Source organism: Nerophis lumbriciformis, linkage group LG22 (genome assembly GCF_033978685.3).
Source record: "Nerophis lumbriciformis linkage group LG22, RoL_Nlum_v2.1, whole genome shotgun sequence".
Classification (NCBI taxonomy): Eukaryota; Metazoa; Chordata; class Actinopteri; order Syngnathiformes; family Syngnathidae; genus Nerophis; species Nerophis lumbriciformis.
Genome location: NC_084569.2, coordinates 17671903 through 17920629, shown reverse-complemented (window position 1 = coordinate 17920629; position 248727 = coordinate 17671903). Strand labels below are relative to the sequence as shown.

Here is a 248727-nt window from a genome sequence, read left to right as displayed (position 1 = left end):
GGTGTGGAAATCTTTGTCTAATGTTAACTTATTGTTTTTTGTTACCGGGTAGAATACCGTCTGTTTATAGAAATGTGGGAAAACTGTGTAGAGGAGAAAAAATCTGTGACTTGTTTTTATTTTTACTTTGCAATTGTACCGAAAGTGGCTTACTATTGAAGTCTGATAGCTTTTTTCTAGTGACTATAGGCGCGTACTGTGAGGTAGCGCGTGACGTGACGTGTTAAGTGACAAGTTGGCAGTGTCGTTCACTGTATAGATGTCAATGCTGTGCTATTTTAAAACAAGTCTGTAGAAGCTAAACTTAGGTGGTGTAAACAAGGTCAACTGTCGTCGTGGCATCTGTGATATCCTCCTCTTGCTTCTTCCGTGGTGTTAGTTTACAAAGCGACGTTGTCATTCGGATGGAAGAAATGCTGCATTTTAGTAATAATAGGAATTTTTTTCCCCCCTTTCTGAAATTTAAAGTGATGCCGCCGTTCATTGCTGCTGAATCAAAAAGCATGTAACTCCATTTTTTTTTCGTTTTTTGTCTGGAAACAGGAGTTCAGCACATTCAGTCAGAGGTTCTCCCAACCTGTTAATGATTTTTTTTTTTTTTAAACAATTGAATTAATATGACGTTTCAACAAAGAGATGTAATCAAATGTCCAATCCGTATTGGAGATACATGCTTTTTAATGGACAGCAATGTGTCCATTTTACAATAAATCAAATATTTAAGACAAGGGTTGTAATAGGAAAAAAATGTAGAACATTTGTTTAATTTATTGGAAATTTTCTGGATTTATTTCATGGGAAATTTAGCTGAGGATTTTTTTTTTCTTCTGCTAAATAAGAGTTTGATGGGAATTAACCAAGTTAACAGTAAATGTCTAAAAATAATCTCTATAATCTATCAATGATTCTTTCACAGAATAAGTAAGATAATGCATTGAATAATAATATGATACTGCAGAGTAGAAATTGTACCAAGTTTTTATCTTACATTATTTTAAACTGATTATTCTGAAAAAAATTAAGTCCCCTCTTGTACTTTAGATTTACCTGTCAATTTGTATTTTAAATATTTTAAATTTATGAATGGGTCTTTCATAGAACAAATAAAATAGAACATGGAATATTAAAATATGAAATGATAATGTGACACTTTTTATTTAAAATGATTTGATATTATTGTAAATTCATTGAAGTCCCCTGTCTTTCAGCGCCACATCGCACTTCAATTATTGCTGTTTAACCACATTGTGGTTATTTTGGGGGTATTTATTTATTTTTTGAAAACATATTCTATAATTTTTTGGTCCTTGATAAAGCATTTTCAAGCATAAAAATGACCAAATAAGCTAAAGATATCAATACTTACAGTAGTATAAATTGCCAAGTGGGCTCTCATAATGTTGAAATCCATATTTAGAAAATGGTAAATAGGTTGTTTTTTAATTATAAAACCATATGATTTATATTTGATTCCTATTTCGAGGTCATGTCCGGAACAAATTAACAGCGATAAACGATAGACTGTAATTTCCATTCGGTGATGTAAACATATAGGCACACACAGAATTCACCATGGCGCCACTATACAGTTGTGCTCATAAGTTTACATACCCTGGGAGAATTTATGATTTCTTGGCCATTCTTCAGAGAATATGAATGATAACACAAAAACCTTTCTTCCACTCATGCTTAATGGTTGTGTGAAGCTATTTATTGGCAAACAACTGTGTTTATTCTTTTTAAATCAAAATGACAAAAGGAAGTACCCAAATGACCCTGATCAAAAGTTTACATACCCCAGTGACTTTGATCTGATAACATGCACAAAAGTTGACACAAACAGGTTTGAATGGCTAATCAAGGTTCCAATCCTCACCTGTGACCTGTTTGTTTGTAATTAATGTGTGTGTATAAAAGGTCAGTGAGTTTCTGGGCTTCTGACAGACCATTGCATCTTTCATCCAGTGCTGCACAGATGTTTCTGGATTCTGAGTCATGGGGAAGGCAAAAGAATTGTCAAAGGATCTGTGATAAAAGTTAATTGAACTGCAATAAACAGGAAAGGGGTATAAAAAGATATCCAAGGAATTGAGAATGCCAATCAGCAGTGTTCAAACGCTGTTTAAGAAGTAGAAAATGAGGGATTCAGGTAGACCAGCAAAGATTTCAGCCATAACTGCCAGGAAAATTGTTCGAGATGCAAAGAAAAATCCACAAATAACTTCAGCTGAAATACAGGACTCTCTGAAAAATTGTTGTGTGGCTGTTTCAAGATGCACAATAAGGAGGCCCTTGAAGGAAAATGGGCTCCATGGTCGAGTGGCCAAAAAGTTCAATTTTGGTCTCATCATTCCAAATTACTTTGTTCCAGAAGTTTTGAGGCTTGTCTCTGTGCTGTTTGGCGTAATGTAAGCGGGATACTTTGTGACATTTGCGCAGAAATGGCTTTCTTCTGGCGACTCGACCATGCAGCCCATTTTTCTTCAAGTGCCTCCTTATTGTGCATCTTGAAACAGCCACACCACAATTTTTCAGAGAGTCCTGTATTTCAGCTGCAGTTATTTGGAGCTCTGCTGTAAGTGGACTTGTATCCATCCGTCGTCATGTCTTTCATAATGATTGTGAACAATAGGCAAAATTCCAAAAAAGTGCAGTTCTCCTTTCGTGTTTATGCCCCGTGAGTAGAGCTAAAGAATGAGCCGTTAATTCCCATCAAGCTCAATTGTGCATTATTCCAGAAATTGTTTTCGATGTTTCTTTCAATGACACGATCCAACATTCAGACTGCACGGACTTAAACGGCGCAGCATCACTTGTGTGCTCTTCAGGGCGTGGCAGGGCAAAGGGTTTGTGTGCACTACGCTTGTTTTGCTCAGGACAAAACAGGTCACGATAAAAAAAAAAAAAAAAAAAAAAAAAATTGAGAAGAGGGCAGCTTTTGTCGTTTGTTTCTTTTTGTCCTCTTTTCTTTCTTAACAAGCTTGTCATAAAAGGGCTCCAATCCACAGTGAAAGACACGGCGTGACCACGTAGTTACAATCACTTCTGTGCCAAGTTTCGCGTTGCATCGCATCGATTTCTACACCTCGTCTCCTGCTGGTCAGAGCGTTTCAAAGAGCGGTTTTTAACTGCTAATCTGCTAAGAGTGGATAAGAGAAGGGAAAAAAGATGTATAGTGGACATAGCCCAGTGTTAATGTTGGTATTGCTGTGGCAGTGTTGTGGAGTTAATCTTTTTCTGTGTGTGTCAAGTGTCTTTAAACGGTGTTCACAGTAGCACCCCAATCTTCTTCTATACAGCCTCTCTTTATCTCTCCAACACACACGTGTATTTATATAAATATATATATTTAAAGTATATATACACACACTCGCAGGCCAAATCATTAGGTACACATGCACAATCCAATGAACTGTGCAAAGATGCAAGTCTACGGATACCTGTAGTTAACTGCCTGGTGGGAAGTTTTGCTACACGGCCACAAGAGGGCAGCAGAGTAAGTTGATGGTCGCAGGGATTTGCTGGCTTCTAAAGTGCTGAGTTGAGGGCTTTCTCTTCGCAACACCGGAACGTACCATTTTAATAAGAAACTTAATTACTCTAAAAAAAATTAAAAAAAAATGCCGAAAGCTGTATTCATTTTTTTTATGTATGTCACAGAAGTAAAAACTGTATGCAAATTATTTTTACAAATGTTTTTTTATATATTTATTTATTTATTTATTTATTTATTTGCGTAATCCTACTGACGACAATATTTCTTGGGAGTTTTTGCAAATCGCGCGCTTGTCCGAGGTCCGGAAACTTGTGGCGCCCCCTATGAGTTTGGAAGACCTGCCAGCATGCATGTAATACAGACATTCCTATCAGTTCATCATCTTCTGATAAATGAGCATCATATGGGCAATTAATTGCTCGGTGTCAGGTTCAAACACTGATGACATCTATTAAAACAGACGAGAAGCAAGGAATCATGCAGAGACCGAGTTAAATCTTGCTCAGTTGAGGAAAGACGTTATTTGGGCTGTACTCTAGTTACAGATCCAAACTTTGCTCTAAAGTCTAGCCCACGTGCTTCCTCTATTTATTTGGGAGGTCCCTGGTTACATCACTGAAGCTGTCGCTGAGGGAAGGGGGGTAATCTCGACAGCTCCAGTTAGACACAATATATGATTATACAAGAAATGCAAATGTGTTGACGCTGGTGATATCGCCTTGTCTCTGCTCTGTCTGCGTCACGGCGGTGTTCGGCTTTGGCAGTCAGCAGGCCGTTCACTTCAGCACAATTAATAACTATAGCAACGGCCCTTAAGCATAAGAGTTGTGTGATAATATACCGTATTTTTCGGACTATAAGTCGCAGTTTTTTTCATAGTTTGGCCGGGCTCCAGTATGACTTATACAGGTAAAAGCCAGTAAATTAGAATATTTTGAAAAACTTGATTTATTTCAGTAATTGCATTCAAAATGTGTAACTTGTACATTATATTTATTCATTGCACACAGACTGATGCATTCAAATGTTTATTTCATTTAATTTTGATGATTTGAAGTGGCAACAAATGAAAATCCAAAATTCCGTGTGTCACAAAATTAGAATATTGTGTAAGGGTTCAATTTTGAAGACACCTGGTGCCACAAACTAATCAGCTGATTAACTCAAAACACCTGCAAAGGGCTTTAAATGGTCTCTCAGTCCAGTTCTGAAGCCTACTCAAACATGGGGAAGACTTCAGATTTGACAGCTGTCCAAAAGGCAACCATCGACACATTGCACAAGGAGGGAAAGACACAAAAGGTTATTGCTGAAGATGCTGGCTGTTCTCAGAGCTCTGTGTCCAAACACATTAATGGAGAGGCAAAGGGAAGGAAAAACTGTGGTCAGAAAAAGTGTACAAGCGATAGGGATCACCGCGCCCTGGTCAAGATTGTGAAAAAAAAAACCATTCAAAAATGTGGGGGAGATTCAGAAGGAGTGGACAGCTGCTGGAGTCAGTGCTTCAAGATCCACCACCAAGAGACGCTTGAAAGACATGGGTTTCAACTGCCGCATACCTCGTGTCAAGCCACTGTTGACCAAGAAACAGCGCGAAAAGCGTCTCACCTGGGCTAAGGAAAAAAAGAGCTGGACTGCTGCTGAGTGGTCCAAAGTCATGTTTTCTGACGAAAGCAAATTTTGCATTTCCTTTGGAAATCGAGGTCCCAGAGTCTGGAGGAAGACAGGAGAGGCACAGGATCCACGTTGCCTGAAGTCTAGTGTAAAGTTTCCACAATCAGTGATGGTTTGGGGTGCCATGTCATCTGCTGGTGTCGGTCCACTCTGTTTCCTGAGATCCAGGGTCAACGCAGCCGTCTACCAACAAGTTTTAGAGCACTTCATGCTTCCTGCTGCTGACCTGCTCTATGGAGATGGAGATTTCAAGTTCCAACAGGACTTGGCGCCTGCACACAGCGCAAAATCTACCCGTGCCTGGTTTACGGACTATGGTATTTCTGTTCTAAATTGGCCCGCCAACTCCCCTGACCTTAGCCCCATAGAAAATCTGTGGGGTATTGTGAAAAGGAAGATGCAGAATGCCAGACCCAAAAACGCAGAAGAGTTGAAGGCCACTATCAGAGCAACCTGGGCTCTCATAACACCTGAGCAGTGCCAGAAACTCATCGACTCCATGCCACGCCGCATTAACGCAGTAATTGAGGCAAAAGGAGCTCCAACCAAGCATTGAGTATTGTACATGCTCATATTTTTCATTTTCATACTTTTCAGTTGGCCAACATTTCTAAAAATCCCTTTTTTGTATTAGCCTTAAGTAATATTCTAATTTTGTGACACACGGAATTTTGGATTTTTATTTGTTGCCACTTCAAATCATCAAAATTAAATGAAATAAACATTTGAATGCATCAGTCTGTGTTCAATGAATAAATATAATGTACAAGTTTACAAGTTACACCTTTTGAATGCAATTACTGAAATAAATCAAGTTTTTCAAAATATTCTAATTTACTGGCTTTTACCTGTATATGTTTTTTTCCTTCTTTATTATGCATTTTCGGCAGGTGCGACTTATACTCCGGTGCGATTTATACTCCGAAAAATACAGTATACGTAATTATTCTAACACTCGGTCCCACTGTGCCCCTGCAAAGACATTTTTGCTTGATGTTTTTTAACTTTATTCCAACACCACGGGTGTCCAAAGTGCAGCCCGGAGGCCATTTGCGGCCCATAGCTAATGTTTTTAAGAGCCCTTCGCACAATCGTAGGCATTCTAATATTAGTATTCTGGCTCATTTTTGCTAATTTTGCAGGTATACACCTCAGCGTCATATATTGTGTTACATGACAAACGATACCTGTTAGCATGCTCGCCTTTTTTTTTTAAAGCTTATTTTGTAGGTGTACACCTCAGTCATATTTTGGTACTTGATGCATGCAAATGTCAGTATGCCAGCATTTGAAAAAACAAATTCGGGTACACACCTGGGTAATATACACTATATTGCCAAAAGTATTTGGCCACCTGCCTTGACTCACATATGAACTTGAAGTGCCATCCCATTCCTAACCCATAGGGTTCAATTTGATGTCGGTCCACCTTGAGCGTGGAATTGTCCAAAATGTTTTGGTATCCTGGAGCATTCAAGGTTCCTTTCACTGGAACTAAGGGGCCAAGCCCAACTCCTGAAAAACAACCCCACACCATAATTCCTCCTCCACCAAATTTCCCACTCGGCACAATGCAGTCCTGGCAACCTCCATACCCAGACTGATCCATCAGATTGCCAGATGGAAAAGCGTGATTCATCACTCCAGAGAAGGCGTCTCCACTGCTCTACAGTCCAGTGGCGATGTGCTTTACACCACCGCATCCCACGCTTTGCATTGGACTTGGTGATGTATGGCTTAGATGCAGCTGTTCGGCCATGGAAACCCATTCCATGAAGCTCTCTGCGTACTGTACGTGGGCTAATTGGAAAGTCACATGAAGTTTGGAGCTCTTTAGCAACTGACTGTGCAAAAAGTCAGTTTACGTGGTCTACCCCTTCGTGGCCGAGTTCCTGTTGTTCCCAAACAGTTGACTTTGGAATATTTCAGAGCGAGGACATTTCACGACTTGATATGTTGCACAAGTGGCATCTTATGACAGTTCCGCGCTGGAAATCTTTCATTCTTTCACAAATGTTTCATTTTTTCACAAATGTTTGTAGAAACAGTCTCCATGCCTAAGTGCTTGATTTTATACACCTGTGGCCGGGCCAAGTGATTAGGACACCTGTTTTTCATAATTTGGATGGGTGGCAAATATTTTTGGCAATATAGTGTATTTTGGTACCTGACGCATGTTACAATTAGCATTTTAACGTGCTGACATTAGCATGAAGCTTTTATAACTAATTTAACAGGTTTTATATATTTTGATATTTCGCCAATGCTAACTGTAAGTATGCTTTTGTTAGCATGCTATCCTAGCTCATTTTACTCATATTTTTTCTTACTTGACACTATCTGGCTAGTGTCCTAACCCTTAGCATTTCAGTTCCGCTTTGGCTCTTTAGCATCCACACGAAATTTCTACGGAAATTTCATTTTCTAGTTTTAAAAAAAAAAATCTCTATACTGTCCTGGTTTTCAAAGCGAAAACTACCAAATTTTGATAGTCAGTGGCCCTCACACACATGCGCTCGTCAGGTCTCACAAAGTATGGCGGCGATTTGGCTAAATTCCTCAAACTTACAGTTTGCGTCTGTTAATTCGACTTAGGAAGGTTAAACTTCGGGGTTTACCGTATTTTTCGGAGTATAAGTCGCTCCGGAGTATAAGTCGCACCAGCCGAAAATGCATAATAAATAAAATAAATAAACTTATACATATATAAGTCGCACTGGAGTATAAGTCACATTTTTGGGGGAAATGTATTTGATAAAACCCAACACCAAGAATAGACATTTGAAAGGCAATTTAAAATAAATAAAGAATAGTGAACAACAGGCTGAATAAGTGTACATTATATGAGGCATAAATAACCAACTGAGAACGTGCCTGGTATGTTAACGTAACATATTATGGTAAGAGTCATTCAAATAACTATAACATATAGAACATGCTATACGTTTACTAAACAATCTGTCACTCCTAATCGCTAAATCCAATGAAATCTTATACGTCTTGTCTCTTACGTGAATGAGCTAAATAATATTATTTGATATTTTACGGTAATGTGTTCATAATTTCACACATAAGTCGCTCCTGAGTATAAGTCGCACCCCCGGCCAAACTATGAAAAAACCTGCGACTTATAGTCCGAAAAATACGGTAATATCCATGCCAGCACCTGGTTTGTATTTCGTAAAAAATGATAGCACAGAGGTAATAGCTGGGGTGCACATTTAAGAAAAACTCTCTCCCTTTTGTGTTGGCAAGCAAAGACATGACATCATGTTTTTCCGCTGTCTTTAGATCGTGCATGTGTACCTAATAATATGGGCGGCGAGTGTACGCAGGTAAACAGTATGTAGCTACATCGGTGTTGGTGACCATTGTAGAGGGGAAGAAAAGTGACCCTTAATATGCAACTCAGTGGAAAAGTGTGAAAGACGTAATCAATATTGTTGGAGTGACCACAGTGTGTTCTAATAATTGATGTTTTATCTGCTTTGTTTGTTTGTACATTTTTTGTATGTTCAGAGTTAGCACCCTTGAGATGAATTAATGTGAAAAGACACTTATAAGACACAAACTTGTCTGACGCCAAAGTCCTCGAGCTAAAGAAGAAATGGCGTCGGCAAATTGTGAGATGGTTAAAAGTCGATCAGTTAATTCATTATTAATTTTTTATGTGTACTGATGCCTTGTTTTTGATAGTCCTCAGCAGGGGTTTTTTAGCTCAGGGACTTTGGCATGTAGATTTAGAGGAGTATTAGGACCAGTTGGGGGAGGAAAAAAACATATATAAATGAGTACAAAAATAGTTTCCCAAAGTCCTACTATAGTAGAAAATATGTGTGAATTTATGAAAAAATATTATTTTAGGACAAAACAAATGTCAACATTACATCCCAAAAAAATACAGCTAAGTTTAAAGCTATAATGCAGGGGTCCCCAAACTACGGCCCGCCAGCGTACAAAATCTGGCCCACGGGAAGTCCCAAGTTAAAAAAAAAAAAATATATATATATATATATATATATATATATATATATATATATATATATATATATATATATATATATATATATTATTATTATTTTTATTTTTTTTTAATTGTTACTTTTTTTAAGAATTTTTTTTTTTTTTTAATCTGTCCTTTGTAATCAATTTTCTACCGCTTGTTACCCTCGGTGTCTCCGAGCTGCTCAGGCAAAGCATATTCTCTAAAAATGCATTTCCCCATCGATAACGTGACATCATTGCGCTCGGAAGGTTTCCCTGCTCTTCAGGGGATCCTGACGTTACGTGTGTGTATATATACGTTACGTCACTAAAAAACACAGAGGCTATTTCATCCCTACAAGCCTGTTACGCAGGTTTCCCTGCTCGTCAGGGGATTTTATATATTTTATATATATAAAATATATATAATATATATTTTATATATATAAAATATAAAATCCTCTGACGAGCAGGGAAACCTGTGAAACAGGCTTGTAGGGATGAAATAGCCTCTGTGTTTTTTCCTGACCTAACGTATATCAATCCAATCCAATCCACTTTATTCATATAGCACATTTAAACAACAAAAATGTTTCCAAAGTGCTGCACATCAATATTAAAAACAATATTAAAAACAGTATTAAAATACTATCCTTAGCTCCACCAATGACTGAATAAAAACAAAAAATAAATAAATATAAAACCAATATAAAAACAATATAAAAACAAATATGATTAAAAAAACGGTTTTATTGAGCACTGTATAACGAATAAACCACAGAAACCTCGACTATATATATATATATATATATATATATATATATATATATATATGTGTATATATATATATATATATATATATATATATATATATATGTATATATATATGTATATATATATATATATATATATATATATGTATGTATATATATATATATGTGTATGTATATATATATATATATATATATATATATATATGTGTATGTATATATATATATATATATATATATATATATATATATATATGTATATATATATATATATATGTGTATATATATATATATATATATATATATATATATATATATATATATATATATATATATATATATATATATATATATATATATGTATATATATATATGTGTGTGTGTATGTGTATATATATATATATATATATATATATATATATATATATATTACAGCCCGGCCCAAATTTGTTTAACCCAATGCGGCCCGCAAGTCAAAAAGTTTGGGGACCCCTGCTATAATGTTACAAAAAAACTTTGTAAAAGGAATTATTGGACTAATAAACTCATAATTTTGTGTAGAAACTTGCATTACAATGAAGGAAAATTGTTATGAAAGAAAAGTATTATTTTATGAGAAATACATTTGAATTTACTATCATAAACTTTTTACAGGAAGGAATATACTATACTGTTCCAAAAAAGGTGTATAGTGGTGTTGTGAAAAATTATTTTATGAGAAAAGGTCAATTTATGAGAAGAAATATTACTAGAATCTTAATTGACGATAATAAACTTACATTTCGAATTTCATGTAAAAAATTAAAAAAAAAGTACTTATAAGAATTGAAGTCATAATAACGTACGATATTCTTACAATCAAAAGGTCTTAATTCATGACTAAAATAAATTGCAAAAGAACAAACTTGTGATTGTACAAGAAAGAAATCGCAAAATTTTCAATTGTAAATTAAACATTTTATAAGAATGAAGATAATTTATTTTTTTGTATTTTATTATGATAAAGTCATATGGAAAAAGCACTCTTTTATTGTAAAAAAAATAAAAATAAAATAATTAATTTACCATCATAAACTTGATATTTTACAGGTAGGAATAAATTGATTCAAGTAACGAAAAGTTGAATTAAAACAATTATGAGAAAGACAAGGAAAAAGTCTTAATTACAAAAATCAACTCAATGTTTTACATGTGTGCATCGTGGGAATAAAGTCATAGAACAGTATTATGAAAGCAAACCTTCGTACTTTTTCAAAAAAGTAATCATTTATGAGGAAAATATGACTTTGAAGTTGTGATTTTACAAGGACAAAAATGTGTAATTTACAGTTATGAACTCAAAATGTTACCAGAAGGAATAAAATTATATTTTTTTGTACTGTATTACGGCAATAAAAGTCATCATATGATAACAAAAGAAAAGCACTCCTTTTTTTGTAAATTTATGAAAAAAGACATTTTACATGAGTAAAGTTGTCATTTAAAATAACAAACTTGAAGAGTTACAGGAAGGAATACAAGTGCAACTTTTAAAAAAAGAGAAGAAATTCTAACTACAAAAAAAAGGAAAAAAGTGGTGATTTAATAAAGAAAAACAACTTCTCGTAAAATCAGACTAATGGTGTAACTTTACAACTTTTGTCTCATTATTTTATCATTTTTTCCGAGCTCTCCAAGTGGCCCTAACACTCCTACAAACTTAATAAAATCATTTGAGGGATTTATTGCAATTTCCTTTTCATGCGAATGAGTGAGGTTCATCCGCTGCTACATTTTATTTTTCCTCCTGTATAATCCCTTCTTTTTTTTTATGAACTTTTTTTTTTTTTTTTTCGGCAATAATTCCAAACTTTCTGGATGGATGGCAGCACTTGTTAGCTTTTTTTTTTTTATTTTATTTTTTTTTTTAACCCCTTAAATTTGTAAGCCGTAAATGAGCAGGTGTGTGTTTCAAAGGTATCAAAAGCGAGTCATACAAAAGGTAATAATAATGTTTTTGTTTTTTTCTGTATGGTTTGTACTTTGTGTGAGAAGGGACAATAGTTCATTGTATTTATAAATTAAATTATTGTACTTTTTTGCAATCTGTAGATAAGTCCTATGTATTGCATTCATATACATACATGTGTATATAGAATATATATATGTATGTATATACAGTATATACACATACATGTATATATGTATGTGTATATATATATGTACAAGTGTGGATTTAAACGTGAGGTGTCTAAGTTATTGATGTATATATTGTATGTTTGTTGATACAGCTTACTTTATTTTCTATAAGATCAATAAAATGTTTTAAAAAAAGTGGTTGAATTTATTTCATGACCATGTTTGATTCTGGTAAAAATAAACTTCATTCTTTATTATTTTTTATTTTTTTTTGATACAGCCATGATTAAGCTGGCATCGATTCTTTTTCTGGGATCCAAAAAAAGCCGACCCACTTGGGCGAACCCCCGCGGACGTATTTCTGGCGACTAAAACATGAGAGTCATGACGGATGTTTAGGTGTGCTCGTCCTAGATTAGCTGCCCTGGCGAGTTAGTCATCTCGCCGAAATTAGATAGGCCAGAACCGCCATCTTGCAGGTCTTGTCGTGACATCCTGCTACCGTTCCTCCGAGCCAGATGGCCTCTGAGGAGTTGATTGATTTGGCAGATTGGGTTAAGGTGAGCGCCGTGGGCAAAATCTAGGACGGCATCCTTCATCTTCACCCACTTCCTGCAAGCGCCCGCCTGCCTGCCCCACTTCTCTGAGGCCGGCCTGGTCTGTCGCCGCACAATTAATGTCACCATCCTGTTCATTTAACACATCGGTCCTGCCTGGCAATGGAAGGAATGTCACACATTCACCACCACCACTACTACTACTACAAAAACCAAAACCAGTGAAGTTAGCACATTGTGTAAATGGTAAATAAAAACAGAATACAATGATTTGCAAATCCTTTCCAACTTATATTCAATTGAATAGACTGCAAAGACAAGATATTTAATGTTCGAACTGAGAAAGGTATTTTTTTTGTGCAAATAATCATTAACTTAAAATTTAATGGCAGCAACACATTGCAAAAAAGTCGTCACAGGGGCATTTTTACCACTGTGTTACATGGCCTTTTAACAACACTCAATTTTTCAAGCTTTTCAGGTGGAATTCTTTCCCATTCTTGCTTGATGTACAGCTTAAGTTGTTCAACAGTCCGGGGGTCTCCATTGTGGTATTTTACGCTTCATAATGCGCCACACATTTCCAATGGGAGACAGATCTGGACTACAGGCAGGCCAGTCTAGTACCCGTACTCTTTTACTACGAAGCCACACTGTTGTAACACTGAAATAAGCAGGGGCGTCCATGATAACGTTGCTTGGATGGCAACATATGTTGCTCCAAAACCTGTATGTACCTTTCAGCATTAATGGTGCCTTCACAAATGTGTAAGTTACCCATGCCTTGGGCACTAATACACCCCCATACCATCACAGATGCTGGCTTTTCAACTTTGCGCCCATAACAATCCGGATGGTTCTTTTCCTCTTTGGTCCGGAGGACATGACGTCCACAGTTTCCAAAAACAATTTGAAATGTGGACTCGTCAGACCACAGAACACTTTTCCACTTTGCATCAGTCCATCTTAGATGAGCTCGGGCCCAGTGAAGCAGGCGGCGTTTCTGGGTGTTGTTGATAAATGGCTTTCGCTTTGCATAGTAGAGTTTTAACTTGCACCTACGGATGTAGCGACCAACTGTAGTTACTGACAGTGGTTTTCTGAAGTGTTCCTGAGCCCATGCGGTGATATCCTTTACGAGATTTTTGATGCAGTACCGCCTGAGGGATCGAAAGTCACGGGCACTCAATGTTGGCTTTTGGCCTTGGAGCTTACGTGCAGTGATTTCTCCAGATTCTCTGAACCTTTTGATGATATTACGGACTGTAGATGGTAGTGATGGGTCTGGCAACTCGTCGAGCTCATAGAGCAAAACCCTGTGTCGGTGCGCGTACCGCTTTTAGAAAGTCACGTGACCGATACGCGAACTGTGTCGCACTGACGCCTCCTCTGTGCCCTGTGAGCGGGTCTTTTCTATAGCCGGAGAAATAATAACGAAGAAGAGAAATTGTCTAAAATGTAATACGTTGGAAAAACGTTTTTTTTTTTAAATAAAAATGTGTAAAAAAAAATAAAAAATAAAAAAATCCCAGTCCACAAGCATCCTCATTCACAACACAATCTCTTAGATTTCCATGTTATGATACATGTTCACATTATTTATTGACTGTATCTAAAAAAGATACAAATATATTTTTATTTAAATGAAGTTATGAAATAATCCTAAATGAAATACAATGACTTGGTTTATATTATTGTATATACTAGGTCATAAAATCAGTGTCAGTTGAGTCGGTCCATAGGTTGCCTGTAGGGATTTTTAATGTCCAGCAGATGTCAGTATTTAGTGACACAGTATCAATGCAGTTTTGCAATGTATCGAAACGCTTCATGACGCCTCATCAACCCATCACTAGTAGATGGTGAAATCCCTAAATTCCTTGCAATAGCTCGTTGAGAAATGTTGTTCTTAAACTGTTCGACAATTTGCTCATGCATTTGTTCACAAAGTGTTCACAAAATCCTTGTTTGTGAATGACTGAGCATTTCATGGAAGCTGCTTTTATACCCAATCATGGCACCCACCTGTTCCCAATTAGCCTGTTCACCTGTGGGATGTTCCAAATAAGTGTTTGATGAGCATTCCTCTACTTTCTCAGTCTTTTTTGCCACTTGTGCCAGCTTTTTTGAAACATGTTGCAGGCATCAAATTCCAAATATATTTGCAAAAAATAACAACGTTTACCAGTTTGAACGTTAAATATCTTGTCTTTGCAGTCTATTCAATTGAATATAGGTTGAAAATGATTTGCAAATCATTGTATTCTGTTTTTATTTACCATTTACACAACGTGCCAACTTCACTAGTTTTGGGGTTTGTACTACTACTACTACTACAATTTGAATGGGGCTCAGCTTTAATCACTGGATGATATTCACTGAATTAAAGAAAGAAATCATCAATAACATGACCTAGCGCAGGGGTCGGCAACTCGCGGCTCTAGAGCCGCATGCTCTTTAGCGCCGCCCTAGTGACTCTCTGGAGCTTTTTCAGAAATGTATGAAAAATGAAAAAAGATGAGGGGAAAAAAATCTATTTTTTGTTTTAATATGGTTTCTGTAGGAGGACAAACATGACACAAACCTCCCTAATTGTTATAAAGCACACTGTTTATATTAAACATGCTTCACTGATTCGAGTCTTTGGCGATCGCCGTTTTGTCCCACTAATTTTGTCGGTCCTTGAACTCACCGTAGTTTGTTTACATGTATAACTTTCTCCGACTTTCGAGGACGTGTTTTATGCCACATTTTTTTCTGTCTCATTTTGTCCACCAAACTTTTAAGGTTGTGCATGAAAGGTGAGTTTTGTTGATGTTATTGACTTGTTGGAGTGCTAATCAGACATATTTGGTCACTGCATGACTGCAAGCTAATTGATGCTAACATGCTATTTAGGCTAGCTATATGTACATATTGCATCATAATGCCTCATTTGTAGGTATATTTGAGGTCATTTAGTTTCATTTAAGTCCTCTTAATTCAATCTATATCTCATGACACACTATCTGTATGTAATATGGCTTTTAATTTTTTGCGGCTCCAGACAGATTTTTTTTTTTGTATTTTTGGTCCAATATGGCTCTTTCAACATTTTGGTTTGCCGACCCCTGACCTAGCGTGTCGCCAACTTTGAGCGTATCGCTGCTAGTCCGCACCATGATGACCCAGAATGAGTCTAAAGCCAGCCATGTTGTTTATCCATGAAAATATGGAGAAGCTGCTGATGGCATATTGCACAGAAGCAGTTCGAAGTCCACTCTCCAAGGGACATTATTATTACATTATTTCATAAAACCACTGTAGTTTGTAATCGTACATTCTATTTCTCTACAATATATTTTATTTTGAAGTTTGATTTTCTTTTTAAAAGGCACGTTACGTGTTAAAGTGTTTGGAGTTAAGAGCTCTTTCACAGAACCAATTAGGCTTGTAAGTTGAGGTACGACTTGTGTATGCACTTGTGGGTATGATAATCAGATTTTTCATCAACAGTACAAAACATAATCAGCTGATATTTAACAACACTATATCGACACCCTGTTGAAATAATCGCCAAACTCATTATTTCAAGTTTTTCCGGAAACTTAAAAAAGTTCACCAAAAAGTGTTACATAGGACATCTATTGATCATTTCACTCAAAAAGGTCATAGTAATAACACTATGTGTAATATGTAACTTTAGAGAAATAAATGACTAAGGCAATTTTTTTGAACATACCTTTGTGACCTAAGCAAGATATGGTATAGTGTTGTCCTGATACCAATATTTTAGTACCTGTACCGGTACCAAAATGTATTTCGACACTTTCCGATACTTTTCGGTACTTTTCTAAATAATGGGGCCCACAAAAAAATGTCATTATTGGCTTTATTTTAACAAAAAATCTTACAGTACATGAAACATGTTTCTTATTGCATTCGAAGAACAATTTTGTCCTTAAATAAAATAGTAAACATACAAGTGTCAGGTTTAAACACCGATGACATCTATTAAAACAGACAAGAAGCAAGGACATAAACAGAGACAGAATTCAATTTGGCTCAATTGAGGAGAAACGTGTCGACCTGTAACCTCTCACAGTGTCGCCCACGCTCTCACGAAAATAGGTTCACGTCTCCTCTTTTATTTGGATATTCCCTGTTTACATAACAACAGCTGTTTCTAAAGGAATGGGGGGTACGTAAACAGCAATTGTTTTCGGTCACATTAACACAAAAGAAAAAGATGCCTCGGGCTTGGACTGGTCCTGGATCGAGCTTGGGCAAGTCTTGGATCACAATAGATAACCCCTCCCGTCTCCTCCCATCGTACACAATGGAATTTTACAAGCCTTTGGCTTGGTTCAACAAAGACAGCTTTCGTCTGTTCACTGGGAACTCAGAGAACGGAAAGTTTTTTGATAATTTACATACAATTTTTCTGACAACAAGACAACTTGTCTTTTAGTAGTAAGTAAGCAAACAAAAGCTCCTAATTTAGTCTGCTGACATATGCAGTAACATATTGTATCATTTATCATTCTATTATTTTGTCAAAATTATGAGGGACAAGTTGTAAAAATTAATTATTAATCTACTTGTTCATTTATTGTTAATATCTGCTTACTTTCTCTTTTAACATGTTCTATCTATTTGTAATAATCACTTATTCTTCTGTTGTTTGATACTTTACACTAGTTTTGGATGATACCACAAATTTGGGTATAAATCCGATACCAAGTCGTTACAGGATCAAACATTAGTCATATTCAAAGTGTCCAGGAACATATTTCTTGAGTTTTTAAACATAATATAACATAAAGATTTTGTGACGATAAAAAATATTGATATAATCATAGTAGTATCGACTAGATAGGCTCCTTTACTTGGTATCATTACAGTGAATGTCAGGTGTAGATCCACCCACGGCATTTGTTTATTCATTTTTTATTCATTAGTACCCCGATACTATACCAGTACGGTATACTGTACAACAGTGGTTCTCAAATGGGGGTACGCGTACCCCTGGGGGTACTTGAATGTATACCAAGGGGTACGTGAGATTTTTTTTAAATATTCTAAAAATAGCAATAATTCAAAAATCCTTTATAAATATAAATAAAAAACTATCTTTTTTTCCAAATAGTTCAAGAAAGACCACTACAAATGAGCAATATTTTGCACTGTTATACTATTTAATAAATCAGAAACTGATGGCATAGTGCTGTATTTTACTTATTTATCTTTTTTTTTCAACCAAAAATGCTTTGCTCTGATTAGGGGGTACTTGAATTAAAAACAATTTCACAGGGGGTACATCACTGAAAAAAGGTTGAGAACCACTGCCGTACAACCCTAATATGGTAACACTTTTATTTTGAAGGTGCCTACATAAGAGTCTGTCATAAACCTGATCACGTGACTTCAAAGTGTCATAAAAATGTTCATGACACATCCCATGTCATGTTTATGACTCGCTCATGTCACTCTTATGTCGTCGTTTTCAAAATAAAGTGTCACCATATCTTGCTTAAAGTCACAAAGGCATGTTCCAAAGTCTTTTATTTCTCATTGGCCATTATCTTAAAAAAAATAAAATAAAATAAAAAATAAAAAATAAAAAATAAAAAAATCACATGATTCAATACTCTGAGGTTGTGGGTGATTTTACCTAAATCACAAAGAGTTGATTTGGGTAAAAAAACAAAACACATTTTGACAAAAATAAAGATTTTAGCAGTGTGATGGCAAATGATGGACTGGTACAACAAAGTAAAAAAACAAGCGTACATAGCTTAGGAAGTATATTTTATTACTTTATTTAACCTTATCTGTTTATTTTGCTATCTTACTGACGTTAAAAACATTACTCTTGCTTGCAAAATAATCGGTTAATGCTAGATTTTACACACAAATCCGTTTGTCGGTCCCCATAAAGCGTGTATTGTACTCGTTGCACTACGCATTTTGTAATTCGACTTACTGGGGTTTAATAACAGCTCTACCCTTATTATTCCGAACAATAACAATGCTGGCATTAGCTGTTTGTTTTGCTATTAAGATATTGTTTTAGCATCAGCAAGGTACCAAACCAAACGGATTGTCAGGAAGTGTTGGTGACGAACCCCAAGATGCAGAGATGGCAGGCTTGATGCAGGAAAATGTGATTTTAATGTCCAAAGGAAATGCAGGAAAACAGGAACCAGGTATCAGGAACCAGGAACCAGGAACCAGGCAACAGAATACAGAATACAGGAATCAAGGAGAACTGGACACAGCAAACAGGAAACAGGATACAGGATACAAGGAACCAGGAGACAGCAAACCACAAACAATCCTCAAGCCCTGACTGGAGGGTGAGGCAGGCATAAATAGTAACCTGATTGGCAATTGCCACCAGGTGTGTGCAGGAAATGGAACCAAAATAAGAGCGCTGACAGGAAATTGAATTGAATTTATATAGCGCTTTTCTCTAGTGACTCAAAGCACTTTACATAGTGAAACCCAATATCTAAATTACATTTAAACCAGTGTGGGTGGCACTGGGAGAAGGTGGGTAAAGTGTCTTGCCCAAGGACACAACGGCAGTGACTAGGTTGGAGATCGAACCCGGAACCCTCAAGTTGCTGGCACGGCCACTTTACCAACCGAGCTGTACCGCTCCAAAATAAAAATGAATAAAACACAAACACAGAGAAAAACCCGAACATAACCAAACTGACAGTGACGAGCCTGATACAAATATGTTTACATAAATGTGATAAAAATAATAAAAGTTTGTCCTCACAATTCTACTACAGACAATTCTCTATAATGACAATGTGAAAATATTTTTTTATTTGGAATTTTTTGCAAATATATCAAAAATAAACAACTAAGAAATCACATGTACATAAGTATTCACAGCCTTGGCCATGAAGCTCAAAAATGAGAAGAGGTGCATCCATTTTCAACTGATCCTCCTTGAGATTGTCCCTGCAGCCTAATTGGAGCCCACCTGTGTTAAATTCATTTGGTGGGACATGATTTTTTTTTAAAAACACACCTGTGTATATATAGGATCCTACACTTGACAGTACATGATAGAGTTAACCAATAATATAGTCAAAGGAGGTGTCTGTAAATCTCCGAGACAGGATTGCCTCGAGGCACACATCTGGGGAAGGGTATAGAAAAATATCTGCTGCCTTTAGGTGCCCAAAGAGCGCTGTGGCCTCCATCACCCGTAAATGGGGGACGTTTGGAACCACCAGGATTCTTCCGAGAGCTGGTCCGCCGTCAAAACTGAGCGATCGAGGTAGAAGGGCCCTAGTCAGGGAGGGGACCAAGAACCCGATGGTCACTCTGTCAGAGCTACAGCATTCCTTTGTGGAGAGAAGAGAACCTTCCAGAGGGACAACCTTTCTGCAGCAATCCACCAATCAGGCCTGTATGGTAGAGTGACCAGACGGAAGCCGTTCCTTTGTAAAAGTTTGCCAAAAATGCACCTGGGGGAGTCTCAGACCATGAAAACAAAATGATCTGGTCTGATGAGACAAAGATTGAACTCTTTGGCGTGAATGCCAGGCATGTTTAGAGGAAACCAGGCACTGCTCATCACCAGGCCAATACCATCCCTACAGTGGTAGCATCATGCTGTGGGGTTGTTTTCAGCGACAGGCACCGGGAGACTAGTCAGGATAGAGGGAAAGATGACATCCTGGATCAAAATCTGCTCCAGAGCGCTCCTCTTGAACACAGACTGTGGTGACGGTTCATCTTTTTTAGCAGGACAACGACCCTAAGCACACAGCCAAGATATCAAAGGGATGGCTTCAGGACAACTCTGTAAATGTCCTTGAGTGGCCCAGCCAGAGCCCAGACCTGAATCCCATTGAACATCTCTGGAGAGATCTGAAAATGGCTGTGCACCAACGCTTCCCATCCAACCTGATGGATCTTGGGAGGTGCTGCAAAGAAGAATGGGCGAAACTGCCCAAAAATAGGTGTGCCAAGCTTGTGGCATCGTGTTCAAAAAGACTTGAAATTGCTGCCAAAGATGCATCAACAAAGTATTGAGCAAAGGCTTTGAATACTTATGTTTTCTTAGTTTTTCATTTTTAATGTGTTTTCAAAAATATGTAATAAAAACTTGTTCACATTGTCAATTCGGAGTATTGTGTGTTTCCAGATGCACTCAATCTATATCTGTATATTTTTTCTCAACCAAAATAATAGTGGCATACAGTTGTGTTAATGCGTAAGTTTATTATTGTGAGTATATGTGAATGCTATGATATTTGATATGTATCTTGTAATAATATATATGAACATTGTTATATATCAGGTCAAAAAAAGATATTAAATAAATAATCATACATTTGTAATATTTGATGGACTGATAGATGCAAATATTTTGTTGACTTGATGGGTAGATAGATAGATAGATAGATAGATATATATATAGATAGATAGATAGATAGATAGATAGATAGATAGATAGATAGATAGATAGATCAAGTATCTATCGACATGTATAAAGAATGGAGCAAGACGCAAATTGAATGGCTGCTGTGTGATATATAACTCTGTTGCGCTCTCTGCTGGCAATAAAATGTAATTACTAGTTTAGCAGATTCAATGGGATGCCCTTTATATGTTCTTCATTCATACGGTATATTCATATTTAACTTTTCTTAGACATTTTTGTCATAAAGCATCTTCAGATTTGTATGCATTGCTATTATTTTTGTTGTTACTATAATCATTATTATTATTGTTAAATAACAATTATTATCATCCATCATCCTATTATTATGTTTATTACGTCATATGTTATTTGTATATTCCATTTCAGATATATTTTTAATCAAACTTTTTTATCAAATTAGAATTATTTCAAATTATTTGTTTGAGCTGCACGTCAAATTATGTGAAAATGCATTAATTTCTGTATCATCTTTATGATCAATTATTATTAAATGATAATACACATTCATCATCCTATTATTATTATTATACTAACATACTAACATCTATATTATTTATTTGAACTGTATGTCAAACTACACTAAATGCATTATTTCATGCATTTTTTTAAACAATTACTATCAATAAAAGGGACAAGTGGTATAAAATGGATAAAACTAGCCATCATCCTATTATTATAACGTTTTATTAAATCGCATTTTATTTGTATTTTTTTATTACATTTGTATTGAATTATGCCAGATTATGTGAAAAATGCATTATTTTGTATAGTATTAATATTATTAATAATCATTAAATAGAAATGAGTAATTATTGTAAATAATAATAATCATAATCCATCATTCTATTATCATTATTATTATCATCAATATTTTTTATTACTTCATATTTTTTTGCAATTTCCATTTCATATATATTTTTATTTAAACTGTACATAAAATCGGGCCAAATAATGTGGAAAAATGCATGATTTTATGAATTATTAATAAAAATAATAATAAATATTATTAAGTATTAAAAGAATAACCATGAACCTATTATTAACCTATTATTATTTTGTACAGTATTAATATGATTAATCATTAAATAGTAAAGAGTAACTATTGTAAAAAATAATTATTATTATCCATCATTCTATTATTATTGTTATTGTTATCATCAATATTTGTTATTACTTCATATTTTTTTGCAATTTCCATTTTATATATATTTTTATTTAAACTGTACATCATATCAGGCCAAATTATGTGGGAGAATGCATGATTTTATGAATTATTAATAAAAATAATAATAAATATTATTAAGTATTAAAAGAATAACCATGAACCTATTATTAACCTATTATTATTTTGTACAGTATTAATATGATTAATAATCATGAAATAGTAATGAGTAACTATTGTAAAAAATAATAATTATTATCCATCATTCTATTATTATTATTATTGTTATCATCAATATTTGTTATTACTTCATATTTTTTTGCAATTTCCATTTTATATATATTTTTATTTAAACTGTACATCATATCAGGCCAAATTATGTGAGAGAATGCATGATTTTATGAATTATTAATAAAAATAATAATAAATATTATTAAGTATTAAAAGAATAACCATGAACCTATTATTATCCTATTATTATTTTGTACAGTATTAATATGATTAATAATCATGAAATAGTAATGAGTAACTATTGTAAAAAATAATTATTATTATCCATCATTCTATTATTATTATTATTGTTATCATCAATATTTGTTATTACTTCATATTTTTTTGCAATTTCCATTTTATATATATTTTTATTTAAACTGTACATCATATCAGGCCAAATTATGTGAGAGAATGCATTATTTTATGAATTATTATTAATAATTATTATTATTATGATTAAGTATTAATGAATAACCATCAACCTATTATTATTATGGTATTATGTTTTCATTGCATCATATTTTATTTGTGTTTTCCATTTCCTATACATTAGTTTTTGAACTGTACGTCAAATGACACCAACTTATGTGAAACATTCATTATTTTATGCCTTTTTATTAATAATAATAATTATTATTAGATATTAATAACATCTATGCATCTTTTCTTTTCATTTTGCATTTCCTATATTGTTTATTCGAAGTGTACATTAAACTAGGCCAAATGATGTGAAATAAAGGTAATATAGGAAAAAAACAAAAACGTTTTTTTAATTGGCAGTTCGTGTTTCCGCTACTATGGTAATTCAGCATGGAGCAGCGTAATTATGTAACAACATGGCAGCTCATCGCGTGATTTGACCGGTGTAAAGCTACCTTTGGGACACAGTGTTTCCTATTAACACCCTTTCAAAATAAAAGCAGCACAGACGAGACATAACCCCGGTGCTTCTCCTTTTCCGAGCACTTATCTTGCTTCTTCCGGGCGACTTGACACATCAGGCGTTCGGTGTGTTGCCCGGTGAAAGGAGGGCGGGCGGGAGGCGTTGACGCAGCGTACGGTTGCCGCTGTAACACAACCTGCCTCCGGATACTCCGCCTCACACGAGGCTGTCACGACCCCACGAAAGTGGGGCGAAGGGGCTTTTAAGGTGGAGCATTTGAAACATGATCAAAAACGGACACCACAACCACCACAGGCACCCCCACCAGGTTAGCACACTGGCCGGGAAGGACGCGGGCTCGACACCCGTAGCTACATCGTGTAGTCCGGAAAAGAGGAGGCGAAGGGTCCTGGTGTGGTGCGATGGTTGGTGAGTATCTTACGGGGCACTTGACTTATTTTAATCATTTTTTACGTTGACATGTCGTTACATGAAAGACTGAAAGGGGGACCAAAAAAAAGGCCTGCTGCAGTCTTTAACTGTACCTCACTGGCCACTTCATTAGGTACACCTGCACAACCCATTGCCACATCTGGATCGCTACAAATGCAGTCTTGTTTACTGTACCTCTCTGGCCACTTCATTAGGCACACCTGCACAACACATTCCAACATCTGTGCTTCATTGGCATTCTGTGTGTTGCGCAACGGCACCGCATCATGCCTTTCAGCTGTTCCTAATCATTTGTCCCGCCCCCTTGTCGGTGGACACAATATTAGGAACCCCTCCAACCCCCTACAGTGCTCTGCCACAGCAGAGTCACAATAGTAAACTAGTGCCAGCAAGTATAAGTCGTTATTATAAACATATTATAAACATTCTGCAGGTTTAACTGACCATCACTCACATTATGCATAATAAAGTTAAAGTTAAAGTACCAATGATTGTCACACACGCACTAGGTGTGGTGAGATTATCCTCTGCAATTGACGCAGTGAGCAGTGAGCAGCAGCGGTGGCTGCGCCCGGGAATCATTTTTGTTGATTTAATAACCCCCAATTCCAAACCCTTGATGCTGAGTGTCAAGCAGGGACGTAATGGGTCCCATTTTTATAGTCTTTGATATGACTCTAGCCCAGGGGTGTTAGGACCTGATCAAGGTGATCCCAGGATGCAGAGACTAGAGGCAAGGTTGAATTATAAAAAGGGGAATATTTAATAAATCCAACAAGTGTAACAAAAGGCGATGGGGCAAAAAGTGAATAAACAAACAAAAACAGGTTCCACAGTGGTCGGCAGGGAAAAAGGCCAGGGCGCACTGAACACAGCAAAAAGTCCAACACCAAATCCTCTTTACCTCAGGGGGGGGCTAGGAAGCAAACACAAAGAGGTGAGGGATTACAGGAATAAGGAGAGGCAACATACCGGGACTGATGAAGTGAAGCAGGCACATGCACGTGGGAGGTGCAGGAGACAACAACCGGCGAGGCCAAGCTGACCGTGACGTGCCTAAATACCGGAGTGCTAATTGCGAGCAGGTGTGCATCAAGGTCCGCCCCCCGCCGAGGAGAAATCACTAAAAGCACAGGTGTAGACAAGAGGAGAAAGCATGAAAACACTAAAAACACAACAAGGGGTCCCCAAACTTTTTGACTCGGGGGCCGCATTGGGTTAAAACAATTTGGCCGGGGGCCGGGCTGTATATATATATATATATATATATATATATATATATATATATATATATATATAATTTATATAAACTTGCTGGCACTAGTTTACTATTGTGACTCTGCTGTGGCAGAGCACTGTAGGGGGTTGGAGGGGTTCCTAACATTGTGTCCACCGACAAGGGGGCGGGACAAATGATTAGGAACAGCTGAAAGGCATGATGCGGTGCCGTTGCGCAACACACAGAATGCCAATGAAGCACAGATGTTGGAATGTGTTGTGCAGGTGTGCCTAATGAAGTGGCCAGAGAGGTACAGTAAACAAGACTGCATTTGTAGCGATCCAGATGTAGCAATGGGTTGTGCAGGTGTACCTAATGAAGTACATAGATTGAACTATGTTACAACAGAAGTAACCAAATATTAAAAGTAAATTAGAAAATGGATTAATAACAGTTTTTAGAAAATAATACAACTGGAAATGACTCAATATATTACCACATACGTCAGCAGCTAAAATAGCATACCTGTTTTAAAATGGTTCTAATATTATAATATATCGTTATATATCGTCATCGCAAGAAGCTGCAATATATATCGTAACGTAGTTGCGAATGCAACTGGGATAGGCTTTAGTCACCCCGAGAGGGACAAGAGGTAGAAAATAAATGGAAATGGACAAATTGAGTTACAGTTAACTGTCCAATGAAAAATTAAACGACTGTTTATCATCGTAGATGTTATTCTTTTTTCTCTCATAAATTTACATTTTTATAATAACTTTTATTTTCCCACAACAAAACAACTTTGTCCTCATAATATACAACTTTTTTTTCTTGAAACAGTTTATTCCTTTCTGTAAATTGTCAAGTACAATAGTAAATTCCAATGTTTTTGTATAAAATGTATAAATTATGGCCTCTTTTATAAGGTTACAGAGGTTTCCTTTCATAATACTGCACTATTACTTCATTCTCGTAATACACAGATTTCTTTAAAAAAAGTATTCTTAGTTGTAAAACGCAAAGTTTATCATTAATAAAAATTCGGAATGTATTCTTGTCAAATGTCTTTTTTCCCCTCATTAAACAATGTAACAAAAAAAAGTACTGTGATAGTTTTTGTCTTATATAATATATTTTGCCTTATACAAACCCCGTTTCCGTATGAGTTGGGAAATTGTGTTAGATGCAAATATAAACGAAATACAATGATTTGCAAATTCTTTTCAAACCATAATCAGTTGAATATGCTACAAAGACAACATATTTGATGTTCAAAGTGATAAACTTTTTTTTTTTTTGCAAATAATCATTAACTTTAGAATTTGATGCCAGCAACACGTGACAAAGAAGTTGGCAATGGTGGCAATAAATACTGATAAAGTTGAGGAATGCTCATCAAACACTTATTTGGAACATCCCACAGGTGAACAGGCAAATTGGGAACAGGTGGGTGCCATGATTGGGTATAAAAGTAGATTCCATGAAATGCTCAGTCATTCACAAACAAGGATGGGGCAAGGGTCACCACTTTGTCAACAAATGCGTGAGCAAATTGTTGAACAGTTTAAGAAAAACCTTTCTCAACCAGCTATTGCAAGGAATTTAGGGATTTCACCATCTACGGTCCGTAATTTCATCAAAGGGTTCAGAGAATCTGGAGAAATCACTGCACGTAAGCAGCTAAGCCCGTGACCTTCGATCCCTCAGGCTGTACTGCATCAACAAGCGACATCAGTGTGTAAAGGATATCACCACATGGGCTCAGGAACACTTCAGAAACCCACTGTCAGTAACTACAGTTGGTAGCTACATCTGTAAGTGCAAGTTAAAACTCTCCTATGCAAGGCAAAAACCGTTTAGCAACAACACCCAGAAACACCGTTGGCTTCGCTGGGCCTGAGCTCATCTAAGATGGACTGATGCAAAGTGGTAAAGTGCTCTGTGGTCTGACGAGTCCACATTTCAAATTGTTTTTGGAAACTGTGGACGTCGTGTCCTCCGGACCAAAGAGGAAATGAACCATCCGGATAGTTATAGGCGCAAAGTTGAAAAGCCAGCATCTGTGATGGTATGGGGGTGTATTAGTGCCCAAGACATGGGTAACTTACACATCTGTGAAGGCGCCATTAATGCTGAAAGGTACATACAGGTTTTGGAGCAACATATGTTGCCATCCAAGCAACGTTACCATGGACGCCCCTGCTTATTTCAGCAAGACAATGCCAAGCCACGTGTTACATCAACGTGGCTTCATAGTAAAAGTGTGCGGGTACTAGACTGGCCTGCCTGTAGTCCAGACCTGTCTCCCATTGAAAATGTGTGGCGCATTATGAAGCCTAAAATACCACAACGGAGACCCCAGGACTGTTGAACAACTTAAACTGTACGTCAAGCAAGAATGGGAAAGAATTCCACCTGAGAAGCTTCAAAAATGTGTCTCCTCAGTTCCCAAACGTTTACTGAGTGTTGTTAAAAGGAAAGGCCATGTAACACAGTGGTGAACATGCCCTTTCCCAACTACTTAGGCACGTGTTGCAGCCATGAAATTCTAAGTTAATGATTATTTGCAAAAAAAAAAAAAAAGTTTATGAGTTTGAACATCAAATATGTTGTCTTTGTAGTGCATTCAATTGAATATGGGTTGAAAAGGATTTGCAAATCATAGCATTCCGTTTATATTTACAGCTAACACAATTTCCCAACTCATATGGAAACGGGGTTTGTAGAATAGAATAGAATAGAATAGAAAGTACTTTATTGATCCCTGGGGGAAATTCAATAACAGGATTGTGGGGTCAAATTAGGTAAGAAAAGTAGCAGTAATGAAATATTATTGCATAAGTCGGTATTTTTCATTGGACAGCTAACTGTAACTCAATTTGTCCATTTCCATTTATTTTCTACCTCTTGTCCCTCTCGGGGTGACTAAAGCCTATCCCAGTTGCATTCGCAACTACGTTACGATATATATTGCAGCCTCTTGCGATAACGATATATAACGATATATTATAATATTAGAACCATTTTAAAACAGGTATGCTATTTTAGCTGCTGACGTATGTGGTAATATATTGAGCCATTTCCAGTTGTATTATTTTCTAAAAACTATTATTAATCCATTTGCTAATTTACTTTTAATATTTGGTTACTTCTGTTGTAACATAGTTCAATCTACACTTCTGTTAAAATAGACTCAGCACTTATTCTTCTGTTGTTTTGATTCTTCAAATTTGGGTACCAATCTAATATCACCAAGTACTGTAGTATAAGGGGCAGTATTGTTGGTACCAGTGTTGGTACTAATTTCTTTCAAGATCAATAAACGATTACATTTTTGTTCACAACTGTAATCCGACAAAACACAGGATGGTGGTGTTTTTATTTCATACACAATTCATAATAAAGTAATGCAAAATAAATAAACTAAAGTGAAAACTACTATTGGCTCGTATTTCCTTTGTTTGTTAACAATAATGAAAATAAATTGTTATGATAAAAAGTTTTGATCTAAACTTTTCAGACTTTTTGACTCAGGGGCCGCATTGGGATAGAAAAAATTGGCCGGGGGCTGAAAGCTGACTGCATGTAAAGTAACAATATACATATACATATATATAGCCTATACATATATATATTTGTGTACATAATATATACATGTTGTATTAATATACTATATACATATATTATACTGTACGTGTATATATTTATTTATATACAGTATATATTTATGCTATACAGTACTGAAGTACGTGTACTTATATAGATATTAAATATAAGTGTAATGTAATGAAATAAACATATAAATACATTTGATATCGAAATCACTACACTAACTTCAGTTGTTTTTTTAATTATTATTTATTACAACTATGTGTGCCGTTCTAAGTTGTAAGCTGACTTTTAATCACATTTATTTACTATATAAAATGCATTAAAAAAAATAAAAAAATGTTTTCTTGTCTTACATAAGGATTATAAAAAATAGGCAAAATACCAAAAATAATGCAGTTCCCCTTCAAAGCAAGCTATAACAGATTGAACAACAAGACATACCTTCAACTACTTCAACTTTAACAACCCCCCCACCACATCAGACCCTGACGACAATGGGACCTTTTCCACCGCAGGAACTTTTTCAGGAACTTTCCCACTAAATAAAGTCCCCCCCCGTGTTTCCACCAAAAACTACCCGGGTAGATTTAGTTCTTCAGGAACCTTTCGGACTTCCTCCTAGCTAGTTGGGACTTGTCCAAGGTTGAACACAGTTAGGAGCGTTCCTAAAACATGTTTTTCAAACACACGACCACCATTTAAATATATGCGCCGCCTTGTTTATTTCTTATTTCTTGTGTATTTTTATCATAACAAACTTGACAACAGTGAGAAAGAAGAACGGAAGGAGCTTTCAAAATGCAGGAACTTTTGTGGGGCATCTTTGTGCTGAAAAACGCTGATCCGTGGAACTATTTTGGAGTGTTTTTACTCAGCCGTAGTTTTTAAACTACATGCAGTTTATTGTTGTTTATTAGTTTTTACAAACTTAATTTTGTCAGGGAAAGCTATAAGAAGTGGACAGACTCTTTTAAACGTATTTACGGAGTAGTGCGAACCTGGACTCGAAGCAGCGACCTCAGCTGCTTACTACTCGGACTTTGTTAGATAAATGTGGAAAAAAAGGAGGCAGCACACGAGTGGAACAAGGGTAAATAACATCAAATATTAACTATTTACTTTATTACATTACGGGCAGCACTTTGAAACAGGGGTTAGTGCGTGTGCCTCACAATACTAAGGTGCTGGGTTCGATCCCCGGGCTCAGGGTCTTTCTGTGTGGAGTTTGCATGTTCTCCCCATGGCTCTGGGTACTCCAGCTTCCACCTTCAAAGACCTGCAACTGCGGATAGGTTGATCGGCAACACTAATTTGGCCCTAGTGTGTGAATGTTGTCTGTCTGTCTGTGTTGGCCCTGCGATGAAGTGGCGACTTGTCCAGGGTGTACCCCGCCTTTCGTCCGAGTGCAGCTGGGATAGGCTCTGGCAACTCCCGCGACCCCGAGCAAGACAAGCGGTAGAGAATGGATGGATGGACTTTAATACATGTCCTAAGAGTAGTCAGTCACACTTAGGGATGATGTTTGATAAGAAATTATCGAGTTCGAGCCTATTCGAACCGATTCCTTATCGATTCTCTTATCGAGTCCAGATAGGTTGTTGTATATGGAAAAAAACACACAATATTTGGTTTAACAAAAGCTCACTTTTATTATATAAGAAAAAAATAAAATCTAATAAATAAATAAATATTGACTGTTACCCCCCTAAAAAAATAAAATAAAATAAATAAATATTGACTGTTGTTACCCAAAGTATATTAAGTGGGATTTTTCCAGAAAAACAAATATATACAGTAACACAAAAACAACCTGTCTCTGTGATCACTATAGGTGTATAAATAATAATATAGTGTTAAATAAAATCAGTCCCTTGGACACAAAACTGAAAATAATACAGCTGTCCAAAAAGTGCACTTCTGCTGCTATTTGACATAACTGTTTGTTATGATGCTTTGACATTTTTGCACTTTATTTCTTTATTGAAAGAAAATTCTATGAAGAGAAAAGTTGTTTGCAAATGTGGTTACAATGCTAAAAAATGAAAAGTTAAAGCTAAAAAAAGAAATACACTTTATTGAGTTAACATTATTTCTTTATAGGCGGAAAGATGTGATGTTATGAGCTAGGGAATATAACAACTACACTACCCAGCATGCAACGGGAGTGACGAGTATGCGCGGTAGCCCCCGAAAAGTGTTGTTGCATGTCACCACCCGGCAGCTAAGAATGAGGTTATGAGCACGCTGTGAAAGTAAACGTCAAGAACTCAGCCAACACGCCTCGTCTGCATTGTTTATAATTAGACAGACAACACATATACAGTGTGATTTTGTTTTGTTTACAAGGAAAGAAAAACAAAAGTTAAAAAAGGGAGATATGTTGTATATATATGTATGTGCTGCGGTTGCTTTAAGAACGTTGCGACAGCTGCCGTAAAGGAGGTGCGTTGCTAGCCTGGTTGCTATGTTTCCGGTTGGTCGTAAAAGTGTTCGTCATGTGTTTGTACCCTGCTCAAATCTCTCAGTAAAGTTATTCATTGGATTATACCTTTTGTTTTGAACTTTATTACACCTTGGAGCGCTTTTTCCGGTCCATTGTTTTTCCTGCTTTCCCTATCTGCGCCTAATGACTGAGCTATGTGACGTAATTTCTTGTTATGTCCCACGGGGCATTTCCGGTCAGGACGAGATTTGTTCCCAGGGATTCGAATAAAGAACCAACTCTTTTTCTTTACTATAGTGGTCTCGATAACGGGTACCGGTTCTCAAAAAGGGATTTGAGTCCCAGGACTCGGTTCTTTTTTTATCGAACAACCGGGAAAATCGGTTTCGAGTATCATCCCTAGTCACACTCCATTTGTGTGGTTCTTAGCCTCAACCCAAGTGAACAGAATGATAACGCTCTGTTTTCACTGCTGGTCTCTAGAAAGAGGTTCCGCAGCCTCCATAGCAGAACCTCCAGCTTCTTCCCTCAGGCCGTAAGACTCTTGAACTCATTGAAATAATCCCCTCAATTCTCCCCAAAAATGGATTCACTCGCTGGAAAGGTAAAGACAATACAACATACATCCATAAACGTGGATGCATATGCAAAAGTGCAATTTATTTATCTGTACAGTAATCTATTTATTTATATCTGCACCTTATTGCTTTTTTATCCTGCACTACCATGAGCTAATGCAACAAAATTTCGTTCTTATCTGTACTGTAAAGTTCAAATTTCAATGACAATAAAAAGGAAGTCTAGTCTAGTCTAGTTTAGTCTAACAAGCTAACGCTGAAGCCGACGTGTCGACGTAAGATAAACCTTAACATTTATTATTTATATATTGTTATTTACAGCTGAAATGGACCAAAAAGAATCACCTGACCCTCATAAATTCATCATTTATCGGGAGGACAACTTTCTGACTGTTGGACATTGCGGGCAAAAGCCTGACTTTTTATGAACAATTCGGTACACTTTATTTTTAGGTTATCCATCCATCCATTCTCATATCGTTTTGCATATGATTGCTTTGTATTTAAATTACTTACTTTTTAGTAAAATAACTGTGACCTAATATTGTCTGTTTATTTACATGGTATTAGATTGTCCCTCGTGTGTGAATGTTGTCTATCTATCCGTGTTGGCCCTGTGATGAGGTGGCGACTTGTCCAGGGTGTACAGCGCCTTCTGCCCAAGTGCAGCTGGGATAGGCTCCAGCGCCCACTGCGACCTCGAGAGGGAGAAACGGTAGAGAACGGACGGATAGATGGATGGATAGCATAGAAATATACTAAACCACTCCTCCAAATGTAGAATATATCTATAATATATTTATATTATTCATATATTGTATATTATATATAATATATATTATATATATTTTATTATTTATTATTATTATTGTCTATTGTGAGCGAACTGTGGTGCTGAATTTCCCCCAGGGATCAATAAAGTACTTTCTATTCTATTCTATTCTATTCTATTCTATTCAAACGTCATCAGCCTGAGTTGTAAAATACGCTGAACTATCAAATAACTATGAAATTCGGTGAAAACACAAACCACACACTTTTACAGGAACCTATAGATCCAGGAACCAAAGGTTCCAGGAAACAAAAAATTCTGAAGTTTTGGTGGAAAAGGGCCTAATGCAATATAAAGTATAAACGATAAAACATTGAATATTTGGAGTATGTGAAAGTTCTACTCCTACCTACCTGTCTCTTTCCCTGACGATCTTAAAGTTTTGGAATCGTTTGCACAACACCCGTCATGCACTGGAATTGATTTGTATATGTGTAATTTAAAATTATACATCCATCTAGGGCTGGGCGATATGGCCTTTATTAAATATATCGATATTTTTAGGCCATGTCACGATACACGATATATATCTCGATATTTTGCCTTAGCCTTGAATGAACACTTGATGCATATAATCACAGCAGTATGATGATTCTATGTGTCTACATTAAACATTCTTGTTCATACTGCATTAATATATGCTCCTTTTAAACTTTCATGCAGAGAGGGAAATCACAACTAAGTCAATTGACCAAAAGTGTATTTATTAAACAGTTATTAAGCAGTGGCACAACATTCATTTCATTTCAAAACAGAAAGTGCAGGATTGTCTGAGACATTTTAAAACAAGCTATTAGTGCACTTTTTGTGCATGATGTCACTAAGATGACATATCAAAACAACACTACACTACAGTGCACTTTTTGTTCAGAACGCCACTACAATATTTTAAAACAAATAAAGTGCACTTTTGTGCATGATGTCACACAAGATATTCCAATAACTGTCAAATAAAAATGAGCTGCATAATAGGAAATCAAATAGTGTATGTCCTTTGCTATGTGGTAGGTTACTGCGGACGTTATCTCCTTCTGTTGTTGACTATTTTTTTCATACGAAATTGATGTGGAAATGGAAGACGCCAGGATCAATTGGGTCAGGGCATTTTGTTGGAGATGTTGACATGCGGAGTAAGCACTCTTCATTCTCTAGCGGGTGACTGTTCAAATGATGCTACAAATTAGCAGTAATGCTACTTTTTGTCGCAACGCTTTTGCCCCATACTTGACATATTACTGTTGTCTGTTCAACATATTCCCGCTTGAAGCCAAACCACCGCCAGACAATGGACCCTCTGCTGTTTTTCTTGGGAATTAATTCTTCCTTCATTTGTTACCAGATTCGCACCTTCTTTCTCTCGTATTACCACCCGCACCACAGCTAACGTTACCAATGCTGCTACCTCTCTGTTCCGCGAGGGCGTATACGTATGTGACGTATGTAAGAAGGTGCGCTTGTTTTAATGTCTCTGTGAGAAGGAGAGACAGCAAAGAGTGAGAAACGCCTGTAGTGTAATGCCCACAGCTAAAAGCAACTGCGTGAGAACGTATACTCGAATATCACGATATAGTCATTTTCTATATCGCACAGAGACAAACCCGCGATATATCAAGTATGTCGATATATCGCCCAGCCCTACATCCATTATTTATAATGTCCACAAAGTTCAATGAGCTGCAGGTGTGTTATGTGCGACCGTATGTTGACTTTATTTGTTGGTTATAGTTAATTTACACCATTAGTGGGAAAAGTTGTTTGGATTCGGTCATTTATATTGATGCTGTGCTCAACTCTCTTTCAAATGAAATGTGTGGTCATTGGCCATCGATTCTATCTTCGCCCTCAAGAGGGTGGTAATATCGCTCCAATTCAATTCACAGAGGACTAAATTTAGGCCAAAACACACCGCCTGCCAGGCTTCTTGTTAAACTTGTGACGTCTCGCACCGAGGACTCTGGCGGGCTGCATTTGGCCGTAGTTTGGACAACCCTGATCTAATCTGTGTCGTACCAACCATATACAGATACTACACTTGTTATCATTAGGTCAATATTTGCACCAAGCCGCCCACCCTTGTTTACGTTCACTGGCTTAGCAGTTAGCTATGCTTTTTTTGTATCCTGCGTTGTCTAAGTGAAGCATGTTTAGCTATTCTTCGTCCTCTAGTCCTCCAGTGATAATAATACTTGTAATAAACACAATTTATTTGCTGCCATGGAGGCGAGGATTGGTGATTTAGAAGCTGCACCTTGGAGGCTCGATTACAATGACGCTACTCTGTGTTGAAGACGTTGTTCGCTTTTTGCTGTCAAATCTGCGGCACGCAGCTAAAATGTGTCATCAACATGCGTTATTACGATATAACAATAGCATTAAAAGCTCTATCTTCGGCCAAAGTTATTTTATTCATATTGACTCTCACATTATTAACCGTATCCACTCGACATTCATTGCACCGGTCTCCCTTGCAAGGTTTCTCGTTGTTTTTTCTTGCCCTGATGTGGGATCATGTTGTTGTGGCTTGTGCAGCCCTTTGAGACATTTGTGATAAAAGCCTATATAAGTAAACTTTGATTGATTGATTGATTGGTTGATTGACAGAGTTACATGTTGTTGTGGCTTGTGCAGCCCTTTGAGACATTTGTGATTAAAGCCTATATAAGTAAACTTTGATTGATTGACAAAGTTACATGTTGTTGTGGCTTGTGCAGCCCTTTGAGACATTTGTGATTAAAGCCTATATAAGTAAACTTTGATTGATTGATTGATTGATTGATTGATTGATTGACAGAGTTACATGTTGTTGTGGCTTGTGCAGCCCTTTCAGACATTTGTGATTAAAGCCTATATACCGGTAAGTAAACTTTGATTGATTGACAAAGTTACATGTTGTTGTGGCTTGTGCAGCCCTTTGAGACATTTGTGATTAAAGCCTATATAAGTAAACTTTGATTGATTGATTGATTGATTGATTGATTGACAGAGTTACATGTTGTTGTGGCTTGTGCAGCCCTTTGAGACATTTGTTATTAAGGGCTATATAAGTCAACTTTGATTGATTGACAAAGTTACTTTGAATTTGAAGTACATCACTTTTACACGGTCACTATTCAACAGGTCCATGTCTCATAATAGTAATAGGGAAGTAATAACTTTGGTTGTTTAAACTGTTGGGACATTGTTTTGATTTTGCGCAAGTTATGCCCCGGATTACGGCGCCTTTCACTCGTAGAATTCCGGTTATGCGTGCACGGCTTTGGATCTGTTCTTTGGCGGAATGTTTCAGAATGTTTGGGATGCCAGAATATTACCCGCTGGGGTGAGCATGCAAAGAGAGCCAATGTCAACACAGCGCATGCTATTAACCCCGCTCTCCCTCCGACCACCACCGGCCCACACCTGCCTCGCCCCGTGCGAATTGTCACCGAGCATATTGTTAGGACATGGTTCTCTGCCTTTTCCAAGGAGAGAGCGCAATCTTAATACCTGTTGAAGATGCTGCCCTCTCTGCTCTCATTGGTCATGTAAGATATTGGGAAGGGGGTCAAAGGTCACTTGTCAGAGAAGTATCAGCAAGGAGGGGTAAAGTTCTCCTCCACGTTGACCTTCGCTGATGTGGCATATACTGGACAAAAAGTCACTCCAAACATATCAGCTGACGTTTAGCTGTGACACTTATACTAATCTCTGATCATTATCTCCACCAAGGAAATTTTTTTCTTCCTGCCTGCAGTTCTTATCATTTCATATAAAACTGGACTGTACCAAGATTATCATTACATTTTAATGAGAATCTACACATCGGTTTTAAATCTTTTCACGCTTCAAATATTGCCGTTTCAGCACATTGCGGATTTACATGTTTTTAAAGCATATTCTGCAACATATTTGCTCTAAATTAAGCATTTTCAAGCATAAACATGGCTAAATGAACTAAAAATATGAATACTACAGTATTATTGGCCACTAGATGAGAGCAAACCAATCAGAGAGCGCTGTTTATTATCGTGGCCACTGATTGGCTCAGTCTCAGGATTAAAAGAGTGTAAAGATGATTTAAGGGTGTTACTTCATGTCTAGAGGACTCTCATAAAGTTAGTAAATAAGTTGTTTATGTTCTGGTTTTGAAAATATTAGATTTATAATTAATGATTCCTAATATACATATATATATATCTATATATATATATATATTTACAGCTAAGTATATATACTTAGCTGTAAATATATATATATATATATATATATATATATATATATGTGTGTATATATATGTATATATATATGTATATATATATATATATATATATATATATATATATATATATATAGACAAGCGGTAGAAAACAGAGTGGACCGACACCAGCTGGACTGCTGCTGAGTGGTCCAAAGTCATGTTTTCTGACGAAAGCAAATTTTGCATTTCCTTTGGAAATCGGTTCTGGTTTTGAAAATATTAGATTTATAATTAATGATTCCTAATATACATATATATATATCTATATATATATATATATTTACAGCTAAGTATATATACTTAGCTGTAAATATATATATATATATATATATATATATATATGTGTGTATATATATGTATATATATATATATATATATATATATATATATATATATATATATATATATATATATATATATATATATATATATAGACAAGCGGTAGAAAACAGAGTGGACCGACACCAGCTGGACTGCTGCTGAGTGGTCCAAAGTCATGTTTTCTGACGAAAGCAAATTTTGCATTTCCTTTGGAAATCGAGGTCCCAGAGTCTGGAGGAAGACAGGAGAGGCACAGGATCCATGTTGCCTGAAGTCTAGTGTAAAGTTTCCACCATCAGTGATGGTTTGGGGTGCCATGTCATCTGCTGGTGTCGGTCCACTCTGTTTCCTGAGATCCAGGGTCAACGCAGCCGTCTACCAGCAAGTTTTAGAGCACTTCATGCTTCCTGCTGCTGACCTGCTCTATGGAGATGGAGATTTCAAGTTCCAACAGGACTTGGCGCCTGCACACAGCGCAAAATCTACCCGTGCCTGGTTTACGGACCATGGTATTTCTGTTCTAAATTGGCCCGCCAACTCCCCTGACCTTAGCCCCATAGAAAATCTGTGGGGTATTGTGAAAAGGAAGATGCAGAATGCCAGACCCAAAAACGCAGAAGAGTTGAAGGCCACTATCAGAGCAACCTGGGCTCTCATAACACCTGAGCAGTGCCAGAAACTCATCGACTCCATGCCACGCCGCATTAACGCAGTAATTGAGGCAAAAGGAGCTCCAACCAAGTATTGAGTATTGTACATGCTCATATTTTTCATTTTCATACTTTTCAGTTGGCCAACATTTCTAAAAATCCCTTTTTTGTATTAGCCTTAAGTAATATTCTAATTTTGTGACACACGGAATTTTGGATTTTCATTTGTTGCCACTTCAAATCATCAAAATTAAATGAAATAAACATTTGAATGCATCAGTCTGTGTGCAATGAATAAATATAATGTACAAGTTACACCTTTTGAATGCAATTACTGAAATAAATCAAGTTTTTCAAAATATTCTAATTTACTGGCTTTTACCTGTATATGTCCCCGCGACCCCGAAGGGAATAAGCGGTAGAAAATGGATGGATATATATATATGTATATATATACACATTTAGCTGTACATTATGTGTGCCTGTGTCCCTTTTTTTCAGAAACACTAATACAAAAACTCACAATAATGTCTTGATTAAGTGCTAAAAACGTTATGGCAGACCACCCAAGAAAGCAGACTGAAATTTCCAGATTTTACTGAATAAGACACCCAGATTGTACATAAAAATAAAGAATGTGGGATTAACAATGTTAACTATAAACAATAAATCACTGAATATTTACAACATATGAACGCCGCTCCTCTACTCAAACCACCTCCTCGATCGACATCTTTTACAATCAAGCAAAATACAACACAAATGCAACAAACACAGCGAAATTTGAACGCAAAGGATAAGAAACATCCACTGATATAAAGTTCTGCAGAACTTTGTTGTAAAAAATCTGCTTCCTCGTCTGTCCCTGACACCCTGTGTTTCAGGCTGGCTGCTCTATAAACAAATGTAGATTTCCGTGATAACCCGTAAATTACTCAAATGCGCAGATTCCAAACATTTAAATACTTTCTAGAGTTCATTTGAAAATAGCACTGCACATCATAATTGGGGCTACAGTTTCGATGTTGAAGGTCTAAAAAAATCATAAGGAAACATCCGGCGGGCCGGATTGAAAATCTTAATGGGTTGTATTAATATTATTTTTTTTCATAGAGGACCTAATCATTCTGAAAAAAAAAAAACTGTTTTACTGACGTATAAATATATGACTAGATAACAGAATTTGTGTTAGCAGTAATATATATTTTTTGAATGAAGTAACTCCTGCTTGTAACTCCTTCAGGCACACTGTTTGGTTTTGTTATCTGGAGAAACTGAAGTGCCGTCTGACTGGGTGTCCATTGAAAGGCGCCATTAATGAATCATTTATCATCTCACAGTGAACCGGTCATGATGTGTTTGCTGCTAAACGGATATTACAGTGCAGGAGTACTTTTTGTGGTTTGTGTTTTGCATCCAAATAGCTTTCTCGTGACCTCTCTAAAATGCTTGTATAGCCCAGCATGATCGCTTTAGAAGCAATGTATAAAACATATATTGGAACCAAGTTCAGAGTCAGTTGAACTTTTAGTAATAACAGCAAGTGAATGCTTTTCGGTTATGCATTGCTAACCTTCCATTTCAAATTTCTAATCTCACAAGTTTCACATTTTTGTTGCTCATCTAATTATTGTCATACTTTTTTTTTTCGGGAAACAGAGAGGTTAACTATAACAATCAATTATTTTGTAAACAACCTACATGGCTGAATAATTGTATTAAATTCATTAAAAATATATAAAGTTGGTCATTTTCTGCAAAACTCCCCGTCTTTTATTCAATAACTCGTGTCACTATGTTAATATGGCCTGAGGGATGTGTTCAGAATTTTAAGGCCACATGAGCACATTAATAAGTTACAGTATGTAATAATAGCCATGGTTTTCAGTCCTTCTAGGAATTTGCAACATCACGATAAATTCATGCAAATTTAACCAATCAAACCAAAAAAAACGAACCAAAGGAAATGGGATCACCGTATTTTACGGACAATAGAGCGCACCGGTATATAAGCCGCACCCACTAAGTGATAGAAGAAAGAATATTCTACATGTATTAGCAGCACCAGACTATAAGCCGCAGATATATATGATGTGAAATAAGCCAATTATACAGAAAGATTTTGTAAATGTTTATGTGCAATTGTTTCCAAACGGGGCCTGTAACGTGGCAGTAAAAGGGCTGAGCAAACAAAACAGAAGTCATGGTCATGGACCCACTTGCTGTGGAAGCTAGCTTTCCAATCAGCTAAACAGACTCAATAACTCCATGGTGACGTTTTGGTGAGTTTACTAAGGAATTTGTGAAACTGAAACAATTAAAAAATAATGCCATTGTAAGGTCATAATACTAACACAGACACTCGTAAACATGTTAGCATAAGAGCTAATGCTTACGACGCTCGCTTGATTACATTACGATAGCACATACAAATATGCATTAAAACACTCCTACAGACATCACAAATGGGACGGTTTAGTAAGTAAGTATTGCTTTCGATAAATTGTAAAACTTACAAACGTTGCTTGGAGTGATAAATTAAGAATCCATACCAGTAGGAATGCTATGGATGGTTTTACTTCTGCTTCAAGGCATCAAATGGGAACTGCACTTTTTTTGGAACTTTGTTCACAGTCCTTATGAGAGGCAAGAACACACGTCTTTTTTTAAGGATTCTAAAGATGATAAAAATGCTTGCAGAAAAAACAGGAAGTACATTTTCAACCTGCAACACCGGAAGTGAGTGAACTCATCCAAAAGATGGCCCCATAACACAAACAATAACACACCATTTCAGTGTATTTGCTTGGGTTTAGTGAAAGCTATTGAACACAAAACATTATGGCCGTTAGCGAAGAATAATCCATAAATTAGCCGCACCGTTTTATAAACCTATGAGTTCAAAATATAGGAAGAGTTGTGGCTTATAGACCACAATTTAAAGTATAATGATGGTTAATGTTGTTAAATTTACAGTGCATGTATTTTTTATTTACACATTTTATTAGACTTCCCTCCACCGCTTGCAACTGAATAATATTTGAATAAAGTTGTCTCATTAAAAATGTTCATAATCGCCTACGCATTTTATTATTATATATATATTTTTTACATACACTGTAAAAAAAAATCTGTAGCATTTGCAGTAAAAAACTGGTGCATTCGTTGCCAGAATTTTACCGTAAAATGTACGGTGTGTTTTTTACTGTAGAATCTATTGTCATTGTTATAGTGTACAATTTAATGGATAATATAGGTCAAGTAGATATTTAAGTATTTATTTAAATTTTATTTCATTTTCTGTAATGTATTCTAACATATTTGTTATTATTAGATACTATTAAAGTTAAAAAGATATGCAACTGCATGCAGCACAATTATACATTTGTAAATAAAGATAAAGTACTTTATTGACGCATATTATTTCCAGGTTTTTCACATAAAATGATGTGGTTTAGTCAGTAAGTCAGTATACGTTCTGCTCTGCTAATGACTAAAAGGTACAATACAGTTTCAAAAAGTACTGGAGTTTCTTCAAGATGCAACATAACGCTGCACAAGCGCATCGAATTCCAACCATATTTAAAGAGTTTTGACATGTTAAATGGGATTGTACACTGTTGTGTAACTGTACACAAACACATACACCTTGGAGCAGGCATGCCAATAGCTTTTGTTGATGTTTCCCGACAGTCAAGTGACTTTGTGTGTTGTCTCCCAGCTACGACATGGTCCACTACGGTCATTCCAACCAGCTGCGCCAGGCCAAGGCCATGGGTGATTACCTCATTGTGGGCGTGCACACTGACAGTAAGGCTCAGTCAACACCATCCATGTGAATGTTTCTTTGTCTATATCGTGGCTTCACAACATTGTTAGATTTTATTGGTTACAGTCGTCCCTGTATACACCTCGTTGTGGATTTTTTTAGGATAATATTTTTTAGCATATTTTTTGCTCTAAATTAGGCATTTTCAAGCATAGACATCACTAAATGAACTAAACATATCAATACTACAGTAGTATTGGCCACTAAATGATACCAAACAAATAAGTGCATGCTATTCAGGATCGTGGCCACTGATTGGCTCAGCCTCAGCCAGCATTACTATATTGGATTAGGAGTGTATAGGTGATTAAAGTGTGTTATTTCATGTCATGTATTTAGCTGTGGCTATGAAAATGGTCATGTCCGGAACCAATTAACAGCAATCAACAAGTGATTACTGTATATATTTTTAATGATACTAAATGTAAAGGCCCTTGGTCTCGGGTAACACAGACGAGTTTCACACCACAACCTAACGTTGCTGGATAATGACCGTTTGTGAGACATTTATTTCAGCTACTCCCAGATAGCAAAAGGTCATTGAATCAACATTGAGATTTGGTCAGGCATCAATGTTGAGATAAATACTGATGTCTGACATTAAAAAGAACATTGACGGTGCTCGCTATGATCAACATTGAAGTAACGTTAAATTCCCAAAAGTTTTACGATTAACTACATCCCTCCATAAAATAGATAAACAGCTCTGATCAATTTCTATATTACTTGAGGTTTTGTTTAATAAAATGCTTCCCAAACATTTAATAAAGTCAAATACAAATAAGTAGGGCTGCAACAACTAATCGATTAAATCGTTTAAAATCAATTATAAAAATAGTTGGCGATTAATTTAGTCATTGATTCGTTGGATCTATGCTATGCGCATGCACAGAGGCAATTTAAAAAAAAATTTATTTATAATTTTAATTTAAATTTTTTATTTTTTTAATAAACCTTTATTTATAAACTGCAACATGTACAAACAGCTGAGAAACAATAATCAAAATAAGTATGGTGCCAGTATGCTGTTTTTTCCAATAAAATATTGGAAAGGATAGAAATGTAGTTTGTCTCTTTTATCCGATTATTAATTGATTAATCGAAGTAATAATCGACAGATTAATCGATTATCAAATTAATCGTTAGTTGCAGCCCAACAAATAAGGCAACAAGAGTTGCCTTATTTATACACTTCTCTTTTCTAAAGTAAATCTGTACAGCAGATATGGGCATCTACATCAACAATATGATTTGCCTGAGTGGCTGGAAAAAACAAAACAAAACAAAAAAAAAGAATTTTTATATTTTTAAAATCGACGTTACAAATAAGAATCACAATGAATCGGAAAATCTATTTTTCTTGACACTCCTGCTATTTATTGTATCGTTCAACAAGGAGCATGCCAAAGTAGTCTACTTGTCAGTGTCTGTAACGATCGGGAAGCGTATCTTGCAGCGTGACTCCAAGGATGCAGAGAACGGCAGACGGAATGCAAGTATATGATATTTAATATCAACCTAGGTCAGTGCAGCTCGAAAGTGCATAGGGGCAAGTATAGTGCAGCTAGAAAGTGCACAATTAACAAAGCTAACATAACTGAGAACAGCGAACAACCTTGGACAAGGTACAATGATATATCGGAGCCTGATTGGCAACCAGGAACAGGTGTGTCCCGGTTGCCAATCGGGGACAGGTGTGGGAGCCAGCGTTCAGTGACAGTGACATCACAGTCACTATTACTAACAGCCTATGTGATGGTATCTAAATTTCAAACAAAATACCTCTTTTTTTTTCACTTGAGTGAAGTCAATCCTTCTTCTTTTTAGTCAAGCCTAATATCGGATTTAAAACTCAAGTCCCATGTAGGGTATTTCAACATTGAAAATTAATTGATTCAACAACAGTATTTCAAAAATTGAAATGGTACTTGTAATTAAGCATTAAATCAACATAGATTTTTTAACCTCAACCAAAAGTAACAATCTGACCAAAATTCAACATTGAATCAAATTTTTTGTGCTATCTGGGCTGCCGTTTTGAGGAGTTAAAAGTACACCAGGAGGTCGCTTACAGCCACAGCTGAAAACACCAATGCTGTTATTTGGTTTTGTAGACCACATACCTGGCAACGATGTAACCGTGGCAGTTTTTTAAATTTTTTTATTTAACGTTTATTTAATCAGGAAAAAAATCCCATTGAGATTAAAAAACTATTTTTCAAGGGAGTCCTGACCAAGAGGCAGCAAAGTTACACTCCGCCGAACCCCTGAGCCCGACTCACCGAACCCCTAGGGTTCGATCGAACCCAGGTTAAGAACCACTGATTTAAGGATAAAATGTCACTCAGCTTCCAGTCTCTTTGTAACATGTTCCAAGCACAAGGAGCTGCATAGACAAAAGCTTAATTCCTCAGCTCAGTGCTAGAAAAAAGGACAGAGAGCAACAGCCGATTGTTGGATCTCAGAGCATAAGAGTCCGTATATCTGTGTGTAATCAATGTACAGGGTAATAGTTCATTCACATTACACATTAAAATGACAGGATGGACTTTACGTAAAACCGTTACAGTTACTGAGGCTGCTTCAAATGCTCTAAGTTTAGATTTGAAAGTATTTAAAGGCAGTGGTTCTTAACCTTGTTGGAGGTACCGAACCCCACCAGTTTCATATGCGCATTCACCGAACCCTTCTTTAGTGAAAAATAAAATGTTGGTTTTTTTCAAATTCAAGACAAAGTTATATATTTTTGGTAACACTTTAGTATGGGGAACATATTCTAAGTAACAAATACTTAATTTAGATTTATTTAGTTAGGGTTAGGGTTATAATAAGGTCATGCTGAATAAAGCATTAATATGTACTTAATAATGACTAGTTAAGAGCCAATATGTTACTAATTTGCATGTTAATAAGCAACTAATTAATGGTGAATATGTTCCCCATACTAAAGTGTTACCATGTTTTTTTACTGGTGCACAAAATGAACCGTGCATGAACATCACCTTGTTCAAAGAACAAAACCAACACAGTGCATAAACTCACAACAAATTACACACCTGCAAATCAGTGTGACTTCTGCTGTAGCCGTATCCGTAATACGTCGATAGGGAGAAGTTTTTATTTACACGATGAGTCGGGTGTGTTTTGACCTCCGCCGAAACCCTGAGCCCGACTCACCGAACCCCTAGGGTTCGATCGAACCCAGGTTAAGAACCACTGATTTAAGGATAAAATGTCACTCAGATTCCAGTCTCTTTGTAACATGTTCCAAGCACAAGGAGCTGCATAGACAAAAGCTTTATTCCTCAGCTCAGTGCTAGAAAAAGGGACAGAGAGCAACAGCCGATTGTTGGATCTCAGAGCATAAGAGTCCGTATATCTGTGTGTAATCAATGTACAGATTTAAGAGGGTAATAGTACCACAAGAGCTTTGTAAATAAAAGTGTACCAATGACACTGTCTTCTAGTGGACAGAGAAGGCCATCCCAGTCGAGAGTACAAGTCACAGTGGTGTGTCATGGCTCTACAGTTTGTGATGAACCTCAAAGAAGCATGGTAAACAGAGTCAACCATCTGGAGACAGGAACGAGTAGCATTCATATAAAAAAAGATCACCATAATCTAGCACAGATAAAAATGTGGCAGAAACAAGGCGCTTTTGCAACAAAAGAAAAACATCTCTGATTCTGGAAGAAAAACTTCAATTTAAGTTTTAGTGTCTTCACCAGTGTTTCTATAATAGGTTTAAAAATGAGGGCGTCATCAATTAAAATACCAAGGTATTTTTATTCATGCACCACTTCCATGATATTTCCTTCAAAAGTGGACTCTACCTGGGGAGTTTGAGGCACCGTCCCACAATTGGAAAACAGCAAAAGTTTTGTCTTGTCAGCATTGAGAACCAGTTTGAAGTAAATGACAGAATTCTTCACTGCAAAAAGGCTTTCTGCAGGTAATTCACAGCCTCTTCAAGAGATGATCCGAAGCAATAAATAATTGTACCGTCAGCATAAAAATGCATATTAGCATCAGAGAAATGTTGTTTGAGATCATTGATGTACAAGATAAATAAGAGGGGCCCCAAACATATCCCTGAGGCACTCCCTTATGAACAGTGACAAATTCTGAACAAACGCCCTAGTATTTAATACACTGGGTCCTGTTTTCTAATTAATTTTTTTTTTAAAGCGACCGTATGTTCTGACAGTCCAATGAGAAACAACCTGTTTTAAAATAGCATTGTCTACGGTTTCTAAAGCTTCAGAGAGATCAATAAAAAATCGGGAACCGCTGCTGCTCACTGCTCCCCTCACCTCCCAGGGGGTGAACAAGAGGATGGGTCAAATGCAGAGGACACATTTCACCACACCTAGTGTGTGTGTGACAATCATTGGTACTTTAACTTTAACTGTTAGGCAAAACCTTTTTTACCTATTGGTACCAGCTTTTGTGTATTTGGGATCTGCATAAGTCCCAAAAAGATAAAACCATGGAGGCATTGCAAAGATATCTATAAAACAATCTTGCCGTCATACTTTTGGAAAACGAAACAATTTAGCCCATTGTTGACGTTTTTGCCATTTGTGACGGCAACGGATTATCCATATATGGTAGAGATATACCCAAAGCGCTTTGCGTACGTCCGCCATTGTAGTCCGATATTGTAGTCAATAAGCTCCTTCTTTTTCTCTATCCTCTTGTTGTGGGGCAGACTGGCTCATACAAACCCCGTTTCCATATGAGTTGGGAAATTGTGTTAGATGTAAATATAAACGGAATACAATGATTTGCAAATCATTTTCAACCCATATTCAGTTGAATATGCTACAAAGACAACATATTTGATGTTCAAACTGATAAACATTTTTTTTTTTTTTGCAAATAATCATTAACTTTAGAATTTGATGCCAGCAACACGTGACAAAGAAGTTGGGAAATGTGGCAATAAATACTGATAAAGTTGAGGAATGCTATTCAAACACTTATTTGGAACATCCCACAGGTGAACAGGCAAATTGGGAACAGGTGGGTGCCATGATTGGGTATAAAAGTAGATTCCATGACATGCTCAGTCATTCACAAACAAGGATGGGGCGAGGGTCACCACTTTGTCAACAAATGCGTGAGCAAATTGTTGAACAGTTTAAGAAAAACCTTTCTCAACCTGCAAGGAATTTAGGGATTTCACCATCTACGGTCCGTAATATCATCAAATGGTTCAGAGAATCTGGAGAAATCACTGCACGTAAGCAGCTAAGCCTGTGACTTTCGATCCCTCAGACTGTACTGCATCAACAAGCGACATCAGTGTGTAAAGGATATCACCACATGGGCTCAGGAACACTTCAGAAACCCACTGTCAGTAACTACAGTTGGTCGCTACATCTGTAAGTGCAAGTTAAAACTCTCCTATGCAAGGCGAAAACCGTTTATCAACAACACCCAGAAACGCCGTCAGCTTCGCTGGGCCTGAGCTCGTCTAAGATGGACTAATACAAAGTGGAAAAGTGTTCTGTGGTCTGACGAGTCCACATTTTAAATTGTTTTTGGAAACTGGACGTCGTGTCCTCCGGACCAAAGAGGAAAAGAACCATCCGGATTGTTATAGGCGCAAAGTTGAAAAGCCAGCATCTGTGATGGTATGGGGGTGTATTAGTGCCCAAGACATGGGTAACTTACACATCTGTGAAGGCACCATTAATGCTGAAAGGTACATACAGGTTTTGGAGCAACATATGTTGCCATCCAAGCAACGTTACCATGGACGCCCCTGCTTATTTCAGCAAGACAATGCCAAGCCACGTGTTACATCAACGTGGCTTCATAGTAAAAGAGTGCGGGTACTAGACTGGCCTGCCTGTAGTCCAGACCTGTCTCCCATTGAAAATGTGTGGCACATTATGAAGCCTAAAATACCACAACGGAGACCCCCGGACTGTTGAACAACTTAAGCTGTACATCAAGCAAGAATGGGAAATAATTCCACCTGAGAAGCTTAAAAAATGTGTCTCCTCAGTTCCCAAACGTTTACTGAGTGTTGTTAAAAGGAAAGGCCATGTAACACAGTGGTGAACATGCCCTTTCCCAACTACTTTGGCACGTGTTGCAGCCATTAAATTCTAAGTTAATTATTATTTGCAAAAAAAAAAAAAAGTTTATGAGTTTGAACATCAAATATCTTGTCTTTGTAGCATATTCAATTGAATATGGGTTGAAAAGGATTTGAAAATCATTGTATTCCGTTTATATTTACAGCTAACAATTTCTCAACTCATATGGAAACGGGGTTTGTACATGCACATGCATCCTCCGCCGTTGCTATTTGTATCACAAAGCAATGTATAGTAAACTTTTTCTGTAAGTAGACTCGCTATGGAAGAACTAAAAACTAGAAGACGCTGTTGAAGTGGAGCCATGCAAATAAGACCGCCTCCAAAACGGCGCATCCAGAAGAGACGGTCTGAAAGCAGCTTGAAGATGGCCCGTAAAACATTATCTATACACAATCTAACATTTTGGCAAGTAACCACATGTTATGCATGTTATGTAGACTACAAGGAAGTGTTTTAAATGTAGAAAACAAATCACATTATGACCCATTTAACTAAATGAAGGCATTAATTGGAGCATTTATGGTATACATTTGTTTTTTGATTAAGTTATTTAGTTACTTTGATCAATTTGCACAAGGCAGCAAAGACTGAAGAAGGAGCATTTTGGGACCAGATAATTCTGTAAGCATTACAAAATAGGATGTTTGTTGGTCAGCAAACTTTCACTTGTGTGCAAAAAAATTCCACCCAGTTTCCATAACATTTTGTAACAGGTTAGGGCATGGACCAAGGAAGGCAGGACATATTTTGCAAGTTTGAAATTGACTAAAGATGCACGCTGAAAAATGTTACCGTACAACTTCTCAGAAATAGAAAGAAATCTTCATCACAAAAAGTCAAATTTCTTAGTTAGCGAGCGAGTTTTACGCAAAAAGTAAATTTCCACTAACGTAGATTGGCCGGTGGAAGAAGGTTTTGATAAAATTGTTAATTATTATTATTATTTGCTGTCATAGTCATTGGGGCCATCCCACACAGGGCAGTGACTCAATGTAGGCACATTGATGAGTACAGATGGTGTATTTAGGATTGTTATATTTTCTGTGTTTGATTCATCCAGGTGAGATCACAAAGCACAAGGGCGCCCCTGTTTTCACTCAGGAAGAGCGCTACAAGATGGTGAGGTCCATCAAATGGGTGGACGAGGTGGTGGAGGAAGCGCCGTACGTCACCACCCTGGAGACGATGGACAAGTACAACTGCGACTTCTGTGTGCACGGAGGTACGCGTCCGCCGTGGCCTTGTCTCTTTCCGCGTCTAAAAGGCAAACGTTCTTATTTCTGCTAATGTTTTGTTTTCAGACGACTTAACACTGACAGTCGACGGCAGGGACACGTACGAGGAAGTTAAAAAGTCAGGACGCTACAGGTCAGGCCCCTTTTTCGATTATGTTTATTCACTGGAACATCTAAATTGGAAAATGCCAGGGAGATGTCGGTTTTTGACAGTGGTTAACCTCTTTTTACATTTGTATAACAGTAAAAAATTTAAAATATTTAAGTGGGAGGAGAGAGTAAAATTTAAGCAAACATTGGTCATAAAATGTGGTCTGATCTTCATAATACAGTGGAACCTCGATTTACAAACGCCTCTACTTGCGACCTTATCGGTTTACAAACCTTTACATCACGCCAAATGTGCGTCTGTGGGCGAACTATGTCTCGGCGTGCAAACGCTTCATTCATTCATTAATTTCGCATGTCACTTGAAGCTTTCGGGGGCTGCCATTTTGATGACATCACTTCCTGTACACAGCGCTTCTGACGTGTGTATTTCCACAATTGTCATACCTTGAGCTGTATCAGCCTGTTTTAGAGATCACTTTATGTGATCAGAAACGTTTAAAAGTGTCCAAACTCTCACAGTCTCACTGTAAACCATTTGTGAGACAACTGCTAGGATTTTTTTTTCACAACAAGTAGGCCTTTTATTAATATCTCGATATTTTTGGGCCATGTCACGATACACGGTATGTATCTCAATATTTTGCCTTAGCCTTGAATGAACACTTGATGCATATAATCACACCAGTATGATGATTTTATGTGTCTACATTAAAACATTCTTGTTCATACTGCATTAATATATGCTCCTTTTAAACTTTCATGCAGAGAGGGAAATCACAACTAAGTCAATTGACCAAAAGTGTATTTATTAAACAGTTATTAAGCAGTGGCACAAAGATTCATGTCATTTCAAAACAGAACGTGCAAGATTGTCAGAGACATTTTTAAACAAGCTATTAGTGCATTTTTGTGCATGATGTCACTATCCACTTCAATCCAATCCACTTTATTTATATAGCACATTTAAACAACAAAAATGTTTCCAAAGTGCTGCACAACAATATTAAAAACAATATCAAAAATAATATTAAAAACAATATTAAAAACAATATTTAAAAAAATAAATCAAATATTATCCTTAGCTCCACCAATGACTGAATAAAAACAAAAAATAAATAAATCTAGAACCAATATAAAAATACATTTGATTAAAAACGATTTTAAAGGGAAAAAACAATTAAAACAGTAAATAGAAATCAACATTTATAAAAAAACAAAACAAAAAAAACACTAAGATGACATATCAAAACAACACTAAATTAAAGTGCACTTTTTATTTTTATACAGAACGCCACTACAATAGTTAAAAACAAATAAAGTGCATGATGTCACACAAGATATTTCAATAACTGTCAAATAAAAATGAGCTGCATAATAGGAAATCCAACAGTGTATGTCCTTCGTTCTGTGGTAGGTTCCTGCGGACATTATCTCCTTCTGTTGTTGATTTTTTTTTCAGACGGTGTTAATCTGGAAATTGTTGCTTCGGCATTTTGTTGCCGTTGCACCAAACGGAGATGTTAACATGCAGTTTCAAGCACTCTTCATTCTCTAGCGGGTTACTTTTCAAATGATGCTACAAATTAGCAGTGCTGCTACTTTTGTAGCAACGCTTTTGCCGCATAATTGTTCAACATATTCCCGCTTGAAGCTAAACCACCGCCAGACGATGGACCCCAAGCTGTTTTTCTTGGGAATTAATTCTTCCTCCATTTGTTAACAGATTCGCACCGTCTCTCTCTCTCGTATTACCACTTGCAACGCACCGTTAGCATCACAGCTAATGTTACCCGTATAGCTACCTCTGTGCTCGGAGAGGGTGTGTGACGTTGCACGCGTGACGTATGTAAGAAGGTGCGCTTGTTTATGTCTCTGTGAGAAGAAGAGACAAGAAAGAGTGGGAAACGCATGCAGTGTAATGCCCGCAGCTAAAAGCAACTGCGTGAGAACGTATACTCGAATACTCACGATATAGTCATTTTCTATATCGCACAGAGACAAACCCGCGATATATCGAGTACGTATATTCGATTTATCGCCCAGCCCTAACAGCAAGTCTTTAATTGGTACAAGACCGAAAAAATATGCCACAGCGGACTTTTGTTACAGCAAAAGAGAAGGCACTACTCGGACACAAATCAATGAAGGATCGCCTCAGACTGCTAGATTGTGCTAATACTAACGGTGACTACGTGAAGCCACTGCGTGTTTGTCACTCCCAGAGTGTTCAACAAGGTTGTTAACGTTTTGGAGCGCACCAACGAGACTTTTGTGTGTGTGCGTGTTGACATTTAAGCTTGCTGTAATGTTGTTGTGTTTTTTGGATCAAATGTAGATTGCTGAGATAGGCTCCAGCACCCCCCGCGACTCCGAAAGGGACAAGCGGTAGAAAATGGATGGATGGATGTTGAGCCATTACCACCTTGTTTTGTTGGTATGCAACATGCTGTATATATATATGTATACATATACAGTACAGGCCAAAAGTTTGGACACACTTTCTTATTTCAATGTGTTTTCTTTATTTTCATGACTATTTGCATTGTAGATTGTCACTGAAGGCATCAAACTATGACACCTGTGAAGTGAAAACCATTTCAGGTGACTACCTTTTGAAGCTCATCGAGAGAATGCCAAGAGTGTGCAAAGCAGTAATCAGAGCAAAGGGTGGCTATTTTGAAGAAACTAGAATATAAAACATGTTTTCAGTTATTTCACCTGTTTTTGTTAAGTACATAACTCCACATGTGTTCATTCATAGTTTTGATGCCTTCAGGGACAATTTACAATGTCAATAGTCATGAAAATATAGAAAACGCATTGAAGGAGAAGGTGTGTCCAAACATTTGGCCTGTACTGTATATATAGAGAGAGCTATAGTTATACTGTAGATATAGATATAGATATATACCGTACAGTAGTATGTATACATTATAGTGTCTTCAAAGTGTGCAGTTTTTAATGAAATAGGGACTTTTGTTGAGGCTAGAACCAAGTTTTCATGTTTCATTGATTCTTACGGGGATCTCTGCCTCACTTTATGAACTTATCGGTTTACGAACCATTTTCAAGAAACCATTAAGTTTGTAAATCGAGGATGCACTGTAACTACCGACCTATATCCAACTTAACTGTACAGTTTTTAGGTAAGATTTTAGAACAGTTTTTTAACCAAGTCAATTACTTTTTAAATATTAATAACATTTTAGAGAATCAAAGATTTTAAGGTTACAGATGGAAATGAAAACTCACAGTGTTGGTTCTGCTGGATCTAAGTGCTGCTTTTTATTCAGCAGACCAGCACATTTTATTGAATAAACTTAGACAAGTCGGCCTCTCTGGTACTGTTTTTAACAGGTTTCACTCTTATCTCAGAGGCTGATGTTTTTATTTAAGTATGACTACATGTTCCTCAGGAACCCATAGAAGTAGGTGTATGGTTCCCCAAGGCTCAATTTTACATTAATTATTTTCACTCTTTACATGCTGCCTCTTAGGGGTGTCATTAGGTGTCTCCTGATGACACGGGACCAATAGATACCCTTTTTAATTGCATTTTGGACATCAAGTCATGGATGGCAGTGACTTTCCTACAGCTCAACCGGGACAAAACAGAGGTTTTAGTTACAGGTCCTGAAAGCCACTGAGAGCCAAAGTTACAGGTATTAAAACCGACACAATCCATAAAAAAATCTGGCCTTTAATTTTGACTGAGCTGACTTTTATTCCACCCACATATCAAAACTTTTACAGAAATCTTTTTTTAATCATCTTAAGACTGAAAGGGACAATCGGTAGGAAATGGATGGATGGATGGAAGAGCATACAGTAACTAGAATCAGCCTGTTTCGCTCTCAGCAAGCTTTATTTCCTGTTGCTTAAACTATTGTAATGCTCTCTGGTCTTCCCAATATTGTAAATCTACAATTATTACAAAACTTAGCTGCACCCACCCTGACGAGGACCAGAGGGCGGGACCACATTACACCAGTTTTAAAGTTGCTGCATTGGCTCCCTGTCCGCTTCAGAGTAAATCTTAAAGTTCTATTAGACGTTTTTAAATCTCTTATCTGTTTGACCTGCTTTTACCACATCAACCCTGGTGGATCCTAAGGTCCTCTAGCACCAAACTTTTAGCTTTACCAAATACCAAAACAAAGACCCATGCACTGTAAAAATTACGACAAGCAATCATTAGCAACAGTAAAATACCGTAAAATCAAAAATAGTTTATCGCAGTAGTAAATGCAGTGGATTCCTGCAAAGCAAGAAACAGTAGATAACCTAAATTACTATGGTTATATTACGTAGACAACACATGACTTTACTGTGAAAATAATGACAAATTGTACAATGCATTTACACACCTTAACAAATACTTGTATTTATGGTATTATTATTTTGTCTTCATTTTTCAGGTTATACATTGACATTTACAGCATACCCTAACTGTTTTAGGGGTTTGTGTTAAAGCATTGGCCCAGTTAACTTTTGGCTAACATGTTTTCTTGTATTTTTGTGCCTCTTTGCACACAGAATCGAAATTAACCACAATGTGTGTTTAAGTCTGTTGGAACTTGTTACAAGTAGCTATTTAACAGAAACGTAGCATTTAAGGCTAACTTTTAACAGCTCACTTGAAGGAACATGTTGGGCCATGTTGTGAGTTGTCCAGTGAAAGGTTGTCCAAATACTTTCAAGTTAAAATCCTTATGTACCGCTCACATGTCTCGGAAACACAGGGATTTTGCAGATACTAGTATTGGTGAAAGCGCAGCACGGTTAAGCAGTGGTTAACGCTCATCCCTCACAGTGAGAAGGTCCTGAGTTCGGTTCTCGGCCTAGGGATCTTTCTGTGTGGAGTTTGCATGTTCTCCTCGTGACTGCATGGGTTCCCTCCGGGTACTTTGGCTTCTTCTCACCTCCAAAGACATGGACCTGGGGATGAGCTGATTGGCAACACTAAAATTGGCCCTAATTGGTATTAAGGTGAATTCCTGGCCACCACAGCTGCCAGTATTTTACCATAAATTCTATAGGTTTTTAAGTAAACAGATTAACAATATATCAGTTTTGTCATAGTAATTTACCATAAGCAAAAAAAGTTATCAACTGTAAAATTTATGAATTCATCATCAACATACCGTAATGGGAACGGCGTGACGCAGTTGGGAGAGTGGCCGTGCGGGCAACCTGAGGGTTCCTGGTTCAATCCCCAGCTTCTACCATCCTAGTCACGTCCGTTGTGTCCTTGAGCAAGACACTTCACCCTTGTTCCTGATGGGTTGTGGTTAGGGCCTTCCATGGCAGCTCCTGCCATCAGTGTGTGAATGTGTGTGTGAATGGGTGAATGTGGAAATAGTGTCAAAGCGCTTTGTGAGTACCTTAAAGGTAGAGAAGTGCTATACAAGTATAACCCCATCATGTCCTATACATCCTGACCATATTTTTTACAGTGAATTCCTTGCAACCACAGATGCCGGTATTTTATCGTAAATTGTGAAGAGTTTTTTATACAGTGCACGGTGCATTTAGCCACTATAACTCCCACCTGTGCAACAGCTTGCCGAAGACCCCCAAGACTGCAGAGACTGTTGATAATTTTTAAAAAAGCTTAAAGGCACTCTTTTTTAAATCAGGCTTTTTAACTGATCATCATTTCCTATTTTATATATTGTTATTTTCACTTCTAATATTCCCACTATTTTATTGTTTCATTCATTTAATAATTTATCATTTATATTTTATTTTTACATATATTTTAAAATATGTTTTTTAGATTTTGTTCATTTTTATTTATTTTCCAGTATGGACGCCACAAAGGTGGTGTTTTTCCTCAATCTTCATGTGCTGTGTGTGTGTACGTGAGTGTACGTGTTTTGTGCCTGTGCACGAAAAGTGCTATATAATAACCTTTGTTTGATTAATTGATCTAAATCACAAGAATAAACTAACCGAGTCGACATACAATTATATGTTTTCATATTTTTATCAGCATAACATGTAAACGTTCACAAGATGGGGAGGAATTAGCAAGTGAACCGTTGGTTATGATAACTTTTTGACCCTTTTTTGGCGGCAATAACTTTCAAACAAACGTTTCCTGTAGTTGCAGATCAGACGTGCACAGCAATCGGTACATTTTGGACCAAAACTAATGCGGTTCAACAAGATACATGGAACGTCTGTTGCTCCCTCCACCATGCTCCACATTTGGGATAAGGTTTTTTTAATGGTGGTGTGCTGTGTTGTGAGATAATAAAGAACCCAAAAGCCTCATCTAAAGTCTTACAGAAATGACACATCTTTGTTGACAACTCTATAATATGTGTTTATTGTTACATTTAATTAGAATGGGGTTAATGGGAGGACACCACCCATTGCTGTACGTTTGAAGTTTGTTAAAGAGCACTTGGATGTTACACATCCCTAATAGCAAAATATTCTGTGGACAGCTGAAACCAAAGTTTAATTCTTTGGAAGGAAAATGTCACAGCACACCAACATCAAAACCTTATCCCAAATATGAAGTATGGTGGATGCAGCATCATAGTGTGGGGATGCTTTGCTGCCGCAGGGCCTCGACAACTTGCTATCATCAATGAAAAAATTAGCTCACAATTTTAGCGAAATATTTGGCTGAAGAACCTACAGTTACAACTAGAGATGTGTTGATTGATCGGCCACCGATCGGTATCGTGAAAAAGTATGTGGTCCCCATTGTCGGTCATAAACGCAGATTCCCTCTGGCGGACACTGTCTTTATTTTTAGTACCCCGGCTGACAAGTGGCTAGTAGCTAATTATTTATCTCCATACTCAGTGTGGCAGGCCCCCTCCAAGTAAATAATAATTACCTCCATTTCAACAAATTAACTACATTTCTTAGTATCTTAAGTATCACTTTAAATAGCACCAAGAAATAAGTGCTTAGTAAAGCTTAAGAAGTGCAAATGTGCAGTGTTGCTGCAGAAAGTAAGCAGTTGTTACCAGGAAATTAACAAGTATATTAATAAGAGTTAGAGAGAAGATAATATAACAGTTGGTGTGTCAGCATTGTTGCAGTCAGTACACAACATTTTAAGAGGGCGGATCAATCCTTAAATACAGTAGGTGGTAGCGATACCAAGGGTAATATCAATATATGATTGATATTAGAGGGATTCTGAATTAATTTTATTTATACAGCACTTTTTCATACAATTGTCTCAAAACGCTTTACATTGAGAAACCCATACATTGCAGCATGCTGCATCTACAGTATACCAGTGTGGGTGGCACTAGGACCAAGGTGGGTCTTGCCCAAGGACACAATAGCAGTGAGTAAGACTGCGAAAGCTGGAATCAAACCAGGAACCCTCTGGAAGGCCGCTTTACCAGTTGAGCCACTCCACCCCTATAGTGACCCTACTGTATATACTACAGGATGATATTTTAATTTTAATTCCTCAAAATCTTTTTAGGGTTCATTTTGGTAATGTTGACAAACTCAGGGAATAATTTCCTTAACACTGAAGGACTTTGAGGGCAAAAACCAAAGGATTTAAATTAATAGTTTTTGCTTTTGTTTAGTTATTGTGTAGTGTTGACTTTGTTTTGCTCAATCAGTTGTATGTAATAAAAGAGAATAAGGAACTAGTAGTGTTGATATTGATAAACTGTCAATAGCACTCACCGTAAATAACTTAAAAAATGTATAGTGTGAATGTGAGTGTGAATGTTGTCTGTCTATCTTTGTTGGCCCTGCGATGAGGCGTCGACTTCTCCAGGGTGTACACCACCTTCCGCCCGAGTGCAGCTGGGGTAGGCCCCAGCACCCACCGCAACCCTGAGAGGGACAAGCGGTAGAAAATGGATGGGTGGATAGTTAATACTGTACATGTGATGGGTATTGGTATCAGCCAATCTCACTAATGGATGATCGCTATCGCAATCGGTAGCATAAAACCCTGATTGTAACATCCCCAGTTAAAACTGAAAAGAGGACGAGTGTTGCAACAGGACAATGATCCAAAACACAGAAGAAAATCACAGACACTGAATGGTTGTAGAAGAAGAAAATATGTGCTCTGTATTGGCCTGAAGTCTGGACCTATGCCCGTTTGACCTCGCAGGAATTTTGCTGAATGCAACAGTTTTATAAAGAAAATTCATCCTGACCGTTGTGCAGGTCTAATCGTTTGGTTGAGGTTATTGTTGCCAAAAAAAGGGTCAACAAGTTAATAAATCCAAGGGTTCATTTACTTTTGGTCACAAGTTTACATATTGTAATAATGAAAAGCTTAGGCAGACACATTATTTGTGTGATTCAGATGATCAGACCACATTTTATGACCAATGTATTATTATTGCCACTATTCCTAAAGTGTTACCTGCAATAAAGATTTTATGATGGCAACAATTTGACTCAGGAATTGATTATTTCTATTTCCATTCTTTCCAATTGGACAAATAGTTTGAAACTGATGTTTTAGACATTAGAATTTCTACTGTACAGATTGAGCGGTTGTTTTTTGGCTCAACATTTGAACATGTCATGTTGTTGTTACAGAGAATGTAAAAGAACACAGGGAGTTTCAACCACCGACCTGGTTGGCAGGATGCTCCTCATGACAAAAGCACATTACAGCAACATTGTGAGTACATTTACTCTTGTGTGCATTCAGGTTAAAAGTATGAACCTCAATGTCTCCTTTTAAACTCTCAAAGGATGATTCAGACTACCAGCAGCACACAGACAACTTTGGAAAGGTCGGTATCAAATCCTGTCTGGAACATGTTTGATCATAGTAAGCAGATTTGTCAAAGACCATGTTTTTTTTCCTTGGAAATCTCCCAAGGATGCGCATGAAGATCAATTAACTGCTCCATTGAATGTAGTATAATTGAAAATGTCACTTCCTCACACCACTTGGTGGTGCCATTTTGCTGATGTTGTCAAAGTAGCTTACAGTGTTTGTGCTCTGGTGTGTCTGTTTTGGATTACAGGACTCCAATGGCCACAAGAACCACAGTCCCTGGACGGGGGTATCTCAGTTCCTGCAGACCTCCCAAAAGATCATCCAGTTCGCTTCAGGCCAGGAGCCACAGCCTGGCGACACTATCATCTACGTGGCCGGGTCCTTTGACCTCTTCCGTATCTTTTACTGCAGAAACATCATCAGTGGTAAACCTCCTAAAAGCCCACACAACCCTAATTTAAATCCGATCTAGTTTTCCTTTTTGCATTATTATTTTGGTTCATGAATCAATAGTAGTAACTCATAGCAGTGTTTCCCCCAGAAAATGTGTTAGTGGTTAGTTGGTGGTGACTCTCCAGAGGGGAGAGGACCGGGGAAGGGGGTAGGTGGGTGGGTGTAAGGATCGGTGTAACTCGGCCTGTCACCATCATGTCTCCACCTCGTCGCTGCCACCACAGCTGGGGGGCAATAGACTACAGACTGCAGTGAAGTAGGCCGGCTTTGTCGCGTGAAGAAGCCTACAACTTTGGTTGTGTATTCCGCTCCATTTGCTGAATGGTGATATACGATATATATTTCGTTGTTTTTTTTTCCGTAAAGTAAAAACAAAACAATGCTAGTTACCTGAGATACTAAGTACGTAATTATTATGACTTAGTAATTTACTAAGTCAAAATAATGACAAAATAATTACTTAATAAGTCAAAATAATGACTTGCAAAGTCAAATTAATGACTTACTGTAAGTAAGCGTTTGCAATAAGCATTTGAAAAAAAGAGTTATATGTGGGGCCACATGCTGTCATATGCTCAACTCATCATGCTTAATTTATTACAGCATTTGGGAAGCCTGTAGTTGATTTTTATTATGTAAATGTTATATTTGTAACAACATGTGACAGCAGGGACCCTGCCATTCCAAACTAGACTGCTACATTACCAATGAATAATGTAACTATAGCTGAAAAAATAGTACAATTTTAATAGGAGAGACTATTCATCCCTGAACACCATGGAGTTCATGTAGGCTTTATGATGCAGTTACGTTATTATATCAACTATCAGAGACAGTTTCAGGAAACATAATGTCCTTTTTTGCTGCTTCAACACAGCTCAATCAACACAGAAAAAGGTAAAGTGAAATAACTTAGTTGTCGGTCAATAAGGCTCGTCTTTCTCTCAGACAGACAGGGCTTTGCTGTCCGTAACACACACACCGCACAGTGAGCTAACATTACGCTAAAAGTTAATTAACCTTCCCCTCAAGGACTGCGAGCGAGCTGAGCTGCCGCTTATGTTTCTAGAACGTCAACGGGCTCATAGTGATGTTTCTAGTAGTTGACTTGGAAGTGTTTATTATAATTTGGGGAGAGTCCGCTGCATTATGCTTACCTGCTAAACACCTTTCTGCTCACTCCACCATCTCTCCTCTCTGCCTGTGCCATGAGCACTGACTGCATGTGCTCTGAATACACACTGCTGATTGGCTGTTACATGCGCCCTGAATACGCACTGCTGATTGGCTGTTACCGCTCTGCAAGTAACCAATCAGATGATTCTGTGGGTGGGACAATGCTTGGTGCTGCAGAGACCTACTGACAGAGGCAGAACTAAGCAGAGCAGCTTGTTAAGACTTTAGTTTAGGCGGTGGCTCTTTGTTGTTAAGGCGGCCGCCTTAACAACAAAGCACTGCGGGAAACCATGCATAGTGAAGTTATGTTTTGTAAGATACATGACAAAATAATGTCAAATCTTTATTAAAGTGTATTGTAAATATTATCAAACATAGTCAAAAATGCAAAATAAAATAGTAAACTGTTTGCAACTTACTCAAAGTTAAATTTTTTAAACCAAAAAGTAGAACAAGAACACCAACGGCTAGCTTATGTTTACATTAGTGGTTTACAGCGCCGACAGGCCCAGGATAAATTGAGGTCCGAAGCAAATTTTATTTGGAGTGCAGCCACCAATGTAAAAGTATCGTTTAAAAATCTAATAAAACGTAATAGAAAAATATTAATCGTAAAGTGTTGGATAAAACAAATGCGGCGGTCATTAGTACGTCTGTGCTCTAAGATCACCCTCGAAGTGACCCTTGACCCCTGTCAGACATTGGCCACGTGGACTTCCTGCGGGCGGCGCACAAGCAGTCAGAGAAGCCGTACGTCGTGGTTGGGCTGCACTTCGACCAAGTGAGTGTTTATTCTTCTGACAGACGCTTACACTGCAAAAACTGAAATCCAAGTAAGACTAAATATCTCAAATAAGGGTAATATTTGCTTATTTTCTGTCTGATAAGATCATTCTTCTCACTAAGCAGATTTTATGTTAGAGTGTTTTACTTGTTTTAAGGGTTTTGGTCCTAATTGATCTCAGTAAGATATTACAGCTTGTTGCTGAGATGTTATGACCTATATTGAGTAAAACATGCTTGAAACTAGAATATCAACTGATGCAAAGATGTGTCATCAAGTATAAAACTACCTTTTTTAAAGTAATAATTTCTTATTTCAAGCATGAAAAAATAAATCATGATACCGAGCGCATATCATTATGTCAAGATAATGGCACTAGCATTTACTTAATTTAAGAATAGTTTTCAACATATTGAGCAAAAAGGTCTCTTTTATTTCTACCAAGAAAAGTGCAGTTGTTATTAGTGAGAATATACTTATTTTAAGATATTTTTGGGTTCATTGAGGTGAGCTAATTTGACTTGTTTTGGAAAGTCTTGACAAGCCAAATGTTCTTGTTCTATTGGCAGATAATTTTGCTTAGTTCAAATAAAATGCCCCTCATTTTTGTATTTTTTTTTGTTTGTTTTTGAACACTGACTTTTTGCAGTGTACAGAGTGTAGCACCTGTTTGCTTTTCTTTGGCAGGAAGTGAATCGCTACAAAGGGAAGAACTACCCCATCATGAATGTCCACGAGCGAACTCTCAGCGTCCTGGCTTGCCGAGTGCGTTCCCACACAAGTGCATGACTACAATTGACTTGCATATCAGGCCTCCTTCAAATCCTTTTTTTTTTCTTTAGTATGTCTCCGAGGTGGTGATTGGTGCTCCGTTTGCCGTCACGAAAGACCTGCTGGATCATTTGAAGGTACGCGTGGATCAGAGTCCACACTGTGAAGGTCTGCCTGAAACTAAATCAAGTGACTGTGGCTTGTTCCACAGGTGGACCTCGTATGCCACGGAAAGATGCAAATATACCCGAACAAGGACGGATCTGACCCGTACGCTGTAAGAAATCCAAAGAGGAGCGATGTTATTAGGCTAAATGTGTTTTAGCCACGATTATGTGCCATGTGACGCAAAATTAAGCACAGCCCTCAAATTTCAGCAGACATTACCTCGAGGAACAAGACATTGAACAAGATATTAAACTTGCCAATAGGTTGTATTCACCTGAGGCAAAACCTACGCGAGGCTTCAAGTGGTGGGCCATCGAACGACCGTTGTCTTAACATTCTGGGCAGCATTTTGCCTTTCAGCATTTTGCTAGGCTGTTGGAACTGTTCAATTCGGGAAAAGGATAAAAAAAAATTTAAGAGTTCCTCGAGAGGTAAAAAACAATGCGAGCAAAAACGATGCATGATTTATACGGGAGAGTCTTGATATCGAAATCCTTGACCCAGCCACACACGGAGAAGTTGTAGACCTCCATGCTTTTCAAAGTTTTCATCTGTTTTGTCGTGTAGAATGATGTCTGGAGCACCAGATAGTTTGATATGTCTGGGAACCCGACCAACGGATAATCCTTGATATCACTCAACAAATATCAATCAATCAATCAATGTTTATTTATATAGCCCTAAATCACAAGTGTCTCAAAGGGCTGTACAAGCCACAACGACATCCTCGGTTCAGATCCCACATAAGGGCAAGGAAAAACACACAACCCAGTGGGATGTCAATGTGTGAATGACTATGAGAAACCTTGGAGAGGACCGCAGATGTGGGTGACCCCCCCTCTAGGGGAGACCAGATGCAATGGACGTCGAGTGGGTCTAGCATATTTTTGTGAAAGTCCAGTCCATAGTGGATCCAACATAATAGTGAGAGTCCAGTCCATAGTGGGGCCAGCAGGAGACCATCCCGAGCGGAGATGTTCCCAACCGATGCACAGACTAGCGGTCCACCCCGGGTCCCGACTCTGGACAGCCAGCACTTCATCCATGGCCACCGGACCTGTGTCCCCCTTTCCATAAGGGAGAGGGGGGCAGAGCGGAAAATAAAAGAAACGGCAGATCAACTGGTCGAAAAAGGGGGTCTATTTAAAGGCTAGAGTATACAAATTAGTTTTAAGAGGGGACTTAAATGCTTCGACTGAGGTAGCATCTCTAACTGTTACCGGGAGGGCATTCCAGAGTACTGGAGCCCGAATAGAAAATGCTCTATAGCCCGCAGACTTTTTTTGGGCTCTGGGAATCACTAATAAGCCGGAGTTCTTTGAACGCAGATTTCTTGCCGGGACATATGGTACAATACAATCGGCAAGATAGGATGGAGCTAGACCGTGTAGTATTTTATACGTACGTAGTAAAACCTTTAAGTCACATCTTAAGTGCACAGGAAGCCAGTGCAGGTGAGCCAGTATAGGCCTAATATGATCAAACGTTCTTGTTCTTGTCAAAAGTCTAGCAGCCGCATTTTGTACCAACTGTAATCTTTTAATGCTAGACATAGGGATGGATTCCATTGCATAGTTTGATTTTTTTTGCACTTATCTTCGTTTAGCAGTAATTTCTAAACCTTCTGCGTACTCAGATAGTTCACACTATGTTTGGTGGACTACCACTTTGTTTACTTCTGTTCAAAAGTCTTGTGAGTGAATACAACCTATTGCTGGGTTGCATATGACGTCAGGTCCGTTTTTCTTCTTCGCGGCTTAATTCACACGATGGTCAAGCAGCTTGAGCGCAGCATTAAAACAAGTGAGAGTGAGTGTAGAGTTTGAGCAGAAAATGCCGTATTGCTGTTTTGTTCTTGGGTGTTCCAATAAAAGTTAAAGTTAAAGTACCAATGATTGTCACACACACACTAGGTGTGGCGAAATTACTCTCTGCATTTGACCCATCACCCTTGATCACCCCCTGGGAGGTGAGGGGAGCAGTGGGCTGCAGCGGTGGCCGCGCCCGGGAATAATTTTTGGTGATTTAACCCCCAATTCCAACCCTTGATGCTGAGTGCCAAGCAGGGAGGTAATGGGTCCCATTTTTATAGTCTTTGGTTTGACTCGGCCGGGGTTTGAACTCACGACCTACCGATCTCAGGGTGGACACTCTAACCACTAGGCCACTGAGCAGGTGTAGTTCAATAGTTCAAATCGAGAGATAGGAAAGAGCTTTCATGGAGTCCCGAAAGAAGTGGCTCAAAAAGGTAATAAAGTCAGGGTAAAACGGAAGTGTGTCGAAGGAAATGGCTCTTAAAAATATCACTTTCATTATTTTGTGTAATACAATCGAATTATGCTCGTGTCTGCAGCCATCACTTTGTAAAATGTGTGTTGGAACATTTGATTTGTTTGAGAAACTTTCTGTGTTTCTCTACTAAATTATTAGTGTTTGGGAGCAGAACTAAACATAAAGAAAGGATAAGAAATCACATTATTTGTGTTCTTTTGTGGTTGCCATGCCTAAATGTAACTACGAAGACCTGGTTGTGCAATTAAACCAACTCCATGTTACGTCTTAGTAGTAAATATTGTGATTGTTGGTCCAATCCACAGTATTTTTGTTGTTGATTTTTAAACAGAAACTAAACGCTTGGTTGTTGTGCAGGAAAGCCAAGTGCTTTATTCAACATGGGTGACAACATCATCACGTCTTTAGTGATATTTGTTAGCATTAAGTTAAAGTTAAAGTACCAATGATTGTCACACACACACTAGGTGTGGTGAAATTTGTCCTCTGCATTTGACCCATCCCCTTGTTCACCCCCTGGGAGGTGAGGGGAGCAGTGGGCAGCAGCGATGGCCGCGCCCGGGAATCATTTTTGGTGATTTAACCCCCAATTCCAACCCTTGATGCTGAGTGCCAAGCATGGAGGTAATGGGTCCCATTTTTATAGTCTTAGGTATGACTCGGCCAGGGTTTGAACTCACAACCTACCGATCTCAGGGCGGAAACTCTAACCACTAGGCCACTGAGTAGGTAAGAAAATAAGAAAATACCCTTAATAGTATTAAGGGTCAACAGCATATACTGAATCTTGGTATCACTAGCAAACATTGCTGAACAACAGGGACATATACTGTAAATAATGACACAAGATATGAACTTCACAGCATAAAAACAACTGCAGCCATGAATTGTAGATGAGACTAATATTTGTAGCAAAAATCCACTGCAAACAAACTTATAACAGCAGTGTGACACTCGTTATGTCAATCAAATATGGTACTTAGCGATGCGCGAGTAAGTCCAACATTGTCTTTCACGGATAAATGCTTAGATTGTGGACCCGTCAGATGTAAAGACATGATGTGCTTTCAATCTTTTCTTTTTAAAAAAAACATGTTTATTGGATTTTTAAAATATACAGTCCAGAAATACAATGAAACACATAGCATATGTTCTTTCTCCCCCAAAAAATATATATAAAATAATGAACTAGGAAAAAAACAAAAACATGCCTCTGTCAAATAAGTACAGGCAAATATTGACATGAAGGCACAGACAACTGCACTTCTGAATGTCCCCAACACGGTGCAGCAATACACAAAATCAATCAAAAAGCTAATCAATTATCTACCTTTCAATTACTTTTACTTTTCAATCGGGGTCAAATTTTACATCAGTCTCTTTTACATATTTTATCAAACCACCCCATACTTCCTGAAACATGACAGAGCCACCGTTCAATGTCAGCCTAATTTTCTCCAATTTAAGGAATCAAAGAATATCTCTAATCCAGTGAGTGGGGCAAGGAGGTGCTGCAGCCTTCCAAAATAGCACAATGATTCTTCTAGCCAATAAAGTAGTAAATGCTACCAAGTTCTTTTTAGATTTGCCAAGAGAAGATGACAGAGGGTCTAAATAGTCCGCTTAGAGGATTTGGTTTGACCTTTTCGCCAATTACCAAAGTATTAAAAATGTTAGTCCAATAACTGCACAGGGATAGGCAGAGCCAAAACATACAGTATGTAATAAGTTAGCTGGAGACTGTTGATACCAATATTCCGTCATACATCTTAGCCAGCCGGACCTTGATGTAATAAGTATGATGTATTAGCTTGCATTGAATAAGGCTATGTCTAGCACAAATATAGGACTTATGAACTCTACTCCTAAGAGACTCAGTGCGTAAATGAAAAATGTGATTGTAAATATGTGTAATTGATCCTTTAAAAGTCGAAAGTGGTCCATTTTTTCTTCTTTAAATCCTTGTACGTGTCAAAGGAAGTGCGGTCGAGGCGGGCAGTAACATCTTGGGGATGATGAATGGTTTAAATTAGAGATGTCCGATAATGGCTTTTTGCCGATATCCGATATTCCGATATTGTCCAACTCTTAATTACCGATTCCGATATCAACCCATACCGATATATACAGTCGTGGAATTAACACATTATTATGCCTAATTTTGTTGTGATACCCCGCTGGATGCATCAAACAATGTAACAAGGTTTTCCAAAATAAATCAACTCAAGTTATGGAAAAAAATGCCAACATGGCACTGCCATATTTATTATTGAAGTCACAAAGTGCATTATTTATTTTAACATGCCTCAAAACAGCAGCTTGGAAATTGGGACATGCTCTCACCTGAGAGAGCAAGAGGAGGTTGAGGTGGGGGGGGGGGGGGGGGGGTATATTGTAGCGTCCCGGAAGAGTTAGTGCCGCAAGGGGTTCTGGGTATTTGTTCTGTTGTGTTTATGTTGGGTTACGCACGGATGTTCTCCCGAAATGTGTTTGTCATTCTTGTTCGGTGTGGGTTCACAGTGTGGACCAAATATGAATTGCATTCACTTGTGTGTGTGAAAAGCTGTGTCACCACCTCCAAAAGTTATGGTACTCCCGTATACTAAAGTAATGTCCGATCATTACCTTATAAAATTCGAAGTTCTGACTCATTGTCAACAAACTAATAATAATAATAACTGCTATAGCAGCCGCAACATTAATGCTGCCACAACGATGACTCTTGCTGACCTACTGCCTTCGGTAATGGCACCATTCCCAAATTATGTCGGCTCTATTGATAACCTAACTAACAACTTTGACAATGCCCTGCGCAAAACCATTGATAGTATAGCACCGCTAAAACAAAAAAGGGCCCCTAAAAGGCGCACCCCATGGTTTACAGAAGAAACCAGAGCTCATAAATTATCATGTAGAAAGTTGGAACGCAAATGGCGCGCGACCAAGCTTGAGGTTTTCCATCAAGCATGGAGTGATAGTTTAATATCGTATAAACGCATGCTTACCTTAGCTAAAGCTAAATATTACTCAAATCTCATCCGCCTCAACAAAAACGACCCTAAATTTTTGTTTAGTACAGTAGCATCGCTAACCCAACAAGGGACTCCTCCCAATAGCTCCACCCACTCGGCAGATGACTTTATGAATTTCTTTAATAAGAAAATTGAACTCATTAGAAAGGAGATTAAAGACAACGCATCCCAGCTACAACTGGGTTCTATGAACACAGATACAACTGTATCTACGACGGATACTGCAATACAAAATAGTCTCTCTCTTTCTGATGAAATAACATTAGAGGAACTATTACGGCGTGTAAGTGGGATAAAACAAACAACATGTTTACTTGACCCACTTCCTGGGAAACTTATCAAGGAGCTTTTTGTATTATTAGGTCCATCAGTGCTAAATATTATAAACGTATCACTTTCCTCTGGCACTGTTCCCCTAGCATTCAAGAAAGCGGTTATTCATCCTCTGCTCAAAAGACCTAACCTTGATCCTGACCTCATGGTAAACTACCACCTTCCCTTTATTTCGAAAATCCTCGAAAAAATTGTCGCACAGCAGCTAAATGAACACTTAGTATCTAACAATCTCTGTGAACCTTTTCAATCTGGTTTCAGGGCAAATCACTCTACGGAGACAGCCCACGCAAAAATGACTAATGATCTACTGCTAACGATGGATTCTGATGCGTCATCTATGTTGCTGCTTCTTGATCTTAGCGCTGCTTTCGATACCGTCGATCATAATATTTTATTAGAGCGTATCAAAACACGTATTGGTATGTCAGACTTAGCTTTGTCGTGGTTTAACTCTTATCTTACTGACAGGATGCAGTGCGTCTCCCATAATAATGTGACCTCGGACTATGTTAAGGTAATGTGCGGAGTTCCTCAGGGTTCGGTTCTTGGCCCTGCACTCTTTAGTATTTACATGCTGCCGCTAGGCGACATCATACGCAAATATGGTGTTAGCTTTCATTGTTATGCTGATGACACCCAACTCTACATGCCCCTAAAGCTGACCAACACGCCGGATTGTAGTCAGCTGGAGGCGTGTCTTAATGAAATTAAACAATGGATGTCCGCTAACTTCTTGCAACTCAACGCCAAGAAAACGGAAATGCTGATTATCGGTCCTGCTAAACACCGACATTTATTTAAAAATACCACCTTAACATTTGACAACCAAATAATTACACAAGGCGAATCAGTAAAGAATCTGGGTATTATTTTCGACCCAACTCTCTCCTTTGAGTCACACATTAAGAGTGTTACTAAAACGGCCTTCTTTCATCTCCGTAATATCGCTAAAATTCGTTCTATTTTATCCACTAGCGACGCTGAGATCATTATTCATGCGTTTGTTACGTCTCGTCTCGATTACTGTAACGTATTATTTTCGGGTCTCCCTATGTCTAGCATTAAAAGATTACAGTTGGTACAAAATGCGGCTGCTAGACTTTTGACAAGAACAAGAAAGTTTGATCATATTACGCCTATACTGGCTCACCTGCACTGGCTTCCTGTGCACTTAAGATGTGACTTTAAGGTTTTACTACTTACGTATAAAATACTACACGGTCTAGCTCCGTCCTATCTTGTCGATTGCATTGTACCATATGTCCCGGCAAGAAATTTGCGTTCAAAGAACTCCGGCTTATTAGTGATTCCCAGAGCCCAAAAAAAGTCTGCGGGCTATAGAGCGTTTTCTATTCGGGCTCCAGTACTATGGAATGCCCTCCCGGTAACAATTAGAGATGCTACCTCAGTAGAAGCATTTAAGTCCCATCTTAAAACTCATTTGTATACTCTAGCCTTTAAATAGCCCCCCTGTTAGACCAGTTGATCTGCCGTTTATTTTCTTTTCTCCTCTGCTCCCCTTTTCCTTGAGGGGGGGGGGGGCATGGATGAAGTGCTGGCTGTCCAGAGTCGGGACCCGGGGTGGACCGCTCGCCTGTGCGTTGGCTGGGAACATCTCTGCACTGCTGACCCGTCTCCGTTCGGGATGGTGTCCTGCTGGCCCCACTATGGACTGGACTCTTACTATTATGTTGGATCCACTATGGACTGGACTCTCACAATATTATGTCAGACCCACTCGACATCCATTGCTTTCGGTCTCCCCTAGAGGGGGGGGGGGTTACCCACATATGCGGTCCTCTCCAAGGTTTCTCATAGTCATTCACATCGACGTCCCACTGGGGTGAGTTTTTCCTTGCCCTTATGTGGGCTCTGTACCGAGGATGTCGTTGTGGCTTGTGCAGCCCTTTGAGACACTTGTGATTTAGGGCTATATAAATAAACATTGATTGATATTATGTGACTGGGCCGGCACGCAAAGCAAGTGCCTTTAGGGTTTATTGGCGCTCCGTACTTCTCCCTACGTCCGTGTACCACTTCGTACAGCGGCGTTTTAAAAAGTCATACATTTTATTGATTGGCAACACTAAATTGGCCCTAGTGTGTGAATGTGAGTGTGAATGTTGTCTGTCTATCTGTGTTGGCCCTGCGATGAGGTGGCGACTTGTCCAGGGTGTACCCCGCCTTCCTCCCGATTGTAGCTGAGATAGGCTCCAGCGCCCCCCGCGACTCCAAAAGGGATAAGCGGTAGAAAATGGATGGATGAAACTGATACCGATAATTTCCGATATTAACATTTTAAAGCATTTATCGGCCGATAATATCGGCAGTCCGATATTATCGGACATCCCTAGTTTAAATCTTTCAAAAAATACTTTTTTTAAGAGTGTAGACTGTAAATCCACTCCATCCATACATATTATTATAATAATATTTTTTTCATGATCCCTTATATATTTGCCTCTAAACCTTTCAAAATCGACCAAATTTGCACGGATGAAGGTAAATAAACGGTAGCCTGATGGGACTCTAGACCATCACCTGAAACCCGGAAGTGCCTCTAGTTCACGTGATTGCAACCCAGTAATTGATTGTACTTTGATATAGACATTTAATGATTTCACTGTACTTATCTTTAATTGGACAGTGACAAAGATCAAATAATAAAATGTTTGTTCAGAATGATAAAATGTGTGTTCAGAATGAAGAAAGCCATGTATTGCTTTTGAAATTCTATTCATCCATCCATTTTCTACCGCTTGTCCCTTTCGGAGTCGCGGGGGGTGCTGGAGCCTATTGCTTTTGAAATTAAGTTCTAAAAAAACAAAACAAAAAAAAATCAATATCATAGAATTACTGGAATCTCAGAAGGCTCCAATCTTTTCGCTGTTTCCGACATCTACAAAGCAATTAGCTACCGGCTGCCACCTACTGATATGGAAAGAGTATTACACGGTTACACTGCCGAGCTCTACACAGCACCGACACTCAACAACAACACATAATTTGCAGACTATAATTACTGGTTTGCAAAAAATATTTTTAACCCAAATAGGTGAAATTAGATAATCTCCCACGGCACACCAGACTATCTCACGGTACATTAGTGTGCCCCGGCACAGTGGTTGAAAAATACTGCCATAGATTACATTGCACACTCTTGTACACTAGATGGCGTATGCTTTTAAACCAACAGCATAATTAACTATATAAATATATTTGTGAAGTTACAGCTTGTAGTTATAGCATATACAGCAGTACAGTAAATTAATGTAGTATGTTACTGTAAAAGTAATGCAATTATTAGTCATTTGCCGAGAATTTACAATAAACATTTTTACAATGGGCTCGCTTATTTGCAGTACTTATGGTTTGTTATGACAAGCTGTGATGTAAGGCTTCTTTTTAATAATTACGGTTACGGGTGTAAAAAATAGATTTTTGAATGAGTCGCGATTCTTATTTGCAACGATTCTTAATTGATTAAAACAAATCAAAAATATTTTTTTCGTTTGTTTGTTTTTTAATTTGTTATTATAATCAATTCTGTCCTGTCCAGCCACTCCGGAAAATCATATTGTTGATGAAGATACCCATATCTGCTGTACAGATTTACTTTAGAAAAGTGAAGTGTTGGATACTTCTCTTATCGCCTTATTTGTATTTGACTTTATTAAATGTTTGGGTAGAAAAAAATCTGTTTTCTTTTAAAGGGGAACATTATCACAATTTCAGAATGGTTTAAACCATTAAAAATCAGTTCCCAGTGGCTTATTTTATTTTTCAAAGTTTTTTTCAAAATCTTACCCATCACGCAATATCCCTAAAAAAAGCTTCAAAGTGCCTGATTTTAACCATCGTTATATACACCCGTCCATTTTCCTGTGACGTCACACAGTGATGCCAATACAAACAAACATGGCGCATAGAACAGCAAGGTATAGCGACATTAACTCGGATTCAGACTCGGATTTCAGCGGCTTAAGCGATTCAACAGATTACGCATGTATTGAAACGGATGGTTGTAGTGTGGAGGCAGGTAGCGAAAACGAAATTGAAGAAGAAACTGAAGCTATTGAGCCATATCGGTTTGAACCGTATGCAAGCGAAACAGACGAAAACGACACGACAGCCAGCGACACTGGAGAAAGTGAGGACGAATTCAGCGATCGCCTTCTAACCAACGATTGGTATGTGTTTGTTTGGCATTAAAGGAAACTAACAACTATGAACTAGGTTTACAGCATATGAAATACATTTGGCAACAACATCCACTTTGAGAGTGCAGACAGCCCAGTTTGCATCAATTAATATATTCTGTAGACATACCCTCATCCGCTCTCTTTTCCTGAAAGCTGATCTGTCCAGTCCAGTTGGAAATGCATCTGCTTTGAGTGTCGCAGGATATCCACACATTCTTGCCATCTCTGTCGTAGCATAGCTTTCGTCGGTAAAGTGTGCGGAACAAACGTCCAATTTCTTGCCACTTTCGCATCTTTGGGCCACTGGTGCAACTTGAATCCGTCCCTGTTCGTGTTGTTACACCCTCCGACAACACACCGACGAGGCATGATGTCTCCAAGGTACGGAAAACAGTCGAAAAAATGGAAAATAACAGAGCTGATTTGACTCGGTGTTTGTACTGTGTTTGAGAAAATGGCGGATTGCTTCCCGATGTGACGTCACGTTGTGACGTCATCGCTCCGAGAGCGAATAATAGAAAGGCGTTTAATTCGCCAAAATTCACCCATTTAGAGTTTGGAAATCGGTTAAAAAAATATATGGTCTTTTTTCTGCAACATCAAGGTATATATTGACGCTTACATACGTCTGGTGATAATGTTCCCCTTTAAGTAATATAGAAGTTTATCAAAGCGTTTGATCTATTTTACGGAGGAATGTAGTTAATCATAGAACTGGCACACAATGTTATTAAAAAAGTATTCATTTTGAATCGAGAATCGTTTTGAATTGAGAATGGATTCTGAATCGAATCGTTGTCCCTAAGAATCGAATTGAATCGTGTGGTGCCCAAAGATTCACAGCCCTATTAATAAAAATACTTTGTTTCTTTACATCCAGGTGCCCAGAAAGCAAGGAATATTGCGCATTGTTGACAGTGAGAACACCCTCACGACAGATGCTATTGTGCAGAGGATAACAAAAAACAGGTAATCTGCTGGCTGGCCTTACCAGTATTATTTTATTATTTTGAAAAATGGAATTCACACTTCTTTTTTTTTGCATTGAGGCTCCTTTTTCAAGCAAGGAACCAGAAGAAGGAGGCCAATGAGATTGCCGTGATCGAGGCCATGCAGCGACACCAAGTAGCAGACCAGTAATGGAGGCCAGGCAGTGTCGTGGACTCTGAAAGGCCCCTCAAGTCCTGCACACTGAAAGAAACCGAGAACACAATCGGCATGTTTTTATCCGGGATGGATCCATGCGCAGTATTTACCTATTTGCTTTGTCTTGTCCAAAGGTCAAGTATAGACAAGAAAAATTCAAATTTTTTCTAAAAACGTATATTTTTCTTGCCTGCAAAATATGACATTGTTTTTTTAAAAACAAAAAAAGTGTTGTGTTGCAAGGGCAAGAGTTAGGACTTGGACCGCATGTGATCCTCCGTATCGGACTGCACTGACATTTCACTCACATGTTGTGTTTTACCTGTCGGGGTTTATTTCTCTGAAACTTAAACTAACCACAGCACCTCTGTGGAGTGGACACTTTACACACGACTGCTGTTAATGTTGCACTTTCATAACTCACAACAGGGGTGGGTACACTATTTCCTATGGGGGTGGGGGAACATTATGGTGTTTATAATGTTCTCCGAGGGTCCTATACTAAACAGTTTAACCTCAGTATGAAATGGGACTGAATATTATATTTTTGGTAGTATAATAGACTCTCTCTCTCTGACTTAATGTATATACTGTATGAGCACATGACAAACCCCTGCCTGTACACCTATTTGGGATGTAAAGGCAAACTGGACTGCAGTATTTATTTTCTGTTAACAATAACATGGTTTCATCAACTATCACTTGTCTGAACTTTTTTTTATTTGGTGTATATATTGAATGCATATCACTATTATGATGGTAGAAGTCCTATTTTTTTGGCAAATAATCCCAAAAGTCGCTTTTTGAAATGAATTAACTATTGTAGTACTTTTAGTTACAGGTGGATATCTAAAATATTGCACTCCGGTAAGTTCAAATGCATACAGCAAAAAAAAAGAAAATGGGTTATAAAGGCTCTTTAAATAAATATAGTAAATATATACATCAAAAAAATTACTCATTAACTTACACATAGACATTAGACTTAGACAAACTTTAATGATCCACAAGGGAAATTGTTCCACACAGTAGCTCAGTTACAAAGGATGGAAAGGATAATGCAGGTATAAAGTAGACTAAAAATGTATCGTAGTAGCAATATAAAATGTAACATGTATGTAATATTTACACATTATATACACAGTATATGATATATACTGATATATATTATATATAAATACATATATAATATAATTTAAAATATATATAATTAATATAATTTGTTTCTTTTAACCACTGCTTTTAGTAGGTTTCAACACGGGAAAATACAACGTTTTTTTTTTTTCAGTTTGACAGCATATTAATATTTTGTGGTGTTTTTTTACAACACACTAATCAGCTTTACGGCAACCGAGTGGCACCAGGTGGCACCATTTAACCAAAATTAGCTCTCGTGTGCGGTTTGGATCAAAAATTAAAGGAAACCTCGGCGCTTCGGAACAGAATTAAAGCTATGCTTTGTTGCGTGAACATATTGCCAGTCCCGCTACAGGTAGTAAACTATTACATTAACCTAATACCGTTATTTTAAATTACGAATTAAAAGGCTAAAACACGATTGCATAATTTCCGGTTACACAAACCGAAGTATGTTCTTGGTTTGGTGTAACCGGAAGTGTTATCGTTTGATTGTTTTTTTTAATGAAAAAATAGTAAAATAGTTACTATGCAATTAAATAGCTACTTCCGCGTACACCAAAAGTATCGCCACGAATTATTTGTTTAAATTGATATTAATGAATATAGAGTAATGCAATCAATCCATCCATTTCCTACCGCTTGTCCCTTTCGGGGTCGCGGGGGTTGCTGGAGTCTACCGCAGCTGCAATTGGGCGTCGCTATCTCATCGCAGGGCCAATACAGATAGACAGACAACATTCACCCACTAGGGCCAATTTAGTGTTGCAATCCATTAGTTCAAAATGGACAACATTCTCACTGTAACCAATTCTGCATATTATCTGGAGCCAATAGTATTCCCGCAGCTATGGTAACCTAAACATACTTCCTCAGATGTGCATGGGAATGTGCGTCCACCAAGACATTAGGGAGGAGGCCAAGAAGGCCAAACTGCAGAGCTCCAAAATCGAGCAGGACCTTTTTGAACAGGCCAGGAGTGAGATAAATGTGTTCAAAATCCTCATACTCGGTAAGATTGAGGCATGTTGTGTATGCAGGTATGACAATATTAAAAAACAAATGTTTATTGTTTTAGGAGCTGCAGAGAGTGGAAAGAGCACTCTGATCAAGCAGATCAAGATCATCCACAGTCATGGCTTCTCCAAACAAGAGCTCATCAGCTTCAAGGTGCATGTAAATGTTGCTCTTATTTTTTTATGTAATTTAGAGTGTCACGTTTGTTTTGGTTAATAAGAACTCTCTAACACTTGGTCAAATGTGAATGCTGTGATTTGAAGACTCCTGGTGTGCACCAAACAAGCAAAACCAAGAACATTTGCTGTTGGGTTTTGCAAGTGAACTCTGGTGTGGTTTATTTCATTTGAGCTCATGGAGCGGTGTTAAAACTACACCAATTACAAATGTTATTTCTTCCTGTATGCGTGTGACATCAGTGCTATTTAAAGGGGTCATATTATGTTTTTTCTACATTTAAAACACTTCCTTGTGGTTTACATAATACCTAAAAGTGGTTGTTTGGATTGTTTTACAGACCGTTTTAAGCCGCCTGCTGACCGTCCCTTCAGGATGCGCTGTTTAGTGGGCGGTCTTAAGTGCCTCCACTTTGACTGCGTCTTCTCCCCGCCAGCCATGTTGTAGTTTTTTGCACTTTCATATGGAGTCTGCTGACAGATATAAGTTTGAACTATATGCTACTTTGTGTTAGAAATGGCAAAGGCAGAGGTGGCATGTGCATGTACGAACCAGTCTTCCCCACAACAAGAGAATCGATAGAAAGAAGGGACTATTCACTACAACATTGGACTACAATGGCGTAGTTGCGCAATACTTTTTCGGGTAAATCGCTACCATAAATGGGATATCCGCTGATGTCACAACTGGGAAAAACGTCACAAATTAAGCAAATTCCAAACAGCTCGTTTAGAAGAAGTATGGAAGAAGGTAATCTGGTTTTATAAATATCTTTTGCTATACCTACATGGTTTGATTTCAAATCTCTGAGATGTATGCAGGTCCTAAATACACAAAAACAGCTAGCAATAGGTAGGAAATGAAAATAACCTTCACAAAGTCCATACTTCTTGTAATGATTATTTTCAGTGCAGCTTTTGGTCCCATGACAACACCAGACTAAACACTAAAACATTGTGCACTGAATTATATGTAAAACAGCCTTAAAGGGTATGTTTGTGTTATACCAGGGGTCCCCAAATTTTTTGATTCGGAGGCCGCATCGGGTTAAAAAAATGTGGATATATATATTCCAAGTACGATCATGTCACGTTATTGATGGGAAAATGCATTTTTTGACATGATTTGCCTGAGCGTCTAGGAGACATCAAGAGTAACAAGTGGTACAAAACGGATTAGAAAGGACAGATTTAAAAAAATAAAAAGTAAAAAAATAGATATATTTTTTTAAACTTTAGACTTCCCGCGTGCCGGATTTTGGACGCTGGTGGGCCAGATCCGGCCTGCGGGCCGTAGTTTGGGGATCCCTGTGTTATACTGTAGCCCACTATTTTTCAGTTCCAACCATGTAAACTCTGCTCCAAGTAATGCATGGTGCACAGGAAAAGAATAATGTTACCGGTATGCTACAAAATCGGTTCATTAGTTCAACAATAATATAGCAACTACAGCATTTAAAGAATATATATTTTAGTTCTGAAAGATATATTTGCGCGACAGCACTGAGTGACAACCATGATTGCTAGTCACCTTATTCCACTCTAACGACAAATTTTGTTCAGTTGAATTTCCATCCATCCATCTATTTTTCACCGCTTGTCTGTCTCGAGGTTGCGGGGAGTTGGAGCCTGACCCAGCTGCACAATTTTGAGAAAAAAACTTAATTGCAAATTTTCTCTCAAATTGCGATTGCAATTTCATCCTTCCGTTCATTTTATTTATATCTTTTTTTACATATGAATGCATAAAACTGTGAAAATAACAAATGAAGGAAAACATGTTACTTTTAGATTGTCAATCAACATTCTTGTCTCAAGGTGCAACACAGAACAATATTCAATAATTTACTTAAAAAAACATTTGGCTTTATGCAGACAGACTCAGAACTCTTGCCTACATCATGCTCTTAAACTGAAGAAATAATCGATAACAATACAGTGTTTGTAATGTAATCATAATATATGCAGGTAATCATTTAAAATAATGTAAACTGGGGCTCAAGTTGTCGACCTCCTTGTGGTGAGCCCTCGTAACTGTTTTGTCAGGTGAACGACAACAACTGGAGACAGCAGCAGAAGCAGCAGCAAACTTTAACATCGTTGACGACATATAACTGGAGAATGCAGAATGCATCTATTACAGACTCATCGCAATCCTCCAAGAGATCCATGTAACTGACAGTTCTCGCCTAAAGATCTCTGAGTGCACCTTGGCTTCACAAATCGAGAGTGACAATCATGTTGTTGCCATAATCATAAAAAAAACACAGCTAAAAGGAAAGCAATTGCAACGTCCCCGCCAGCCTCCAGCCTGGAATGGGCAGCCACACAAGTTGAAGGTGTAACTGACATTACCATCTACATGCCCCACATCTTGGCTTCAGGCAAATTCTATCCCTGCTTTGACCCACCCTGCATTTATGCCGGTGACTTTAACTGCCGCAGCACTACTTGGTGGTATAATGAATCCAATCCAGATGGTGTCACTCTCAAGGAATGGGCAACAGCAACTGGTGTGCAACTCCTCTATGATCGAAAACGACCACACAGCTTCTACTCTGGCAGGTTGAACACGACCTCAAACCCAGACCTCGCTTTCTCAAACCTGAATGGCCCATCACCCCACCCTGGACCTCCCCCCAGATCACAACAACACACGCCGTCATTGATAACCTCAGACAACCCTATCAAACCAGTGAAGATGTGGAATTTCTGCAAGGTTAACTGGGAACAGTTCACCAATTAGGTGGACTCGGGCACCGAAAGTCTACCCGCACCAACGACTCACAACCTGGATCGTGACTACTCAGCCCTCTGCAAACTCCTCATTAGGGCAGCCATGAGTGCCATCCCACGTGGTTTTTGTCAACATTACATTCCCACATGGGACAACAATTTCCTGCAAGCTGAACCTGGTGAAGAGGCAGCCACCAAAGCAACACATGTGACAGACTACCTAGTCAATAAACGGAGAGAAAGATGGGAGGAGACGGTGTAAGGAATAGACTTCACTCCCTCCAGCAACAATGCTTGGAAGACCTTAAACTGCCTTACAGGTAGAAGCCCCAGACATTCTCAATGCCCAGTGACAGCCAAGTCGATAGCTGCATACCTCCTTGCAAATGGCTGCTTCAAGGATGCCAACAAGGATCACACCTGATATGTCAAGCAAGAAATAACCAGCCTATGGCAAGCACCAGGAGTCGATTGCCATATTGTATATCAGTACCATTCTCAGCTGAATCTCACTAACGCCATCACCCAACTAAAGAGTGGAAAGGCCCAAGGTCCTGACAACATCCCACCTGAGTTTCTTATACACTGCGGCCAGAAATGTCTGGACTGGCTCCAGGTGTTCTACTCCTGCCGTCTCTTTCGTCAGTCGATACCCAAGATCTGGCGGAAAGCTACCATCATTGCTCTGCCAAAATCAAACAAACCTCCAGCCAACCCAAATAACTACCACCAACGTTCCCTCTAAGGTGCGTGCCTGCGCAATTGCGCACTGCTCAAGCGTCCTCTGCGTACAGCAAATATATGCCGCGCACCAAATCAAATCCCATCTGAATTCTAAACAAAATAAACACATAATTTATTCTGTGTAATTTTGCAATACAACTCTGAGTGACAGTGACAACAAACCGCCCTAACTGTGTTCGTCAACACCGTTCAATTGAACACCGTTCAATTATTGTAACGTCTATCGAGATGCTTCGAGGACAGGAATTATATCAATCACTTTATTGAGCAAAACTGTTTATATTCAGCCATAACCACACCAAAAACATGAGTAAAAAACTTCTCTCTCGAAAAACTAGTCATTTTCTGCCGTACAAACCACGCCAAAACCAACTTGTCATCTGTCACCAACACGCATACCACTAAGCCACTGGTGCATTTATGGCCACACAAAAAGTCGGACAACTCAAACACCACACAAAGTTACACTATGACTCCTCAGTCATGTGTGCTTATTCTACTGTCATTTATTATTAGGGACGGCGTGGCGCAGTGGAAGAGTGGCCGTGCGCGACCCGAGGGTCCCTGGTTCAATCCCCACCTAGTACCAACCTCGTCATGTCCGTTGTGTCCTGAGCAAGACACTTCACCCTTGCTCCTGATGGGTGCTGGTTAGCGCCTTGCATGGCAGCTCCCTCCATCAGTGTGTGAATGTGTGTGTGAATGGGTAAATGTGGAAGTAGTGTCAAAGCGCTTTGAGTACCTTGAAGGTAGAAAAGCGCTATACAAGTACAACCCATTTATCATTTATTTAATTATAATTTATTTATATTAATCATGGAATGCTGTTACTAGAGAAAGTTACAGGAATGCACACTTCATCCTCTGCTTACATTTCATTGTGCAACATGAGGATGTTTAAGGGGAACTAAATGTGATCTCTGAAAGGGGTACAAATGATTTCCAAAGCAAGACCCCCACCCAGACATATTGTACAATACTAATCCATAGCTTATGAAAAACAAGATTTATTTTATTTCATTACAAGTGGGCCAAATCACTAATATTAGAAAATAATCTCATGAAAATGACTCCTGTCATTTGAGTGTAAAATAAAAGTTTTGTTTGAGACAGGTGTGCTGCTGGTATTGTCACGTGTGATGTTGCTCACATGTGCTCCACTGAATGCTCAGGGAGTTTTTGTGTTTGCTCACACACATGAACAATTAGAAGGAACATTGACTACCACCCTATTTCACTCCTCTGCGTCCCCTTCAAATTCCTCAAACAACTCCTCCTTGTTCCTTTGGAACCAGTCAAGGACCCCAATTTCCTGTCACCCAAGCAGGCTTTTGTCACGAACGCAGCACTGTACAACAAATTGTGAAGTTTTCAAATGACTTTGAAGTCTATTTTGAAAAAGGATGTATGGCGGGCATCATCTTAGTGGACCTGACTGCAGCCTACGACACAGTGTGGCACCAGTGCCTAATTTTGAAATTCCTCCGGATCATCCCTGATCGCAACCTAGTGCGATTCATCACCAACATTCTCTCAAATCGCAGTTTCATACTGAAGACAGGCGATGGACAGTCCAGCCGTCCAAGACGCCTAAGAAACTGAGTTCCCTAAGGATCAGTACTGGCCCTGCTTATTAGTGTCTTGCCATGCACAACATCTCTGCAGTATGGATATGCCGACAACCTCGCTCTTCTTCACTCTGACAGATGCTGGTCGAAAGTAGAAGACGTGCTTTCGGCAGACATGGCACTTGTAGCAGCTTATCATAAGACCTGGAGACTGAAGCTAAACATGCCAAAAGCCACTACTACAGCTTGCCACGTCAACAAGGAAGCTCAGCGCCAGCCTACAATCAACCTTAACGGGACACCTCTGCACTATAACCCTACTCCAACATACCTTTGGTAAAACTAGATAGGCAACTAACCTTCAGACCCCATGACCCACTCAATTTACAGTATGACCTGGCACATCGTTGCCACCAGGTGCAAACCTGCCTCGCAGAGAATGGTTAACTCTAAATCGGCTACAAACTGGAGTCGGCAGTTTCAACGCTGACATGTACTGCTGGGGGCTGCGCTAATCAGCAGCCTGCATATGTGGCCGCTCTGCCCACCAAGACAAAGATTGTGAATGACTGAGAAGAAGGCTCACTCTGTTTAGTTAATTCTCTTGTTAAAAGCAATCCGGTGCTGAGAGTGATACAGAGAGTGAGACCTTTTTCTCCTTGTTAAAAAAAGAAAGAAAACAAAACCCCGGACATAGCTGTTTATCGATGCAATTGATTGACTCATTGACTATTGAACCAGGCCTAGTGACCATTAAAACTTTTTGAAGGAGCAAGTGATGTTTATCATCCTGGACAAGTCACCACCTCATTGCAGGGCCAACACAGACAACTTTAATTGTGAAAAATATAGACATTGACTTTTTGTAATAAATGCTAGCCGGTGTTGGATGTTTTGTATTTTTTTTTTGTACAAAAAAATTATTTTGAGCTGGTTACATACAAGAGCTTTAATGTTTACAACTTTTCTTGCCAGCCGGCAGTCCTCGACAACCTCCTCACATCAATGAAGTTTGTCCTACGAGGAATGGGGATGCTGAGGATAAACCTGGCTAACAAAAAGAATAAGGTGTGTTGATTTCACCTCATACTACAGCAGTACCTCTACTTATAAGCTTAATTGGTTCTGTGACTCTTTACTCAAAACACTTGTCTCAAATCAACATCACCCACAGAAATGAATTAAAATCAATTGAATTGGTGCCCGGCCCTCAAGAACTGCACGTTACATGTTTAAAAAAAAAAAATATATATATATATATATATATATATAATAATAATACTTTTAGATGACAAATATTGTATGAAAAATAATTAAATAAAATGTAGCATTAAGAACTCCTGTAGTTTTGTGAAGTAATGTAATAGCAGAGGTGTGGACTCGAGTCACATGACTTGGACTCGAGTCATGAATTTGATGACTTTAGACTCGACTTGACAAAATGTAAAGAGACTTGCAACTCGACTTAGACTTTAACATCAATGACTTGTGACTTCACTTGGACTTGAGCCTTTTGACTTGACATGACTTGACATGACTTGCCACTTTCCCCAAAATCCAAAGCTCAAAAAGTTATTTGGGAGCGCTCCGTATTTTTCATTTTCTTCGTCTGTCTATCAGCGTGTTATTCCTGTCAGCTGGTGTGCTGTCAGTACAACAGCCAATCAAATTAGATTTACGTTGTTTTCATCACACAGCATTTATCCAATCAAATTGCAGGACAACAAATGAACAAGAGTTGTCCAACAACGTGCCAGTGATAAACAATTATGTTAAAGTTGGTTTCGTTCGGGTATAAAAACTACGACTTGGTCAACAAAAAACGAATTGCTGTATGCAAATCACGCAGTTCGAATATTACAGACGGAGACGCAACAACTTCCAACTTCGTTCGACATTTGAAGTTGCAATAAGAAGGGTAAGATGTAAGATAACGTTTATTGGCTAAGTAACGTGACTTTTATTTGCTGTGTAGTTAAATCAGTGAGGCTGCAAACTCACTGCTAACGTTATAACCATAGACATCTTATAAGTAGACGCAGCATAGAGCGCTACTGCCTACTGGCGCAGACGAGGCGCGTGGCCGCCATCTTGGAGTGGTGATCCGCTCCACTCAGTGCAATTAATTTGGCAGGAGCAATGAACTGTCAGCGCATTTAATTCATTTTACCTCACTGAATACCACTGATTTTCACCCCCTTTTTTGTCATACGTGTAGCTATGATAACAGACACATGTTTTGGCGTGTTTTATTATTCATAGTTTGCTTAACAGTAATATAATATTCTTATACGCTTAAGTGACCAGACGTCCGAGATCAAAACTGGGAATATAATCCCAGAGAAGGGGGAAAAAAACGGTAAACTATTTTTAAGTTGAAGAAACAATATGATTAGGTTATATATACATATGTGTGTATCCTACATAAACAATGTATGAATACATTAGATATCTATATATCTTAGGGACCTATAGACTGTATCTCTGTTGCTGCAGCAGCAGAGAGTTTATTCTGTCTTGACACTTTGTATTTATATTTTCTATTACATTCTTCCCTTAAATGATAATGTTTGCAGTGATTGTTTTATATGTATTATTTTATGTAAGTCGCTTTGGATAAAAGCGTCTGCCAAATACTTAAACATATATAAACACCTGAAAGTCTTCATATCAGCTAAAACCACCAATCTGTTTCACTGGATTCAGAATAAAACCACATTCTGTTTAACCCAACAATGTTAGTATTTGAATATTGTTACTTGAAGACTGATTCCTGGTTACAATTATACTGTTAAGAAAGTATTGTCTTATACTTTGCCTAAAATGAGAATGCATCATAATCAGTAGTGGCTGGTGAATTTTGTTTTAGGTGGGGCTGAAAGTTTGTAAACCAAACCCCTGTAGGGGGGTCATCCTCCCCCAGAATATTTCTTTGTGATTTTCACATACAAATATTGAAGATCTTTGATCCTTCTCAACTCTGTGGTAATATTATTTTCATAAAATACAACCAATAGTACGTTAATGTTAAATCTCACTTGTGAAAAGTAATCCCCCGATTCCTATTTTCAACAGTCCGCTCATTTGAGCAGGAAAACGCTGAACACCAGCCCGGCATCTTTGTTTTCTACCTTTCAACTGTCAGTTTAGGCTGCTCGCCGGCTCCTCATCAGCACTTCAAGATGGCGGCCAAATTGCTCACGTCACAGCAACCAATGCTGCGTCTACTTATAAGATGTCTATGGTTATAACGTCATTGCAAACACGGCAATCTGTTGCGTCCACTGCAGTTTGCTACCTTATTCATACTTTTTGTCAAGTGATTTTTTTTTAAGCAGGGTTTCATGAGGTACCTATACATAACGTTACGTTAGTCAATGTATCACACACAGTAACATTACGTTAGTCAATGTATCACACACAGTAACATTACGTTAGTCAATGTATCACACACAGTAACGTAACGTTAGTCAATGTATCACACACAGTAACGTAACGTTAGACGGCAGTCAGCAGCACCGCGTATTTTAGCCACCTACAAAAAGACAAACATAGTCAAATAAAGGTCAGTTAAAATGTATACTATATTAAGAATATGTGTACATATTGCATAGGGTCCTGACATCTAAAAAGTACAACTCTGTTCATTGTTATGTTCATATATTTGTTATGTTTTTCATGTGTACGCACACATAAACACACATACAGTATGAGATGAGATCAATGAGATAAGGTAAGAACAGGATAGAAACTGCTGTGGAACTAGTTACAATGCAATATGCCATGGAAATACAATGTTAACACTTTTGTGCAAATAAGTACAGTTGCACTTGTTTTTTTCAAATGTGTTTATTCTGTAAAGGAATGAGTTACATGTTTAAAATGACTGGTTAATAGTGCTATTTTGAAGTGCAATGTCAGCACTATCTTTTTCCCTGCAATTTCAAATGCACTTGTTTTAATAAATAAATACAGCGTTTTAAAAGCATACACAATCTGTGTAAATATATTAGTCTGTGGTTAAATGACTTGAAAGGACTCGAAACTCAAAATGCAGGACTTGGGACTTAACTTAAGACTTTCCAGTGTTGACTTTGGACTTGACTCGGACTTGCCCTGTCTTGACTCGGGACTTGACTCGAGACTTGAGGGTAAAGACTTGAGACTTACTTGTGACTTGCAAAGCAATGACTTGGTCCCACCTCTGTGTAATAGTGTACAGCATTTACCATTGAGTCAACTGCTTCTCTGTCAAACACACTATCAGCAGCTTTTCCATATGTTCATGTATAAATATCATCCATTTGCATATTATTTTAACATCCTTCTGCTTCAGTATGGTGCTGACTAGCAGGGATAGACTTTAATTTTGCCAAGTTGTTGACATGTCCAATCATGTTTTTGAGCATTTCTTTCTTTAATTCAATGAACATCATTCTCTTCTTCTCAGCACTGTCCTTTATACATACTTAATTTCTTCCTACAGTTGGAAATACAGAGTTATCTCCATCTCAAGCTACAAGCTAATGCTAGCGAGTAAGACCAGATGTTTTGGGCGGATCTTACGTGGTGTATTGTCACATTTGCGACCTAAAGCATAACAATTAGCCAAGATACAGCTTTTATCCCAAAACACTTAAGTTAAAGCACTCTTAAATTGAGGTACCGTTGTATAAACTTCTGCCTTTCGGTTTGCTTGCAATTCTTGTTTTGTAACACTAGGTGTCAATCTTGAGCCAAGGGATTCCTACCCACTGGGCGGTTGGCTGATATTGCTCTGTGGGCAAGGCCTAACTGGACTTGAAAATGTTTTTTTGTTGTCGTAAATAACTATCTCAAATGTATATAAAATGTGTATCAATTTGGGAAATTTACTTTTATTTTGTTTATTGACCATATCAAATCAATTGATTTGTATTCTGACTTCACTTTAGGGTCAAAACAATCACTACATGAAGAGTGCATACATGAAGAGGCAAACTATGTTAATAAGTTTCTCTGCTTGGATTGCTGAGAACAGTTCCCAAGCCAATGAAGAGACAAAAAAAACAACACACATTATGACATGAGCTACTTTAAAATATAATCGCTTTGGTAAAATATTTTCACTTATTTCACTTAATTTCATAAATGGGATACGAATACATCATACAATGACCTTTAACATCGTTACCCTATCATCTGATAAAAAAACAAAGTCAGAGCAATAACAATAGTGAGAATGTATCTCTTATTTGGTGACACTTTTTAGACACATCCTATTCCAACACTTGCTCTTCAGCTACTCAGTACCACCATAAGGACTAACATTAAAATACAATACCATAGAAGGCCTACATTTTCATCAAAAACAAAGCAGAGGTTTTACCTTACAAGTGTATTTCATAATTTTGACTACTGCAGTCTTTCTCAAACAGTGGGGTGGCACGGTGCTATGTCAGGGAGGTCGCGTAACCTCGAGGAACATGCTTTTTTTGCTGTACCAGAATATGATGCGCGTATGTCGCACTTGGCTTCACTATAACCACGGTGGGGGACAAGGAAAGACTGGTGTGTTGTTTCCTTTATTGTTGATAAGCTTACAATGTTATGCAAAGGCATTGTCGTAACAAATTTATCGACAAAATATACTATTTTTAGTCATGGTGGGGAGTGGGGGGAGCAGGGGGGGCGCAAAATATTTTCTTTTTCCTGGGGGGGGCGTAACAGAAAATATTTGAGAAGCACTGGACTACTGTAACATTACACAGTTTGAACATTAACACTGTGTTTGAATACTTCAGTGATTTTTTTTTGGAGCACCATTAGATGGAACCTGCGTAATCATTGTTATAAGGGGATTAATCACACCGTTAAAAGAGACCGTCACTTAATTTTTGGGAATTTTGCCTATCGTTCACAATCACTAAAAAAAACATGGCGACAAATGGATTTTTTTTTTTTTTTGCATTCTAAATATTAAACGTATCGGTAAAAGTCTGCTTACAGCGAAGCAAATGGTAGGTCCTCTATTCCGTCCATAAAATCCAATAACCATTCAAAAACCGCCAACAAACTCCATTTACATTTCGTGACTTGAATATTAACCAAGTATTAGTGATATTGTTATAAGCGCGAATGCAGACAAACTATTTATAGCGGCGACGTGATCACTACCATGTCTGCCTATGTTAACATCGAGTGGTCTGCGGTTTCCTCGCTTTCTTGCCCCGTGTTGGTTGATTGTAGATCATAAATCATGCATCTCACTTTGAAAGTAGATGGCTGAAAATATAATCCAACAAGTTGGCACACTTTGACAGCCAATTAGAACTTGGAACTGGCGAGAAAGACACGGAAAGAGCTTGGTCCCACCCCGTTTCTTCGCGAGGATTATGAGACATAAATGGGAATATATGAAAGGGAATATATGAACATCCTAGCAGTCTGCATCCAAATGACCGCAAACCTTGTACGGTAAGTGGTATTTTATTATGTTTGTTGGCTCTTATAAAGTCCGCATTATTAATGTGCCTGTTACTACATTACATATATACTTGTATCATGTACATAAAACCCTAATAGAGGGGTTTGGATGTGTTTTTAGGGGCTTTATCGGCAGAATTTAATGACTCCCATAGGTGCCATTGTAAGTGGACTCATGATCACATTTAATATTTAGAATGCATTATGATTGTGAACGATAAGCAAAATTCCAAAAAAATGCAGTTCCCCTTTAAGATCATTTTAATTATTCAGTGTACCGGTACTCAGACATGTGTAGCGTGCTGGCAAAGTATTTCATTCATATTTCATAAACTTCATTTACATTTATTGTACTATTGATTGACTTACTATCGGCACAGGCCGAGTCACCATAAAACTTTTTCAAGTGGTATTTGTTATTAGCGTACTGGCTGCCTCACTATAGCGCACACAAACGTGCTGTTTCCTTAAATACTATTGATTTGCCAGTAGGCAAAGGACGCGAGGCTCAACAATTCTGATTGGCGAACATACACTATATTGCCAAAAGATTTGACCACCTGCCTTTACTCACATATGAACTTGAAGTGTCATCCCATGGAATTGTCCAAAATGTTTTGGTATCCTGGAGCATTCAAAGTTCCTTTCACTGGAACTAAGGGGCCAAGCCCAACTCCTGAAAAACAACCCCACACCATAATTCCTCCACCACCAAATGTCACACTCTGCACAGTGCAGTCCGAAATTTACTGTTCTCCTGGCAACCTCCAAACCCAGACTTGTCCATCAGATTGCCAGATGGAAAAGCGTGATTCATCAGTCCAGAGAAGGCGTCTCAACTGCTCTAGAGTCCAGTGGTCCCCAACCACCGGGCCGCGGACTGGTAGATTGGTACCGGGCCGGGCAAGAAAAAAAATATATATATGTATATATTTTTTTATTTTAAATTTTTTTTTTTATTAAATCAACATCGATCCATCCATCCATCCATTTTGTACCGCTTATTCCCTTCGGGGTCGCGGGGGGCGCTGGAGCCTATCTCAGCTACAATCGGGCGGAAGGCGGGGTACACCCTGGACAAGTCGCCACCTCATCGCAGGGCCAACACAGATAGACAGACAACATTCACACTCAACATAAAAAACACAATATGTACATTATATATAAATATAGATCAATACACTCTGCAGGGATACAGTCCGTAAGCACACATGATTGTATTTCTTTATGAAAAAAAAAAAAAAAAATCCCCCGGTCCGTGGGACAAATTTTCAAGCGTTGAACGGTCCCCAGGTACAAAAAGGTTGGGGACCACTGCTTTACACCACTGCATACCACGCTTCGCATTGGACTTGGTGATGTATGGCTGAGATGCAGCTGCTCGGCCATGGAAACCCATTCCATGAAGATCTCTGCGTACTGTACGTGGGCTAATTGGAAGGTCACATGAAGCAACTGACAGTGCAAAGACTTTCTGCACAATGCGCTTCAGCATCCACTGACCCCTCAGTTTACGTGGCCTACCACTTGGTGGCTGACTTGCTGTTGTTCCTAAACTCTTCACTTTTCCTGTTTTTCCAAGTTCCATCCATCCATTTTCTACCGCTTATTCCCTTTTGGGGTCGCGGGGGGCGCTGGAGCCTATCTCAGCTACAATCGGGCGGAAGGCGGGGTACACCCTGGACAAGTTGCCACCTCATCGCAGGGCCAACACAGACAGACAGACAGACAGACAACATTCACACTCACATTCACACACTAGGGCCGATTTAGTGTTGCCAATCAACCTATCCCCAGGTGCATGTCTTTGGAGGTGGGAGGAAGCCGGAGTACCCGGAGGGAACCCACGCAGTCACGGGGAGAACATGCAAACTCCACACAGAAAGATCCCGAGCCCGGGATTGAACCCAAGACTACTCAGGACCTTCGTATTGTGAGGCAGACGCACTAACCCCTCTTCCACCGTGCTGCGTTTTTCCAAGTTGACTTTGGAATATTTAGGAGCGAGGAAATTTCACGACTAGATTTGTTGCACAGGTGGCATCCTATTACAGTTCCACGCTGGAACTGGAAATCACTTAGAGCGGCCCATTCTTTCACACATGTTTGTAGAAACAGTCTCCATGCCTAAGTGCTTGATTTTATACACCGGACCTAGTGATTAGGACACCTGATTCTGATCATTTGGATGGGTGGCCAAATACTTTTGGCAATATAGTGTATCTGTCACTTAAATGCCAGTGATGGCGGAGAAAAAACCCCATCCGCCTCTTGTAGTTATTTATCGCACTAATTAAAATCTCAATGTTGAATCGATATCGATTAATTGTGCAGCGCTAATGTAAAGCGTCCAACAGAAGAAGTGCTTATTACATTTTAACAAAAGTATAGACCTAAACATGTTACAGCAGAAAGTAACCAGATATTTATAGTAAATTAGCAAGTAGATTAATAATAGATTTGACAAAATAATACAATCTGATTTAACGCAGTATGTTACTGCATACGTCAGCAGCAAAATTAGGAGCCTTTTTCAATCCGTTTTTGAAATGATTATATTATCATTTATCTGTCAAAAAATATATAGGAATATATTATTGCAAGAGGCAGCTATATGTGTGTGTATATGTTTGTATATGTATATATTGTGAGGCGAAGTTAGTGATTCTGCCTTTTTTAAGTTGGAACTTTCCACAGTAGCTTTGAAGACGTTGCCATTCCCATCCAATAACTCTTGTAAGACTGAACTTTTGGTGCTGACCACTACCATGACGCTAAAGCAAAACATAATTCTGTGCTTTTTATTCACACGTACACACCAAACCACACTATCATCTATACGTGAAAATAAAATGATTGTGACGTCTGGAGTGGACCTCCTAATTTTTATTTATTTTTACCAGCATTCCATCAGATGTCAACAGTTCTTGCTTTTTTTGTTTTAGATTCACGCCCGCTCCATCTTGTCCTCTAGTCAGTGTATGGGAGACGACCAGGAGCTGCTTCCTTTTGTGGCTCATGCTTTCTGTGCGCTTTGGGCAGACTTGGGTGTGCGAGCGGCTGCATCCAGAGGTTACGAGTTTGAGCTAAACGACTCTGCACTCTAGTGAGTATAATAGTGAAGTTAATACGGCGTGGCACAGTTGGGTGAGTGGGAAGTGCCTACAACCTGAGGGTTCCTGGTTCAATCCCCACCTTCTACCAACCTCGTCATGTCCGTTGTGTACTTGAGCAAGACACTTCACCCTTGCTCCTGATGGGTCGTGGTTAGGGCCTTGAATGGCAGCTCCCACCATCAGTGTGTGAATGGGTGAATGTGGAAATAGTGTCAAAGCGCTTTGAGTACCTTGAAGGTCAAAAAACGCTATACAAGTATAACCCATTTAATACTGTGCTCTCTCATAGCTGTTGCGTTTTCTATATTGGCCAATAATTCTGATTCTGAACCATAGCATCATTCCCAAATACATCCTTTCAATTTGCTCTACCAGAGCTGTACAAGAAACTGTAATCAAAGCATGAGATGTGTGATGACGAGTGTGCTGTATAAAATACTTGTCAGTCAGCGACAATTGCTTTCAACATCACTGGTCATGGTGACAGGTGTAAAATTCCACTCCCCTGTATAAGAGCAAGTCCTTATTCAGTTGGTGAGATGACACTTGTATGACACAGTGCATCCGGAAAGTATTCACAGTGCTTCACTTTTTCCACATTTTGTTATTTTACAACCTTATTCCAAAATAGTGGGGGCCCTTAGGGAGATTTTAGGGTGTGTTCGTTCACTTTTGTCTAAAAGCGCCAAATTTGGCACAGGTGCAGCTCAGGGCATACTTAAATGATTTGGCTAGAGCGCCCGTGACCTTTGGGGTCGCCACAGCGGCTGATCCAATATGGCCACCACCTGAACACACTTTTGCCTCTACATTTGAACCAGATGGGCTACAAACCCAAACTTGATGTCTATTTAATGTTTTTTGACAATTAGAAATATGATGAAAAAATCATCTTTATGATTGGGTGTGTCTGGACACCTAATTAGCATATTTTCAAGATGGTGGCTATGTAAAAATTAGGTGTACCTTAACTTTTGATACTTTTGGCAAACTATTTTAGTTTTTTTGAGCATCACAAACATAGCACTTTAATTTCCATATTAACAACATAGTCGTTATCTACCAAAATGTATTGCACATATATTTCAACACAGAATGTAAAGCTACAGATATATTTTATTGTAACATTAGTAAAAGTAGAGAAAGTCAGTGTTACCCCCCCTCCCCCCTGTAATATAGGTTTCTGTTTCAACAGAAACAGGAACCTAAAAGTAGAGAAAATCAGTGTTCCCCCCCCACCCCCCTGTAGTATAGGTTTCTGTTTCAACAGAAACAGAAAGGTATCTTACAGAGAAGGCTCCGATACTGTTATCCACACAGTGTGATAATAGTTTGGTCCCTCGACAGGCTACTGTTGTCTCCTGACTTCTCCTGATGTGAAAATCATACAGAAGAGCTTATCTATGTACAGTCATTCTACTGCCTAATCTAACACTGTGAAAATCATCAACTTTATTTTCACGTAATGCATTTTTCAGTGTAGCTATTATCTAACAATATGGCCTCCACATCATCTGATAGTAATAGTAGCAGCAGCAGCATACATTGGGACTTATGTTGTCTGCCAATTACAGTCTGATGACACCTTACAAACACCCAAAAGTGAAGGACTTTTGTCGCTAGAAAAGGATCTCAAAGATTTCATTGAAATTGCGAATGCTAGACCTTCATGTATAAATGTCACAATTGATCAATTGAATGATGGTACAGGTATCGCATCAACACTTGTATTAAATAAGGCCAAATACCACAAACGCTGCAGAAGCTACTATAGTGGTTCTCGTGTTAAAAGGGCTCGAAAGCATGAGGATCATGCTGTCCCCTCCTTATTAAGTCCTAAAAAGCTTGGATCAAGTCATCCCCAAACCAGTGGTATTCATTGTGTGATATGTGAATAAATCAAATCAACTTTATTTAAGGGGAGGATAGAAAGATCTGCACAAGGCATTAACAAATAATGTTGATTCCAAAATGAAAAGCTGGGCAGAATCTAGTAAAGATTTTAAACTTCTTGGGAGATTAGTTACTCAAGCATCTGATGTGCACGCAGCAGATGTGTACTATCATACCAAATGTTATCTGAACTTGAGATATGCAGCACAAGTTGCACAACATAAAACATCTTCCAGCATATCAGAAGAAGAAGCGTCTACCAGTGAATCCAGGGAAACCCTTGACCCTCTGACTATAGCGTAGATTGTTGCCCTAGTTGAGGATTCAGATTGCTCCTTCACAATTTCAAATTCAAGGCAACTCTATAGAACCCTTATGAATGAACGTGGGCATGTCTGTTATAATGAACCTCACACAAGATTCAAGACACATCTCCTCTCTTTTCTGTCTGACTGGAGTGAACACCAGAAAGGGAGGGAGACGTACATTGCAAGCAAGCAAAAAGTGGCAGACAGTGTAGCCAGAGGCCATGATTCCAACCAGATTGATCAAGATGAAGCACTTTTGTTGACAAGGGCTGCCTTGGTTTTACACAAGTATTGTTTACAACCAGGACACAAATTTGATGGCACCTTACCTTCCAACTGTCTTACGGTATCAGTTCCTGAACCTTTAAGAGTATTCAATGACATTGTCCTTCAAGGACCAGGACTCCTCAAAGCCATTCACCAACAATGAGGGTACAGAACACTAACCTGGATGCGCACACTTGGTGCAGCTTTTGTCAAGTAATTGGGGAACAAAAACAACAAGAACCCCACCCCCCCAAAAAAAAAATTTTTTAATTTAAAAAAGGAGCCAAAGAGTAGTTGCCCTTTAAGCGAAACCAATGTCTTCAAAATGTCACAACCACAGCCGACATTTCATATAAACATTAGAAAGGAATCATGCATGTTGCACCAGGTTTTACTCATAACAATGCCCAAGTTATGTCCAATGTCTTCAGAATAGCAAAACGCCACTTGGAAATATGCAAATTAGGGGTCTAGACACAATCAAAAATAAAAATGAGCATTCCAACACATTTCTAATTGTCAAAACACATGAAATAGACACCAAGTTTACATTTGTAGCTCATCTGTTTGAAATGTTAGAGACAAAAGCTTGATTGGTCGCTGTGGCGACCTCAAACGTCACCGGCGCGGGCGCCCTAGCTAAATTATTTAAGTATGCCCTGAGCTACACCTGTGCCAAATTTGGTGCTTTTAGACAAAAGTGAACGAAAATATCCCTAAGGGTCTCCACTAAAATGGAATAAATTCATTTTTGCCCGCAAAATTCTACACAATACCTCATAATGACAAGGTAAACACTTTTTCTTAGAAATGTATGCAAATGTATTAAAAATAAAAAACTAAGAAATCACATGTACATAAGTATTGAAAGTGTATGCCATGAAGCTCAAAAGTTAGCTCAGGGGCATCCTTATTTAACTGATCATCCTCAAAGTGTTCCTACAGCTTAACCCAGTCTTTCTCAAACAGTGGGGCGGGCCCCCCTGGGAGGGCACGGTGCAATGTCAGGGGGGGTGCGTAACCTCGGGGAACATGCTTTTTTTGCTGTACCAGAATATGATGAGCGTATGTCGCACTTGGCTTCACTGTAACCACGGTTGGGGACGAGGAAAGACTGGTGTGTTGTTTCCTTTATTTTTAATAAGCTTACAATGTAATGCAGAGGTATTGTCATCACAAATTTATCGACAAAATATACTATTTTTAGTCATGATGATGGAGAGTGGTGGGGGGTGGGGGGCTCGAAATATTTTCTTCTTCCTAGGGAGGACGTAACAGAAAATATTTGAGAAGCACTGGCTTAACCTGGGATAAATTATGTTGGTTGGACATAATTTGGAAAGGCAGTCTATATACAAGGTCCCACCTCGGGCCGGTTTTTGCTATTGGCAAAGTGAACCCAGGGCACAATCTGTGTGAGTTTTCTAGACTACCGCCACTCATTTCCAATAGTGGCCCTTTTTTTAATAGAGAAGGTGGCACTTTTGCTCCAAGGTAAAAAAAAAAAGTGCCAGCTTTGCGCATTTCATTTGCAGTCTGGACGCGTGTGGGTCTCCTCGTTAGTGGCCTCCATCATCTGTAAACGAAAGAAGTTTGAAACCACCAGGATTCTTCCGAGAGTTGGCCGGCCGTCTAAACTGAGCAATGGGGGTGGAAGGCCTTACACAGAGAAGTGACCAAGAACCCGATGGTCACTCTGTCTTCTGGCATCGTATTGAAAAATAATTGAGGCTGTAATTGCTCTCTAAGGTGCATCAACAAAATATTGAGCAAAGCCTGTGAATATTTATGTATGATTTCTTAGTTGTTTTATTTTTAATACATTTGCAAAAAATTCTAAAAAAACCCCAATCTTTTGACATTGTCGTCATAGGGTAGTGTGTAGAATTTTGAGGACAGAAAATTATTTATTACATTTTGGAATAAGGCTTTAACATAACGCAATGTGGAAAGTGATGTGCTGTGAATACTTTCCGGATGCACTGTTTGGTAGAAGTGGCTATTATTACTTATTCTTTCTGCGAGTCAGCTTTGGCATCAGTAAAGCTGATGTTCATGGGGTAATTTTAAAGAGAGGTTTTTTTTTTCCATTATATATTTATTTATCATAATACATTGTGTAAAGTATTATGGTACTGTAGGTATCACTAAAATGAAAAAAGCTAAAGTTTAATCAAATATATTCACTTGAATATATATATGTATGAGAACATTTGAAAGATGTCCAGTGAGATAGTTTGTCATCTACATCTACAACAATCATGCGTTATCTTTATAAAGCTCGGATCTGATTTTTTTGGGGCCCCTTTAGTTTGTGTACCTAAAGAATTGATCTGTTGATGCAGTTTGTACTAAAATAATGTATATCTTACTTGCATCATATAATATTAATAGTAATAATAATACAAATAAATATAATAATGAGCATTATAATAATGAAAATATATATTTGAAGGATAATGAGGAATTGATTTTACGTGACTAGAGGTCCATATCCAGTCCACATAAAGTAGCCAGACTTTGATTTTGATAATGTGTCAGTTTCATTTCAACGGAACTCAACAAGCTCACAACTGGAAGGATGATACGAAGCCTAACTAGCCCTTTTTGCAGTCTGCAGGGCTCCACACCAATTTATCCCACGAGAATTTTTGGATCCGACTGTGTCGTGATACCCTTGACTTCCCAAGGAACTGAGCGTGTACCTCCTCTGTGTAAGATTAAATTTGGGACATTAGCTTTGCCATGGATTGCCTTCTGTACAAGGGAAAGGCGCTGCCTGGACAAAAAAGGTCACACACACACACACACCAATATTGCACCGGCTTGCCTTTAGCTTTGATTTCCACAATCTTCTGCACATTAATTCTGTCTGATTTTGTATTGATTATGAGAGAATAAAGGTAAAGGTACTACTATATACGGTTTTCTTAAAAGTGCTGTTTGCAATTTGCTTTGTTAAATTGTTCAAACCAAAATGTATAACAGTAACACTACTAGCTAGCACATGTTACTAATAGTGGTAAAGGAGAATGTATATATTTTTAAATGTCTGTATTTTTCACAATTACTAATCAAACTGAATGAAAAAAACACAGGTCCCGACAAATTTGTTTGGCATTCAGGCTTTTCACTCACCCTGCATCGTTAACAGGGGGTGCACACATACACATACACACAAAAGCAGTCCAAGAGAAGCAACACACAATTTGGTGTCATGTTGTTATATAGAATATACACACAATGATAACTAACATTAGCTATCCAAATCACTTACCTACAAACAAGCAAAGCCAATGCGTGTGCACGTGTTTCGTACGTAGTGTACGTCATTACGTCCTAAAAGCCGTTAGTGGCCGGGATAAACAGTAATGCTTAAAACAAATACCTTGGGAAGTTGGCGCCCTGCAGACATCTGCATATAGGTAGCAAACAGCTCTTTAAGTACCCAATGCGCCTCTGTATAAATGAGTTTTATGTTTTGTCCTAAACAAATGTAAGTCTGTGATGGTTCAGCATTTCCAAAGCCTGGACCAGCTACAGAGAAACTTAATTGGACCCAACAACTTCCAGCAGCTGTTGGTTGGTAAACCACAGAGCTCTACTGGGGCGATGATGATTAAAGCGCTCAAATAAAACAAAGCCGTACCATGTACTCCCTTTTAGAAACAAACAAAAGTGTCAAATCATCTGAGACTGACTGGAAGTCAATGAACCAGAGTGAAGTAACTCTGTCGTCTAGTGTTTAAGATTCGTGCTGCAGCGTTTTGTGCCAGTTGTAGACTATAGATAAACTGGTTGACACCAACATACAGGAATCAATGCAAGCACTAATAAAAGCATGAATGGCCATTTTAATAATAATAATAATAATAATAACTGGGATTTATATAGCGCTTTTCTAAGTACCCAAAGTCGCTTTACATGTAGAACCCATCAATCATTCACACCTGGTGGTGGTAAGCTACTTTCATAGCCACAGCTGCCCTAGGGTAGACTGACGAAAGCGTGGCTGCAATTTGCGCCAACGGCCCCTCCGACCACCACCTATCATTCAATTCACCGGTGTGAGCGGCACCGGGGGCAAAGGGTGAAGTGTCCCGCCCAAGGACACAACGGCAGCGATTTTTGGATGGTAAGAGGCGGGGAGCGAACCTGCAACCCTCAGGTTTCTGGCACGGTTGCTCTACCCACTACGCCATGCCGCCCCCATTTTAAGATCATTAAGGGCATTACTTTTGCGACACGGTAGAACTGAAAAAAATCAGTTGGCAACATTTTGATTATTGACAAATTAAACACCCAAATTATTTACCACTTGTTTATGGTCAGGAACAAGAGAAACAACGCCAGGGACAGTGCTAGTGGACACACTGTTAAGACCCTATAACATTAAGTTTTGGACACATTTTGAAGTAAGAAATTCTGTTTGGTAAAAAAAACTCAGTTGTACAGCGCAAATAGATTCACTATGTCTTCTTATTTGATATACTTTCAGTTTCTTCTATCCGGACATGTATGCGAGGCCAGCTCTATGTAGGAGCAAGGTGGGGGAAGATCCCCCTCAAATATGTCTTGCTCCCACCCCCAAAATGTTTCAAGTTGAGAAAGTACATTTTAATGTACTCACAAAATTAATATATAACAGTAGCGGAGATATTTGCTGAAAAAGACACGAAACACATCTTCCCTCATCTGTCGTTCCATCCAATGTGTCAGGCTCTTCGAGTCTGCGCACACAAAGACAAACACACCCCTCCCCTCAGCCCTCAGTAAACAAGTGTCGACAAATAAAACAATCCAAAAATGTTGCCAGAAACAAAATCCAATCATATTCAATTTTGTTTTGAAGATGGGTGGGGCAGGTTTTGCACGTATCCAATCAGTTCTTTAACGTATATACAAGAGAGGGTGGGGCTTAATTACGAAGGAAAGCCAATCCGACATTTTCCGTGTAAAATAAGGAAGTTGAATTTCTCACCAGCGGCGCCAAATCAAAAGATATCTGGATTTTACGTGTTTTACATTGTGATATGTGAACACCTGGAAGAAAGTGTAGTGGACACATATTTTTGACGCTATATGATTCTATCAGCAGGCGAGCCATCCATCGAGACATCTACACAACTGTAAGTTAAAGCTATGTGTATTTTCTGCTTCTCCCGCACTCATAAACAAATGATGAGAGCATGCATCATAACTCGATTTCACAACACACGTAGATTCATGTACTTGCTTTGCCAGAGGCATAGCATTAAATATACGTTTCTCTTTGTAAATGAGTGAAGAATACAGAAACTTTGAGACATGATGCCGCTGACCTGATGAGAGTCTAGTTTGAGAAGAATGTTTTTGTATTATTCATAAGACTACTGTACCTTTTCAGTTTTGTAAATATTGATTACATTAAAATTAATTAAGAATTAGGCCATCAAATTAAGATAAATGTTGTAATGGTTGATCAAATGTGGATGAAGGATACTTTATTTTATTTGTTTTTACTTGAATTTTTTAACCCCTCCCCCACTCAACCCCTTAGGGATTGCCACTTTTTGTGGTGAGGGGCTTGCATACCCCAGTGAGGTTAAGAGTTGTACCAGCAGGAACATAGTCTTCAGGTGAGAAACTTTGTTGTACAGGTCTGAAGGTAGAGGCCTGACAAAATGCAATCCACTTCTTCAGGCTGGAGTTGGACACATTGCTTACTTCATTGAATTTGGTTGTTAGCTATGTTAACACTACTAGCACAGCAAAAAAGTGCTGGAGCATGATGGAACAGTGTGTACACATGATGCCCTCCTCACATTTCTGACTGCCCCCTCATATATGCCTGCCTAGAACCGGTCCTGAATGTAGTTATAGTAAAAGTTGTTTACTTGACATGTTTAACTGTCATTTGCCGTCTTTAGCAGGGTCACCTGACCACCAGGTAAAAAATAAGGGACAATAACCGCCAACACCTTTTTAGATAAGAATAACTGTGTGTTGAGTCATTTCAGTGAATAGTAAAATGTATGCTGCTATACTCAATACTTACTACTTTAAAGTATTTCAATGTTTTGTCTACTACTGTCTCTAAAATGTGTAATGATTGATGATAAAATGAACTGGAAATCCTATATAAAAATATACAACATAAGGTGGCAAGAATACATCAATACTGACTAAAGCTAAATATTTATTGGTCCAAAAATCACTTCATATTCTTTACTGCTCACTAGTGTTACCACATCTGACTTATTGTGCAGAAATGTGGGGAAATAACTACAAAAGTACACTTCAGTCACTAGCCGTGTTGTAAAAAACATCAGTTAGAATAATACATAATGTTGGATATAGAGAACATTCAAACCCTTTATTTATTGAATCAAACATATCAAAATTCCACGATATGGTGAATTTGCAAACTGCTAAAATTATGCACAAAGCAAACCATAACCTGCTACTCAAGAACTTACAACATCTCTTCTCAACAAAGGAAGAGAAATATAACCTCAGAGAAAAATCTAACTTAAAGCATTTGTATGCACATACAGCACTTAAAACCTTTCGTATATCAGTATGTGAAATTAAATCATGGAATGGATTAAGTAAAGAAATCAGTGTACTGATATGATCCAATTTTAAGAAACTGTTCATACTCCATCCATCTTCTTCCGCTTATCCGAGGTCGGGTCGCGGAAGAAGATGTTCAAACTCAGTGTTTACAAAGTACAAAGAACCATTATATCACACTATATGAAATACTACTTACTTCACTATTTATTTATTTATTAATTTTGTTATACCGGTAATTTATGGAGTATATTGTGAATACATTGAAAACAGGAAGAGAACAAGAGTGTTAGCAATTGCTATGTAATGGAAAAGGGGTAGGATAAAATAAGCTGCTTCTTCCTACTCCTTTTCGAACATGTGAAGAGAAACTGGAAATTGTGATGTATCATGTTGAAATTGCATGCATGTTTGAAATAAATTTTAACCATAAAAGGATAAACTACAGTAAAGCATGATTGTTGAAAAGTGAGGGTTGTAGTTTGGTGAAATATTGATATAGGCGAATGCATATTCAAGCCAGATGTGTTTTTGTGGCTCATGTTTGAGATTGTGAGATTTTTTCTGTTCAGTTTCTTCGAGAACATGAGTCGAATCATCGCTCCCAACTATGTCCCCACTGAGAGAGATGTTCTCCGAGTGAGAGTAAGGACCTGTGGAATCATTGAGACGCAGTTCCAAGTGAATGATGTTATATTCCGGTAAGACTCAGATAATGTATTTCAATTCACATGAAGCTTGCATGTGATGTGGCGCCCATTCATACATTTAAGCATTCACACACAGCACCAGCATTTTGGAACAAGGATTAGGTGCTAATGATCTAAATGTATGTGTCCGCAAAGGAGAAAGTTAAGTAAACGTTTCACTTTTGCATCTCATAGCCCCCCAGGTGCATTCAAAGAGCCTCAATTAAACTTAGAAACAGTGCACCACTATAGGTTTTAAAAAGAGGGTGAGAGTTACCTCCCAGAAAATGCTCTAATAATATAATAATAACAATATGTTATTATGATGATAGTATCCACTGATGATAATCCTATCTAAATCAGTAACTCTACACTCTGAAAAATATGTTAATGTTAAAACATGACATATTTATAAATAAGTGAATAATGACAGGTTATGTGATGATCTAAATTCATATTCTGGCCACTTTTACATTGAATTTGTTCGCCCTTTTAACAGAAACAAATGATTTTAGTTTTGGATTTTTTTCTTTAGATATCTTAGTCTCATTTTTAAAAAGTTAAAGATCTAATTAGGGTTTTTTTCATGTGTTTTAAAAAGCTGGTTTCAATCAAGGCCATGCAATAATGTGTTTTTAGTGCATGTAAACACATAAAGTGTGTGTATATGGGGCAGCAACGTTGGGTTAAGGGTCGGGTGGGTGCCCTTTTAGAAGTATTTCCTGTGGGGACCCATAATTTGGTACTATGCCTCTGTTATTGTTGTGTAATCTATTTTACCAATTATTTTCAAGTCCAAATGTTGATAGTTATTGCATTAACGATCCAAACCAACTAAAACATTTGACATTGTTCAGATAGCCCATGCTAAAGGAGACATATTTTAGGACTGATGCTCTACATGTGTTCTCTATGACAAACTGCTGATGTCACATGTCAGTTCTAAGACACGTTCTGATGCTCGATCTGGTGGATAAACGGCCTGATGTAATCACACACACCTGGAGATGGTTTGACCCAAATGGAAACGCATTATCAGTGTCACCAAGGCCTTTGGCTTTGCTAAGTGCTACATCCTATTTTTTTAAATGAGTTTGGTGGGGGGTTTTTTTTTTCCCGCCAACTACATTGTTACAAAGCTGCATTGCCAGAGGGTGTTAGTTTTGTGACATTAACACTACTAGTAGGCGTCTTGAGTTGTGGTTTTATTGTTGATGACAAAAAATTTGATGGATCTCTCATTCAGATTAAGGTACAGCATATCATTGGGCAGTATAATTTTTAGGTGGTAGTGGCTAAGAGCAAGTGCAGATCATACCACTAACTGGGTTCTGACTGTATACTTTTTGATTACACAATTGGCTTTTTTTCATTTAATAAAAATCAATGTATCACTGATTTGTTCAGGATCTTTTAAATTGAGCATTGCTCCCTTTATATTTATGTGCTAGTAACCTTTAAAAGTCACTGTGCATGAGCTAATTTGTGTGCTAACAGGTTGTACGATGTTGGTGGACAGCGGAGCGAGAGGAGGAAATGGCTGCGCTGTTTTGACTGTATCCAAGCAGTGTTGTTCGTTGTGGCCCTGAGCAGTTATGACATGTCCCTCCCTCAAGAGCCAACTGTGGTATGTTGTGAAAACACATTCTATGAGTCAACTTGGGATGCAGCAATTATACATTTTGACTGAATGATTGGTTGTCTATCTGTGTTGGCCCTGCGATGAGGTAGCGACTTGTCCAGGGTGTGCACCGCCTTCCGCCCTAATGCAGCTGGAATATGCTCTAGCCACCCGTGACCCAGAGAGAGACAAGTGGTAGGAAATGGATAGATTGTAGTCTGAGTAATAATTACGGTTTCACAATTATTATGCGTTAATTTAACAACAAACATTTGATAAAATCACACATTACTTGAAGATTTTGAAGTGTTATTTATTACTGTACAGTAATCTAATATCATAATAACAGTACAAATAAATATAAACACAAATATTTATATAAAATAAAGTAGTAATTGTATTATTTATATAAGACTAAGATTAACTTTATTGATCTCCCAGAGTAAAATGTTATTTATCTGGGTATAAACAAGTGTTGTCATCCATGCCTATTTTGTTTTTAATGTGTTTTATACAGTGTTAATAATAGCTTGAATGCACATAATTAGATCCAAGGGTACGTATATTGATTTTATTCTATAAACTCCTGGTTTTGTTACTGTTTTACACTTGTTATATTAACTTGCGTATGTAGTATATTCAACACAGACAGGAAGGAAGCAAAAACGGTAAAATTGTCACTGAATGACGTGCTTACACTGAACTGAGTCAATGCTAAACTACAGACTGATTGTGTGACACGTGTATATCTAATGCTTTGCCAATTAAATAATTCATTAAGTAACTTGCCATTAACATGATTTAACTATGTCTTACCCTTACTTTGGCATTTTTGATCCAGCAAATGCTGCGCTATATTGTCGTATTAGACCCTTGTTTTGCAAAAGCTTGAACAATCGTCTTCAATGACTACGTGGTAATTTAAGAACCGGTACCCCAGTTGCCATTTATAAGCTTATGTAGCATACTAGCATGTCTCTCGATATGTACCTGCAGTATAAGCGCTGCTTTGTCCTGCTAACATTTTTAAGCTAATGTAGCCTTCTAGCATGTCTCTCGATATGTGGGTATAAGCAAATGCACCGCTGATCTAACTTTTCGTTCTGTGCAGGTTGTGCTGAAATAACTTACAGGCATAAATAACTTACAGGCATAATGTCTCTGAGGAGGACTGAAACACACCTTTGCTATTGTATAACCGTGATGTTTTTTTTTACTGTTGATAGTAAAACAGGTCAATTGTTGCATCCCTAGAGTTGACAGTTAAGCAGTATTACCTTAACAAACTTGGCGCTAACATTTTTTTTTTTCCCCGATTGTGGAAAATTCCAAGAACCGGCTGCAGGAAAGCCTTGAGCTTTTTACATCACTCTGTTCCAACGCTCTCTTCAATTCCACCTCAGTGGTAGGTTGGATTTTAACCAAACCGTTCTCACTGCAAAGTCACTTTTCAGACAAAGTTAATGAGACTCAATTGTATATTAGTCACGCCCACTAAGCTGTTTGAAAAAACAAGTTTGCTAGAACATTAAGAGTGACACAAATGAAAGTATTATTAAAATATTATTATAGTATTATTGCAATAAAGTGTGAACATAGTTATGAGCTTGCGACATGTCCAGGGTGTACTCTGCCTTCCGCCCGAATGCAGCTGCGATACGCTCCAGCATCCCCCGCAGCCCTGAGAGGGACCAGCGGTAGAAAATGGATGGATAGTTATTCATGCTGTCTGAGAAGGCGTGTGTAAACATTTTACAGATTCTGTATATTGAAGAAAGAAAATCCAAGTAATGGAAAGAAATACAGGATACCTTGTAGGATACATTATGGTTTGTTTACAGCCTTGCATTTGTATATTCCCACATTTTTAACGCTCTGTAGTAAATATAGACTACATATTTGAAAGAGGAAAATGGCACCAACTGGCCATAATTCCATTGTTTAAAGTGTGCAAAAAATTGCACATTTGAGCATCCCTAGTGTAGATTTGTTTGTTCATAACTATCCAAATAATTTTAACGCTTGTTTGTTTTTGATTGGGAATCATGATTGCATTTGACATGCCTAATTTGCAGCTTTGAGCAGGTGATTTGCGTTAAGTGTCCTGGCTGGCAGCGCTTCCTGCACTCCGTGATGAGTTTTTTGACAATTAACATTTGTCGAACAATTTATGCAAGCGTGTGTGACTTTCTCCCGGTTTCAGTCCTGCTGTTGTCATACAGCTTTTTTATCTAAGTCATTTTGTGGATGTATTTTGTTATGTAACTATGATATTAACCAAGGTTTATTCAAATATAGCTTCAGGTAATGTGCAAATGGTTTGTTTGTCGTCCTAATGTTTGCTAGTCATGTTTACTTCGTAGCTGTTGTAGAGATTAAAAAAAAGAAACAAGGGAGCAGGGGAATCATATTTAAATTATTGCATGTATTCTAATAGTATGGACAGTGAATGAAGTGGCTTTTTCAAGGCTGAGAAAGTTAGCTTTTTGGATTTACATGAGGTTGTCTACAAATGCTGACATATTTCTCAAGGCTTATTTTGCTAAGCCTGACATTTGAAGGTGATAAGGAACAGCTGTGAGCCTCAGTCGCCACCTTCCTTAACTCCCCTCAGAATCAATCAATCAATCAATCAATTCCTTTGTCATTGTCATAATAACACTTAAGTCATACATGAACAACGAGATTTTGTTCAGTCAATGCCGTGTTGGTTAAATACCTTCCATCTTGCAGATTCTGTTCTTGAACAAAACAGACCTTTTCCAGAAGAAGATCCTACATTCTGGAAGACACCTGAGATTATACATTTCCAGTTTTAAAGGTATGCTTTGAAAAGGCCTGCTGACTGTAAATTAAACCATTAGGAAATTCAACAAAAATGTTTCCTGTTTGACTTTGCAGCTACACTTTAAATATCAACAGTTTATTTTTCAAATCATTGCTATTTAGAAGTAGCTGCAACAAAATGAGAAATCATTTCCCTAGGTATTGAAGAGGCACCTTCCAAAAGAGCATAGTATAAAGTATTTGAAATGTAACACCACACGTACAAATACTCTTGGACTTCTAGACTTAGACTTCCTTTTTATTGTCATTCAAATTTGAACTTTACAGTACAGATAAGAACGAAATTTCGTTGCATTAGCTCATGGTAGTGCAGGATAAAAAAGCAATAAGGTGCAGATATAAATAAATAGATTACTGCACCGATACATATATTGCACTTTTGCATATTCATCCAGGTTTATGGATGTATGTTATATTGTCTTTATATTCCAGCGAGTTAATCCATTTTTGGGGGGAATTGAGGGCATTATTATGATGCGTTCAAGAGTCTTACGGCCTGAAGGAAGAAGCTATTACAGAACCCGGAGGTTCTGCTTCGGAGGCTGCGGAACCTCGTCCTAGAGTCCAGCAGTGAAAACAGTCCTTGGTGGGGGTGGGAGGAGTCTCTGCAGATTTTTTGAGCCCTGGTCAGGCAGCGGCTTTTTGCGATCTCCTGGATAGGAGGAAGAAGAGTCCTGATGATCTTTTCCGCCATCCTCACCACTCTCTGGAGAGACTTCCAGTCTGAGGCACTGCAGGCTCCAGTCCAGACAGAGATGCAGTTGGTCAGCGGGCTCTCTATGGTGCCTCTGTAGAATGTGGTGAGAATGGGGGGAGGGAGCTGTGCTCTTTTCATCCGACGCTAAAAGTGCATGCGCTGCTGAGCTCTTTTTACAAGTGTGTAGGGACCAGGTCATATTGTCAGTTATCTGCACCCCCAGGAACTTGGTGCTGCTTACTATCTTCACCGCTGTGCCGTTGATGAAGAGTGGAGCGTGGCTGGACTGGTGCTTCCTGAAGTCAACGATGATCTCCTTGGTCTTGTCGACGTTCAGGACCAGGTTGTTGGTTCTGCACCAGTCTTCCAGATGTTTAACCTCCTCCCTGTAGTCCATGTCGTCGTCACGGATGAGGCCCACTACTGTTGTGTCGTCCGCATACTTCACAATGTGGTTGGTAGTAGACTTGGCGCAGCAGTCGTGAGTCATCAATGTGAACAGCAGCGGACTCAGGACGCAGCCCTGGGGGGAGCCGGTGCTCAGGGACATGGCACTGGAGGTGTTGTCGCCCACTCTCATAGATTGGGGTCTGTCTGTGAGGAAGTCAAGCAGCCAGTTGCATAGGGGGGTACTGAATCCAAGGGGGGCCAGTTTGCTCACCAAGTGCTGCGGGATGATGGTGTTGAATGCCGAGCTGAAGTCCAGAAACAACATCCGTACGTGTGTCTTTTCCTTCCAGATGTTCTAAGCTCAGGTGGAGTGCAGAGGAGATGGCGTCCTCTGTGGAGCGGTTAGGGCGATAAGCAAACTGGTATGGGTCGAATGTGGGGGGAAGTCTGGAGACAATGTATTCCTTTACCAGCCTCTCGAAGCACTTCATTATGATGGGGGTGACTTCAGAAACAACATCTGCACGTGTGTGTCTTTTCCTTCCAGATGTTCTAATCTCAGGTGGAGTGCAGAGGAGATGGCGTCCTCTGTGGAGCGGTTAGGGCGATAAGCAAACTGATATGGGTTGAATGGGGGGGGGAAGTCTGGAGACAATGTATTCCTTTTACCAGCCTCTCGAAGCACTTCATTATGATGGGGGTTAGTGCCACGGACATCCGCTGTGTCCAGGTTGAGCGGCTGCTCATCAGGGCGAGGGATGGATTTCCTCGCCGGAGTGGTGTTAAGTGCCTCAAATCTCGCAAAGTAGTTGTTTAGGTCATTTAGGTCCCTGGTCGAGAATTCCTATAAACACACTCCGCAACCTTGTGGACAGCCTTCCCAAAAGAGTTGAAGCTACAATAGCTGCAAAAGGGGGACCGACATCATATTGAACCCTATGGGTTAGGAATGGGATGGCACTTCAAGTTCATATGTGAGTCAAGGCAGGTGGACAAATACTTTTGGCAATATAGTGTGTTTTACCTCTGTTTTAAAATATGTTTTAGTCTATCATTTGCTTGTAGTTTTCTGTTTTTCTTTGTGGTGTAGAGCCCTTTGTTTTTCAGCTGTGGTTGTTTTAAAGGGCTTTATAAATACATATGGTATGGTGTGATATCATCCATTTCCCCCCCCTTTTTTTTTTTTTAACTTGGGTTAATATAAAGTGCATCACCCTAGAGCCATTTGACTTACGTTTACATATTAAAATTATATAATGAAGAGTTGTAGATCTTGTAGCTTGTATTGTCTGTTAATATTCTTTGTGTGTGTCACTGTAATTGTAGTAGTTCATGTGGAGGTGTGTGTGAGAATCCATTTTCATTTACCCCCGTCTTGTGTATCCTTGCCTCCATCCAGGAGCTGATGCAGACGTGGACTCCGCAGCTCACCACATCACTGCCATGTTCTCCGCTTGCAACAGCAGAGCCGATCAGCCAGTGTTCCACCACTACACCACGGCCACAGACACCGCCAACGTCCGGGTGGTTTTTCAGATGATCATAGACCAGATTTTTAGGCAGAACCTCGCAGCTGCTCAGCTACTTTAGCGGGTTTCTCTATACAGTATATGTATTTTTAATATAAGTTTCACTGCTGTTTTAAATAAAATATTTATTTAGTTAAGAGTTGCCCATTAGTTGGACCATTTCACGTGTATTAAGAAATGGAATAGCAAGCAATAACGCAGGTAGGTTATTTCCCCATACGATTTATTGACGAAAACCAGTAATATGTGGCACAAAATTGAGACATAAAATACAAGACATAAGACAGACGAAAACCGTTGGTTGGCATCTGCCGCTCAGTACGCTGCACAGTCTGACAAGTCCAGAGACAGGAAGATTTCTGCTTTGCACTTCAGCGTTGTTTTGCCCCCAAGGAAGAGTTCACAACTCGGCAGGTTTGGCGTGATGGCTCTGATACAGATGGGCTGTCGCATGGGTGAGATACAATAAAGGGAATTTTATTCATGAACACCCTTTGCTAAAATGCACTTCAACAAAAATATTTTCACTGTTCATATTTAAACAAGATTAACATTTAAAAACGGGTCACAAGTTCACTTCAAAACTCAGGAGTGACTAACATTTTTGCAGCAACTTCCTAAAAAATGGTGCGCTATTCTCGTTTCTTATTTGACAAGTGTCAGTTCTACTCTATTTGCGCCCGGGGGCCCAAATCTGGCCTGGGAATGACTACCGCCTGCCGAGTTTAGATTAAAACTTAGAAAATCTTTGCAGCAAATTCTAAAAAAACAATACATCACTACTCTGCTCCTGTTGTATAGAAGAACCTGAACCAACCTGAACCACTATAAACACACTGGCAGATCCTGGCATTGACATTTTAACCTTGCTAGCAAAAAGAAGACTCTGGTCCAAACTTGTGATTTTCACTGAGGTGTTCCTCAAAGCATCCCTTTAACATCCTCTCCCTTTTGGCAGTTAGAATTTTTTAAATCTAATGTCAATTTTGAGTTTCCAAGGATTGTTAAACTTTGCACAAATGGCATCATTTCAGTGCAATCAGAACTAATCACAAATCAGCAATAAAAGGCAGGCAGCAGTTAACTGTCCCAAACTTCTTTGGTGTGGCCAACAAACTTCTGTGGCGCCACAACTATATGTATGTGTAGATATATATATATATATATATATATATATACATACACACGTGTGTGTAAATGTATATACTGTATAAACATATATACTGTATATATGTTTAACTATATATATATATATATATATATACACACATATATATATATATATATATTTTTTTTGTCTTGTCCTCACAATTTCCCCCCGTTTTATTTTTTCTTCTATCCCCTCCTGCTCCTATCCGGCTGCGCTAAACACTAAATATATCCAAACATTTAATAAGTCAAATACAAATAAGTTAATAAAAGAAGTATCCCACACTTCTTTTGTAAAGTACCTCTGTACTGCAGATATGGGCGTCTACATAAATAATATGATTTGCTCGAGTGGCTGAATAGGACAGATTAAAAAATGTGGGACTATTACTGTAAATGCAAAAACTATTATTTTTTATTTTATTTTTTCCAGTAAAATTCTGGCAACTAAACTGACGTTTTTTTCCACGATAAAATCTAAAGTTTTTATGGTCTATTCCTGTAAATGGAACAACAGACTTTGTTTTTTTATGGTAAAATATTAGCCATTAAACTTTTTTTTTACTGTAAAATCTACAGTTTTTACAGTGTATTACCGTAAATGCAAAAACGGTCCCACTTTTTTACAGTCAAATTCTGGCAACTAAACTGCCAGTTTTTTAACTAAAATATTTACAGTTTTTACGGTATATTACTGTAAATGCAAAAGTGGTCTCACAGGTTTTTTTTACGGTAAAGTACTGGCAACTGAGCTGCCAGGTTTTTGCCATAAAATTATTTATACATTAAGTAATTACAAAAACTTATTTGGAATGTATTATATAATTCAGGGGTGTCAAACGTACGGCCCGAGGGCCGAATAAGGCCCACGAACAAATTTTATCCGGCCTGCGGAATGAGTTTGCTAAGTATAAAAATGTACCTGAAATTTTTGAATGAAAGAAACAGCTGTTCTAAATGTGTCCACTGGATGTCACAATAGCAATTCTTTGTAGATGATGCTACATATGTACAAAATAAACCACATGATGTTAGTACATCAGTTGAGGAAAATGAGCAAACTACATGACTAACATCCTGTAATTTGATTTTGATATAATTTGTTTTATCTTGATAGACACCAATGAGTTGACTGATGAACATTATCACATAATGTATTCAGAAAATATAAATAACGACAAATGATTAACCACAGCATCTAAGTGTAAAAAAACTAATATTATGATTTGTACATTTGTGCTTGTTCTATTTTTAAACAATGAAAAACAATCTGAAGTTGTCTTTATTTTTAAGTCATCGTGCTGTGATTTTACCAGTCCGGCCCACTTGGGAGTAGATATTTCTCCATGTGGCCCCCGATCTAAAATGAGTTTGACACCCCTGATATACAGTCGTGGTCAAAGTTTACATAAACTGGTAAAGAACATAATGTCATGGCTGTCTTGAGTTTTCAATAATTTCTACAACTTTAATTTTTTTGTGATAGAGTGATTGGAGCACATACTTGTTGGTCACAAAAAAACATTCATGAAGTTTGGTTCTTTTATGAATTTCTTATGAGTCTACTGAAAATGTGACCAAATCTGCTGGGTCAAAAGTATACATACAGCAATGTTAATATTTGGTTACATGTCCCTTGGCAAGTTTCACTGCAATAGGGCGATTTGGTAGCCATCCACAAGCTTCTGACAAGCTTCTGGTTGAATTGTTGACCACTCTTGACAAAATTGATGCAGTTCAGTTGGTTTTCTGACATGGACTTGTTTCTTCAGCATTGGCCACACGTTTAAGTCAGGACTTTGGGAAGGCCATTCTAAAAGCTTAATTCTAACCTGATTTAGCCATTCCTTTACCACTTTTGACATATGTTTGGGGTCATTGTCCTGTTGGAACACCCAACTGCGCCCAATACCCAACCTCTGGGCTGATGATTTTAGGTTGTTCTGAAGAATTTGGAGGTAATCCTCCTTTTTCATTGTCCCATTTACTCTCTGTAAAGCACCAGTTCCATTGGCAGCGAAACAGGCCCCGATCATAATACTAGCACCACCACCATGCTTGACAGTAGGAATGGTGTTCCTGGGATTAAAGGCCAATGGAACTGGTGCTGTATGTATGTAACCAAATATTAACATTGCTGTATGTATAGTTTTGACCCAGCAGATTTGGTCACATTTTCAGTCGACCCATAATAAATTCATAAAAGAACCAAACTTCATGAATGTTTTTTGTGACCAACAGTATGTGCTCCAATCACTGTATCACAAAAAAATAAGAGTTGTAGAAACTATTGGAAACTCAAGACAGCCATGACGTTATGTTCTTTACAAGTGTATATAAACTTTTGACCAAGACTGCAATTATTAGATAATATTAAAGTTTCAAAGGTGTGCAATTTCATACAGCACATTAATTTTTTCTGTCAAAATGGAAAGAACAAATACATTTAGTGATTGAATATAAAGTACTTTATTGACACATTATTTCCAGGCTTTCGTGTGCCATATAAAATGTGGCGGGCCAGATATGGCCCCCGGGCCTTGAGTTTGACACCTGTGTACTCCTGTGCTGTCAACATATTTTTTGCAGTAGGTCCATAAAAACAGCAGAGTGCTCCTTTAACTGACAACTTAAATAGAACTCCAGAACAGTTTAAGTAAAAGTCTTCAAATAACAGAGACATTTTATTATATTTTTATGTCACAGTAAGAATTGATTGTTTTTCCTGTGTAAAAATAGAATGCGGTGTTTCGAATTTTTTTTTACAAATTAACATCATAAAATGCAATTATACACAATACCGTTGTTTCCAGGTTGAAACGCGGTGGCCGCGGTTCGAGCGTCTCCGTGTCGGCTCTTGTGACGTGTGGTGACCTGCGGATGCCGGACAGCAAGCCGGATGCTCTGCCCACGGAGTAGTAGCTTGGAGCGGCCACCTGCTTGTACCACGCCTCCGTGGGGCTGCAGACCACTAAGGCGGAGAGCACTGCCACGGGAAACAGAAGGTGAGCCGGCATGGCGGCGTCGTCGTCGTCACTGCTCGGGAATTCGCGGACTTTCTTTCCGTGCGCCTTCTTATAAAACACCACGTGACCGTGTCTCGTCAACACACGCCGTACCACACACCAATTTACACACGTCTCTGGAAAATAATGACACCATTTATATATAGACCCTCTTTCGGGGGGTTACGGGCAGCCATTTTCCCCCCTCGCAGCCCCCAAATAGAAAAAAAAAATATATTTTTAAAATATATTTTTACTATCTAAAAATGTTACACTAGTGTATATATAATACGACAAGCACCATTCCAGTTAGCGCGTTAATGTTAGCATGCTAACATTAAAGTGCTAACTATTTAAGCTAACTTTACACTTTTTACTCTACTTCCCCAGCCATACACTTTAGAACAGGCCTGGGCAATTGTTTTGACTCGGGGGGGCCAAATTTAGAGAAAAAATGTGTCTGGGGGCCACACTAATACTAATACTAGGCTGACCATACGTCATCTTTTCCCCGGACATGACCTCTTTTGCGGGGCTGTCCGGGGCGGGGTTTCTTAAATGCCTCAAATGTCCGGTATTTTGAGTTAGGGTTGCGTGTATTTTCAATGTACGTCCAGGGTTAAGAAGGGGTTAAACAAAACAAACTGTGGAGGCATGCGCACGCAGGAACATTCGTGAGGGAGGGGCAGAGACAGAGAGCGAGAGAGCTAGTGAGTGGAGAGACGGACATAAGAAGAAGAAATGCCGAAACGTAAATGCAACTTCACGGATGATTTGCGGAAAAAGTATTCATGTTTTCGACATGGCCGGTACACATGGAAAGCAGAATGCACTGTTTGCCAAGCAGGAAGGTATGTATCTGTGGCAAATAAAGGGGCTTAAAGATCTACAAGCCCATATCGACACTACAAAGCACAAAACAGCTGTGCTGTTTTTTGTTTAAATTTAATTAACTTGTTTTGAGGCATTATTTATGTTTAGATTATATACAAGAGGTTATTTTGAATATTTCTACCTCTGCACTTTTTTCCAAAACTGTGAATGTTACAGAATATAAGTGTGACTTACCGTATTTTGTTATACTGTGAACCAGTGTTGGCGTTAACGCACTTTTTGTGTCTTTTTAACGCATTGAAATCAGAAAGGAGGCGGATTTCTTGGGGGGATTTTTTTTACCATTTGTTTTAAAGGCCCACGGCACATTCTAAAAATACCATTAAAATAAACAAAAACATAACAAATGTGAAATAAAAAAGCTTACAGGTGAAATGTAATTTAGAAACAGTTGCAATGTTAAATAATAAAACAAAGCTGTTTTTTTTCTCTTTCATTGCTCTATCAACCTATCAAACCTATCAAAGATTCCGATTACTTCAAACATCAAATATTACACTTTGAAAACTATTTTTGGTGGAAGATTTTGTGTGTTTGCCATAAAAAACATAGTTTTGTTTGACAAAAAAGGGCGGAAAACAAACAAACAAAACAAAAACAAAAAACATAAAAAAACTAAAACATTTTGAAATGAGGGATAGATCTGAAGTTGATGTAGACTCCAGGGATTCAAGCGTTAATTATAAAATGTATGTATGCTCTGGCACACCATTATCATCATTTCATGACTGAAGCAAAACACTTTTTACACTTTTATACTGAAATAAATACACCTACAACTTATTAAATAAAAACATAGAAAAAACTACCAGTATTTTTTTTAAATGAATTAAGTAACGTTTATGACAACCTTTTTCCAAAACACAATATAGAATGTGAGATATAACAGGATAATGCATACATTTATCATGTGTTTTCAAAACGCTTACAAAAAAGTGGCACCCCAAAAAATTACTGTAGACCCCATATTTATGACCCTGGGACCCCATTTTAAAAATTCCTAGCGCCAACGCTGCTGTCAACAAAGGAGAAAAAATGCTTTATTTAAATAAATATATTATTTATAAAGCAAGTTCGAGTATCATTGGCAAATTTTCACCTAGTCCCGGCCGTGGCGTGCTGCCCACCTTGGCACGCATATATGTGTCCTCTTTTTGGGATTTTAGAATATGGCCAGCCTAGTTAAATAAAACCTCTGCTTTGTTTTTAATGATTACGTAGGCCTACTACGCTACTGTATTTTAAAGTTGGTCATTATCGTGGTATTTGGAGAGCCAAGTGTTTTCTGTAGTGGCACGTGGTGAAAAATAGTTTGAGAACTGCTGCTCTATTTATTTTTAAACATATTTAATGGTCCATATATTTAAAACTTTTCCAAAACTTTTTTTTTTAACACAATTTACTTTTATTTTCCGTTATCACTGCATAAACCCTCGTCAATGTTTTTTACTTGCATTTAATGATTTTATATTTTAAGTTGTTTCAACATAATTTTCTTTACTTCAGCTATATGTCTCTATTCTATATTCTTTTTTGTATTCATTAAAAAAAATGGGCATGTTGATTATTTTATATTATTATTAATGCAACTTAAGCATAGCCCGAAAGTTATAAACCACGCCAGTGGGAACTAACTAACGTCCTTGGTTGAGGAACGTTTCCTACCAAACGCCCATTTCTTGAGAAAACAAAGTGAAAGTGAAACTTCACATACAGTATTCCAGGTCCACGCTTATCTGCGCCATAAACCGTTACCGCTGACCGAATGACGGACGTGTCTTTCGCGGTGCAGGTAAGACGAAGCTCTCAAAAATCTCAACGATAACGTTAATTATGATCTTCATCTTGGGTGTCTATTTTGTGGTTGAAACCCGACTATATTTTTGCTGCGCAGTTTTGAGTACAGTGCTTCTAATAGGGAACATTTTGTTAAAATGTTCCAACGACGCTCTTATATAAGAAGGCTGACAAAGTTCGAACGTATACTGACATGTTTGGTGATATGTTTTCTATTATATAAACTACATATATATATTCCCGTTGATGTTTGCTATTGCTAGCAGATGAGCTCTTCTAAACCGGAAGTGATCCTTGAGTCCAAATATGATGATACAACCAAAGATCCTTTCGCATTGAGAGGGATCACTGTGTCTTTCAAAATGTATCCTAATTTGTAGGCGACAGAAAGCTGTGTTATGACTAGTTTTGTCACGAGTGTACAATATTCAGCCACCCCTGTCAGTGCTGTTCATTATATATTGTGAATGCATCTTCTTGTGTGTGGACCTGCTTTCTAAAGCTAGTGTTTTATTGGTCCTAAAAACATTTTATTATTTTATTCCCAGTATATTAAATCACTTTTCCTGAGGCTACAAGTATCAATAAGCTTTATTATTCTCATGACTATTTCTTTGAGTATTATTTTACATTTTAATTCAATTAAAGATATGCACCTGGGCATAGGCGGCAATCTACATTTCGATGTTGAAGAGGTTTATTTAGCCTACTAATGTGTATTTATAAATGGTTGATTTTTATAGGCTGGTACGGTAAAGTTTTGTACCTGACAAGTTTCGGCTATCTTGCTTCTGCAGCCTTCATCAGAGGTTATATCATCACGTGATGATATAACCTCTGATGAAGGCTGCAGAAGCAAGATAGCCGAAACTTGTCAGGTACAAAACTTTACCTTACTAGCCTATATAAATCAACCATTTATAAATAAAGATCTACATTTCTGCCAGTGGGTGCTCAGTGTGTGTGTATTAAAAACAAAAAGTAGTCCATATATAACCCATGTGATTTGTGGCTTTGTTATTTTGTAAAACGGACCAAACTCGACACAAAATTAACTACAACAAGATACTCCGGCTTCCCCCCACTTCCAAAAACATGCACCTGGGGATAGGTTGATTGGCAACACTAAATGGTCCCTAGTGTGTTAATGTGAGTGTGAATGTTGTCTGTCTATCTGTGTTGGCCCTGTGATGAGGTGGCGACTTATCCAGGGTGCACCCTGCCTTCAGCTCGAGTGCAGCTGGGATAAGCTCCAGCACCCCCTGCCACCCCGAAAGGGATACGCGGTAGAAAATGGATGGATGGATGGATATCTTAGTTGATAAACTTGAAAGTGAAATACAAACCCCGTTTCCATATGAGTTGGGAAATTGTGTTAGATGTAAAAATAAACGGAATACAATGATTTGCAAATCACTTTCAACCCATATTCAGTTGAATATGCTACAGAGACAACATATTTGATGTTCAAACCGATAAACTTTTTTTTTTTTTTGCAAATAATCATTAACTTTAGAATTTGATGCCAGCAACACATGACAAAGAAGTTGGGAAAGGTGGCAATAAATACTGATAAAGTTGAGGAATGCTCATCAAACACTTATTTGGAAGATCCCACAGGTGTGCAGGCTAATTGGAAACAGGTGGGTGCCATGATTGGGTATAAAAACAGCTTCCCAAAAAAAGCTCAGTCTTTCACAAGAAAGGATGGGGCGAGGTACACCCCTTTGTCCACAACTGCGTGAGCAAATATTAAAAACAGTTTAAGAACAACGTTTCTCAAAGTGCAATTGCAAGAAATGTAGGGATTTCAACATCTACGGTCCATAATATCATCAAAAGGTTCAGATAATCTGGAGAAATCACTCCACGTAAGCGGCATGGCCGGAAACCAACATTGAATGGCCGTGACCTTTCAAAAACCAACATCAATCTCTAAAGGATATCACCACATGGGCTCAGGAACACTTCAGAAAACCACTGTCACTAAATACAGTTCGTCGCTACATCTGTAAGTGCAAGTTAAAGCTCTACTATGCAAAGCGAAAGCCATTTATCAACAACATCTAGAAACGCCGCCGGCTTCTCTGGGCCCGAGATCATCAAAGATGGACTCATGCAAAGTGGAAAAGTGTTCTGTCGTCTGACGAGTCCACATTTCAAATTGTTTTTGGAAATATTCGACATCGTGTCATCCGGACCAAAGGGAAAGCGAACCATCCAGACTGTTATCGACGCAAAGTTCAAAAGCCAGCATCTGTGATGGTATGGGGGTGCATTAGTGCCCAAGACATGGGTAACTTACACATCTGTGAAGGCGCATTAACACATCTGTGAAGGCGCCATTAATGCTGAAAGGTACATACAGGTTTTGGAACAACATACGGTATGCTGCCATCTAAGCACCGTCTTTTTCATGGACGCCCCTGCTTATTTCCACAAGACAATGCCAAGCCACATTCAGCACGTGTTACAACAGCGTGGCTTCGTAAAAAAAGGTGCGGGTACTTTCCTGGTCCGCCTGCAGTCCACACCTGTCTCCCATCGAAAATGTGTGGCGCATTATGAAGCGTAAAATACGACAACGGAGACCCCGGACTGTTGAACTACTGAAGCTCTACATAAAACAAGAATGGGAAAGAAATCCACTTTCAAAGCTTCAATAATTAGTTACCTCAGTTCCCAATCGTTTATTGAGTGTTGTTAAAAGAAAAGGTGATGTAACACAGTGGTGAACATGCCCTTTCCCAACTACTTTGGCACGTGTTGCAGCCATGAAATTCTAAGTTAATTATTATTTGCAAAAAAAAAATAAAGTTCATGAGTTTGAACATCAAATATCTTGTCTTTGTAGTGCATTCAATTGAATATGGGTTGAAAAGGATTTGCAAATAATTGTATTCCGTTTATATTTACATCTAACACAATTTCCCGACTCATATGGAAACGGGGTTTGTACATCTCTTCTTGTTGGGACCAGGGTGAGTTATTCAAATTGATATTTTTGTGTGTGTTTTATAGCTCTGAAGTCTTAAAAATGAAGTGTTCAAAGTGTGGTCGCGATTGTAAGAAGAAAGCGAAGTTCTGCAGCAACTGTGGCGAAAACTTGTCTCTCCAGCCTCTCAACAGCCTTGGTAAGAAGCATTTTGCATATCATATGATCCCGATATACACAATTTGATGATTATGAGCTGCATATGTATAAGAAATGCACTTCGGCTAATTATATGTAACCCTTGAAAAATACTATACATGTATTAAGAGCTACACTAAAATAAAGCCACATATGCAATGCATTGTTCAGCCACAAGGAACAGAGGCCAGTCCTCTATTTTGATGCATTGGACAATTACCTTGATCCTTAACAGCATTTTGATCCGTTTGAACTCTTTAACTCACGTCAAGGGAATGAACCAATGTCCTTGGGGGCAGATTTGGAAGAAGACACATCACAGAAACCCACCAAAGATACCTCCAGTGGGCCAGATGACAAGAGCATTATCAACTCAAAGAAAAAGGTAAAACACTCTTAGCCTTTTTTTAACAGTGTTAAAAAATGTTTCCACTCATCTCAGCCCTGTCTAATGCACATGTGTCAAACTCAATCTGTTCCGCCACATCCAATGTTGGCGTTAGCGCACTTTTTGTGTCTTTTTACGCACTGAAATCAGAAAGGAGGCGCAATTCCGGAAGACCGCGCGCCCGGGACGCAGATTTAGTTTTTTTTTTAACCGACGCTGCCGTCTCCGGGTAAAAATTCGGGTTTGCTTGTTTTTTTTAATCAATTATCACTTTCCGCCGGTGTTTTGTTTTGTTTGTATTTGGCGGTGTTGTACCAAAATGTGATTGCCTGCCAAAAATGTATTTCCTTCGCGGGAGCGCGCACCGCTCGCTAAACCTGCATTTCTTGCTTTCGTCTGTCCACAGCGGATTACTACGTGTGAAACAAACACTTTATCTTCGTGGTTATTGTAACGCTACGTGTTTGACATTATTTAAGCCATTATCGTGTCCGGAAAATTACAGTTTGCCTTTTTTGTGGTATTAATGAGATTTAAAGGACTGTTGTTAGTCCGATGTTGATGTGATAAAACCTCTTTCTTGTTTGGAAGATACATACAATTGTAACTGTTATTTCTAAGTGCACATAATACATATTTATGAAGTGTTTGGATGTATTAATTGATGTAAAATGTTCATTAAATGTAACAAAAAGTGATTCAACATAATATTTTGATATTTACGCATCGCATATTTACACACGCATATTTGACTAGAATACCCTTATGTGAATTACATATATCAAAATCAAGTACCTACTGTACTGTTTACATGTTGAAATACCCTTTACAAAGCTAAAATATACCCATACGACAACGTGGCTGCTGCCAAAAATTGATTTCAAGTAATATTTTGATACTGACACATCTTATCTCTGCATATTTTACTAGAATACCCTCATGGGCATTACAAACGGTTTTGGTAGTAGCTGGGGGTGTATGTTGTAGCCCGGAAGAGTTAGGGCTGCAAGGGGTTCTGGGTATTTGTTCTGTTGTGTTTATGTTGTGTTACGGTGCGGATGTTCTCCCGAAATGTGTTTGTCATTCTTGTTTGGTGTGGGTTCACAGTGTGGCGCATATTTGTAACAGTGTTAAAGTTGTTTATACGGCCACCCTCAGTGTGACCTGTATGGCTGTGGATAAAGTATGTCTTGCAGTCACTCACGTGTGTCTGTAAATGCCGCAGACAACATGTGACTGGGCCGGCACGCTGTTTGTATGGAGAAAAAGCGGACGTGATGACAGGTTGTAGAGGACGCTAAAGGCAGTGCCATCACGGCACGCCCTCAATATTGTTGTCCAAGTGTAAATCGGGAGAATGGTTGTCCCGGGAGATTTTCGGGAGGGGCACTGAAATTCGGGAGTCTCCCGGAAAAATCGGGAGGGTTGGCAAGTATGGGGTACACCCTGGACAAGTCGCCAGCTCATCGCAAACTGATTCTTGCAAAGTATTATTTGGTATATTAATTATGATAAAACTTTACAAAACAGGTTACAGGTTACAAAACCTCATTTTGGTTGGTGACGTTTGCCATATAGGCGCAGCGGGTAAGTATGAAGATGGCCTAAAAAGGTCTTTTTAAAAAGTGATTCTTCTTTTTTTTTTGTAAATCAATTATTCACCAACCTAGAATCGAAATAAATAAGAATCGCGATTCGGATGTAAATCAATTTTTATCAGCGCCCCTAATTATTATATACGGTATTACAACTTGTTAGTCAAAATAATAATACATACCTAAATATCTGCTTGTCACCTTGACTTGTGATATCAATGCAAGTTATGTATCAATTTGTATGTATACGTAGGCAATTGTGTAATAATATAATGAGGCGATTATTTGTTTATGTTCATACATTCACTGTTACAAGCGGCCCTTTGAAGGCAGCCATAACTGCGATGTGGCCCTCTATGAAAACGCGTTTGACAACCCTGGTCTAATGAGATCCACTGTGTCAAAACAATCCCGCCAGTGAGTGCGTCGCTAAGAAGTTAGTGCATGCGTACTGCGAAACCCGGTCACGGAAAGCAAGATTTAAAGGCTCCAATATGCTACATTACATTATGCTTTCATGGATTTCAAAAACATTCACAAGTGTTAGTAAAGGTCTGTGTTACATGCTTTTCACACAGACAAAAAAAAAGGATGTCATGCCAAAGTAATGAGCAGTAAATGAGTAATGAGTAGGGATGATGTTTGATAAGAAATTATCGAGTTCGAGCCTATTATCAAATCCTCTTATCGAACCGATTCCTTATCGATTCTCTTATCGAGTCCAGATAGGTTGTTGTATATGGAAAAAACACACAATATTTGGTTTAAAAAAAGCTCACTTTTATTATATAAGAAAAAAATTAAATCTAATAAATAAATAAATATTGACTATTACCCCCCTAAAAAATAAAATAAAATACATAAATATTGACTGTTGTTACCCAAAGTATATTAAGTGGGATTTTTCAGAAAAACAAATATATACAGTAACACAAAAACAACCTGTCTCTGTGATCACTATAGGTGTATAAATAATAATATAGTGTTGAATAAAATCAGTCCCTTGGGCACAAAACTGAAAATAATACAGCTCTCCAAAAAGTGCACTTCTGCTGCTATTTGACATAACTGTTTGTTATGATGCTTTGACATTTTTGCACTTTATTTCTTTATTGAAAGAAAATTCTATGAAGAGAAAAGTTGTTTGCAAATGTGGTTACAATGCTAGAAAATGAAAAGTTAAAGCTAAAAAAAGAAATACACTTTATTGAGGTAACATTATTTCTTTATAGGGGGAAAGATGTGATGTTATGAAAATAACAACTACACTACCCAGCATGCAACGGGAGTGACAAGCATGCGCGGTAGCCCCGAAAAGTGTTGCATGTCGCCACCCGGCAGCTAAGAATGAGGTTATGAGCACGCTGTGAAAGTAAACGTCAAGAACTCAGCCAACACGCCTCGTCTGCATTATTTATAATTAGACAGACAACACATATACAGTGTGATTTTGTTTTGTTTACAAGGAAAGAAAAACAAAAGTTAAAAAAGGGAGATGTCATATATGTTGTATATATATGTATGTGCTGCGGTTGCTTTCAGAACGTTGCGCCAGCTGCCGTAAAGGAGGTGCGTTGCTAGCCTTGTTGCTATGTTTCCGGTTGGTCGTAAAAGTGTTCGTCATGTGTTTGTACCCTGCTCAAATCTCTCAGTAAAGTTATTCATTGGATTATACCTTTTGTTTTGAACTTTATTACACCTTGGAGCGCTTTTTCCGGTCCATTGTTTTTCCTGCTTTCCCTATCTGCGCCTAATGACTGAGCTACGTGACATTTCTTGTGATGTCCCTTGGGGCATTTCTGGTCGGAACGGGATTCGTTCCGAGGGATTCGAATAAAGAACCAACTCTTTTTCTTTACTATAGTGGTCTCGAAAACGGGTACCGGTTCTCAAAAAGGGATTCGAGTCCGAGGACTCGGTTCTTTTCTTATCGAACAACCGGGAAAACCGGTTTCGAGTATCATCCCTAGTAATGAGTCTTCCGTCACGACATTAGCACTTTTGCCTAACTTATGTAAAGTGGGCGTGTCCTTCATCCAAGATGAGCACTATGTGGGCATTCCTCGTCAAATCTGGCCTTTTGCGTATTCTCCCATTGACTTAGTTACGTTTGTTCTTCTGCGCACCTGAGGCTGGAATAAGCCCAGCGAAAGTGAACTATTTTATTGCACTTGAAGTTTGGATGCAGTGTACATCACACATAATAAAGTAATAAAATACTCTTATTTTAACTAGATCAGCAACTACATCATGACACTGTCAGAAGGCTGTGCGTAGAGCAGACACTGTAGCATAACGGATCCTAAACGCTGTGGCACCCAGTTGCTAAGATAAACATAGCAGATAGGATTAAAATAATTATGCTTGATTCAAAACAAACACTGTGATTAATATTAATCCATTTATGATACCGCAATAAAACATTTGTATTAATCACATGCATTAGCGCGTTAACGTTGACAGCCCTAATAATATTATAGTATTTGTTGCATGATCAGATATTAACATTTCAAACATGCGCAATTCCATGCAATACATACATTTTTTTCTGTCAAAATGGAAAGAACAAATACATTTGGTAAGAAAGATCAATCAATCAATCAATGTTTTTTATATATAGCCCTAAATCACAAGTGTCTCAAAGGGCTGCACAAGCCACAACGACATCCTCGGTACAGAGCCCACATAAGGGCAAGGAAAAACTCATCCCGGTGGGACGTCGATGTGAATGACTATGAGAAAACTTGGAGAGGACCGCATATGTGGGTAACCCCCCCCTCTAGGGGAGACCGAATGCAATGGACGTCGAGTGGGTCTGACATAATATTGTGAGAGTCCAGTCCATAGTGGATCCAAAATAATAGTAAGAGTCCAGTCCATAGTGGGGTCAGCAGGAAACCATCCCGAGCGGAGACGGGTCAGCAGCGCAGAGATGTTCCCAACCGATGCACAGGCGAGCGGTCCACCCCGGGTCCCGACTCTGGACAGCCAGCACTTCATCCATGGCCACCGGACCTGTGTGTCTCCCCCTCCACGAGGGAGAGGGGGGAGCAGAGGAGAAAGTAAATGAAACGGCAGATCAACTGGTCTAAAAAAGGGGGGCTATTTAAAGGCTGGAGTATACAAATGAGTTTTAAGATGAAGCACTTTATTGATGCACTTTATTACCAGGTTTTTGCGGGCCCCATAAAATGATGCGGCAGGCAATCTCAAGGGACCCCTTTCTGTCTATATTCAGCAATATATATAAATCTGCCAAGAAAAATAACAATGCCCGGTTTTGATTGACAGGTATTCATTTGGTATTGTGGTTTGGTAAAAAGCAGTCTTTGGTACAGATTATGTATTGTATCTTAATAACTCATACGTGTGTATATCCAATGTAGTGGTTGGTGAATTTCATTGTTCAAACTGTGGTTTTGTTTTAGTAGAACACTGACCTGATTCTTTTTTTTAATGTTTTTTAGAAAAAAAAGAGAAAGAAGGACAGAAAGAGTAAAGATGGTGTCTTACCAACATCAAACAAAGACACACCCTCTTCATTGAAATGTCAAACATCGGAAAATGTCATGGATTCCCTTCAACAAGAGTTCTCATCACTAGAAAGCTTGTCTAGCAACAACAATAATGCACAGGCTGGTGGCAGTGATAGTGAAACGACTGAAACAAGTACAACAGGGAGCGATGCACAAACATCTGGTCAAGCTTCAGCAGCTCTGACACGGGACTCTACCTCTAAGGACCGCACCAGTTTAGAGGCCAGCTCAGGTTTTGGCAAAGGCAAGAAAGCTAACAACAAAAAGTCTCAAAGACCTAGAAGCGATAACTCCAACGCCAAAAATCAACAAGTCACCTCTGAGGAACCTTCACTTGACCGTAACGCCAACTTGATTCCAGAAATGACAAAACTGACCGAAAATGTAAAGGAGCAAAACCAGAAGCAACCTAGTACTGCACAACAAAGAATGGTTTTTGGCCCTCAGACACCATCTAAGGTAACACTAAATGCAAAGTAAATACGAATAGTTAAGATCATTTATCCTGCTCTATTTTAAGAGGTCTATTCTTTTAAGGAACATGCTGCAGACATCGGCTCCAGCGTCGACATGCCGCTTGCAGTGCAGCACATGGCAGATGATGCAGTATCCAATCCGTTGCCACTTGAACTGAAAAAGTGAGTTTTTTCTTTAGTTGGCCACACTTTTCTGATCACATATAATCAGTGTTGGGACTAACGCGTTACTTTGTAACGCGTTATTGTAACGCCGTTAGTTTGGGCGGTAATCTAACGCGTTATTTTTTATATTCAGTAACTCAGTTACCGTTACTACATGATGCGTTACTGCGTTATTTTACGTTATTTTTTTATGTAGTATCGGCTAGAAACTGAGGATCTGAGTGTGTTTTATTGCAGCGAAGCAGAGACGTGCTTCTGATTCTTCCTCTGCGCTCTCTGTGTGTGTGTGCGTGTCTGGGTGTGGGAAGGGGAGGGGAGGGGGGTGCGCAATACAACGTAAACCGTTGGCCAACCAAAAAGTAACCACAGAACACTATACGACTATACGGTATAGTGTTCTGTGGTTACTTTTTGGTTGGCCAAGCGGACGTGAGGACAGGCTGTCCCCACCCATATCCGCACGGACCGGGAGGGGGCGTGCCTTAAGTCCGGCTGGAAATGGGAGAAATTTGGAGAATGGTTCTCCCAGGGAGAGGCACTGAAATTCGGGAGGGTTGGCAAGTATGAGATATTCTCACTTCTTTTCTTTTGTCGAGCACAAAGAAAAGAACATTTTAGTTAAAGTAAGTTGTGTCTTGGATCAAAGATCCCGTCTCCTGCCCAAAACAACAATTCAAATCTGCCTGGTTAGGCTCTGTGTATGTCACGTGTGCCTTCCTTAGGTGAAGCCAGGTTTACAGCTATGTTGTTGATTGATTGATTGATTGAAACTTTTATTAGTAGATTCCGTACAATTGACCACTAAATGGTAACACCCAAATAAGTTTTTTAACTTGTTTAAGTCGGGGTCCACTTAAATTGATTCATGATACAGATATATACTAACATCATAATACAGTCATCACACAAGATAATCATCAGGGTATATACATTGAATTATTTACATTATTTACAATCCGGGGTGTGGGATATGGAGGGGGGTGGGAGGGGGTTAGGTTTGGTTGGTATCAGCACTTCAGTCATCAACAATTGCATCATCAGAGAAATGGATATTGAAACAGTGTAGGTCTGACTTGGTAGGATATGTATAGCAAGTAGTGGACACAGAGAGAGAGATCAGAAAGTATAAGAAAAAGTGTCTACATTTGATTATTTACAATCCGAAGAGGTATTATGTGGAAGGGAGGGTGTTAGTTTAGGGTTGTAGTTGCCTGGAGGTGTTCTTTTAGTGCGGTTTTGAAGGAGGATAGAGATGCCCTTTCTTTTACACCTATTGGGAGTGCATTCCATATTGAAGTGGCATAGAAAGAGAATGAGTTAAGACCTTTGTTAGTTCGGAATCTGGGTTTAACGTGGTTAGTGTTAGTGTTATTATGCTGTTTGTTACTTATGTATGTTATGTTGCAGCTATTTAAAATAGTTTTGTCAATTTGTTCTGGCCTGAAATAAATTGGCCCTTTGAAACATATCTTTGTCTTTGTGTGTTGTATGTAGAGCACATTGCTTAGCAGAGTTCAGTGATGCAAGTGTATGTCAAGTTGATCAACAGATTGTATTATTCTCCACTACAGTAATAGTACTGAAATGAAGGCTAAAAGGGCATTAATGGGAGCTTTAAAAAAAAAAAGTAGAAGTAACTAAATAGTTACTTTTCACAGTAACGCATTACTTTTTGGTGTTAGTAACTGAGTTACTTTTGAAATAAAGTAACTAGTAACTGTAACTAGTTACTGATTTTCAGTAACTAACCCAACACTGCATATAATACAAATTAAAACATCATTGTAGCAATAACGCTATGTTTTCCCTTTTGGTTGTCTGAATCAGGAAGACGAACATGACTTCTTGCAACAACAGAATGACAATTTACTTCCACGCCGTCCTCTCAAAAGACTTCCATTTTGACCCGAGTATAGATCTCGTCTACATCAGGGCTGGATCTACTATTGGAACATGGGATCAAAATGCAGTTCAGCTAAGTGTGACCAGGTACTAAAATGTGGATATGGTGTATTGACACTTTTGTTTATTGGGTTGTGAAGCATTTATAAGATGATATGATGACATTGCCACTGGTTGCTCACACTGACTGATTTATTTAAGAGATTTCATGTGTCGTTATCCTCTCTTTTGTCTGTCTGCTTTTTTGCAGAGATTATGGGGAACATGGGTATTTGGTCGAAGGCAGTATGGAGACAACAAAAGATAAGGTGTCTGTGTCGATACCATACAAATATGCTGTCTACAAGACACAACAGCAAAAATTTGCGTATGAGTACATCTACAAATCGGATTCTGGCCAGATTACTAACAGATGCTTGTTTGTGAAAGACCAGCTCCTTAACAAAGACGGTATGGAAAACTTGAACTCGTGCCAAATAGACCTCTGGCTCGTTAAGTCCTAATACATTTCTGTTGTATCTTTTTGATAAAGGGGACTGGCATCAATATGATGACATTGTCTGTGTTGAGCCATCAAAAAGCATTTTAGAAAAAATGAAAGGATTCGTCTCTTGGCCCAACCAGAAGAAACCACTTGTTGAAGGCAGAGAGATCGCTGGGAGAATAATGCTGGGCAGGATATTTGAGCTTCTCAGCGACTGGACTGACATCAATTTGTCAAGTTTTTTAGTCCAGCTGAATCAGTTCTTTGAGGTCTATGCAAACCCATATGTTTATGAGGACAAAGCGCGAAAATGGAATTCCTTAAACTTCGGAGTGGATGAAGTAAGTTCAGTCATTGTGTAGAAACTTCCATTTAGATGTTGCCAAGTTCTTTTTCACCCGTTTTGCATTTATGATTTGATTTCCTAGGTGAAGATGATGATGAACGAATTCATGCTGACAAGTGTGACTCCTCAGTTACGGAAGGATGAAAATGCCGAGAGTGTGTACATTAAAGATCCCCTGCGAGCAGCTGTGATCGTGCTCTACGTGTGTAGCACATACACCATCAAACTGGACTCGAACGTGCTCCTCCGCCTATGCATTGCACTGTGTTTACCCAAACTAAACAGAGACGACTTCCTCCAGTACTGGGAAAAGTTTTCACAGGATATTGCTGTTCTTAAAGGGTAAAGATGAATTACTGCAACTTACAGCAGAGAAGTGTTTTGTAATCTTATGGCACATTCTTGTCTATCTTTTAGGCTGCCAAGCAGGTTGTTGTTCCTCATAAACACTGTGAAGCATAATGGAAAGCCCCACTGGATTTTGGTATTACCGCTCTTTCACCTCATCGAAGGCTCCACAAAACCCTTTGAGACACTGACTTCCGGCAGCTTTGAGTTTGACTTGTCGTGGGCAGGTCTGCAAGGAGTCTGCGACCAGGGATATAAAATGAACAGTCATGACAAGAAGTAAGAACACCCCCAACATTACATTCATATCTCATTGATTTTCAAAAAAATTTGTACAACCTCAAACGTTACCGGTATTATAGAGATAATTTTGAATAGTTGATGTACAGTAAGTGCGGCTTATCCAAAGACACCAGTGGTTGACCAGAGGGATGAGTGATATGGCCAAAAATCTATATTGCAGCCTCATGCGATAACAATATATATGATCATATTTTGTTGGCATATAAATGATAATAGAACCATTTCAAAACAGGTAATATGGCTAATTTTGCTGCTGCTGAAGTATGCATTCACAAATTTCAGCAGTTCCAGTTGTATTATTTTTTCAAAACTATTAATTATCTAATTGCTAATTTAATGTTAATATCTTATTACTTTCTGCTGTAACATGGTTCTATCTCCACTTTTGTTAAAGTGTAATAAACACTTATTTTTCTGGTTACTTAACAATAATTTCAGGCGATAACAGAAATTGTGGTATCGATCCAATACCAAGTAGTTACAGGGGCAGTATGGTTCATACTAGGGGTGTGAATCTTTGGAAACCTAACGATTTGATCCGATTCCTGTAAAAAAAAAATATATATATAAATATATATATATATATATATATATATATATATATATATATATATATATATATATATATATATATATATATGTGTGTGTGTGGTTACGGAAAATATTCAGACCCCTTAAAATTTTGATTTGTCACTCTTTGTTTTATTGCAGCCATTAGCTAAAATCAAAAAGGTTCTTTTTTTTATTATTGTACACACAGTTCTCCAAATAAAAACTGAAATATCACATGGTCATAAGTATTCAGACCCTTTGCTGTGACACTCATTAACTCACATGCTGTCCATGTCTTCTGAGCCTCCTTGGTATGGTTCTGATCCTTTATTGGAGTGCAGCTGTGTTAAGATAAACTGATTGGACTTGATTAAGAAAGGCACACACCTGTCTATATAAGACCTTACAGCTCACAGTGCATGTCAGAGCAAATGAGAATCATGAGGTCGACAGAAATGCCCAAGGAACTCAGACACAGATCTGGCCAAGGTTACAAAATAATTTCTGCAGCACTCAAGGTTCCTAAGAGCAGAGGGGCTTCCATAATCCTTAAATGGAAGAAGTTTGGGACGACCACAACTCTTCCTAGACCTGGCCGTCCAGCCAAACTGAGTAATCTTGGGAGAAGAGCCTTGGTGAGAGAGGTAAATAAAAATCCAACCAGTGGCTGAGCTCCAGAGATGCAGTCGGGAGATGGGAGAAAGTTCCACAAAGTCAACTTTCACTGCTGCCCTCCACCAATCGGGGGTTTATGGCAGAGTGGCCCGACAGAATCCTCTCCTCAGTGCAAGATATGAAAGTCTGCAGAGAGTTTTCCCAGACTATGAGAAATAAGATTCACTGATCTGACTAAGATTGAACATCTTGGCGTTAATTCCAAGGAGTATGTGTGGAGAAAACCAGACACTGCTCATCACCTGCCCAATACAATCCCAACGGTGAAATATAGCGGTGGCAATATCATGCTATGGGGGAGGGGCAGGGACAGGACGACTGGTTGCAATTGAAAGAACCACACCATATAGCAACCGTTAAACATATTAAACAACCAAAAAAAAGTTCTAACAAGCGCAACAAATAAATGATGCAAAGGAAGCAGTTATTAATGTTGGTCTTTCATAAATAACATAAAAATCAATTGTTTCATGCATTTTGCTCCATTTGCGGCATTGGTCTATATATTGAGCTTAGAGACTGGGACACGAAGCGCATGCCAGGACAAATAAAACGGTTGACAAAGGTATATAAGGACCATTAAGAGTTTGTGTCTCAAATTGTTAAGACGATGCTACTTGGACTAATTACGCCATGGACTTCACTGTCCGACTATAAACCCAAAACAAGAAGAATGTGTGTGGATTTGTCAAATGTTTTTAAGTATTGTTCTGAAACAACAGTACAATAGTATGACTTAACTAGCAAAGGTGGTGCTGCATTACATTAAAGGCCTACTGAAATGAAATTTTCTTAATTAAACGGGGATAGCAGGTCCATTCTATGTGTCATACTTGATCATTTCGCGATATTGCCATATTTTTGCTGAACGGATTTAGTAGAGAACATCGACGATAAAGTTCGCAACTTTTGGTCGCTGATAAAAAAAGCCTTGCCTGTACCAGAAGTAGCGTGACGTCACAGGTTGAAGGGCCCCTCACATCTGCACATTGTTTACACCAGCAGCGAGAGCGATTAGGACCGAGAAAGCGACGATTACCCCATTAATTTGAACGAGGATGAAAGATTCGTGGATGAGGAAATTGAGAGTGAAGGATTAGAGTGCAGTGCAGGACGCCAGGGTGTATCTTTTTTCGCTCTGACCGTAACTTAGGTACAATTAAGGGCTCATTGGATTCCACACTTTCTCCTTTTTCTATTGTGGATCACGGATTTGTATTTTAAACCACCTCGGATACTATATCCTCTTGAAAATGAGAGCCGAGAGCGCGAAATGGACATTCACAGTGACTTTTATCTACACTACAATACATCGGTGAAGCACTTTAGCTTCGGAGCTAACGTGATAGCATCGTGCTTAACTGCGGATAGAAACAGAAGAAACATGCCCCTGACTAGAAGGATAGACAGAAGATCAATAATACTACTATTATTTCTACTATCAGGAAACACCGAACCAAACCCTGGACCTGTAACCACACGGTTAATGCTGTCCAGCCTGGCAAAGCCTTGCAATGCTGTTGCTAACGACGCCATTGAAGCTAACTTAGCTACGGGACATCGACAGCGCTATGCTAAAAACATTAGCTCTCCACCTAGGCCAGCCCTCATCTGCTCATCACGACCCGTGCTCACCTGCGTTCCAGCGATCGACGGCGCGACGAAGGACTTCACCCGATCATCGGTGCGGTCGGCGGCTAGCGTCGGATAGCGCGTCTGCCATCCAACTCAAAGTCCTCCTGGTTGTGTTGCTGTAGCCAGCCGCTAATACACCGATCCCACCTACAGCTTTCTTCTTTGCTGTCTCCATTGTTCATTAAACAAATTGCAAAAGATTCACCAACACAGATGTCCAGAATACTGTGGAATTTTTCGATGAAAACAGACGCTGTTTGTATTGGAACACAATGGTGTCCCAATACTTCCATTCAACCCGTGACGTCATGCGCAAACGTCATCATACCGAGACGTTTTCAGCCTGATATTTCCCGGGAAATTTTAAATTGCACTTTATAAGTTAACCCGGCTGTATTGGCATGTGTTGCAATGTTAAGATTTCATCATTGATATATAAACTATCAGACTGCGTGGTCGGTAGTAGTGGGTTTCAGTAGGCCTTTAATTACTGCTGTGTTGCAATATAATGCTAATCATCATTTGGTTTCTTTTACTTTGGTTCTACAGCCAAATTGACCATTTGTATTTTTGTACTTTTTAGGGCTGTGGTCAATATGATGAAATACAGAGGCCACTTGATGGAGGTGGATCCACTTGTAGTGCGGTCCTGTTTGCACCTGATGTCAATCAGTGATCTGAAAGAACACAGCTTCAAAATGAATGTCCAACTTTTGGACATTCTACAAGTCTTTACTAATAAGACACCTCGAGAGATTAGCTACAGCAACTTTGAGGTACAGTATGTCCTGTTTACTATGGCAGTGGTTACTAAACTTTTTAAACACAGGGACCAATTTTTCCACTAAGCAGTGGCCAGGGGGCCACTCAAATATTAACACTGAATTAGTAATCTTACTCCTGCTTTTAATTGTATTCAATAATTGTATCTAACCTACTTACAGTTGACAACCTTGTCAAATGATATGAAACCATGTGTTCATGATTATTTTTTATTTGACACATAAACCTTGGGCTTAGGTCAGGCTGATTAGAAAATCATTAAGTACAAACCAAGTATACTGCTGCATAAGAAGGGACTGATAAATAACCAACTTAACTAATATGTTAATAAAATAAAGTGAAAATGAAAATACAGCTTCACCACTTAAGTCATAGTTCTTGTGCTTACGAAATGTCTCTATGAATTTAGCTCCAGACTTTTTCTGTGTTTGAGATTGACAGTACGGCCTCTAGTGGTGAAAAAGTGTATTACAACTAGGGATGATGTTTGATAAGAAATTGTCGAGTTCGGGCCTATTATCGAATCCTCTTATCGAACCGATTCCTTATCAATTCTCTTATCGAGTCCAGATAGGTTGTTGTATATGGAAAAAAAACACAATATATTGTTTAACAAAAGCTCACTTTTATTATATAAGAAAAAAATAAAATCTAATAAATAAATAAATATTGACTGTTACCCCCCTAAAAAAATCAAATCAAATAAATAAATATTGACTGTTGTTACCCAAAGTATATTAAGTGGGATTTTTCAGAAAAACAAATATATACAGTAACACAAAAACAACCTGTCTCTGTGATCACTATAAGTGTATAAATAATATAATAATATAGTGTTAAATAAAATCAGTCCCTTGGACACAAAACTGAAAATAATACTGCTCTCCAAAAAGTGCACTTCTGCTGCTATTTGACATAACTGTTTGTTATGATGCTTTGACATTTTTGCACTTTATTTCTTTATTGAAAGAAAATTCTATGAAGAGAAAAGTTGTTTGCAAATGTGGTTACAATGCTAAAAAATGAAAAGTTAAAGCTAAGAAAAGAAATACACTTTATTGAGTTAACATTATTTCTTTATAGGGGGAAAGATGTGATGTTATGAGCTAGGGAATATAACAACTACACTACCCAGCATGCAACGGGAGTGACGAGCATGCGCGGTAGCCCCGAAAAGTGTTGTTGCATGTCACCACCCGGCAGCTAAGAATGAGGTTATGAGCACGCTGTGAAAGTAAACGTCAAGAACTCAGCCAACACGCCTCGTCTGCATTATTTATAATTCAACAGACAACACATATACAGTGTGATTTTGTTTTGTTTACAAGGAAAGAAAAACAAATGTTAAAAAAGGGAGATGTCATATATGTTGTATATATATGTATGTGCTGCGATTGCTTTAAGAACGTTGCGACAGCTGCCGGAAAGGAGGTGCGTTGCTAGCCTGGTTGCTATGTTTCCGGTTGGTCGTAAAAGTGTTCGTCATGTGTTTGTACCCTGCTCAAATCTCTCAGTAAAGTTATTCATTGGATTACACCTTTTTGTTTTGAACTTTATTACACCTTGGAGCGCTTTTTCCGGTCCATTGTTTTCCTGCTTTCGCTATCTGCGCCTAATGACCGAGCTACGTGACGTCATTTCTTGTGATGGGGCATTTCTGGTCGGGACGGGATTCGTTCCCAGGGATTTGAATAAAGAACCAACTCTTTTTCTTTACTATAGTGGTCTTGTTAACGGGTACCGGTTCTCAAAAAGGGATTCGAGTCCGAGGACTCGGTTCTTTTCTTATCGAACAACCGGGAAAATCGGTTTCGAGTATCATCCCTAATTACAACTGAGTATGGCTGGGGCTCATACCAACCACCGCTAAGAAAGAGATATTTTGGGGGCGCTTGGGGCCCTATCCAGGCATGTAATTTTTCCGTCTATAGTCGTAAATCTGTCTCTTTTATCTTTGTAAAAATTAAATGTCAACAGTTCCACAACGTCATTCACATGTAATTCTGCAATTGAAAAAAATTGATTGCATTTGAACTGAAATACACAAAGCAATCCACCACAATGGCAATTTTTTTCCGTGTGTCTGATGATCACCATACTGTAATTACAAAAACCAAAGTAGTCGTCATATATACAGATTATAACATCATCAACAACTAGGGCTGCCAAAGTTATATCGATAACGCGTTAACTATAAGTTCCTTTAACGGCGATCATTTTTTTGACGCACGATTAACGTTTTTGGCCCTCGGTCCATTCCGTAGCTTGGGTAAAAGTGTCATGCCGTCCAGTTACTGTTGAGCTACAAGCTCGAAAATAGCTATCAGAACTGCTCAAAGAAAGGGGGACCTTATGGAAATCTCAGATCCAAAGCCATGTCAAGTCATTTTCCGGACAAGACAGGACGATTTCCCCTTCACTAGCTGTGGGACGACATCACACACTGTTAACGCGCATTTTTGCTTGTAGAATGGAGCTTCACGCCCGTGTTTGGATTACAGTTAAGTGCATTAATAACATCAAATCTAGATTGTTACTCGAACTGCTTTAAGTAAGATGGAAAAAAGCTCAGCAGGATCAAAGACAGTGGAGAGGAAGTCTAAAGATACTTTTATCTGAGATTTTTGTCAAAACATGTAAAGTCTTTTCTCATACCAATCACACACATCGGGTTGGCGGCTTCACTATAATAGCGCTACACTTCACATCCTGTTTAACCAACACAACAACGAAACATCGTTTTACAATACGATCATGCTCTTCTGTTATTCTGTGTTATTCACTGATATTTCTACCTTACTAAATGTTTTCTGGCAGATTGAAATTAACTATTGTACTGGCAGTGACGATATGAAGGAGTAAGATTGTCTTTGAATAATCTCGCTTCTTCTTCGCTACCACTGAGACTACTAGTGTTTAATACTGCAGGCACGCCTGCCACTGCCCTCTGCAGCCCACAATGAGTAATTACAGTTCACTACACAATATTACCATTTCTATGGTATATTCTTTTATAACCTGTTCTGATCGATAGTCTGCAATTACAGAATGTTTAACAGGCTGAATATAAAATGTTATAAATAAGTAGGTAGAGAAGGTTAAAACATTATCATGCAGAGATGCCATTAACTTATACAACATGTGAAGTACAGAATATCAGAAACATTTATTCAGGTAGAAAAAATATCACCTAACATCTTTGACAATCAAAGCATGATCGTAACAATCCACATTTTGTGTTATTAATGCGCGAAACTGCTATCTAAAAATGGAAGTGTAGCTCCTCTCTTCTAAACGCAAACTAGGGCTCCTAAAGTAGGACTACTAATTCTGTATGCCTACAAAATACAAAATCTGGCAAGACTCCAACCCACTGCAGGTATATCTTAAAATATCTTTAAAGCATGTTTATATTCTTTTTGTGTTGAGCTGTTTCAAAAAGCATATTGTTTAAAAACCTTTCCTTAAAGCAAATTAATTGTCCAGTCAGGGTATAAAAAAAACTTTAAAATTATCCGTCTCGGCAACACTTATTAATGACGAAAAATTGTGTATTTCTGCGATTATGGCAATTAATTTTGAGTTAACTATGATCACAATGTGATTAATCATGATTAAATATTTTCATCGTTTGACATCCTTGCCAACAACATAAAATAGTTGTGGAAAGTCATAGTTATCCCTTAGATCCGAGAATTCCTGCTAGTGACAGCTACTAGCTGTATTTTTTTTAGCATGTAGCATTCTCTTCCTATACAGTAGTTCTATGACTGAATTTGTAAGTCAAAAAACTTTATTTTTAATATACTATATTATTATTATTTCAAAACAGCGTTGCCCATTGAAAAGAATTGAAATCACTTTTTTCCAATGCTTAGCTTCCCTAAAACACCACACATACTGTAACATGTCTTTTTAAAAAGAAAAACTAACTTTAAATTAGAAATATTATTTGGAAAGCAATATGATATAATGTACTGCTAACAACTATATCAGTTTTATGAACCAATGTCATAATATAAATATACAGCATTTACCTCTACCCGCAGACTGAGGAAGACTTTGAAATCCTTTTTGGTCTGAACTCTGATCTGATTGGCGTTTTGCCGTTTCATTACAAACCCCGTTTCCATATGAGTTGGGAAATTGTGTTAGATGTAAATATAAACAGAATACAATGATTTGCAAATCCTTTTCAACCCATATTCAATTGAATGCACTACAAAGACAAGATATTTGATGTTCAAACTCAAACTTTATTTTTTTTTTTGCAAATAATAATTAACTTAGAATTTCATGGCTGCAACACGTGCCAAAGTAGTTGGGAAAGGGCATTTTCACCACTGTGTTACATGGCCTTTCCTTTTAACAACACTCAGTAAACGTTTGGGAACTGAGGAGACACATTTTTTAAGCTTCTCAGGTGGAATTCTTTCCCATTCTTGCTTGATGTACAGCTTAAGTTGTTCAACAGTCCGGGGGTCTCCGTTGTGGTATTTTAGGCTTCATAATGTGCCACACATTTTCAATGGGAGACAGGTCTGGACTACAGGCAGGCCAGTCTATTACCCACACTCTTTTACTATGAAGCCACGTTGATGTAACACGTGGCTTGGCATTGTCTTGCTGAAATAAGCAGGGGCGTCCATGGTAACGTTGCTTGGATGGCAACATATGTTGCTCCAAAACCTGTATGTACCTTTCAGCCTTAATGGCGCCTTCACAGATGTGTAACATACTCATGTCTTGGGCACTAATACACCCCCATACCATCACAGATGCTGGCTTTGCGCCTATAACAATCCGCATGGTTTTTTTCCTCTTTGATCCGGAAGACACGACGTCCACAGTTTCCAAAAACAATTTGAAATGTGGACTCGTCAGACCACAGAACACTTTTCCACTTTGTATCACTCCATCTTAGATCAGCTCAGGCCCAGCGAAGCCGACGCCGTTTCTGGGTGTTGTTGATAAACGGTTTTAGCCTTGCATAGGAGAGTTTTAACTTGCACTTACAGATGTAGCGACCAACTGTAGTTACTGACAGTAGGTTTCTGAAGTGTTCCTGAGCCCATGTGGTGATATCCTTTACACACTGATGTCGCTTGTTGATGCAGTACAGCCTGAGGGATCAAAGGTCACAGGCTTAGCTGCTTACGTAGCAGTGATTTCTCCGGATTCTCTGAACCCTTTGATGATATTACGGACCGTAGATGGTGAAATCCCTAAATTCCTTGCAATAGCTGGTTGAGAAAGGTTTTTCTTAAACTTTTCAACAATTTGCTCACGCATTTGTTGACAAAGTGGTGACCCTCGCCCCATCATTGTTTGTGAGTGACTGAGCATTTCATGGAATTTACTTTTATATCCAATCATGGCACCCACCTGTTCCCAATTTGCCTGTTCACCTGTAGGATGTTCCAAATAAGTGTTTCATGAGCATTCCTCAACTTTATCAGTATTTATTGCCACCTTTCCCAACTTCTCTTTGTCACGTGTTGCTGGCATCAAATTCTAAAGTTAATGATTATTTGCAAGAAAAAAAAAGTATCAGTTTGGACATCAAATATGTTGTCTTTGTAGCATATTCAACTGAATATGAGTTGAAAATGATTTGCAAATCATTGTATTCTGTTTATATTTACATCTAACACAATTTCCCAACTCATATGGAAACAGGGTTTGTAGATCTAACATGGAAAATTCCTAAACGATCTGAAATTACCACAATCATCGCCTAGCGTAAAAGAGGTGCACAGTGAAAAGGCTACAATTGAATTGGAGCAAGAACATGTGAACTGGCACTTCTAATACTCGGAAGAAACCAAATTATTTAAGAGATCAGACTAACTAGTTCATGGAAACATACCAACTTTGAAAGATCTATGTAGATTTGAATTTGTAGCCGTTGAACCTGTTCAATGACAACAGAAGACATTCAAGTTGTTAATATATTTAAAAAAATCTATTTTCCCATGACAAATGATCTACAATTAATTATTTTTGGATGTTGTAGGACTGTCTAAAAAGTTTCTGGAAGTTAGGAACAGTACCCGTGGCTTTGCAAACAGGGGTGGTGGTCTCCCTGTTAAAAATGGTGACTGGAGGGTGTGTTCGAACTACGGGGTTTAACACTCCTCAGCCTCCCTGTAAAAGTCCTTGGGATTGGGAGTGAGGCCTTTACCCAGATGGAGGAGTTAAAGTATCTCAGATCTTGTTCAGGTGAACCGGTGCAGCGTCTGTAGTAATGTGGCCGATGTACTAGACCGTCATGGTAAAGAGAGCGCTGAGCTGAAAGACAAAGCTTTTGATTTACTGGTCGAACTACTGTATATTTCTACAGTCTTATATAGTCACAAGCTGTGGTTAGTGACCGAAAGAGCAAGATTGCAGATATAAGCAGACAAAAATGATGTTGCTCCAAACGGTGGCTGGACTCACCTTAAGAAATATGGTGAGGAGCCCTTGTTATCCAGGAGGAGCTCAGTTTCATGTCTGAAGCATATTTTTCACAGTAGTATTACATTGAACTTCAGACATTTCACTATAGTTTTGTCATTTTGTTGAGTAAGTCCATACATTGTGCGTGTAATAACCTAGGTTTGATTTTCATTACAGGATGTATCTGCCATTCTTTCACATGTCCGAACATATCTACTTGAGAAGAAATACAGGTGATTTTAGTCCTATTTTCGTTTGAACTTACAATGGCAGAGTTTTGTTCAACCGTGTGCTGTTCAGTGTAAATGGTCTTTGCATAAATCACGGCAATACTTTCTGTAAATATGCTGTCTTTAACAGTTGCTTCTCAGAGGAATATGCAAGATCGTGCCTGACAGCGACGCTGAAGCTCTTTCAGAAGATTTGCAACGGAGTCAAGTCAACAGACTATAAATCTGTGCCTGTATTGTGCATGGATCTGGTTGCTACAGTGTTTGACTTTGTTTCCCAGGTATGCAAAGTGAATCATATGTACCAAGCTGTGCCCCCATAATTGGGTTGTCGATCTGAAATAAAAATTATTTCTTTTTTTAGAAACCTCAAGGAGTTGAACAGCAGCAGTATGAAAAAGACTTGATTACCTCAAATGCAATGGTCACTCTGAGACAATGGATGAGTTCATGCTTCAAGGAGAGTTTGTTCTTCAGGGGCATTTCTTCCCTTTATAGGATTGCTTCTTCAGAGGAGATGCAGGTGTGTTTGAATGTTAAAATTGTTAATTTCACACAGACACAAAATTGGGTTAATAAATGTGTCATTAAAATTGGAATTATGCTAATAAAAAAATAAAGGTTAGCATTTATAGCATCACAAGCTTTGTTAAACATGGTGTTTTGCCTAGCATTTATTAAACTCTGAGACAGATAGGTTTGTGTTGTGTTGATTAAATATTTCAATTGAACTTTTAATTAGAACACATATGAGATTATAAATGTATTTTGTTTTCACTTATTTCAATTATATCATACCTGCTTAATGTGCACAATAAGTTTTGTCTGCTTTGGTTACATAAATATCGTGCTGTACAATGTTTTTTTCTCGCTACATGGATTATTGCTTATATAGCGCGAGTTACACTGTAATTCCCACACCAAACTATTATATATATTGTAGAAGTGTGATGCAAAGAAATGCTTAATTTTCATTGTTTTTCTTAAGGTGTGGAATCACATCATATCCATCAACTTCAAAGATGAGGAGTGCACGCAAGAGTGGAGGAAGAAATTATCTAAGGACTTTGAGGGCAAGTACAAAAAGGTATCCGTTGCTTAATTACACATCCTTTAGATCAGTGGTTCTCAACTGTTTGGGCTCCGGAACCCACCATCACTGCTTAATGACAAACGGTGGGCCAAATTAGTCATCAATACACACAGAATGAAATATTTCAATCATTTGTGTTTCTAAATAGGTATAATGATGATAGCCAATAAAAAAAACTCAAAATATGTATGTCATAAGATTTGGTAATTGTTCAATCTTGGGTCACTCTAATCAAAAAAATAATTGCAAAAACTTCCTGAGCCTTTAATTGGTCAATTGTGAAGTTTTGTATTTTGTTTGCTGGTCTCTTTAATTTACCGAGATGCAAGAGTAAAAGCGGCTCGCAAACGAATTACAAATGACTCGCAGCAACTGTGATTTGGTTTGCATCGTTCACTTCAAAGAGGTGCTCAAAAGACTTGACTCATTCACGAACATCACATCGTTAAAGTTAAAGTACCAATGATTGTCTCACACACACGAGGTGTGGCGAAATTATTCTCTGCATTTGACCCATCACCAGGCAAAGACCCGTGATAGCCTGAAAATGATTTGAGAATCATTGCTGTAGATAATTGTGTGGCTACAACAGATATTAAATGTCTCATATGTTTGTTTGTAGGAAAGTCCTGAGGATCAACTTAATTTTTACTGCGCAAAAAAAGACGACCTCACTGAATCGCTGACGCATGTTGCCCCTATTATTGAGCAGTGTGCTTTTGAGGCTGTTTCATCTGTATGCCAGGTATCAAGGGTTCATGGTTACATGGGGACTACCATAACTGTAGTAGACAATATGAGTGTGTTTCAAAGCCACAAAGTTTATCAATCCCTGTGTCCTATCCAGAGCAAGTCTGAGGGAAAATTGTTCGAGAAGTTCCAGATGGACGGGAAGTTCATGAAACTAGTCTCTGCCATTGTGTGGAATTCATGGCCAAAGGACCGCCAGGGACATTATGATGACAATGAAGAGGTGGTCCTTCGGCACCTTCTCTCCTGGACCGCAGCCAAATATGTTCTCCAGCTACACGGTAACCTATCAAAACTGGGATTGGGTTTTTGATTACATTGAGAAATTAACAAGTGTTATAGCTAAGGTTCTAACGGTATAGTAAATGCAGTGGTTTCAAAGTCTTCAAAATAATGCCGTGACGGTATCAAACAAAAACCTAATGTATACAGCTCTGCGTGGAAGGCCGTAAGCAGGAAGCGAAGTGTGTTCGTAATAGGTAAGAATAGTTTTTTTTAACATTACCTGAAAAATTCCTCAATCTGATCCTTCCATAACTTTTTGAGTTATGTTGCTAACAAACAGACAAACAACCCTGGCAAAAACATAACCTCTTTGGCAGAGGTAAAAAGGTCTGCGTTCCGCAAAGCAACGCGCACCACTTTTGTCTCTAGCGTTTCCAAGGCAACACAGAGCCAGCCGGTCACCGCACAGAGGGAATTCACAAAAATAAATTGTACACTGCGGCAAATATGAATAAACTGAAAAACTATTTGATGAAGCCTCAATCAATTCATCCATTTTCTACTGCCTGACTCTGTTGATGTCACGGGGGTCTGGAGATGAACCAGCTGCACACATTATTAAAAGTTACATTTTCTTTTCTGAAAAACGGCATTTTCCAAACTGACATAAAATGTCCACTGTAAAGGACATTGCTTCTCATAAAGTAAAAGTTGAAAAAAACTGAACATTATTGTTTTACACTAAAGGTTTACTTTGTCACTTTGAAGACATCAATTGTAAATTTGTTGGTTTTCTGACATGGACTTGTTTCTTCAGCATTGTCCACACATTTAAGTCAGGACTTTGGGAAGGTCATTCTAAAACCTTAATTCTAGCCTGATTTAGCCATTCCTTTACCACTTTTGACGTGTGTTTGGGGTCATTGTCCTGTTGGACCACCCAACCGCCCAAGACCCAACCTCCGGGCTGATGATTTTAGGTTGTCCTGAAGAATTTGGAGGCAATCCTCCTTTTTCATTGTCCCATTTACTCTCTGTAAAGCACCAGTTCCATTGGCAGCAAAACAGGCCCAGAGCATAATACTACCACCACCATGTTTGACGGAAGGTGTGGTGTGCCTGGGATTAAAGGCCTAGCCTTTTCTCCTCCAAACATATTGCTGGGTATTGAGGCCAAACAGCTCATTTTTAGTTTGACACCACATGGACAAAGATAAGACCTTCTGGAGGAAAGTTCTGTTTCACAGTTGTTTTAGAGGGCTTTGAAGGCCACAATTGTGACTCCCGAAGGCCGCATATTGCAAGTGTTTATTATCATCTTTAGAATCCAAAAAAAAAAATATTTGGAAACGTCGGGCCGTATTGGAAATCTTAACGGGCGGGATGCGGCCCGCAGGACTTATTTTGTCCATGTCTGCCCTCAAGGAAAAGGTGGATTTCCTCATTGCTATGCTAAAGGATGGCCGCTTAGCTACGAGCTATCTATCTACTAGTTGCAATTTCAAGATAAATAAATATTTGCCTGATGGCGGACTAATCACAAAGCACTGTGTTCTTTGCCCGGTTTGATGTTTAGCTCAGCCACATTGGGCCTTTTGTTTGCAGAGCCCTAAACACCTCCCTAGGGAGGCGTCCGGGTGGCATCCTGACCAGATGCCCGAACCACCTCATCTGGCTCCTCTCGATGTGGAGGAGCAGCGGCTTTACTCTGCGGCACCCGGCGGGGGAAACTCATTTCGTCCGCTTGTACCCGTGATCTTGTCCTTTCGGTCAAAACCCAAAGCTCATGACCATAGGTGAGGATGGGAACGTAGATCGACCCGTAAATTGAGAGCTTTGCCTTCCGGCTCAGCTCCCTCTTCACCACAACGGATCGATACAACGTCCGCATTACTGAAGACGCTGCACCGATCCGGCTGTCGATCTCACGATCCACTCTTCCCTCATTTGTGAACAAGACTCCTAGGTACTTGAACTCCTCCACTTGGGGCAGGGTCTCCTCCCCAACCTAGAAATGGCACTCAACCCTTTTCCGGGCAAGAACCATGGACTCGGACTTGGAGGTGCTGATTCTCATCCTGGTCGCTTCACACTCTGCTGCGAACCGATCCAGTGAGAGCTGAAGATCCTGGCCAGATGAAGCCATCAGGACCACATCATCTGCAAAAAACAGAGACCTAATCCTGCAGCCACCAAACCGGATCCCCTCGACGCCTTGACTGCGCCTAGAAATTCTGTCCATAAAAGTTATGAACAGAATCGGTGACAAAGGGCAGCCTTGGCGGAGTCCAACCCTCACTTGAAATGTGTCCGACTTACTGCCGGCAATGCGGACCAAGCTCTGACACTGATCGTACAGGGAGCGAACCGCCACAATCAGACAGTCCGATACCCCATACTCTATGAGCACTCCCCACTAATGATGGGATCGGCAGTTCTTTTGACTGTACTGAATCACTAGAATCAGTTCCTTAAATTGATTCGTTCAAAAGATTCGTTCACCGAATCACCCCCCCCCCCAAAAAAAAAAAGGAGGGGGGGGGGGGCGTGCGTAGTACAGTACAGTGCTAGTGATGGGATCGGCAGTTCTTTTGACTGTACTGAATCACTAGAATCAGTTCCTTAAATGTATTCTTTCAAAAAATGTGTTCACCGAATCACCCCCCCCCCCCCCCCCCCCCCAAAAAAGGAGGGGGGGGCGTGCGTGCGTACATTCGTGGGAGAAGCAGCAAATAGGGTGAACGCGAGTCCCTACACAGCTCTGTGCATGCAGTACACCAGGCAGTGAGTGACTGACACAGCGCCACAGTCAGCACAGTTCAGTACGTGAACCTGAGTCACTTCTGCAGCAGCAGTTCTGTGTGCAGGTCGGCGAATCACCGAATCACTTCTGCAGCAGCAGTTCTGTGTGCAGGTCGGCGAATCACCGAATCACTTCTGCAGCAGCAGTTCTGTGTGCAGGTCGGCGAATCACAGAATCACTTCTGCAGCAGCAGTTCTGTGCGCAGGTCGGCGAATCACTTCTGCAGCAGCAGTTCTGTGCGCAAGTCGGCGAATCACCAAATCACTTCTGCAGCAGCAGTTCTGTGCGCAGGTCGGCGAATCACCGAATCACTTCTGCAGCAGCAGTTCTGTGCGCAGGTCGGCGAATCACCGAATCACTTCTGCAGCAGCAGTTCTGTGCGCAGGTCGGCGAATCACCGAATCACTTCTGCAGCAGCAGTTCTGTGTGCAGGTCGGCGAATCACCGGATCACTTCTGCAGCAGCAGTTCTGTGTGCAGGTCGGCGAATCACCGGATCACTTCTGCAGCAGCAGTTCTGTAAATATGCAAACAAAAAGAAAATAAATACCTTCAAAATAAAACAAATAAATTAAGAGCCAGAAATGCCAACATAACAACTAAATGTTCTGTAGCCTACGTTTAAAATATAACAAAGAAAATATTAACTTAAATGTGCAAACAAAAAGAAAATAAATAGGCTACCTTAAATAAAACTAAACAAATATTAAACCAAGTGCCAGAAAAGCCAACATTAAAACTAAAATTTCTGTAGCTTACATTTAAAAATATAAAAATGGAAATATCAACTTAAATATGCAATAAAAAAGAAGATACATAGCTTAAATAATATAAAAATCAAGATAAATAATAGCCTATGTATATGTACATACATTAGTTATTATTTTTATTTTAAATCTTCTCAAACAGCCTGCCCTACACTTTACGCCCCGCCCCTCCCCCTCGCGTCGCTGCTGCTCAGCCTTGCCCTGCACTGACTTTCTTTCTGTCTCCTCTACTCTCATAACTTTATGTGTTGAGATAATGTGTGTGTTTGTTTTCATGTGGCTTGAGTCAACATTAGCCGTTAGCTTGGAGAATGAATGGAGAACGGATGCCAATGGCATGAAACATATCCCCGCGACGGGAGGAGAATCACTCGCGGCATTGGGGCAAGCAGAGCAGAGAGCGAGAGCGTTGTCGTTCACTGAGTGATTCATGTCGTTAATCCGCGGTGAACGAATCGCTCAGTCCCTCCCCCCGCCCCCATGATGAGTAGCTGGCTGCGTCGTTCGCCGACGTCACAGAATGCGCCAGTTCCACTCATACCGGCATGGTCGCGGCGGAGCTCAACTGAACTGAGAAAGGAACGAATCAGTTCATGAAATGATTCGGTTCAGTACGTTCACTCAAAGATTCGTTCGTTCGAACGAATCGTTCGCGAACGACACAACATTACTCCCCACTGGACTTCCCGAGGGACACGGTCGAATGCCTTCTCCTAGTCCACAAAGCACATGTAGACTGGTTGGGCAAACTCCCATGCACCCTCAAGGACCCTGCTGAGAGTATAGAGCTGATCCACAGTTCCACAACCGGGACGAAAACCACACTGTTCCTCCTGAATCCGAGGTTCGACTATCCGGCGTAGCCTCCTCTCCAGTACACCTGAATAAACCTTACCGGGAAGGCTGAGGAGTGTGATCCCACGATAGTGGGAACACACCCTCCGGTTCCCCTTAAAGAGAGGAACCACCACCCCGGTCTGCCATTCCAGAGGTACCGCCCCTGATGTCCACGCGATGCTGCAGAGTCTTGTCAACCAAGACAGCCCCACAGCATCCAGAGCCTCAAGGAACTCGGGGCGGGTCTCATCCACCCCCGGGGCCTTGCCACCGAGGAGCTTTTTAACTACCTCAGCAACCTCAGCCCCAGAAATAGGAGAGCCCACCACAGATTCCCCAGGCACTGCTTCTGTCACGTTCAAACACTGAGGACATCTATTAAACAAGACAAAAGGCAAGGAATCAAACAGAGACAGAATTCAATTTGGACTCAATATTGAGGAGAGACATGACCACTGCACTCTCTGTACAGTCCTGCACCACGCTCTGACGAAGAAGGTTTTCGTCTCCTCTTTTATTTAGATGTTCAATGTTTACGCAACAACACCTGTCACAACAGGAATGGGGAGTATGTAAACAGTCCTTGTTTTCGGTCACATTGAAGACAAAAGAAGAAGATCCCCTGGGCTTGATCTTGTCCTGGATCCAGCTTGGGCAGGTTTTCGAGGACAATGGATGACCCCTCCCGTCTCATTCCATCGTCCACAGCGGAATCTTCCAAGCGTTTGGCTTGGTGCAACAAAGACCGCTTCTTGTCTGTTCATTGAGAACTCAGAACGGAAAGTTTTTTGATAATTTAAATAAAAATTTTCTGACAGATTCCTCATAGGAAGACGTGTTGGTGGGATTGAGGAGGTCTTCGAAGTATTCCCTCCACCGATCCACAACATCCGCAGTCGAGGTCAGCAGAACACCACCCTCACCATACACGGTGTTGACAGTGCACTGCTTCCCCTTCCTGAGGCGGCGGATGGTGGTCCAGAATCGCTTCGAAGCCGTCCGGAAGTCGTTTTCCATGGCTTCCCCGAACTCCTCCCATGTCCGAGTTTTTGCCTCCGCGACCGCTGAAGCTGCACACCGCTTGGCCTGTCGGTACCTGTCCACTGCCTCCGGAGTCCTATGAGCCAAAATAACCTGATAGGACTCTTTCTTCAGCTTGACGGCATCCCTCACCGCTGGTGTCCACCAACGGGTTCTAGGATTCCCGCCACGACAGGCACCAACTACCTTGCGGCCACAGCTCCAATCAGCCGCCTCGACAATAGAGTTGCGGAACATGGTCCACTCGGACTCAATGTCCAGCACCTCCCTTGTGACGTGTTCAAAGTTCTTTCGGAGGTGGGAATTGAAACTCTCTCTGACAGGAGACTCTGCCAGACGTTCCCAGCAGACTCTCACAATGCGTTTGGGCCTGCCAGGTCTGTCTGGTATCCTCCCCCACTATCGCAGTCAACTCACCACCAGGTGGTGATCGGTAGAAAGCTCTGCCCCTCTCTTCACCCGAGTGTCCAAAACATGAGGCCGCAAATCCGATGACACAACTACAAAGTCGATCATGGATCTGCGGCCTAGGGTGTCCTGGTGCCAAGTGCACAAATGGACACCCTTATGTTTGAACATGGTGTTTGTTATGGACAATCTGACGAGCACGAAAGTCCAATAACAAAACACCACTCGGGTTCAGATCCGGGCGGCCATTCTTCCCAATCACGCCTCTCCAGGTTTCACTGTCGTTGCCAACATGAGCGTTGAAGTCCCCCATTAGGACAAGGGAATCACCCGGGTGAGCACTTTCCAGTACTCCCTCGAGTGTATCCAAAAAGGGTGGGTACTCTGAACTGCTGTTTGGTGCGTAAACACAAACAACAGTCAGGACCCGCCCCCCACCCGAAGGCGGAGGGAGGCTACCCACTCGTCCACTGGGTTGAACTCCAACTCCAACAAAAATTGCTACCCCAGCTCGTCGCCTCTCACTGCGTGCAACGCCAGTGTGGAAGAGAGTCCAGCCATTCTCGAGAGAACTGGTTCTAGAGCCCCTGCTGTGCATCAAGGTGAGTCCGACTATATCCAGCCGGAACTTCTCTACCTTGCGCACTAGCTCAGGCTCCTTCCCCCCCAGCAAGGTGACGTTCCACGTCCCAAGAGCTAGCTTATGTAGCCGAGGATCAGACCGCCAAGTGCCCTGCCTTTGGCTTCCGCCCAGCTCACAATGCACCCGACTTCGATGGCCCCTCCCATGAGTGGTGAGCCCATTGGAGGGGTGACCCACGTTGCCTCTTCGGGCTGTGCCCGGCCGGGCCCCATGGGAACAGGCCCGTCCATCAGGTGCTCGCCATCGTGCCCCATCTCCGGGCCTGGCTCCAAGGGGGTCCCGGTGACCCGCATCCGGGCGAGGGAAATCTGAGTCCATGTTGTAGTAGTTCCATAGAAGTCTTCGAGCTGCTCTTTGTCTGATCCCTCACCTGGGACCTATTTGTCTTGGAAGACCCTACCAGGGGGCATGAAAGCCCCCGGACAACGTAGCTCCTAGGATCATTGGGACACGCAAACTCCTCTACCACGGTACGGTGGAAGCTCAGAGAAGTGCCTATGACAGTTCCACGCTGGAAATCACTGAGCGGCCCATTTTTTCACAAATGTTTGTAGAAACAGTCTCCATGCCTACATGTTTGATTTTATACACCTGTGGCCGGGCTAAGTGATTAGGACACCTGATTCTGATGGATGAGTGGCCAAATACTTTTGGCAATATAGTGTATTTTTAAGTGTGTGTGAAAGGTTGATAACCGTAAAATGCATACAATATTCTTATAAATCATAAAATACATTTTGCCGAAATTCACCAACAGCGGGAGGGTCCGAAACCTAACTTATGCGGTAGATGACGGAAGACTACATAAAAGAAACAGCTTTTATGAAATATCTTATGTGCATAGAAAGTGATTCTCAACGCTCACACAAATGAATAGAGGATAGCCTCCTACTCTTTTAGAATTTTAGAGCCTCCTATCCCGAACCAGTCTCTTGTCTTTACATTATCAACAGATAATGATTGTGCTGTATAAAATACTAATTTTTCATTTGTCACATCGTAGGGGGTGAAGAAAACCTTACAGAGAAACTCACAAAGGATGCCAAAAAGCAAATTGATGTTGCCATATCAACGTTTACAAGCATTAGAAATCAGTTTATTCAGGGAAACATCCAAATCAAGCTGCTCAAAATCATTTTGGAAAATAAAGCCGCTTTCAAGGATCTACTGAAGCTTGGTAAGAGCCATTTTTGTGCAAGTTTTCTTAATACGTGACAAAGAGATACTGACATGCAGTGTTAACGTGTCACCACCAGATTGTCTCTCAGAGAATGAACAGCACAAAGATACTTGGAAAATGGTTCAGCTGCTGGAGTATAGAGATTCTGAAGTTAAGGCTGTTTACACTGAGAAGGAGAAAGTGGACGCCATGTTAACAATGATCCACAGTCTTGACGAGCATGTGATAGGTAGGAGTTCAATGTGATGAAATATGTCTCATTATATCCTTTTATCATCTCAGTTGACGTCACAGACTTGTACCCTTTTATCCTTTCAGTTGACGTCAAAGACATGGATGACAGACGCCGTGTCGACATTGATGCAATGCTCCTGGACCATTTCATGCAGGTTCACAAATTTGACCAACTTTCATCCACGACGGCTGGTGTTGTCACTTACTTCAAAATGGATCAAGACACCAGAGACATGCCAGATGTCTTGTTCAAGTTCAAAGACAGTTATATATTTAAAATTTGTTGGCGGGAACAGGCCAAACTCCTGGCCAATAAAGAAATGGAGCACAACAGTTGTGTTGAAGATGCGGTAGCACGCAAAAAGCTGACACTAGATGTGCTACATGCTGACATTTTTGAGCCTTGCTTTGCTAATTACAAAGACATCTACACACGTTTGAAGAATGGCAGTATAAAGATAAAGGAGGTGAACCATCTTTTCAGCGATTATAAGGGCAAGTACGATGATCTCAAAAGGGACTTGGACATTATGTGCAAAGTTGACATGTCGTCAGAGAAACAGTGGATCCACAGCAGGCTTCAACAGATCGAGCAATATCACGAGCTCCATCGTGCTGTGGCTTCAGCTGAGGTCATCATGGAAGTCAAAGATGCGCTTGGTCTTCAAGGAGACTTCAGATTACTGGAGACACTCGTGAACGTTGTAAGTGTCTTTTTTTTTTAGCCAAACATGTCCATGTAGTTTGAAAAATCTAAAAGGTCTTACAGCGGAACTTCAAAGGTCCAACGCAGTCCGTTTTGTTCTGATTACCTCGAAGTGACTAAACTGTCATAGTAAAATTTAACTGACATTGTAAGTGTAAAATGGATGGATGGATGGACATTTGACACAAGATTGGGAGAAGTGGCTCTGGAGTGTTTCACCTGAAACATTCCGGTCCCAGCTTTGCTGGATGCTCTTTCACACAGGTGCCAATTTATCTCTGTTGTGGTTCTAATAATTCCTCAGAAGCTAAAAAATTGCCCTTGTCAACGTCAATCCCAATCTGTGTCTGTGCTTTTCACACAGAACACCGTCACAAAAAAATTGGGAAAGAAGCAAGCTTTTAATTGCAATGTGAAAGGGGTTGAAGAATAAATGTACTCCCTTTTTGATGGACAGTGCGTTGAATAGGTGCAGCCGTATGTAGCATCGCGGCATTCAACTTTAGAGGTTACGCTGTATCACCAGTAGCACAAGGAAGGTTTACCTATATAGTGATGACTAATACTGCGACATTGTTTGCTTCAGAGCCATGCAGACTTTCAAAATGAGGAGCTGCAACGGATCGACAATGACTTAATAGGGACAAAGAAGGATCTGGTAGACATCACAGAGTCTCGGAAACGTTGCTTAAAGGAGCTGGGACAGAGGGGCCTCTTTCTAAAATGGGTACAAGATGCTCTGAAAGGTAACACTATTTCTAATCATGTTTTAGAAGCGTATCAGTTTCAAACCATCTTATTAACAATAACTTATTTCAGATCTAAATGAGCTGAAGGTGTTTGTTGACCTGGCTTCCATCTCTGCGGGAGAGAACGACATGGAGGTGGATCGTGTGGCTTGCTTTCATGACGCAGTTCTTGGCTACTCTTCCATTCTGTATGAACTCCAACCAGACTCCGGGTTTCAGGACTTCAAAGATGTTTTAAGGAAACTCTGGAGAGCTTTGGACAACGACAACAACCTTCCCAAAAAATTGGTAATGTAAAAAATGATGACACAAGAATATGTTTATATTGATAGGGAATTATGTTACGATTATCAAGATGTAGCCATTGGGTAATTCCCCTTCAAAATATTATTTTTTATTTTTTTTTTAGTGTGACAGTGCTCGCCATTTGGATTGGTTGAAAACAGTAAAAGACAGTCATGGGTCAGTGGAGCTGTCTTCTCTCTCTCTGGCATCAGCCATCAACAGTAATGGTGTTTACCGAATTGGTGCCCAAAAAGGAAAAAGGGTAAATAACAAATTGGAGGCTTAAATTTATCACAGGGTTGTTGACAATCATGGATTGGCTTTACGGAATGCTACAAAGATATGTGTGAAGCACCTTTTCATGTTTCTGCGACATTCAGGTGAGTCTTGACACCACCTTGAAACTTGAGATTCTGGAAGACCATGATGAAGAGCCCGAGACGCGCTACTATTCTCTTGAAGATGTGCGGGATCTGCAGAACAAATTGATGCTCATGTCTGGGAAAGGTGATCAAGGACAGAGGGAAGTGAATTACTTTGCAGAGGTAAGTCTAAATAACTTCCTTCACAGAGACGTTTTTGTGACAAAAATGTCGTACCATACATTTTGCTACGATGCGAAGTGATTTGGAAGTGGTTGATACATCACAGTATGATATTTTGAGCGAAGATACAGTAATATTGTACAGTGCTGTGCTTTTTAAAATTGTAGAAAAACTGAGTGAAAAAATACTTTGCAATTTGAGGCCTCGCCAGACCTCAAAGTTTAAGTGTGCACGGTAACTTAAATTTTGCCCATTAGTTCACAATCATTATGAAAGACATGACGATGGATGTTATTTACTTATTTTTTCGCATTCTAAATATTAAATTAATGCAATCAAACGTTTGCTTAATATGGAGCCTATGAGAGCCGCACAATTCCATCTATAAAACCCTTAAAAAAACATCCAAACAATTCCATTGAGATTTTATATACATTATATAAGTATATATGTAATGTAGTAATGGGCACATTTAAAATGACTCTTAATATTTACGCGTTTTGATCATTTTAAGCATACGCGGCCCATTAATTTCAAAGTGTCAAAGTGTACCATTTTGTCGGAATACCTACTCAGACTACTTCTGTCCAGGTGAGATGCATGATTTATGATCTACAATAAACTTCCAAGGAGCAAGGATGCGCAAAAGCAGCAGACCACTCGATGATGTAAACATAGGGACACACGATAGTGATCACTTCGCCATGATAAATAGTTTATCTGCGTTAGCGTTTCTAACAAAAATATCATTATACTTGGTTAATATACAAGTCACGATATGTAAATGGAGTATTGATGGCGGTTTTTGAATGGTCATTTATTGGATTTTATGGGCGAAAGAGGGACCCTCCCATTAGCTTTGCTGTAACAGACTTTTATTTACGGTTATTTACAAGATAGAATGCATTGAAAAATAATCCATAATCCATGTGTCATGTCTTTCATAATGATTTTAACGATAGGCAAAATTCACCCAAAAAAGTGTAGTTCCCCTTCAAAGAGGGACAGCACTTTTTGGGGAATTTTGCAGATCATCCACAATCCCTATGTGAGACAAGAGCACATGTGTATTTCTTATTTTAATGCATTGTAAATCGTGAATACAAGCTAGCAATAGGTGACTAACAATACAGGTAATGGAGGGGTAATCGATTCCGCCTATGAATCGCCTCCATCATTATTTTATGTACATGCTGTAAGTATGTATGTAATGTAGTAACAGGCACATTTATATTAATATGTAATATTTACAATATTTTGGTCTTATTAGGCATTATTACAGTGGCGCACGGATTTCACAGAGTGCATCACAACCTTTGCCACCATGGCAGCCTTGAGGATTTTGTGATTAATATGCAGGTCATGACATGGAAATGGAGTATTGTTGGCGGTTTGTTTTTTAGAGAACCGAATAAGCGGAATATATAAAATCCCCATTAGCTACATTGTTAACCACCTCATGCTTGCGTATTTTTGCAATTTTGAATACCCGAAACAGACAAAAACATATATGTGCTTGTCTCACATATGGATTGTGAATGATAGGCAAAATTCCCCAAATCGTGCAGTTTCCCTTTTAAGGGCTCATATCATGATTTTTTTCCTACATTTGGAACGCTTCCTTGTGGTATATATTAGTGGTCCGCAACCACTGGTCTGAGCTGCTCGCAGGGCTGGTTTTAACATTGTTAGCACCTGTGCTTGGCTCACACATGTCCTTTTCAGTTCTCTCTCCCTCTTTTTGCACGCTTCTATTTGCGGATTTAAGCCACTATGGTAGTAGTTAAAAAAAATCATATTACAGTATCTGTATTAGCCCACATTTCATGTGTTGTTCAGTTAGCTTGACAGTGTATGTATTGTAGTTATGATAACAAGCACGATGTGCTGCATGTATCATGATCAACAGTATAGTGACTCACTCGATGGACAGTTGTCCGTTTTGGTCCAGCTGGTCAGGGAAGTTTTTTTCCTGTTGATTTTGGGTAAGCACGCCATTTTTGTCAGCATAGCTTGGCTCCAAGTTTCACATTTGCAGTGTCAAGTTACGCTGGTCCTCACTCTCTCGGCTTCCGTCTCCTCCAACGTTTCTCTCTCTCTTCATGCTTTCTTCTATAACCAGCAGTTCATCCTCCGTATATTCAGGTTCAAAAACTTAAGGTTGGGAATCCTCATGTTCCAAAATATAGTCATCTTCGTCGTCTACCATGATTGGAACACACTCGCGTTTGTTGCCAAAAGTAGGAAGTGTGTTACTATGGGAACAGAAATAAATGTGCTGAGGAAATAAGTGACCAAAATACAGTAAATATTGTACATTTTACATATATATATATATATATATATATATATATATGTATAGTGTGTATATATGTATGTATATGTGTGTGTGTATATATAGATATACATACATATATGTGTATATATATGTATATATATATATATATATATATATATATATATATATATATATATATATATATATATATGTATGTTATTTATTATGTTTCGTAGTTGTGTACTGACATTAATTAATATGCACTACGGTTAAAGAAGTGATTGTGATGTTATGGTTCAGTGTCTTCAGTGTGTAGTGTTTGCGGCCTTCGCTGGCTTTCTTTACCAAAACAAGTGTCTACTATGGTGTTTGCCATGCCAACCAGATTCATCAATCAAAATGTATTTATTTAGCCTTAATTCCAAGTGTCTTAAAAGGCTTCACAAACTCATAACGACATCACTTGGTCTAAACCCATATCCGATCAAGGAAAATCTCAAAAGACCCCAGCTGGGTAAAGAGAAGAAACCTTGATAAGGGGACGCACATGTAGGGACACCCCTTCCAGGGTGATCGGCTACAATGGATGTCGTGGGTATATTCATTCATTGGGTTTGAATATAGGAAAATACAACACTGGATTTAAAGAATAAATCAAATCAAATAAATTGCACTTAAAAGTTACTGAATTAATAAATATAATATCAATAATACAAATGATAATATCAATATTGTTTACATGTGTTCTGCATGTTGATTGGCTGGGAGGCCGTAAAAGGTGGATGTAAACGGAGAATTAGGAGAACATTTGATTCCCACGCGCGTCAAGTTATAGAAATGACGGAGTAAGACAGTTCTGTTTGTGCCTTAACTGTTTATTTTGGCGTCAATTACGGCTTACAGTAGTTGGATTGTAACAATCTCCGTTAAGAGCTGATAAACCTCTGATAATTGAGTCAAGTCAATGATTATTTTACGTACCACTACCTGGAGCCTGCGTACCACTGTTTGAGAATCATTGTAATAGATAATGTGGGAGTCCAGTCCATAGGGAAGCCAACAGAGAGTCATACTTGGGTCAGCTAGCACTTCATCCAGACTGGTACCTCTCTGGAAATGATCCATAATGATCCAGAGGAGACAGAGAAGAAAAGCAGCAGATCAGCTTGTCTAAAAAAGGGGTCTATCTAAAAGCTAGCGTTTATAAATGCGTTTTGAAGCTTTTTTAGAGCTCTGAGGGTCACTAGTAAGCTGGCATTTTTGGAATACAGATTTCCGGACAAAACATATGGCACAATACAATCAGGCAGCAAAAGATGGTGCTAGACTGTTTAGTTTTTTGTACCTAAGTAACAAACCTTAAAGGGGAACTGCACTTTTTTGGGGGAATTTTGCCTATCGTTCACAATCCTTACGAGAGACAAGAGCAAGTTGCATAGATTTGCTGTGGGTAGAGGATGCTGAAGCAGAGCACAATTGTGCATGCGTGCAGCTTAGAGAGAACATTGATGTCCAGTAGTGAGAAGGTGAAAAATGACCTTGTAGGTTGCTGCAACTTGCAACAAACCTTTAAACGATTGGGGAAAAGGGGTGCTTTTAACACACTTTCTTTCATTTGCAGGTGTTTGCTGGTGTTCAAAGACTATCTGAGGCTTTCATTGCCCTCTACGCTGCTGGAAACCCTCTCTTTAGACACTGGGAGGCCGAAATCCACTGCTGTGCCAGTGAGAGAAACAGTATTGTGATGGACTTCAACCTAGGCAACCTTTTCAATCGTGTCGCCGTTGAAGGCAACATTGAGGAGTGTTTGCCTGAGCTTTGCAGGAAAATGGAGAAATGCCTGTACTTTTGGATGGATTTTGTGGACAAACAGAGATCACAACATTACTATTTAAACTACTTTACAGCTGAACAGGTTGTCTACCTATCCAACAACCTGTCACTTCAACATGTGGGACGTGTAGAGGATCAAGTGCTAATGATGCTGTCCTTTGTGAAGTCAAAATGCACAGTTTCAGACTTAAAAAATGTCTGGCATGAATTCCAAAATGAAATCCTCGCGCAGCCACAAGAACAAAATGAAGAAATTGAGTTCCAGACATTTGTTGTAGTACCAGGTTGCGAGATGGGAATCTCTGACCTGAAAAGAGAATCGGATGCTGTGTCATATCTTGTGGAACAAACAAATGGATTGCAAAGTTTTGATCAGATATGGAATGCTTACATGAAAGACATGAAACAATTTCTTCCACACATTCTTGATCTAAAAAGTCTTGGAAGACTGCTGGAAATATTGGCTGACAAGGACAATGGGGGTGGGAATATTTCTGAAAAGAAATTAATTAATAGGGAGTCCCCTATAGGCCTGGCAGCTGGAAATCCAAGCCTCATTGTTTGTCCTCACAAAGAGGTGTTGACTTCTTGCATATCTATTTATATGGCCAGCGAAGGTGATCCGCTCCCAACTTACGATGAGGTCCTGTTGTGCAACTCATCGACAACGTATGAACAGGTGGAGCTATTCCTCAGACGTTGTTTTATGGCAGGTTGCAGGGGGAAGAAAATATACTGTCTTCTGTATGGGGATATGCTTACATATGACGTGAGCTCTAAAGTTGAGAATTTTTTTCAATGCAAGAAATTACAGTGCATGAAAGACTATAGACTCGTTATCCTTTGCAGCTCAGAAAGAGAACATACCTACCTTCCAACAGCCTTCAGTCAGTACAGGTTGCACATAGTTCCTCAAGAACCACTGGCCAACATAAAAGAGTATCTCCATCGGCATTATGTGGTCCCAGCAGATCAATGTAGCGCAGCAGCTGTATTCAAAGATCGCCTCTGTATTGGTACAGTCTCCTCGGCAAGGGCTGGTGTTGGTGAGTTTATATCTTCATTGATATTTATTAATTGAGGAAAAATATCAAAATCCAATTGCTCCTGTTTGTTTTAAATTCAGGTAAATCCCTTTACATTCAGAGGCTTTATGAAACCCTGAAAGACTCATTTGAAAGTCCATCAATGATGAAATGCATTCGCTTGATTGAACCAAGTATTGATGAGAACACCATTCTTAAGTCTCTTTTGGACATCCGTGCAAAGAAGAAACTCCTTGTGTTTCATTTTGATATTACATCATCGGTAAGAAGAACTTTTATTGAGAACTTAAAATAAAATTACTTATTTTGTTCATCAAATGCATATTTCCATTTAGTGAAGTTGTGTATTTTGTGCATTTTTTCTTGCTGATGGTGTTGCCATTCTCAATCAGTATTTCCTCTGTTTTTAAAGGTGCAGAAAGGAATCCATGAGTTTCTTTTTAAGTTGCTCTTTCTGCGTTACCTAATGGACTCTGAGGGAAACATGTGGAAGTGCAGTGACAAGCATTTATATGTCATTGAGTTCTTGGAACAAACTGTCGAGCAAAACAGAAATCCTTCCGGTCAGGTAAGAGTTCTGAGAACTAACATTGCCATCTAATTGTGCCAGTTTGCTTATCCTAGGTTTTTCTGTGTTTTCTGTCTAGACGACAACCCCAAAAAGCTCGTTCACTGATGTGTTTCCAAATATTTTCTGCCTACCACCTAAAGAGGTACTGACGCTGATAATGGAGCCGCAGGAAGATCCCAATGTGAGCAGTGACAACCCACTAATGGATGACAAAGTGTTCAGGAGCTCAGCCTTCCAGCGACCTTACCAGTATCTCATACGGTTTCATAACCGCAGCGATCTTGACAAGTTCAGGTATACGGTCATTCAGGGGCCTAACAAAATCTGTCACAGGGAAGCTGAGGGATCACATGTAGATTGTCTTCAGATGCTTCTCGTGTACTGTGGCATTAGAGACCCATCCTGGGCAGAACTAAGAAATTTTTCTCAGTTTCTCAATATGCAGCTGAAAGACTGTGAGTCATCACATTTCTGTGATGTAAACTTAACAGGTGATATCCTTACTGGATTCAAAACATTTGTGGTGGATTTTATGATTCTGATGGCCAAGGACTTTGCCACTTCATCACTCAGTATCTCCGACCAGAGCTCCAGTACAGCACAAATGGACCTTAACGATGACCCAGATGAAGATATTGCCCCCTTTTTAATCAGAAAGAGATGGGAAACAGAACCACACCCATACATCTTCTTTAATGATGACCATATGTCCATGACCTTCATTGGTTTCCATCTTAAACCCAATGAACAGAAGGCAGTTGATGCTTTTGATCCCAGATCTGAAAAAGTCATTAAAAAAAATGTCATGTCACTGGCATTGTTTCAAGGCCTTCAGCTTCAGGGAGTTCCTTTCAACACAGACTTTGATAAATTATCCAGAAGTGAGAAAATACAAAGAATCTGCAATGTTCTTGGAATCCAGAGTCATTTCGACCCTGATGAAACATATGAGCTTACAACTGACAACATAATGAAGATTCTGGCAATCCATATGCGTTTCAGGTGTGGCATCCCAGTCATCATCATGGGAGAGACAGGATGTGGTAAAACAAGGCTCATCAAATATCTTTGTGAATTAAAAAGGAGGACCATTGCGTCTGAAAACATGAAACTGGTCAAAGTGCATGGAGGGACAACATCAGAAATGATTTACACAAAAGTAAGAGAAGCAGAAGACATTGCTTCCATCAACAAACAAAACCATGGATTGGACTCGGTTCTTTTCTTTGATGAGGCTAACACCACTGAGGACATTAGCAGTATCAAAGAAGTACTCTGTGACAAGACAGTCAAAGGAGAACATTTAGTACCTCATACTGGACTGCAGATCATTGCAGCATGCAATCCTTACCGTAAGCACACAGTAAATATGATCAACAGGTTGGAATCAGCCGGTCTTGGGTACAGAGTCCGAGCTGAGGAAACTGATGAAAAGCTAGGATCTATTCCTCTCCGACAATTAGTCTACAGAGTTCAAGCGCTGCCACCAAGCATGATCCCTCTGGTGTGGGACTTTGGTCAGTTAAATGATAACACAGAGAAGATATACATTGAGCAGATTGTGAAGAGAGTAGTGGAAAGCAGAAACATTGCTCAGGATTACTTCAAATGGATAACTCAGGCACTTTCTGCCTCACAGAAATACATGCGCTCAATGAAAGATGAATGTAGCTTTGTCAGCCTGAGAGACGTGGAACGTTGCATGCAGACCTTTGTTTGGTTCTATGACAACCATGCTCGTTTTTTTGCAGAGCTTGAAAAGTATGTTACTGATCAAAAGCGGGACCAACAACAAGAACAAGATCAGAGAGTGCCAAAGGAGCCAGATTCAATAATATGGTCTCTCGTCATGGCCTTAGGAGTGTGCTACCATGCCTGCCTTGAACATAAAGACAATTACAGACAATGCGTCAGCAAAAGCCTACCAAGAGAGTACAGTGCAGCAAAAATTAGACAAGTCATCACAATTATGCAGGATTTACTCCTCAGTGGCGTACCAATGGCTGACACCATTGCAAGAAATGGTGCACTCAAAGAGAATGTTTTTATGATGGTTCTCTGCATTGAACTTAGGATTCCGCTTTTTTTAGTTGGGAAACCTGGAAGTTCAAAATCTCTATCGAAAACACTGGTGGCAGATGCAATGCAAGGCCAAGCTGCGCACTCTGACCTCTTCAAAAGGCTGAAGCAAATTCATTTGGTTTCGTTCCAGTGTAGCCCCCACTCTACACCAGAGGGAATCATTAATACATTCAGACAATGTGGACGTTTTCAGGAAGGAAAGAATCTTGATGAATACGTTTCGGTCGTTGTTCTTGATGAGATTGGGCTTGCTGAAGACTCCCCAAAGATGCCTCTTAAAACCCTTCACCCACTGCTTGAAGAAGGATGCATTGATGACAAGCCACTGCCACACAAAAAGGTTGGCTTTATTGGCATTTCCAACTGGGCGTTAGATCCTGCAAAGATGAACAGAGGCATATTTGTGTCTCGTGGCGACCCTGACGAGCGCGAACTGATTGAAAGTGCAAAAGGGATATGCTCATCTGATGTGATGGTTTTAGAGAAGGTGAGAGAATTGTTTCGACCTTTTGCAAAAGCTTACCTGAAAATCTGCCATGAACAAGGCAATGGATTTTTCGGCCTGCGCGACTATTACAGCCTGATTAAAATGATTTATGCAGCAGCCAAAATATCACAACGAAAGCCCACTTGTGAGGAGGTCATTAAGGCAGTCTTGAGAAATTTTAGTGGCAAAAATGACGTTGATGCAGTGTCTGTTTTTACCAGAAGACTTCCAGTTGCACCTAAATTGGAGAACATCAATGCCATTGAGTTTGTGAGCGAGAACATTCAGGCAGTTGGACAAGAGGAAGAATGCCGCTACTTGCTAGTGCTCACAAAAAATTTTGCAGCGCTTCAGATCTTGCAACAAACCTTCTTTTCAGAGTGTGGGCAGCCAGAAATAATCTTTGGATCCAGCTTTCCAAAAGACCAAGAGTATGCTCAAATCTGCCGCAACATCAACAGAGTAAAGATCTGCATGGAAACAGGCCAAACGGTTGTGCTTCTGAACTTACAGAACCTCTACGAAAGTCTCTATGATGCCCTCAACCAATACTATGTCTACTTGGGAGGACAAAAATATGTGGACCTTGGCCTTGGAACTCACCGCGTCAAATGTAGAGTGCACAAAGACTTCCGACTAATTGTCATAGAAGAAAGAGAGGTGGTCTATGAACAGTTCCCGATACCTCTCATCAATAGGCTGGAGAAACATTACCTAGACATTCACACTGTTCTGAAAAGTCCACAGAAGAAGATGGTTGAGGAGTTGAAGAACTGGGTCAGGAGCTTTGTGACAGTCAGTGGGCCTCATTTTGATGTGAATCAGCCATACAAGTACCTTCCATCAGACGTCTTCATTGGCTACCATTCAGACACCTGTGCTTCTGTGGTTCATCAAGTGATCAAGACGCAGGAGGACAATTGTGAAATCTCAGAAGTCGAATGCAGCATTCTCAATGAGGCTAAACTCGTCTTGCTTAGATGTGCCACACCAGATTCAGTAGTGCGGTTGGACTGCACAGATCTCTCCAAAGTGGAGATTGAAGACCTTGCACAGGTCTACTTTCAAAAGCAGAAAAACGGCTGCCTGGCTGACTTCATATCTTCCCATACAAGACAGGATATCCATAGTTTTTGCACCTTCACAGAGGTACATTAATACCAGTGCCAAATAAATTACACAGCTCCCACACCTCATAAGCCTAATTGACTGGTGTTTTAAACCACAGGTTACAACATTCTCCAGACTTCTCACTGCATCTGACTTGAAGCCGTTGGAGCAAATGTTGCAAAGTGTTGTGGAGCTCCTCTCGCTCGAGCAGTTTGAAACAGAACAATCCTTCCTGAAAAAAATCAGGTTTGTTGATAACAGAGGTAATGTTTCTTTTATATTTCCAATTGGCTCTCTGTCACAGCTCATCCATGTTGGATAATTGCACACACCAATCCTGAAAATATTGTTGTGTTAAATTCTGCAGGGTTTTGGACACACCCTTTCTCAAAGTGTGTGTTCATCCTTCATTTATTTAATTAGTCTGGAATTTTTTCAACTACAGCATTCACCAACTTTTTTTCATGTTGTCTTGTTCTAGAAAACAATACTGTATTGTATTTCTTCCAAAAAAAATTGTAGAAACGTCCTCACGGTTGACAAACAGAGCCATGGTGAACCCTGCATCAAGGTCATCCTCATTCAGAGTGATTTTACTGAGGCAACCCATGGTGCCAATCTCATTGCCTCTGCAAAGTAAGAGTGCATCACTTCGTTTTGGCATACAAGAAATGATTCAACAATAATAAGCTTTTCTGCCCAATTGCAGGTATTCATCCATGAATGAAATAAACAAAATTACTCCAGAGAGTTTGGGCTGCAGGGTCTTCATCTACTTTATCACCAGGCTACGAAGAATTGAAGGAGGGACTTCCTATGTTGGATTTCATGGCGGTATGATCACCATTAGTTAATTTGTGTTTTTGACTATCTCAAGAGTAATTTGGGGAAATCTTAATGTTGGCAGGCCACTGGACTTCGGTGCACATTGATGACCTCCGACAGTCAAAGGACATTGTTTCAGACATTAAAACCTTGCAAAACATGACCATTAGTCAGATGTTTGAAACAAAAATGGCTGGAACTGAAGGCAAGTGATTATTACATTGGTTTTGAATAAATATTATTAAAATGTTTCTTATGTGTTACTAACAGAAACAAAACAAAAAATATTTTCACAGATATGGAGTTGGACGATGTTTACGAGGAGGAAGCTGAGCTGAGAAACGATGTGAGTAAGCACAGCTTCACTTCTCAACTTGAATTTTCTTGATTGTTTTATTTTTAGTAGGACATTGTGTACAAGTAAACATCCTGCAATTCATGTATGCCCAGCTTAACTTGCAGCTTTTTCTTTACCATTTTGTTCTCTTTCTGCAGTACGAAGATGACATGACTCTGGACATGGACACAACAGAGTTGGTGCGTAGCTGTGTGCAGAGTGCAGTAGGCATGCTAAGGGACCGGGAAGAAAGTGGTTTCCGTAGCACTCAACGAGTTGACACTCTTCTGAAGCTTCTCAGTGACCGTGACGAAGTAGCAGGTATTGTAGTGTTGAATAGTTTGTAATCACTATTTCGTCCTTGGTGCCATCGGTGCCCGTCACGCCTCCTTGCTCTCGGCAGGTGTCTTTTTGCAAATTGTAAAGAGGCGTCTTCACTCAATGCTAGCGAGTACCAGCACTTTCACAGCTGCTACAGGCAACTGGGTTGTCAAGGTGGCTTCTAATATTGACGCCTTACAGGAAGGAGGTACATTCAGGTGAGTTGTACTCCTTTTGCAGTACAATATTTCTCTTGACTCTTGATGATTTAACCAATTTGGTGGCTATTACAGGCTCACTTTATGGAAGCGCATTCAGGCTGTGGTCATCCCCAACTTGGCTCAACTGGTTTCAATCATCGACACCGACCAAAACCTGGACATCTTAATGAATAGAGACTGTAGTCATTCTGTCAAGAGGCTGTGGTTAGAGATCTTTGGCGATGAGAAATTGCTGGAAATTCCACAGCCGATGCTCAAGTAAGTAGTAGCGCTAAAACACTTTGCACAAAAGTGACAGTATTTTTTTTTAAACATACAGTATTACATGAAATAGTGGCTATCAGCTTGCAAAAAGTACGTAGTTGGAATTGGACTTACATTATTTGTTTATACAGAAACATTCAGGAGTCTGTTGCTGAACTGTTGAAATGAACTCTTTAAACTAGTATTCAGGAAATTCAAACAGTCTCAGATGCATAAAGAGTGGACATGTTAAAGATGTGGAGTTTTCCCCCTCCTTTCTTGTCCTGGTCGAGATCCTTGGTGGTGTAATGGTACATGCTTTTGCCTTCCACAGCAGAGTGTATGGTTCAATTCCTGGCTAGGGTTGCATCAGGAAAGGCATACGCTGTAAAAACTATGTTAACACAATTGACTCGCCGTGGTGACTCCTGACAGGGAAAGGCCAAAATTGATTTTTTTTTTTCCTGTTGACGCTTCGCTACACAACATTTAATTTTTATGTTACAGATCTCTACGCCCCTTATTAATTTTTCCCATTCTGCTTCATTTCTTGCAATTTATCTGCATTTCTCCATTATAGTCCATTTTATTTTGATCAAAACTCAATCACTTAACATAAATGGCAATATATCGATCATCTTGTACCGTAATAGAATTCCAATAAAGCGTTAAAGTATGCCCTCCCATACCCTATTTGCAGAAATGTGGTATGGATGTTATTTCAAATGTAACTTCTCTTTTTGCATATGGCACAATCATCTCACTGACTTTCTTCTCAAACAGCTCAGAGATGAGAACGATTCTTGTACGAAACCACTTGACCCAAGGCAGGGATTTGAGCTTGTGCATGCCTTTCAGCGGGATGATCAAGGACTACATAGAGGAGCTCTGGGTTCATGCGCTTCAAAATGAAGGTGACCATTGGTACCATTACACAAAGAGATCAGGAGTCATATTTTTTTGACATTTTACTTTAAAACTCATTATCTTGTTAGGTCACACTCAACAAGGATTTAATGAATTATTTTCGAGGACACCACTAGGGCAATACATTGCGAAGGCCACCCCAGAGATGCAGTCAGAGTTTTTCCAACGCTACCTACAGGATTTTGTCTCTTTGACAATGAATGTGACCTGTCAGAAAGAACTACAGGTTTATTTATTTGCAATATAAATGTTTTTAAAACCACAAATGTTTCTAATAGTGTGTGTGTACATTCATTTAAATTCCAATTCTGTTTTAGCTCTTGAGTGGTGCATTAAACAGCTGCATCAACGAGCTGCGCTTGCAGCTCTCTGCCGGAGACACAGTTCTGTCGCTTCCATGGATCCATGCTGCATATCATGGGTTCAAAAACCGACTGCAGAACCTCTGCAGAATGGGCCGCCTCGAACCCCAGGTGACTGACAACCTCTTGGAGAATCCTTATTTCAGCAATGGAGTTGAGCTGGTAAGTGTAAAACCTTCTTCTCCACTGTTTGTATTTATTTAGGAATGTATATTTTGTGTTTAATGCATGTCCTGTATTCAAGGTTCTTGACTTGTATGCTGCCCTGGCATGCCTGGAATACCTGGAGCCCGGACTCTTAGAGCCAGATGCCGATAAACAAGCCTGGCTCAGACGAGTAAAAAACCTAAAGGTTCCAATTGAGCTGGTCTGCTCAGAAGACAGTGTGAGACGTTATCGAGAGAAGAGCAAGGATATTGTCTGCAGTGTCCAGTAAGCCAAGATGAAATGAAAATACAATGGTGCCTTGGTTTTTGTTATTAATCCGTTCCCAAGAGTTCAGTTAAAATTGGAATCGTATTAAGACCGGAAAAAATGTTTCCCAGTAAGAAACAATGTAAATAAAATTAATCCGTTTTAACATTTTAAAATCTCTTACTTTAGTTGAAAAATGTTGATAGCAATGATTAGCCACATATGTACTTGGGTACAAGTTTTCCTTGATCTTGCTTTTTTCACAATAGTTACAACAACACACACACCCAAGCCCATATACCCATTGGTGCCACACACCCATATACAGTAGGAAGATCATTTATGTGGCCCCATTCGTCGCGGTTTACCGGACACATGAAACGTGATGAATTGGGGTGCACTATCCACTTTAGCTGCCAGACGGCAATAGAGTGTTGAATATTTTAAAATGTGTTTTGTGGCAATTACACCTTTTGACCACAGCGTCAGCTGCTATGTAGAGTGGTGCTTTCCATCATTTGCAGCAGACTGCCTTGCAAAATGACACCCCCCCACTTCTGTTATGTAAGATCCACCCAGGAATGGGGCCATTAGGATCCTTCCCTACTGTACTTGTTCCATGTATCACACCCACGACAACCAAGGTACCACTGCAAGGCTCTTGGTTGTTCAATGATTTTGTTTCTTCCAATTTCTCAGAAATGTGTGGAATCGAATATTTTCTGTGTCCCTATTTGTGGAGCACTTTGAGGTGGTAGAAAGCGAAATGACTCCTTTAGTTAGACTCTACATGCGGTCACTCAATCAGGTTAGTGAGAGTTTTTTCACAGTGGAGTCAAATTAAATTAAATGACCCAACAATAAAAAACACTTATCTTTTCTCTTTTAGGTTCTTGCAAATAATTCTGATCTGAAAACACAACAATCATTCGAGGCAGTTATCGATTTACTCAAAAAATGCAAAGAGGAAGCTGTTCAAAGGATTTTCAGGTACATTTTTCAATGACCACTAATAATCTCTACCATAAGGTTTCCACTCTATTTCACTACTAAAAATGAGCTGTGGTTGTCATTTATATTCCGTCTAGGTTTGATGCAGTTCCTTGGTGTTTGCTGTGTCAGGGAGACCCACATAACCCAGTCTGTCTGCCGTGCAACCACATATTCTGTGGCTCATGCATTACAAAGTGGTTGATTCCCTGTCAGATGTACTGTCCCCACTGTAAGCAGTCAGTTGATGAGGGCTTTGAAGTGGTTCCATCGGAGGACTTAAGGTTTGCTTGCTTTATAATACTTACTCAATCATGAATGTATTTTTGAAGAAATGCGAATACGTGGTATAATTGTTTTTTCACTTATTTTGTGCAGGATTCGAATTGAACAGCACACGCTGTTCAGGAATAAGTGCAATGCTTTCTTCATCGACCTGGTGTCTTGTGTGTGCTTCAAGGACAACTCCCCCCCATGTCCAGCTGTCATTCTCCACTTGCTGTCTTTTCTCATCGTGGAAACCAGCGCTGTTCCTATTCTGAGTGGTGGGAAATTTTGCTGGCTTGTATGCGCACACACAAGGATTGGGTATTTAACTACATTGCTTGGATTGCCTATTTTTAAACTCAAACTATCGTTTTTGTAAAAATTATTATTGCATTTGGTGAGAATAAATTCGATTATTGTTCGTTTGCAGTGTGCATAAGGACATCTATCTGAATTCTGTTCTCTGTGCTGTTCATACCCACTGAAATATTGTGGCGGTGTTAAAATGAGCTGACATAATGTTCTTCTTCATGGCATAAACGAGTTGCAATTTGCCTCAACTGTTTCAAGACAATCAAGAATCAATTCCACACTGAGTTGTTTGTCAAAGTTCTGTTGGGATCTAGAATTGAAGATTCAAAATGTATTCTACAAATGGAGTAAGTACAAACATTAGCAATACCACCGCTGGAGAAAATACCGAGCTCTACAAAGTCTGGTGCGTTCTGTCTCCTTTATATCGCATTTGTTCTTCCCCCGTATTGCTTCTGTTCTTCCCCGACCCCTCCGAAGCGGAGTTGCCCGTGCCCCAGTCCAACATAACCTAAAGTTAACCACGTCTGCTTTCACTCCCATCTCGTGCCTGGCAGCCCCTTCCCGCCATCGAAACCAATTAAGATATTATGTGTGTGTATTTGCGAAGATAAAAACAGCGGTTGTACTCGGTGTGTTTTGTCCTAGAACAGAACGAAGTGAACATGCAGTGAGACTCCTTATGCATTCCACTTTGTTTTAAGGTGGAAAATATTCCCCTAACAATTCAATAAATCGACAAATCGGTTACAATGCCCATCCCTAATACACACGTATACTGTATCTTTAACTACCACGCCGGATCTAAATACAAAGTTACGTAGTATGTTTTTAATGCCAAGTTCATACCTCTTCAGGGAATCAGCAAATCCTGACTAAGGTGCTTTCTCCGTTTGATGACTCTGCGGATAAAAACCCAGTGGTTCGCTCGATGGTGCTAAAACTCCTGCTAAAGTACAGGTGAGGGGACAGGATTGTAAACATCCATTTATTTTATGTATATTTAATTATATATCTATAATGGTTGCAGCGTTCCTAATTGTGCCATTCATTTACAGTTTTGACGAAGTGCATGAGTACCTTGAGCAGCACCTGCTGGCTGTGGAGCGCTGCAACATTTTAGAGGAGAAGGACAAAACCAAACTATACTGTCTGTACATGAACTGCCTACAGGTAAAGTATTATATTGCTGCTGTATACTTTTTACAACTTTTATCAGAGCGATTTTGTCCATTTAATTGTTTGTTTGTGTCAAAAGTCTCTAATGTGACGTCTATGATTGTGAGTTATACAAAGTAGTGTTTTGATTAGTGCTGTAAAATAGTGTGAAACATTTTTTAATCCTTAATTATAATCTGTAATTATTTATTTTAATTAATTAATTTAATAAATCTCACCCTAAAAAAATGCTACAAAAAAAAAACTCAACTTGAGGTATTTTAATTTGAGGACAGCACTAACCCCTCTTCCACTGTGCTGCCTCTTCCACCGTGCGGGCAGCACGGTGCCTCACAATACGAAGGTCCTGGGTTTAATCCTGCGCTCGGGATCTTTCTGTGTGGAGTTTGGATGTTCTCCGCATGACTGTGTGGGTTCCCTCCGGGTACTCCGGCTTCCTCCCACCTCCAAAGACATGCACCTGGGGATAGGTTGATTGGCAACACTAAATGTGTGTGAATGTGAGTGTGAATGTTGTCTGTCTATCTGAATTGGCCCTGTGATGAGGTGGCGACTTGTCCAGGGTGTACCCCGCCTTCCGCCCAATTGTAGCTGAGATAGGCTCCAGCGCCCCCCCCACGACCTCGAAAGGAATAAGCGGTAGAAAATGGATGGATGGACAATATTGTTGCACATCAAAAGATTATTATATAAGCGAAAGAATGGCTTCATGTTTTTCACAGACTGAAAGAAATGTAGTCTTAGCCATTGACTAAAATAAAACAGCAGGTCCATAGAAACTACTCAAGTTAATACATAAAAAAACTGTAAAACACTTTGCAATACGACGCACGTATTGAACTTTATTCTTGCTTCTCCTTTGCGTCAGATAATATATCATATTTAAACAGACCCATCAATCTCAGTGCTGTAAGTTAGAACATCAAAAATACCATTGTTCATCACAAAATACAGTGATGATAAAATAATATCAAGCAATCACGTCTAGTAGACTAAAGATAATTGTTGTCTTCTTTGGGGAGGCCAAGTACTTGCGTGCAGGGGCTAACAGTGTTTCATACTGTAGAGCAAATAGCTAATTCATCATTTGGCAAAAGGCTAATGCTATGGCCTGCTAAATTGCTAACATCTTTGCTGCTAATGTTAGCCGAGGCTGAAGTTGCGACTTGTTGGTTTAGCTGCTTCAGTGGTAAGACAAACTCCTTAAAAAGGAGGCATATCACTCTACTTTCATTGATGGTGCCTTCAGGGCATTTTTGAAAAGTAAATTTCACATTTAGTGTACCAACATCTCGATACTTACTGCTCCTCTGTTTGCATGCCCTACTACAAAGGCCGTCAATCAGATTCTGCTAAACAAGCCCGAATGCAAGGGCAGCCAATCATTGTCAACTTTAGAGTGATTGACATCCAACACAAGAAGCCCAATGCATGACAATTTTTTTTTAAAAGGCAACAAATTAGACAATAAAAAATAAATCGACGTTAATTAGAAATGGAATTAAATACATAATGTGTTATTAAATGTATCATTAAATATTTTATGTAAAATTAAACATATATATATATATATATATATATATATATATATATATATATATATATATATATTATTTACCTATTTAACTAATTATTTCACAATTTAATTGTGTTAATGTATTTCACAATTTAATGTTTTAATTGATTATTACATGATTTATGAACAGTATTTTAAGACTCAGTTAATTATTTAATCATCAATTTAATTATTACACAATTTAATATTTAATCTCACAATTAATTATTATTTCAGGGTTTATGTATTTCAGGATTTAAATAATTATTTATTTCATGAACGCGTTTGGCAGCACTTTATGAATGTATTAATATCGGTCAAATTCAGCTGTTAAAGTCAACATCTGATTGGTTACCCGACACTTCCACTTGTCGACCACAGAACCGGAAGAGTAGTGGTCGATATCTTGGTCTTAAAATGCAGAAATAACGTCAAAAGATGATTCTACTTCAACTGCTGCATACGATGTAATGTCTAAAATATTACCGAAAGGAGGATATTCTCCTCAGCAGCCTTGTTTTGAAAGACTTCAAGCTTCAGACCAAAGCAATCATTGGTTTGACTAGATTCCTGTTAGCCCCACCAACTGACTTTGATGGGTGAATTTGATTAATAAAATTAATTCATGACACTACCACACAGGTTCATTAGATAAGTAATTAAATAATTTTTTTATTAAATCTTTTAATAATTCATATTTTGATCAATAAAATTAATTCACGACACTACCACACAGGTTCATTAGATAAGTAATTAAATCATTTTTTTATTCATTTTTTTAATAATTCATATTTAAGTAATTAAATCATATACTATTTGATTTCACATTAAATAAACAAATACATAGTCAAACAAATAATGCAGTTGTTAAATAATTTAATGCATTGTAAAATAATTATATAGTTAAAAAAAATATATATCATTTTATATTATTTAATGACACATTTTTGTATTTAATTAGAATTTTAAATAATTTATTATTAACAACGTTTAATTATTTCACCTGTCCCATTTCAGCTTTCATATAATTTGACATTTAAAGTTTTAATGCTAAGCCAAGATTGATTGATGGAACGGTATATTTATTTGGAAATAGTGTAATACTGATTGAACCTTTTTTTAATGTCGCCCACAAGAAATTCTTGATTCTAGATTGTTGCAATTTATCTGTGCTTTGAAATGGGTCATTTGTTACAGTATCTCTCTGTTCTTGCCTGAAGGATTCCATGTACGAGAGGTTTGAGTTTAGATCTGATACAGACAGGCGGGTTTGTCTGCGCCATGAAAGTGACTTCTTGAAGGAATTCCTGCTGTCGCACAATCTGTCGGCTGAACCGACCGTGGAGAATCTACAGCAGGTGGCAAGACTTCGAATGGACCTGGATGTCGCAGCTGCCATCATTGCCACCCGTGAGCAGTTTTAGATGATGAAATACTGGACAGTCTTTACATGGTGCATAGTTAAAACTATTATCTGTTTTTTCAGAATTCCAGGGCGTGGGTCAGTGTAAAAACGATGACTTCCTGGAGGCTGTGATAAAGCTGTGCACATGCAGTGGGAACAACTGGTATCGTGTCTACTTGATTCGTAAGATATGCTGCCAACAAGGAGTGGAGTTTGTCTTGAAACTGCTCAACATTGAGAACATGCACTGGCTCTTTCCCGAGGAAGTTTTGCAAAAGGTTACGTACAATTTCTCAATCATCGATGGCCATCCAACTAAATTAACAACAGTTCATTGTTATTTTCAATGGGATTGGATAGTTCCTTGGATGTAGATACACCTACCAAAGTTGAAGTCATGTTGTACTTCCTTAGACAGAAGACAAGTATAAACTGAAACACTATTACCTCTACTGCCCAGTAGAGCAATTAATTTAGCCTTTCTTAAAGATGCAATTAATTAATCAAGAATCAATACCATACACGTGACCAGATTGATTAATCAGTTATTATGAGCAACCTTAGTTATTTATAACATAAATGCTTTAAATCTGATTCAATTAGTTTCTAAAGGCATTTTCTTTTTCATATGAACTCCACTCAGAGTGAAGAGGCCACCTCAGTTGATCAGTATCTTGTGTGTGGGGAGAGCTACAAGGCAATCAGAGATGCATGTGTACAGGCAATTGCAGACGGCCAAATGAACAATCTACATGATATTTGTCAGGTAAAGTTGTTACACTTTTCTTGTTTCTTGTTTGAGGGTGACATGGGGATTGGGGTGTTTAATTCTTTTTTTTTTTTTTTACCTCATAGGACTGCCCAACATCACCACAGGTGACAGTTTACCTTCTCTTAGCACTGTACAGAGAAGTAACGACCCTCTACAGAACTCCCAATGCCAGTTTACACATAAACCAAGAGGTACATTTACGAAATATGGAGCAAACACTTTATATTAAGCAAGTCATTATCTAGGTTAAGCATGTCTTTTTGTCCTTTTTCCGCACCTTCCAGCGTCTACAGCCCCTACTGAATTTCATTCAGACTTCCAAGGTGCTTGCCAACCCACAGGTAAAGAGCTTTGCTCAGGCTCTGGTGACCAACAGATTAGGGCCCATGGCGCTCAGTCCCGGGATTTCAGGGGACTATTACGTGTCCGTCTCGCTGACTGTTCACCTGGCTGCAGTCTTGCTCTGCACGGACCAGAAGATTGTAGCGCCTCTGCAGCAGCTGGCGATGGCCCCGGCAAGGATGCAGGTACAGTGGAATCTTTACAATCCACGCCAATCCTGGGATTTTTGTCCTATTGTAAATAATGTATATTAAAATATCTGAAGTCAAACATAATCTGTTCTGGCAATGTTTTCAAAAATAATTGCCTTTATACCTTCACAAGAAATGTTGTGTTTATTTTTTCCAAAATTATTAATTGCACACATATGCAACGGTAGTAATAAAAAGTCTTAAAAAAATAAGAAACACTGTTAAACATTGTTTAACAAGCCCTTCCCCCCACAAAATAATTATAAATATGAGGCGTATTTGTCCTGAACATTTACCGTATTTTCGGACTATAAGTCGTAGTTTATTTCATAGTTTCGCGGGGGGTGCGACTTATACTCAGGAGCGACTTATGTGTGAAATTATTAACGCATTACCATAAAATATCAAATAATATTATTTGGCTCATTCACGTAAGAGACTAGACGTATAAGATTTCATGGGATTTAGCGATTAGGAGTGACAGATTGTTTGGTAAACATATAGCATGTTCTATATGTTATAGTTATTTGAATGACTCTTACCATAATGTTACGTTAACATACCAGGCACGTTCTCAGTTGGTTATTTATGCGTCATATAACTTACACTTATTCAGCCTGTTGTTCACTATTCTTTATTTATTTTAAATTGCCTTTCAAATGTCTATTCTTGATGTTGGGTTTTATCAAATACATTTCCCCAAAAAATGCGACTTACACTCCAGTGCGACTTATATGTTTTTTTCCTTCTTTATTATGCATTTTCAGCCGGTGCGACTTATACTCTGGAGCGACTTATAGTCCGAAAAATACGATAACTAAAAATCACAATTTTGATGTCTTTAAGACACTAGAGAGTTGAGTGTCCACATTCTGGGGCAAGTAGTCCCTGAATTGTCGGCAGGGGCATAGCACCAAATTATGGACCCCACACACAAGACTCCTAAAGGGTCCCCATTTCCCACCCTCAACCCAATATCGCCGCCCCATACATACGTGGTATGTTTACATGAACTAAAAAACTAATTATTGCATAGTTGTTGTTTTTTAAGATGGGACTAACATATCATAACAAAACATATTTTGTCTAGTTTTTTACAAAAAAGTGCCTACAAATTAGTTTCGTTAGTTATTCACTTAAATATGCCAAGTTTTCCTCTACTTCAGAGGGTAAAGTAAATATTATCTGATGTAATTGATGTAATTAATCCTATGTAAAAAATATACAACATAAAGTAGCAAGAAACACATCAATAATGAATAAAGCAAAGCGTGTTCTAGACCAAAAATCACTTAATATTCTCTACTGCTCGCTAGTGTTACCATATCTGACTTATTGTGTAGAAATATGGGGAAACAACTACAAATGTGCACTTCTTTCACTAAATGTGTTACAAAAAAGATCAATTAGAAATACATAATGTTGGATATAGAGAACAGACAAACCCTTTATTCATTAAATCACAATTATTGAAATTCAACTATTTAGTGCATTTGCAAGCAGCTAAAATTGTGTATAAATCAAACTATAACCTGCTACCTGTCAGGCTTGGTAAAAAGGATAGGATGCAGAGTAGGGAACTTTGACAGGCTTTTATTTTGACAGCTTCCTTTCACCTCCAAAGTCAAGGAATACAATATCTATATTAACCAAAAAACTAATCGGCGAAAAAGGTTCCAAAAAATAGGAACAACCGAAAATCACTTTGAACAGAGGAAAACACAAAAGCAAAGACAAACTATAATTGGCGCCGTATATGCTATAAAATGTATTAACAAAAAACGCTCCAACAGGAGGAAGAAACAACAGCTATGAAAAATTCTACACTATCTAATCTAATAAAGTTTAACAAAAATTTGAGGAAAGAATGAAAAATAACTGATAATTCACCACTTCGGCTGAATAAACTAAATAACAAAACAATCACTCTGCTGAGGAGGAAGAAAGGAAAACTCAAAATAGCAACGAAGGGATTCAGTATCAAAGAACATAAGCACGAGACGAGGCAAGGTAAGGCAAGGCATGGACATGGAAATGGATGCGAGAGAGCACGAATAAACGAGACAATCTGGCACAGAACAAAGGGAGGAGTGGGCTTATAAGACACATGAGGGTAATAGGGAACAGGTGGAAACAATCAGGGAACAGGGATGACGTCAGACTGATGACACAAAAGGAAGGGCAAGTGACCTGATACGAGAGGAGAGTTACTTTTCTAACTAAAACATGCAAATCACAAGACAGAAAAAACCAAGACAAGACATCCCTCACCGCGGTGTGACACTACCGAAGAATGTACAACCATTCTTCTCAACAAAAGAGGAGAAATATAACCTTAGAGGAAAATCTAATTTAAAACATTTGTATGCTCGTACAACACTTAAAACCTTTTGTATATCATTGTGAAATAAAATTATGGAATAGATTAACCAAAGAAATTAAACAAAGCACCAACATGATTCAGTTTAAGAGACTGTTCAAACTACAAGTGTTCACAAAGTACACAGAACAAGAATTATGACGAACATCTTGAACACTTTTTTTCTTTCTTTTTTTTTTAATTGAGACAAAGATTATTTATGTATTTAATATTTGTTTGCTTACCATGGTATATTATTTATTTATTATTTGTTCATTGTTCTGTTACAGAGAACAAGGAAAATGGATAAAATTGCTATGGTATGAAAAGGGGGAGGATTAAATAAGCTCTGCTTCTTCCTACTCCTTTTTGCACGTGCTGTAATGAAACAACTGGAATTGTGTGATGCTTTACATTGTATCGTATGCATGTTCAAAATAAACTGAAACTAAACGAAACTGAACTGATACATTTAGGATTAGCATCAGTGAATAACAATCCATCCATTTTCTACCGCTTGTCCCTTTTGGGTTCGCGGGGGGTGCTGGAGCCTATCTCCGCTGCATAACTGTGGATAACACAGATCATAATAATACATCATTATTATTACGATCATATTATTATTAGTGCGTCCCCCAGGAGTTAAGTCTCCCCGTCTTGAAAAACTAGTGACACCTCTGGTTGTAACTTAAATCGAAGGTCTTTGAACGCACCACAGTTATGTGCAAATAGATGCAAAAATGAAACTTGTACACACCTTTCTTCTATGCTGCCATAGGTAGATTTAGATGTATTTTAAATTGTTATTCCATCACCTCATGCTTGCTGATGCTGTCTGTGAATGCTTAAAGGTGAGCTTTGATGATGTTGTGATGTCTGTGGAGAGTGACGTGTTCACAGTTAGGTTTTCTACTATCGAGCTGGAACGAACCATTTTGTATTTTTGATTGGGTGTTATAGGTAGTGTTGGACATTCTTTGTTTGATTTAAGCAACCTTATTGTTACTTTCACATATTTATTTTTATATTAACATTTATGAAAATCTTCAAACTTTACAATAGCCCTTCTGTGTCTGATCCCCCGCCCGCCGCACTTGGACACCCCTGACGTCGGTCTGGGCAACCTTAGGACTGTTGAGATTTAAAGATTGCATTGTACATACATTGTTCACTTAGACTTAGACTTTCTTTTTATTGTCATTCAAATTTGAACTTTACAGCACAGATAAGAACGAAATTTCGTTACATAAGCTCATTGTAATGCAGGATAAAAAAGCAATAAGGTGCATATATAAAAAAATACATATATATAATATATATATAAAATAAATAAATATATATAAATATATATAAATAAATAAATAGATTACTGTACAGATAAATATATTGCACCTTTTCACATGCGTCCACATTTATGGATGTATGTAAAATTGTCTTTTTTATTCCAGCGAGTTAATCCATTTTTGGGGAGAGTTGAGGGGATTATTTAATTATGATGCATTTAAGAGTCTTACGGCCTGAGGGAAGAAGCTGTTACAGAACCTGGAGGTTCTGCTTCGGAGGCTGCGGAACCGCTTTCTAGAGTCCAGCAGTGAAAACAGTCCTTGGTGGGGGTGGGAGGAGTCTTTGCAGATTTTCTGAGCCCTGGTCAGGCAGCGGCTTTTTGCGATCTCCTGGATAGGAGGAAGAGGAGTCCTGATTATCTTTTCCGCCGTCCTCACCACTCTCTGGAGAGACTTCTAGTCTCCAGTCCAGACAGAGATGCTGTTGGTCAGCAGGCTCTCTATAGTGCCTCTGTAGAATGTGCTGAGAATGGGGGGAAGGAGCTGTGCTCTTTTCATCCGACGCAAAAAGGCCATGCGCTGCTGAGCTCTTTTTACAAGAGCTCTGGTGTGTAGGGACCAGGTTATATTGTCAGCTGCTTCTGGTGTAGCCGCAGTGATGAGAAATTATTTGTTCTCATTTTTAGGCTGCCTTCCTGCCTACCATGCCCCAAGACAAGTTAGCAGATGCGATGCAAGCTCTGCCGGGAATGCGGTGGTACTGTAAGTAAGAAAAAACGTTTTGATTCAAAATAATGTGGCTGTCGAATGTAATTTTCCTGGAAATCTAATGAAACAATTGTTACGTTCCTGTTTCAGATTGTCCAAATGGACACCCCTGTACTGTTAGCGAAGTATGTTGTATTTACTCTATTCCAAAGATCTACAGTATCTGGATATCTGTTTTTATATTTAAAGTGTTTATTGTCTCTTTGTGTGACTAGTGTGGCAGGCCTGTGGAAACGAAACATTGCTATGACTGTGGTGCTCTTATTGGTGGGACCAACCACATTCCTGTACCAAATTTTCAACTTGTTGAAAACCAGTAAGTTGCCTGTATTTTAACAATCATGCCGTCCCTCCAGGATTTTGTGAGCTTTTTTTTTTTGCAATGACATTTGTTAAAAATGACTTTCCTTCCTTTCACTTTGTTTTAGACTTACTAAAAATATTTTTTTCTTGATTTTCAAAGTTTTCTCATTTGAAAAACATTTCATACATTGAAACCATAATTTTAATAACATTAATAAGCCTAGCAGGTCCAAAAGGGATTGCACTGCTATCGCCGGCTGCTCGGACTCAAATGAATCCAAGAGGGCAATGTTTTAACTTCTTAAGTGTCATGGAAGAAAAAAGAGGTGTTAAGTTAAAATACAACTAAAAGCATAGAATAAATAAAACAATTTTCCAAGACAATACTGTTGACCAATATTTTAATGTTACTGCTGATTTAATATAATATATATATAAAGCATATTTATATTAGCTTAAGTAAACAATTTTTTTATTGTGAAATCTTATTGCACCCAGACCATTCCCCGTGTTGCTGTTTAAAAAATTCACTGACACCTCTGTGGTGAAGTCACAAAATAGTGGCGCAGTCAAACGGTTACAGTTTTAAAATCTGATTAATCACAATTTTGCTTTTTCAATTATCACCATTAATCCCAGTAAATTACCTGGTTGCATAATTTAAATTAACTTTAAAGAAATACATATATTTTTTATACTAATGCAATTTTATTGTTAGAATATGCCACAGGATATATACCTATATGTTTTTATTTTCATCTTCATTTATTTGTTTTTTGATCAAAAGTGTTAGTGCCTCTCTCTAGATGTGTATTAGCGCTAGTGTAACTTGGTTTTCGTTCCGTGCAGGTTGTGCCAAAATAATGTCCGTTTTAAACCAGGGAGAAGGAATGAAACACACGGTTTAGTAGAGTCTTTGCGAATAAATCACAGTGACGTTTTCAATAGTAAAACTGGTCAATTGTTGCATTCCTAGTCTGCACTGACGTATGCGTTGACCTGGTTACTGACCATGTAACAACCTGCTCTGTCTTTTCGGTAACCATCCACGGTTAGGATAAAGAAGCATACGCACTCAAAATAAACTGCCTGATTAATTGGCGTCCTTACATTATTAATGCTGTGTTGTGTTTAAACACATGAGCTAACTTTGACAACCCTACAAAATACGCAAAAAAACACGTGTGGAGGAAATACTTTAGATGATAGGTAGCCAAATTGGGTCAATTTGTGCAAAAATATGCAAAATCCTGGAAGCCTTGATTAAGGCTGCAGCTAACGATTATTTTCCTATCGATTAATCTATCGATTATTTTTTTCGATTAATCGGTTAATCTATAGATAATTTTTTCAGTTAATCTATAGATTATTTTTTTCGATTAATCTATAGATTATTTTTCCTTTTACCGATTATTTTTTTTAATTAAAAATGAAAAAATAAATATAGGCCAGTTTTTTCAAAAGGCATGGTTTTTATTTACAAAAAAAAAGTATGGCCACTCAGTCAACATTGATAAAAACATGACAAAATATTCTGTAACAATATAAACATTTAAAACTTTTAACATTTAACAAAATTAAAAGTAGCTTATTTGCTTTTTAATGTGCAAATATAAAAGTAAACATCCAGTGCAAATCTTAATATTCTGCAATAGTATAAGCATTTCAAAAGTAAAAGTATTGCTTATTATGCTTTAAAATGTGCAAAAATAAAGATAAACATCCAATACAAAAAAGTGCAAAACAAAATATTCTGTAACAACAGTGTAAACATTTCAACAAAAGTAAAAGTATTGCTTATTTGCTAAAATGTGCAAAAATAAAGATAAACATCCAATACGAAAAAGTGCAAAACGAAATATTCTGTAACAACAGTGTAAACATTTCAACAAAAGTAAAAGTATTGCTTATTTATTCAATCATTTGAAATCGCATAAAGGGAAGAAGTTTAAGAGCTATTCAGTAGGATTTAAGGTCCAAGCTATTGAATATGCTAAAAAGAACAGTAAGCACCTATGTTTTATTAATATACCATAGCTGCGTGTGTCAAATATGAGTCATTAAATGACTCCCGCCTCCTGGTGGTAGAGGGCGCTAGTGATCCTTCTTGCGACTACCGGTACTGCAGAAGACTGGTGCTGCAGAAGAAGACAACAAGCAACAAGAGTGAGCAGCGATCGTTTGCTTTCACTTTTAACATGGAGGATTACATATCTAAAATAAAACAGTTTTCTAAACTGGACTTTCAATCGAAGCAGGAGGTAATACTTAAAGGAATATCTCCATCGAGACAGAGAGACTTTTAAAACTGAAGAAAGATAAGGAAGACTTCTATAAACAAATTATCGATGCTTTTGATCAGAAGCAGCTGCGCATGGACTCATTTATAAGTAAAGGTAAGACCATAATAACGTTTTTTTTTATTAAATGTGCTTTTCATGATGGTATCCTTACATCACTCAAATTTATAAGCGCAGGCCTAAATTTACCCCACGCCTTTTGGTAAGCGCCGGAGTGAGAAGAGGTTTTAAAATAATTAGCGCATGCTTGCCTATCCCGCATGCTTTTGGTAAGCGCAGGAGTGAGAAGAGGTTTTAAATTAATTAGCCCCCCTGCGGCTATTCAAGGAAATACGGTATGCGATGCGTCGACGCACAAAAACGGCGTCAACGTATTTATGTAATCGATGACGTCGACTACGTTGACGCGTCGTTTCAGCCTTAGCCTTGATCGTAGAAGATAAAAGATATCTAAAAGTCTTACTGCGTAGTTGACATTTATCCTTGTCTCGTTGTCTTTCAGAGGCGACCGCACTCAGCCAGGCCACATCCTGGGCAACCCCAGTCGAAGGAACAATGCAGACATGATGGACAATGGTCATCTATCTCCTGTTGCCTTCACAATTATCCGCATGCTAACTCACATGGCCATGCTGATTGGCGCCTACAACTCCACCAAGGTAGCATGACTAAAAGTTCACTTTCGGGCCTATTTGTTTCATACTAGACGCCTGGCAGCAGGAATATCGGTAAGATGAGATCCTTGATGATATCTGTCTTTTGCATCTTGTTTTCGCAGGCTATCGCTTCTATCATCAAGCCTACAGTCGCAGACCCAGGGTCATTTCTACTTGCTCACCTTCAAAAAGACATAGAGCATCTTGTCAAATGTCTGCGCAAAGGGACAGATGACGCAGTCGGTACAGTTCACCTGCTGCTCGGTAGCCTTCTGAAACCTCAGAAGTCCCAAAACTGTAAGACAAAACTCATTCTGTCTCTTCAGTTTTTTTCTTGACTCTGATAACTACAACATGCCACCAGGTGACACTATTGCACTGCAAACACCTTCCTGTTGCTTTTTTTGTCATAGTTTTACTTTTGTTTTATAATGCAGTGGTTAACTTCTTGTTGTACCAATGTTTTATTTAATAACGCAGCCAGGTTGTTGATTAATTGAATTAATCCCACTGCAGTACGATTCCCACAGACAGTATAATGTTACGCTTTGGTTTGTTTGTTGTATTGAGCAATTCCTACCTTGGTTCAATCTTGTCTGACCGTTCTTTCAGCGACCTATTACCGGTTACTTTACACCAAAGTAATGAGAAGTGAATGGGAGGTCCAAATGAGCAAAATCATCGTGCCTAAACTGATGGTACAGTGTATTTTGATGATCTTAAACTTGACCCTCAAAAATGAGTCTTCTTTTAATCAGTGCTTCATTGTGCCTCTGCAGCTTTTGGATCAACAGCTTAAGAACATGAACATATTAATCCAGAACGACAACTCCAATCCCATCCTGAAGCTGCTGTGTGACAATCCAGGCTTCTTCTTGGCGTCACTTCCAACAAATTCCCACATCCAGAGTTCAGCTTTGTGGAGCTGCAGGGAGAAAGTCTCTCTACTGCACCTTACACACGTGGTGGAGCTGAGTGACGGAAAAGACAACCTGCCTGTGTTATGGAGATTTCTCAACAGGGTCAGTAAACTTGGTTAGGAAGTGGTAGTGGCTTTATTTACTGTAATGGAATTTGGACGCTTAGTCCATAACGATTTGGCTTTGCGGCTAGATCGTTGAGCCCTTGTGCAACCCTAGGGCCCAAAATGGAAATGAAATGTGTTCCTTGTGTTCAGTTTGAAGGTTAGCAGTCTAAAATTTTGCCTAAAGTTTTTTCTTTTATTAATAATTAATTATGATTGCAAATTTGTTAGAATAGTATACAAGCATAAAATACACACACCCTATAGACTCCCATTATAACCGCTATTTTTAAGAGACTGTCGTTCTGATAGATTATTTTGCGTTTTCCATGAAAACCGAAACGAATATCATTCATGCCGATTGAAAAAATAGAAAATATTGTTATGATGCAATTGTGCCCCTTAACCACCAGATAGCGCCAGAAAACCATGAGTGTAATTCTCAAAGCTTTTTAAGTTAAAGCAGGGTTGTCAAACTCAAATACAGAGTGGGCCAAAATTTAAAACTGAAAAAAGACGCGGGCCAAGGTTGAACAAATGAACCTTTTAATGGGGACCCAAACAAGTTTTGCATTGAATATTGAACAAGCAAGGCTTATATAACTTTCTCGTGACATGCAAAATCGAGTTTCAAATAATAATAATAATAATAAAAAAATATCAATGGCATATCAAATACAATTTAAATAAAAATTGAATGCCTTTTTCTATTTGCAGCCTTTTGAGGTAAATATCAACATTAACTTTTTCCACAGGCTAATAAATTTGAAAATAAAATAACAATGAATAAACCAACCATTCAGGACTTTAAACTGCTCAGTTTGCAACACACTGATCTAATCTGATGTGCCCAAGCCAGATACCTGCCATCTTTTCTTGGATGCTAGTTCATTAATGTCGGGGCTCAGGCTTTGAGCTGAGGCAACCTTCATTATCGAACAAAGGTGTTCATCAGTCATTATATCTCGTAGTCCACCCAGACCACAGTCTTGGGGTCGTGCCTTAAAGGCACTGCCTTAATTTAACGTCCTCTACCAGCTGTCGTCACGTCCGCTTTTCATCCATTCTAACAACGTGCCGGCCCAGTCACAAGATATGTGCGGTTTCTGTACGCACACACACGTGAATGCAACGCATACTTGATCAACAGCGATACAGTTTACACTGAGGGTGGCCGAATTAACACTGTTAGAAATACACGCCACACTGTGAATCCACACCAAACAAGAATGACAAACACATTTTGGGAGAACATCCGCACCGTAACACAACATAAACTTTGGTATGACTCGGCCGGGGTTTGAACTCAAGACCTACCGATCTCAGGGCGGACACTCTAACCACAGGGCCACTGAGCATAATGACCATAATTTTCCGAGTCATTACCAAAGACTATAAAAATGGGACCTATTACCTCCCTGCTTGGAACTCAGCATCAGGGGTTGGAATTGGGGGTTAAATCACCAAAAATGATTCCCGGGCGCGGCCACCGCTGCTGCCCACTGCTCCCCTCGCCTCCCAGGGGGAGATCAAGGGTGATGGGTCAAATTCAGAGAATAATTTCGCCACACCTAGTGTGTGTGTGACAATCATTGGTACTTTAACTTAATGACCATAAATGAGTTAAACTGCCATTAAACCACTGAAATGCAATGAAAATTTAAAAAAATTAACCTATATATATATATATATATGTATAAAACAATTATACATGGCATATATCCATCCATTTTCTACCGCTTGTGCCTCTCGGGGGTGGCTATATATATATATATATATATATATATATATATATATATGTATGTATATATATATATATATATATGTATATATATATATATATATATATGTATATATGTATATATATATGTGTATGTGTGTGTGTGTGTATATATATATATATATATATACACACATACATTATATATATATATATACATACATTATATATATATATATATATATATATATATATATATGTGTGTGTGTATATATATATATAATGTATATATATATATATATGTGTGTATATATATATATATATATATAATGTATATATATACCGTATATATATATATATATATATATATATATATATATATAATGTATGTATATATATATATATATATATATAATGTATGTGTGTATATATATATATATATATATATATATATATATATATATATATATATATGTATATAATATAGTTGTTTGGTTTTTTTTTTGTTTTTTTTTCAAAACCTGTCCATAACATTTTGAGTTATATTGCTAACAAACAGAGAAACAAACTCTGTTGAAAACATGACCTATTAGGTGGAGGTTATAAAGTCTGCGTACTGCAAAGTGTGCCACCTTTGTCTCCAACGTTTCCAAGCCAAAACAGAGCTGGTCACTACGTTTTGAGCGTAGTAGACCACTGCACACTGAGGGGAATATTTGAAGCCAGCGAGGCTAAACATCAATTTGTGTGGTATTTACTTTATTAAAAGTTCTGGGATAGGCTGCAGCCCTACTGCGACCCCCAGAGGTACACGCGGTAGAAGATGGATGGATGGATATCAGTTAACTTTCCTTTAAAAACTGTATTTTCCAATCTGATTTAAAAAAATGTCCACTGCAGGTGACACTGCTTTTCAGAAAGTAAAAGTTGAAAGACACCAAACTGAATACAATTGTTTTATACTTGTTACACTGGATGTTTACATTGTCACTTTAAGACACTCTATTGTAAGTTTTTTTTTAAACATTTGGTTGAAACAGTGGGTGTTCCCACACAATTCTTTGCACTGAAGTATACAGTTACAGTACTTGTTTGTAGTAATAATAAATATGATTAGAACATTTGAACATTATGTGTGTGTTCAGTTACAGTAAATGTGTTTATCCTAAACATTCCTGCGACTTAATTTTACACACTGGCATTTATTTTTTGGACAATACCACAATAATATCCTCCCATGGTCTTAATACCGTGGCAATGTGGTACCGTGAGCTTTTGATACCGTTATATCCCTTGTGTATAGTCAAATTTAAGTTTGCACAAGGGTTAAGGTTTTATTCCACCTATGGATGAACCCAACCCCCTCCCAACATGTTTTCATATTATGTAATCATTTTAGAAATATCTTTTAAAAAGCTATTGACCACATTTTTTTAAGTAGGCCTACATTCTAAAAGGATTGATTTTTAAAACTTGAGCACTTTATTTGTCTGTATCAGGAAGCAGAGCTGCGACTGGTGAGGCACCTCCCTGACATCCTCACCCTCCAGAAAGAACTGGTTAAGAAGTTTCAAAACCTGAGTGAATTTACGTGCGGCACCATCGTGGAGTTTCTCCACAGCCAGAAAGAAGGTAATGAAACCAAAGATTCTTTTAGGGCCGATGGTCATAGCACGTCGCTATTGGGAAACATCGCAAGGGAACAAAAACCTGGAAGAAAACAGATGATTGCAAAGATAAATGTCCCATTGTGGGAATATTTAAGTTTTAAAACGAGTGAGCAAGACGGATGAATGAGATAGTGTAATTCTATAATTTTCATTTATTATATTTTGTTGGAAAGTGATGACAACAAAACAAACCACCCGACAAAACTGCTCTCCAAGATCTTTACAATGGTAGAAATAATACTAATGTGAAATAAAAATGTATTGCCTTTGAAATGGTTACTTGCATTATTCATATTATTTTTTTATTTGAACGGTAATGATTGTGTTAGTGTTTAATTTAGTCTCAAAATAAAGGGAGCAATAATTTGTGGGACAATATATCAAACAAATGTTATACATGGAATTCACAAGTTTTTAGTGAAATGCTCTTCCAGTCCTCCATGATGACATCACAGAGCTGATGGATGTTAAACATATGCGCTCACCCATCTTCTTTGTCAAAAAAAGAAAAAATTGTTTAAACCTTGGGCAGCATGGTGGAAGAGGGGTTAGTGCATCTGCCTCACAATACGAAGGTCCTGAGTAGTCTTGGGTTCAATCCCGGGCTCGGGATCTTTCTGTGTGGAGTTTGCATGTTCTACCCGTGACTGCGTGGGTTCCCTCCGGGTACTCCGGCTTCCTCCCACTTCCAAAAACATGCACCTGGGGATGGTTTGTTTCAGAATCGATTCTAGAGTCAAAACAATTCTAGATTCATAATCAATACGTTTTTTAATAACATTGGGTGCCTGTTCTATGATTAACTACATTCCTCGATAAAATAAATAGCTTTGATACATTTCTGTGGTACTTATAAGAAAATTAGTTTTGTTTAATAAAATTCTACGCAAACGTTTATAAAGTCAAATACAAATAAGTAGGGATGTCCGATAATGGCTTTTTGCCGATATTCCGATATTGTCCAACTCTTTAATTACCGATACCGATATCAACCGATACCGATATCAGCCGATATATACAGTCGTGGAATTAACACATTATTATGCCTAATTTGGACAACCAAGTATGGTGAAGATAAGGTACTTTAAAAAAAATTTTAGAAAATAAAATAAGATAAATAAATTAAACATTTTCTTGAATAAAAAAGAAAGTAAAACAATATAAAAACAGTTATAGAAACTAGTAATTAATGAAAATGAGTAAAATTAACTGTTAAAGGTTAGTACTATTAGTGAACCAGCAGCACGCACAATCATGTGTGCTTACGGACTGTATCCCTTGCAGACTGTATTGATATATATTGATATATAATGTAGGAACCAGAATATTAATAACAGAAAGAAACAACCCTTTTGTGTCAATGAGTGTAAATGGGGGAGGGAGGTTTTTTGGGTTGGTGCACTAATTGTAAGTGTATCTTGTGTTTTTTATGTTCATTTAATAAAAAAAAACAAAAACGATACCGATAATAATAATTAAAAAAAACGATACAGATAATTTCCGATATTACATTTTAACGCATATATCGGCCGATAATATCGGCCTGCCGATATTATCGGACATCTCTACAAATAAGGTAACCAGACAAGTATCCTACACGTCTCTTTTCTGAAGTAAATCTGTACAGTAGAGATTGGCATCTACATCAACAATATGATTTGCCTAAGTGGCTGGACAGGACAGATGAATTAAAAAAATATTTTTTTTTTAAATTTTTTGATTTGTTTGAATCGATTATGAATCTTTACAAATAAGAATTGTGATTCATTCGATAATCTATTTTTTTTTACACCCCTAGCTGCTAGCCAGTAAAAATGTTAGTTTTTAGGCCTGCATGAACAAAGTTTAATGTCAACCATAATTCATAATTTACTGACACTTTCTACTTTTTGGTCTAGCTTCATTAAAAGCCTGGTATGAGAAACATATCAACATCTTCTTGACTACCTGGAATCAGCTCAGAACCTCTTTGGCAACCAAAGGTAAATCCTAATTCTCATGATAATATACAATGTAAAATAAATGTACTACATTTTCCAATCTGACCACCCACATGTTGTCACTCAGGTGAGATCAAGCTGCCCGACGAGTTCTGTCAGAAGGACCTTGACACCTACAGTGACCTTAAGGTCCTGTTTCCTCAGCGACAAGGCCCCGGTCTGTGCTCTACAGCCCTTGTTAGCTACCTCATCGCCCTGCACAATGACCTGGTCTACTGTGTGGACAAGCACATGGGAGAGGAGACCAGGTGAGGGCGCTCTTTGCTCACTTTCCGAGGAAGGGAACATACTTTCAAGCCTGCTCTACTTATGTGTACTGTACATGGCTAGATACATTGCAGTTTATATAGAATTGTAATATTGCAATTTACTCAATTATGGAGCTATTTGACCATACCAGGATAGGGGTGAAGATGAGTTTTGCACTCAGAACAAAAGTATTCTTCTCCTCAGGAACGTAGCACCAAATTCTAGGCCCCCATACACACACACTTGATATATTTACATGCACAAAAAAACGAATTATTGCATGGATTTTTTTAAACATGTAAAAACCTTAGTTAGGTTTTTGAATGTTTAAAAGATCGGATTAAAAAATGTAGAATATATCTCATACTCCTAAATAAATGTATATGTGTATATATATATATGTGTGTGTGTATGTACACTGAACAAAAATATAAACGCAACACATTTGTTTTTGCTCCCATTTTTCACGAGTTGAACTGAAAGATCCAAAACGTTTACTATATACACAAAATACCTTTTCCTCTCAAATATTGTTCACAAATCTGTCTAAATCTGTGTTAGTGAATACTTCTTCTTTGCCAAAACAATCCATCCCACCTAGCTGGTGTGGCGTATCAAGATGCTGATTAAACAGCACGATTATTGCACAGGTTAGCCTTAGGCTGTATAAAGATTTAATGAATTGTTTACCTTTCTTCTATCACCCATCCCTGTTCCAAAATGCTGGTGCTTTGTGTGACAGCTTTTAAAGGTTAGCTTTGATGACGTTATGACTTCTGTGTTGTGTGTAGTGTTCCAAACCAGGTTTGCTTCTCGTAGTCTTTGCCATTCTGTATATTTGATTCAGTCAACCTTATTCTTGAGCTTTCATGCTATATTAATTTTATATTAACATTTATGACCCACTTTGAGATCCCCGCTTCTCCTCCTAACTGCACCTTCTTCCTGTCCCCCAGCTACAAAGTCAGCCCTGCAGATTTGACTGACCTGCATGTGATCCACTATGAGCTGGAGAGGGACATCATGTCAATGATTCTTTCCAACTCCCAGTACAGCATAGAGCGGGGCCAGGAGACCCTTCACGAATATGATTTACCCAAGATCCAGATGCAGATTATCTCCCGCTTTCTCCTGGGCAAACCGCTTATTTATCTGGATGTGAGTGCATGGCACCAAGCGCAATAAAAAAGACATGGTTCCACTGACTGTTTTTTTTTTTTTTATCTCACAGGGAATCCCAACACTTGTGAACAGACACGAACGCAACTACCAGATCATCCTGAAAGACGTCAGAGAAAAAGTCAAACAAGCGAGTATCGTTCCCGTGTTTAAGGTGTCACATCGTTTGTTCCTCTCCTGATTTTTTACCGCTTGTGTGCCGACAGGAGACTCTCCCGGCTCTGACTGCGTTGGATCTGGCCAGGGATCTGCACAACTACAGCGAGGCGTGTGAGGCCCTCTCCACTTTGGAATTGGTCCTCGGTTTCCTTGCCATGGCTGGGGGAGACCCTCGCATGCAGCTGTCCTCCTACCTGGAGGAGGTGCTCCAGATGGGAAGCCAGATTTCTGAGCATATCCTCAAGGTCGGCTGTTCCGAAGTGTTGCTTCTTTTTATTGTCGTGCCTTTTCACCCACTTCCTCTCTGGACAGATTTGTTTAATCGTAACTTCTTATGTGTGTCGCAGGTCCTGAGCCTGTTCTCTTTAAAGCATTGTGTTGTACTGTGGCAGCTGCTGACCTCTCTCAAATCAGACAATATGCTGATGCTTAAAAAGGTAATGTTCAAAGTCATATATATATATATATATATATATATATATATATATATATATATATATATATATATATATATATATATATATATACAGTGGGGCAAAAAAGTATTTAGTCAGCCACCAATTGTGCAAGTTCTCCCACTTAAAATGATGACAGAGGTCTGTAATTTTCATCATAGGTACACTTCAACTGTGAGAGACAGAATGTGAAAAATCCAGGAATTCACATTGTAGGATTTTTAAAGAATTTATTTGTAAATTATGGTGGAAAATAAGTATTTGGTCACTTCAAACAAGGAAGATCTCTGGCTCTCACAGACCTGTAACTTCTTCTTTAAGAAGCTCTTCTGTCTTCCACTCGTTACCTGTATTAATGGCACCTATTTGAACTCGTTATCTGTATAAAAGACACCTGTCCACAGTCTCAAACAGTCAGACTCCAAACTCCACTATGGCCAAGACCAAAGAGCTGTCGAAGGACACCAGGAAAAGAATTGTAGACCTGCACCAGACTGTGAAGAGTGAATCTACAATAGGCAAGCAGCTTGGTGTGAAAAAATCAACTGTGGGAGCAATTATCAGAAAATAGAAGACATACAAGACCACTGATAATCTCCCTTGATCTGGGGCTCCACGCAAGATCTCATCCTGTGGGGTCAAAATGATCATGAGAACGGTGAGCAAAAATCCCAGAACCACACGGGGGGACCTGGTGAATGACCTGCAGAGAGCTGGGACCAAAGTAACAAAGGTTACCATCAGTAACACACTACGCCGACAGGGAATCAAATCCTGCAGGGCCAGACGTGTCTACCTGCTTAAGCCAGTGCATGTCCAGGCCCGTCTGAAGTTTGCCAGAGAGCACATGGATGATACAGCAGAGGATTGGGAGAATGTCATGTGGTCAGATGAAACCAAAATAGAACTTTTTGGTATAAACTCAACTCGTCGTGTTTGGAGGAAGAAGAATACTGAGTTGTATCCCAAGAACACCATACATACTATGAAGCATGGGGGTGGAAACATCATGCTTTGGGGTTGTTTTTCTGCTAAGGGGACAGGCCGACTGATCCGTGTTAAGGAAAGAATGAATGGGGCCATGTATCGTGAGTTTGGAGTCTGACTGTTTGAGACTTTGGACAGGTGTCTTTTATACAGATAACGAGTTCAAATAGGTGCCATTAATACAGGTAACGAGTGGAAGACAGAAGAGCTTCTTAAAGAAGAAGTTACAGGTCTGTGAGAGCCAGAGATCTTCCTTGTTTGAAGTGACCAAATACTTATTTTCCACCATAATTTACAAATAAATTCTTTAAAAATCCTACAATGTGAATTCCTGGATTTTTTTTTTCACATTCTGTCTCTCACAGTTGAAGTGTACCTATGATGAAAATTACAGACCTCTGTCATCATTTTAAGTGGGAGAACTTGCACAATTGGTGGCTGACTAAATACTTTTTTGCCCCACTGTATATATATATATATATATATATATATATATATATATATATATATATATCCATTTACTACCGCTTATTCCCTTCGGGGGCGCTGGAGCCTATCTCAGCTTCAATCGGGCGGAGGTTGAGGTTTCACTGTAATTTTAGTGTAGTCTGCAGTTGGCTCTTCAAATTCACACTTATTTCCCCCCCCCCCCCCCAGGATCCTTTCGAAAGAGTCTGTGAAGTGTACAAGAAGAACCTCGGTGAGGATGAGCGCGAACAACTGACTGCGTTCTGTTTTGAGAGCAGCACTGACACGTTCTTGTTGGAGCTGCTTGAGTTCCTAGTCCTGGAGCTTCAGAATCCCAAAGCACCAGATGACTTCAAGCCAGACTGGAGGTACTTTTTTAATCTCATCGTGCAAGGTCCACTTTTGTGTTTGTACTTCTGTTACTAACATTAACCAATCGATTTCCGTGAAACTTTGTGATGACGGCCTAAAACTTCTGAATTTTGGATTAAATTATTATCATGTTGTTATTAAAAATTAAATAAGTAAGTACAGATGATCTGGTCTGATATTTGCCTTTCTGAACTGATCGGCTGATAAGCTGCCAAGCCCAGCTGCTCTTTACTGCAGCTGTTTACGAGTGTTTACATGCTAAAGATTGTACTCGCGTGAAAGATTCCTTCAAAAGGGATGCGTGCTCAGGCAATTACTGGGGTTGTAACAAGTCTTTTTAACAACGATTCAATTAAAATCATAACTCGAGGTTGCCGATATGATTCAGGGACTATTTTATTTTTTAGAAGGATTTCAGCGAGTTGAAATCGATTCAGTAACTTTTTAGTCTAAAAAATTAAGTAGTCTGACTGTGAAATAAATAGTGGATACTGGACACTGCAGGTGAAGTTTCCTATATTCCTGTTATTTATTGTAAGGGAATTAAGTATAAATGAATTGTGGATACAAACAAGCAAGTAAACAACAATTGATTACTAATATATTCACACCTTATTTGAATAAAGTGCAACTAACACTTTAGGTTGTTTTAACAAGAGGAAACGAGTTCTGTTCACATTTTCAATATTCAAGACATTTTCAGTAAAAGTACAGTAACCAACATTTTAACAGTAGATTTACCTTATACTGCTTTTGTTTTTTAACATAAAATAATAAAATATTAATATCAAAAATAAAGTGCAACCAACTCATCTTTAGGTTGAATTAGCAGTAGATTTACAAGTTCCTTTTTTCTGCTGTGTTTTCTTTGTTTACCCACATCACATCACATTCAACCTCCTGTGACATCATCCTCACACCAACACATTCAACAAATATTCAAACTGTCCCGCTTCTCTTATTTTAATAAACAGCAGTGCAGTATTTTTTAACAAAAGAGCAAATGAAACTAACTCCTTCTTTGTGCTGCTGCTCCATGAACGCTGCTTTGCTTTGGTGGTCAGCATTGTGCGAAATCCCATGCCGCCACAGGTGGTTCGTATTTGTCGTGTTGCCATTTGCTACATATCCTGCAAACAGTGAGCGACTTCTTAAGAACGTATGTCTTTGCAAAAGCCTTAGGGCCTGATTTACGAAAGGTTTGCATGTACTAAAACACGTGCAAACTTGATAGCACACGCAGAGCTGATCAACTAAACATATGCCAATTGAATTGCTTCTGTTAAGTGTGCAAAATAAGGCATGCCATCCATTTTGCGTCTTTCTTCATTGTTATGCAAAATATATGTAGATCATCAAAATTCCCTCAATACTGGGAGAAGATGCAAAAAAACATTTACCATGCGCAATGTGATTTATCAACACTCATCATCTTTTTACAAGCACTATTTGACTTTTTATTTAGCACGTGTCAGAAGGACGTGCAAACTGACAACAGATTTACACACAGCTGCAGGATCGCTGCTCGCACTGCACAGATAGATGGTGGACAGACGAGAATCCTCTGTCCTACGCATGTATGCCAACATACCGTATTTTTCGGACTATAAGTCGCAGTTTTTTTCATAGTTTGGCTTGGGTTGCGACTTATACTCAAGAGCGACTTGTGTGTGAAATTATTAACACATTACCGTAAAATATCAAATAATGTTATTTAGCTCATTCACGTAAGAGACTAGACGTATAAAATTTCATGGGATTTAGCGATTAGGAGTGACAGATTGTTTGGTAAACGTTGCGACTTATACTCCGGAGCGACTTATACTCCGAAAAATACGGTATTTGGATGGACAAAAATAAAAAATATTAGACATATTGTCTATTCAGCAATTTCCTTTTATAATTTTATAGCTGCTGGATGACTTAGGGAGCTGGTTAAAATGAATTCAACTGATGCATTTTGTGTCTGCGTTTTTTTAGTTAGTTTTTTTAAATTTAGGAAATATATTACTTTAATATACCTCATACATGAAAAGACGTCTTCCATTATGCTTTTTCTTGCGTTTGATTCATTCCAGACGCACAAATGCGGCGTTGTCAGTGTGCATAGGTTTTTCAATCAATCAATGTTTATTTATATAGCCCTAAATCACAAGTGTCTCAAAGGGCTGCACAAGCCACAACGACATCCGCGGTACAGAGCCCACATAAGGGCAAGGAAAAACTCACAACCCCAATGGGACGTCGATGTGAATGACTGTGAGAAACCTTGGAGAGGACCGCATATGTGGGTGACCGGATGCAATGGACGTCGAGTGGGTCTGACATAATATTGTGAAAGTCCAGTCCATAGTAGATCTTATGTTGTCTGGCTTGCGATTCAGAAAAGGTGTTACAGATTATAGATGTGTGCTGCTGGTTGAACACGTCCCACACAGGTAAAAACATGATGACGTAAATGTGCAGCAAGTGATCAAGTGTCTCTGTGGTAAAAGCCTCGTACACACGCAAAATCCTCATTTAAATAAGGCGCTCTGCACCACTGTTCATTTGCACACGCAGTTTTAGTAGATCACACGCAACATGCCTCATAGAACCAACAATTTTATTTTTTGTATGCGTGTGGTATTTGGATCTTAGAAATCAGGCCCTAAGTGTTTCCACAATGGTGGCTCGTTTATTTCTTGTTCACCTGCTGATATCTGCCAAAGTGTTTTGATGACGTGTGGCGATGACACCACAGACGGGCGGCAGACTCATGTAACGTTTAAATCTAGTGTTGATTAAATTGATTAATTATCTTTCAAAATGATGTTAGATCGAAATATGATCGATATATTTGTATGTTAGGAATACATATCAATCTATTCCATCCTTATAGCAATATAATATAATAATATAATATATCAGTATATATTTTATACTGTATATATAATATGTAAATATTACATATGTTATATTTTATATTGATACTAAGGTACATTTTTCGTCTACTTTATACCTGCATTATCCTTTCCATCGGTACCCTTTCCATCCTTTGTAACTGATCTACTGTGTGGAACAATTTCCCCTGTGGATCAATAATTGCATTTCATTATCCTTTGTTACACACTTGCAGGGGTTGCATGAATTCCAAGAGGGTGCATGTCTTGCAGAACACCGGCTCAGATGTATTATTTATCAAGATGTTAATATTTATTAAAAATATTATGAGGTGGCGACTTGTCCGGGGTGTACCCCGCCTTCCGCCCGATTGTAGCTGAGCTAGGCTCCAGCACCCCCCGGGACCCGGAAGGGAATAAGCGGTAGGAAATGGATGAATGGAATTATGTAATAATTAATTGTCTATCCACAGTGCAAAGTTGCTTCTTAGCTGCTAATCCTCATCACCCTAACATAAAACTAACTTTCTTTCAAGTGCCATTATGGAGGACTAGAGAAAGATGAATGGCTAAACATGCTACACACACACAAACTGAGCAGGACGACACAAGAAGCTAAAGCTGCAATGTAAAGTCGGACTGATCAATCCAGATGTCCATACTATCGATACCGTGTATCAGTGTATAAACCAGGGGTCCCCAAACTACGGCCCGCGGGCCGGATACGGCCCCCCAGCGTCCAAAATCCGGCCCGCGGGAAGTCCCGAGTTTAAAAAAAAAAATAAAATATATATATTTTTTTTTTTTTTTTTTTTTTGTATTTTCTACCGTCTCCTAGCCACTCAGGCAAATCATATTGTCTAAAAATGAATTTTACCATCGATAATTTGACATGCAGCAAGTGCGCTCTTTAATTCAATTAGTGCGCGAGGAATATATATGTATGAATAAATAAATAAATAAATATATATATATATATATATATATATATATATATATATATATATATATATATATATATATATACATACCGTATTTTCCGCACCATTAGCCGCACCTAAAAACCACAAATTTACTCAAAAGCTGACAGTGCGGCTTTTAACCCGGTGCGCTTTATATATGGATAAATATTAAGATTCATTTTCATAAAGTTTCGATCTCGCAACTTAGGTAAACAGCCGCCATCTTTTTTCCCGGTAGAACAGGAAGCGCTTCTTCTTCTACGCAAGCAACCGCCAAGGTAAGCACCCGCCCCCATAGAACAGGAAGCGCTTCTTCTTCTACTGTAAGCAACCACCCGCCCGCGTAGAAGAAGAAAAAGCGCGCGGATATCACCGTACGTTTCATTTCCTTTGTGTGTTTACATCTGTAAAGACCACAAAATGGCTCCTACTAAGCGTCAGGGATCCGGTTCATGAAAAGACGCAATCTCTCCATCCGCACACGGATTACCGGTACTATTTCACAGCAACTGATATTCCTGTGAACCGCACTGGATACAACGGGAGCACGTACGGTGAATATTCGCACCACAGGGAATGAGAAGTCATCCTTCACTGTGGTTCTAGCTTGCCATGCTAATGGCCAGAAAATCCCATGGTGATATTCAAAAGGAAGACCTTGCCAAAAGAGACCTTTCCAGCCGGCGTCATCATAAAAGCTAACTCGAAGGGATGGATGAAGAAAAGATGAGCGAGTGGTTAAGGTAAGTTTAAGTTTACGCGAAGAGGCCGGGTGGCTTTTTTCACGCAGCTCTGTCCATGTTGATATACGTATGTTTGTGATTGCACATTTGCGTACATTTTGGGAGTGAACAGAGTTGTTAGAACGCTGGTTTTTAATATATTATTAAAGTTTGACTGACCTATCTGACTGTTTTTTTGACATTCCTTTAGCGCAGTTAGATGCGGCTTACAACACCGGGCGGCTTATAGGTGGACAAAGTTTTGAAATATGCCGTTCATTGAAGGCGCGGCTTTTAACCCAGGGCGCCTTATGGTGCGGAAAATACGGTATATATATACAGTGTTTCCCACAGGACAGGCATCTATTTGTGGTGGTGTGGTCGGGGGGTGGGGGGTGGCGGCGGCAGCGGCGATGACCAAGAAGAACGCGGAGTTGGAATATAATTACAACATTTTATGTACATATTTATATACAGATTTGAACAATTAGTGATTCACTGAAATATATTTATTAATTGTGGTTCTTACAAAAAATATATCTTATAAAATATAAAAGCTAAAATGTCTCTTAAAGCTCTGCCCCTTTAATTAGTGAATACTAAATAATTTAACTTTAGTCTACTACTACAACCATATTATTTACCAGCAACATGAAGTGAAACAGAGGCAGAGGTGTCCTGCCACAGTCAGTCAACCTCCTCCTCCTCCTCCTCCTGCTGCTGCTGCTGAACAGGTCGCACCTGTGGTCCGGACTGTAGGCCTACCTCCTCTCCAAGTCGAGCCCTTTTCGGCCGTTGAAAATATTTTTCTATACTCATCTGTGTGAAGGAGTGAACATCCAACATTAGAATTTATTACTAACGAGCAGAACCGCTCTATGTACAGTGCCGTCGAACCTTAAGCGGCAGCAGCTCAACACATGCAGGGTTCAACGTTAAGGTTTTTTTCTACTTGCCTGACTTCTCAAATCTACTTGCCCTAATATTTTTACTTGTCCTGCCTAGGTTTTTTTCTGGCTGTGTAGTGATCATGGCTTGTATCTTACTAAAATTCTTCCCGTTGACTATTTACAACACTACACAGTATTTATTATTATTATTATTATTATTATCTATAATTACATTTAAATGGCATTGCATACATGTAAAATTAAATGCTACTTCACATTATTTGACCAGTAGCAGTTACACTCATCTGAACAGGTCAGCCACCTGTTTAAAGCCCGATCACAGTTGAAATCTTGAAATGAAGGGCCTTTAATGGCCAAAACATTAACCTGGACAACATTTTAACAGCTGGTTGGCTCAGATTTTATTCTTTTCATTGCATTCACATGCTGCAGTGGACAGTGGACAATTTAGCTTCAGTCCATGTGTGTTTATTGACAGTCAAACAGCGGCGGTGTTAATGAAGCAGCGTCAGGCTGCTCACTGTCAGTGAAACGCTCGGTGAAATTGCGGATTAACGTTAAATATATGACGAGCCGGGAGCGATGCAGTTATAACCTATCTACCTATAACACCTGTAAAAATGAAGCAGTGCTATCACGCTAGCAAGCGTTAGCTAGCCGGCTATGAGCCACCAAGCTGCTAACTATCGCCAAAAGGCACCATTTAAGTTTTTTTCCCCCATGGCATCCTGGATCAAGGCTTTCAGCAGCTTTTGGACGTTTGAGGTAGAAACGTAGGAAGCGCCATCATTATGAAAAGTAGCCGGCGAGTATTTTAATCCCGTCCGTCCGTCCCTCTTCTTCTTCTTCTTCTTCTGGCCCACCAGGTGAATTAAGTGCTATTGGCGGAGTTACAATGCATAGTAGGCTACCGCCACCTACTGCACCGGAGGTGTAACTACAAGCAACATTCACAGACAGTCCCATTGCTTTTATGAGCGGTCGAGCGAGTCAAAAGCCGAAAAATCCATTTGTGGCGGACGTAATTCTTTCGTGGCGGGCCGCCACAAATAAATGAATGTGTGGGAAACACTGATACATATATATATATATATACATATATATATATATATACACATACATATATATATACACATGGACATGTACATAGACATATACATATAAACACACACATATATACACATTTACATATACATATATACACACACATTTACATATATATATATATATATATATAACGCAGCCCCCAGCCAAATTGTTTTACCCCAATGCGGCCTCGGAGTCAAAAAGTTTGGGGACCCCTGGTATAAACGATACTACAGTGATTAGATTGTTATTTGTATTTTTCTTGTTCTTTGTACTACGAAAACAAGTTTGGTCGTTTTGGTTACCGCATTTTCCGGAGTATAAGTAGCTCCGGAGTATAAGTCGCACCGGCCGAAAATGCATAATAAAGAAAGAAAAAAACATATAAGTCGCACTGGAGTGTAAGTCGCATTTTTTGGGGAAATGTATTTGATAAAACCCAACACCAAGAATAGACATTTGAAAGGCAATTTAAAATAAACAAAGAATAGTGAACAACAGGCTGAATAAGTGTACGTTATATGAGGCATAAATAACCAACTGAGAACGTGCCTGGTATGTTAACGTAACATATTATGGTAACAGTCATTCAAATAACTATAACATATAGAACATGCTATACGTTTACCAAACAATCTGTCACTCCTAATCGCTAAATCCCATGAAATCTTATACGTCTAGTCTCTTACGTGAATGAGCAAAATATTATTATTTGATATTTTACGGTAATGTGTTAATAATTTCACACATAAGTCGCTCCTGAGTATAAGTCGCACCCCCGGCCAAACTATGAAAAAAACTGTGACTTATAGTCCGAAAAATACGGTATTGTTTACAAACTCATGTAATATGTCTCAAAACAATCAAGTTGAGCACTCTTAAGTCGAGCTCGCACTTTGTTATAACAATATTTAAAAATGAAGGACTGCCTCCTGATAAACGACAACTGGTACTTGCTGCAGTTATGCACGATGTGACAAAATATTGCATTTGTATGGATCTACACCAGTGGTCCCCAACCTTTTTGTAACTGCGGACCGGTCAACGCTTGAATTTTTATATCTAGGGGGGGTGTATGGTATTTATTTATTTATTTTTTGTCATGAAAAAATACAATCACGTGTGCTTACGGACTGTATCCCTTGCAGACTGTATTGATCTATATTGATATATAATGTAGGAACCAGAATATTAATAACAGAAAGAAACAACCCTTTTGTGTGAATGAGTGTAAATGGGGGAGGGAGGTTTTTTGGGTTGGTGCACTAATTGTAAGTGTATCTTGTGTTTTTTATGTTGATTTAATAAATAACAAACAAAAAAAAAGTTATATATTTATTTTTATTTTTTTACATTTCTTGTGCGGCCCGGTACCAATCGATCCACGGACCGGTACCGGGCCACCCGGTGTTTGGGGACCACTGATCTACACAATACCTACTGCTACTGTTATGTACAGTATTAGTGCTGTCAAATGATGAATTTGTACAATCAGATTAATCTTTCGTGATTTTTGTGATTATTCGCAGTGAATTACTTGCTCATATAATTTAAATTCATGTTAGCAATGACTAATATTTGAACACAAATGCAGTTTTATTGTCAGAATGTCACACGAAAAACTTGAATGTACAACATTTCGTTGATTAAAACTTGGTAACAGTGTGAATTCTGCAATAATAATGCAAAAAGAAAGTTTTGATGTATAGCAATAATAATAATAAAGTACTAAACACATCCATAAACATAACTCAAAGTGCATTTATGTCTGCATTTACTCTTCTTTTAACCAGTTGCTTCGGCAAACAACCATGAAGACATTTTAGATGACAGTGCTGATCTCTTTTGGAAATCAAATGTTTTTATTTTGACAATATGATGATAATATTTGCTCTACCTTGGATTAGGGCTGTAGAATTATCGGTTTAAACATAAATTGTATATTTAAGTCAAGCAGGTGCTTTTATTTTTGCGTGAGGTAGATCCTCGTTCTTGAATTAAAGGTCCTGTTTTTGTCTCTTACAAGCCTGAAGGACTCTCTGGAGGCGTACATGATGCGCAAAGACCTGGACTTTCCTCCTGACCTGGAGAAACACTTCCCGCCTGAGATCTGCCTTTGTCACTGTGTGGAAACCTGGAAGTTCATCAACGCCATCAAGCAAGAGCGCAGCCGAAGGCAAATAGGATGAGAGGGAACGGCCTTCCTTCTTTAAGTCTGCCTTGTCACATGATCATGTTTACATTCCTCACGGGCCAAACGTTTTGAAGTGCAACGGATGGCTGACAGACTTCTAGAAATGTAGTAGAAACCATTTTCAATCTTTTTCTATTTTCTTCACTATAGTCGATATTTACTGCACCAATGATGTGATGTTCCATGGAAGCTGAAGACAAGTGTTATATGTACTGTAGCCTTATTTGGTACAATTGACCAAGTTGCCTTGCTGTATTTTCAGTTCCATTATAATGTGCCTTCTTAATACAACATTCTTAAGCTTAATTCTTCAGTATCCTGCCTTGTAACTTTTATAATGACACCCCCAGGTTCGGTTCAAACCTGGGAGACGAAGATTCTTGCAGCAAATCCCTAAAAAGAGGAGAGTGCTCCTGTTGAATAGAGGAACTTGGACCACGGTAAACACGTTGGCAGATCCTTGCATTGCCATTTTAGCCTTGCTAGCAAACATAGAACACTGGGGCCCAAACATTGTGATTTACATAACTGACGCGTTCCTCACGGCACCTCTTTAAGTCCTCTCCTTTTTGGCAGTTATAAGTTGTAAGTTGTTACTGTAGCTTGTTTAATTCAGATGCAGTCTGTAGTCGTTTGTTCTGTTTACTTAGGTATCCTAGTAGTGTTCATCAAGGTTCCGTTATAGGTCCTCTTTTTTTTTGTAATTTGGGCTGTTCAACTGGTGACTTGTGAGTTCAGTTTTAAAAAAACTTGATAGAAGTGATCTTTGACCAGCTACTTTGCAAAAAGTCATTGAAAACAGCAGAGTAAGTTTGCCAAAATAAAACCTTCAAATGTCTTCTGGTTCTCCGTAACAAACAAAAAAGAGTACCGTATTTTTCGGACTATAAGTCGCAGTTTTTTTCATAGTTTGGCCGGGGCTCCAGTGCGACTTATATATGTTTTTTTCCTTCTTTATTATGCATATTCGGCAGGTGCGACTTACACTCCGGTGCGACTTATACTCCGAAAAATACGGTAATAGTGACTGGAGAGAAGTCTGGAAATGTGGCCCCCAAAATAATTTACTTGTACAGTATATTCCTGTTGTATGAAATCAGCACCTTTAGAGGGGAGCTGTGCTTTTAAAAAAAAACAACAACAATTATATCATTCACAGTCTATATGTCAGACAAGTAAACATATTTATCTTTTTTTATGCATTCTAATTTTTAATATACACCCGAATGCAGCTGAGATAGGCTCCAGCACCCCCCGCGACCCTGAAAAGGACAAGCGGTAGAAAATGGATGGATGGATGGATGGATGGACGGCAAGTACGAGGTGGCTGACAGAAGAATGGAGTAGTTCCTATAAAGGGAGGTCAGCGGGGGCTGCGGGTGATTGTTTTATGACCGGAAGTGAGGGCGTGGCCTCCATGGTCTCACTAGTTAAGGGAGGCGCAGCGGGGCAATGATTTATGACCCCGGAAGTGGGCATGGTCTAAACCAGAAACAGGAAGTATACATCATATCCTTCCGACATTCTAATTTTGTAGTTTTTTGCTAGCTCTCCGCCATTTTGGTTGTAGTCCCACCTACTCAGTGGCCTAGTGGTTAGAGTGTCCGTCCTGAGATCGGTAGGTTGGGAGTTCAAATCCCGGCCGAGTCATACCAAAGACTATAAAAATGGGACCCATTACCTCCCTGCTTGGCACTCAGCATCAAGGGTTGGAATTGGGGGTTAAATCACCAAAATGATTCCCGGGCGCAGCCACCGCTGCTGCCCACTGCTCCCCTCACCTCCCAGGGGGTGATCAAGGGTGATGGGTCAAATGCAGAGAATCATTTCGCCACACCTAGTGTGTGTGTGACAATCATTGGTACTTAAACTTTTTACTTTAACTTTAATGATTTATGACCCCTACAGGCTGACCAGAGTATTACAATGGCGCGTAATAGAACCATCTTGTGCAGAGTCCATAACTATGTCTTTAAACATTATGTATGTTAGTGTTTCTTTGAGGAGACCGTCCTAATGCATGATGAATCAATATTTCATTATTACATGTACATACTGACAGTCATTACAAAGAGCTAACAAAATGTTAGTTCTTATGGATTAGTCATGGTTATATTCCCCTAACTGGGATTGCCTTTAACACGGTCACATCTGACACGGTCATAGTGACCAGATCGCATACGATAAGCTGCCGAAACAGTGTCATAGCGACCACGTTTCTGCCGCAGCAAAAACTCTTGTTTTCAACACAGGCCCCATAAGATGTACCGACAAGCAGTTGTCATAGTGACCATGGCGCCGCATACAATAAACTATCGGAACACTATCATACTTTTGGTCACTATGATGAAACTGTCGGTGCATCATAATGTGACCGTGTTAAAATTAAGAGTTATTTGCTACGGCAGAAACGGGGTCGCTATGATACTGTTCCGATTCGTATGCCACACCCTGGTCACTATGACAGTGTCATATGTGCAGAGGTGGGTAGAGTAGCCAGAAATTGTACTCAAGTAAGAGTACTGTTACTTTAGATATTTATTACTCAAGTAAAAGTAAGGAGTAGTCACCCAAATATTTACTTGAGTAAAAGTAAAAAGTATGTTGTGAAAAAACTACTCAAGTACTGAGTAACTGATGAGTAACCTGTTTGTTTAATGATGACGGCAACAAATAATAATCTCCTCTCTGAGCTGCCACCTTAACGTGGTAGAGGAGTTTGCGTGTCCCAATGATCCTAGGAGCTATGTTGTCCGGGGGCTTCTGGTAGGGTCTCCCAAGGCAAACTGGTCCTAGGTGAGGGATCAGACAAAGAGCAGCTCGAAGACCTCTATGAAGAACACGAACAAGGAACCCAGATTTCCCTCGCCCGGACGCGGGTCACCGGGGCCCTCCTCTGGAGCCAGGCCCGGAGGTGTGGCACGATGGCGAGCGCCTGGTGGCCGGGCCTGTCCCCATGGGGCCCGGCCGGGCACAGCCCGAAGAGGCAACGTGGGTCCCCCCTCCAATGGGCTCACCACCCATAGCAGGGGTCATAGAGGTCGGGTGCGATGTGAGCTGGGCGGAAGCCGAAGGCAGGGCACTTGGCGGTCCGATCCTCGGCTACAGAAGCTAGCTCTTGGGACGTGGAACGTCACCTCGCTGGGGGGGAAGGAGCCTGAGCTAGTGCGTGAGGTGGAGAAGTTCCGGCTAGATATAGTCGGACTCACTTCGACGCACAGCAAGGGCTCTGGAAGCAGTTCTCTTGACAGGGGCTGGACTCTCTTCCACTCTGGCGTTGCCAGCAATGAGAGGCGACGGGCTGGGGTGGCAATTCTTGTTTCCCCTCGGCTCAAAGCCTGCACGTTGGAGTTCAACCCGGTGGACGAGAGGGTAGCCTCCCTCCGCCTTCGGGTGGGGGGACGGGTCCTGACTGTTGTTTGCGCTTACGCGCCCAACGGCAGTTCAGATTACCCACCCTTTTTGGATTCACTCGAGGGAGTACTGGAGAGTGCTCCCCCGGGTGATTCCCTCGTTCTACTGGGGGACTTCAACGCTCATGTTGGCAACGACAGTGAAACCTGGAGAGGCGTGATTGGGAAGAATGGCCGCCCGGATCTGAACCCGAGTGGTGTTTTGTTATTGGACTTTTGTGCTCGTCACGGATTGTCAATAACAAACACCATGTTCAAACATAAGGGTGTCCATATGTGCACTTGGCACCAGGACACCCTAGGCCGCAGTTCCATGATCGACTTTGTAGTTGTGTCATCGGATTTGCGGCCTCATGTTTTGGACACTCGGGTGAAGAGAGGGGCGGAGCTTTCTACCGATCACCACCTGGTGGTGAGTTGGCTGCGATGGTGGGGGAGGATGCCGGACAGACCTGGCAGGCCCAAACGCATTGTGAGGGTTTGCTGGGAACGTCTAGCAGAGTCTCCTGTCAGAGAGAGTTTCAATTCCCACCTCCGGAAGAACTTTGAACATGTCACGAGGGAGGCGCTGGACATTGAGTCCGAGTGGACGATGTTCCGTACCTCTGTTGTCGGGGCGGCCGATTGGAGCTGTGGCCGCAGGGTAGTTGGTGCCTGTCGTGGCGGTAATCCTAGAACCCGTTGGTGGACACCGGCGGTGAGGGATGCCGTCAAGCTGAAGAAGGAGTCCTATCGGGTTCTTTTGGCTCATGGGACTCCTGACGCAGCAGACAGGTACCGACAGGCCAAGCGGTGTGCGGCTTCAGCGGTCGCGGAGGCAAAAACTCGGACATGGGAGGAGTTCGGTGAGGCCATGGAAAAAGACTTCCGGACGGCTTCGAAGCAATTCTGGACCACCATCCGCCGCCTCAGGAAGGGGAAGCAGTGCAGTGTCAACACCGTGTATGGTGGGGATGGTGCTCTGTTGACCTCGACTGCGGATGTTGTGGATCGGTGGAGAGAATACTTCGAAGACCTCCTCAATCCTACCAGCACGTCTTCCTATGAGGAAGCAGGGCCTGGGGAATCTGTGGTGGACTCTCCTATTTCTGGGGCTGAGGTTGCCGAGGTAGTTAAAAAGCTCCTCGGTGGCAAGGCCCCGGGGGTGGATGAGATCCGCCCGGAGTTCCTTAAAGCTCTGGATGTTGTGGGGCTGTCTTGGTTGACAAGACTCTGCAACATCGCGTGGACATCGGGGGCGGTACCTCTGGATTGGCAGACCGGGGTGGTGGTTCCTCTCTTTAAGAAGGGGAACCGGAGGGTGTGTTCCAACTATCGTGGGATCACACTCCTCAGCCTTCCCGGTAAGGTCTATTCAGGTGTACTGGAGAGGAGGCTACGCCGGATAGTCGAACCTCGGATTCAGGAGGAACAGTGTGGTTTTCGTCCTGGTCGTGGAACTGTGGACCAGCTCTATACTCTCGGCAGGGTCCTTGAGGGTGCATGGGAGTTTGCCCAACCAGTCTACATGTGCTTTGTGGACTTGGAGAAGGCATTCGACCGTGTACCCCGGGAAGTCCTGTGGGGAGTGCTCAGAGAGTATGGGGTAACGGACTGTCTTATTGTGGCGGTTCGCTCCCTGTATAATCGGTGTCAGAGCTTGGTCCGCATTGCCGGCAGTAAGTCGGACACGTTTCCAGTGAGGGTTGGACTCCGCCAGGGCTGCCCTTTGTCACCGATTCTGTTCATAACCTTTATGGACAGAATTTCTAGGCGCAGTCAGGGCGTTGAGGGTATCTGGTTTGGTGGCTGCAGGATTAGGTCTCTGCTTTTTGCAGATGATGTGGTCCTGATGGCTTCATCTGGCCAAGATCTTCAGCTCTCACTGGATCGGTTCGCAGCCGAGTGTGAAGCGACTGGGATGAGAATCAGCACCTCCAAATCCGAGTCCATAGTTCTCGCCCGGAAAAGGGTGGAGTGCCATCTCCGGGTTGGGGAGGAGATCTTGCCCCAAGTGGAGGAGTTCAAGTACCTCGGAGTCTTGTTCACGAGTGAGGGAAGAGTGGATCGTGAGATCGACAGGCGGATCGGTGCGGCATCTTCAGTAATGCGGACGCTGTATCGATCCGTTGTGGTGAAGAAGGAGCTGAGCCAGAAGGCAAAGCTCTCGATTTACCGGTCGATCTACGTTCCCATCCTCACCTATGGTCATGAGCTTTGGGTCATGACTGAAAGGACAAGATCACGGGTACAAGCGGCCGAAATGAGTTTCCTCCGCCGGGTGGCGGGGCTCTCCCTTAGAGATAGGGTGAGAAGCTCTGCCATCCGGGGGGAGCTCAAAGTAAAGCCGCTGCTCCTCCATATCGAGAGGAGCCAGATGAGGTGGTTCGGGCATCTGGTCAGGATGCCACCCGAACGCCTCCCTCGGGAGGTGTTTCGGGCACGTCCGACCGGTAGGAGGCCACGGGGAAGACCCAGGACACGTTGGGAAGACTATGTCTCCCGGCTGGCCTGGGAACGCCTCGGGATCCACCGGGAGGAGCTGGACGAAGTGGCTGGGGAGAGGGAAGTCTGGGCTTCCCTGCTTAGGCTGCTGCCCCCGCGACCCGACCTCGGATAAGCGGAAGAAGATGGATGGATGGATGGATGGCAACAAATAATGCACAAAAACATAAAAATAGCAATGAGCAAATTCAGAGCCAGGAATATCTCTTAAGCAACTAAAACAATAATATATATTAAATAATAATACATTAATATAAAAAAAATTAAGGCAAATTGAGCCACAATAACTTAACAGCACCATAGGCTCAGTAGGCAGAGATTACAAAGGAAAATAAGTTAGCCTTTATGCAAACCATAAACTGATAAGTGTGGGCTGCACCTGAGAACACACTGTGCACTTCTGATTGGTGTTTGTATGGATGCGTGAGTGTGTGCGTGTGTGTATATCTCTGTCTATGAGGCTGCATAGACTATTGTCATTGTCAGGGCCAGAGATCGCAAGGATGTTAACATGACCAAGGCCATGATTTGCGCGGATGACTGCTGGACAGACCATCGCCTCATCCGCTCCAAAATGAACATCGAGCTGCGGCAGAAGAGGAGGACACAAAGGAGACTGCTCCGCCCTAAATTTAACATCGATAGCCTTGCAACATCTACAAAACACCCTGTCTGTGAGACTCCAGAAAGAATATCCTGAGGATGTGGAAGAACACTGGAAGGCTCTTAAGACCACGCTACTTGAAACCAGCAAGGATACCATTGGCTACAGGACTAGGAAACACCAGGACTAGTTCGATGAAAATGACATCGAAATACAACAGCTGATTGATGCCAAAATGAAAGCTTTTTGTTCTTGGCAGAGCGACATCAACTGCAGGCACAAAAGGCAGGCCCAGGCCAAGGCAAAGGCACTTGTCCAGAGCAGAGTGAGAGAGCTGAAAAACCAATGGTGGATGAAGAAGGCTCTGGAAATCCAGAAGCTTGCTGACTTTGGGGACACTAGGGGTTTCTTCAATGCTACCAAGGCTGTTTATGGGCCCAGCTATCGAGGCCTAAACCCCTTCCGCTCTAAAGATGGACAAACCCTGCTCAAGGACGATGTAAGTATCAGTTCCAGATGGCGTGAACACTTCCAAGAGCTCCTGAATCGGAACTCCACAGTGGAGATGGAAACCATTCCATTCCATCCACATTCCTCAGCGACCTATCATTGAGCATTTGGGTGATCCTCCCACCGAAAATGAGGTCCAGGATGCCATCCAGATGGGATACCAGCAGAAATATTAAAGCAAGGGGGACCTCATTAGTAAAATCTGGGATAAGAAGGAAATCCCAGCCGAACTCAGGGACGCCCTGATTGTCACCATCTTCAAGAAGGGAGATAAGGCGGACTGTGGCAACTATAGAGGCATCTCCCTCCTGTCCACAACAGGAAAAATACTGGCCCGTATTTTGGCAAACCGGTTATTGCCGCTATCAGAAGAGATCCTCCCAGAGTCCCAGTGTGGCTTTCGTCCAGCTAGGGGAACATCGGACATGATTTTTGCAGTTCGTCAACTGCAAGAGAAATGTCGGGAACAACACCTGCTGTACAGCCCTTTCCTTTGGGCTGGTACCGAGGGCGACTGTGTTGACCAGTTTGACGCGTGTAAATGATAGAATGTCCAGTACTGTAGAACTGTGTTTGGATATGACAATCCGTTTATTACAAGCTATCTAAATTAAACCAAATGTAAGTTATATAACCAAGTATGCTAACCTTGAATGGCACATTATACCAGCATTGTCACCACATGACACGACAAGACACCATACGACACCACACGACACCACACGGTCGAAAACTGTTTGTCCTCCAATCGCCCTGCCCATGCTCACACCTGAACCCAATTTAAGGAGGCTGCCATGGTAACCCCACAATAGCAACAGTTCCCTCCCTGTCGACACTTCCTGGTGCTTAACAGGAAGTGGGCGGAGCAATCTGCCGAAAAGGAAAGTAAACATGCTGAACCCAACAATCAGAGAAAATAAAATAAAAACAATATAAACAAATAAGGAATTTTGGCTCCAACACCTGCCACTATACATGGCATTCATTGACCTTACAAAGGCCTTTGATTCTGTGAACAGAACTGCCCTCTGGGTTGCCCTCTCCAAGATCGAATGCCCAGACAAGTATTTGAAGATCTTGCGTCTGTTGCACGACGACATGACCGCAACGGTAGTTGGAAATGGCGGCTCTGAAACGGCTCCCTTCAAAGTTGACACTGGTGTCAAGCAGGGCTGCATCATCGCACCAGCCCTGTTTGCTATCTTCATCTCAGCCATACTTCACCTCACCAGTCAAAACCTACCTGAGGGAGTCCAGTTCATATACAGGACAGACGGCGGGCTCTTCAACCTGAGTAGGTTCAGGGCAAAAAGCAAGGTGCTTACATCCTCCATTACAAAACTTCAGTACACAGATGACAATGCTCTAGTTGCTCATTCTGAGTTGGACCTCCAGAACATCATGGATGCTTTTGCCAGAGCGTACCGACTACTGGGACTTGACATCAACATAAAGTAGACTCAGATCCTGTACCAACCAGCCCCTGACACACCCGCCCAACCCCCCACAATTTATGTGGACAACTACGTCTTGGAAAATGTGGAGCATTTCGCTTATCTTGGCAGTCTTCTTTCAAAGAGAGCTGTCATCGATGCCGAGATCCACCACCGCATAGGTTGGGCCAGCGCAGCTTTTGCTAAGCTCAGGCAAATAGTTTTTGAGAATCGGGTCATCCAGACCAACATCAAGCTTCTTGTCTATCAAGCTGTAGTTCTGCCCACTCTACGGGGGCTGATAGCTGGACCACCTACAGCAGACACCTGAAGGCTCTGGAGCAGTACCACCAGCGATGTCTCCGCAGGATCCTCAGGATCAGCTGGGAAGATAGGCGTACCAACATTAGTGTTCTGAAGGAAGCTAACATGCCCAGCATCACTACAACTGTCATTCGGCACCAGCTGCGATGAACAGGCCATGTAATACGCATGCCAGACAGTCGCCTTCCGAAACAGATGTTGTACGGACAACTGACGGAAGGACAACGCACCCAAGGGGGGCAGAAGAAGCGGTATAAAGATAACCTCAAAATCCACCTGAGCAAATGCTGCTTCGATCTCAACACCTGGGAGAAGGCTGCCCACCAGAGGGATTTGTGGAGCAGGATGGTCCATGAAGGCACAGCACAATTAGAAAAGGACCTCCACCGTGCCGCGGAAACCAAGAGGCAACAAAGAAAGGAGAGATCCACTTCCAAAACAGCTCCTCAGACCACCACCACCACAACCACCACTACTACATGGCAACCACGCACATATGCTCCCACTGCAATAGTCTGTGGATCACGGATTGGCCTCTACGGCCACCTGAGGACCCACAGATGACCAGACCCACCATCAGGAGGACTATCATACTCGCTTCGAGTGATCGCCGATGATCTCTGTCTGTCTATGAGGCTGCAGTGCATTAATAAATGTCCCTACACGATGTACATTTGACAGTGATTCATAGCAGGGAAGCTAACATCAGCCTACGGTGACAGCCAAAATATCTACTAAAGTTACTTACCGCGATGTCCTTTCTCAAATTTGATGTTGAGTTCATGTAAGCCAGGGGTGCCCACACTTTTTCAGCAGGCGAGCTACTTTTTAAATGACCAAGTCGAGTTGATCTACCTCATATATACATATACATACACACATATCATATATATATATATATATATATATACATATATATATATATATATATATATATATATTGTGGTACCTGATTCTCACCAAGACACAGGATTGGTTTTGCAGAAAGCCGAAAAGGGCATTTATTGTACAAGTTGTGGACAAGGGTGTACCTTGCCCCATCCTTTCTTGTGAAAGACTGAGCATTTTTTGGGAAGCTGTTTTTATACCCAATCATGGCACCCACCTGTTCCCAATTAGCCTGCACACCTGTGGGATGTTCCACAAAAGTGTTTGATGAGCATTGCTCAACTTTATCAGTATTTATTGTCACCTTTCCCAACTTCTTTGTCACGTGTTGCTGGCATCTCTAAAGTTAAAGATTATTTGCAAAAAATTTTTTTTAAAGTTTATCAGTTTGAACATCAAATATGTTGTCTTTGTAGCATATTCAACTGAATATGGGTTGAAAATGATTTGCAAATCATTGTATTCCGTTTATGTTTACATCTAACACAATTTCCCAACCCCTATGGAAACGGGGTTTGTAGATTGCACAGTACAGTACATCCATCCATCCATCCATCTTCTTCCGCTTATCCGAGGTCGGGTGGCGGGGGCAGCAGCCTAAGCAGGGAAGCCCAGACTTCCCTCTCCCCAGCCACTTCGTCCAGCTCTTCCTGTGGGACCCCGAGGCGTTCCCAGGCCAGCCGAGAGACATAGTCTTCCCAACGTGTCCTGGGTCTTCCCCGCGGCCTCCTACCGGTTGGACGTGCCCTAACACCTCCCTAGGGAGGCGTTCGGGTGGCATCCTGACCAGATGCCCGAACCACCTCATCTGGCTCCTCTCGATGTGGAGGAGCAGCGGCTTTACTTTGAGCTCCTCCCGGATGGCAGAGCTTCTCACCCTATCTCTAAGGGAGAGCCCCGCCACCCGGCGGAGGAAACTCATTTCGGCCGCTTGTACCCGTGATCTTGTCCTTTCGGTCATAACCCAAAGCTCATGACCATAGGTGAGGATGGGAACGTAGATCGACCGGTAAATTGAGAGCTTTGCCTTCCGGCTCAGCTCCTTCTTCACCACAACGGATCGATACAGCGTCCGCATTACTGAAGACGCCGCACCGATCCGCCTGTCGATTTCACGATCCACTCTTCCCTCACTCGTGAACAAGACTCCGAGGTACTTGAACTCCTCCACTTGGGGCAAGATCTCCCCCCCAACCCGGAGATGGCACTCCACCCTTTTCCGGGCGAGAACCATGGACTCGGACATAGAGGTGCTGATTCTCATCCCAGTCGCTTCACACTCAGCTGCGAACCGATCCAGTGAGAGCTGAAGATCCTGGTCAGATGAAGCCATCAGGACCACATCATCTGCAAAAAGCAGAGACCTAATCCTGCAGCCACCAAACCAGATCCCCTCAACGCCTTGACTGCGCCTAGAAATTCTGTCCATAAAAGTTATGAACAGAATCGGTGACAAAGGGCAGCCTTGGCGGAGTCCAACCCTCACTGGAAACGTGTCCGACTTACTACCAGCAATGCGGACCAAGCTCTGGCACTGATCATACAGGGAGCGGACTGCCACAATCAGACAGTCCGATACCCCATACTCTCTGAGCACTCCCCACAGGACTTCCCGAGGGACACGGTCGAATGCCTTCTCCAAGTCCACAAAACACATGTAGACTGGTTGGGCAAACTCCCATGCACCCTCAAGGACCCTGCCGAGAGTATAGAGCTGGCCCACAGTTCCCCGACCAGGACGAAAACCACACTGTTCCTCCTGAATCCGAGGTTCGACTATCCGGCGTAGCCTCCTCTCCAGTACACCTGAATAGACCTTACCGGGAAGGCTGAGGAGTGTGATCCCACGATAGTTAGAACACACCCTCCGGTTCCCCTTCTTAAAGAGAGGAACCACCACCCCGGTCTGCCAATCCAGTGGTACCGCCCCCGATGTCCACGCGATGCTGCAGAGTCTTGTCAACCAAGACAGCCCCACAGCATCCAGAGCCTTAAGGAACTCCGGGCGGATCTCATCCACCCCCGGGGCCTTGCCACCGAGGAGTTTTTTAACTACCTCAGCAACCTCAGCCCCAGAAATAGGAGAGCCCACCACAGATTCCCCAGGCACTGCTTCCTCATAGGAAGACGTGTTGGTGGGATTGAGGAGGTCTTCGAAGTATTCCCTCCACCGATCCACAACATCCGCAGTCGAGGTCAGCAGAACACCATCCTCGCCATACACGGTGTTGATAGTGCACTGCTTCCCCTTCCTGAGGCGGCGGATGGTGGTCCAGAATTGCTTTGAAGCCGTCCGGAACTCGTTTTCCATGGCCTCACCGAACTCCTCCTATGTCTGAGTTTTTGCCTCTGCGACCGCTGAAGCCGCACACCGCTTGGCCTGTCGGTACCTGTCCGCTGCCTCAGGAGTCCTATTAGCCAAAAGAACCCGATAGCACTCCTTCTTCAGCTTGACGGCATCCCTCACCGCCGGTGTCCACCAACGGGTTCTAGGATTACCGCCATGACAAGCACCAACTACCTTGCGGCCACAGCTCCAATCAGCCGCCTTGACAATAGAGGCGCGGAACATGGTCCATTCGGACTCAATGTCCAGCACCTCCCTCGTGACATGTTCAAAGTTCTTCCGGAGGAGGGAATTGAAACTCTCTCTGACAGGAGTCTCTGCTAGACGTTCCCAGCAAACCCTCACAATGCGTTTGGGCCTGCCAGATCTGTCCGGCTATCGCAGCCAACTCACCACCAGGTGGTGATCGGTAGAAAGCTCCGCCCCTCTCTTCACCCGAGTGTCCAAAACATGAGGCCGCAAATCCGATGACACAACTACAAAGTCGATCATGGAACTGCGGCCTAGGGTGTCCTGGTGCCAAGTGCACATATGGACACCCTTATGTTTGAACATGGTGTTCGTTATGGACAATCTGTGACGGGCACAAAAGTCCAATAACAAAACACCTCTCGGGTTCAGCCATTCTTCCCAATCACGCCTCTCCAGGTTTCACTGTCGCTGCCAACATGAGCATTGAAGTCCCCCAGTACAACGAGGGAATCACCCGGGGGGGCACTCTCAAGTACTCCCTCGAGTGACTCCAAAAAGGGTGGGTACTCTGATCTGCTGTTTGGCGCGTAAGCTCAAACAACAGTCAGGACTCGGCCCCCCACTCGAAGGTGGAGGGAAGCTACCCTCCCGTCCACCGGGTTGAACTCCAACGTGCAGGCTCTGAGCCGGGGGGAAACAAGAATTGCCACCCCAGCCCGTCGCCTCTCACTGCCGGCAACGCCAGAGTGGAAGAGAGTCCAACTCCTCTCGAGAGAACTGGTTCCAGAGCCCTTGCTGTGCGTCGAAGTGAGTCCGACTATATCTAGCCGGAACTTCTCCACCTCGCGCACTAGCTCAGGCTCCTTCCCTCCCAGCGAGGTGACGTTCCACGTCCCAAGACGGGCCCCATGGGGACAGGCCCGGCCACCAGGCGCTCGCCATCGTGCCCCACCTCCGGGCCTGGCTCCAGAGGAGTGACCCGCGTCCGGGCAAGGGAAATCTGGGTTCCTTGTTCGTTTTCTTCATAGAGGTCTTCGAGCTGCTCTTTGTCTGATCCCTCACCTAGGACCAGTTTGTCTTGGGATACCCTACCAGGGGGCATAAAGCCCCCGGACAACATAGCTCTTAGGATCATTGGGACACGCAAACTCCTCTACCACGTTAAGGTGGCAGCTCAGAGAGGAGAGTACAGTACATATTCCGTACAATTGACCACTAAATGGTAACACCCGAATAAGTTTTTCAACTTGTTTAAGTCGGTGTCCATGTGTGACGGTCATGTGACCGCCTGGCTCTGTTTAATTGGTGAAACGTCACTAGTGACTGTATTTGAAACGCAGGCATGCGATAGATCTTACTTTGAAGGTCTGTCTGACAAACCAAAACAAACAAAGCGTACATTAACAGATCGATAAAAATTAGTAGCGAGCTGAATGTAGATAAATGGAGCGGAGTAAAAGTAGCGTTTCTTCTCTATAAATATACTCAAGTAAAAGTAAAAGTATGTTGCATTAAAACTACTCTTAGAAGTACAATTTATCCCAAAAGTTACTCAAGTATACGGAGTAAATGTAGCGCGTTACTACCCACCTCTGCATATGTGACCGTGTTGAAGGAAATCCCAGTTAGGGGAACACAACCATGACTAATCCATAAGAACTAACATTTTGTTAGCTCTTTGTAATGACTGTCAGTATGTACATGTAATCATGAAATATTGGTTCATCATGCATTTGGACGGTCTCCTAGGAGAAACACTTAACATACATTGTAGTAAAGTGACTTACTCCTTATAATGCTCAACTCGAACTTTTAATGAAGCCCAGCACGCAGATACATCATACACAGCCGCTAGCTCTACTGCTGTCAAAACCCCACTGGCCCCGTTGCCTAGGACCCCGCCTGAACCCCTAGTGGTGGTCACGGTGCTGCCTGATCAAAAATGGCACATTAACATTACAACATTCCCTCCACCCATAGTCCAGTCAAATATTCCTAGTCCCCTTTTAGTGTAATACACAACCCCCAGAAATCACTGAGTCTGTGTGAGAAAATAGTCCATGAGATATGATGGAGGTTTTCTTTGGCGAGCGGTGCCCCTGACTCCCACTTCTGCATCCTGTGCTTGATCACCTGGTTCCTGATCAACTAGTTCCTGATCAACTAGTTCCTGATCAAGTAGTTCCTGATCAAGTAGTTCCCGATCATCTGCTCCTGGTGGTGCTGAATGGAAATCCTCTGGAAAACTGTCCTCGGATGTGTCACGAAGAGTTTCCTTCTGATTATAACGTGGACAGATCTGATCCTGATGTCTTCTCACCAGTTTGCCATCTTGATTTTTTGCTGTCCAAGACACTGGACCAGTCCTCTCCACGAGTCTCGCCTGAATCCATTTCTGGCCCGCATATCCTCGTATGTATACGGCCTCACAGTCTGTGAATGGGAGTTTGCCCAACCAGTCTACATGTGCTTTGTGGACTTGCAGAAGGCATTCGACCATGTCCCTCGGAAAGTCCTGTGGGGAGTGCTCAGAGAGTATGGGGTTTCGGACTGTCTGATTGTGGCGGTCCGCTCTCTGTACGATCAGTGTCAGAGCTTGGTTCGCATTGCCGGCAGTAAGTTGGACACGTTTCCAGTGAGGGTTGGACTCCGCCAAGGCTGCCCTTTGTCATCGATTCTGTTCATAACTTTTATGGACAGAATTTCTAGGCGCAGTCAAGGCGTTGAGGAGATCCGGTTTGGTGGCTGCAGGATTAGGTCTCTGCTTTTTGCAGATGATGTGGTCCTGATTGCTTCATCTGGCCAGGATCTTCAGCTCTCACTGGATCAGTTTGCAGCTGAGTGTGAAGCGACTGGGATGAGAATCAGCACCTCCAAGTCCGAGTCCATGGTTCTTGCCCGGAAAAGGGTGGAGTGCCATCTCCGGGTTGCGGATGAGACCCTGCCAAGTGGAGGAGTTTAAGTACCTCGGAGTCTTGTTCATGAGTGAGGGAAGAGTGGATCGTGAAATTGACAGGCGGCTCGGTGCGGCGTCTTCAGTAATGCGGACGCTGTATCGATCCTTTGTGGTGAATAAGGAGCCGAGCCGGAAGGCAAAGCTCTCAATTTACCGGTCGATCTACGTTCCCATCCTCACCTATGGTCATGAGCTTTGGGTTATGACCGAAAGGACAAGATCACGGGTACAAGCGGCCGAAATGAGTTTCCTCCGCCGGGTGGCGGGGCTCTCCCTTAGAGATAGGGTGAGAAGCTCTGCCATCCGGGGGAAGCTCAAAGTAAAGCCTCTGCTCCTCCACATCGAGAGGAGCCAGATGAAGTGGTTCGGGCATCTGGTCAGGATTACACCCGAACGCCTCCCTAGGGAGGTGTTTAGGGCACGTCCGACCGGTAGGAGGCCACGGGGAAGACCCAGGACACGGGAAGACTATGTCTCCTGGCTAGTCTGGGAACACCTCGGGATCCCCCGGGAAAAGCTGGACGAAGTGGCTGGGGAGAGGGAAGTCTGGGCTTCCCTGCTTAGGCTGCTTCCCCCGCGACCCGACCTTGGATAAGCGGAAGAAGATGGATGAACCAAAAAACCCAGACAAAGTTCAAAGTCCCCCTCAAAGGGACTGGGGCTGGATATCTTGGGTTCCCGGGCGTAGGAGGGGCTCCAGGAGGTGGCGGCTGCCGGAGCACTGGAACTCGGCACAGGCGGAGGAGCAAGGCTTGGACTAAGGTTTTCCAGTCTAGCCAGCAGGCTAGCGAAGGCGACATCAAGCTTGTTCTCCAGGTTCGAAAAAACGAAACTGATTTAAAAATATTTAGCCTGAGGTTAAGTATGCAGCAGGACTTAGATGAGCTACTCACGAGACATGAGGATGTTTTTAAGAAGGAACTGGGCACGTTAGTCGGGGCTTCAGCAAAAATCTATGTTGAGCGAGATGCCAAGCCAAGATATTTCAAAGCTCGACCACTGCCATATGCACTAAAAGACAAAGTTGAGGCTGATTTAGTAAGGCTGGAGAAGGAAGGCATTCTTGAACCCGTGAACTTTTCGGAGTGGGCCGCCCCCATTGTGCCCATCATAAAACCGGACAAAACAACTAGAATTTGTGGGGACTATAAAGTCACTGTAAACCCAATGTCTAAATTAGACTACCCAATCCCGAAAACAGAAGACTTGTTAGCAGTTTTGGGAGGTGGAAAAATGTTTACCAAACTGGACATGTCTCAAGCCTACCAGCAACTCCGATTGGATAAAGACTCAAAGAAGTTCACAACAATAAACACACATCGAGGACTATACCAGTACACAAGATTGCCGTATAGGGTGTCTTCGGCACCAGGCATTTTCCAGCGCACCATGGATGGTCTATTGCAGGGGTCGGCAACCCGCGGCTCCGGAGCCGCATGCGGCTCTTTGATCAGTCTGATGCGGCTCAGCTGCATACTTGCCGACCCCCCCAATTTTCCCGGGAGACTTCCGGATTTCAGTGCCAAAACTCCCAGGCTTGATATTCTCCGATTTTCACCCTTACAATGCTAATAAGGGTTGACATGATGGTACAGCATTTAGCGCCCTCTACAATCTGTATAAACAGCGTGCCAGCTCAGCCTATTGTTATATGCATCTTCTGCTTGCACACGTAAGTGACAGCAAGGCATACTTGGTCAACAGCCACACAGGTTACACTGACGGTGGCCATATAAAACAACTTTAACACTCTTACTAATAATGCGCCACACTTTGAACCCACACCAAACAAGAATGACAAACACATTTCGGGAGAACATCTGCACCGTAACACAACATAAACACAACAGAACAAATACCCAGAATCCCATGCAGCCCTAACTCTTCCGGGCTACATTATACATTATTAGTAAGAGTGTTACAGTTTTTTATACCGCCACCGTCAGTGTAACCTGTGTGGTTGTTGACCAAGTATGCATTGCTGTCACTTACGTGAGCTAGTGATGGGATCGGCAGTTCTTTTGACTGTACTGAATCACTAGAATCAGTTCCTTAAATTGAGTCGTTCAAAAATTTCATTCATCATTCACAGTCAGTTCTCTGTGTCAGTAGGTTCGCGAGTCCTGATTCTGTCGTTCACTGAGTGATTCATGTCGTTAATCCGCGGTGAACGAATCGTTCACTCAGTCCCTCCCCCCGCCCCCATGATGAGTAGCTGGCTGCGTCGTTCGCCGACGTCGAGAGTTCAGTGAGTCACAGAATGCGCCAGTTCCACTCATACCGGCATGGTCGCGGCGGAGCTCAACTGAACTGAGAAAGGAATGAATCAGTTCATGAAGTGATTCCGTTCAGTACGTTCACTCAAAAGATTTGTTCGTTCGAATGAATCGTTCGCGAACGACACATCAACGTGAGCAAGCGGAAGCTCCATACATCTTGTGGCTGGGCCGGCACGCTGGTTGTAGTGGGCGCTAAACGCTGTACCATCACGGCACGTTCGAGAGAACAGTAGCCCTGAAATACGTAGTCTGCCGAACAAATCGGGAGGGTTGACAAGTACGACGCTGTCAATCGCCATTCATATTAAACCCGCGGGCCGCACTAACATTCAATTTTCATATTAAGGTGTGGGCCGCGTGTCTTAAGACCCTTGGTTTATACATAGCAAAAAAAACCTTTGTATGCAGTGTTATGTCATTTTAAATTTCAAAAGATTTTGTGGCTCCCATTGTTTTCTTTAATTTGTGAAACTGGTCAAAATGGCTCTTTGACTGGTAAAGGTTGCCGACCCCTGGTCTATTGCAAGGACTGCCTCAAGTAGTGGTGAGAGTGGACGACATCTTAGTGACAGGGAAGGATGATGCTAGCCACTTAAAAAATCTCGGAGCGGTGCTTGAGAGAATTGCAGCTGCAGGCCTTCGCTTGCGACGACAAAAATGTGTGTTCATGGCAACCGAGGTAGTGTATCTCGGTTACAAAATCAACTACAAAGGCATCCATCCAGTGGCGGACAAGGTTGAAGCCATTGTAAATGCTCCTCAGCCAACTGACCAGACACAGTTGAAATCGTTCCTTGGAATGCTAAATTACTATCACAGATTCTTGCCAAACATATCCACCATCTTGGAGCCTTTACACGAACTGTTGAGAAAGGGATATGCGTGGAAGTGAACAACAAATCAGAGTCGAGCATTCGAGGCAGCAAAAAAGTTTCTCCAATCTGTTAAACTAATGATACACTTTGATGACGAGAAGCTACTTTATCTGGCCTGTGATGCTTCGCCATACGGTGTGGGGGCCGTTATATCTCACCGTTTCCCAGATGGTTCAGAGAAGCCCATTGGATTCATGTCCCGTTCACTAACAGTGGCTGAGAGGGGTTACTCTCAATTGGAAAAGGAGGCACTAGCCATCATGTTTGGCCTAAAAAAATGTAATCAATACCTTTTCGGCAAGCACTGCACCATCGTCACAGATCACAAACCGCTGATGGGTCTTTTGGGTGAGAGCAAAAGCATTCCACAGTTGGCGGCAGCCAGAATGCAGAGGTGGGCCTTGCTTTTGGCAGCTTATGAATACACCTTAGAATACAAGGAAGGCTCGAAACATGGGAAGGCTGATGATTTAAGCCGACTCCCATTGCCAGTCATGCCCAGCAGTACACCACGCGAGCAAGAGGTAATAATGCTGATGGAACACATGAATGGCACACCATTGCAAGCCAAGCAGATCCGGAACTAGACCAGACAAGATTTAATTTTGTCCAGAGTGCAACAATGGCTATTACATGGTTCTTGGCCCAAGGTATGTGCTGATCCACGAATGAAGCCGTATGTGAAAAGACAGCATGAGCTGAGTGTGGAGGATGGCTGCCTTCTGTGGGGGACAAGGGTGGGAATACCACCTCGGGGTCGGCAGGTAATGACGGAAGAGCTACATGCAGCTCATCCAGGGGTCTCAAGGATGAAATCCCTAGCCCGTTATGTGTGGTGGTCCAACATGGATGAGGAGTTGGAGGCACCAGGCCACACCTCCGGCCGCACCGTTTCATCCCTGGGAGTGGCCAAATCAGCCATGGATGAGACTGCATTTAGATTTTTGTGGGCCCATTCTGGGAAAAATGTTTTTGATTGTCATCGATGCTTACTCCAAGTAGATTGAGATCATCCCAATGCAGTCCATAACCTCCTCAATAACCATTGAGAAATTGAGAAGCATCTTTGCCACTCATGGCATCCCAGCAAGTCTGGTTACAGACAATGGGCCAAGTCTGGTCAGTGCAGAGTTTGAACATTTCCTCAGAAAAAATGGCGTAAAACATGTGACACCAGCCCCATACCACCCGTCCTCAAATGGCTGTGCGGAGCGCACTGTACGGGTCTTCAAGGAAGCCATCAAGAAGATGGGGGAGGGAAGTGTGGAATCAAAGGTGTACAGGTTCCTGTTTAAATACAGATCAACTCCTCAGACTACAACCGGCACCACGCCTGCGGAACAGGAGATTGCGAACGCAGCTGGACAAAGTCAGACACTGTCAGACATAGTGGGCTCAAACCAGGCAAAACAAAAACAGAACCATGACAAAAGGGCCAGGGACCTCAAGGACCCTGCCAAGAGTATAGAGCTGGTCCACAGTTCCACGACCAGAATGAAAACCCCACTGTTCCTCCTGAATCCGAGGCTCGACTATCCGGCGTAGCCTCCTCTCCAGTACACCTGAATAGACTTACCGGGAAGGCTGAGGAGTGTGATCCCACGATAGTGAGAACACTCCCTCCGATTCCCCATTTTAAAGAGAGGAACCACCACCCCGGTCTGCCAATCCAGAGGTACCGCCCCCGATGTCCACGCGATGCTGCAGAGTCTTGTCAACCAAGACAGCCCCACAGAATCCAGAGCCTTAAGGAACTCCGGGCGGGTCTCATCCACCCCCGGGGCCTTGCCACCGAGGAGCTTTTTAACTACCTCAGCAACCTCAGCCCCAGAAATAGGAGAGCCCACCACAGAGTCCCCAGGCACTGCTTCCTCATAAGAAGACGTGTTGGTGGGATTGAGGAGGTTTTTGAAGTATTCCCTCCACCGATCCACAACATCCGCAGTCGAGGTCAGCAGAACACCATCCTCACCATACACGGTGTTGATAGTGCACTCCTTCCCCTTCCTGAGGCGGCGGATGGTGGTCCAGAATCGCTTCGAATCCGTCCGGAAGTCGTTTTCCATGGCTTCCCCGAACTCCTCCCATGTCCGAGTTTTTCCCTCCGTGACCACTGAAGTTGCACACCGCTTGGCCTATCGGTACCTGTCCGCTGCCTCAGGAGTCCTATGAGCCAAAAGAACCCGATAGGACTCCTTCTTCAGCTTGACGGCATCCCTTACCGCCGGTGTCCACCAACGGGTTCTAGGATTACCGCCACGACAGGCACCAACTACCTTGCGGCCACAGCTCCAATCAGCCGCCTCGACAATAGAGGTGCGGAACATGGTCCACTCGGACTCAATGTCCAGCACCTCCCTCGTGACATGTTCAAAGTTCTTCCGGAGGTGGGAATTGAAACGCTCTCTGACAGGAGACTCTGCCAGACGTTCCCAGCAAACCCTCACAATGCGTTTGGGCCTGCCAGGTCTGTCCGGCATCCTCCCCCACCATCGCAGCCAACTCACCACCAGGTGGTGATCGGTAGAAAGCTCTGACCCTCTCTTCACCCTAGTGTCCAAAACATGAGGCCGCAAATCCGATGACACAACTACAAAGTCGATCGTGGATCTGCGGCCTAGGTTGTCCTGGTGGACACCCTTATGCTTGAACATGGTGTTCGTTATGGACAATCTGTGACAGGCACTAAGTCCAATAACAAAACACCACTCGGGTTCAGATCCGGGCTGCCATTCTTCCCAATCACGCCTCTCCAGGTTTCACTGTCGTTGCCAATATGAGCGTTGAAGTCCCCCAGTAGAACGAGGGAATCACCCGGGGAAGCACTCTCAAGTACTCCCTCGAGTGAATCCAAAAAGGGTGGGTACTCTGATCTGTTGTTTGCCGCGTAAGCTCAAACAACAGTCAGGACTCGGCCCCCCACCCGAAGGCAGAGGGAAGCTACCCTCTCGTCCACGGGGTTGAACTCCAACGTGCAGGCTCTGAGCCGGGGGGCAACAAGAAATTCCACCCCAGCCCGTCGCCTCTCACTGCTGGCAAGGTCAGAGTGGAAGAACTCTCGACAGAACTGGTTCCAGAGCCCTTGCTGTGCGTCGAAGTGAGTCCGACTATATCTAGCCGGAACTTCTCCACTTCGCGCACGAGCTCAGGCTCCTCCCCCCCAGCGAGGTGACGTTCCACGTCCCAAGAGCTAGCTTCTGTAGCCGAGGATCGGACCGCCAAGTGCCCTGCCTTCGGCTCCGCCCAGCTCACATTGCACCCGACCTCTATGGCCCCTGCTATGGGTGGTAAGCCCATTGGAGGGGGGACCCACGTTTCCTCCTCGGGCTGTGCCCGGCCGGGACTCATGGGGACAGGCCCGGCCACCAGGCGCTCGCCATTGTGCTCCAACTCCGAGCCTGGCTCCAGAGGGGTGGCCCGCGTCCGGGCGAGGGAAATCTGAATCTCGGTTCTGTATTTCCATAGAAGTCTTCGAGCTGCTCTTTGTCTGATCCCTCACCTACGACCTGTTTGTCTTGGGAGACCCTACCAGGGGGCATGTAAACCCCCGGACAACATAGCTCCTTTTTTGGTTCAGTGTGAACTCATTTTTAAGCACCAACCATCTCGCTATGCTTCTGACGGAGCGAAGATTGCATTTGTGTTTTCGCTGCTCTCTGGACAGGCTCTCAAGTGGGCCACCGCAGCAGTAGACAAGACTTTGGGGCTGAGCACCAACTATGCTGCTTTTCGAGCGGAGTTCCAGGCTGTGTTCAATCACCCCGTGGACGGGGGGCTGCTGCTTCACGACTGCACTCCATCCGACAGGGTTCCCGCTCGGTTGCGGCCTACACCCTCGAGTTCCGCACTCTGGGGGCCGACAGCGAGTGGGGAGACAAGGCACTCCAGAGTGCATTCAGGAGAGGACTGAGTGACGAAAACAAGGACGGTTTGCTGAGGGACCGACCTACCTCGTGTCGAGCCCTCATCGACCTGGCTCTCTTATTTGACCAAAGACTCAGTGAACGAGCAGCTGAGAGAGCGCAGGCTTCTGCTAGCTTTCCAGTTAGCTCACCTCCGAAACCCAAGTTTCGACCTGCCGACCACGCCGCTGTGTTTCGGCCTACACCTCCGTACATGCCAGCAGTAACTGTGGAACCCATGCAGCTGGGCAGGTCACGCCTGGAGGCGGCAGAGAGGGAAAGGAGATTCAGGCAACATCTCTGCCTCTACTGCGGACTGGCTGGTCACCCAATCTGGAGCTGCCCGACGAGGCCAAAAGACCAGGCTCGCCAGCAAGGGGGTTCCTGGTGAGCCACACAACTGTACCCCAAATCAAGAGAAACCCAGGCATTCTCTTTCCTGCATCCCTGTCATGGAGCTCTAGGGCTCTGACCGTGGGGGCCTACCTGGATTCCGGAGCAGACGAATGTTTTATTGATCACGAGTTTGCTCGCCAAGCAGGAATAACCCTCATTCCACTGGAGACTTTCCTGCCGGCACAAGCTCTGGATGGACATCCCCTCGGGACCATCAAGCACCGCACCGAACCCTTGTTTCTGACCCTCTCGGGGAATTCACACCGAGACCATCAGCCTCTGGGTGCTTGACGCTCCCGTCGCACCGCTTGTCCTCGGGCGATCTTGGCTACGACAGCACGACCCTCACATATCCTGGTCCACGGGCAAGGTCCTTGCATGGAGCACTGCCTGCCACGCTAACTGCCTAAGGTCGGCAGTTCCCCCAGGGTCAAGCCCACCTCACCTTCCACTGATCTCTCTTGTGTTCCCGCTGCTTATCATGACCTTTCAGCAGTATTTGACAAGGTACGTGCGCGGTCTCTTCCCCCGCATAGACCTTATGACTGCGCCATCGACCTGATTCCCAACGCTGTCCTTCCCTCCAGCAGACTTTACGATCTGTCTCTACCGGAGAGAGAGTCCATGAAGGATTACATCACAGAATCCCTCGCCTCAGGTATCATCCCCCCTCCAAGTCCCCGGTGGCAGCAGGCTTCTTCTTCGTGGGAAAGAAGGACGGTTCCTTGAGGCCTTGCATTGACTACAGACAATTAAACTGCATTACTATCAAGAATAAATATCCCCTACCTCTGCTGAGCTCCTCTTTTGAACCCCTTGCTCCTGCCACTATTTTCACCAAGCTTGATCTCTGAAATGCCTATCACCTGGTGCGAATCAAAGAGGGTGATGAATGGAAGGCGGCCTTCAACACCCATCTCGGACACTTCGAGTACAGGGTGATGCCATTCGGCCTTACTAACGCACCGACTGTTTTCAAGGCCCTCGTCAATGACGTTTTACGGGACACGTTGGACCATTTCGTTGTCGTGTACCTTGATGACATTTTCATTTTTTCCCAGAACCTGCAGGAACACCAACGACATGGCTGCCTGGTCCTCCAACGCCTGCTGGAGAACCAGAAAAGGCAGAAAAGTGTGAGTTCCACGCACCTTCAGTGGGATTCTTGGGTTTTATTGTTGAGAAGGGCCACATAAGAGCGGACCCTAAGAAGATTGAGGCAGTACTGGAGTGGCCCCAACCCACCACCCGTACGGAACTAAGACGGTTCCTGGGATTTGCCGGATTTTATCGACGTTTCATCAGGGATTTCAGCAAGGTAGCTGCATCTCTCCACACACTCACTTCTACCAGTATTCCTTTTCAGTGGACCAGGGAGGCCAGTGAGGCCTTTAGAAGACTGAAGAGGAGTTTTGTCTCTGCCCCGGTCCTCATCCATCCTGACAAGGACAACTCCTTCATCGTGGAGGTGGACGCGTCGGAATCTGGGATTGGAGCAGTGCTCTCCCATCGCTCTCATAAGGACAACCTTGTACACTCTTGTGCATTCTTTTCTAGGCGCCTCTCTCCAGCTGAACGGAATTACGATGCCGGTAACAGAGAGCTACTAGCGGTTCATGAGGCCTTGGCGGAGTGGAGAAACTGGTTGGAAGGAGCAAAACACCAGTTTCAGGTCTTGACGGACCATCGCAACCTGCTCCACATTCGTTCCGCCAGGAGGCTTAACGCCCGTCAGGCTCGCTGGGCCAATTTTTTCAGCCGTTTTGATTATACGCTCTCGTTTAGGCCAGGCTCCAGGAACACAAAGGTCGACGCCCTCTCCCGGCAGTTCTCGGAGGAGCCCACTTGTTCGCCTACGGCGGAACCCATCCTTCCTCCTGCCCGGATAGTGGGCATGGTCACTTGGGAAGTGGAGAAACAGATAAAGACCGCCCTGCAGTCTAATCCGGCACCAGGTGGCGGACCGCCCAACAAGCTGTTTGTTCCCCGTGAGTTTCGATCTAAGGTGCTGGATTAGGGGAATTCCAGCATCTTCTCCTGCCATCCGGGGTTTCAACGCTTGCTATCCTTCATCCGACGGCGGTTCTGGTGGCCGTCTATGGCATCGGACACCCGTGAGTGGATCACTGCTTGTACCACATGGTCCCGCAATAAAGCTTCCCACAGACCTCCGGCGGGCCTCCTGTGCCCACTACCTGGCCCCGGCCGTCCCTGGTCCCACATCGTGTTGGACTTCGTGACGGGAATTCCCCGTGTCCCGAGGTAACACAACTATTCTTACCATTGTCGATCGATTCTCGAAGGCTGCACATTTTGTTCCCCTCCCCAAGCTTCCCTCCTCCTTCGAGACTGCTGACCTCCTTGCACTGCACTGCTTGTACCACATGGTCCCGCAATAAAGCTTCCCACAGACCTCCGGCGGGCCTCCTGTGCCCACTACCTGGCCCCGGCCGTCCCTGGTCCCACATCGTGTTGGACTTCGTGACGGGAATTCCCCGTGTCCCGAGGTAACACAACTATCCTTACCATTGACGATCGATTCTCGAAGGCTGCACATTTTGTTCCTCTCCCCAAGCTTCCCTCCTCCTTCGAGACTGCTGACCTCCTTGCACTGCACATTGTAAAGCAACATGGTATCCCGGTGAATATCGTTTCGTATCGAGGTCCCCAGTTCACTTCCCGGGTGTGGCAGTCGTTTTGCAAGGAGATTGGGGCTACGGTCAGTCTCACCTCTGGGTATCATCCCCAGAGCAACGGACAAGCGGAGAGGGCCAACCAATGCGTGGAGACCATGTTGCGTTGTGTTGCCGCTCGCCATCCCGCCTCCTGGAGCAAGTACTTGCCTTGGGTCGAGTACGCTTATAACTCTATGAAGAGCTCGGCCACCGACATATCTCCCTTTGAATGTTCCCTGGGCTATCAGCCTCCTATGTTCTCCCAACAGGAGGTCGAAGCAGCAGTTCCGTCCACTCAAGCCCATATCAAACGCTGCCATAAGATTTGGAGGACCGCCCGGGATGCACTCTTGAAAGCCTCCGAAAGGATGCGCCGTAGTGCCGCATCCCGGCACCATCATACCAACCTCGACAACAGGTGATGTTACGCGCCAAGGACCTCCATCTCCAGGTACCCTCCCGGAAATTTGCACCTCGCTATGTCGGTCCATATTCTGTGGAGGCCATTGTCAATCCTGCCTCCATAAGACAGTTTCTTCCGCCTGAGGCACCCTGTGTTCCATGTTTCACAGCTCAAACCAGTAGCAGAAATCCCCTTTACACCCCCTGCCCCCCCTCCTCCTAGGATCCTTGAGACTGGTGACCCAGTATGGCCAGTCAAGGCGATCCTCAGGGTCCGTTGGCAGGGTAGGGGGCTAGTGTACCTGGAGGGCTGTGGACCAGAGGACCGATCATGGTTACCGGCCTCCTACCTTGCGGACCCCTCACTGTTGGAGGATTTCTACCGGGCTCACCCCGAGGCTCCCCGTAGCTCGTCAGGAGCCTCGCATGAGGAGGGGGGCACTGTTACGGGGCGTGCACAGTCAGCTGCTCTTTCGTCAGCACGCGCCGCAGGACTCGCCCATACACGCTCTGCTTCTGCTGCCACAAGCCGGCACTGCTGTGCGCAATCATCAATCGACACACCTGCTGCTGATGACACCACTCCCCATAAAAGCCAGCGTGTCCAGAGAACCATCGCTGGAACGTAGTCTTTGCTTGCAGTAAGCTTTCGTCTCTGGCTCCTCACCTTTGTTTGCTCGCTCCAAGTGACCTTCCGCCCTTGTGCTCATTTGTCCTTGTCGCTTCTCTTGTTTTCCCCAGAATTCCCTCCGTCGCCTTGGAAGTGAGCTGTGCGCCTCACTTCTCTGGACCCCTCTGGATTCTGACTGCCTCCCTCGATCCTCGACCCCCACTTTGGACTCGGACCTCTTGATGCCCCTCTCAGCCCCACGGACCCCCGCTTGTATCATGATTTTCCTACCTGCCTCGCCCTACTGGACTGGTCGCCTTCTCACTCAACACGCACTTACAACAACCACTGGTAAATATTCATTGTAACGCTTCACATAGTCCTGCAAACATACACAGTAGCATACACACTCCACCGCATCATCAAGCTAAAAATAAAACTGTTGAGCTTTACAGTGTACTCCTGTTGCTGTGTCGTCTCCTTCCCCGCCGAACATAAGATTAGATTAGATAGATGTATTGGTCCCCGTGGGGAAATTCATTTTCACTGCCGTACATTTAAACAATAGACATTACACATCACAAAACAAAAATACATCATACATGACAAACACATTTATGGGCTTGTCAGACAGGTCGGCCGGGCCTGCTGTTAAGGGCGGCTATAGCTGCAGGGATCAGGCTTTTCCTGAGGCGGGCCCTCCAGAATTTCATGGTTCTGTACCTGCGCCCTGATGGTAGTGGGATGATGTATTGGTGTAGTGGGTGAGTGATATCCTGGACTATTGTGTTTGCCAGTCGAGTGATGGACCTGTGGTTTAAATCTGAAATGTTGGGTGTGGGTAGGCCGATGATTTTAGCTGCTATGTTTGTAATGCGTGTGAGTTTGGTCCGGTTGGTTACAGAAAGCATGGTGAAAAAACATGTGGAACAGTACATAAGGATGGGTTGAACAATGCCTTGGTAAAGTAATAACAGGAGATGAGGTGCAACGTATAGTCCTTTAAGTTTTCGGATGGCTGACAGTCTTTGTTGACTTCTTTTTTGAATGTCTGTGGTGTGCTGATCAAAAGTGAGTTTATTGTCCAAGGTTACGCCCAGGTATTTAAAAGTGTCAACTGTTTTAACTGTTTGTGTGTTTATGATGATGGGGTTCTGAGGTGAGGGGGGGTTGAACCGTATTTATTCTGTTTTATTGACATTGATTTCCAGATAACTGGCTGTGCATGACTCTATGAAATCTTTGACTGTGTTATGATAGTCCAGGATGGATTGACTGTTGGAGAGGAGTGCAAGAATGGCTGTGTCATCTGAGTATTTTAAGTATGTTGTGGTGGGTGAGATGCTACGGTAGTCATTGGTGTAGAGTGTGTACAGGAAAGGGCTCAACACACATCCCAGTGGGACCCCGGTGTTGATGGTAAGCATCTGGGATGTGTTTGAGCCCACCCTTACTGCTTGCAGTCGGTCGGTGAGGAAGTTGTGGATCAGCTGAGAGGGGATGTTGAGCTGGTGTAGTTTCACACTTGTTTTCTGTTTATTTAAAATTTTTTACCTGCTTGAGTATTATGATTAATTCTTTATGTAAACATTAATATATTAACATTCCATTAGTCAGCATCCCAGTGAGAGCAGACATTGTACAGTAAGTGATTTTTTAATTATGTTCGTAGGTTGTAGTTCTTGTTTAGCACTAAGCAATACTACTACTTGCTGGATCTTCTCATCACGCCGCTTCTAAAATTTGCAGCTCCTCCCTCGTATAGTTTTGCTCAAAAATATAAGGTTCTGGATAATCTATTGTCCCAAAGTCGTTTTCATCTGTCATAGATTTTGCTGACAATTCCCACTAATTAAAATTTGCGTGCAGAATGTTTTTTTTGTTTTTTTTTAAAGAATTGTTGTAAAAGTCAGTGTCAAAAAAAACAGTTCAGAAAAAATCAAGACCCACTTCCTGTGAATTAAGACTGAAGCGAACCAGCCAATCGGGTGTCAGGTTTCCAGTCACGTGATACGGGTCGGAGGCAAAGAAGCAGCTCCTGAGGCTTTACACACCTACTGTCAGGCTTGTCACTGACACTTTGGTTATGTTTGGATTTTCCTCTGTGTTTGTGTTTATTTCCTGTCAGCGCTCTTATTTTGGTTCCATTTCCTGCATGTCTCCCTGAGCGTTCGTTTCCCTCACCTGTCCCTGATTGGCAGCCTGGCACACTTGGTTGGAATTGCCACTAAGGCTACTATTTATGCCTGCCTCACCCTCCAGTGAGTGCTCTATGATTGTATCCTGTATACTGTTGCCTGTCTCCTGGTTCCTATTTTCCGTTCATTTTGACCTTAAAGTCATGTTTTCCTGCGCTACACCTGCCATCTCCGCATCTTGGGGTTCGTCACCAGCAGTTCCTGACACTTGCAGTACAGCATGATGGCTAATAGCGGCCTCACGGTAAGTCAAATCAAACTTACGGGTCAAATTGACCCGTTTGAAAGTTTAAAGGGGAACATTATCACAATTTCAGATGGGTTAAAACCATTAAAAATCAGTTCCCAGTGGCTTATTTTATTTTTCGAAGTTTTTTTCAAAATTTTACCCATCACGCAATATCCCTAAAGTACCTGATTTTAACCATCGTTATATACACCCGTCCATTTTCCTGTGACGTCACACAGTGATGCCAATACAAACAAACATGGCGGATAGAACAGCAAGGGAAAGCGACATTAGCTCGGATTCAGACTCGGATTTCAGCGGCTTAAGCGATTCAACAGATTACGCATGTATTGAAACGGATGGTTGTAGTGTGGAGGCAGGTAGCGAAAACGAAATTGAAGAAGAAACTGAAGCTATTGAGCCATATCGGTTTGAACCGTATGCAAGCGAAACCGACGAAAACGACACCACAGCCAGCGACACGGGAGAAAGCGAGGACGAATTCGGCGATCACCTTCGAACCAACGATTGGTATGTGTTTGTTTGGCATTAAAGGAAACTAACAACTATGAACTAGGTTTACAGCATATGAAATACATTTGGCAACAACATGCACTTTGAGAGTGCAGACAGCCCAGTTTTCATCAATTAATATATTCTGTAGACATACCCTCATCCGCTCTCTTTTCCTGGGGGTCTGGCGGCAGATTGCTTTGACTTTATCGTTGGAAATGCATCTGCTTTGAGTGTCGCAGGATATCCAGACATTCTTGCCATCTCTGTCGTAGCGTAGCTTTCGTCGGTAAAGTGTGCGGAACAAACGTCCAATTTCTTGCCACTTTCGCATCTTTGGGCCACTGGTGCAACTTGAATCCGTCCCTGTTCGTGTTGTTACACCCTCCGACAACACACCGACGAGGCATGATGTCTCCAAGGTACGGAAAACAGTCGAAAAAACGGAAAATAACAGAGCTGATTTGACTCGGTGTTTGTAATGTGTTTGAGAAAATGGCGGATTGCTTCCCGATGTGACGTCACAACGTGACATCATCGCTCCGAGAGCGAATAATAGAAAGGCGTTTAATTCGCCAAAATTCACCCATTTAGAGTTCGGAAATCGGTTAAAAAAATATATGGTCTTTTTTCTGCAACATCAAGGTATATATTGACGCTTACACAGGTCTGGTGATAATGTTCCCCTTTAAAGATATAGGAAAAATATTGTGATGTATCATGTTGTAATTGCATGCATGTTCGAAATAAATGTTAACCATAAAAGGATAAACTACAGTAAAGCATGATTGTTGAAAAGTGAGGGTTGTATTCAGTTTGTTGAAATATTGATATAGGCGAATGCATATTCAAGCCAGATGTGTTTTTGTGGCTCATGTTTGAGATTGTGAGATTTTCTCTGTTCAGTTTCTTCGAGAACATGAGTCGAATCATCGCTCCCAACTATGTCCCCACTGAGAGAGATGTTCTCCAAGTGAGAGTAAGGACCTGTGGAATCATTGAGACGCAGTTTCAAGTGAATGATGTTGTATTCCGGTAAGACTCAGATAATGTATTTCAATTCACATGAAGCTTGTGTAACGGAGTTAAAATACACCTTTGTTATTTATTATATTTTGTTTGTGAATTCTATCTCCAAATAGTTCTCTTTTCTGCTCGCCTGTGAGAGGGCGGTTTGATATCTTTTTGTCCCTCCTGAGCTCCTGTAGTCCTCCTGGGTTGTGGAGCCCCTCCCTTCTCCCCCTGTTTAGGCGTAAGCCAAAGAAAGATGGGATACCGGCCGCTCTTTGTTGTATGAGACGTGTTCAATGCGTGCGTGCGTGTGCGTGCGTACGTGTGTGTGTGCTTATGTGTGTAGGTAATGAGACTTGTTCAGTGCGTGCGTGTGCGTGCGTGTGTGTGCTTATGTGTGTAGGTAATGAGACTTGTTCAGTGCGTGCGTGTGCGTGCGTGTGTGTGCTTACGTGCGTAGGTAACAGTGTTATTCTGTGTGTTTAGGCATAAGCCAAAGAAAGACGGGATACCGACATTGTCTGATTGTCGCCCGCAGGTTTGTGGTTTTATTTTATTTTCTAAGGTGTTAACTATAGCAAATGTTGCATGTTTTGTTCTGCCACGGAATGGCGCTTAGAATGTACATTTCAATATTTTACAGACTGTTTGTATCTGTCTTTTTCATTGTAAATGGTTAAAGATGTATATGGGGGACAGAAAAGTTTCACACGGCTGAGGGCGTAAGCCAAAGAAAGACGGGATACCGACATTGTCTGATTGTCGCCCGCAGGTTGGAAGGAAAATAAATAAAGCTGAGAACAGTGGAAATAGCTCATCATTGTGCCGACCCAGAACAGTTACACTGGTGCCGTGAACCTTCGGATCTTCAGATCGGCTTGATGCTCGTCGCCGCGGATGCTGCGCTGTTGTCCTGATCTACAGTTGATGATTATTGTGTGGTCAGATCTCAAAACAGTGTGTTTGGGTAAAGTGATTTATTTTTTTGGTCTCTTTTTTCTCTCCCTCTTTTATTTTCAGTGGGTCGGTAACTTTCGGTGGTGCAAAATCTCCAACAGACAGAAGAAAGACTTCTCACCCGCATGGTTGACATGTTTCAGATGATGATGGATACGATTCAGCGAGGGGACACTGCTCATCAAAGTCAAGGTGGGAGATTCCAGCGTGCCACACGGGGTTGACGTCCCAGGGAGGCAGCCTGTAGAATTTGTAATGATCCGCGCCACACCACCATTTCTCACTGCATGTCTGACAGACTATGCTTCACCTGTTTTGCTCCTGGCCACACCAAACTGAACTGTACTGCCAATAACTCCCCGCAGCCCCAGTCTGAGGGAAACTAGCTGACATGTATTCGGAGGGAGGCAGTACGGGTCTTGACACAAACTCCCTATTTGATGACATGTCTGATGCTGAAACGGTTTACACATCCACCAGGGACTCCTGCATTGACTCTGAAGTTGTTTATCAGAATATTCACAGAGTTAGAAATAGTGACAGTCTTTTTTACACACCTGTGACTGTGGGTGGGGTCGTTACATTGGGTGGCATGATGGACAGTGGTTCGATGGCCTGCAGTATTAGTGAGACAGTGGAGATGAGATTGAGGGAGACTGGTGTACTATCTGGCCAAAATCAAATTGATGTGAATGTCACTCTTATTGGTTGTGGGGGTTTACGTGTGAAGCCAAAGTGTGCTTTTGACATTGAAATGGAAGTGTATGGCTGTAAGATGCTGGTCCGCACACTTGTTGTCCCTGGTCAACAGGATGAGTTAATCCTTGGAACTAATGTTTTAAAATACATTCTACACCAGTCTAAAAGATGTGACTCATTTTGGAGAACAGTTTCTGGTCCCTGCTCACACACAGATCCAGAAGTGGAACGTTTCCTTTCCATGCTGGCTGGCCTGAACCCTTTGAGAGGTGAGGATGCTCCTGACAGGATCGGCACAGTCAGGTGCAACTCTGCTGTCTGCCTGGAGCCTGGTCGTGAGTACCTCATCTGGGGAAACCTACCCAGGAACACTGCGGTTTCACAGGCAGCGGCGTCATGACTGGGCCGACGTCATCCCGCTCAGCTCCTAGAGGTGTGTTGGTTGCGAGGATCGTGTCTCCAATGTGGGGAGATAGGTGGGTCCCTCTAAAACTCATTAACACCTCTGACAGGCCTGTGCTATTGAGGCGCAATGCTAAACTGGCGGATGGGGACGGTGTGGCGAAGTTGGTAGAGTGGCCGTGCCAGCAATCGGAGGGTTGCTGGTTAATGGGGTTCAATCCCCACCTTCTACCATCGTAGTCACGTCCGTTGTGTCCTTGGGCAAGACACTTCACCCCTTGCTCCTGATGGCTGCTGGTTAGCGCCTTGCATGGCAGCTCCCGCCATCAGTGTGTGAATGTGTGTGTGAATGGATGAATGTGGAAATACTGTCAAAGCGCTTTGAGTACCTTGAAGGTAGAAAAGCGCTATACAAGTATAACCCATTATCATTATCATTATGTTTACTCCTGTGTGTCTTTTGAAGACATGGATGTTGCCCAGCTCTCAGGAGCTCCCCTGCTCAGTTGCACCCAATCAGCTATGTCACCTGCTGCTGATGTTGACTCTGTGATAGACAAGCTCAGGTCGGTTGGACTGTCCAACGTTGACATTGAGTCGTGTGAGGTGTCAGAACATTGTACGAAGAGGCTGGCTCACCTTGTTTTGCAGTATGAAGATGTCTTTTCACGCCACCAACTGGACTGTGGGGAGGCAAAGGGTTTTGTGCACCGCATTCATCTGTCTGACAGCAGGCCATTCAGGCTCCCATACAGGAGAGTGCCCCCTAGCCAGTACCAGAAGCTGCGTCAAGTACTAAGTGAGATGGAGCAAAGAGAAATCATCAGAAACGAGTATGCATCGACACTGGTGCTGGTGTGGGAAAAAAATGGAGACCTCCGCATCTGCACAGACTTTTGCTGGTTGAATAAGAGGACCCTGAAGGATGCTCATCCCCTTTCCCAACAAGCGGATTGTTTGGCCGCTCTGGGAGGCAACTGTCTTTTCAGTACCATGGATTTGACTTCAGGTTTTTACAACATGCCACGACATGAAGATGATAGAAAATATTCTGCCTTTACTACTCCCATGGGTTTATATGAATACAATCGTCTTCCCCAGGGTCTCTGCAACAGTCCTGGTAGTTTCATGCACATGATGACCAGTATTTTTGGGGACCAAAATTATCTAAGTCTGTTGTGCTATTTGGATGATTTGCTGGTGTTTGCACCTGATGAGGACATTGCTTTGCAGCGCCTAGAAATGGTTTTTGACAGGCTGCACAGTCATAACTTAAAGTTGGCACCTAAGAAGTGCTTTCTCCTCAAAAAGTTTGTCAAGTTTCTAGGCCACATAATAGATGAGGAAGATGTTTCAACAGACCCGAGCAAAGTTGAGAGCATCGTAAACATGACAAGTGCTGACTTAATGGAACCCGATGGTGTGACCCCATCCCAGAAGCGGTTAAGATCATTCTTGGGGATGGTAAATTACTATCAACATTTTGTGCCAGGATATTCTGCCATTGCCAAGCCACTCTTTAACCTGCTAAAGGGTGTGAAAATGAAGGGATTGAAACATAAAACCAAAATGTCATGCAGGAAGCTGCACTCTTCTAACTGGACAGTGGAACAGGAACAGGCGTTTGAGAAACTGAAATCCTCGTTGATTCACAGTGTGGTCTTAGCCCACCCTGACTTCACACGCCCCTTCCTGTTGTCAACTGATGCATCCCTGGATGGCATAGGCGCTGTGTTGTCACAGATTCAAGAGGGTGATGCGCGTGCCAGACCGATAGCTTTCGCCAGCAAGTCATTGTCTCAGTCCCAGAAAAATTATCCAGCTCATCGTTTAGAGTTTCTAGCTTTGAAATGGTCGGTCTGTGACAAGTTCAGTCACTGGTTGAAGGGCCACAAATTCACAGTTTGGAACCAATAACCCGTTGACTCACATACTAACAAAGCTGAAGCTAGACTGTTGTGAGCAACGGTGGGTTGCTAAATTGGCGAGTTACGACTTTGGTATTAAATATGTACCAGGCCACCAGAACAACGTTGCTGACGCCTTGAGTCGTGTGCCGTTTGTTAAAGAGAGTGTTGGTTGCAGGTTACTTGCTGAACCCTATGCAAGTCTCATTGGTTCAGGACGCCTTCAGGTCATCTAGTGGTCATGTGAAACCCTCCACACCAAGCGAAATTGGCCGGTACCCATGCGGTCCGTTTGCCATGCACACTCGTGTATCGCGTCAGAGGATGTGTCTGCTATCTTGCAGTCTCACATTGAGTGGGATGCTGGCTCAAGGGCCCGTGCTGTTGATGTCTTGCAGTTCCTGCTGCAGTTGATTCCGCCTGGCCTAGACACCTTACCTGCATACACTGAAAAAGAGCTTGGTGATAAACAGTTGGAGGACAGGACCCTTTCTCGTGTATTGGTCTATGTTGAGAGGCGCAGGAGACCTTCTAGGAGAGAGAGGTTTAATGAGTCTATCCCTGTTATAAGATATTTGAAACACTGGGATAGGTTTACTGTGATTAATGGCGTGCTGTATAGAATCTCAAAAGACCTGAAAACCAGGGGTAAGTGTTTTCAATATGTTGTTCCTGATGCACTTAAGCCTGAGGTTCTGCAAGGTGTCCATGACGGTGCTGGACACCAGGGTCAGTTCAGGAGCCTCAGCTTAACAAGACAGAGGTTTTTCTGGCTGTCCTGAGATAGAGATGTGAGAGACTATGTACGTCACTGTCAGCAATGCATTGTCAGCAAGACAACTGAACCTGAAGGAAGGGCTCCTTTAGTGAGCATAACGTCGACCAGACCAATGGAGCTAGTCTGTATAGATTTCTGGTCAGCCGAAGACTTCAGAAATAGATCTATTGACGTTTTGGTGGTTACTGACCACTTTACCCGAATGGCTCAGGCATTTCCATGCAAAGACCAGACAGCTAGGCAGGTGGCAAGGGTTCTCTGGGACCGGTACTCTTGTGTTTTTGGGTTCCCAGAAAGAATCCATAGCGACCAAGGTACTAACTTTGAGAGTCACCTGATAAGTGAGCTCCTCAAGGTCTCAGGTGTCAGGAAGTCTCAAACAAGCCCCTACCATCCGATGGGTAATGAGAGCGTGGAACGGTTTAACCGGACCTTGGGTGGTATGATACGTGCGTTGTCTCCTGAAGAAAAAGCTGACTGGCCTAGGCGACTGCAGACGCTGACATTCATGTATAACTGCGCGGTCCATGAGACGACAGGCTTCCCTCCTTTTTACCTGATGTTTGGTCGTGTCCCTCGCCTTCCTGTTGATGTTTTGTTCCGCTCTGTCCTTCATGACTCAGTTGTGACAGGTTATGATAAGTATGTGGCATCTTTCGCTGACGATTTGAAAGAAGCGATAGTGATAGCCCAAGACCATGCAAAAAAAGAACAGGGCAGACACGCTCAACTACATAACAGGAGAGTGAAGGGGTCTACCATTGAGATTGGTGACCGGGTACTTCTGGCCAACAAAAAGGAAAGGGGCAAAAAGAAGCTTCCGACCGATGGGAGTCAAATATCTACACTGTGGTGGATGTGAACTCAGAGACGCACACATACAGGATTTGTGACACTGTGTCTGGACAAGAGAGGGTAGTTCACAGGAACCTGCTGATGCTGGCCAATTTCCTCCCTGTGATTGAAGCAAGTGAAATGTCCAACGTCGCTTCATCCATTCCTGAGTCTCTCTGTGAGACTGAGTCATGCCCTGACGCTGGAAATGACGCTACTTCACCTGTGGATGAAGAAAATACCCCGTTAACTGATCCAGAACCTGTGGACTCAAGAATGAGGACCGTGGAGTGGGTCACACAGTTGTCTGATTCACCTTTATTGGGGATGCACATCACTGACGTAACTATTATGACCCCTGACCTCCACGCGGCCTCAGTCTCACCTGATAGCGATGTGTCTGATCAGTTTGTGCCTGGTGACTCTAGGTTTTTGACGGCTGCAGGTATTGCCCCTCATGTGAGACACCCAGACTGTACTACTGGCAAGGTGACACAGACAGATGCTTGCCTCACATCTGACCAAACCTTACCCACTTGCTCTGTCCTCTCTGACGCACACAATCACGTCAGGTCAAGATTTGGTCGTCTGGTTAAGCCTGTGAACAGACTGATACAGACCATGGGGGGCGGCATGGCGTAGTGGGTAGAGCAACCGTGCCAGAAACCTGAGGGTTGCAGGTTCGCTCCCCGCCTCTTACCATCCAAAAAAAAATTGCTGCCGTTGTGTTCTTGGGCGGGACACTTCACCCTTTGCCCCCGGTGCCACTCACACCGGTGAATTGAATGATAGGTGGTGGTCGGAGGGGCCGTTGGCGCAAATTGCAGCCACGCTTCCGTCAGTCTACCCCAGGGCAGCTGTGGCTATGAAAGTAGCTTACCACCACCAGGTGTGAATGATTGATGGGTTCTACATGTAAAGCGACTTTGGGTACTTAGAAAAGCGCTATATAAATCCAAGTTATTATTATTATTATGTCTTGGCAAGATGTGACACAGGAGGAGTTGAATGTTAAAGCTACGTATAGACCCATATTCCAGACATTTACTGACTAAGACTTAACTCAGGTAGCCTTTACTGGCATTTTTGTGCTTCTGTGGTGGTTCAACCCCCCCTCCTGTATTGTGAGCTTGTACTGTGCTGTTTGTGGGGCCTTGCGGGGTGTAGAAGGTGGGGCCTTGCGGGGTGTAGAAGGCACCCTGTTGCCAGTTGATGAATTGAGGGATAAGTGCTGCCTTCGTACCACTTCATCCTTATAGGAAACATTTAGTGTTAGATACCATTGCGCTGGCCCCTTGTGATTTCTCGTGTTGTGATAGTCTCTTGTATACTATATTGTGTGTGCTCTAATTTGATAAAATTCAGTGGTGGTGGGTGTAACGGAGTTAAAATTACACCTTTGTTATTTATTATATTTTGTTTGTGAATTTTATCTCCAAATAGTTCTCTTTTCTGCTCGCCTGTGAGAGGGCGGTTTGATATCTTTTTGTCCCTCCTGAGCTCCTGTAGTCGTCCTGGGTTGTGGAGCCCCTCCCTTCTTCCCCTTCCAAAAAAGTTTTACATGGCTGAGGGTGAGTCTCGGTCGGACGGACGATCCCACCGACCTTTTATTTGTTTTTCGGTAGAAATTAGGTCTTTAATAATGAATGTGTGTACCAAGAATGTGAATATGTTTACCTGTGTTGTCCTCTAGTTTTAAGTTCAGATTCCAGGCAACATTATATTGCTAACATTGGCGCCAAACGGCCGCTCTTTGATGTATGAGACTTGTTCAGTGTGTGCGTGCGTGCGTGCGCGTGCGAGCGTGTGTGCTTATGTGTGTAGGTAATAAGACTTGTTCAGTGTGTGCGTGTGCTTATATGTGTAGGTAATGAGACTTGTTCAGTGCGTGTGTGTGCTTATGTGCGTAGGTAACAGTGTTATTCTGTGTGTTTAGCCGTAAGCCAAAGAAAGACGAGATACCGACATTGTCTGATTGTCGCCCGCAGGTTTGTGGTTTTATTTTATTTTCTAAGGTGTTAACTATAGCAAATGTTGCATGTTTTGTTCTGCCACGGAATGGCGCTTAGAATGTACATTTCAATATTTTACAGACTGTTTGTATCTGTCTTTTTCATTGTAAATGGTTAAAGATGTATATGTGGACCGAAAAGTTTCACATGGCTGAGGGCGTAAGCTAAAGAAAGACGGGATACCGACATTGTCTGATTGTCGCCCGCAGGTTGGAAGGAAAATAAATAAAGCTGAGAACAGTGGAAAAAGTCTCATCATTGTGCCGACCCAGAACAGTTACACTTAGCAGGATTGTCAGATGTGTTGGGGGAGCAGAAAATCACACTAGAAACCGCCAAAACATATCCAACATGTCCTTCAGAATGTTGAACAATGTATGGAGATCACAACTGTGTAGTACAAAAACAAAGTTGAGACTATACCAAAGCTGTGACCTCTCCACCTTGCTACTGTATGAGGATCGAAGTGTTGGAGAAAGATGGAGAAAGACCTCAATAAACTCTTAGTCTTCAATAAAAAGAGCCTTAAAAAGAGACTTTAAATTTTCGCAAAATGACAAAAAAAATAACTTCTCACTCGATGTATACAAGAGAACATGGTGACTATTGTCCTGAGAAGACGATGGAAAGATTGGGCATAGTCTCAGAATGGATGCTCTGAATATCACTTGAAGGGAGTAGAAAGCGGGGTGGACCTAAGAACACCTGGCACAGAACAGTACAGAGACAATTGAAGGACCTAAATCACACATGGGATACTATTCAGAAACTGGCCCAGGACCGACAGAAATGGAGGACATTTGTTGTTGCCCTACATGCCAATGGTGGCATTAAGGACATTAAGTAAAAGTAAATAAGCACTTTTAAAAAAATGTTGTCTATTGTTCACAATCATTATGAAAGACATGACGACAAATTAATGTTTTTAAGGAATTCTAACCTAAAGGTCCACTTACAGCGGAGCCAATGGGAGGTCCTCGATTCTGCCCATAAAACTTAATAAATAACCATCCAAAAACCGCCAACAATACTTCTGTAGCAAATCCCCTGCCATGGGTTCCCCTGACAGCGACAGCCTCGTACTGGAGCACAGGAAGTCTTGTTTGAACACGTTTAATTTTGTTTACACACGGCAACAGTGCTCTGCTCCACGACTTTGCAGTCTCTCCAGCTTCTGTCCAGCGTGCGTCTCTCGCATTTCTCTCCAGCGTGTGTGTCATCTGCTCCCTCTTTCTCATGGCCTCGGACGCTGCTGATAAAGGCGACAGGTGAGTGGACAACCAGCCCCAGCTGGGCAATCCACTCACCTGCCAGCTGGGCTTCGAAGCCGGGCCAAACACGACCACGCACCCTCCACATACCTCCACCGCCAGACTCAGGCCAGAAAGCCGTCCGGCCGCGTCTACCCCCCCACTCTCCCTCCCTCCGTATGAGAGCGGGAGAAAAAGTCAGCCACGGCCATCTGCGCCCCCGGTCTGTGGCTCACTCGGAAGTTGTAGGGTTGTAAAGCGAGATTCCAACGGGTGATCCGCGCGTTGGCATCCTTCATGCGGTGGAGCCACTGGAGGGGCTTGTGGTCTGAGCAGAGGCTGAAAGAGCGCCCCAGCAGGTAATATCGGAGGGCCCCGACCGCCCACCGGATGGCGAGGTACTCTCTCTCCACCGTGCTGTACCTCGCCTCCCGGTCCGAGAGCTTCCGGCTGATGTACAGTACGGGGCGGTCGACACCCCCCACCCGCTGGGAAAAAAACAGCTCCCAGCCCTCTGCCCGATGCGTTAGCCTGCAAACAGAAAGGGATGAAAAAGTCAGGCATGTGTAGGACGGGCTCCTCGTAGAGGGCCTTTTTAACCGTCTCAAACGCCTGCTGGCACTGCTCCAGATCTGGAGCACCCTTTCGGGTGAGGTCAATTAGTGGGCTGGTCAGGTCCGCAAACCGGGGGATGAACCTCCGGTAGAAACCTGCCAGTCCCAAAAACTGCTTCACCTTCTTTTTTGTTTTGGGAGTCGGGCAGGCCGCAATTGCTGCTGTTTTCTCTACTTGCGGGGGCACCTGCCCTCCTCCCAAGTGGTACCCCGAATACTGTACCTCCCTCCGGCCAACCGCACCGAACAAGCCGAACGGAAGGGTCTCGAATTGGTACAATCCTTTTGGAGTGGAGAACACCGTTTTTTCCTTGGACTCTGGGGACAAGGTTATCTGCCAGTAGCCCTTGGTCAAATCCAGTGTCGTAAAAAAACCAGCAGTGCCCAGCTGGTCCAGGAACTCGTTGACCTGGGGCATGGGGTAGGCGTCAAAACGTGACACCTCGTTTACCTTGCGGTAATCCACACAGAACCGTACAGACCCATCCTTCTTCCCTACCAGAACGATGGGGCTGCACCACGCACTGTGTGATTCCTCTATTACCCCAAACTCCAGCATGGATTTTAATTCTTCCCGAACCACTTTGGGTTTGTGTTCGGGCAGCCTATAAGGCCGAGACCGCACTGTCACACCCGAGCTGGTCTCAATGTGATAATGGATGACGTGCGTGCGGCCGGGCCGGGGGGAGAACACATCAGAAAAGCGCTGCTGCAGCCTGGCAACATCTGCTTTCTGGGATGGTGTAAGCTGATTATCACAGAGAAGGGGGAGGGCTGGGCGGAGCGCGGGACCTCTGGCCCGAGCTCCTCCCTCTCCTCGACCGTCGTCACCATGGAAACAGGCTTCGCCTCCCTCCTTGCTTTCAAGAGGTTCAGGTGGTAAATTTGGGTGCCTCCGCCCCGGTCCAAACGCCGGACCTCGTTGTCCCCATCCCCTACTCGTCGTGTGACCACAAAGGGTCCTTGCCATTTGGCGAGTAATTTAGAGCTGGACGTCGGGAGTAATACAAGCACTTTTTCTCCCGGTGAACATTTTCTTAGCTGCGTCCCCATGTTATACAACTTTGCTGTTCAAGCTGACATTGCAATGACGGACAAGACCTTTAGAACAACCAAACCAAAAGAAATATCAGTCCACAAGATAGATGTCTCTCCTACAGAATACAGTGATGAAGCTGAGAACCCCGAACGTCACTGCCCAATTCATAAAAAACCCCACCTTCTGAGGAAATGTCGAGCTTTCCGAGATAAACCCATAGAAGAAAGGAAAGCATTCCTCAGAGAACACAAGATCTGCTTTAAATGTTGCACATCTTCAAAACACATGGCTCGAGACTGCAAGTATACGACCACATGCACTGAATGTGGGAGAGAGAAACATAACTCTGCTCTTCATCCAGGACCAGCACCACAGACAGAGGAGCCATACCCCTCTTCAAAGCATGGCGGGGAGCCAACATCTTCAGAAGTTGCCAGCAGCTGCACTACAGTCTGTGGTGGTGATCAAAGCGACAGGTCATGTTCTAAAATCTGTTTGGTTAAAATCTACCCCGTCAACCGTCAAGAGAAGGCAATAAAGGTCTACGCTATCATTGACGAACACAGCAACAGATCCTTGGCCCGGTCTGAGTTCTTCGACACCTTTAAAGTGCAAGGATCCCCCTCTCCATACTCTCTCCGAACCTGTTCGGGAGTAACAGAAACCATGGGGAGAAGAGCTACAGGTTACCAGATCGAATCCATGGACGGGAAAGTCAGTCTTCCTCTACCAAGTCTGGTTGAATGCAACGACATCCCTAACAATAGATCAGAGATCCCAACTCCCAATGCTGCATCTAATCACCCCCATCTGAAGTATATTGCTCAATTCATCCCAGAGCTCGAACAGAATACACCCATTATGCTTCTCCTAGGGCGAGACATTATCGCAGCCCACAAAGTTCGCAAACAGATGAACGGCCCTCGAGATGCTCCTTATGCACAGAAACTTGACCTGGGGTGGGTGATAGTTGGTAACGTCTGCCTGGGAGGTGTGCACAAGCCAGACAGTGTAAATGCCTTCTATACCCAACGCCCCTCCATCTTTCAACCATGCCCAAACACCCTGCAGGTGAAAGAGAGGTGCAGTCAGTTTCAGTACAAAGACTATCCTAAGATACAGACAACAGGGATTCTTACATGCAGTCGAGAAGCTGAGGAGTTGGGCTCCACAGTGTTTCAACAGACAAGGGATGAGGACAAAGTTGCTCCATCAATTGAGGACATTTCTTTCTTGAAAATCATGAGAAACAACTTAAAGAAAGATATAAAAACAACAGCTGGGTAGCTCCGCTGCCTTTCAAGTCACTAAGGCGTCGTCTCCCCGATAACAAACTACGAGGCCCCCATCAGACACAGAAGATGGCTGACCTTCCGGAAGATCGCCTCTCTACTGAACCTCCATTCACAAATGTTGGCTTGGATGTGTTCAGACTGTGGGCTGTGTCTTCACGACGTACAAGAGGTGGCTTCGCTCAGAGTAAACGGTGGACAGTGTTATTTACCTGCATGAGTGTTCAAGCTGTCCACATCAAGGTAATAGAATCTCTCGACACGTCAAGCTTCATCAACGCTCTTCGGCGTTTCCTTGCGGTTAGGGGCCCTGTGAAGCTTATTCGTTCAGACCGAGGAACTAACTTTGTCAGCGCGTGGAAAGAGCTGAAGATCTCATCAAACATCATTAATGCTTCGGTCGAGAAGTATCTCTTGGCTCAAGGATGTGAATGGAAGTTCAACGCTCCTCACGCCTCTCATATGGGTGGTTCATGGGAGAGGATGATTGGAGTAGCACGAAGGATTCTGGACTCCATGTTCCTCCAGCTGGGAGCTTCACGACTCACTCACGAAGCACTCACTACACTGATAGCAGAGGTTGCTGCAATCATTAATGCCAGACCTCTGATCCCAGTGTCGACTGACCCGGACGACCCCCTCATCCTTACTCCAGCAACCCTCCTCACCCAAAAAGTGAATCTTCCTTCTGCCCCAGTCGGTGATTGGATCCAAGACCTTCACAAGTCCCAGTGGCGCCAAGTTCAACATCTTGCCCAAACTTTCTGGAGTAGATGGAAGAAACAATACCTTGCATTACTTCAACCATGGAGAAAGTGGACGGCCTCCACCCCAGACCTTCAGCTTGGGAGTATTGTCCTTCTCAAAGACAACCAGCTTGCAAGAAACGAGTGGCCTCTGGGCTTGATTACTCAAGTCTTTCCAAGCAAAGACAGTAAGGTGCGGCAGGTGGAGATCAAGGTCTACAGGAAAGATGGGACTAAACTCTTCCTGCGTCCCATTTCTGAGACAGTCCTTCTTGCCCCTGATTAGGAACAATAAGAGCTGTATGGACATTTAGGTGATGACATTTGATAATGCCAGGCGGGGAGTGTTCTGCCTCAGTTATTAAGATTACTTTATTTAGTGTGTGTTTATTTCCGAGTCATTTCAGTTGGTTCTGTTAAGTGAGCTGTACCTTTAAGAAACACGCAGATAGGTCACGTGTTTAGACTCCGGAAGGATTTCAGACAGGTGCGCACAACTCCGCTTCATTCCTCTTGTTTCTCAGCAAACAACTATCACATCTTATGCTGTTCGTGGCATCGTTGTTTTACCCTTGCAATTATCAATAAACCTGGCCTCCATCAGTCAACCTGGTGTTCAGAGTTTTGATGAGCAGAAGGTGTTGAACTTACTGCCTTCATGTACAAGTGTGCTTAAGGAAGGCAGGATAGCATGTTTGTACAGTGAATGTATATGTACAGTATGTGTATGTGTATGTTTGTATAATGAATGTGCGTGTGGATGTGCGAACTTTGAGTATGTAAATATGTACTGTATTTGTGTATGTATGTGGGAGCGTAGGTACCTATGTATGTATGTATGTGAGTATATGTGAATTTGTATGTACAATATATTCGACTCCCAGTGTGCGTTGGAGCCAGAGTACTGCCCCAGCCTCCCCGAGAGCCCAACCCACAAACAGTAAGTGTGGAGCCCAGGGAACCAGGGACCACTGCCCCCACGCAGTCAAGCCGGCCGGCGACAGGAACCCCAGAGCCCGGCCCACCGCGCCGCCCACAAGGGTCAACAGCAGGCCGCAGACAGACGCACCCGGCAGAGGACAAGGCACGAGAAAAGCAGGGGACAGCCAGACCCCAAGCCAGCGAGAGACCACACCCCACACGGGCAGAAAGGCGAGAGGCCCCGCCCGGGGGGCCCAGAGACTCCCCGCAATCGGACGGGAAGACCGCCCCCGCCCCACCGGCAACCGGGCCCCCACGAGCCCACTCCCCACCCCTGGAGAGCGCGGCGAGGCCATCCCCCGGCCTCCCCACCCAAATCGGCCGCCGCAGGACCACCCAGCACGGGGCCACGGGGACCACCCACCCCACCCACAGGGACCCCAACGATGGAGATGGAACAACCAGCAACCGCCCCGCCGATTTCCCCCCCTGAGGGAGGGGAAAATAAAAAAATAATATTAATAAAATATATTAAAAAATAAATAAATACAAAAAAAAGCATTAAAAGAAGATCACAGACATGCTGACACACAAGGTCACTACCCCAGCAACTGGCCGACTCGCAGCACCTCGGAATACCTTGCAGCACCAAGCTACCACAATAGACGCAGGGACTAGACCCAGCAGGCCCCAACCAAGACGGGCACCCAGAAGGGATGGACGGTGGGACCCAGGAGCTCCAGACACACAGTCCGGATGCATTAGCCGGAGGCGCCGATCCCCGCCTGACAGGCAGGCCCAAAGCGTACCCCCAGAAATATACATACATACATATATACATATACATACACATATACATGTACACATACACACACACACACATACACATATAAACATATACATATACATACACATACAAACACATATGTACACATACACATATATATATATATATACATACATACTGTACATACACATACACACACATATACATACATATACACAGTTCGTCAGCCCCGACAACCACCACACACGCGCGCTCTGCCACCAGTCACAACATCAGCCACCCCCCTGCACCAGACCCAGCAGCCACGGGCGCCCAAACCACAAACAAACGGCAGCAGAAACAGCAGCTGCAATACCCCCAGACAGCCAGCACCACCCAATCAAATCAAAGCGATCAAAAAAACTGCGACTGGCAACCACACGCCAACAGGATCACAGAGACCAGCCAGCGCCAGCCCGCCAGTCAGCCCAAACACCAACATGCAAACAGGAGACACCAACACCCCCCCCACCAAAAGACCCCACCACCCCAACCCAAACCCGCACAAACACACCACCGCCCAAACAACCGAGACACAGCATCCAGACCAGACATAGGGGCCGTGCCGCCACCACATCAAGTCACCAACAGAGACACCACAGCACAAGGTCAGGCCACGCGGGCACAAACCCCACCCAACAGTAAGTGAGACCTATTTACATGACATCAATGTAGAAATTACAGGTTCCGAGCACTCCTGCTGGTATTCTAATAAACGTGCCCGTTTCTGTGAAAAGGAAAGAGAAACAGATAAATGGGACACACCTCACTAAGAAATGCAAGTCAGTTTCAGTGTCACAGAGCTAGTGTCGAACCACTTGTGTATGCCATTGCAACACAATTTCTTTCAATAAAAAAAGGGTCACAACAGAGTGGCCCCATACATTGTCAGGCTATCCACTGCATGGCCAGTTATTATTAATTCTCTAAAATTATCTTTAAACACGACAATGTATATTGTATGTTGTTTTTTATCTCTGAAATTATACCTTTTTGGCTTTATTTTCTTCCACAAACTACAGTCTTGAACTGCAGAATTATTATGTATTTAATCATCTATTTAATCTCTTTATTTAACTGATTCTAAAACTGTGGTACATGTACCCCTAGAGGTACGCCAAAGAATCACTTGATTGTGGAAAGAACCACCTCCAGCTCAATGTGACGAAGACCAAGGAGCTGGTTGTGGACCTGGGAAGGAGAAGGAGTTCTCCGGCGACCCCTGTTTCCATCAGGGGGGTCAATGTGGACATGGTTGAGGATTATAAATACCTCGGTGTACACATCGACAACAAGCTGAATGGATAAAAACACGCTGAGACACTCTACAAGAAGGGACAGATCCGCCCGCCTCTACTTCCTCAGGAAGTTAGGATCCTTCAACGTCCGTACAAAGATGTTGAAGATGTTCTACGAGTCGGTGGTGGCGGGCGCCTTCTTGTACGCCGTGGCCTGCTGGGGCAGCGGGCTGAGAGCGAGGGATGCAAACAAACTAGACAAGTTGGTAGAGAAGGCCAGTAACGTGGTGGGAGTGGAGCTAGACTCTCTGACGGTGATGTCAGAGAGGAGAAGTCTAGCAAAACTCCTAGCCATTATGGACAACACCTCCCACCCACTACACTCGGACCGTGCGGAGAGAATGAGCACGTTCAGTGGAAGGCCCAGACTCCCAAAATGCAACAGGGAACGACACAGGAGGTCCTTCATACCGACAGCCATCAGACTGTATAATGCACATGTTCCTTGACTGCACTTAAATGTAGAATATATGTAGAATATATTTATATTATTCATATATTATATATTGTATATATAACATATTATATTATTTATTATTATTATTGTCTATTGTGAGCGAACTGTGGTGCTGAATTTCCCCCAGGGATCAATAAAGTACTTTCTATTCTATTCTATTCTATTCTATTCTATTAAAAGATAACTGCACTATTTTTGCACTCTTTCATCCATAGAGAGAGAGATTGTGGCGAATACTTTGATCTTATTGGATACCACAGGATGTTGTGTTATCTATAAAGAGCTTTTACTCCAACTTTTTATGCAGTGTAAGATATAGTAGTAAAAAGTTCAAAGTTAAGTCAGAAGTTAGACAGGGATGTGTCATGTCTGTGCTTCTCTTTATAATCACCGTTGACCAGTGGCGGGCCGTGCGTTTCCCGCCTAGGCCTTCAGTGATGTCCGACTTCAATGATTACCTCTCAAAATACCATAATTTATGTCCCCACATGACCATTGCTGGAGAAATGTTATACAGAAACACATTTACGCACTACTGTGCATTGAATCACCACCAACAGTGTACATAACGGTTTATTTTCTGGCGCATTTAAAAATCAATAAACCCGCATCAGCAATTAAAACATATCTTACAGTATATGGTACTGTCAAAATTCAAATTGCAAAAAACATATTAAACGTGAAAAAAATGTGGTGGTTGCCCTCTGGTGGATTCTTCTGATTACAAAAGACCTTCACGGAAGCCCGGTAGTCTGGGTTTAACAAAGCTTTATTTTGGTGCACACGCTCCAGGACAGCACTCAGCTTTGCAACCTTCAGTCTCTTACTGCTGTGAGAGCACGCCAGGACAACACTCTGCTCGGCGACTTTCCAGTCCCTTCTGGTTGGCGTACCTTCCGTCTCTCCTGCTGCTCTGCTCTCCGTCTCTCCAGTGTGTGTCCGTACCGTCTCGCTCCAACCCCCTTGTCATGGGCCCGGCCGCTACTGATAAGGACAACAGGTGATTCGATGATCAGCCCCAGCTAGGGCAATTTAATCACCTGTCAGTTGTGCTTCGAAGCCGGTCCTTACACACCCCATTCCTGCAGCAGGCGCGCAGACCACGCCCCCCCTCCACACTGACCTGCCCGGTTATTTACATGACATCAATGTAGAAATTACAGGTTCTGAGCACTCCTGCTGGTATTCTAATAAACGTGCCCGTTTCTATGAAAAGGAAAGAGAAACAGATAAATGGGACACGCCTCACTGAGATATGCAAGTCAGTTTCAGTGTCACAGAGCTAGTGTCGAACCACTTGTGTATGCCATTGCAACACAATTTCTTTCAATAAAAAGAAAGGGTCACAACAGAGTTGAGCCCATACACACTGTCAGGCTATCCACTGCATGGCCAGTTATTATTAATTCTCTAAAATGATCTTTAAACACGACAATGTATATTTTATGTTGTTTTTTATCCCTGAAATTGTACCTTTTTAGCTTTACTTTCTTCCACAAACTACAGTCTTGAACTGCAGAATTATTATGTATTTAATCATCTATTTAATCTCTTTATTTAACTGATTCTAAAACTGTGGTACATGTACCCCTAGTGGTATGCCAAAGAATCACTTGATTAAAAGATAACTGCACTATTTTGGCACTCTTTCATCCATAGAGAGAGATTGTGGCGAATACTTTGATCTTATTGGATATCACAGGATGTAGTGTTATCTATAAAGAGCTTTTACTCCAACTTTTCATGCAGTGTAAGATATAGTAGTATAAAGTTCAAAGTTAAGTCAGGAGCTAGACAGGGACGTGTCATGTCTGTGCTTCTCTTCATAATCACCGTTGACCAGTGGCGTGCCGTGCGTTTCCCACCTAGGCCTTCAGTGATGTCCAACTTCAATGATTACTCAAAATACCATAATTTATGTCCCCACATGACCATTGCTGGAGATATACTATACAGAAACACATTTACGCACTACTGAGTATTGAATCACCACCAACAGTGTACATAACGGGTTATTTTCTGATGCATTTAAAAATCAAAAAACCCGCATGAGCAATTAAAACATATCTCATGTGGTACTGTCAAAATTCAAATTGCAAAAAACATATTAAACGTGAAAAAAATTAAGAAATAACATATCTGAACTCACAATCTGTAGACACCATTCAAGCTGACATCGTCTCACAAGATGTAGTTTCTGTTTAAATATCCTTCTTGAAAATGGCCTTGCAAATATATTTGTTGTCTTGTCTAATCATAAAAGATGCAGACGAGGCATTTTGACTGAGTTCTTAAGTTCTTGTCTATCAACTGTATGTCCTCGTTCACTTACAGTGCACAGACGCCAGCATTGTTAATTCTGAAGGCTTCGAGCAGATTTGGTACAGCATGGCAACATAAGCTAGCTGAATTCGGATTGGATAAAAACTCTATAAACTAAAAACAACCGCGCTGGAAGGAGCATAATATGACATGAAGAGAATATGAATAATTTTAGATATTTAGGGAAAGTAAATAAAACAATACTTTTATCTTTAATTATGATCATGATTTCTGGTTGACTTGTCCAGGGTGTACCCCGCCTTCGCCCGATTGTAGCTGAGATAGGCTCCAGTGCCCCCTGCGACCCCGAAGGGAATAAGCGGTAGAAAATGGATGGATGATTTCTGGTTATGTTAGGCCAGCAGAGTTGAGACTATACCAAAGCTGTGACCTCTCCACCTTGCTACTGTATGAGGATTGGAGTATTGGATAAAGATGGAGAAAGACCTCAATGAACTCTCAAGTCTTCAATACAAAGAGCCTTAAAATAGCCCTTAAATTTTCTGGCCTCGCAAAATGACAAATAAAGAACTTCTCACTCGATGTATACAAGAGAACATGGTAACTATTGTCCTGAGAAGACGATGGAAAGATTGGGCATAGTTTTAGAATAGATGCTCTGAATATCACTTGAAGGGAGTAGAAAGCGGGGTAGACCCAAGAACACCTGGCACAGAACAGTACAGAGACAATTGAAGGACCTAAATCACACATGGGATACTATTCAGGAACTGGCCCAGGACCGACAGAAATGGAGGACATTTGTTGCTGCCCTACATGCCAATGGAGGCATTAAGGACATTAAGTAAAAGAAAATAAGCACTTTTTTGAAAATGTTGTCTATTGTTCACAATCATTATGAAAGACATGACGACAAATTAATTTTTTAAAGGAATTCTAACCTAAAGGTCCACTTACAATGGGAGGTCCTCGATTCTGCCCATAAAACCTAATAAATAATCATCCAAAAACCGCCAACAATACTTCTGTAGCATTTCCCCTGCCGTGGGTTCGCCTGACACCGACAGCCTCGCACTGAAGCACAAGAAGTCTTGTTTGAACACTCGTTTATTTTGGTTTACACGGCAACAGTGCTGTGCTCCGCAACTTTGCAGTCTCTCCAGCTTCTGTCCAGCGTGCGTCTCTTGCGTGTCTCTCCAGCGTGTGTGTCATCTGCTCCCTCTCTCTCATGGCCTCGGACGCTGCTGATAAAGGCGACAGGTGATTAGACAACGAGCCCCAGCTGGGCAATCCACTCCCCTGCCAGCTGGGCTTCGAAGCTGGGCCATACACACTCCTTTCCCGCAGGAGGCGCACTGACCACGCCCCCCTCCACAACTTCATTTACATTTGGTGACTTGAATATTAACCAAGTATTAGTGATTTTGTTATTATAAGTGCTAACGCAGACTACTTAAAGTGACGCCGTGATCACGAGCTCGTGTCCTAATGTTGACATGATCGACTGATCAGCTGGTTCCTTGTTTCCTTGCTGGTCAAACTTTATTGTAGATTATAAATCATGCCTCTCACCTGGAAAGTAGGACGCAGACATATTCTGTCAAGTTGGTACACATTGACAGCCAAATTAAACCCAAAAATAACGAGAACAACAGGAAAAGACGCTTGGGTCTACTTCCCTTTTCTTCGTGGGGATTATGACGCATTCTTCACCTCAATGGGAATATATGAACATCCGAGCAGTCGGCATCCTAATGACAGCAGTCATTGTACAGTAGGTGATGTTTTATTATGTTTGTTGGCTCTAATGAATTCTGCAGTAAGTAATAATCAGTGATATATTTGAATAAAAAGCAAACGTTTCGATGCATTTTTTAAATAAATGCTTAAATGATGCGTATGCTTAAAATGATCAAAATACGTATATATTAATTAATATAAATGTGCCTGTTACTATATTACATATATACTTACATCATGTATATAAAACCTTCATGTTTTTAAGGGTTTTATAGGCTGAATTGTGTGGCTCCCATAGACTCCATTTATTTAATATTTAGAATGCATAAAAAAAGAATAAGTTCATCGTCATCCATCCATACATCCATCTATTTCCTACCGCTTGTCCCTTTTTGGGGTCACAGGGGGTGCTGGAGCCTATCTCAGCTACATTCAGGCGGAAGGCGTGTACACCTTGGACAAGTCGCCACCTCATCACAGGGCCAACACAGACAAACAAAGTTTGTCGTCATGTCTTTCATAATGATTGTGAATGATGAGGAAAATTCCTAAAAAAGTGCAGTTCCCCTGTAAAGCACAGTTTTTTATTTTCCTTTATTTAAACACAGTTGCTATGTTTCCATGCACTAAATTAGTCTGATTTCTCAAATATTTTTTTTTTTTTTGTATTTTCACACCTATGTGTGAAGTGTAGATTAACTACGATCAAAGTATTGGACAGGACGTCGAAAATGTGTAATAAAGTTGTACTTTATATTTTAAATAAATGGCATACAAATCCAAATCTGATTTGGTTCCAGTTTTAGTCGTCATCAAGTTGTTGGCTAGTCTCACTCCAATCACAGCTCCCATGAGCTCCAGACGTGGCAGTGTCATTTTCTTTAGATGAGCCACCCTGGATTTGGAGGCAACTAGTCTCATTGTAGGTTCCCCGTCTGGCGATTCACCTTGCAGGTAGGCTGCAGCACTGTAGGCTCTTTCACTTGCGTCGCAGAACACGTGTAGTGTTAGGGCATGTTTATTTTCTGGCTGCATGTCTGTTCGATACCACCTTGGTATGGCGAGCTAGTGTAGCTGGGGCAGTTCTGAACACCACTGTTGTCATTCTTGAGTCAGGCCAGGTGGTAGCTCTTCGTCCCAGGAGAGTCCTCTCTCCCACATTTCTTGAAACATGCACTTGATTCTGATTGTGAAAGGTGTCAGGAACCAGAGTGGGTCATAGACGCGTGCAGCTGACTGCAGACTTCTCTTTGTGTTCTTCTTTTCTTTTAAGATGCGGTCTGAGGTCAAAGTTGAAGTCATCTGTTTTTGGTCTCCACACTAGGCCCAACACCTTGAGCACAGCTCCGTGTGTCTCCGATGCCAGTGTGTGGTCTGTTGTGCCCTCCTCCCATTTCTTCTCCAGCTCATGAGAGTTGGTCATCCACTTGCAGAGGTCCATGCCTGCGGTTGACAGCATTTGGGTTGCAGTTGCTGTCACAATATAGGCCTCTTCAACACTGTGTGCGCTTGCAATGAAATCATCGACGTAAAGTGACTCTCTTAGTGTCTCTACAACCTGTGGTTGTTTTGTTTCATATTGTTTTAGGTGTTTTCTGATTGTAGCTGCGAGTAGGAATGGACTTGGGGAGGCCCCAAACACCACTCTGGTCATTCGCAGCACACTCAGCTCTCCATCATCTTCTCCGCTTGGTGGGCTTGTGAGCCACAGAAATCTCACTGCATCTCTGTCTTTATCCACTATGGAGATCTGCAAGAAAGCCTTTTTTATGTCTGACATAAAGGAGATTTCATTTTTTCTGAATTTAATGAGGACACTGAGGAGATCTGGATTCAGGTTTGGTCCTGTGAGCAGACAGCCATTGAGGGATGGTCTGCCATCTTCATGAGATGACGCATCAAACACCACTCTCAGCTGTATGGTCACTTTGTCTTCTCTGAGTACTGCGTGGTGAGGTAAGTAGTATTTCACGTTGTCTGTAACTTGCGTTGTCCTTTGGCACATCCTCTGCAATGTTCTGCTGTAAATAGTCCTCCACTACTTCATTGTATCTGCTGTAGAATGTAACATCCTTCTTCAGTCTTTTCTTCAGACCTGCAAATCATTTTTTAGCAACTCTGTAGTTGTCTTGGAGCGCTGCTTTGTCTGGTTTCCATGGCAACTCCAGGTGATATCGTTCATCTTTGAAAGTTGTTTTTCTCTCAAACATCTGCATAGCCTCTTCTTCTGCTGGGTTCTGTGTGTTTTCACTTGTGATGCCCAGAGACTCAATTTCCCAGAATGCACTTAGTTGCTTGGAGACAAGTGTGTCCTCTTCAAGTGGAATGAACATGCAGGTTGCCTCAGCGACACTTGACATGCACACTGGTCCCTGCACAGACCATCCAAATGTGCTCTCCAGTGCAACTAATGTCTCTGTCAGTCGCTCCACTCTTCCTGAGACAATTTGCCAATAGTAGTCTGCTGCTATAAGGACAGATAGCTCAGGATCATCATCATTATCTGGGAAGTCTGCTAGTTGTAGTCCTTTTTTCTTGAGCTCATGTTGAATCTGGTCACTGGGAACTTTCATCACAGCTGAGCACACCTGAGGTGTTTCTAAGGCCTCAATTTAAATTCTTTGCTGGTTGTCCCAGACATTCTCCAATATGACTTTCACTGTGTTGCGTTGTGATATTGTGGGGACAGAGGAGCCAAACGTGTGAAGAGTGAGTGTCTCTTGTTTTATTACTGGTAAGTTCAGGCTCTTCACAAGGTTTTCATGGATGAAGCTCCTCTGACTCCCTCCATCGAGTAAACAGCGAGCCATTTTTCTGCCTAATGGGCCTCCTACCCATGCCTTAGCGGTTTGTAGCAGCACAGTGTTCTGTCCATCTCGTTTAATCTTCGCTGAGTGAGGAATGACTGAAGAAACAACAGCCTCTTCTTTAACATTGGAGGGCAGTGCATTTGGGTTGCAGTGCACCTCACTTTTCTCACCAGTGCACACAGCAATGTGATGCCTCCTTCCACATTTTTCACATGATGCGTCCTTCACTTTGCATGTTTTTGCAATGTGTTTCTGTCCCAGACACAGAAAATATCTTCCCATTTTTTTGATCTTTTCTTTGCGTTGAGGAATGCTGTTAGTAGGGCAATTCTCAGATTTGTGTTCTGCACTGTCACAGAACATACAGTTGTGTGTCTTCTGGCTGACTGTGTGCAGTGCAGCAGCAGATTGCATGCTGGGTCTGTTCATTTTTGTGCCATTGGATGAGCATAACTGCTTCCATGGCTTACTTTCTGGTTTGTGTTCTTTCTGGGTGTATGACGTTGTCATTTGCAGTGCTCTTTCCCTGCTCTGAACCTCCTTCTGTAGTAATTTGACTCTTTCATCAACATTCCATTCATCATCATCTCCCCTCTGACGGCTATATTCAAGAGCTATGTCATCTGGAATCATCTTCATTAAAATTGGGCATAGTAGGCTTCCATAAGTGTCTGACACTACGCCCAGTGACTCCAAGCTCCTAATTTGAATTTCACATTCATCATATAGCTGCCTTAATGCATGCACATCAGAGGATTTCTTCACAGGAGTTAGATTCAGCAGCCTTGACGTGTGAGCACTGATCATCAGATCTTTCCTTCCAAATCTGCTTTTCAATAACGTGATAGCACTGCCATAATTAGCATCTGTAAGCATAAGC

The 248727-nt window shown here is 40.9% G+C and overlaps 4 protein-coding genes across 10 annotated transcripts; 3 read left to right on the top strand and 1 right to left on the bottom strand.

Moving 5' to 3' along the window:
- Window positions 1-23482: 23482 nt before the first annotated feature.
- Window positions 23483-72806, top strand: LOC133615071 (ethanolamine-phosphate cytidylyltransferase-like). 2 transcript variants are annotated; one of them, XM_061973415.1, is made up of 13 exons: window positions 23483-23798; window positions 41439-41527; window positions 48720-48881; window positions 48961-49027; window positions 57556-57640; window positions 57714-57755; window positions 57993-58140; window positions 60073-60155; window positions 60846-60923; window positions 61001-61066; window positions 61141-61206; window positions 71840-71928; window positions 72009-72806. In XM_061973415.1, the coding sequence occupies exons 1-13, from the start codon at window positions 23653-23655 to the stop codon at window positions 72097-72099; spliced, it is 1212 nt and encodes a 403-aa protein (XP_061829399.1). In that variant the 5' UTR covers window positions 23483-23652; the 3' UTR covers window positions 72100-72806. The 2 variants fall into 2 exon arrangements, with proteins under 2 accessions (XP_061829399.1, XP_061829400.1); XM_061973416.1 differs by lacking the exon at window positions 41439-41527 and having other exon boundaries at window positions 23656-23798.
- A 643-nt stretch (window positions 72807-73449) lies between these two features.
- gnav1 (guanine nucleotide binding protein (G protein) alpha v1) lies at window positions 73450-106151 on the top strand. 3 transcript variants are annotated; one of them, XM_061974147.2, is made up of 11 exons: window positions 73450-73597; window positions 74119-74254; window positions 74321-74412; window positions 88894-89054; window positions 94146-94246; window positions 96631-96661; window positions 98660-98788; window positions 100274-100403; window positions 101731-101802; window positions 103131-103218; window positions 105731-106151. In XM_061974147.2, exons 1-11 carry the CDS (start codon window positions 73559-73561, stop codon window positions 105919-105921), a joined length of 1170 nt encoding a protein of 389 aa, XP_061830131.1. In that variant the 5' UTR covers window positions 73450-73558; the 3' UTR covers window positions 105922-106151. The 3 variants fall into 3 exon arrangements, with proteins under 3 accessions (XP_061830131.1, XP_061830133.1, XP_061830132.1); XM_061974149.2 differs by lacking the exons at window positions 94146-94246; window positions 96631-96661 and adding an exon at window positions 80459-80551; XM_061974148.2 differs by lacking the exons at window positions 94146-94246; window positions 96631-96661.
- LOC133615512 (neuropeptide B-like) lies at window positions 106067-112515 on the bottom strand. Of its 2 annotated transcripts, XM_061974152.1 has the most exons (3): window positions 111083-112515; window positions 109811-110151; window positions 106067-106304 (listed from the first exon to the last, which is right to left on the bottom strand). In XM_061974152.1, the coding sequence occupies exons 2-3, from the start codon at window positions 110024-110026 to the stop codon at window positions 106176-106178; spliced, it is 345 nt and encodes a 114-aa protein (XP_061830136.1). In that variant the 5' UTR covers window positions 110027-110151; window positions 111083-112515; the 3' UTR covers window positions 106067-106175. The 2 variants fall into 2 exon arrangements, with proteins under 2 accessions (XP_061830136.1, XP_061830135.1); XM_061974151.2 differs by lacking the exon at window positions 111083-112515 and having other exon boundaries at window positions 109811-110635.
- Window positions 109866-195047, top strand: LOC133615509 (E3 ubiquitin-protein ligase rnf213-alpha). 3 transcript variants are annotated; one of them, XM_061974146.1, is made up of 67 exons: window positions 109866-110014; window positions 115727-115839; window positions 116111-116223; window positions 121289-121816; window positions 121895-121995; window positions 123826-123987; window positions 124151-124350; window positions 124433-124725; window positions 124813-125072; window positions 125148-125357; window positions 128827-129019; window positions 135645-135700; window positions 135828-135978; window positions 136062-136220; window positions 136686-136784; window positions 137413-137535; window positions 137638-137821; window positions 145267-145440; window positions 145520-145672; window positions 145762-146381; window positions 146970-147129; window positions 147203-147420; window positions 147542-147679; window positions 147798-147962; window positions 151862-153119; window positions 153200-153381; window positions 153532-153687; window positions 153767-157408; window positions 157488-157615; window positions 157892-158005; window positions 158079-158203; window positions 158277-158399; window positions 158491-158540; window positions 158690-158852; window positions 158935-159070; window positions 159146-159331; window positions 160100-160230; window positions 160312-160469; window positions 160561-160767; window positions 160850-161037; window positions 161719-161827; window positions 161909-162009; window positions 162108-162293; window positions 162388-162554; window positions 163446-163548; window positions 163647-163761; window positions 166543-166732; window positions 166809-167005; window positions 167371-167493; window positions 167583-167690; window positions 167784-168026; window positions 172361-172436; window positions 172533-172567; window positions 172658-172758; window positions 175548-175704; window positions 175824-175998; window positions 176314-176399; window positions 176481-176723; window positions 179945-180077; window positions 182014-182097; window positions 182183-182363; window positions 183321-183522; window positions 183596-183673; window positions 183750-183947; window positions 184050-184139; window positions 185802-185980; window positions 194574-195047. In XM_061974146.1, the coding sequence occupies exons 2-67, from the start codon at window positions 115743-115745 to the stop codon at window positions 194734-194736; spliced, it is 15327 nt and encodes a 5108-aa protein (XP_061830130.1). In that variant the 5' UTR covers window positions 109866-110014; window positions 115727-115742; the 3' UTR covers window positions 194737-195047. The 3 variants fall into 3 exon arrangements, with proteins under 3 accessions (XP_061830130.1, XP_061830128.1, XP_061830129.1); XM_061974144.1 differs by lacking the exon at window positions 109866-110014 and adding an exon at window positions 110612-110865; XM_061974145.1 differs by lacking the exon at window positions 109866-110014 and adding an exon at window positions 112560-112700.
- The last annotated feature ends 53680 nt before the right edge of the window (window positions 195048-248727 follow it).

Excerpts from the sequence above, each read along its gene's own strand:
- LOC133615509 (XM_061974144.1), top strand. The coding sequence starts at position 110,756 with ATGCCGAAACGTAAATGCAACTTCACGGATGATTTGCGGAAAAAGTAT. Across the intron at positions 121,817-121,894 it reads GCCCTCAGACACCATCTAAG|GAACATGCTGCAGACATCGG; the intron begins GTAACACTAAAT and ends TATTCTTTTAAG. Across the intron at positions 175,705-175,823 it reads GCGCCTACAACTCCACCAAG|GCTATCGCTTCTATCATCAA; the intron begins GTAGCATGACTA and ends TTGTTTTCGCAG.
- gnav1 (XM_061974147.2), top strand. The coding sequence starts at position 73,559 with ATGCTTTGTTGCGTGAACATATTGCCAGTCCCGCTACAG. Across the intron at positions 74,413-88,893 it reads AAGAGCTCATCAGCTTCAAG|ATTCACGCCCGCTCCATCTT; the intron begins GTGCATGTAAAT and ends TTTTTGTTTTAG. Across the intron at positions 101,803-103,130 it reads TCTTCAATTCCACCTCAGTG|ATTCTGTTCTTGAACAAAAC; the intron begins GTAGGTTGGATT and ends TCCATCTTGCAG.
- LOC133615071 (XM_061973415.1), top strand. The coding sequence starts at position 23,653 with ATGATCAAAAACGGACACCACAACCACCACAGGCACCCCCACCAGGTT. Across the intron at positions 23,799-41,438 it reads CTGGTGTGGTGCGATGGTTG|CTACGACATGGTCCACTACG; the intron begins GTGAGTATCTTA and ends GTTGTCTCCCAG. Across the intron at positions 57,641-57,713 it reads AAGCACATTACAGCAACATT|GATGATTCAGACTACCAGCA; the intron begins GTGAGTACATTT and ends AAACTCTCAAAG.
- LOC133615512 (XM_061974152.1), bottom strand. The coding sequence starts at position 110,026 with ATGCCGGCTCACCTTCTGTTTCCCGTGGCAGTGCTCTCCGCCTTAGTG. Across the intron at positions 106,305-109,810 it reads GTTTCAACCTGGAAACAACG|CCCATCTGTATCAGAGCCAT; the intron begins GTATTGTGTATA and ends CCCATGCGACAG.